The 206,642-nt window shown below is 43.2% G+C and overlaps 2 protein-coding genes across 10 annotated transcripts; one reads left to right on the top strand and one right to left on the bottom strand.

Annotated features, from left to right (window-relative positions):
* The first annotated feature begins 19,832 nt into the window (after positions 1–19,832).
* PPIC (peptidylprolyl isomerase C) lies at positions 19,833–32,920 on the top strand. The gene is made up of 5 exons (XM_023254682.2): positions 19,833–20,029; positions 26,141–26,254; positions 26,720–26,813; positions 29,344–29,528; positions 32,266–32,920. Exons 1-5 carry the CDS (start codon positions 19,913–19,915, stop codon positions 32,392–32,394), a joined length of 639 nt encoding a protein of 212 aa, XP_023110450.1. The 5' UTR covers positions 19,833–19,912; the 3' UTR covers positions 32,395–32,920.
* On the bottom strand, positions 26,165–206,105 carry SNX24 (sorting nexin 24). 9 transcript variants are annotated; one of them, XM_045058194.1, is made up of 11 exons: positions 205,203–206,067; positions 204,633–204,654; positions 115,688–115,771; positions 103,100–103,204; positions 52,880–52,974; positions 51,510–51,542; positions 50,911–50,975; positions 46,555–46,618; positions 27,630–27,745; positions 27,485–27,533; positions 26,165–26,336 (listed from the first exon to the last, which is right to left on the bottom strand). In XM_045058194.1, the coding sequence occupies exons 1-11, from the start codon at positions 205,721–205,723 to the stop codon at positions 26,309–26,311; spliced, it is 1,182 nt and encodes a 393-aa protein (XP_044914129.1). In that variant the 5' UTR covers positions 205,724–206,067; the 3' UTR covers positions 26,165–26,308. The 9 variants fall into 9 exon arrangements, 6 of the variants coding, with proteins under 6 accessions (XP_044914129.1, XP_044914133.1, XP_023110462.1 ...); XM_045058198.1 differs by lacking the exon at positions 26,165–26,336 and having other exon boundaries at positions 26,423–27,533; positions 205,203–206,065; XM_023254694.2 differs by lacking the exons at positions 26,165–26,336; positions 27,485–27,533; positions 27,630–27,745; positions 204,633–204,654 and having other exon boundaries at positions 45,010–46,618; positions 205,203–205,380.
* Positions 206,106–206,642: the final 537 nt, after the last annotated feature.

The raw sequence follows: 206,642 nt of genomic DNA, 5'->3' as shown, positions 1-206,642 counted from the left end.
ACATTTGCTTCGTTTTACTGTTTACATATGGTAGCCCCCCTCTCCGCCCTCCCGCTTAGTGCTGCCTGGCATCTTCCAGTCTGGACATCCTCTGGACTTCTACAGGAAATTAACCTCCAGGGCCCCACGGGGCTGGCGAGGGACCAATGCCCAGAGTGGAGGGCAGTGAGGGGTATATTCCATCCATGCTACAACAGCTCTCATCAGGCCTCCTGATTTTGCTCTGCATTCCAACCCTCCCCCTCAGATTCCAGAAGCCTCCTCTGCTGCCAGTTCCTAGCCTGTGAGGACTGCACAGACAAGTCAGCTTGGGTCTTCACTGCCCCACTCCAGGTTTAGAATGTGGTTCCCTGCATTTGCTAAGACGCCTCCCATCCATCCATTTTTCAGTTTACAAAACGGTGTTCTTATCTCCTGTTATATCCATCCTGGCCTGGTAAGTTTATCTTTTACCTTAAACCTCTTTACCGTGGTCTTCATAGGGCTTCAAGAAGGAGCAAAATTAGACAAGTATGTTCAATCTGCCAAGTCATCCAGAAAACTCTGTTGTGTTTTTTTTCTACTCTATTATAAATGTTTGTGCCAACTGTGTAAAGTGTGTAATTCAAGATTATATGATAATCTTGAATAACTATGATACTTCTATAAATATGTTTCTTTTATAACCACCTTATCAGCTAGAGTAACCATGAGGTAATGATCAGAAATTTTGAATTTTTTTTAGGAAATTTTTTTTAATGCTTATTTTTGAGACAGAAAGCAGGAGCAGGAGAGGGGGCAGAGAGAGAGGGAGACTGAGGATCTGAAGCAGGCTCTGCGCTGATAGCAGCCAAAGCAAAGTGGGGTTTGAACTCATGAACCATGAGATCGTGACCTGAGCCGAAGTGGGATGCTTAAGTGACTGAGGCACCCAGACGCCCCCAGAGCTTCTGAATTTTCAAAGGAAGAGATGGTTGAAAATAAGAAAGGAAGAGAAAGCATTTTAATGTATTTTGCATGCTGTTATAAGTTCCAACTTCCATCAGGGAAAATAGAAATGACTAGGGAAAAAAAAGGTAAATGTAGACTAAATCCCCCTTAAATGGTAGAGAGGAAGCTCCAGAAACAAATCTAATGTTGACATGCACAGGAATAAAAGTTGGGAACAATGGATCAATGATACCTTATTGAGTATTTAATAGAAACAAACCCTAATCTGTCCCCTTTTTCTGTATTTTACATAAAACAACCAAAGTTTTTATTATAATACTGAAATGCACATTAATTTGTACATGTCTGTAGGATAGCTGAAATCTACAGTCATGTAGTTAGCATGTTTGTCTCTTCACGTGGACAACTCAAGGAAGATGGTCTCAAAGCAACGAATTTTTCAGCACTTGTTCATTAAAAAAGTTAAAGTGTTGGGTACCTGGGTGGCTCAGTCGGTTAAGCGTCTGACTTTGGCTGTGGTCATGATCTTGCATTTCATGAGTTTGAGCCCCACGTTGGGCTCAGTGCTGACAGCTCGGAGCCTAGAGCCTGCTTCAGATTCTGTGTCTGTCTCTCTCTACCTTTCTGTCCCTCTCTCTCAAAAATAAATACACATTTAAAAAACATTTTTAATATAAAAATTAAGAAAATAATAAAAAGTCAGTGTCAGACACCTGGGCTACAGGGCACTGCAAATGGAATTTCTTCTGTTTTTAAAAAATATTTATTTTTGAGGGAGAGACAGAGCGTGAGCTAGAAAGGGGCAGAGAGAGGGAGACACAGAATCTGAAGCTGGTTCCAGGCTCCAAGCTTCCAGCACAGAGCCCAACGTGGTGGTTGAACTTGTGAACGGCGAGATCGTGACCTGAGCTGAAGCCGGACACTTAACCAACTGAAGCGCCCCACAAATGGCATTTCTGAAGTAGGTAGTAGAATTTGAACAAGAGGAAAGAGTTTGAAAAATCTTCAGTCAAATAGATTGTCCTTACTACTCGAAACTTAAAAAAAATATATACCACAATGTATTCATCGCATTGTTATGGGTAAAGAGGATAAAGGGGACATCCTAGGGAATGACCTTCTCCCCTCAGGGAGAAGCAGCCAATGCCAGGCATGATATATTGAGTTCTCTCTGATGGTCAGCTGCCTGGGCTTGTCCCAAGGTGGATGCCACAGAGATTGAGTTGGGGCTCAAAGCACCACCTAGACAAGCAAGCTGTGTTTTTGCAACAGGACTCTCCCTGCCCCATAAAGCTTCCTTCCCTTTGAACCTCCCCCTGCCTGTCAATCAAAGTACTGGTCCTTCACAGTTCTTCTGCATGGGGTTCACCTCATCAGAAGCGAGAACTTAGCTTTGGTTTGCTTTTGTTTCTTCCCATTGACTATCTAGCAAAGACAAGCCAAAGTAACCTGAAATGAAAACCCTTTTTTTTATGATATTTTGGCTGATTGAGCCAAATTGCTTCTGATTTATTTTATATTTTAAACCAAAATACATTTGTGATCTGATGTTAACTTTTTCAGTATGGAATTTCCTTCATTCATCCAAAGAATATTCTCTAAAAAATGTCTATGATATCTGGGGAGGAGATAATCATTTCCTCATTTCCTCATGCCATGGGGGAAAAAATCACTAATTACATTTTTATTTAAAAAAAAATTTTTTTTAACATTTATTTATTTTTGAGACAGAGAGAGACAGCATGAACGGGGAAGGGTCAGAGAGAGGGAGACACAGAATCTGAAACAGGCTCCAGGCTCTGAGCCGTCAGCACAGAGCCCGACGCGGGGCTCGAACTCACGGAACGTGAGATCATGACCTGAGCCGAAGTCGGACGCTTAACCGACTGAGCCACCCAGGCGACCCACTAATTACATTTTTAAAACTTATATATATATATGTTAACATATATAATGTATATATATTTAATTAATTAATTATACATTTATTTATTTATTTATTTTGAGAGAGATACAAAGCACATGAGTGGGGGAGAGGCAGAGAGAAGGAGAGAGAGGGAATCCCAAGCAGGCTCTGCACTGTCAGCACAGAGCCCGAGGTGGGGTCCCATCACACAAACCGTGAGATCATGACCTGAGCTGAAACCAAGCGTCAAACCCTTAACCGACTGAGCCACCCAGGCACCCCGGCCACCGCTCACGTTGGTCATCTCTGCCTCCTAATCCTAAAAATCATGTCTTCTTGGTGACAGCAAGGTCACATGTGGACACGGGCCACAAGGACGACTTGGGGAATGTAGTTTTGGCATTCCAGCCCTCACAGCACAAGAAGGAAGAGAGGGAAGTTAGGAAGGTACTGAGTGAGGCATTTCTGCCGCGCTCTGAACAGAATGGGGATTCCCGACATTACTCATCTGGGATGGAGCCCTCCCACCCTTGGGCCTGGGGCGTAGCAGCCTAAATAGGAGGATGTTCCCGGGATTCTCTTAAGGAAACAAGCTCCTAGATCCTAAGTACAGATCCACGGTGGTGACAGGGTGTGGCTGTTACCAGTTGCCACAGGATGGATCAGCCCCCAAAACTTGGCGTCTGTAAGCAACACCACCTTCCTGTGTCTCACGCTTCTCTGGGCCGGTGGTCCCGGCTGGCTCCCTCACAGGCCTGGCGGCCGGTGCTGCTGGTGGGGCCCGATCCTGCCCCGCGTGGCCTCTCAGCGCCCCCGGTGGAAAGGGCAGAACTGCAAGGCCACTGGAGCCTGCGCCTCGGGGACCACCTCAGTTCCACCACATTCTACTGGACACAGCAAACAAGGCCAGCCCAGATTCAGGGGGGCGGGGGGGGGGCGCGACCCATCTCTAGATGAGGGGAGCAGTAGAGTGACATCACATACTGGGCTGGGGCCTGGGACTGGTTGTCATTAAACGGCCTGCCACACAAGTGGTCAATGAGAACTGATACAAGGCAGCATTCAGGGAGGATACAGAAATTCCACTCTCTTCTTACCAAGGCAAACACAACCATTATTATGATTAATAATTTCCCATGGGGTGTGATAGAGTTAAGAACAGAAATATTTTTGTGAAACTGCAGTGGAAGGCAGGAATTTTTTTTTTAATTTTTTTTTTAATGTTTATTCATTTTTGAGACAGAGAGAGACAGAGCATGAATGGGGGGAAGGTCAGAGAGAGAGGGAGACACCGAATCCGAAACAGGCTCCAGGCTCCGGGCCGTCAGCACAGAGCCCGACACGGGGCTCGAACTCACGGACCGCGAGATCATGACCTGAGCCGAAGTCGGACGCCCAACCGACTGAGCCACCCAGGCGCCCCGGAAGGCAGTAATTTTAGTGACCTCTGACGACGGAATTAATAACCTCCTTGGTTTATTTGGAACTGTAGCTTAGAAGTCACCTGCTCATAACAAGAATACCACCGAGGGGCGCATGGGTGGCAGAATCAGCTGAGTGTCCTTGACTCTTGATTTTGGCTCAGGTCACGATCCCACGGTCGTGGGATCAAGCCTCGCGTTGGGCTCTGCGCTGGGAGTGGAGCCTGCTTAAGATTCTCTCTCCCTCTGCCCCTCCTCCACTCATTCTCCTCTCTCTCTCTCTCTCTCTCTCTCTCTCTCTCAAATAAAAAACAAAAAAAAACAAGTTAGAAAAAAAATGTCACCAGAAAGAGCCCCGTCCAGCCACAAGAGTCTAGAACTCCAGCATCTACATCAAGCCTTGAAGGACTTTACTGGGTCCTGTTACCGAAAATTTCAGTTTTCAAGTTTCTCTGGCATATTCCCTCAGTGAGTGGAAACCTTGGAGGCTTTTCAAAATCATTCAAAACAGTTTACCATGCGGCCTTGGTAGAAAGAGAGGTAAAAAGCCTCCTTCTCCCCTATTTAAGAACTTCCATCTGGTCTGACGCTTGCAGACAGGCCGACTGTGGCCCCAACGGCTGGGAAGTCCTTGGGGGCACAGCACAGCCACCAGGCAATGCACGAGGGGCCCTGCGGTGACAGTCCCACCCAGCACGGACTTCCTCCCTTGCCCAGACCTTACATTCGTATCTGTCAGAGGACAGGCGCCAGATGAACGCCTTTCCTGTCGTGGTATCAGAAGACTCGAGAAGCTGGGCAGATGGGACTGGGCATTTCTGCCAGCCCCCAGCCGCCTTCCTCCCCAGGCCTGGCCAGCACAGAGGAGGCACATGAGGCGTGCCAGGGGCTGGTGTGGCCCTGAGAGCAGGTGGGGATGTGGAGGTCTCACCTGAGATGCGAGCGGGTCTCTGAAGTCTTCCCGCTGAGGCTGGGATTTTCTCCTTCCCCCTGCTACCTTCTCCAATTGCGTTTTTCAGTTGCTACATCTGGAAATGACTATGCGGTGTTTATAAGATTTGCAAATCTTAGGGCGCCTGGGGGGCTCAGTTGGTTAAGCATCTGACTCTTGGTTTTGGCTCAGGTCATAAGCTCACGGTTCCGTGGGTTCGAGCCCTGCGTGGATTCTCTATGTCCCTCTCTCTGTCTGTCCACCCGCCCCCCCACTCTCTCTCTCAAAAATAAACAAACAACAACAACAACAAAAAAATCTTGTCTTTTGAACAATTTTTTTTTGTTTTGTATTGCAGGAGTGACAATACTTACGCTTTTTCATTTCTGTAAGCCATCTTACAGATATCTTCCAAAAACATTTTATACTTATGTATACCATAAAAGACATCCAAGAACATTACATTAGCTGAATTCATTGAAAAAATAAAATTCAAAGTAGGATGAACAGAGTAACCAAAAGTCTGAAAGAGAAATGCCGATATATTAACAGTATTTATTTGGGGGCTTGGGATTTTGGAAATTTTTTTCCTTTCATTTTCCTGAAGCATAATAACCATTTTTATTATAAGACGTTTGTTTACATACAATTAAAATGAATTTGCTCCAAGTTATTTGTTATATTAGGCTTACACTTAGAGCCACATGTTTAAGGAGCAATTAAGAATTTTGTTTTCACTCCTAAAATAATCCATTAGCTTGTTTGTTTAGATTGATGTGAAAACAGTGGCCTGCAGTTTATCTTATATTTGACTCTAATTTTATGGCCATGGATTAGCCCTATGACAGTGAGTACAGGCTAGATTTACAATTTCAGTGTCTCTTCTCTCCAAAGAAAGCATATTAAATGGCCACTGGGGTTCCCTGGGCCACATCAACCTGAAAGCTCCACGCCCTTTAGACCCTACCTTCAAGTAGGAAACAAACAAACAAACAGGGCAGAGGAGAAGAAACATTTTCTGAAACAATTTCAAATATGTACTGTCAGCTCTCTTTCTTGAGCAGGGCTCTTGACCAGAAATCCTCAGAGCTACTGGCTTATCAGCTGATAGAAGAAAGATATTCAAGGAGAAATCCACACAGATGTTGTTAGCCAGTGGCCAGCGCTGAGCGCACAAAATGATAAGAATGCCAATGTTTGAAAGAGCTGGAACTTTTTGAAACAGAGTAGTACATGGATTTTGTCAATCTGATGTTTTAACGAGGAGACAGATGCCACCATGTTCCTTTGCCAACTTATTTTTTTTGGGGGGGGGTGTGTTTGTATCTGAGGACACCACTTATATCTCATACTGCAGCCACAGAAAAAATTGCTCTCTGGACCACTGCTCTACCAGGGATCGGGTGTTTTCGCGCAACAGTAATGCTGGAAGCCTTTCAATGTCACTTAAAAATCCTAATAATTTGAGCTCTCCCAAATTTCCAGTTTTTAAAGAAAAATCATTCAGGCAATTTCTATCACCAAGAACACAACTGCCAAAGATGTATTTATAGTGGGATTTCTCTCTTTTTCTACAATCGTGGGGTTTCCTTAAACACACTAAGTCGTTACCAATAGACAAGAGTCAATTTGTATTTCACCTTTTAAATGACGCCTCATATATGGTATGATTCAGTTCCACAAACATGTTTTGAAGCAGATAACTATGTTCATAGTAACTTCATAAATGTCCCCTTGGATTTATTGTTTCAACTGTATCTGGTGAGGGCATTTCATATGCTTATAAATCTCTTCAGTTTCTTTTTCTGTTTTAGTGCTTCATGTTAATGGACTCCATAACTGTTACATAAAACGCATCTATCAACAAAGGGTTGGGAACAAACATTTATCCCAAGACTGTTTAAAAGTTGGCAGTCCTGGCGAATAGTAAATAACAGTGAATAGGAGAGAACATAAATATACACATCAATTAAAGAACAGATTGTCTCCATAGAATTTTTTAAAACGTTGTCTGAATGGGCAAGGTAGACACATGTAGCACTCAGATCAATGCAGCACAATGTGTGAATCCTCTGAGTTCCGTAGCCCTTGGTTTTAGTACCCTCGCATAAATGGATTTTCCCTAATTTTGGAATATAATCAATATTTAACCAATCTCTGACTTCGCTCTAAGTTGTAAGAACTATATTCACTGGCTCACCACTTCTCTTCACTCCCCAGTTACCATACTGAAATCCAACTGGACTTCCATGTTCCCTGAACTAACCATTTTTTAAAACATGTATTCATTTTTTGGGGGGGGGGGAGGGGCAGAGAGCAAGGGGGACAAAAGATCTGAAGCAGGCTCTGTGCTGACAGCAGTGAGCCCGACACGGGGTTCAAACTCACGAACCACGAGATCGTGACCTGAGCCAAAGTCAGACGCTCAACCAATTGAGCTACCCAGGTGGCCCTCTAGAGTAGCCCTTTTTGACTGCGCACTTGAGAGATTTGTGAGAACTCCATCACACCTGAAATTCACAGAAGCAGGGCTCTTGGGCCTCCGGGTTGAGTTCGGTGCCTCAGTTTCATGTAACAGCATGCACCTCACCGGGGTCATGGTGTATGCAAGGTGCCTTGTACACAGTGGGAACTCAGTGTTTAGATTTCCCTTCTGCGATCCTTCTCACGGGGGCTGAATGTCGTCCCACCTCATGCCCTCTGGCCCGCTGACTGGCATGCAGCCAGGCACTTTACGTAGTTTAAGCCCTTCTCAGGTACACAACCTACCTTTGAAGCTCCTTGAGGGCAGGAACCCTTGCAACTGTACGTCTTCGCCAGGGCCACTGCTTCTTCTCTGGCTGGGGAAGGAGCTCAGGGAGGGGGAGAAGGGAGACATCACCTGTCATTAATAGTGTTGCTCAGCAGAAGGGGGCAGAGGTGGGGGGGGGATGGGGAAAACGGGTAACGGGGATTAAGGAGCTCACTAGCTGTGATGAGCACCAGCCGACACGTGGGACAGAGTGAGAATCACTATGTTATACACCTGAAACCAATATTACACAATACGTTAACTAACTGGAATTTAAATAAAAACTCCAAAAAAAAAAAAAAAAGAGTGTTGGTCAGTTTTCTTCGGGTTGGCAAATAAAGAAGGAAGTTACTTTCTAATTCCTTGGAGACTGTGTCACTGAAAGTCTGGCAGGATGGTCCGTAAAGGGGGGAACATTAGGGCAAATGACAGGCTCTGGAAAAATATGCCATGCGCATTAGGACAAGAACAAGAGGAAAGTACCAGTAATTTGATCCCAAACCAGAGCTCTAGCAGGTAGACCCTAATGCCTCCTGATGATCTAAGGGGACTGCTCCCTTTCTCATCTTAACACGTGGAAGAAACGTCCAGGCAAAAAGTTCACCGTTCAGATAGCTAGTTGTTGACAAAAGCCTTAGGCATTTACTTGCTAACCATGAATTTAAGTTACCACAGGTATTTGTGCCAGTTTCACTGTAGTTTGAGGGGAAAGTACTACCTGACTCACCTAAGATGTTATTTATATAAATAAGGATAAAAGCTAACACAGGGCACAAAAAATAAAGGGTTTTGAAAGATAGTGAAAGGTAGCTTTGAGAGCCACCTTTATTTAAAAAAAATAGCAGAAATCGAAATTTTTTTTTTAAATAAAGTTTATTTATTTATTTTGAGAGACAGAGAGAGAGAGAGAACACAGTAGGGGCAGAGACAGAGGGAGAGAGAGAATCCCAAGCAGGCTATGCAATGTCAGTATAAGGCCCAATGCAGGGCTCGAACTCACGGAAGGTGAGATCATGACCTGAGTCAAAATCAAGAGTCAGATGCTTAACCAACTGAGCCACGTAAGTGCACCCAAAATTTGTTTCTTATATACTAGGAAAAAGGCTATATATGATAAAACTCTACTTTCTGGTACTCATAAACCATTAATAAATGAAACACAAGCAGTCCTTTTTTGTAGTGAATGAAAACTAGACCAAAATGGCAAGCTATAATATTTCACACCAGTTTATTTTGATATTATAAACATAACTGCTAACAGATTAGCTAGTTCCTTTTATCATTCACACATGCAATACATTTGCATAGGTTTAATATTATTCTCGCATTTAACTTTTTAATTGTACAATTTACAGTACGACCGCTTCAAATGTTTTTTGAAACATGTGAAAAAGCCTCTAAAGGACTGTACACAAAACAGAGTAAGTGCATTATGTAGTGAGATTGATTAAAAGTGATTTTCGAAGAGTTAATGACAGAGTTTTCCAAAACTGGTAAAAGACATCATTCACAAGAGTTAAGAGGCCTTTTGAATTCCAAGCGGGATAAATAAAGAGAAACCTATACCTAAGCAAGTTCTAGTAAAACTGTTTAAAAGATCAAATACAGAGAGAAAGTGACTAATATCACTGAGATTAAAAGAAGACAGATGTGTGGCTCCTAGCTGGCTCAGTTGGTAGAACATGTGCCTCTTGATCTCAGGATTGTGAATTGGAGCCCCAAGTTGGGTGGAGAGATTATTTAAAAACAAAATCTTTAAAAAAAAAAAAAAGAAAAAAGACAGATTAACTCCAAAGGAGGGACAATTAGAATAACAGCAGATTTCTCATTAGAAATAATGGAACCTATAAGTCAGAAGAAATGACGTATTTATGCTGCTGAAAAAAATAAAACCGTCATTCAAGAATGACATTTTCAGGGGCACCTGGGTGGCTCAGTCAGTTAAGCGTCCGACTTCGGCCCAGGTCATGATCTCACGGTCCGTGAGTTCGAGCCCCGTGTTGGGCTCTGTGCTGACAGCTTGGAGCCTGGAGCCTGCTTCGGATTCTGTGTCTCCCTCTCTCTCTGCCCCTCCTCTGTTCGTGCTCCGTCTCAAAAATAAATAAACATTAAAGAATGACATTTTCAGGGGCACCTGGGTGGCTCAGTCGGTTGAGTGTCCGACTTTGGCTCAGGACATGATCTCACAGTTCATGAGTTCGAGACCCACATGGGGCTGGCTGCTGTCAGCGTAGAGCCCACTTCAGATCCTCAGTCTCCCTGTCTCTGACTCTCCCTCACTTGCACTCTCTCAAAAATAAATAAAACATATAAAAAAAGAATGACATTTTCAGATAAAAAGTAATTTCTCACCAGCAGACTAGCGCTCAACGAAATACCAAGTGGAGTTCTTTGGGCAGAAGGAAAATGATCACGGGTGTCAAGTCAGAAATACAGGAAGTGATGAAGAAAAATGATTGTATAAATATGTGGGTACATCTGAATGCGTATGAATTTACTAGGCAATAGCGATTACGTGTTGTGGGGATAAAAAGTGCATGATGATAATCGCATACAATTCCAGAGGAAAAGTGTCCTGAGGTTTCGTATGAACCAAAAAGAGTAAGAATAACAGGTAATATTAGGCTTTCAAAAATCAAGAATGCATGTTGTAATCTTTGGTAATACCACTGAAAGAGTATTGAAAGGAGTATGTAACTACCACACTAGCAGAGAAAGAACACAGAATATTAACATCTATCCCATCAAATCAGGATAAGGAGAGAGAGGAGGGAGGGAGGAACATAAAAGAGGGTACAAGAGAAAGGAAGCATTAGGATATTAGGATTAAATCTAAACACGTATTTATTTTATTTATTTTTAAGTTGACTTATTTATTTTGAGAGAGAGAGAGAGAGAGAGACAGAGCAGGGGAGGGGCAGAGAGAGGGAGAGAGAGAATCCCAAGCAGGCTCCGCACCATCATTGCAGAGCCCAATGAGTGGCTTGAACTCACGAACTAGGAGATCATGACCTGAGCCAAATTTGTACACTTAGCCAACTGAGCCACCCAGGTGCCCCTAAGTAAATACTTTAAATGTAAACAAGTTACATATTCTATTTAAGATAAAGATAACCAAACTTTATTTTTAAAAATTATGCTATTTACAAGAGATATATTAAAACATAAGGACACAAGGATTGACAGTCAAGTACAATCACAGAAGAAGACAAACCGTGTGTTCAGTAACCACAGAAAGATGGTAAGTTATAGTAGTATCTGACTTTAAGGCAAAAAGTATCACTACACATCACGAATGACACTTCATAATGACAAAAAATTAAATTCATCTAAAGACGGTATTAGATTTGTTTGCACTCAATAAAGTTGCCTTAAAACACATTTAAAAAATACATAAATAACTTAGAGACCTACAAGGAGACATAGATAACCTACAGTCACGATGAGATATTTTAACACACTTGTCTCAGTAACCAATAACAGGCATACAAGTCAGTAAGGATAAAGATATAAAATCCAGGATTGACAAACTTGATCCCATGGACAGAGAACACAAAATCTTAACAAGGGCAGAATAATACACTGAATACACAGAAAACAGTTTAAAAAAATTGATCAGATCCTATGTCATTAACCAAGTGTCTACGTATTATAAAAGAATACAACTAAGAAACAGGATTGGAGAAAGGAGAGCCCTCTTGCACCGCTGGTGGGAATGCAAACTGGTGCAGCCACTCTGGAGAACAGTATGGGGCGCCGTTCCTCCAAAAGTTAAAAATGCAACTAACCTATGATCCAGCAGCTGCACTACTAGCTGTTTACTCAAAAGGATACAAAACTATAGATTCGAAGGGGGTACATTCACCCCGATGTTTACAGCAGCATTATCAACAGTAGCCAAACGAGGAAAGAGCCCAAGTGTCCATCAACTGATGAATGAATAAAAAAGACGTGGTATATACATTCAATGGAGTATTACACAGTCATCAAAAAGAATGAAATCCTGCCATTTGCAATGATGTAGACGGAGCTAGAGCATATTATGCTAAGCAAAATGAGTGGGGCAGAGAAAGACAAATACCATGTGATTTCACTCAGGCGGAATTTAGGAAACAAAACAGATGAACCTATGGGAAGGGGGGAAAAAGAGAGAGACAGAAAAGCAAACCATAAGAGACTCTTAATGATAAAACAGGGTTGATGGTGGAAGTGGGTGGGGGATGGGCTAGATGGGTGATGGGTTTTAAGGAGGTCACTTGTTACGATGACCACTGGGTGTTACTAAGTGATGAATCACAAAGTTCTACTCCTGAAACCAATATTACACTATATATTAACTACCTAGAATTTATTTTTATTTTTAAATTTTTTTTTAACATTTATTTATTTTTGAGACAGAGAGAGACAGAGCATGAACGGGGGAGGGTCAGAGAGAGGGAGACACAGAATCTGAAACAGGCTCCAGGCTCTGAGCTGTCAGCACAGAGCCCGACGCAGGGCTTGAACTCACGGACCGTGAGATCATGACCTGAGCTGAAGTCAGACGCTTAACCAACTGAGCCACCCAAGCGCCCCCTAACTACCTAGAATTTAAATAAAACTTTGGAAGAAAAAAAAAGAATACAATCAAGCTAGAAATCACTAACAAAAAGATTTTTTTTAACTCATATTGAGGAAATAAACTACTAATCTTTTTTTTTTTTTTTTTTAAAGAAGGCTCTACTCCCAGTGTGGAGCCCAGTGTGGGACTTGAACTCACAACCCTGAGATCAAAACCTGAGCTGAGATCAAGATTCAGATGCTTAAACGACTGAGCCACCCAGGTGTCCCAACTAATAGACTTTTAAATAACACCTGGGCTTTTAAAAGTGTAAATTAGAAAAATTTTTAAATGGGAAGAATAATGAAAATACTACATATCAAAACTTGTGGGAAGCATCTAAAGCTGTGCTTATTAAGGGGGATTTTATCATTGTAGTTGCACACTGAGCAATACAGAAGAAGAAAGGATAAAAATTGATGAACTAAGTGAAATAAGTCAGAGAAAGACACATACTATATGAACTCTCTTACATGTGAAAGCTCAAAATACATACATATAAAAAATAAGTTCACGGGCACCTGGGTGGCTCAGTCAGTTAAGCATCTGACTCTTGATTTCACTCCGGTCGTGATCTCATGAGATGGAGCCCCCAGCTGGACTCTGTGCTGAGCCCGGAACGTGCTTGGATCCTCTGTCAGTTCTTCTGTCTGCTTGAACGTGCACGAGCACATGCACACACCCTCTCGCTCTCAAAATAAACAAACAGGCATCAAAAGAAAAAAACAAAAAAAACCCCAGCATCTAAGTTCATAGATACAGAGAACAGACTGGTTGGTGGCTGTGGTCAGAGGAGAAATGGGTAAACTTTTATTTTTCTCTTACTTAAAATAAATTAAAAAATAAAAATAACTTCTTTGTGTCTTTTCAGGATTCTTTCTTCTCAGGGATGTTGTGATCTTCCTGGATTAAAAAAAAAAAAAAAAGAATTTGGCAGCACCTGAGGTGGCTCAGTTGGCTAAGCGTCACACTTTTGATGACCCCTCTGGTCAAGATCTCATGGTTTGTGAGTTCTAGCCCCGAGATGGGCTCTGTGCTGACAGAGCTCTCTCTCTTTCTCTCTGCCCTTCCCCTACGCATGCTCTCTCTCTCTCTTTCAAAATAACTAAATAAACTTAAAAAAAAAAAAAAAAGAATTCGGCTTATACAATATTATAAGCTAAAATACTACCACCGCATGCCTATTAGAATGGCTAAAATCCAAAACACTGACAACACCCAGCACTGCTGAGGACGTGGCACAATAGGAACTGTCATTTATTGCAAGGGAGAAGGCAAATAGGTACAGCCACTTTGGAAGACAGTCTGTCAATTTCGTGTAAAACTAAACATACTCTTGCCATATGATCCAGTAATTACTCTCCTATGTAGTTACCCAAAGGAGTTGAAAACTTATGTCCACACAAAGACCTGCACACAGATGTTTACAGCAGCTCTATTCATAATTATCAAAACCAGAAAGCAACAAAGAGATTTCTTTTGCTTGAGTGAATGGACTAAGAGTGGCACAGCATATAAGGGGCTATTACTCAAAGATAAAAAGAAATGAATGAGCTATATCAAGCCATGAAAAGACACAGAGGAAATACAAATTCATATTACTCAGTGAAAGAAAGAAAGAAAGAAAGAAAGAAAGAAAGAAAGGAAGGAAGGAAGAAAGAGTGGATCTAAAGGAGATACAAAAACTAAGAGTAAATTAAACTCAGAGAAGGTAGAGGAAAGGAAATAATAAAGTTAAGAACACAAGCTAATGAAATAAAAACAAATGTAATTACCAGCTCTCTTGGTGAAGCTGTTCAAAGAAAAAGAAATAAACAGTGAGAGGAATGAAAAAGAAGACATTAAGGCCTACAGATCTATAAAATTATAAAAAGATGTGTTGGGGGGCGCCTGGGTGGCTCAGTCGGTTGAGCGTCTGACTTCGGCTCAGGTCATGACATCATGGTTCATGAGTTCGAGCCCCACATGAGGCTCTGTGCTGACAGCTCGGAGCCTGGAGCCTGCTTTGGATTCTGTGTCTCCCTCTCTCTCTGCCCCTCCCATGCTTAAGCTGTCTCTCTCTCTCTCTCTCTCTCTCTCAAAAATAAATAAACATTAAAAAATTAAAAAATAAAATACAATTTGAAAAACTTTACACAAAAGTAAAAAATAGAGTAGAAAAAATTTAAAGAAAAATATTTTTAATAAAAACTGAAAATAGAAATGAATTTTTCCCTTTCTGTATTTAAGAAAAAGAAAAGAAATGAAAAAGAGAAAAAAGAAAAAAATTAAAAATAAATAAAAATAAAAAGATGTATTAGACAACTTTATGGGAGAGAATATTAAAATATAAAAAAAAATAGAGAAATTCCTCAAAATACCCTACATGTAAAAACTGGTGGAAGAATAGAAACGTTAAATAATTCATCAACTACTTGAAAAAATTAAGCCTATAATTTAAAACTTTTCAATAAAGAAAACTCCAGGCCCTGATGGATTCTAAGAAACATTCAAGGAAGAAAAGGAGCCACACACACCCGTTGAGAACACAGGAAGGATAGCTACCATTTGCCAACTCCTACTAAAAGGTCCAGAATAACCCTGATATAAAAACTGACAGGAAATTCCAAGAAAGGAAAATTTCAGGCTGGTCTGACCGATGAATACAGATGCCGACATTGTGAATGTAAGATTAGCAAACTTATCCATTAACATAAAGATGAAGTGTTAAAGATCAGCTTGGTCTGAACTAGAAAGCCAGAACCACTTTACCCACTACTTTTCCCCCAAACTTCAAGAGAAATGCCTTTTTTCAGTTTTTGTAAAAATTTTTTTTTAAATAAGCACACCATATCTAGCAATATGTAAAAAGGCCAATATGTGTTGGGTGTATTCCAGAATGCAATACTGGGTTAAGATTTAAAAATCAATGCAATTCACCACATTAACAGACTGAGGGAAAAACACCTTTCAATTCATTTCAATAGATGATGTCAATCAAATTCATCATAAAGACTTTTCACAAATGAGGACTAGAAAGGAATTTTCATAAGCTAAAAATTAATACCCATTCCCAAAAGAACCTTCAGCAAGTATGAGACTTTATGGTGACATACTGGAAGCTTTCCCTCTGTAACTGGGACTAAAACATGTTGACTTTGTTGCCTAGGGCTGCTATAACTAACTACCACAAACTGACAGCTCAAAACAGAAATTTATTGTCTCACAATTCCAGAGGCTACAAGTCTGAAATCAAGGCATTGGCCTGGCCGTGTTCTCTCTGAAGGCCTTGGGGGAGGATCCTTCCTTGCCTCTTCCTAGCTTTTGGTGGTTGCCAAAATCCTTGGAATCCTTCGGCTTATAAATGCATCATTCCAATTTCTGCCTCGGTCTTCACATGGTGTTCTTCTCTGGGTATGTCTTTGCGTCTCACCTTTTTAAAAGAACACTAGTCACACTGGAGTAGGGCACCTATCCTATTCCAATATGACTTCATCTTAACTCTACATTAACAAAGACCCTATTTCCAACTACACTCGCATTTACAGATTCTGGGGCTTAGGGCTGCAACTTATCTTTCAGGAGAACACTGTTTAACCCACAAAACAAAGACTCCCCCTACTGTTACTTCCTTTTGTACTGATGGTCCTGGCCAATGCAATAAGACAAGAAAAAGAAAGGAAAGATGTAAAGATTAGAAAGGAATAAGTAAAACACATTATCTATGGACGATATAGTTGTCTCTGTAGAAAATCCTGAATAATTCACAGATAAATTATTACAATTAGTAAGTTTAACAAAGTTGATTTATTCAAAATTTATATGCAAAATTAATTTTGCTACAACAGCAACAAACAGGAAAACAAATGTTAAAAGGGTATAATTTATAATAGCGCACACACACCCACAAACCCAAACACATTTTAGTCAATCTAACAAAAAACATAGAAGACCTTTGGGTAGAGAACTATAAAATCTTACTGAGAGGGGCGACTGCATGGCTCAGATGATTAAGCATCCGACTTCGGCTCAGGTCATGATCTTGCTGTTCGTGAGTTTGAGCCCTGCGTCGGGCTCTGTGGTGACAGCTCAGAGCCTGGATCCTGCTTCGGATTCTGTGTCTCCCTCTCTCTCTGCCCTTCCCTTATTCATGCTCTGTCTCTCTGTGTCTCTCAAAACTCAATAAATGTTAAGAAAAGTTAAAAAAATCTTATTGAGATAAATTAAAGAAGACCTAAATAAATGGAGGAATATGCCATGTTCATGAACTGGAATATTACAAATATGGCAAGTCTTTCCAAAAGGATCTATAGATACAAGGCAACCCTAATCAAAATCTCAGTTTATGGAAATGACAAAGTGATTCTCAAGATCATACATACATGGAAAGGTTCAAGAACAGCCAAGAATCTGTCATACAAGGTGACAGCATTTGCATTACTAAACATGAAGACTTATTATAAAGCTATTTTCATTAAGACAATGTGATAGTGGCACGAAGATAGACAAAGATGTCAGGTGGACAGAAGAGAGGGCCTACAAGCAGATCCATGCATGGAGAGACACTTGTTCCATGACAAAAGTAGCATTACAGAGCAGTTAGTAAAGGAGACTTTCCAAAAAATTGTGCTGGGATAAGTGGATATTCCTAGGGTGAGAAAATGGAATTTTTTTTTTTAATTAAAAAAAAATTTTTTTTTAACGTTTATTTATTTTTGAGACAGAGAGACAGAGCATGAACGGGGGAGGGTCAGAGAGAGGGAGACACAGAATCTGAAACAGGCTCCAGGCTCTGAGCTGTCAGCACAGAGCCCGACGCGGGGCTCGAAGTCACGGACCGCGAGATCATGACCTGAGCCGAAGTCGGCCGCCCAACCGACTGAGCCACCCAGGCGCTCCGAGAAAATGGAATTTCATCCCTACCTTGTGCTATGCACCAAAATAGCTATGTGCAAAAACATAGATGCATTTCACCAGCATAAATTTGAGCAAAAGAATACATGCTATGAGATTCCAACTAAACAAAGTTAAAAAACTAAACAAAACCATAAGGTAAGAAGTTGGGATTGTGGTTCCCATTTGGGGGAAAGAAAGTGTTAGTAACTGGGAACAGGTACAAGGGGAGTTTTCAAGAAACTGTTGACTATTCCATCTCTTTGGGGGGCAGACAGTTCTAGTGGTGTTTTTGTTGTGATAATTCATTGATTTTCATTCTGTGCACTTTTCTTTATTTGTATTAACCTTCTGAATACAGTGATTTTTTTTTTAAGCAGGCTCCATGCCAAGCATGGAGCCCAACACCAAGCTTGAACTCACTACTCTGAGATCAAGACCCTGAGATCAAGAGTCAGAAGCTTAACTGACTGAGCCACCCAAATGCCGCACAATAAAGTGACTTTTAAAACGTAGGTAGACAGATTCATCCACTGGACAAATATTTACTGAGAAATCATTATATGCCAGACATTGTATTAGGTCTGTGTCATCAACAGGAGTAAAAGCAGGTATGCTCCCTGCTCTGGTAATGCTTACCTTCTGATAACAGAGTCAGACAAAAACGATTACAGTAATGAGTGAGATAAATAAATACAAGCATTCCCTGTGATAAGTGCTCTGATACGCTTAGATTGCTACAATTTATATACAAGAAGGGTGACTTTATTGGGGGCGAGAGGTTATGAGGCAAGCCACTAGATCTTTCACTGGACTGAACTATTAAAGTAATTCAGAAGTGTTCTACCTGCCCCTCTAAAGTAGAAGTCACTCCTTTTATACATAAGAAATGGTTCCAGTTTAATTTTTTTTTAATTTTTTTTAACGTTTATTTATTTTTGAGACAGAGAGAGACAGAGCATGAACGGGGGAGGGTCAGAGAGAGAGGGAGACACAGAATCTGAAACAGGCTCCAGGCTCTGAGCTGTCAGCACAGAGCCCGACGCGGGGCTCGAACCCACGGACCGTGAGATCATGACCTGAGCTGAAGTCGGACGCTTAACCGACCGAGCCACCCAGGCGCCCTTCCAGTTTAATTTTAGATCTACACTTACACAGAGGAATCCTATCTGCTTACTCAAGGAAAATATTGGTTTGAAAGTCATGGCACCAGCCACTCGGAAAACCAAGACAGGGGCACCTGGCTGGCTCAGTTGGTTAAGCAGCATCTTGTGGTTCCTGAGTTGGAACCCCACGTGGGGCTCCTGCTGACAGCTCTGAGCCTGGAACCTGCTTTGGATTCTGTGTCTCCTTCTCTCTCTGCCCCTCCCTAGCCTATGCTCTCGTGCCCTGTCTCTCAAAAATAAACCTTAAAAAAAAGAGAGAGAAAAACCAAGAGAATACTATTCTTAATTTCCAGTTAATTTTGGAGCTATTACTCTACAACTTTAAAAGTCCTTTGAAGCCCTAATTCAGAAAGCACTGAGCTTTAAAATAACATTTTCCTGATTATAAAGTACTTACATGCTCGGTATAGAACGCCTGGGAAATCAGAAAATTACAAAGAAAGCAAAAATCCCTAATTCTGTCACCAGAGCTACCGTAAATATTGTGGTACGTTTCTCACCGTTAAAAAAAAAAAAAAAAGCCTTTATATATTTATTTTCACAGATGAGATCAAAATTTCCATGTGATTCTGCAACCGGAGTTTTCCATTAAAGGGTATAACGAGCTTTTCCCATATCATGAAATAATCTTCCTAAACCTACTTTCAAGTTTGTAAAACTTGTATCTCCAACTTGCATCATCTCAGTGAAGGGTCGTTCATCAGGTGCCATCGAGTCACCACATCCAGGGCTCCCAAAGCTCTGAGAGACGTCCAAACCTTTAAGCTAAAGTCTCGGATGGAGCACGGCAGGCGCGGCGGGGGCTCTTCCTCGGATGTCGCGTCACCCACGCGGACCCTTCCGCAGAGACCCGGCCGCGCGCAAGTGGCCAGGCGGCCCCGCAGCGCGGGGAGTCCTGAACTTTGCGGCAAGGTCAACGCGCTCCTGCGCCGTAGGTTGCCGGAGACGCCCCGCGCGCGCTCTGCAGCTCTCGGGCGTCGAGGGGCCGCGCCTCCCCCCGGGCCCCGCGGGCTCGCTTGGACCCCCGGCGCCCCGCGCACCCGCCGCAGGAGCGGCCGTCAGCCCCGGCTGCGCCCTCCGCGGCGCGCCGCCCCCAGTCCCCAGCGGGTCGCCGGGCTGAACTGCGGAGGGGCGCGCCCCAGGTTCTGGCCCTGCCCCGACCGCCCCATCCCATCCCCCCCGCCTCCACCCCCCCCAACCCGGGAGCGCGCAGGCGCAGCCGCCCAGGAGTCCGGCCAACGGTCCCGGAGACTGCAGTGGCGCCCGAGCCGCTGCCGCCGCTGCCACCGCTCGCCATGGGCCCGGGTCCCCGGCTGCTGCTACCTCTCGCGCTCTGCGTGGGGCTCGGCGCGCTCGTGCCTTCTGCGGGGGCCTCGCGCGTCGGCAGGCGAGGCCCCTCGGTGACGGCCAAGGTGATCGAGCGGCGGGCTGCAACTTGCCTTCGTGCGCGCCAGGGGGATGGGGGAACTTCGGGGACTGGGTCCTCAGCGTCCGAGGCGGCGAGGAGGGGGCTTCCCGGGCGCAGGCGAAGCGAGGCGGCCGCGGGGCTGGGAGGGGGAGGGAGGGGGCTGCCGGCGCGCGGGGGCGGCGCTGTCCCGGGAGACTTGGGGGCTCTGGGCCGAGCTGTTTGAACTAACTGAGTCCCCCGGGCGGGTGGTCGGGTCCGACGTGACCTGCCTGGGGGCTAGAGGAAGCTTCCGGAACTATTGGGCCCTTTCTCCAGGAAGGAGCCGGCGCGAGTACTTCCTTCGGCGTGGCGGGGACTCGGGAACAGAAGGAGGAAAAGAATGCTGATTGGGGCGGGCGGAAGAGGCGCGCTCTGAGCCGCGGGGGCGCAGTGGGCGGCCGCCGCCGCTGTCACCCGGGCCTGGGGCGGGGGGGGGGGGTCCCGGGGCCAGCTTCTGCGCGGGAGTGTGCGGGTCGGCTTTACGTGCACTGCTCTAGAGACCGACTGGCCTCCTGTATTTAGGAACCGTGGTCCTCCCGCTGGGGTGGGGAGGGAGAGGTGTGCTTTTAGACTTAGACTTTTTTCGACTTTGGACCCTGAGCTTGGGATGGGACTAGCTCTGCCAGCCTTTTAAAATCTCTATCGGGAATGGAGGGGCGGGGGGAGGGCAGTGATTATCTACCATGAACTGTTTCTCTCCACTTTAAGCTCTTTTTTTTTTCAGCATATTTACCCAGGCTAGAAGATAATGGGAGGGTGCAGAGAGCGAGGGAGGAAGGGAGGGAATGGTTGGGTGCCCTTGATCACCACTTCTGGAAAAACCCACTGGCAGCAGTGTCTTGGAATCTGGAAGGAGGGGCAGCTGCCAGTTGTTTTAACGATAAAGCTGGTGTTTGCCAGTGGAAATGATACTGTGGAGCTAGTGGCAGAGTGCCTAAATCCTCCACCACAGACCCCACGCGAGGTGGTGGGGTGGGGAGAGGGAGATCACCCAACATCTGATGTAGCCCAAGAGTGAACAGAAAGGCCATACCGCGCTGCGGGTGCGTGTATGAAAGAGAGAAACTGAGCCCGGTTGTTTTGAGCACCAATTTCACTTCCAGCCTCTCCATGTTTTGGGCTGATCTGATTTTTTTTTTTTTTTTTTTTGAAGTAACACTGACAAGATTTGCCCACGGTTTAGAAGGGAGTGGGGGATACGAAGTAAACTGCCAGCTGACATAGAACTTTGTCAGTTAGGTATGAATTTCAGATAAACCGTGAACAATTTCTTAGTGTGAGCATATCACCGGCAGCACTGGGGAACAGACTTGGCCAGGGAAGCTTTAAAACCTAACGGTGCGGTCACCCACCGCAGAGCAAGTGAATCAGGACGTCTGGAGATGTGTAGCCTGGGTTGGGAACTTCTAGAAGGGAGGCCAAGAGGGGAGGAAGCTGGTGGCTGCAGGAGGGGAAGATTTGGAGCCTCTTGGCCCCTAGGCTAGGGTGCTGTCACTGAGGAAGTTTGCATGCATTCTACTCTCAGAATTATTTTTTTTTTTTATGTTTATTTTTGAGAGAGAGAGCACAAGCGAGTGAGGAGCAGAAAGAGACAGAGACACAGAATCCAAAGCAAGCTCCAGGCTACAAACTGTCAGCACAGAGCTGGGATGCGGGGCTGGAACTCACGAGCTGTGAGATCACGACCTGAGCTGAAGTCGGACGCTCAACCAACTGAGCCACCCAGGCGCCCCCACTCTCAGAATTTTTAATATATGTCCTTTTCTTTCCTACCAAATTTGTCATTAAATTCTAAAAGCTAATTGTGCAGGTGAGTCTTCTGCAGATTTGACCCTGTCGAATGGCTTTTTCAGTGGGCTTTTTAAAACAAAAACCTACTGGAAAATAGAGACCTTAAAAACTGAGTCAGGAGAAGTAGATTAACTGGCACTAGTGTTTTCCCCATCAGTCTTTTTCCTTTCCGTCTGATTTCGTTTAAAAGTAGGAATCTGTTATAAGAGAGGTGGGAGGCGCCGTCACCCACAAGGCCTAAAGTGGCACTCACCGGCCACCGCCTCAGCCACCTGCTCAGCCCAGCCCGAGAGCCTCAGGTCCAGGCTCTGGCTCACCGGTGTCAAAATCCGCTGGATTGGCATGTGCAGCCCTGACTGTTTCAGCAGATGCCCTGGGGTGTGTGCAAGGTCAGGCACCTAGAGTGGGGAGAATAATGCTGCCATCTTCCTAACTGCCCAACGGCACAGCATGCTGGCACTTTCTACAGCATGGAGGGGCCAAGTGGCTACGGCCTGGTGACCCTGGGCAGGTGATTTCCTGTGTGAGGCTCTGTTTCCTCCTCCGTAAGTGGAGACAGAGATACTATCTACCCTCCGGGCTTTTGTATATTAGATGTGATAAAGCAGGTAAAGTGCTTAACGGTGATTAAAAAGGCCAGTTGTTACTGTTATTCATGTTACCCTATTAATCTTCCTGTGAACTTGCAGCCCTGAAAGGAATGGTCATCTCCCGAAAGGATCCTCCCTGCATCCCCCCTGGTTGCTCTGGAAAGGGAAGCAGGATTAACCCAACAGGGGTTTGGATCGGGCTCTGAGTGCCTCTTCCCTCTAACCTCTTTGCCCACCTCCAGTGGCCCATCATTTTCAAATGACTTTCAAAAGTAGCCCTCAGGGGATAAAAGAAATGACTGAGGTGCTTACTCTTGAAGGGCAGTGTGGAATTCAGATGCCACCTCAGCCAGGAAGCCCACCCTGATCTGCACAGATAATCATCACCTCCAACCATAACATTCCATCTGTACTTGTCTTGTTATAAACCTGATTTCCCGTTATGTTACACCTACTTATATATACATTTTTTCTTTTCTGTGGGACTGTAGCCTCACCGCTTGTCCGCTTCTCAAGGGCACGCAGCAGTCGGAGATGATCTTAGGGTGATAGGGTCTGCCTTGGGTCCCCTGCACCCTCTGTCTACATGTGTGCCCTGGTCCTCCTGTAATATCACCTGGCATTGAACTAGTCACATTTTGAGGACCCGCTCGAGCTGACGCTGTGCTAAGCACTGGGGACCTAAAAACACCATTTCTGCCCTTTAGGGGTCCCCTGAGAGAGCCAGGATTAACCGCAGTCCAGTTAGGTGTCACCTGGGACTGCAGAGCTGGCTTTCCTGCTCCCGGCTGGGGAATCTTGGTCAATCACTGAGCCTCCCTCATCCTTACTTTTCTCGTGTGTTAATCGGTGATGACAGCACGTGCCCCTCGCCCAAGGATGTGGGAGGATCAATTATACGAGACATGTAGGCACAGTGCCGAGACACCACTGACTAGGTCCTGTTTGTTTCCTTCCCTCCTCCCTCTCCTCCTCTCCCCTCCCTCCCCCTCCTTCTCTTCTTATTCTTCCCTCTCCTCCCCCTCCTTCCTCTCCTCCCCCTCCTTCCTCTCCTCCCCCTCCTTCCTCCTCCCCCTCCCTCTCCTCCCCTTCCCTCCCCCTCCTCTTCTTGTTCTTCCCTCTCCTCCCCCTCTACTCCTCCCCCTCCTCCCTCTCCTCCCCCTCCCTTTCCTCTCCCCTCCCTCCTTCTCTTCTTGTTCTTCCCTCTCCTCCCCCTCTACTCCTCCCCCTCCCTCTCCCCCCTCTCCTCCCCCCCTCCTCTCCCCTCCCTCCCCCTCCTTCTCTTCTTGTTCTTCCCTCTCCTCCCTCTCTACTCCTCCCTCTCCCCCCCTCTACTCCCCCCTCCTCCCTTTCCCCCTTCCCCCTCCCCCTCCTCTTCCCCCCCCCCTCCTCCCTGGTCTAAGAGCTCCCAGATTCTCCTCCCCCCAGCTTGAGTAAAATCCCCCGTCTTCCCTGGATCCTGTTACTTCCCTTTCTACTGCCTAACAAAACCCAGATCTCATAGCCGCAGCCTTCCTTCTGGAACTGGTGAGATTCTCTCCCTGTTGCTTCTGTGCACAGAGACCACATTTCAGGAGCTCTGCCAGGTGGGGCTCATGATCGTTCTAGTCCCCCCACTCCAGGCCTGCTCCCCATCACGCCTTTTCCAGGATGCCTGCCCTCAGCCCTCAGCCCCCCTCTGGGCCCCCTCTGGCCCCTCATGCGCTTGAAGCCCGAGTGAGATTTGACTTCATCATTTCCACTGGAGTCAGGAAAACTCTGCTGCGTTTTCGTGCTGTCAGTCATGAAGTTAAATGCTCAGTTTGGGGGGAAAAAGCTGTTAGTATGTGTGCTGGGCCGCACGTAAGAAAGTCAGATTTTTTTATTGACGCGTTTTGCTGGGTGACAAGCCCTCTTCTTCATCGTCTGCTGCCCTCCCACATTTTCTTCTTCGTGCTGTCTCAACACTCAAAGGCGATATTTTCTTTTCTTTATTTTACAAGTCTGGCAGGCTTTTCTAGCGTCTTGTATGGTGTCCCTAGAAGACTGTGTCCCTGAGTCTTTTCCGGATGCTGGTTCGTTACTGCCCGTCATTGAATTCTCTCGTTGGCTTGTAAATCACTTTGGAGAAACGGCTTCTCTGCGACGTGGGCTCTGCACGACCGGGCTTGTGGCACATTCATGCAGCTTCCTGTCCCCCAGCCGCATTGACTTGTTCTCCTCAAGTGCGTCGCCGCATCTCAAGGGCCCGGTCTCTTATACATTCTATAAAGTTGTGCCGTATAAATAATAATACGGTTTTGGCTGCTGTGGCCATGTAAAAACTCTCAAATGCCACACGGAACACTAAATATCACATCACCCCGTGACAGACGTGCTGATGTATTGGCAGAAGCTCTTGTCTTGGACTAACGCTTCACAGTCTTTACTTTATGATTTTTCTAAACTGTAAGACATCTTTTTCCTCTGACAACCCTTCTTACATTTTTTTAAAGCCATCTCTTGAATGTCTTTTTTTACCCATTCAAACTGTAAATTGGTTCATATAATCTAAACTTGCTAATAGAATGCCCTTCGACTCCGTAGCCTTTTCAAGCATTCCAGCCCGGAATCCTCGTAACACCGTGATCTGTGAGGCAAAAACGTGGGTGGTTTCATTTCGGATGGAACAGGGGTTTTTTTTGTTTTGTTTTGTTTTTTAATATTTTTTAATGTTTACTCGTTTTAGAGAGAGAGAGAGAGAGAAAGGCAGAGTGTGAGTGGGGGAGGGGCAGAGAGAGGGAGGCCCAGAATCCGAAGCAGGCTCCAGGCTCCAGGCACTGAGCTGTCAGCACAGAGCCCGATGCAGAGCTCGAACTCATGAACTGTGAGATCATGACCTGAGCCAAAGTCAGACGCCTAACCAACTGAGCCACCCAGGCACCCCTCGGATGGAACAGGTTTTTACAACATAGTTTAAGAGAACTTTCTAAGGTTTATCCACACAAGTGACTCACTCACTGTGGGTCCGTGTTTCCTTTTATCTGCTCTAAAATGTGGTGACAGAAAGAGAGAACGCAGTCACCCCCCCCCCCAATTTTGGGAGCATGACCCCTGAGTTCAGTGGTGGAGTCCCCAGGGTGAACGGTTTTGTCCGGGGTAGGGGTGGGGGGAGCTCTGGATGAGGCTGGGGAGCCGGAGCCTCACAGGGCTCGCAGGGGAGTGGCAGGCCTTTAGGAGAACTTGCTGTGCGTTCTGATGTCTTACAGTTCCCTTGACAGCAGATGTCTATGAGAACTCACTGGGAATTGGGCCCTGTTTGAAGTCACACAAAAATAAATCTGGATGGTTAGACGATTTCTCTCTCCACCAGTTTTTCTCTCCTGCCAAGATTTGGAGCATCACCCTTCTGGAAGAGCACAGAGCTGGGAAATGGGAGGTGGCAGCTGTGCGGTCTGGGGTGTGCGGGGGCCGGTGGGGGGGGGCATGGAGTTTTCTTGGAGACCTCACTGGCTGACCAACTTCAGACCCAGGACCTAGCACAGGGCCCGGCCTGCGGGGGCTCACTGAGTGCTTGCGGAATGAATGTTTACAGGTGCCTTGCACCCACACGAGGGTTTTAGGGCTCCCTTATAAGCTGCTGTGGGGGCAGGGAGGCCTTTCGCGTAGTGATGCCTTCTCAGATTTTAACCTTCTCTTACCTTGTACCTGTGCTCTGCCGGTTCAACCACACGCAGGTCTTCTTTGACGTGAGGATCGGAGACAAAGATGTTGGCAGAATTGTGATTGGCCTCTTTGGAAAGGTTGTGCCCAAGACTGTGGAAAATTTTGTCGCTCTGGCCACAGGCGAGGTAGGTCTCGGCTGTGGGTCCCTTAACTGTGCACAGAATGGGATCTTCCTTCTTTTAAGCCCGGCATAAATACAGATGTTTTCTGGGAAAATAAGTGTGGAATTAGCAGGTCCAATGAACCCGGGACGTCTTAACAGTATTTTACTTTATTTTCGTACAAAATCTTACTCTTTGGGCACCCTGTGTCCTTGGGGTTCTAGAAATTGAGGGGAACTGCATCATATGAGAACGCAGATTGCTCTGTTTTCACTTATTCACGTGAATCCTTGACTTCCACAGTTGGTTTCTTTATTTTGGGTCTGCTAATGAGAACATTTCTATTAGTACCTTGTTGCAGGGACCTCATCAGGTTCTGCCGATAGCTCGTGTCATTTTCTCATTGTGTCCTTTCCAGATAAACGCTGGGGTTTATCTTTTGGTGTGGGTTATACATACTCATATATTCAATTGACATAATCTCTTTAGAAAGGCTACGGATATAAAGGAAGCACATTTCATCGCGTCATCAAAGATTTCATGATTCAAGGAGGAGACATCACCAGTGGGGACGGCACCGGCGGTAACACTGTCTTTTGCATTTTTCCTTTTCTGTCTACCAAACTGACACCTCAGATCAAGTCAGTGTATCCACCCCATGAAGTGAATTCCCAGGTTCAGGAAACCAATTCATCAAGACCACCAGACTAATTCTTCAGAAGCACAGGGTTTGGGCCGGGGGGCGGGGGGCAGGAGGGAGGACCTCATCTACCAAAATCTAGTCCTAGGTGTGAATGAGTGAGGCTTCCTAGTTTTATTTATTTTTTTTTATCTTTTTTAAAATTTATTTTGAGAGAGAGAGAACACATGGGGAAGAGGGAGAGAGAATCCCAAGCAGGCTCCACACCACCAGCACCGAGCCTGACTCAGAGCTTGAACTCACAAACCGCGAGATCGTGACCTGGGGGCTTCCTGATTTTAAACAGTATTGCTTTGGTGTTCCTTATCTTTTCGTGGCGGAGATATATTCATCCAGTAGACCACTGTGCAGTTTTTAAAATGCTAGACTCCCAGTTTGCAACAGTAGGGAAGGCTATCTGACACAGGAAGGAAAGGTTGAGTATAACACCGTGTGCAGGCTGGGGTGGCAGCCGGCCTCAGACGGGGATGCGGGAGAGGAGAACTTGCAGGGGAGGCCACCACTCTGGGAGGGCGAGGCTGGAATTTAGGAGGCAGGATTACAGGTGGCTTTACCCCTTTCTTTCAAAATTCTTTCGTTTTGTTGTCAGCTTTTCCAGCAACACTAATAATAAAAAGTAACAGAGGAGTTGTCAAAATTATAACATATGCTTTTGTAAACAAAGGCAGAGCCCTGCGAAGCACAAATAATTAAACTTACGCAACGCCGGATATCCCCGAGGCTGTGGTTCCTCACTGCGGATGGCAGGTGCCCAGCTCCCTGGAACGTCTTCCCTCGGGATCGCCGGGAGTTTGTGACCTGGACACACACCATACCTACAACCACATTAGGATTTCAGTTTCATTCAGGTTTAAGATTTCCAGTTCAGCAAATAACTTGCTTTGATGGGTATTAGATTGCTAACTTTTTAAAGAAACACTCGGGCCGTGTGCAAGCACTACTGCTAAGTGTATGCTTACCGCCATGGCTTATCTGTAACAAAATGGCGACCATTCAGCCCTCGGATTGGCCGGGTCCTTCGGGAGAGTTACTTTCACTCCCTGCCAAAATGCCACAGGGGTATGGAGATGTAGAGTGGAGCAGAGAAGTGGTTCGGGTGACTCGGGTCAGTGGGGCCAGCCAGGGTGGATGCCTGGGGAAGCAAGCCCCCGCTGCTGCAGAGCTGGGCCTCTCTGGAAAAGCCTGCAGGTCCGGTGGCAGTGTCCTTTGAGACCCCCATCATCTCAGGGTCCCGCCCTGGGGCCAGGCAGGAACAGTGACTGAGCTTTCCTGTGGCCGCTTTCCCGCTTTTTTCTCCCTCTCTTTTCCTTCCCCGCCGTGTGTGTGCACGCACGTGTGCAAATGTGCACGCACGTCTTGAGTTAAAATTCTCTGAGTTTTGGAGGGAGGACCTTTCAGGTCCCTTCACTTCAGTCTCGATCTCTCTGTGAGCAGAGCTTTCTCCAGGCCACCTCGTCTGTCCCTGACCCGTCAGCTGTGAATCGCTTGCCTTGGACACCCACTCCTGGTCTGTCTAACTGAGCCAGTATGTTAAGGTTGGCAAGCGAGGGATAAGGAGCCCGGCAGAAGGGGAGGCGGAGGAGGCGGGCGTGGCAGGCGTTCCAGGTGGGAGAGGACAGAGCAGACACTTCTCATGGTCTCTCCCGCTGTCGTGTGGGGAAACCGTGTTCCGCTCCACTTGGGGCTTTGCCAGAACTCCAGTCCACACGCCCCCGTCTGGTTCTTCTGTTCAGGGGTTGGATCACTGGGTGCTCCGGTTGCCACCACCCTCTGTCTCCTGATGAGACCGGAGGTCATCGTGCCTGATGACCTCCTGGCGGGCTGCCCTTGCTCGGAGCGCTGACGCAGGAGGGAGCAGCAGCTTTAGTGACAGAAAGTCCTCTGACTTTCCAGTTCTGCTGTGCAGTTTTCAAACTTTGGAACCCCTGTTGCCTCACTCACAATGGGATTGAGAATACCTGTTCTGTAGGGCTGTGAGAATTAGCTGAGGGTGGCAAGTGCTAATTGCATCACGGTTGGGTGCTGAGGTAGGAGTGACACAGGACAAGTGACTTGAAGCTCCGGACAGAGATTGAGCCAGGAGGATGGCTCACGTGCCTTTCCATGTGGCTCTACGATGTCATCCTGCCCTTCACTTCCTTAGTTCAGAGTGAATTGTTGGCTTAGCCAACGTTGGGTCTTGCTTGGAGGCCAGAAGGTACTGCCACATCTTTTGTGTTTATCTGAGTGTCTAGAGCCAAATTGTATCACCTCCTTTGTTTTCCTTTGTTTTACCATCTTTTCCCCCTTCCCCACCTCCAGAGGTTAACCAATTCTATTAAAACCTTATGTCTCCCTTTGAAGAATTTACTTTCATATAACATCTGGTGATTCTCCAGATTCTCTTTTTTTTTTTCCACTTTGTCTCACCCAGGTATAAGCATTTATGGTGAGACATTTCCAGATGAGAACTTCAAACTGAAGCATTATGGCATCGGGTGGGTCAGCATGGCCAACGCTGGGCCTGATACCAATGGCTCTCAGTTCTTCATCACCTTGACCAAGCCCACCTGGTTGGACGGCAAACATGTGGTATTTGGAAAAGTCCTTGATGGAATGGTAACTTGATATGTTATTATTTCTCATTCGAAGCCTTCTATTTATAATGAAGGACTTTCAGTGATTTATTTTCATCTTAAAATGTGTTTGTTAGAGGTTCATCATTATATGATGACTGGCTTCTTCAGAGGTGAATAAACCGGTATTTTTAAAATTTTTTTAATGTTTATTTTTGAGAGAGAGAGAGAGACAGAGCACGAGTAGGGGGAGGGGCAGAGAGGGAGACACAGAATCCAAAGCAGGCTCCAGGCTCTGAGCTGTCAGTACGCGGACCCCAATGCGGGGCTCGAACCCATGAACCGCGAGAACATGACCTGAGCCAAAGTCACACGCTTAACCGACTGAGCCACCCAGGCACCCCATATTGTGGTGTTCTGACTGGTAGGAGCACCGGGGCAAAAGCTGGAGACTTGATGTGGAAACACTGAGTACTTAATTTATCTTACTACTTGATATAAATGAAAACTTTTTTAATGTAACCAAATAAGACTCGGGTCCCAAATGTGTACACAGTAGAATAATATTCTGCCTTAAAAAGGAAGGAAACCCTGTAACGTGCTACGACGTGGATGAACCTTGAGTATGTTAAGTAAAATAAGCCAGTCACAAAAAGACCGGATGATTCTACTTTGGTATCTAAAGCAGTCAAATGCACGGAAACATGAAGGAGAATGGTGGTTGCCAGGGGCTGGCGAGGAGGAAGAAATGGGAGTTGGTGTTCAGTAGGTGCAGAGTTTCAGTTTTGCAAGATGAGAAAGTTCTGCCCATGAGCTGTGCACTGTGAATATACGTAAGACTGCTGCATTGTCCATGTAGGAATAGGCAAGATGGTACATTTTATGTTATGTGTTTCTTACCACAATTAAATATAAACTGTTAAAAAAAGGACACTGAGCCCCAGGTGCTTCGGGACACAAACAGGTCACTTTCGAAGTCACAGTACAGCAACCAAAAGTGCTAGAGAGAACTCAGATTTCTGCTGGTCTGTCTGAAAGAATAGCAGAGGGGTCCGACTCCTAATCCACGGGAACACGTCTTAAAATCCTTACTCTCTTCAGTTCCCAACACTTCTCCTTAGCAGCTAGCTGCCCACAGAAGTTCTCCCAACTCCTAAACTAGCACCTGTAAGTTCCGCTCACCCCAACCCTGGACCATTCTTGACTCCCCTGCCCTCTTCCATATTTGATTTTGTTTCATTCTCAGGTCCGAGTTCTGCCTCTTCCCTCCAAACGTTAGCTCCGTTATGGCGATTCTTCCCCACCTTCTCCCCGCTATCCTGATTCTGCCCATCGAAAAGCCAGGAACCGAGCTGACCCCCCTCAGAACCTAACCCACAGGGCAAGCAAGTATTCAGCCTGCACTGCTGAAGATAGGGTTCTCACGGGCGAGTGAGATGAAATATGGCCAACACGGATGACTTTGCAGCTCACTTTACATCCTGTCACAATAAAGAACAGGCCTGTGTTCTCGTGAGACGTCACTGTCCTCACAGGACTGTATTCTTACCCAGTCACAAGTGCACCACTCCGCCAGCCTCTAAGGGAATGCTGTTCTTGGCGTGAGCCTAACGGGGGTGTGCGTGTGTTCAGTCAGTCTGGGTTTTTGACCAGTGGGCCGAACCAGGTTTTGAACAGTTTAATAGTAAACTGGTTCAGACGTTCCCGCAATGAGTGTTGTGGAATACATCACGCTAACCCGTGAGAGAATGAAGAGTGCACGTGTTGTGTTTTCTTCTTCTGGTCACGGTTTTTCTAGATCTTCTGACCTCTCGATCTTCTGATGGCTGTAACTGACTGCACTGAATTCCTTCCACCCACTGGGGTGCATCCTAGGAGACCTGCCTGGCCTCAGAGGAACAGTCCTTAACATTCTGAGTCATAGACTTCTTTGAGAGATTAATGACAACTATGTTCTCTCCAGAAAAAAAAAAAAAAATCACCAGACGTTTCTCTCCAGAAGGAAACAATCGTGTGTGTGTGTGTGTGTGTGTGTTTGTGTGTGTGTGTGTGTGTGTTTCATACTGTTGCCCTCTTTGTCTCAACCTTGTGTGGGAAGCAGGTCAGAAGCCAGTATTCCTAGTCCTGGACAAATCCTCCCTCCTTCAGTGTGAAGCGTCAGGTGTGTGCAGCCTTCCTGGGTAGAGATAGGGCTTTCACGCCACTGTGGGGCTGGGTTCTCTAACTCATCCTGGAGGTTAATGGCTGGGGTCAGCTTGAAAATGGACAAACCCAGACCCCGCTCCGCTTCTAAAGGCTGCCTTCTGACCTGGTTTCTTAATGCCTAGACCGTTTACAGGGCAGAGCAGAAACTGATCCATGCTCCACATTAACTCTTACATCGGGTGTGAAGCAGGAAGAAATGTATTTCATGAGAGCCATGTGTGTACAAAAATATCTAATTATGTTTAGAATATAAAATGCTAATTAAAAGAGGGAAATTCACAAATACGTTCTTTCACTAGCAAGGGAGTGGATACATTTTATTCTATTGTATGTAAATTTCCTGAATACGGTAAGTTTACCATGGTTGGCGTGTGTGGTTCTTGAAATCATACCAAGGGGGGGGGGGCGGGTAGAAAACCAATAAAAAGCAAAAACAAAAAAACAAAAAAAACCCAAAAACAACAAAAAAAACCCCTGGTTTCCCACTTGGGCTTTCAGACTGGGCAGCGATTTCACCTTCTGACCGCCACGGTTGCCAGTCAGAAGCGAGCCATGGGTCTGCTTGTCTTTCCTAGACAGTGGTCCACTCCATAGAACTGCAGCCAACTGATGGGCACGACCGTCCGCTCACCGACTGCACCATCGTCAGCAGTGGCAAGGTAGACGTGAAGACACCCTTCGTGGTCGAGGTCCCTGACTGGTGATACAACGGGCAGAAAACAAAGAACACACTCTGGCAGGGATAGTGTGTGTGTGTGTGTGTGTGTGTCTTTTGATTCTCCAAAGTTATTGTTTGCCTTTCTGTCTTGTTTTGGTTTGTTTTTACTTCTGTTTTCTACCCCTGATCACAGGGAAGTTCAGAACATCAGCCACTCAGTGTTTACTTTGCATGAACTGCAGTAAATCACTTGCCTTGGGACTTTGCACTTAGAAGACATATCCTCTTTCTCCAATGGTGCTATTTTTAAACTAGAAGACTTTGGATGATCTCTTTTCTTTCTATGAGCACAATCATTATTCTGCTGAATTAAATGTGATCTTCAGGTTGAGGGATGCTGAAGATTTGTCTGAAGAAGATGGGGACATGAAGTTTGTTATTTTATATTCAAACAAATTCTCTGCAGGTAAAGAGAGATGTGACTAGTGCAATCAGATATATGTCATCGGGACTTTTACCTGGTGGAAGGTGCTTCTGTGTTCTCTATATTAAATGCTTTTTATACAGGTCAATTCTTTTTGCAAGAGTTTTTTTTTTTTTTAGTTTAAAGTTCTTTAAAAAAATCCATGTACAAAAATATACGTACTCTGATGTTAACAGTGAACAGACTAGAGGGGGTTCTGCCCATCAAAATACCAACACGATTGGCTAATTTGGGGTGGGAATGCACACAAATGACGCCTGACCACATCCCAAACACTTGAGTGGATTAACTCACTAATTTTTAGTCACTGGAACAGTTTGAGAAAGTTCCCTTGAGTCCCACTGCAACAAAAGGGCACCTTTTTTTCCTAGTTACACAGTGGGCACGAAGATTCGGGCTGTGCTCAAACCGGATGAGAAAGTGGAACCCTCCTGGGGCCTTGCTGGAACATACCTGGCTGGAACAGAGTGCCTGGCCTCAAATGGGGGCAGGCTCTGCTCAAAAACGGCCCCGGTGCTTCTCCTCTAGGACCCACGCAGTCAGGACCCCCCCCCAGGATTCCAGCTCTTCAATAAAAAAAGAAAAAGAACAGTAAATAAATTTTGAGAACTACCTTTGAAAAAAATTCCATCTCTTGGGCTGTATTCTAAGCAAATTGTTTCATCTCAACTGGATGGGAGATGAAATGATCATTCTCACTGCCGACGGGGGTGTTAGCTCACCTTCTTGGTGAGCAACCTGCTCATTTTTTTTTTTTCTAAGACAAATTCACTGAAGGCCTTCGACATGCCCGGTACCAGTTTGGAGCTCCAGAGCAGCAAGAAAAGGACCCCACGGAACTTACTTCTAGAGCTGGAGACAGAATAAATAAGGCGACAGGGTGCTGATGGGGTGAGGAAGAGACACCCATGTGTGTGAAGCAGGTGAAAGAGGAGCCCTGTTTGCGTGGTCAAGGAAGGGTCTCCTGAGGGGACGCTGGAGCTGAGGCCTGAGGCTGACAGGGTAAGTGGGGGTCAGGCGGAGAGGCCAGCAGAGGCCGGGGGTTCCCCAGGTGAGAAGGTGTGGGTTCCGGGGCTGCAGAGGAGTCAGGCTGAGACTGGATTGTGTGGGCCTGGGTGCCACAGCCGGCTTCTTCCATTATACACCGTACAATGGGGAGCTATCCGTGTTAAGTTGGGGAAGGGTGTGATGCGGTCTGCATTGAAGAAAGATTATTTTGTCTGCTATGAGGAGAGTCTTTTTTTTTTTTTTTTTTAATAGGGGAGCTAGTTTACACATCAAGAAACTCAAATGGCACCTGGGTGGCTCAGTGGGTTAAGTGTCGGTCTTTGGCTCAGGTCATGATCTCACGGTTCATGGATTGGAGCATTGGAACCTGGGGCCTGCTTTGGATTCTGTGTCTCCCTCTCTCTCTCTCTGCCCCTCCCCTGCTTGTGCTCTCTCTCAAAATACACATTTTTACAAATCAGAAGAAAAAAAAAGAAACTCAAAGCATTCACATCCGTATTTTAAGTCCTATTCCTGGCACTTTGCTTTTGAAAGAGATGTGAAATGGTCATGGGCCCCGGTGTTTGGTTGGTCCAGGACCCAGTTCTCCCTGCCATCTGGGCATGGCTGCCCATTTTCTTTGGGGAATCACACCACTGCTGCAAGTATTTCGTATCAGTAGGGGAGGCTGACCCTACAGACGGGTACATCCATGGCCTGCCAAACTCATTTATTAGCTCACTTGACAGATATTTTATTGAGGGCTGGGTAGAGCTGCTCACAGTGACAGCCTAGTGGTTCCCATGAAGACAAATAATTCAAACATCTGCCACATGAATATATAGCAGGACATCAGGTAGGTGTAAGTCTCTGGAGAGAAATAGCACAGAGAGAGGACAGTGAAGAGGTGAGGTGGTCCGGGAAGTCCTGAGTGTAGGCTGAAGGGAGTGAGGGGGCAGCAAGCCCGGGGGACACAGAGGGAAGAGTGTGTGAGGCAGTGGGCCTGGCTGACGGTCAGGCTGGTGGCTTCAAGAAACATCAGAGTCCGGGTGTGCAGAGTGAGGGTGGCAGGGGGTGAGGTGGAAGAGGGAGCGGGGATGTCCTGAAGGCTAACCAGAACATTCCTTCACCCTGGGCCCTGTGCCTGGCTCAGGGAAAGGTGTTTGACCCAAGTCAAGGTAATGAGTCTCAATCGTGGGACTCCCAGTGGAAATATTGGGAAAGAGTGGCAGTCTTTCCTCTCAGAGACTGTAAGGAGCAAGGCTGAGAATGAAACTGACACAGAGGGAAGCGGATCCAGGAAACGGAAAGAAGTGTTCCGGAAGACACCTTCGAGCCCCTGAGTCCCGCCATGCCTGAAGCCCATCTCCACCCCTAGCTTTTTAGCGCTGCGAGCTAATACATTTGCTTTTTTGCTTAAGCCAGGGCAAATTGATTGCTTGGAAGCTAACACCTTTGTCTAACACAGCAATATCGAATAGTTTTAAGTACAAAGGTGTGAATTGCAGGGGTGCATGGCTGGCTCGTTGGGTAGAGCATGTGACTCGACCTCAAGGTTTTGAGTTTGAGCCCCAAACTCATAGAGTTTATGAAAAAAAAAAAAAAAGGATGTGAACTGCAGGCTTATTTATGATCCCAAAATCCTGGAAGCCACTTGACTGTCCCAGAATGGTTATAAAATATATGTCCCGTAACAGAAGAACATGTGTTCATTAAGACGATGATACAAAACTTAGAGTAACATGAGAAAATGGTTGTTTTTGAGAAAAAAGTAGAAATTTTGGATGCAGCTTGATCTCAAGTATGTAAATGCATTCTCATAAAGCAAATGCAACAACATATAAATTGACATGAAGAAAATAAAATGGTGGGATTTTTAAACTCTTTTATGTTTATGGTTTGGTTTTTTTTTTTTTTTTTTTACCTTTTTGGTCTCCCAATTTTTCTCTAAGATACATTTCTAATAATTAGAAATAATCTATTTTTTCATTTTTTAAAAATTATTTTATTTTAGACAGAGAGTACAAGCTGGGGAGAGGGGCAGAGGGAGAGGGAGAAGGAGGTAGAGAATCCCAAGCAGGCTCTGCACTCAGCGTGGAGCCCGACGTGGGGCTCGATCCCACAACCCTGGGACCATGACCTGAGCTGAAATCTGGAGCCGGCCTATCCAACTGAGCCACCCAGGTACCCCCAAAAAAGGCTATTTAAAAAAGTTTTTTAAGGTAACATGTCAGGAAATTGGCAACAAATACCTGTTAGATATATGAAGTGCCTTAAAGTTTCATGTCAGAGGGCACATGAGCCACTGATGTCTCCATGCACAGGAGCACAGAGTTCGCCCTGTAGTGCTTTTATTAGCATGAGCATAATCATAGACATCTCTCTAGTGACAAAGCAAAAAGGAGTTCATTTTCAAAGTGCTGAAATTCTGAGACCACTTATCGCCCACGTAGTAAATTGTCAGGCAAGGTGCTATATGCCAGGCGGCTGATAAGCTCACAACACACACCCTGTTCAAAGCTGTTTCTTTCTTGTAGGCTCAGAGTTGTGCCTTATACCAAAACCATCGGCAGACTCACAACTCTAAACTACTGCTTTACAAAAAGCCTCTACTTTCTGCAAAAGCTTTTGAAACTAACAGTTCACTCTTTTGGCGAATGTGCGGTGAAAAGGAAACATAGTAGCCAAGGGCGTATACAGACTCAGAGGAAAATTATACTGGCCATCACCACCACCGTGCCCAAATTATTAAAATTTTGATCCCGAATCACTTTAACAAACAGTTGAAAACATTGCGGTATCCTTAGCCATACGTTGTTTTATTCTAAGTGCTATTTTGCAATTTCGAGGATCATCAAATAAGATAAATTCTAGTAAAATTTATTCTTGGGACAGACTGATTAGAATGACACTTTCAAAACTTTTAACTACTCCATTTCGGATGAGTTTTTAGGTTTTGAACAGAACTCACCAGCCTCATATTTTAGTTCAGCCGTTTTGAGTTACCTAAAGACAAAAACATGGCAAGGATTTTATAGCAGGAAAAGGATTTGTTTTTGTTTTTAACATTCCTATAATTCAGAGGGCTGAAGAAATCTTTGATCTGGAAGGCTTGGAAATCCAAAGCCCCCTCAAGGCATTTTTTTTTTTAAATTAAGAAAGAGGAAAAACAGTATTTGTAATGGAAAATTTTTGTGCTGTTAAGTACCTAACGGCTTTCACTTAAGTCTGTAATTCATCTTGTGGACTTCAGATTTTGGCCAAGCCTAAGTTTTAGGTGTGATATAACATCACCTGCTTGGAGATTCGCTAGTGGTGCTGACATTCTCGAGTGATGGAAAGAAAACCGGCACTAAAGCAGAATTACAGTGGCTAGTCACAGGAATCCTGTCTGGAAGAGGGGGGAAGAAAAGTCCATCTCACAAATATTAAAGTCACAACAATGTGCAACCCCAAATCCATACGTGGAATTTTCACCCTATGACTACTTCTATGAGAACGCTCGAGGCTCTCAGTTTTGGAGGATCTGGAGAGAACTCAACATGCCAATATGCCCTCACCGCCCACTTCTGAACTTTTATTAAGAGTCATCTGTTGCCACATCCACTCATTTTTGAGAGGGTGGGAAGGATTTTTCTTCCCAGTGTGTTATTTAAAGTGCTATTCAATTGGCTGTTCAAACTCTGGTCCCTTTCTGTCCTAGGTGGCAAATAGTACGTCCTGTAATTTGGATAGATATCTCCATTTGAAATTGTTCTTTTTTTTTTTTTTTTTATGTTTATTTTTGACAGAGAGAGCAGGCAAGGAGGGTAGGGGCAGAGAGAGAGGGAGACACAGAATCCGAAGCAGGCTCCAGGCTCCAGGGTGTCAGCACAGAGCCCCACGTGACGCTCGAACTCATGAGCCATGAGATCATGACCTGAGCTGAAGTTCGCCACTTAACCGACTGAGCCACCCAGGCGTCCCTAGATACCTCCATTTGGAAACCTGAATCTTTTCTTCCAACCTGGATACAAAAAGAGGTCTGCTTCCTGTGCCTCTTCCGGGCAGCAGGACCCACACTATGACGGGACGTCAGGAGGAGAGGAAGAAGAAGTGGTCAGCCTGGAGCAGAGAAAATTCAAGACTTTATTTGTTCCTGTCACAGCAGACCTCAGAACTCCTGAACTGCTTCCCAGCCTTGTACAAGCTGTTCACTCTGCCTAGCCAGCCTCCCGCACGCGTTTCTGCTCCCTGTGGCTTTAGGACTCAGTACAGGGCTCCCTGAGGGAGCCCTGAGGGAGCCCCCTGGAAACTTCCTCCCCGGGGGGGGGGGGGGGGGGACTCTAACTGCTTGCTTACTTACTGACCGGCTTGCTGTCTCCCATCTCCTCTTGGACTGGAGGCTCCTCTAAGGCAAGGATTAGATCTTCATTGTAATCCCCCCTCCCTGGTATCTTACACATAACTGATGCCCAGCAAGTACATTCAGAACCGGTAACCAAAAACAATAGGTCTGCATTTATACCATGAGGTACTTAAAATCTCGCAGGACTGTAAAGGTTGTTAAACGCGGGCATGCATCTTCCCACTGTTTCTGCTTTCCTCAAAGACTGTAATCTTCTAACAACTTAACGCTTTTCCTCTTTACCTTCTGAGTGGAGGTGTGAAGGGCTTGGTAGAAGTAGATGGTGCAAAATGAGGTGGGCGTCAGACATTAAAGAGGAAGAAACCCAGGGGGTGGTGAGGTTAAGGGGCGGTGTCTGCAGCAGATGCTAGCCGGCTTCAGTGTCAAACCGTGGTCATGAGTGCGGCTGGCTGTGGGCAGCTGATGGAGAGCCAGGCCCTAGGGGAGTACTTTGGATTTGACCTGAGAGGTGATGAGAAATCACTCTCTCCAGCCTTCAGTACTGTGGAAGTCGTGGCGTCCGCTCTGGAGACCACGGTCGAATCTTCGTTTGTTGGGGGCTTCACGTGGCCTGCCTGGAGGAGGGGGTCAATGACAGAAGTGTGTACATTCACCCCACACACCACCTGGAGACTCAGGTAGGCAGCAGTATGGAGCTCTCTGTGCTTTGCTTTGTTCCCGGCTGCAGAGCATGTTCCCGACCCTCGTGCAAGAAGCGAAAGAGGCCTCGGCACAAACCGATCACCACAGTGGGAAAGTTCTAGGCGAGCTTCCTTCAGCTGGGGGGGGGGGGGCTGGGGGGTAGGGGGGACAGTGCTGCATCTAGTTTTGCTTTCATGCTGCTGCAGATGAAACTCATAAAGGAGAAGTCACAGTATATCCACTGGAGAAGAGACCAAGAAGGAAAGGATTTATCCCCAAACCTGGAGCTCCCTGGGTGACAAGGGTCCTGTTTGCATTCAGGCTGCTACAACAAAGTACCATCGAGTGGGTGGCTTACAAACAGCAGAAATCTATTTCTCACCATTTTGGAGGCTGGTGGCAAACTTGGGGACTGGTGACGAACCTCTTCCTGGTTTAGGACTCACGTGTTTTTGCGACAGCCTTGCATGGTGGAAGCAACAAGGGAGTTCTCTGCCCTCCTGCCCTAATCACCTCCTAAAAGCCCCGCCTCCAGAGACCATCACACAGGGGAGTGGGGTTCAATGTATGAATGTGAGGGGGACACAACCATTCAGCCTATAGCAGGTCCCGACCTCCCACCCCCAGCCCTCATCAATGAACGGCACCACCATCGGCCCAACTGTGCCGGCCAAAAACCCATCCTTGACTTCTTTCTCCCTTCCTTTTACCCTCCACATTCAAGTCCACCAGCAAGTTCACCAGTAGCTGTGCAATAGATCTCACATATCCGTGTCTCATCCTCGTCCCTGCTACCACCCTAAAACAGGAGGTCATCTCTCACCCAGATTATTCAAGGGGCCTCCTAACAGTCTCTCTGCTTTGGATCGTGCACGTGGCCAGTCTATTCTCCACGAGCAGCCAGAGTGATCTTGTTAAGTTGGCTCAAGAGGGACAAACCACGTGCATGACCCTAAACTGACGATTGCCTGCTGCTGTTTGCCAGCTGTCTGGAGGGTTTTTTAAAAATCATGTTTTAAAATGTCTCATGCCTAATTAATAAATGAATATGAAAGATAAAAATAAAATTTGTCAATAAACCTGAATGAAATAAAATAGATCGCATCCCTCCTATGTACAACCCATCAATGGCTTTCCATTGCACGCAAGCTAGGAGTCAAACTCTTGAAGGCCACCTCCCGAGGGGAGCCCTGTGGGATCTGGCTCCAGCCCCTCACTATGCTCCACATTCTCTGGCTTTCCATGGGGAGCTTGGCTACAGCTCTCTCCTGATTCAGGGCTTTAGAACCTGCTGATGTCTCTGTAACACATTCTCCCTACTCGCATTCTTTGCCCAGCTAATTCCTCCAGCATTCTTCAGGTCTCAGGTTCAATGTCACTCACTCAGGGAAGGGTCCTGCCCTGCCCCAATCTAAATTAGGTATCTTCTCTGTGCATAAGTAAACCTTCTTCATAGTCCTTCAGAGCCCTTGACACACTTCATAATGACAAATTTTGGGGGCTTTTAGGCATCCAATATCACATTATTCTGTAAGTTCCATGAAGTCAAAGATTCTAGTTTACTCGGTTTCAAATTTAGAAAGATATCAAGGATTTAGAAAGACATTTTGCTGCCTTCTGTGCTGAGGAAAAATTACCATGATAACCAGATATAACAGTTCTTGTGAAGGAAGACAATTTCTAAGTGTGATGGTTCTTATCTTTTACTAGATTTAAAATACCTTGTTAGTTTTGTTGAGATGCTGACGGGTTGGACTGTTGTCCTAAAGGTATCACCAGCCTTCTAATGTACCATCCTGACTTGATTTAACTTTGTGTCCAGTTCCCCTAGAAGTATTGAGGGTTTTTTTAAAATCAAAAAAAAAAAATTGAAACATATAAAAAAATACACAACATGAAAATACTTTGAAATGTCCTAGGGTTACAGTTCTCATACTTTCTGTGCACAAGAATCATCTAAAGAGCTTATCAGATCTCCAGGCCCCAGATTCAGAGCATCTAAGACTGTAAGTCTGGAGCAGGACCTGAGAAATTATATTTCTAACAAGTTCTTGGATGATGCTGGTCCTGGGTCCAAACTTCGAAAGCCACGCCCTATGGTGTCGCACAACATAGGTTTGTAATCACTGAATTAGCTTAATCATTTGTTAACAGGAGAGTTTAAGAAATCATCCAAGTGTATAGTTACCCAACCTATTACCACTCTATATGTGAAGTTCATGAGGAAACTGTAGAAGACAGTTGTTTTCAGAACAATCGGGATGTAATGAGACATTATGGGAACTTGGGAAGATGTTAGCAAATCCTAACTCAAGGTCATTGACTCCACATGCATCTACGAAGCTTCTGCTGTGGAGCACGTAGCCAGCATTGAGCTGGGGCTGGGAAGACAGGGCGCTGGCTACCTCCTCCTTCCACAGTGGCTCCTGAGATCTACTCCTGGCCCCATAATGGAGTGTAAACAAGTCAGAAAATGGCCCTGCTCTCACAGAGTTCATGTTCTTTGGTTAAATGCTAAGAAGGAACACTTTGCTATGATACACAGTAAGCCAGAGAAAGACAAGTATCATAGGATTTCACTCGTATGTGGAATCTAAAACACAAATGAACAAACACACAAGCAGACTCAGATACAACCTGGTGGTTGCCAGAGGGGAGGGGTGTGGGGAGATGAGCAAAAGAGGGTGAAGGGCATTACGAGGTGTGAGCTTCCAGTTATAAAATAAGTCACCGCGATGAATAGTACAGCACAAGGAATATAATCAGCAATAATGTAATAACATCGTATGGTGGCAGGTGGGGACTACACTTACTGCGCTGAGCAGTGTGAGGTACAGAATTGTTGACTCATTAATGTACACCTGAAACTAATATATGTCAACAATACTTCGACAATAAAAATTCTAAAAACTCATGGTGCAGAGTGGCGGGACCAACGAGGGGCTCTTTGTGGAAGGAATATTTAAGCTGAGACCTAACAGGTGAGTATGAGCATCTTCTCAAGGGAGACAGAAAGGGTGTTTCAAGCAGAGACCGGTAGGAGTTGGGTCTTTAAGGGGTAATTAGGGTTTGGTGCCCTTGTAAGAGGCTCCAGAGAGATTCCTTGCCCCTTTTCCACCATGTGAGGACACGGCAGAGAACACTCATCAGACACTGAATGTGCCAGTGCCCTATCTTGGACTTTCCAGCTTCCAAAACTTTGAGAAATAAATTTGGTTGTTCATAAGACACCATGTCTGTGGCATTTCTGTTACACAGCCAGAACCACTAAGACAAGTACCTCCCTATGGCCACCTGCCACCCCAGGGCTAAACTGATGTTCTCCTGAGACTGGGTCCTGCATGAAGTATACAAGTCAGTAACCATTAAAGAAAGGTAGTTCGAGGCGCCTGGGTGGCTCAGTCGGTGAAGTAGCGACTCTTGATTTTGGCTCAGGTCACGGTCTCACGGTTTGTGAGTTCAAGCCCCGCACTGTGCTCTGTGCTGACAGCTCAGAGCCTGGAGACTGTTCGGGATTCTGTGTCTCCCTTTCTCTCTGCCACTCTTGTGCTCAGGCTCTCTCTGTCTCTCAAAAATAAACATTAAAAAATTAAAAATATATATACCATTTTAGAATCTGAGGTTGTCAGGGATAGGAGACTAATACCAAGTATGTGTGCCAAAATCTGTTCCGCACCCTGGCAAATATCATTAACTGGTTGTTACATCCTTACTCAAAAATCCTTTAAAAACAACTTAAAAATTTTTTCGGTAAAATAGGCATAACACTTACCATTTTAACCATTTTTAAACGTACAGTTCAGTGGTATTAAACACATTCACACTGTTGTGCAGCGCTCACCACCATCCGTCTCCAGAACTTTCTCCTCTTCCCCAACTGAAATCCAGTGAACGTTAATGCCCCATTTCTCCCTCCCCCCAGCCACTGACCACCACCATTCTACCTTCTGTTTCCACGAGCTGGACTATTCTAGGTACCTCAGATAAGGAGAACCACACAGTAGTCATCCCTGGTGACCGATTTCACTTAGCATATCTTCAAGGTTCATCCGTGTTGTAGCACATGTCAGAATTTCCTTCCTTTTTCAAGACTGAATAATATTCCGTTGCATGTATCTACCACAGTTTGTTTCTCCATTCATCCATTCATGGACGCTTGGGTTGCTTCCGCCTCTTGGCAAGAACGTGGGTGTTTAAACAATCTGCTCAAGTCCCTGCTTTCACTTCTTTCGGGTCTATACCCGGAAGTGGAATGGTTAGATCACATGGTCACTTTGTATACTTTTCTGAAAAAATGCCATGCCATTCTCCACCGAGGCTGTGCCCTTTTACATTCTTGCCAGCAACGTACAAGGGTTTCAAGGTCTCCGCATCCTTGCCCACAGTTGTTATTTGCTTTTTTTTTTATAGTAGTCACTCTAAAGGGTGTGCCAGAATCCTTATTAAGTGGCCATTATCATTTGATCACAGGTGACAGATGATATGAGAGCCATGTGTTATTTCTAAACTGTGATCATGAGATTTTGACACTTCTTTAAAATCAAAAAATATTTTTATTGGGGAGGCTAGAATTTTAAAGTAAAAAATTTGTTTAAAATGGTTGGCAATTCACATAGGTTGTTTTCTACTGACATTTTTATTTTTGTAAACTGAGCGGATTACATTTCTATACTTTTCAAAGCGAACTGAGGATTTACCAGGTAGGGACGGCTGGTGTGTTCAGGGTGGCAGAGATAGAGAGCTGTTTGAAAAAGTGGGGTGGGTCAAAGAGGACAGCAGGGGTGCTGGTCGGGAAATGGCCAGATGATGGAGGTGAGGCCCGAGAGGCTGCGCAGGAAGCACTGGGAGACCATCTGAGACCCAGCCCAGACAGACCACCAGATGCATGAACTAAGAGCACAGCAGATGACAGCTGTCCTGGGCTCCTGCTTTAAGGGACAGCGTGGTTACCCTTCCTTTTATTTTTTCTTCCCCTTACTCTTTTACTGCTCTATTGTCTATGAATACATGTCTTGGAAAATCCTTGTTTTGTAAAAAAGGGAGAAATGGAATATGTATACTAAACATGATTTTACATGTATGTGGCTGAAATCTCTGCAACTACACATATAAACTAAGCACAGTGGTTGTTTGGGGGGCGGGGACGGGATGTAGGAGACGGGGTGGGAGATTTTTCTTTTTTTTATATATCCTTTTTTATGTTGTTATTAAATTTTCAACCATGGAAATATATTCCAGCCTCTTTCCAATGTCCATTCCTGCAGTGCAGGGACCAGGCAGTTCCAAGCCCTCCCAGACTCCCTTGAGGCTGGGGATTGATCATAAGGTTCTGCCAATTGGATACGCTTTCATGAGATGGAAAATGGAGGTGGGTGAACACGATCTTCCGGCTGTAGCTGTGGGCAAGCAAAGTCAAGGGTGTTGAGAGGGGATGTTAGTGCAGGTGGCAAAGGTGGACACTCTGTTCCAGGGCCCAGTCCCCAGATTCCTGCTATGAGGCAGTTATAGTGGTAACAATGACCTCCTGATCTTGCTTGCTGATACCCGGATCACAGCTACAGCGTAGTTTTTTTTTGTTTTGTTTTGACCTCAATAGCTCCAGGAGCAGCCTCCTGGCTCCCCGAATTCCTGCTTAAGGCAAAGGTTGTAGCTCCCCTGGCAGGTGGGTATTAGATGTTGCTGGAGGATTCTGGAAGTCATTCCTGGATTATCCACTAGAAGTTCACTCTCCTCATCCTTCCAAAAGAGTCTATGAGCATCCAATTTCTCACTATTCCATCCTGCTTAAAATACCTACCGTGGTTTCTATTTCCTATAACAGAATTGAAATGAAACACAAAATTACACATTAAAAATTAAATAAAAAATGAAAGTCATCACTAAATAAAAATCCTCAAAAAACGTTTCCTGAGGTGTGTGCCACCAACAGGGCTTGGTTTATATATTAAAAAAAAATTCTTACTATCTTGGTAAATCATCAACTATTTAATGGGTACCTACTGGCTTAATAGATGTGGTAATTTAACACTTCAATTAGAGATAAATGTGAGTATGTATGTGAGAAGTTGTGTGTGTGTGTGTGTGTGTGTGTGTGTGTGTGTATAAAGAGATAAGACACAACTGGTGTTTCCAATAAAATCCTAGGAGAAGACAAATTGAAATATTTCTTCATCTCTGTTTTTATTTAACTCAAAATAGCTAACAATGAAACATTTAAAAAATATCTCCCAACACTTGAGCATTCAGTTATTTTCGGTTCTTGACACTTGATTATTTAGTCCTTGCGTGTTTCCAGCATGAAGTCACATAGCTATCATAAATGTATCTCTAAAAGTCTGCAGCAGGCTTGAAACATATATATATATATGCATATATATATATATATATATATATATATATATATATATAACACACACATATATATATCCTAACCAAAAACCATGATTCAGTTATTGGTCTTGAATCCAAATTTGTGGGTTTTCTCCCACAAAGCAGCTTAGTAAAATTAATAACCATAAATAGGCTAGCTATGAGTTTTCAATGAAATGCCTGAATAGAGCACATACATTGTTTGCATATATGTTTTTATGCTCGTACTCCTCAAAATATGAACTTGTGTGAGATGTAGAGTGGCGTTAGATGATACACACATTTAACTTACATAAACTCCATAGAGGAGGTAACAAGGAAACGATAAGGAAAATAACAATTAATCCGGTGGCAATTCTACTCATTTAATGAACGAGTAGACCTCGATGAGTGCCGAAGAACCGTGAGGAAATCAAAATGAGGCTTGTCACTCTGGTGTCTCCTCAGGCAAGTCAGTTCACATCTGTCTCTCGGAAAGCAAGCATCTTGCAGGGCTAAGTACGATTCTAGTGTGGAAAGGTATGCGGTTTTATACAAAAGTGTCCCAAACAAACACCAACTCCCATTGGTCTTCAACGGAAGAAACGGTCATTTCTTCCAACATTGGCAGAAAACCTGGATGTGTTGGATGTACGGAGTTTATTGATGGCGCCTTTCTGAAGGGCAGTCGAGGATGATCTCGATGTTCCATCTTATTTTAGGTACTGACCCCAGAAGCTAATTCCTAGGTAAGATGCAACCCTACTGCAATGTAAATAGAAATGACGTGGTTTTTTAAAAATGCCCTAACATCGACAGCGAAATATAATTTCCAGTTTAGTTCCATCCTCACATTTAGCACAGCATGTTTCTGTGATATTCTCCCGGTGCGGGCACTTCAGAATACACCTATCGCTGACTGAGAAAATCTCATGATGAAAAGATTAGTGTGTCACGACATCTGAACAACAACGACAAAAAGTTACCAAAGTAGATGAGTCTCTGTATGTTTCAGGATAAGATGTTCAGTTAGCAAGTGGTGCAACGAAAGCAGAGAGTACCTTCGCTTTGTTATGCTCGGTGCTCACAGGGACATTCTACAACCTTCTCACCAGGTTCGAAATTGGCAGCTACCTTCTCCTTCTCAAATGCTCGGCCTTAACCTCAGCACCGCCCGGGGTTCAGTTTCTATTTTTAAAAGCACCATTCTAATGGAAATGTCCCTGCCCCGAATTAAGCTGGGACTGTGAATTTTACCACTAGCTAGAGCCGTTATGTCATAGAGTTTAGGTTAATTTGGTAGGTATCGATTTCCGTGAGACCTGCTTCAGCTCCTAACAGCCATGTAGGATTTCTACCTGGGCTGCAGATGAGGGTAAAATATCCCGTGGAGAACTCCTTCAATAACCACATTTGGAAAATCTGAAAAACAAAAGGAACACAGCTTTTCTTAAGCACATCAGCGAAATATGAAATACAATTGCGTTTGGTAGAATTTAACGAGGTGAGGCCCACGGTAACTTAGGGATCCGCACCACCTTGTTTAGGATGCGTTATCTGTCACGGTGCCTTGGCCTAAAGCCACTTTAGTGCAGGGCCAGGCGCTGCAGGAATGCACGGCCAGATTTGTAGCTTATTGATTTAAGGGATGTTCTAATGGTTAATGCTGCTAGGCCCCAGCTCTTTATCTGAATGTTTTCTCACAAGGAAGATGGATTACACTGGCAATTCAATTTCTAACAAAATCTCAATATACTTGAAGGAATTCCAAGATTTCTACAGGGAATACTCGGCTGCAGTTTTTCCATTGTGGTTTACAGGAGCGTTTAGTCCAAGTTGTCTCGAGGATGATCGTGCTGTTACGTGAGCTTCCAAGGAGCAGTAACATTGGGGGGCCGTCTTCGAAGCTTAAAAGGGCACATTTCCGACAAAAACCATCTTGTCAAACTTGAAAAACCAGCCACGTTTTTAGAGGAGATACAAAGGAAACCCAGAGGTGTATGGATGTGATCGGAGCAGGGAGAATACGAATAGTAAGCTGCACAGGGGGACCTATCCATCACACGGCTCAGAGGTTCAATTTCTAAACTTCAAGCTGCACATGATTATACCCAGAATCTATGCTAAGCCACCCACTTTAAATAATACAGTTATTATGTGAGGAAATTAGCTGGTCCAATACTTTAAGACAAAAACTTTACGACAAACACTGTTCACGTAGTAATCCAACCTCTAGAGAGTTCCTACCCTGTAAAAGCACTCGCAAGGCAGGGCAGAAATGTTCTCGGAGGAGTGGACTAGGCAGAGGAGCTAGCCATGTGGCACGTCTGTGGCAGGAGGGACCCAGGAAGGATCAAAGACTGAAATGGGGGCCAGGGTGGAAAAGGGAATGAGGGATGCCTGGGTGGCTCAGTCGGTTAAGCAGGTTAAGCGTCTGACTCCTGATTTCCGCTCAGGTCATGATCTCATGGTTTGTGGGTTCGAGCCTCACATTGTGCTGCTCACTGCTGTCAACACAGAGCCTGCTTCGGATCCTCTGTCCCCCTCCCTCCCTCACGCCGTCTCTCTCTTTCCCTCTCTCTCTCAAAAATAAATAATCCTTAAAAAAGAAACAAAAAAGAAGAAAAGGGAATGAGGGAGAGGCCTGGGGGCAGGAAGGCCAACTCAAGCACAGGAACAGTGGCTTCATCTGAAAAGCAACGGGAAGCTCCTGAAGGAATTTAAGCAGAGGGAGAAGGAAATGAATTGTGTTTTGCAAAGATGACCCTGGCTGCCATTGAGAGTAGACAGGAACACAGTCAAAGAGGTGACGAGTTCCACATGACGAGCGAGGGACTTCATAATAGTACCTACCTGATAGGCTGTTGTAGAAACTGGTGGGAGAAACAAAGCACTTGAACCCGACCTGGGCACACGGTGAAGTACCAGCTACCATCAGTACCAAGCGCTAATTACCGGGGATCTAAGTAAATAGCAGTCCCTGCCCATGCCACAGAACTTCTACGCTAGTCAGGGAGGCAAGCAAATGAATACACAGACAAAATAGGTTTTAAGAATATCTCCAAGGGGTGCCTGGGTGGCTCAGTCGGTTAAGCATTCGGCTCTTGATCTTGGCTCAGGTCATGATCTCATGGTTTGTGAGATCTAGCCCTGCGTCTGGCTCTGTGCTGACAGAGTACAGCCTGCTGGGGATTCTCGCTCTCTCTTTCTGTTCCTCCCCTGCTTGTGCTCTCTTTCTCTCAAAATAAATAAACTAACTTAAAAAAAAATGTCTCCAGTACATGAGCATTCATTCAATCACCTTTGGGCGATGACACTTGATGTCTTATTGTTTGCTCTTATCCAACATGAAGTTAACATAATTTTCCATAAAACATATCTTTCATAATCTGCAACAGAACTTAAGCCTATATATGTTGATCTCAATCAGAAACCATGATTTTGCTAAGTGCATTTTAGTTCTAAAAGTTTTTCTCCCTCACAGAGGTATACTGAAACCAAGAGCCATAAATGAAATATTGATCAATTTTCTTAAAAAATTTTTTAAAAATTCTTTATTTTTGAAAGAGACAGAGAAACAGAATACAAGTGGGGAAGAAACAAAGAGAGGAAGACCCACAATCTGAAGCAGGCTCCAGGCTCTGAGCTGTCAGCACAGAGCCTGATGCGGGGCTCGAACTCATGGACCGTGAGATCATGACCTGAGCCAAAGTCAGATGCTTAACAGACTGAGCCACGTAGGCGCCCCATAATGATCAATTTTTAATTAGATGCCCAAACAGCATATATGAACATGCATTGTTAGCATATAGGCATTTATCCTTTACCGCCCCAAATATAAAAGTCTATTTGAAGGTTAGTGATTTACATCATCAGCATATTTCGTATGGATTTAAGTAAATAAGCTTGGCAAAAAGGACAATACCATGAATTACTCAGAGAAATTCTGCACCACCTGGACAGGTCCAGCAGTGGCTTAAAGGCAAAGGGGGAAAATGAAACAGGGCACGGGGCTTGAGGGCAACAGGATGGGAAGGTGAGGAAAGACCTCTGTGAGCAGGTGCCGTGTGAACGAGGGTGCAGCAGCCAGCTGTCCTCACAGGTGCCAGGGTGCACACCTTGTCTGGGTGAAGGGCATTCCCAGCAGAGGGAACAGCACAGGTCAAGGTGCTGTATTTACTGTCCAGCGAGTGGTGAGCATTTGCTAGATGCTGGAGATTAGCAGGTAAACACGAAAGAGAAAAAGAAGGGAATAAAGTATGCGATCACTACTATAAAGGAAGCAAACGGGCAGGACGCTAATCGAAGTGAATGGAACAGTGGGGTTGTTTTTATTCAAAAAATTTCAGTATTTATTTTTGAGAGAGAGAGAGAGAGAGACAGAGCATGAGCATGAGCATGAGCATGAGCATGAGCAGGAAAAGGCAGAGAGAGAGGGAGACACAGATCTGAAGCAGGCTCCAGGCTCCGAGCTGTCAGCACAGAACCCGATGCGGGGCTCGAACCCACAAACCGTGAGATCACGACCTGAACCAAAGTCGGACGCTTAACTGACTGAGTCACCCAGGGGCCCCTAATGTGTATTTTTTAAACACAGAAGCAAACGCTAGAGAAAAGTGATTAAGTATTCCTCACTGAAAAGGATTTTATAGGAAAAATACTATGAGACTATACTCTTATATAGCAAAGGAAGCTCCCTCTGATCAGGGTGTTAAGAATGGACCCTCGCCAGAGCCGGGCTGTGTCCTGCCAGCCTTCTTTGAACTGACAGCTAAATCAGGGATCTCAGTGCATGGACTGCGGCTACAGAACGGTCCTTTCTCTCTTGCTGGTGATAAGGTTTTATTGTCAGAATGTAGGAATGGTTTCAACAGATAATTTATCTACTGCTGTTTAGCTGCCATGCTATTTAGTTACTCTCAGAAACAAAGGCTGAAAATTCACTCTGTGCACAGAGCACACAAGAAGAAATCAGGCACCAGGGGTCTGCCCATCAACTATGGAGACTGGGCAAGTCAGGGACCTCCTTGAGCCCCGATTCTCTCATTAACCAGTGATGATACCTGCCCTGCCTAGTTCATAAGGCTGTTAAAAAAAAATGCAATGAGATAATGTCTGAGAATGTACTCACCAAGAGCTGGGCAAGGGAACATTTTGAGAGGGACTCTGAATAATTTAAATTTCTTGGCACAAAGAAAGGACCCAACTAAAATATTGATTATATTTATGCTTAAATTAATTCATTATATTTAAGTATATATCTTCTAAAAATATACATCCCATCACCTAAGATGCCATAAATGAAACGGAAGTAGAGATACACATGTGATATATGCAGACAGCTTTTGGGAAAAAGCATTTAAATAAAAAAGAACCAGAGCCTTGGAATCAAACCTCAGCATCTGGATAAAAACATGCAGAGACCCAAATAACATCATCAAAAAAAAAAAAAATGGAAAGACGATAAATACCTTTCCTCCTTATTACTCTAATTCAAAATCGCCTGGTAAAGTAGAAAGAAAAATTACATTTCTTGCCGAAAGCCCTGCCCCAATTAAAATTCTGAATGTCTCTTACACCAAGAGCACTGTTTTATTGGCAGATTATTAAGCCCTGGACCAATGTCACTCTGTTAGACCTGTATTAAAAACGTGGTTTATGTGGTGCAGGGTCAGATCAGTAAAGAGCTGTTAGCAGATGACAGGTTTGATTACCGCTGGCTGCAGGCAAGACGTATGGATCCCTGAGGAACAGTAGCACCGGCTGGTGGGACAGTTTGCTGGAAAGGTCAAGAACAGGCATGTCAGCATCAGGGGACGACGGTAAACAGAAAACACTACAAACTAGCTTTGAGGGGATCAAACTGCTGTGTGGGGACATCTCAAGGTTTATGTATCTAACCGCGTGGGTGAAGGATAGCAAGCCGAGTTACAGGGAATAAACAAGCCGGGCGCTCACCTTCTAAACATTTCTTTGTGGAATCTGAAGCAGATCTACAATCTATACGATAAATCACTGCTGAAAAGCGTCGCCGTCGTCTTTTTTAATCTCGTAGCACAATTATTGATAAAAGAGTATTCTTATTACTTGCACAAAACAAAGCAGGGCTCCTATGGCTTCCCTCCTGGATATAACTGTTTACTTCTCTAACTTTCTATCAAAGATTTATAATCTGAAAATCAATTTGCTAACAAACGTTTTCAAGAAGATCATGACTTGATACCCTTACACCAGGGTTAACTAAACATTTCACAAAACCACAGTCCTATTCCTGGTTTTATGTAAGTCTTGACTGGCCAGTATTAGTTCTTACCTTGATTCTTCAGATTCTGTCTCATCAAACGATCTAAAAATTTTTTTAAAAGAGGAGAGAAAAAAGACCATATAAGTTGGGTGACTATTTACGCCAACCAAGGCAAAAAAAACCAGCCAGCAATCCTAGAGCTCCGAAATGGGAAACATTTTGAAAAGAAAGGGGTTTTCCCAGAGTCACAGCATGACTGACGCCTCCTTCTAAGGAATCTTATGAGCACGATATTCTCGAACGTCAATCTTCCTGACGATCACTTAAAAACCTGATGGTTTTACTTTCAGACTTGTATAAGGGAGAAAGGATTTCACTCTGTCATTCCCCACATTTCTTCTTAAAAACATCCCTCTATAAACCCCCACCTCATAGCAAGTACACGCAAGTCAGAACAGGGCACACTGACAACGCCTGCTATTTGGTGAGCAGCGTGTGTGTAATTCTCGCTCTGGGGTGAGTGGAAGGTGGCCCTGAGCAAACACTGCCAGCGAGGGGTCTAGTGTCTGCAGCGTCTCGTCCCGCGGACGGCTGGGGTGTAACACGACTTTGGGTGTGGTCAGCTGGAATCTTGTAGTTCGAATGAATACAACCCTTTCCTCCGCTTGGGCTCCCAGAGACTTTGTGATGATGTGTTTCTTCGTAAATGGATTTAATTGGTCAGGGGTGTTGCTAACTGCTTTCGGCAACAAGCTTCACGCACGACAGGGGCCCGGAGCTGGGTGAGGAGCTTGTCTCAGAGTTAATTCTGCAGAAGAACACCTTCCCAAGTGCTGAGGGTATCCAATGTTTGGTTCCTTGGAAGACAAAGACGGGGGTCTGCAGCCCCTGAGGAAAAGGTTCTGCGAGAGAGGCAGCAGGGCAGCAGAGAGAGTTCACACAGGAAGGCCTGGGCTCTACCAACTACAAGGTGAGAGATTGTGGGAAAGATGCTTAATTCTGTGCCTCTACAATAAGGCAGTTGGGTAAAATCATCTTAAGGTCCTTCTCAGCTTTATGATTATGTGACTGTATGTGTACGGGGATATAGACCTAGCTGAAGTATCCACAAATAAATATAGGAGTCTCTCAACAGGCTATCTAAGTTCATAACTCCCGTCTTGTAACATCACTCCATGAAGCAGCAGAACTTAAAAAGTCAATTCCTTAAGTCTAAAGCTGAGTTACTAAGCCTTGGTCATTTGGCCACAATATAGTGATGAGGGCTGACGAGGAATTCCTTTGACTACAGGCAGGGGGCGCGTGAGCGCTGTCCCGGCAGAGAGAAGGGGTGTGGCCAGGCTGGCCCTTTCCAGTACCAATGGGGTTCTTGGTTAGGCCAACAAGTGACTGCAGAATAGTTTCAAATACATGTCCAATGGGTGAACAACAATCCTTACCCACAACTTTCTGCCTTTGGTAGAGAGGGCAAGTGTCGCACATTTAGGAAATCAAGGAACAGCTTGGGGAGCTCTTCATTTTCTAAAATGACAGCCTGCAAAAGTAGAAAACAGAACGGAGAGAGTGAAATTTGCTAGGCGATCTATCCAACGAACTACTTCCAAACATCATGAGCACCCATCTACGTTCTTAGCAGTATCATTCTTCACACTCTGTATGGGGAGTGGTCCCCATCTTACCCACTAAGAATTCAGGAGCCACGCATGCTGTTCAGTGCCAGCAAATAGTCCATTTCATCTATTCTCTCACCCAGTCGGCATTTACGGAACATCTACTGCATGTCAGGTGCTGACAAGGGCGCAAGTCAGTGGGCGACCAGGCAGATGTAGTTCTTGCCTTCATGGAGGTTCCAATCAGAGTATTTTAAAAACCTGGGTATGTCAATAATACTGCTAAGATATGTACATCAAATTTTCCTTACTGAGTGATAAGGTGGTCTGGGCTGTGTGTGTGTCTATAAGAGATTGCTATTGTTTAGGAAATATTACATATGGCTTTGCTAACTGGAAGATTGAGACAAGATCCCTCAGCTCTCACCTCTTTGGGCATTAGGATTAAGTGACATTAATTGCTCTGTGGACAGCTCCACTTAAAGGGTCAGTAACAACTTTACCACTAAGTGTAAATCAGCATATATACTAAAAAAAAAAAAAATCTATACTGTTCTTCCATTTAGGGAACGCTGCTAAAGACGTGGCGTAATGGCAGAACCATGTCAGTTCTCGGCTATCCGAATTATGCAAGTGCAAGGAGAAATCTAATGGAGAACTAGAGAGTGCATTTTCATGGGTACCTATTTTTTACAAAGAGAACCATGGTGTGTGAACCGATTGCACATCTGCCCCTCCCGCACCTTTGTTTTGTTTTTGTTTTCAAAGACCATGGAGAAAGCATCAAAGACTGTACAATAATCTCTGAAAGTAACAGAATTCTCTTCAAGGGTCCTTTTCATATTGTATCACGGCTCTCCTCCCCACACCCCAATAAGCATGTGTGGTTTACAGGACAGTGAGAAGTGATGGTCAAGTATCACTCACACGGCTGATCAGGTACAGCTGTGCAGCGTGATGCATAAGGCTCCAATGACAAAAAGGCCAAATGATGTATATATAAAATACCTAGCTCAACATAATCTGTTGCTTTTAGTCATAATTTACGCACCGAGTGGTTGTATTTCTAGTACAGTTTGCAGACAGTTGCCCAGTTCAGGACATAGAAATGGAATGAACAACATAGGCTGACCTCTGCACTATGCTAGTGGCTCAACCTTCCTGCTTTTCAGTTGCTGGAGAAGACTCATCTGGAAATCCAGCTCTGCCTTGGTCTCTTCCTATTCCTTACATAGCCGGCGATACCCACTGAGGCTTAAGGACAGTAAGTAAAGAGGCAGGAAAACAAAGCAATACACAAAATAGAAAAAAAAAAAATCCCTTTTCCAGGGGCATGCTTTCATTACTATTTCCACTGACCTTCACCTAAATTTTTATCTACTCGAGGAATTTTGGGAGTGCCTCTAAGGTCATTATTTCAGTGCCTGGAACTCAAAGGCTGTAAAAATCATCATATATATGAAGCTCCCAGGAATGTCTGCCGTCAAGTTGCAGTGATCATTTCCTCGTTTCTAGATATCTGTTTAACAGGATGATACAATACCTATCTGAATAATAAAGCTTAATGTTGTAACAAATACAGAGCTGGTAACCCAGGCAATAGTTTTAATTATGTGTACAAGTGGTAGCTTTCAGATTAAAAAAAAAAATGGGGGGGGGGGTAACACTCTTATCTCCACCCCCACCTTTTAAAATAAATTAAATCAATAACAAGTGTGGGACACTTTTAATGACCTGAACTACTTAATTTCCAGGATCTTTAGACATGCCATCCATCACCGCAGTATGGAGGAAGACATCTCTTGAGTGTTCAGGGGGTTAGTTTGGTTTTATTAATGCAAGATTTAGGGAATTTTAACAAGGTGAATTGTTTATTTGCCTTGACAGATTGGCTTACAATGCACTGGCTACATCTACAGCATGATCATTAATGACAAAAGACAGGCAAAAAGCTGTTTACACTGCAACACCAGGACAGGAATTAATCCTGCTCAGCCTCCCCAAACAGAGTAACTACAAAGAGATGATCACATTTTTTTTTTTTTTAGGTAAGATATACTTGCAAAAAAAGGATCATCGAAAACTCCAGAAATTTGTGAGCATTTTTGTTAACTGTTCGCTGAAAATTCTCAAATAATATTTTTCATAAAAGTCACCAATGTGGATTTCAGGATTTACAGTTGTAAAGAAAGTAGCATTGGGGGAAGAGGGTGGGTCCGTTAAGCATTCAGTTACATGGTGGCAATACCTCCTAAACTCTGCTGAGGCTTGTAAGAAAATGATTAATACTTCAATCCAAACAGAGGTAGAGTGTAAAATGGTAGTTTACCTAATGTAATATAATAAGTACAAGTGAAATGACTGTCATTAATTAGCGCGAAGATGCACAAGAGAAATTACATGAGTTTCAACTAGATTGTTCAGTTCATAAACACACGATCTCACTCTCTGAGAACCCCAGCAGTGATGTGGGGCCTCATGACTGTTCATTTACAACTTCTTCTATGAGAAGATTGCACTGAAGAAGATCACTCCTTAAAACTGCACCCTGGAGCGATCCACCTTCTTGGGACCTCCGTCAGGTCTAAATACCCAATTTTATTCAATAGGTAAATAAATACATATAAACCTATAATAAATAAAAAATATTCTATATAAATATAGATAAATATAAAATAAATATATAGAAGTTACATTTTAGATATCAAATTAAACTTCCCCATTGCTATAGCTTGCTTAGTATGATTTTTTATTAATTTTCAATGTTTAGTCATTTCCATTTCTTAGAGAGGCAGGATGGTGTGGTAGGACGTATGGAGCTTTAGGACAAGAACTGGGTTCCAACACCCCTTATTTTTCTGCCTTATCAGTTTTATAAAATCCTGTGGCTACCTCACAGGATTAGTGTGAGGATAAGATGATGTGATGTCCCCAAGAGTCTCTGGCACACCATGAGTCTTCGACAAAGGTTCATTGTTTCCTCAGAATGTCTTGTTATATCAATTCCCAACAACCTCTTTTATTGGTTTTAGAAGTTTGGATCACTGTCCATCTAGTGAGCCGGGACTTCTTAACCCTCCATGATTCATGGATCCCTTTCAAAATTGGATCAAACCTGAGAATCTCGTTTGCTGAAAAATATGCATACATATATAACTGTGCTGACAGTGGCAGGGGGGTCACAGGCCCCTGACAGTCCAGCCGAGGACACCCGCTTTCAGTTCCCGTATGACAGTAACGCTGCTGGGCACACTCTTCATTTGGCTGGGAGCCTGCAGCACTCACTGTTGGGCCTGTGCTGTAGGCCAGCTCCCCAAAGGACACGCTGGCCCTCTTGTTCTAGTTTTCTGCCTCTTTGTCAATTGCAACCCCCACTGGGCTGTGTGCTGCCTTGCTATTAGAATTCATTAGTGCTTTCGGCTCTGGGCTGTGGTTGAAAATATTTATCTGGCAGTGGGGCTAACTTTCGGAAGGATTCTTTCTGGTGGTTCAAAATCTACTAGTGCATTGAATTTAGAAAGGAGTTCAGGGGCGCCTGGGTGGCTCAGTCGGTTAAGCGTCTGACTTCAGCTCAGGTCACGATCTCACGGTTCGTGGGTTCGAGCCCCGCGTCGGGCTCTGCGCTGACACCTCAGAGCCTGGAGCCTGCTTCGGATTCTGTGTCTCCCTCTCTCTCTGCTTCTCCCCCTGCTCATGCTCTGTCTGTCTCTGTCTCTCAAAAGTAAATAAAGGTTAAAAATTAAAAAAAAAATTAGAAAGGAGTTCATACTCATGGCTTCTGTGTCTTTCATACGAAATTCGAGAATTTAGCAATCTGTAGTGTTGAGGGTTCACAAGGTTAGCAAAACGTGGAGGAAAATATTGTTTAAATGCCATCACTGCTGGGTCAGAGTACAACCAAGGAGACATGAGTCCCCTACATGTGTTACGAGAGGAGCATTTTGAACTGCTGTTCAGTGATGGCCCCAGACCCAGTGCTATTTAATCGATTAACTGATCACTGTGATGGTAGAGGTCTGACACTGGATCCGAGTTTGGACAGATGGCTGGACAACTCATTTATGCAGCAGGACAACACAATTCAAAAATGAATATGGCAAGTTAGAGAAGAACTTGGAAATAAATCCCATTAAATTCCATTTTACAGGTGTAAGTAATGAGTCAAATACCCCAAGGGGCAGAATTCACACCACAGATGTAAGACAAAGAGTAGGTGCTTGTATACAAGTGCTGTTGTCTTGAGTGGTAGGTCAGCAAAAAAGAGTTGCTTCCAGAACTTTTATAAAACGAGCTAAGCAATCAATCCTCTTGCTCCCCTTAATGCAATATTATCTAGCACCCCCAAAATGAGAAATGAGAATAAATTTAGAAAGGCCTAGAGGTGAGCAATGAACATGAAGAAAAGACTCAAAATCATTTCCAAAAGAGGTCACCCAGTAGCAAGTACCAAGCACAGAATGATGTGTCGCTGGGCCAAGGAGTGTGGTCCTTCGATTAACTGTTTTTGTTTTTTTAAAGGAAGGTGGAGATGTTCAAAGCTGCTGGAATGAGAAGAAAGCACTGTGCAAACCAGCTGAGAAGCTACCTGTCTACATCTAATTGAAACCTGTGCAATAAAACAAGCAAAAGTGGCCCATGTGGGGGAAGAGCCTGCTATGTTAAGAGCTTCCAAACAGCCTGGGCTCTGAATGTCTTTTAGTGGCGCTTTGATACACATGCAGATTGTAGAAGCTGTAGGATTAACAGAAGAACGCATTGAAGAAATGTGCACGTAATTCATCACGTAGGAGCCATGCAGACTAAAACCCAGGTTATTATTAAGAGGTACATGGGAAACGGGGTAAAATCAAGAAATGGAACAAGTTTGTGCTATACTATGTATGTAATGGAGGGCTGTTGCTGTATCCAACTCGGATACGCATAAAAACTGGGAAATTGAGTGCAACTTGTAAGAAGCAAAAAATAATAATTATTATTCTTTACACAGTGTTACTCGCTTTCAGGATAATAAATAAATGACTTTGCATACAACAGGTTTCCTGCAGAAACCTCACTCTAAAAGAATGGGTGCCCAAAACAAAAAACAAAACCGAAAAAACCCCCAAACCAAAAACCTCATAGTCTACAAAAACATTTACAAAAAAATTGCCTGAATAGGGCAAAAAAAAACACAACAGCATGGCTACCAGCATCCCCCGCAAGCTCAATGTTTACTCCAGGAGAAATGTCTTTTTTATTGAAAAGGTGCAATTATCATCATGTAACACAAATCACAAAATCCCGATTTTTCTACCTTATCAGCTTTATAAAATCATGTTCCCAGAGGATACCATTGATTAGTTGCACATGTTCTTTCTGTGACATCCCAAATACTTAATTGTCAGTTATCTTTTCTTCTTCGGTAAGTAAAATGCAGTCACAAAATTACAGAGGGACCTGTTCTGCCTTAACCTTTGCTAGATGCCATCATGCAGTGGAAAACACTGGTAAAATATCACAGGATAACGCCATCCGACAAGGGAGACATATAAACACTGTAATGATTTCCCACGAGTTTCCATTTTAGAAAATTGTCACTAAGGCGAGCATAAACGGTGACACATCTCCACCGAGGACACGGCGAAATCGAACGCTGGCATTCTAGTTAGGTCCAAACCTACCCAGCAGCCAATTATAACAGGAACGGAACATCTTGTTGAAAACTTGGACAAGACCACTTTGCTAACCTTCCGAGATCGCTGCACAAAGCTGCACTGTTTTCACTGATTTGATCCTTTTATGCTCTCCTCAAAACGTTAAAAAAAAAAAAAATTTCTTCCCTATCGTCGGTCAAGGTTTGTTACAAACTGCAGGGAACCTCTCTTGTCACAACAGCCAGGATGCTGAACTAAGTCGGGAGGTTTTCAGGAGTCTTTAAAGCCCTGTTCCTCCTCCATCTGGTTTGGCTTGAAATGTCCGTTTGTTGGGGTGACAAAGTTCATGACAGGTTTTCCTCTCCTTGCCAGGAAAGATGCTTCATACCAGACCTGCCTCAGAGGTGCAGCTAAGAACAGAGAGGGAGAAAAATCAATGCCTCCTCACTGCAGTAAGCGGGCTGCAGTGTCACTGTCCTCTGGGACCGAAGCTACCAGTGCACAGAGGCTCTGCAGTCCTCAGGCTTCTGCTCACCTGCACCCCAGCAACTGCTCAGAATTTCAAAACTGAGTCATAGTAAGCTTATCAAAGGAATAAATACTTACTATTGTTTAATGTTTATGTATTTTTTTGAGAGACAGAGAGCAGAGGAGGGGCAGAGAGAGAGGAGGACAGGGGATCCCAAGCAGGTTCTGAGCTGACAGCAGAGAGCCTAGGCCAATGTGGGGCTCGAGCCCACGAACCACTTCGACCTGAGCCGAAGCTGGATGCTCAACCGACTGAGCCACCCAGGCGCCCCTCAAAGGAACACTTTTAAAAAGTCAGATGACCACCTAAAAAAAAAAAATCAGATGTGTGTCTGAAGAGCCCAGTGTTGCCACGTATCCTTCATTTTGTGTGTGACACCATTCCCAACATGCACCTAACTCTGTGTCTGGAAAAAACTGCACTGTTCACAGAATTCAAAGAGACAAGTGCTGTGGTTTCACAGGGCTTTACAGACTATCTTGGAAGAAATCTGAGGACCTTGAAAGCTGAATGCCACAAGAACCTATTTAAAATGGTAAAGAAAAAAAAATATGTGAAAAGAAATAATGTAATTTGGCTTACGAAAGATCTTAGAGAAGAAATACCATTTTATAGCTAAAAAGACCAAACTCACCGTGGAACAACAGAAACTGAAACACCAAGCATCTTCAGAGCTATTTTAATATAAATATTTATGTGCTGTGTACTTCTGGAATATTCATCAAACACCTACTGGGTACAACCACTGACACAATGGTTGGCCAAACAAACAGGGCGTACAGTCTAGTGTGGAAGATGAATGGTGTTCAAACAATCCCAGTAATAAGTGTAGGATTACAAATGGAAACAAGTACTTTGAAGGAAGTGGCTAGCTGTTTTAAGTGTTAGCAACAAAGCATCCTTGTTAACCTATGGAGCAAAGGAACGCTTCCCTGGGAAGGTGATCCAGAAACTGGGAGAATGAGCTGATAGGGCAAAGGAGCGGGATATTTCAGACACAGAGCATAGCATGCTCAAAGGGGGAAGCGTGGTCATATTAGAAAAACAGACGCCAGTGTGGCTGTGTCTGAGAAAACAATGAAGCTGAGCTGGAGAGGCTGGGGGGGGGGGAAGGGGGGGCTTCTGGGTCATGTCAAGGATTGTACTCTTTTTCTGTGGATTTTGGGGCCAGTGAGCAGTGTTACCTGTGTGAGTGGTAGGTGGGGTATCCGGGTACACATGATATGATCTGAATGGTATGGTGACTATAAATGGTGACAGCAATAGTGCCCCTCAGATCCAGCATTAAATCCTTTCTCTGGCTGTCTCTAAATTCCTTATTTTATTTTATTTTATTTTATTTTACTTTACTTTATTTTATTTTGAGTGAGAGAGCATGCACGCATGAGCAGGGGAGGGGCAGAGAGAGGGGGAGAGAGAATCTCAAGAGGCTCCACACCCAGCTGGGAGCCCAACTCGGGGCTTGATCCCACGACCCTGAGATCATGACTTGCACCAAAATCAAGAGTCAGATGCTTATCCAATGGAGCAACCCAGGTGCCCCTCTAAACCACTTCTTAATCAAGCCACTGAGTTCATGGTAACAACTATATTTTCATTTCTACCGGTTCTTTTCTAAATCTACCTGGCCTATTTTTCTTTGATGCTTGATCTTTTCCTATGCCTTCAATTATTTTAACACATCTTCATTTTTGGTTTTCATTAAATTTCCTTTACTTAAAATTCTTGGGGTTTAATCCTGTTGTTTTGTGTCTGTTGACTCTCACTCATAGCTATTTATTTTCTTCTGTGTTTTGTAGTTCTGATTCATAAGCTCATCATCAGCAGGGGGATGATGTGGGACAGTTCAGGTCAAGTTCAGGTATGACCTTTCTGTGTGATTTTGTTTCTGTTCCTAGGAAGCATAACCCTGACAGGGATCCCTAGGATACAATCAGCTTTCAGCCAATGATTACGTTAACTTTTCAGATTGGAACTTATGAGACCCTGTGGAAACTGAAAAATATAAACCTTAAACTCTCATAAAACCTGGTTGGGAAGCATCAGGAAAACTGTCCATGTTCATTATGTTTTTCCTAGGTCAGTGGTCTCTAAAGTAGGCTAGAGGCATGTGGGAAATGCAGCAAGATCACCACAATTCAGGAAAACAGATATTAGAATTTCTTTTTATTTTGGGGCCTGGGTGCCTCAGTCAGTTAAGCATCTGATTCTTTTTTTTTTTTCAACGTTTATTTATTTTTGGGGGGACAGAGAGACACAGAGCATGAACGGGGGAGGGGCAGAGAGAGAGGGAGACACAGAATCGGAAACAGGCTCCAGGCTCTGAGCCATCAGCCCAGAGCCTGACGCGGGGCTCGAACTCACGGACCGCGAGATCGTGACCTGGCTGAAGTCGGACGCTTAACCGATTGCGCCACCTAGGCGCCCCTAAGCATCTGATTCTTGATTTCGGCTCAGGTCATGATCTTATGGTTCATGAGTTCGATCCCCGGGTTGGACTTTGCACTGGTGGTACAGAGCATGCTTGGGATTCTCTGTCTCTCCCTCTCTCTGCCCCTCCCCTGCTTGCATTCTCTCTCTCTCAAAATAAATAATAAGACTTTTTAAAATTTTAAATTAAAAAAACAAATCTATTCTTTCTAATAAAAAAATGTTTATTTATTTATTTTGAGAGAGAGAGAGAGAGAAAGTATGATCAGGGGAGGGGCAGAGAGAGGGAGACAGAGAATCTAGAGCAGGCTCCACACCAACAGTACAGAGCCTGACGCGGGGCTCGAACCCACGAACTGTGGGCCAAAACCAAGAGTCGGACGCTTAACCAATTAAGCCACCCAGGCACCCCTATCCTTCCTAATTGTTAATGTATGGATTTATACAGGAGCACAGTTATATAAGTTATTACTAAATGTGCATATATTCGAATGTTTTGCTCAAACATTTTTCATGATAAGGATCTTGGGCCAGTAGACTCTGCTGTTGACAACAGAGCACAATAGAGCTGGTAAGATCTGGTGAGACTCAATCTATCCAGACAACACTTGTGAAACAGTCTACTTAGTTTAGTTTATCCTTTTACTAAGAGAGTAGCTCCATTACCGGAAACGCCCTTCCTGCCTCTTTTCAAATGGCCAACCCCTACCTCCAAGTCTCCGCTCAAGCATTATTTCCCTTAAGAAACTTTCCCCAAACCTTCAGTATGGGCTAAATTCTTTGTGAAAGAAACAAAAACAAACAAACCAGAATCATTTCATGTGCTGTGAGGATTAAGAGTGGACTGAGTCATATTAACTTTCCAGAATTTTGACCTACCAAATATGGACATTTTCACAGTGGTTTAAAACTACAATAATATTTACTTAATGCCTCCTTTGTGCCAAGCCCCTCATCTTAGTTAATTTTCACAATACGATGAGACACCATCATCATGCAAATTCTACACAGGAAAGATTTGGGGCTTGGAAAGGCTAAATCACCTGTGCGAGGTTTCTCAGAGGGTAGGGGGCAGTCAGGATCAGAAGCCAGGTCCCTCCAGCTTGAAAACTACTGGACCAAGTGATGTCTCCATTCGGTCATTCACTCATTCCATAAGTATTTACTGACATGTATTGTACTGTGCTACAAGTTTAGCTCTTTTCTTAGTGAAATTAATTGGAATCCTGATTTTTCCCAAAATATATTTCCCGCTGTATTTATAAATTTAATTGACCCCGTTGACAAATGTAAAGGAGACACTGAAACTGACTCTCTTAAAATACATTCCTGATTTTCCTTGGATTTTAAATTTATCTTAACATCTTGACTAATTCTTACATCTTACTGTTCTTCTTACAGAAGAAGAAAGGCAATAAATTCCATTAATCTCTGCCCTATACTAAAAAAACAAAAACAAAAACAAAAACAAAACCACAAACACCTGAAAAAACAAAAGCATAATCCAAAAAAAATCTGGCCTCATAACACTTCAAAACCTATTTGACAATCTCTGACCAACTCAATTCATTTTTGACTGGGAATACTTTAAAGCCACATTTTATACACTTTTGATCTGTTCCAATGACCTAATTATATGTTGAATAACAATGTGACTCAATTACAGATTATAGATAACACCAGCATTTGTGAGGCATTTCCCTGATGATCCAATAAAAACAAATCAAAACAAACAACCAAATGAAACAAATTCTAAAAGCAATCATAAACTGACTGCTTACCTGTAAGGCAAAAAGTAAGACCATGGGATGAACATTTGAATAAAACTTATTACAAAGCACACCAAACCTGATTTGGTAATTCAAATAATGGGGGTTGGGGGGGTAAGACACTAATTTAAATACAAATTATAGGATATGCTTATGGAAAGGCTGTCTTAATACTTTAAAGAAGAAATAGTAATCAGAACTGGGCTTGTGTGGGGTTGCCCGGAGACAGCCTCAGGAGACTGGTTTTTAATGAAAGATTTACAATTAGAATAGCCTCGGCATGTGGATGAACTGATGTTTTTAAAGTATTTAAAGTGCTTGAAAACAATGTGCTCTCTCAAGTCCCTTAAACCTTCCTCCAACTACCTAATTTATGCCTCTGATTCACTTAAGCAGTCTCCTTCTTCATGAACTGTACACTTGGAGCCAGCTCCGGCACTGGTGGGGTTCATGTGGTGGGGTCAGATCACTTAGGACTTCCTAGGCCTCCACGTCCTTATGACACAGCAGTTAAGACATAGGACACCAGGCAAGTATCTTTTCTTTTTTTTTTTAATGAAGACCCCTAATGCCATTTTATATTTGTCAAATTATGAGTACCGCATTGAGTCTCCTGTGTAAATGCTATAGTTGTTATTTTGCAGGAATTTAAGACCCTTGGATGAGCAGAACTCATGGTGTTTGGTACTCAGTGGGAAGACTTAGTGGAAGAGGCCAGATGGTGAGTGGAGACTGTGTCAAGATGCGGGAACAGGTCCTCAGAGAAATGACACAAAGGATGGGAAGTGGCCCTTGCAGAGACAATTCAGAGGTTTAAAGTTAAAAACACACCTAGGAGGGAGTAACAAAGAAAAGGGGAAAGAAGCCCTTGACCTCTTGGCTGCAACCAAAAATGTAGTCAATAAAATCGCTTACATAAAACACACTGGTGGGTTAAGAGCAGTCCAGTGGGACCACACCAAGGAGGATGCAACACAATAGCAAGAAGAGAAGAAAGTAGGCCTATATGTACATGGCTGTTAATCATTCACAGGAAGTCTAAGTGGGACCCCATTCTTTGCATCCATGGAAAGAGCCTATCTATTCTAGCCCTTCTCCCAAATCTAACGCTGAGATAAATACTCCCATACTTGGAACTAAATTATAGATGTTTATTCAGGGATCATACTTTCCTGGAGGTTTTTAGGTTATACCAGCCTTTTTCAGATAAACTCCCAGGTATCCCGGGAAGGAGGAACAGAATGAACGCACGGGAAGCTACCCTACACCTAAGCAGAAACATGAAATTTCTGCCTTGCCTTCTGCCACTGGAGGCTGCGGTTCTGACCGTCAGGTGCTACCCAAGACCCATGCTTCCCTTCATCCTTATAAATGGAACATCAATTTTGTTGGCGGGTGTGACCATTAGCCAAGGTTAAAAAAGCAAACAACAGCAAAACCATCACAACATCTGTTCCCCCAACATTTTCCAAATGCCTTTGCCATGGGACACAGAAACGGCCACTAAAATGTCAGTGGAAGTCACTGGATGGCAAAGATCCAAAACGTTCCTGAAAAGGAACAGTCAGGTTCTGCTGGCCCTCCTTCATCTTCCGCTCATCTCTCTACCTGCTTCCTCCCTCTTCTTGCCTGGAACATGAAGTGTGATCTCTAAGTTCAGCTGCCACCTTATGATCAGGAGGGAAAGGCCACAAGAAACAGAGAGATCCAACCCCCGATAATCCTGAGCCACTGAACCCAAACCCACAATTATCTACCATTGGTAGCACGTGAGAAAATACTATGCCTGAGAAAGATAAACCCCAATTTTAGTTCAGTCCTTTTATTTGGGCTGATATCTGTGGTCAAACACACATGCTACTGATGGAAACCTCTTGCTTCCACAGATCATAAAGTCCTATTCTTGGCCCACAGAACAGAGTACTGGGGAGAATACTTTAAAAGAGAAAATGAAAGGAAAAAACCCAACTCTGCAATTCCACCTTTATTACTTCAAAGTGAGTAGAATAAAAAGGAAAGAAGGAAAGAGGGGAAGAGAAACAACCAACAGACCGTGATATTCTATTTTTAACTTACTAAAGATGTCCATACCATAAGGAACAGACTATGAAAAATGAAAAAGCAATTAGGCTCACATATATATTGCACAATCTATAAAAAGAAAGAAAAGGACCATTGTATGAAAAAACATGTCCATCACACACAGCAGGTACCGAGAACATGTATTATGGAACAGGAAAGAAATCAAGCATATAGCTAATGAGATGAAACTAAACAAAGAAAAATGTAAGCTGATTATCCAGAAAAAATAGTCTACCAAATTGGGTCTATTAAACAAATCATAGACAGTATCCCTGTGGAAATAGAGAGGGTTTCATTAAACTTATTTTACAAAGGATCGTCCAAATCACTGTAGAATGAGCCATAGGGAATAATTTAGCATTGGCTGGTGGAAGAAAACACAATTCTCCTTACCCGGGTCCTTTTAATCACAAATTTTATGATCTTTTAACAGCTTTCTATTAAGAGCAATTAAAGGAAGATAGTAAAGGTTTACACTAATACTCTAGCAAGTTAAAATGATTACATACATCTTCAAGCAGTTTATAGCTTCAAGATCGTAGCTAAGTTTGAGGGAGAAACACAAATTTATTTTTTAAAAAAGAAGAAGAGGAAGAAGAACCTGAAAGACATTCAGAGATAACACTTTTGGATTCCTTTCTGCTCCCTGTCCATGGCCTGTCCCTAGTACAGAGGCTGTTGTGGAGCCAGACATCAGTGGGGTAGGTAGAGGTACCTACAAAAGTATGGCCGAACACAACACAGGACCCACTGCATGACAACCTAGACACCTTCTCAGTCCTATCCACTACCCACATTAGTCAACCAGACCAATCATCTCAGGCTCTGGTCGACTCAACTGCCCTCACCTCCAGCCAGCCCCATAGGTGCCCTGGAAAAGGAGCCGGGGAGGTATCTGGGAGCAGTGGACAGGCACACTCCTATTTTTCTGTCAACAAATCTTTTTTGTGTGTTTCCACAAGATTCAGTAGAGGTGATCACCTGGGGCAGCCAATGATCAAGTGCAAATGACACCTGTTATTTCATACTTAGTACCAAGAAGTGATAGGGAGGTAGTTTCAGTTTACAAGAACTGTATGCACTTCCCAGCATTTATCTACCTCAATTATTTAAAATTAATGTTAGGCAAGTTTCTTAGTTTCTCTGTGCTTTAAGAGGGTCAAGTAATAGTATTCCTCTCAGATGCTGTAGTCATGATGAAATAAGACCCATGGCCATGAAGACACCACTGTGGTACCTGATAGACCATAAGGACCTAAAACATATCATTATTTCTTCTTCTTCTCCTTCCCCTTCTCCTTCTTCGTAGCAGCAGCAGCAGCAGCAGCAGCAGCAGCAGCAGCAGCAGCAGTATAAGATGAACAAAAAACCCAATCTGCCTGTGATATAATGATTTGGTCATTCAGATGGTCAAATAATGTATTTCTTAGATATATGTGGTCACCATCCATACCATAGTTCCTGAAAATGCTTCCGAGCCATAAAGTTGAAATTGGTGTCTTGTTATTAACGAAGGTGAATTTTGGACCCGCCCAAGGTCAGGGGCTAGTTGCCAGTCAGATCAACCACATGATCAGAGGATTGGAACTTTCAGTACCAGTCCCCACCTTCCCCTAACCTCTGGAGAGGGAACAGAAGCTGGAGGTTGAATCAGCCAATGGCCAATGACTTAGTCAACCATGACTATGCAATGGAGTCCCCATAGAAACCTAAGAGAATGGCTTTTGTAGTCCTTTTGGGAGAGCTTCCACACTTGGGGAATCGGAACACTTCCATGCACCCCCAAGCTGGGACCTAAGCTCACGAGGACAGAAGTTCCTTTGTTTGAGATCTCACTCTACATATCTCACCATCGGATTGTTCATAAGTAGCCTTTATCCTGTAATAAGCTAGTAAACTTAAGTGGTTCCCTGAGTTCTGGGAGCCCTTCTGGCGAGTTACTTGAACCCAAGGAGGAGGTCAGGGGAACCTCTACTCCATAGCCAAGCAGTCAGAAGTACAGGTAAGAGCCTGAAGCTTACCACTGGTGTGTGAAGCCGGGGGTGGGAACAGTGTTGCAGGACAGAATCCATAACCTGTGGGATTTGATGGTATCCCTGGGTAGGTACTGTCACAATGGAGTTGAACTGGAGGACACCCTGTTAGCGTCTGAGAATTTCTCGGTGTCGTGCGTGGGGAGAACCCCCTCGCCCATGATGGACCTGGATCTGGGAACTCTAAAAGATTATTACGGAAGCTAAATAATGGAAAGAGCTGATTTAAAGAAAGGAAACATTTTCTTATATGGTTTTACTTGTGTTATTATTTTAAAAAGCTTGTGCTTTGTATGCGGTCCAACTATGTTGTAACTTCCTGGCCTCTTAATGCAGGCACTAATGCACGCACACAGGCCAAGTATTTGTTCTAAGGAATTTTTATGCAGAACTCATTTAGTCAGATCTTCAAAGCATTATCTCTACGGGCCAGTAAGCTCAGACATGATCTTGCTTTGCTATTACACAGATCCCTTCCTTGCAATGGCATTGCCCTTCCACTATGTGTGAGACCTCCAATGCACCGATCTGGGACTTTCTCATTTCCATCAGGCCCCTCTGGCTTTTCTGCCCTCCTTGTCCAGCTTAAGTTTCCATGATCTACCATCAGAATCAAACACTTCCAACCCCGTGAGTCCCCTTCCCTCTGTTGGACTCAGGACACCACAGTTCTGGTCGAACCCTAGCATCTCTTACCCATGCCTCAACCCAGATGTTAAAATACTACAAGAAAACCACGCAATACGAAAAAGTTGTTTTCACTTTAAATTCAAGCTCTTTACTCACAAAATATGGTCTTGCTCCCTTACTCTAGAACAGTCGTTCCCAAACTTCAGCCAGCATCAGAATCATGCCAGAAAGCTTGCTAAAACACAGACTTCTGGGTCCCACGTCCAGAGTTTCTGATCCAGTAGGTCTGGGGGGTGAGCACTGAGAATTTCCATTTCAACAAAGATTTCACGTTCCCAGGTGATGCTGCTGTTGCTGGCCAGGAGCCAGACATTGAGAACCACTGCTCCAGAGGAACCACTTTTCCCCATTTCATACTTTCTCTTCTCTGAATCCCCCTGACTCCCTACGTCTCAGCTGATAACCACTCTTCACAAAGGCTTTGACGAGAATGCAGAAGCCACCAGATTTGAGGTCCCTTATCTTCACCCTACCGACTCTATCCACACGTCTCCTCCATCAACCTCTCTTTCTTCCTCTGCGTGAGTGGAAGAAAGGCCCCTTCTTCTGTCAGAGGCCAATTCTTCTAGTTCACGCTCTGGTTCTTCTCAGCCTGCTTCTTGACTTTCCCAAGTATTTCTTTCTTTAGTTACAGCCCGGGTCTCCTCAGCCTATTCCTGATCCAATTCCTTCCTTCTTTCCATCCATCCACCCTTCTATCATGTCTGCTGAATTGTTCCTATCAGCATATAAACTTATTCTAGCATCTCATTTTGAAACAACGGAACAAAACAAATGACAAAATGAGGAAAAAGAAATATCCCCCTAGAAGATACAGCTTATTTCTCGGCTTCCTTTCATGGCAAAAGTTCTCAAGAATGTTCTGCAGATGTTGTGTCCCCTTCTTATCTCCAGTCCATCCATTACACCACTCTCTATAAAATGGCTTTGGTTTCTGCCATTCTCAGCTTGTCAAGATCACAGACCTCTTCCCTGTTGCTAAAGCCAATGGCCACTTTTGTCCAGACCTCACTCAGCTTCTGGGCAGCCGGTACTCAACCAGACAACCACTTGACCCACTTTTCTCTGCAACTCTTCTGGTGTTTTTCCTCATTCTTTTCTACCTGGCCTCAAAATATAGGGATTTTTCAAAGCTTAGCCAGCAGTCTCTTCTCTCCTCCCGGAACACTCTCCCTAACTCAGCAGTACCAACTGCCGTGGATTTTAAGACCTTGATGCTGACGAGGTGCGAATTCACTTCTTCAGGCTGGCTCTCTCTTCTGAAACTAAATACCTATTTAACATCTCCACTGGGAATTTCTTAGAGACATCCTCAATTCAAAAGGTGCAAAGTATAACTTGATATTTCCTTTAAAAAACAAAACCAAAACACAGGGGCACCTGAGTAGCTCAGTTAGTTAAGCGTCGGACTTCAGCCTAGGTCAAGATCTCGCCATTCCCGAGTTCGAGCCCAGCATCGGGCTCTGTGCTGACAGCTCAGAGCCTGGAGCCTGTTTCGGATTCTGTGTCTCCCTCTCTCTCTCTGCCCCTCCCCAACTTGTGCTCTGTCTCTATCTCTCAAAAATAAAATAAACATTAATGACAAAAAACAAAAAACAAAAATAAAAACAAAAACATGAACAACCCCATCCCCCACTACCACCCATCACCTTCCTCCATTTCTCATCTCAGCAAAGGATAGCACCACCACCCACCTTTCCCTCACCTTCCACATATAGCCTTTTATTAGCCCCCATCTGGCGATCCTCTCCCACTCGCTCAAAAAGGTGCAGCCACAGGGGTCACCAGAGCCACAAACATGCCTTTGCTACTTCTGTCCCCAGCCCTTCCCTCTAGCTGCCTTGCACACATCTCCCTGGAGGTGTGCTCCTGGATCAGTGAAACCCAAGCACTCCCTCTTACTCCCTGGGAACTTGTTTTCTGGCTCCCTTATTTGCTTCCTTTAGAGCACACAGCACTTGCAATTATTTCATGCAAATGTCCACCTGGCTTTTACCATTTACCTTTACCTTTTTACCTCTGCATGCAACACAGGGTTTTGAATGCATGAGGTTCATTCCACAGGCACAATCGGGGCCAGCCATGGAAATGGTACTGAGAAGGCCAAGTCTGGCTTACTGTAAACAGAAAACTTTACCACTGGAGTCTGCCATGATTGTTACACTTGCTGGAGGTAACCAGGGCCTCTGCGGCAACTATATGACCAAAAGCAGCGGGACTCCAGTTGCTACACGATGGTGTAGCAAGGATTTACTGATAGGTAGGAAATGAAGCAAGGTCTTAGCTGAGAAAAAAACAGTAATATGTATTATTTGCACAATATTTTATGGCTTGCAAAGTTGCCTCACATACACGAGGTCACTTAATCGTCACTACCACCTTTGTGGTAGACAGATCAAAAGTATTCTGTGGATGAGCGATCATCCAAGCCCAGCAACACCAAGCCCAGATCCAAGTTGGAGAGTCTGCCCCTGGGGGAGGATGAGCTGAGGATCTAGGTCTTGCACTAATTCCTGGCTGTACTCTCTCCCTAAAGGGTTCTAGCAGTTCTGTTCTTTCTCTCACACCCAACTGATCCTTCAAGGGTCAGCAGCACCCCCCTTCACCCTATGGCTGGAGGTGGGCTCAGATCCCCTCCCTCAAGCTCTGGAGCACAGCCACGGTGTGGCTGAATATATAATCAAGATTCAACCAAGGAGGATGACAGAGGGAAATAAACAAAGAACATCATGAGACTAGATGAGGTGCCTTACAAACTGCCAACAAAATAAGCAAGTGCTCATCTATGAAAAATAGCCAAACAGAACAGCGATGCCACTATTTCGTGTCTGATTCACCCTGCTACTCGCATGAGACCCTTTTTGACCCCTTTATTACAGCTCATTAAAAGCTAAACATCAATAGGAATAAAAAGGAAACTGGCAAACAGCCTTGTTCAACTTACGTTTGAATGGAAAAAGGTAGGATGAAAAGGAATATGCTTAATTTGTCTTTAACTTTTTACTTGATCAGAGTAAGTGCTGAAAACTATAGTTCCAACTCCAAATGTTTTCATATCTTTTCCTTCCTTCCTTCCTTCCTTCCTTCCTTCCTTCCTTCCTTCCTTCCTTCCTTCTTTCCTTCCTTCCTTTCTTTCCTTTCTTCCTTTCTTCCTTTCTTCCTTTCTTCCTTTCAATGGAGCCCACCACGTCGTCATTTTTGGAGAAGGAAAACAGCTACTTGCTAGAGCAATCTTGTCTTGAGCACAGTTTTGCAACCAGAAAATCACAGAGCCAGACAGCAAATAGGAATCTTCTAAAACATGCCCCCAAATAACGAATAACGCGGTGAGAAGCAGCTTCCCGACTGTGATAACTTTTCTTGTTTTGTCTCACTGATATTTTCTTACGAGGGTTTTTGGGTCAGAGTAAACTCCTGAGGACTGAGCTGACATTCCCTCTGAAACTAATTACATTAAACAGCAGGTGCCCACTTCAAGTCTGAGCAGGAGAATGCAAGACGTTCAGGGAATGCAGTGCACTTGGGGTTAATGCTCTCATTTCTTAGGAGCCTCTTTAAGCTTAGAAATCCCCAACTCCACTAACTGTGTCATTTGCATAGAGAGAAAAGAAGGATCAATCAGATGCATTGAAATAACAACAACAACAACAAAAAAAGATACAATGCACATGTGGGCAGCGTACAGCAGCTGCTCTTAAAATACACTCTGGAATGTTGAAATGCTTAGCAACGAATTGGCTAATTATATTTTCAGGGGGGAAAGCTAGCTTTCAAGGGAAGACTTTGAACAGATGGCTGTGATGAGCATACGAACAGCAGGGGGCAGGAGCTACAGCAAAGAAGGGTGGACTTACCCTTGTGTTTAAACTCTCCACAAGTAAACCCAGTGTTCAAAGAATGGGCATTTCTTCACGAGTTAATGCAAACAGGGATGACTCTGGAAAAAACAGTGGCCTCAATAATTTTTTAGTGGCCTTCTGTCACTGATATGATGAATGACTAGCACAATTAATGGGACTACTTGGCCAACCCAAAAGGACACCTTTTCAAATACACCAGCTTCATTATAAATAAAAACAGGAGCAATACACACATAGTTTTGAAAGAATGGCTCGTTACTCTGCTGGCTCTATATGAAGGATCTTGATGAAATTTGAGCAGCCAGTCATGCTAACACTACAAGCTAATTCCTGGTCTTGGCTTCAAAGTCTGCCCTGGTCAGTGACTTAAATGGATTTGACTGAGGTCAACAGAATCTAAGGAAAATAATCTATATTTTACGTAGGTGGTATATGGTAAAGCCAAACACTGCAACAATGCTTAAAAAATCACGGGTTCTAGTTGCCCTAAGGGAGTCAAAGAAAAAGAGAAGACAAACTAGAAGATGCCTTTCATTATGCCAAAGTCAATAGGATATGCAAAATTTAAATACTATTCCATTTAAGGGGCGCCTGGGTGACTCAGTCGGTTGAGCGTCCAACTTCAGCTCAGGTCATGACCTCGCGGTCCTTGAGTTCGAGTTCGAGTTCCGCGTCAGGTTCTGTGCTGGCAGCCCAGAGCCTGGAGCCTGCTTCAGATTCTGTGTCTCCCTCTATCTCTGCCCCTCCCCTGCTCATGCTCTGTCTCTCTCTGTCTCAAAAATAAAAATAAACATTAAAAAAAAATACTCCATTTAAGAGGGAAAAAAAGGGATGGAAGTGAAAGAATGATCAAAATACAACCTAAATTGCTGCACTTGCAAAAAAAAGTATCAGGAAAGTTCACTTGAGCTCTTTATTAACCACAGATATGAATTTCCTTTACTTTTGTCTTTGGGACTCTTTTAAGCATTGAGAAGAAAATATTACTTATTGAAAATATAACTTCCCTTTAGTCTGATTTCATCAATTTCTTTCCTTAAAAAAATTTTAATTTTATTTATTTATTTTTAGAGAGAGAGGCGGGGAGAGGCGGAGAGAGAGGGAGACAGAGAATCCCAAGCAGGCTTCTCACTGTCAGCACAGAGCCCGACATGGGGCTGGAACCCATGAACCGTGAGATCATGACCTGAGCCAAAATCAAGAGTTGGAGGCTTCACCAACTGAGGCGCCCAGGTGCCCTGTGTTATCAGTTAATATTTTAGATGACTGAGACGTCTCTTTTTTTCAGAAGCATAAATAATTAAGTTGTGCTATAATTCTAAAGTTTTGTAATAGATACACCAGTTGACCATGACACAGAGCACTGCATCTTACAGGGTAAATGGGAGAGGATCAAATGGGTGCTAAAAGAACAAGCTTCACCAGGTGGAGTAGGACACAAGACCTCCTTCAGTTCAATCCCTCCACACCTAGGAAGCTAGGGGAGTCCCTCAGACACAGCAGGGGCTCAACAAATATAAGTTCCCCTTCCCTTTCCTGCTGGATCCACTAGTAGGGGAGGCGTCAGGGACAAAATGAGCATGGAAGAAAGAGGTCTCTACTGTCTACCAGCCATTCTCTCCTGGAAAATACACGTGTGTGCCAAAGGAAATGACTAAGGCACAAATAAAAGGAAAGCTCCATTATTTCCTTCCTGTCTTTCCTTTCCCCCACTTCTTACCTCCTCTTTCTCCTAACTGCCTGGGAGTTCGAGTTCCAAAAGCCACATTTGAAGATGCGGCTACAACCTTGCAAAGGTGGTCTCCACTGCAAGGACCTGAACTTGAAGGAGACCGCTGAGCAGAGAGTCAAAGACTAATGAATAAGAAAAGGGAGACACCAGGGTGCCTGGGTGGCTCAGTCAGTTAAGGGTTAAGCATCTGACTCTCCATCTCAGCTCAGGTCTTGATCTCAGAGTTGTGAGTTCAAGCTCCACTGGGCTGGGTGTGAAGCCTACTTGAAGAAGGAAAAAAAAAAAAAAAAGGAGGGACCACCAACTGATAACATGCATTTGGTATTTCAAGTTTATAATAAAGTTGCCCAAGCTGTGCAGGGGGAAAAAGGAGATTCTGTGGGCACAAAGGAAATTTTGCGGGTGAGAAAAATGTTCTAAGAAATGGATTGTGAGGGGCGCCTGGGTGGCTCAGTCAACCGGTTAGGCATCCGACTTCGGCTCAGGTCATGATCTCGTCGTTCGTGAGTTCGAGCCCCATGTCGGGCTCTGTGCTGATAGCTCAGAGCTGGGAGCCCGCTTTGGATTCTGTGTCTCCCTCTCTCTCTGCCCCTCCCCCACTCATGCTCTCTCTTTCTCTCCCAAAAATAAACATTAAAAAATTAAAATACACACAAAAAACAAAAAACAAATGGATTGCGAAAATGGTCACACAGCTCTCTTAAGTTTACAAAGAACTGTCCACGTATAACATGCGTATTCCATGGAAGGGAGTTGACACCTCAGTAAAGTTATAACAAAAAGTGCCTGTTTTCTGTCTTTCCACTCTTCGGCAGGTGGCATTCAAGAGTGTGACTGTCAGTTGATAGAGCTAAATAAATACTGTATGCTAACCAAGTTTTTCTTGGGTCAGCCAAAAGACTGTTCAATAGGGCTGGTACTCCGTACTGCCACAAGAATGGGGAGGAATTTTTTTTTCTAACAAAAGACTAATTAAACATACCAACTTTTTGTATACATAATTGTATGTCAGGTGGAAGTAGTACTTGCCTACTAAAAATATACTAAATTGGCTCCTATCACCTGTCTTACCTGAATTAGAACAAGTCCAAAAAGAGAAACTCGAAGGAGAGTTCAATAACCTACTGTATAAACTATCTAAGAGAGTCTATCAATCCTAACCTTCATAATTTTGCTTTCATTTCTTTCCAACCAACACAGGGGCACGCAAAGAGAGTGTCGGTCGCTTGGTCCTGAACCATTCTCATCTGTCCCTTACAATCTCGTTGCACCTTCCGCCTCCTGATCACCTGCTGGCCGCATGGACCCAGTGCTTGTTTGTTTGAGACAAAGCAAGAGCACTGCCAGTATCAGAGGTCCTGCTTTGAGTCTCCTTTCTCAGAAGCGTCCCACTCGCCCACTTGTAGCAAACAGGGAAGAGACGGGCTTCCTTGTCTGCAACTTTCCTTTTCATTTCACAAACCTGATGCCAACTAGTCTTGTCTATCTACCTTGGAAACAAGAGCTTATTGTTCATAGAAAAAGCACTGGGGCGCCTGAGGGGCTCAGTCAGTTGAGCGTCCAACTTCCGCTCAGGTCACCATCATGCAGTTCAGCCCCGCATTGGGCTCTCTGCTGTCAGCCCGGAGAAGCCTGCTTGGGACTCTCTCTCTCCCCCCCATCCTCTCTCTCTGCCCCTCCCCAGCTCAAGCTCTCTCTCTCTCAAAAATAAGCAAACATTAAAATAAAAAGAAAGAAAGAAAGAAAGAAAGAAAGAAAGAAAGAAAGAAAGAAAGAAAGAGAAAAAGAAAAAGAAAAGAAAGAAAAGAAAAGAAAAGAAAAGAAAAGAAAAGAAAAGAAAAGAAAAGAAAAGAAAAGAAAAGAAAAGAAAAGAAAAAGCACCAAGTAGGTATTCTCTGGGTCACCCTGGTCAGGGGGAGGGATTCAGAGTAAATAAAATGTGGTGATGGCCAATCAGAACACACAACGCCCTCAACACACAGGCACTTCACACAAGTCCCTTTCCACCTCAAACTCCTCTGGTCTCCAAGTTGGCTTTTCTCATAGGAGGAGAAGAAGAGATGAGAAAGAAACGTGAGGAATAAATGTTCTTTGCTACAGAAGCGAATGAATAAATTTCACCTCCCCAAACCTTTATGGCCAAGGTAGGGGGGAGGCTGGGGGACATGGAGCTCACATGACTCAGGACTCCCCTGGGACCCAACCAGGTGAACTTACCCCCCTCCCCACAAACAAAACAAACTTGCCCCTCTCCCCACAAATAAACAGCCTGCAGTAAAATGTTTCCATTACAGGGCCGCCTGGGTGGCTCATAGGTTAAGCACCCGACTCTTGATTTTGGCTCAGGTCACGATCTCACAGTTTGTGGTATTGAGCCCCACTTTGGGCTTCATGCTGTGTTTCTCTCTCTCTCTCTCTCTCCCCCTCTGTCTGTCCCTCCCCTGCTCACTCTCTCTTTCTCTCAAAATAAATACATAAAACTTAAAAAAATGTTTCCATTTTAAAGAATAACAGTTATGGGAATGTTTTTAGGACTGTCATTTGTACTAACAGTTTATTTACGAGAAAAAAAAAAACAAACCCAGTGGAGTAAATCTGCAAAATTTTGCTATCATTGGGCGAGCAGCTTCATGATACATTTTTGTTAGGAGTATTTTACTTATATTTAAAATTATAAATTACAAACAAAAATTAAGTTATTCAGCTAAACTTCACTTATATGTGCATCTCTGAGTAACAAATACATGCTTTATGATGTAAATAGATTTGCTATTTGTTCATATTGCTTTTGACAAGTGGTTTTCAGTATTTAATAAGTTTGGAAGGGGGGGTGAAAGTCACCACGGGTAGGTTAGTCTATCCTTAGTTTTTGAGATGTAAAGTCATTGTTGGATACAGCTTCAAGGAAAATATTTATAAATTCGACATCTGTAACTACCTATTACGGAAAGACATTTCAAAACCAAATGTGATTGCTGACAGAGGCTATGGGCGGACTGTTGTATAAATAGAGATAAAGCACAACTGGTTAAGCAGTGGACCGTCCGGCACAGCTTACGCGGACATTTATGTCTAAGGCCAGAAGGCTCGGCAGTGGACAATACGTGATCTATCTGAAGATTACCTCATTCTACCCCAGAGGCAGGGGGAAGGATTTTATTTAGTTTTCTTTAGATACAACATGCTTAAAATGAGTATTCTCTGATTATTACTCAGTTGGCGATTCACTGGAGACATCTGCCTAAGTGATGACCGCAAATGTTCTTTCTCTAAAAACACCAGCACACATCTGATTACATTAATTCAAGTTTCCATTTAAGTGGATATTCATGGTTTTCAAATACGATTTTTTTTTCTCTCCTTAGGATTAGAGGGAGGGCTAGTCGGTCCTTCTTGGCTTCCACCCTGGCCCCCAAACCTGCGCCCCTTTTCACCATGCAGCGGGCATGCAGGGTTGCACGCTGCTCCTTAACTATGGAAGCAAATCGATAGCAGCTGAATGCCATCTGCTTCGGGCCGCAGAACAGAACCAAAGTGTAAGCCATGCATCTTCCCTTATTGAAAGGTTATTTTATGCAAGTAAACAATTCATCGTCTTCTTGCACGCTTGATGCTCATTTACCACTGTGATCAATAAAATATGCAAAACAACAAAAAAATTGAATCCTAAGAGTAGTTCTGATGCCAGCGTGATGGTTAATCAATACCCGGCCTCTGCTCACGAGGGCAAGCGGTGGGGGTACTGCTATTGTAACCTGCGAGACCCACAGCGGTAGACGTGGCCCTTCCCGAAAAGACAGTTTCCAGAAAGGAGATACATTACGTTTACCCTAAAGATTAAACAGGAGAACACATTCTCGTTGAATTAGATCAAAACACTAACATCAACAGGCTTGAATGTTACTGATTCAAAGACAGCACTTCTCAAAGCTCAAGAAAAAAGTAATTTGGCTTTATACGCCTTTTAGAATCTCAAAGACAAATATCGGATGAGATCGCTGACGTGGACCTTTGGACAGCAAGCCCTCCCGCTCTTCCTTACGGTCTGTCTTATTAAGTCTTGCTTCTCAATGTATTCATGTTTCCGGGGAACTCAGTTTTTCTTCTAAAAACAAACTGCTGTGGGAATTTCATGTGCACGGTGTTTCTTTTAGTCATACCACAAGCTGCCTTATTATATTAAACCTCTTGACAATTGATTCAGGCAGAACACTTTTCTCCCAACAAAGAAAACTATATCATCTCACAGATGCTACCGTATAAAATCCCTCAATTCAAGACTGTTTTCTAGCAAAATACAAAGCACTAAAAAAAAAAAAAAAGAAAGAAAGAAAAGACAAAAAAAACAAAACACATAAAAACCAAAAAACTGGAATTTTTTCATTTTAACCAGGTCTCTCGAGCTGAATTATGAATTTCAGCATAGCACGGGAATAAGAAAAAAATTAAGATAAATTAGACAGCTTTTCAGAAAGTCTAAAAAAGGAGTTTAAGAGAAAGAAAAACAGTGTCAAGTGAAATAAGGATTGCCCTGAGAAGGTAGCTTTGCTTTTTGCGTGCTTTCAGATTTTCTGTATATTTTACCACAAGAATGACAAGTTTCCTACCAAATACTCTTTAGTTTTCCAGAATACTATTGCAACAGTTTAAAGACCTAACCTTTTTCTTACTTACCCAGATCTACTGAATCTATCACACTTACACGTACCTCTCTGATCACTGGATAGAATGTGTACTGTCCAATAAACCTATCGTGTCCTCTGTTTTACATATATACCTAAGAGCACTGTTAAAAATCTAAGTGATATAGGAGGAAGATGAGTAATGCTATTTAATCTGTAGGAGGAAGGAAAATAAACAAATATGAGAAGTGTTAATGGGGATCTTTAGCATCAAGGAAAAAAAAAACAAAGAAATATCCCACCGGATTTCTATCAGTATGCGTTTGTAGTCATTTCATGTCAAAGAGTTATCTTACAAATACTTTTCTTTACAAAGTAGTTAGAGTAGGCTAAAATCTCCCCGAAGTTCTCCATTATGACACAAGCTACATTAGAGAACACTGATTGTGGGAAGTAGTTTTCCTTGTCATATTCCTAGTTTCACACACTAAAACTCTCTATTTCTAGCTGCTATTTCAAAATCATCATTCTAGAACTGTATCTAATTCATCTTTGCGTTTTAAAAACACCACATAGTGCAATTTAAATATTTATTTAAGTCAAATAACAGTGATGCAATTAATAACAAGAGCTCGACTAGGGAAGTGGAGTAGCTTTGAGTCAATGACCCAACCAGCGGCAAGGGTATAATTTAAAGGCAGAAATTTCCAGTGCACGCACCGTTAGCCACAGTGAACCTGTTACAGCTCTAAAGGGAATTGTTTGCCTCTTATTAGATTTTCTACAGCACAGCCATAAGTGATAAATGTACTGCTGTACTCACTGTCAAGTTAATCAATGCTGCCAAAGTTTTGTTGACCTAACAGTAATCCATAAAGTAAGCAGCATTTTCTCCATGCCTATGACATCTCAGTCCACAGAAGGGCTACGAATCCAAAAGTAGCCACACATGATAAAGACTTGGGGTGGGGGGAAGCTGGAGTCAGAGAGGGTTGATAAGACACACCGGGTGATTTTCCAAATTAGCAGTTATTATGGGTCCCCTGCCTTGATTAAAAAAGCATTTAAGATCACGACTACAAAAACAATTTTTTTTTCAATTTTGATGTCCAAAGTCCTAATAAATGACTACCTCTCCCAATGAAAGGCGATTTCTTTCACAACGCTCCCCGCCCTGACCTCAGAGCAAAATGAATAAACAAATAATGAAAACACCCAGAGCTTCCAGAATCTCAAATCAAAACAGCCATTTCTAGCGCATGGTCTATGCTTGTCTACAGTTCAATGCACTGATCAAATCCAGTCCAGGGCACCGGTAATAAGAATGGTAATATGGACAAGAAAAAAAGCCCCAAATTTTGCTTCACTGTAAATCAGGGCATGTGAAAGACATGTCCATTAGAAATGAGGAAAGAAACAACGGGAGAGGCAAAGCCGCCCTGCAAACAAACCAGTGCCATGCTTTCACAAGCAATTATAGACATATGAAATATGAATTGCAATTGATTTTTCTTCCTGGGGTCACTCTGCTCCATGTTTTACGGACTCTAGGCATTTATTTGGGCAGCAAACTGACAAGTTTTGTAGAATGACCTGAGCAGGGTAATCTTTGCTCAGTCACGAGCACTTCATTGTGGCTTCTCATCCTTGACACTTGTCCCTCCCCAAAAACTTACTGGCAAGGGATTCCTTGATAAAGACATGGAACAATGCAATTACCGCCGTAAAGGGCTGGCAGAACCTGACCAGGGGATGCTTAGCAACCTTTTCTGTGCCAATGAAAAATAAATAGCATCAATCTGGAAGAGTGACTGTCATCCTTGTATTTCCACAGCAAATTTTCTTATTCAGCTGGCGGTGATACAGGAGGATACTAAGCTCGTGTGATTTGTCTTGCCAGTAAGAAGAATAGCAAGACAAGGTTGTGGTTATAAGGATAAATAAATACCACGGATTTCTTCTACTTAAATAAGGCTTTTAAAAACTTCAACCACGAAAAGATAGGATCTTCCCCATTTGTCTGTTTTCTATGACTCCGATTACAAGATTTCCCTGTGTTTTGGTCTTCACAGAGCTCTGAATTGTGAATGTTACTAATCATAAGACAAAGCATTAAAAGGGTCTCTGGAAAACCTCCCTTATTTCTTCTGGCATCAGTCCATAATGCTTAGACATCTTTCCCTGTCCCTACACATAGACAGTTAAAGCATTCTTTGGAACTGCTGTGGAGTATTTTGGAGCGCTTTCCCCCGCAGTAGAAAGGAGTAGTGTATTCCACTACATTTTCCACTAATGTGCACCTTATTGGGCAATTTTTAGTATAATTACATTGCAATGAAATAAATGCCTTACATACAGCATAGCCCAACTATGCAAGAATAATTGTAGGATAAATTCCTAGAGAGGGAAATGCCAAATTGCTTCTCCAGAAGGTTGACACAACGGGCAGTCACCTTAAAGGTACAGTACAAATGTTTTGTTTGAATCTTTGCAATTCCATAAGTAAATATCTCATTTAAATTTACTACCCTCCGATTAATAATGAAGTAGCTTTTTCTCTTGTTTCCTGAGCATTTATAATTTTTTAAATAAGTGAATTCTGTCCATTTTCCTACTGGGTTATCTATCTCTTAGTGATTTGTAACAGCTCTTTGCATAACACAGCAATCAGACTTCTGTCCTATGTATTATGCATATTTTTCAGTCTTTTTGTCTCAGGATTCGAATTCGTGGTGACTTTTTTGCTGTATACAATTTAAAATTTCTATGCAGCCCCATTTTAAATGTTGTACATACCAAATAATACAGAAATACCACTACCAACTCAGAGAATACAATGCAGTGAAAAACTGCATGATGAATGTGGGCACTACTGTCATTTCAATCTCAGATTATGTCCCCAACTACCAGAAAGGAACAAAAAATAACAAAAGAAAGGGTCAGAATGATACCAGATATCGTTAAAACCAAACTATTCATCTTGCAGGCTTGGACAGCCATCAGGGTGGGCTGAACTGAAGTTGGAAGATGTTTAGGGGAGCCCAGGTGGGTGGCAGGCAGGACTGAAAACTTGGTGTGGAGAAGTTAGCCCTAGGAGCTGTAACAGAAGGTAAGATGTGCTGGTGTACGTACAGCTAAGGTGCATTCAGGCTCCACAGTATCACATCTGGGTGTGGAGAATCAAGAAAGGTCTCACGAAGGAGGGGCAACTGCAAATAAGCCTTTCAGGATGCTCTGGGGAACAGAGATGCGAGAAAGGGACATACAGGGTATGGGATACCCGGACATACAGGGTACAGAGTAGGGTAAACACAAGGGTCAGACAAGGGGGCAGGTAGTCAGCTAGTGTGATCGGCACAGAAGAGATAGCAAGAGTAAGGCTGGAATTCTGGACACCTGGCCTAGGAATATGACAGTTTGGTACCTGACAAAGAGCCATGAGACAATTTTTTGGCAGGTCAGAGACGACGGTGAGTAGGAATATCTACCTCAGGGTGAACTAGAGTACCCCAAGCAAATGAGGAAAACTGCCATGAGGATCTAGGAACACTGAATAATGATAATGGCACGGTGATGACAACCAAGGAAAGTACTTCTCTGACTGATTATGAATAGCTTGCAGGGCACAGTCATGGGACTATTTTTAGTGAAAGGAATGATTTTATAAAGGAACCTATGAATGGCCCAAAATGGCCCAGATTTTTCCAAAATAGTACCCGAGAGGCTCTGTGGAGAAAGTGTCCACCCGAGAGGTGCCAACGCGATGAAGAATAATGTTGGAAATAAGCCCAAGGCGCATCCTGGGTACAGCGGTGCCGAATTCCGTTGTGTATCTGGAAGGTGAAGACGGTCTCAGTAGGGCACGAGGCATCATCGTGAACGGTTTGAAACAATAACAGAGACAGACCATCAGAGTTCCAACAACATATCCTCTGTTCAGATGTCGCTGCTCTACCTTCCTGCCCAGGTGGATGAGGGAGAAAAAGCGAAAAATCAATTTACGTATCTGCTACATGAAAGGCATGCCGAGGCAAGAGACAATGACTCAAATGTCATCTCAAATCACTAGGAGGGTCAGGGAGCACAGAAAACAGGGTAAAAGCCACAATCCTCACTGAGGAGGCAAACAGCATCTGCGGAAAAAGTAAAGTTAAAATAAAATAATACCCATTCTGTAAAGGAGAAGAAAAAGTAGAGAAGGCAAAGCCAGGGAATGGTTTAGTATTAGACATTCTGGGGCACCTGTGAGGCTCAGTCAGGTAAGCATCTGACTTCGGCTCAGGTCACGATCTCATGGTTTGTCAACTCGAGTCCCGCATTGGGTGAGCTCAAACCCCACTTAAGGTGAGCCTGCTTCTCTCTCTCTCTTTCACCCTTTCCCTCATGGGATTCTCTCTCTCTCTCTCTCTGCCCTTGCTCAGTTGCCTGCTCGCTCACTTGGCCTCTCTCTCTCTCTCTCTCAAAAAAAAAAAAAAAAGTACTAGACATTCTTTAGACTCTAAGTGTATTGCCACAACTAGAATTTACTCTGGCTTCAGGGATATGGAGGTAAGACTCTTCGTCGAGGCTGAAAATAACCCGCCATTTTTAGTCCAAAAGCAAGATGGGAGTTTGCCAAGTTCTGAACTGGAAAAGGCCCTTCAAAAAATTTTTTGGGAAACTGAGCACTTTGTTTAATAAATTACAAATAAGCCCTACAGGAAAAAAAAATATTTTTCACAAGTTCTAAACACACTGTAACTACATTATTTTACTTACTTAAAACACCTTGGCACGAATGGAACAGGGGGTTCTGCCGAAGAGGGAGTAGTGTATCCCAAAGACTTTTCATCATAGGCCTCTCAAAGGAAAAGGAGTTCAGCCCCCATCCTAAAATATACATATTTACTTAATTATACACCATTAAGGTATCACTGTCTTAATTATGTGCTATGTAAGACATACACAAAAGGAAATTTTAAGAAATATAAAGATGAAATAAGACATTTATTTATTTATTTATCTATCTATCTATTTATTTATTTATTTATTTATTTATTTATTTATTTATTTTAACATTTATTTATTATTGAGAGACAGAGAGAGACAGAGCATGAGCATGGGAGAGACAGAGAGAGGAGGATACACAGAATCCAAAGCAGGCTCCAGGCTCTGAGCTGTCAGCACAGAGCCTGATGCGGGGCTCAAACTCACGAACTGCGAGATCATGACCTGAGCCAAATTTGGATGCTCAACCGACTGAGCCGCCCAGGTGTCCCAAGATGAAACAAGATTTAAAACAAATTTTATTTTATTGTGCTTATCAATGATACAAAGAATGTTTATTTTTATTAAAAATTACAAATAATGATACTTTTAACATGAGAATGTAACTGAGTATGCTGCCTTAAGGTGATCTCTTTTTTGTTACGTTTATTTATTTTGAGAGAAAGAGAGATAGGGCAGGGGAGGGGCAGAGAGAGAGGGAGAGAGAGAATCCCAAGCAGGCTCCATGCTGTCAGCCCAGAGCCAGATGTGGAGCTCGAACTCACCAAGTGTAAGATCATGACCAGAGCCGAAATCAAGTGTCAGTGGCTTAACTGTCTAAGCTGCCCAGGAGCCCCTCTTAAGGTGGTCTTAAGTGACTATTCTGCACTAGGTTCGAGAATGACTGAGAATTTCGTTCATTTCAGAAATATTTGGTGCTAAGAACTGCCTTTGTTGGAAACACTATCTCACAAAGACCGGTAGGTCCAACAGCTGCACTTGCTAAGTCGGAGTACCAATTTTTCCAATTCCAACCTCCAGGAAGACAAAGACATTTTAATGAGGTTTGGCCAAGAAATTCCCTGCTTTCCTGACGTCACACGGTTGTTCTTGGAGAGCAAGTGGAAAAATGTTGCATTTAGAAAAATCTGGATCCAAGACCCAACTGAAACTCTTCTTGTGAAAGGTTTTTGAACAGGCTAGAAAATTCTGTTTCCAAGTTTTAAGGGAGGTAGAGAGAATTTTAGGTTACAAACATTCATCCTGGCAGCCAAATCCCATAATGATAGAAACTTTGTCAGACATCCATTTTCAAAACGTTCTCTCCCAGGCTTGTGTTCTTTCAAAAGCCAGTTACTTTCCCACTTGGGGTTCCCGGAGCCTTCGGAGGCTGGGGGGGGAGGGTGGGTTACACTGAGGCTGCGGCCAGCTGGCAGGAGTTGGGGGACAGCGCCTGCACCAATGCTGCCTCCTTCCTGCTGTTCACCGGGCAAGCAATCTTTAGTTTTGTCTTCAGTCTGCCCTTCCTTTGCTAGGCTCGCTTTTAAGCAACTTGCGCCTTCCGTGAGCTTCAGTTGGTAATACAGCCTCATGAGGCACCTGACAGGCAATAAGCTATAACGAACACGCAATCAAGGGCACCAGGGCGAGGCCCCTGGTTGTGGACCCCAGGCTGCCTGACATCTGGACTTGTGAAAGGGTCGGAATCAGTCTGAGCAGCAATATTCATAAAGCTGGCTTCACTTGTTTGTCAGATAAAAAAGAAATATAATTGCAAGTTTCCTGACTGCTTTCTACATTCCAACGGGGGGACTATGCACAGTTGGCCTTGTATACGCCGGTAAGCGGGCTGCAAGTGCTGCCCCCAGGGATGAGATGCCTACGCGGGCTCTCCTCAAATCGTCTCCCCTGACCAGCAGGTTCTTCAAAAGGTTTAAGCTGATTTACCTGATTTACTTCCTACTATTTTGTCTACTGAGGAAAACAGAGGGGCTTTTCAGAGAGCCTCAGGGCACGTCGTCCTAGACGAAATGGTCCATATTTAAACAGACTCACTTCAACCTCAGATACCACATGACGCCGTTGAGCTGGGACTGGGAAGGACTAAACGTAAAGCGCCATGCAGACTCTGCGGCCCAGCACAGGTCCTCCAAGGGTGTTTATTTTATGAATCAATGAGCGAGTGAATGGATAAAGCATTTCCATTGGAACTTCCTAGTGACAACATCTTGCAGCATCTTGGACATTTCTGCCCAGGATGGCCCCCAATAGTATTTTAAATTAGTCATGGTTTGAGCTGACTTGATGAGATGGTTCCTGAAGGAATATCCTCTAATTTAATTTCCAAGGCTAAATAATTAAGATTAGGCATTAATCCTTGTGGCTCTTCGGAGTCCTGAGGATATTCTGGGACTGGGGGAAAACAGATCTAAGGAAGAAGGGAGAGCTGCTCTTCAACGTAGGCCTATTCTATTTTAGGAACTAGATGGTACTTCATATACATTAGCTCACGTGGTCCTCTTTACCAACTCTAGGAGTTATGCCTTTTAAACTCCCTTTACAGAAAAGGTGACTAGGGCACAGACAGGTTAAGTTACAACCCCAGGTGAGACAGCAGTGAGTGGAGGTTCAGGACTCTGAACCCATGTCCGTGCCCCCCCCCCCAAAGTGCCAGGCCACACTCTTCCATTCCAGCCCTCTGCTGTTCCCCATCTGCCTCATTCTAGACCGGCTTTTAAATTCAAGGGTCAACTATAGCCAGAGGCCCAAATCTGGCCTGCTGCATCCCCTTGTAAATAAAGTTTTATTAGAACACAGGCCCTCTCCCTTGCTACGTACCGTCTTTTAACATCTTACGGCAGCCTTCACATGACAGTGGCAGAGTCCTGTGGTTGTGACAGAGACTGTATGGCCTGCAGAGCCTAAAATATTTACCAGCTGGTCTTTTACAGAAAAATCATGCTGATTCCTGACTAGTATAGACACTCTGGTGTTTACAACCTTATTCCTTCCTGTCAGAGGGACATTATACTTTTCTCTTTTAATTCATTCGCTGAAGTCATGGGTCAATTTTGATTTAGAACACGTCAAAAGTCTTTCTCACACAACCTGAGATTCGAGAAAGCAAAGAGTTTTCAATACTAAAAACCGTAAGCAATATGGTAACCTTTCATCAATTTCCTTTTTTGATTGGCCAGAAGGTGTGACACTGTTCCCGTGCCAAAAATTGCCCCAAATCATTACTAATATTCGTTCACATGGCCTGTTTTCAGGAATCTGGAACTAATTGGTCTCAATTCATCTCCTCTACTCTTTGATCGCTTATTTATCAGACTGGGAAAGATAGATTTAATAGCACTTGCTTGAAACAGGTTCCTTAATTGGAAACATCACAGCATTTAGCTCACTTTGTACTCCAGCAATTAAGAACAATTTGGAAAAGTGTTGTTGATTTTTTTTTTTTTACACTATTGTCTCCCTGATTAGTTTTCCAAAGATCCAGACAAAACAAATGACAATTGCAGCTAGCACTATTGGTCCCAATGAAAGCCCAACAGCCAGATTACTTACTATGAGAAATGTGAGGCATCCTCATCCATTTCGTCAGTGTCTTACATTTATTTCCCCGTGCCCTTGTCTCTTGTGGAGGTAAGTGGCAATACCTCTTAGAAAAGGCACCACTTCGCACGTACCTTTACACAATTATCTTTTCTCCAAATAAGCCAAATCAACAGAAGAAATTATTTTTCTTGATTAAGGACCCACATTTCTCTTGGGAGGGCCCAAAACAAACAATTAATCTTTCCTTATTTGTTCTCAGAAGTCCCTGCCTCCTTAAACACAGGCTATCCCGGTACCTGTGGCAGCCAGTCGGCAGCAATTAGGCCTGAGCAGAAAATGAATGGACTCTGGGCTGAGGGCCTAATCTGCTGAGAGTCTGTGTGAGAGGGCAAGGTTAGACCAGGAAAATTCCCTTGTTGTCGGAACAGTGTTCAAAATTACTACCTGACTTCAGCATAATTAACCAGGCTTGGGAATTTATATGAACTAAGTAATTGGAAAGAATTAGCAAGAGATATGGACATTAATCTTTACCAGTTACACAGTGGTTAATGAAATTAAGGGTCTTGTGCTCATTCTCGCCTTGCTTAGTTTGCACACTTTCCCCTTTACCTGTGGAACCGGGAGAATATGCCATATGAAGACCTACAAAAAACAAAAAAACACCGAAAACAAACAAAGACAAACCCCAAAAAACCCCAAAACACTCTAGGTTGAAAATTAAAAAGAATCCCAAAACTTAAGAGCAGGTTCTGAAATAAATGATAATGCATCCATAGCATAGAATATAATGGAGCATTTATTAAAATAGTTTTTTAAAAAAAAAACTTCATCTATTAGAGATACATCCTGAAATATTTATAGATAAAAGATATCTGTGAGTTTTTTCAAAATAATATGGGAAGGTGGGATATGTCTGGGAATATGGACAAAACTGTCTCTGAGTTGATAATTACTGAAGATGTAATTATCCCAGGGACCCTGAGATATGTTTTCAAATTAAGAAAAGAGTTTATAGGGGCGCCTGGGTAGCGCTGTCGGTTAAGCGTCCAACTTCAGCCAGGTCACGATCTCGCGGTCTGTGAGTTCGAGCCCCGCGTCGGGCTCTGGGCTGATGGCTCAGAGCCTGGAGCCTGTTTCCGATTCTGTGTCTCCCTCTCTCTCTGCCCCTCGCCCGTTCATGCTCTGTCTCTCTCTGTCCCAAAAATAAATAAACGTTGAAAAAAAAAATTTTTTTTAATAAAAAAAAAAAAGAAAAGAGTTTATAAAACATTAGAGACGACATATCAAATATATTAAAATATACGATTAAAAACATGCACAGAAAAAAGACAAATGAAGCACACCATAATTCAGAGATGTTTAAATCAGGGTTTCTCAGTCTTGCCACTAGTAACATTTTGGAGCAAGTGACTATCTGTTGGGGGCTGTCCTGTGCACTGTAAGATATTGAGCAGGATCCGTGACCACACCCTCCATTAAATGCTGGTAGCACCCCATCCTCAAACTGTGACAACCAAAAATGTCTGTATGTGTCATCTAATGTCCCCTGCGAGGAAAAACTGCCCCTGGTTCAGGAATAGTGGTCTAAGTGGAAGAATTACAGAAAATTATTTTTATCCTTTATGTTTTTCAAAGTTGCTGAATATGAACACCTGTATAAATAAGAACAGTAACAAAAATACTGATATACTAAAAATACATTAATCTGCAAGGAGAGAATTCTTTATCATTTTCTTATTTTAATGTTTATTTAGTTTTAAGAGAGAGAAAGAGAGAGAGAGAGAGAGAGACAGAGCGGGAGCAGGGGAGGGGCAGAGAGAGAGGGAGACACAGAATCTGAAGCAGGTTCTAGACTCTGAGCTGTCAGCACAGAGCCCGACGTGGGGCTCAAACCCTCAAGGTGTGAGAACGTGACCTGAGCATAAGTTGCATGCTTAACTGACTGAGCCACCCAGGTGCCCCTGCAAGGAGAGAATGCTTGATGTCTGTGAAGAAATAAGACTGCTTATATCAGAAAATAAAAGACCACGGAACAGATTCTTTGATTAAACTGAAGTCATCAACCTAAAACTAAACCTGATGAAAAAAGCCAGTTCTTTCAAAACTCATGAGTCTATCACATACAAATCTGATAAAATACAAATCAAAAGTATCTCAGGAATAATGTCAGGCTTGGGACACCTGTGTGGCTCAGTCGGTTAAGTGTCCAAGTCTTGGTTTCGGCTCAGGTCATGATCTCACGGTTTGTGAGATCGAGCCCTGTGTCGGGCTCTACTCTATGCTGAGCATGGAGCCTGCTTGGGATTCTCTCTCTCCCTCTCTCTGCCCCTCTCCCCACTCACATACGCATGAGCGTGCACGTGCTCTCTCTCAAAATAAACGTTAAAAAAAAATGTCAGGCTTCATAACATCTCTGAATGGAAAGTGGTAGCACCGAAGACAGAGTCAAGCCCACTATAGCCATCTTTTTAAAAGAACGAAGTCACAGAAACGTAATGCTGGCTCAGGGTGTTAAGTTTTCATCAGACAAAGGCATCCACATTGTAAGGTGAGTTTGCATGCGAAGAAAAAGAAGTATGTGGCTACCTTTGCGTCCATATAGATGAAATGACACGAGGGGGACTACTTGTTTCTAGAAGGGGCTTGGAGCTGGCGTTCCGCAATGAGCCCAAGTCTGTGTGTTAACACCCCGCATCTCACCCACCCCCTTTCTAGAAACAGCACGCAGCCCTGAGCTGGCCAACAAGCAGAGACAGCTGTCCAGGACGATTTAGCCCAGACATTCATCTTATCAACCCAAGGCTCCCGTTTAGGGCACTAAAGCTAACTTTATGACTACTAAGAGGGTTTTGGTTTTTAAATCAGTACATACTGCCAAATCAGGTGGTCAATATTTGGTAATTCATAGTCTTAAAAGTCCCCAAGTTTTAAGCTGTGAGCCTCATTAAAGGCACTTTGGAGCATACGGCTTGTTGGCCTTCCCTTCCCTTCTTCCACACAGGTTCCTCCCCATCCCGTGTGAGGTTCCTAGAGCTTTTCACATTGCCTTTACTGCCCTTACCTCCACTGACCTATATTACCTCTGAAGGCTCAATATCCATAGCTCTGCAGCTCAGGCTTCCTTTGCCAGGCTCACCCACCCAAAGTAAGCAAGAATGCACTATGTGGATTTTCTAAATACCGGCAGGGGCTCCTGGGTGGCCCAATCGCTTAAGCGTCTGACTTTAGCACGGGGTTTGCGAGATCGAGCCCCACTTCGGGCTCTCTGCTGTCAGCACAGAGCCCGCTTCAGATCCTCTGTCCTTCTCTCTCTCTGCCCCTCCCCACTCATGCTCACACTCTCCCTCTGTCTCTCTCAAAACTAAATAAGCATTTAAAAAAATACTGGTTTCATGTATTTCCTCGAAAGAAAAAGGTTTTGTTTTCTTTAAAGGAGTAATACATATGGCTAGTACCGGAAATTTAAAAAAATTGTTCTTTACTAAAAATTATTTTATTTTATTTTAAAAGTTTTAAAAATGTTTTTATTTATTTTTGAGAGAGAGAGAGCAAGCAGGGGAGGAGGAGAGAGACAGGGAGACCGAGGGTCCAAAGTAGGCTCCGTTCTGAGAGCAGAGAGCCCCATGTGGGGCTCAAACTCACAAACCACAAGATCATGACCTGAGCCGACGTCGGACGCTTAAGTGACAGAGCCACCCAGGCGCCCCAAGTACTAAAAATTATTTTAAATGAAGTTCATTTCGAGATGAATGGGAAGCAAGCAAATCACTGAGAAAATGAAAAACACATTTGATATTAAGTAGCACAATTCTCTATAATTAAAATTAAAAATATTTATACAAGGAGAAATATCATATACTGTGCTAAGTACTTATAGTTTTCGTAGTGTTTTCAGCTCAGCACAAAAAAGTCTTCAAGAACTATCACAAAACCTAAGAATCTAGAGGGCAGTGCCTACAAAAATGCAACTTAGGAAACACAGTTTTTCTTCTTCACGTTTCGACAATTATTTCGCCAAGTATGACAACTAACCTGCCTTCTAAATTCTGGATAAGCGGTTAGGGTTTTCCTATATGAACAACCAACCAACCAGTGAAACAAGGTTCCAGGATTTCTAACCAGGCACAAGAGAAACGTATGCGCAACGGAATCTGAAAACACTTGCTAGCAATGATGGATTTAAGTTATTAACAGATCAAAAAGAGATGGATGGTGGTTTGCTTTTCTTAATCTACATCATCATCTAGATCTATTTAAAGATACGTGGCACACTAACAAACTTGGTTAAGGTTTCGATGAAATCACTAAAAATAATCTGCCCCGTTACATGGAGTCTGTATCGATCAATAAAATCACTTGTACAAGGAAAGTACTGTTAAGTACTGACAATCCCGGCCATTAATATTATTTAACACCCTGTTCACCATCTTTAACGAGAACAAAGAACAGTTTGTCTCGTGTGATAAGCAGGACCTTTATACTTACTGTGACTTCTCCGGGCTTTTATGGTGATTTGGTGAAGTCCAAATTGTACATCCCTCTTTTCCCGGTACGCCCCCCACCCCCAATACACAAGATCTTGGTCTTTACTTCAGGTGCATTTTAAAGGAAGTCCTTTGTAAGAAGCGAAACCACCATCATATGACTTCTTAATTTGTGAGAGAAACTCAAAATTCTAAGGACCTGAGCTGTAAGGCATAGATAGGGTGGCCATCGGAACAACACGGGGCTTCCCGGGTATGCACTCCAAGTTCACTCAGCTTCATCAATGACATTACCCTGCCAGGGGTGGATGAAGAGAGAAAATTTCAATAATAATTGAAATTCTGGCTAAATACCTCAGCCAGAACTGGATGGCCAGGAAGGGACACATGCATATATCTTAAAAATACCAAAATGGAAGGTAGAGAAAAAGGATGAAAATATTACACGGAAGAAAATTTTCACCTTTGGAAATGTCTATGATTATATGAGAATAAAGAGGTGGAAACTCCTTTACGAAGTAAAACTAACTTAATGATAATTCTAAGATCTTAGATAGAAACCTGTTCCAAACTGAACCTTTCTGGTTCTGACCACTCACAATCCTGGAAGCTTATGACACATAGTGCTTTGCAATTTTGCTGGGATAAAGCAAGAGGGAGCCCCTCTCTGGTAAGTGAACCTTGAAAACATTGAAGACTTGAATCTCAGCTCAGTTTCATTTACTTTGTCCTCGTCAGCTCACTTGTGCCTACCTTACGATGCTCATGGAGTGGTGAAAACAAAAAAATACATTTTGGGGGGTCTGCACAGTACATGGAGAAAAGGTGCCCCCAAAAGAATATTAATTCCTGGTGCACTTCAAAGAAGTGAACCCAAAATGAAAAAAACAGATCTAAAAAATGGCTGCTGACCACAAAATTGACGTTTTATGTAATGTACGAGTAAAATATCTGGTTTATAAGTGGTTTATGGTCTTTAAAAGATAAATCTAGAAGGAAAGGTACAGCATAAGGAACACACTCAGTAACATCTATACGGTGACAGATGGTAACCGAGCTTACAGCAGTGAGCACCGCGTAGGGGATAGAATGGTCCACTCACAATGCTGTATGCCTGAAACCAATATAACATTGTATGTCAAGTATACTTCAATTAAAAAAAAAGAAAAGGGAAGTGTGGAAGAAAATGTGATTCACAAAATGGTTTAAGGGTGTACTTCAACTAGTATAGAAGTTGCTTATTAAGCAAAACAGGACAGTTCTGAGACAATGCCGTGGTGGTATCAGACACTTAATGACCATGCGATTCTGGGGGTACCTGGGCTCTTATTCCAGCATTTTCATGTAGCAACAGGCGATAGGCATCCCAACGGCTGTTCACCCAACAATTACCAAAATAAAACGCCACTCCAGCGTGTCAGCCGTAGTTTCTTACTGCAAAATGGGGAACGGGATCAAGTTGCCACAGAATCTTTAGAAGGGTAAAGAAGCTCATGAAAAAAGAAAGATAAAGACAGGTTAAAAATAAAGAAAGGCTGGCGCGTCTGGGTGGCTCAGTCAGTTAAGCGTCTGACTCTTGATTTGGGCTCAGGTCATGATCTCAGGGTTCGTGGGTTTGAGCCTAGCATCCGACTCTGCTGACAGCACAGAACCTGCTTGGGTCTCTGTCTCCTTCTCTCTCTGCCCCTCCCCGACTTGCTCTCCATCTCTCTCTCAAAATAAATAAGAATTAAAAAAAAAAAAAAAAAGATACGGGAGCCTGGTGGCTCAGTTGGTTAAGCGCCGGACTTTGGCTCAGCTCATGATCTCACGGTTCATGGGTTTGAGCCATACGTTGGGCTCTATGCTGATAGCTCAGAGCTTGGAGCCTGCTTCAGATTCTGTGTCTCCTTCTCTCCTGCCTTTCCCTCACTTGTGTTGTGTCTATCTCTCTCAACAATAAAAAACAGACATAAAAAAAAGATAAAGAAAGGCTGGAAAGTATGCAGAGTGGAATCAGGAAGCCAGCCTACTTTGGAAGAAAGTGTCCTCTTAAGTACACTGGGGTGGGGAGATTTGTGGCTGAATAAGAGTCAAAGGCAGAAAAAAAAAATTATTCTATGTACCCCATGGCATTAAGCCTACATACTAGCTATGTAATTTAAAAACAACAACAACAACAACAACAAAAACCAAAAAACCATGTTTAGGTCACGATGCAACCTCTTTGGGAACTAACTTGTGGGAATGTTTAAGGTCTATTTTACAGCACATGTATATGACAGGTGGCATTTTATAAAGGCTTCTGCTCCGGTATGGAACATGACAAGTCACTTGCTGTGGCACGTGGACCCTCCCAGAGATTCCTGAAAACCACATTCCCTCCCCTGAATGAACAGGATATCAAATCCATTTTGATTTGGGAAGCAAACACTGTCAAACAGAATCTTATAATCAGTAAAATAATTAAACTTATTTTCCAAACTTTTCTGTGTTTGAAGAACGGATTGTAGCAAATTATGTATGTAACTGCAGAGAGAAGTCCATATGGTAAATCTTGGTAGCAGTATCTGGCTAACCATGAGGAGTGATTTAGCACTTGAACATTTCACTAAGCCATATTTTCTTGGAAATGAATACTGAGGATCCTAAAAATGCTATATATGTAAATACACTCACAATATATACATTTAAATATATTTCACATATCTTGTATTTATAAATATAAATATATATTATTTTAAAATACAAATACATATTACATATAATTACACACACATACACACACACATATATAAATATATATAAGAAATTTTTAAAAAATGCATCACTGAGGTAATAAAAAAGTAAGGAATCACGAGCATCCTTACATCAAATGTAAATTGAAATCCTGATAGATAAGCAAGCACCAGACCTGGTCCTTTCCCACAGGCAAGTTGAACCCTAGAACTTTGAGCATCTACTATGAAAGCTGCACGGACAGAAGAAATGAAGATAAAGCCTAAGCTTTGCTCAAGACAGATGGGCATCAGGGATCTAAGAGGCGAACTCCAAAAGAAGCTGCTGAAGGATACATACCCAGAGGAAGGGAAAGAGAGAAATAAACCCACTCACAGGTTTGGAACCTAATCTAATGCCTTTTGTGTGGTCCAAAAAAACTTTCAAGCTAAGAAGTCCCACCCAGTTGGTAGTGCTCCTAGGTGATTAGCAAAAGCAAACAAAAATTCTATCTCGTGTAAAAAGTAAATTGAATCCTGGACATGAAAAAAAATCCCCAGGGATGAAGGTACAAGGAAATGCATTACCCAAGCTAAAAATTGAAACAAACAAAAACCACACATAAATACACTAAGAGGAAACAAAGTACCATGTGCAAAAACTAGCAGAAACAAATGAGACCTATGAAGACATCACTTTTATCAGACTGAGAATTAAAAAAATTAAAAAAAAGGGGGGGGGACGGAAGAGGCAACAATCAAAGATATGATACCTGGGCATTTTCCAGAGACACTGAAAAGTACCTATATTCAGATTGAGAGAGCGTGTGTGCACCCACACAAACGCACACACAATACACAAAAATATAAATGAAAAAAAAATCTATGCCTAGATACAGAATAACTACAGTAACAAAGTTCTACGGTAAAACAGAGCACCAAAGATGAAAAGAAGAATCAGAAGAATGACAGGTTACATTTAAAAGGCAGAATATTAAGGGCGCCTGGGTGGCTTAGTCCGTTGAGCGCCTGACTCTCGATCTCTGCTCAGGTCATGATCTCAGGGTTCATGAGTTTAAGCCCCGCATCGGGCTCTGCAATGATGGCATGAAGCCAGCTTGGGATTCTTTATCCCCTTCTCTCTGCCCCTCACTGGCTTGTGCTCTCTCTCTCTCTCTCAAGATAAAGAAATAAACTTTTTTTTTAAAAAAGACAGACAGAAAATTAAGTGTTTCTATTGATAAAAATTGGTATTTTATGACGTTTATTCTTTCTTACATGTCTTCCAAAAAAAAGAAAATTCGTGTATCTTTAAAAAAAGAGAACCAAATTCCTTCACTCTTAGGATTACCATATGAAGCAATTGGATTCTTTCCTAATACACATTACTGAATTTTAGTAATCTTATTTTTCCTATACCTTGCAATACTTTGCTACTTTGTGATTCTAAGTATCATTTCATCATTACTCATCAGTTATTCTCAACTGTGCTAAGAAAATATGAAAATAATAAGAACATCTATAGAACAATGGAATCATTTGGAAAGACAATGAAATAAATAATAATCATTACAATACGTTTTAGCTTTCTTACTGTGTTGCCCAAAGTACTCATTATCTTTCAAGGTTTGGAGACATCATCTTTGAAGTTACTTAAAAAGTTTTCATTGAACACAGTTAAATATTTAGCAATTTTCATTTTCTACCCAAAAGAATAAAGAAAAAAAAAATCAAGGGAGTAAAGTGTTTCCTGATTATTAGATGACTCAGATAATGACAACAGAGAGAGACAGGAATACTCTAGACCACCACGATCCAACAGAAGTAAAATGGAAGCCACAGATATACTGCATAATAATTAAAAATGTAAAATTTGGGGCACAGGGGGGCTCAGTTGGTTAAGCTTCTGACTCTTGGTTTCGGCTCAGGTCACGATGCTGCATTTCATAAATTCAAGCCCCAACATCTGGCTCTGCGTTGATGGTGTGGAGCCTGCTTGGGATTCTCTCTCCCTGTCTCTTTGCCCTTCCCCCTCTCTCCCTCTCTCCAAATAAATAAATAAACTTAAAAAAAAAGTAAATTTCACATTTAAATTATTTGGTAGCCACATGAAAAAAGTAAAAAGGAACAATATATTTTGTTCGATCCTATACAAAATATTACTTCAAGTGTAATCATTATAAAAGCTACTGAGATATTTTACATTCTTTCTTGTACAAAGGTTTTGAAATCTGTGTATATTTTACAGAACATCTTGATTCAGACTAGCCGCATTTCAAATGTTTATTAGCCACATCTGACTACTGGCTTCCATAATATATACCAAAATTGGGTGCACAGGTAAAGTCATAGATCATGAAACTTCAGATGCTACCACAGATGAATTTTCTCACACTTAGAGATCAATGACAAAAAAGGAAATACAGTATTCTCTTGGAGATATTCATTCGATAGGAAGAACTTTACTATACATTACTTCACATCCAGAACATGGACCATTTCATTTCGCTAAACGAATGTGGAACACTATTCTTTCACTTTTTATGATGTTTGTGTACCAAGATTTATTTAACACATGCTTTATTTTACTTGACAAAAGCATATACAAAGGTGTCTGGAAGGAAACAGTAGAGCAGAAGTTTAAAAAAAGTTTATTAATTTAGTCATTCTAGTTGTGTCTCTAAATCTAAAAAGGAAAATATTTTGCAATTAGGCAGCAATGATATAAGCCACTGTCTCTTCAACACATCTATTAACCATCAAGGTTTCCAAAGATTTGGACTGTGAAAATGCATGTCTAAGAAAAAGAACCATTAACAATGGTAAGCTAGAACCTACTAGAGATATACTTAAAATCTGGAAGCTTTTACAAGGCTTACAAGATGATTTATGTTTCAGGTTCATGCAGAGTAGTTCAAGATCAAGGAGGTATACTGTTCAAAAGATGCTGCCCATTTAAAAACTAGGAAAATAAGGACTAAAACTTTCGAGTTTGTGATGCTGAAATTCCGATCAAAATTCTAGTGAAGTTGCATTTCACTTTTCTCATTTGAATTTCTGTAAATTATTCATTAAAAAAACTACAAAAACAGTAGTGATTACTACAAAAAATGGTGATAACCATTTTTCCTGGGAAACCAAGAGTTAAAATATTTGAAAAAGATAAAAACAGACCTCCAAAGAAACATCCAGGCAGATTAGGGGGGAAAAAATCAGACAAAATTTCTAAAACAAAAAAGTATAATACTAAAACCTAAAAACTCAAAGGACAGACTTCCAGTTCTGTTAAGATGGAACAGCTATACTTTTTCCCTTTCTCCTGCTGAATGCAACTAAAACATTTTATTGGACATTGTACCTAAGGTTGAGGGGAGAAATGAAACCTGCCAGCACCTAAGGAATGCCACAGAGGTACATTTTATCTTTCCTGGGATTTCGTTTTGCCTCACATATCTTGACATACAGCAGAAAAAGCTGGCAGCCAGGAAATACCAAGAGTTGCAGACAAATAAAGCCCCAATAAAAGCCCATTTCCTTTAGTAAGAAGGCTGTGAAAACGATAGCCTAGTAAGAGAGAAAACTTTTAGACACTGATCACTCTACTCAACCCAACGACCACAGAAAGAATAGTCGTTCCACTTCCACTCAAGCCAGGGAAAGCCTAGAAGGAAGCCTAGACTTCCAACCTCATGAGACTTCAATGGGGCACTCAATGCCAGGGGGGTGTCAGAGAAGGCCAAGCAGAGAACCAGGATTCTCACTGCCCCAAGACAATAACGTGCCCCACCCAAAGCGTCAGTGGCAACCAAGGGAGAGCTGGGACTCCTTTCCTCTTAGCAGTAATGAATACCCTTTCCAGCCCAGGTGTCAACCAAGGCCAAATGGGAAATCTGGTCTTCTACCTGCACCTGGCAGAAATGAGATAAAGTCCCCCCACCTGTCCCCCAGGCTGAGGGGTATCAGAGAAGGCCAGCCAAGACGGGAGGTTTAAATAAGATGCAGAGTCTCGTCACAAAATACAAAAATGTCTAGGAATCAACCAAAATCATTCCTCGTATCAGACCCAGGAAGCTCTCACACGGAATAAAAAAGACAATCGATAGACGCTAACACTGAGAAGACAAAGATGTTAGAGAATGACTTGTAAGGCAGCCAAGATAAAAATATTTCAATGAGTAATTATGAACACGTTTGAAACAAAAGAAACAATACAAAAACTCAACAAAGACATATAGGGGGTCAGCACAGAAATAAAAGCTATATAAAGATCAGTGGGAATTTTAAACCTGAAAAATACAATAATCAAAATAAAAAGCTCAGTGGACAGGTTCAACAGCAGAATGGTAAGAACAGAGGAAAAAGTCAGCAAATGGAAAGACAGAACAACAGAAATGATCTTATCTGACCCACGCAGAGAAAAAAGTCTAAAAAAAAAAAACCCAGAAGAAGACCCAAGTCTCTGTGGGACTACAGCACAAAACACCCCATGTATCCCTACGATCATAGTCCTAGAAGGAGAGGAGAAAGCAGGGAGGAGAGAAACAAAACTCCAAACAGGAAAAACCCAAAGCAATACACACCAAGGCACACAATGAAGCTTCTGAAAACTAACGACAAAGCTAAAATCTTGAAAAAAGACATCTTAAAACCTCATCTCACATACAAGTGGAAAACACTAATATGACAGTGGATTTTATCATTAACTATAGAAGCCAGAGGGAAGTGGTACAGTATTTTCCAAGCAGAAAAAAACAAAACAGGGACCGTCAACCCAGGATCCTAGATCTAGAGTGGTCTAGAGTGATGAGATGTGAAACATCCTAAAATCCCTGTTGTGCTCAGGAGACTAAAGAGAACGGGTAACTATGACAAGAATAGATGCAAACTAACGGAGGAAGAAAAATGGAAAGAGAAAAAGGGGGCTTGGGGGCAGGGGAAATCTGCCACCCATCCAAACGTGGGCAACAAAAGCAAAAGCTCACAAAAAAAGGGACCAAGAGAGAAAGGATGGATGTTTGAACTAAGCTCAATCATAGGAGCAATCAATCCTTGAAACGTAAGTGGAAAATTTGAACACACCTTTTTCTTGCAGATCAAAAAGCCACGTTTGACTGAAGAGCACACTTAACCAGCTTCATTTGATTATATATAGCTCAGTGCATTCAAGAATTAGAGAATACGCGTTTTCAAGCACACGATGTCAATTTTAATAAATGTTTCATGCACTAGAGGAAGAGTTAAAAATATAATACTCTGGTCCACCAGACTACTGGCCCAAGGGAACATTGTACTATATTGTACATGTTCAAAAAACAAATGAGGGGCAGGCTAGTCAGGTAATCGGGTCCTCTGACTATAGCATTCTGCAAGCGCTTTTTGACAAACCCCACACCAGCTGTGGACTGTTTTCTCTAAATGAACTTTTCTTTAAGCCATTTCTTTCTGGCTGAGATTATCCTTAGTCTTGATTTCTATGGGTCACTTGGATCTCTAGCTCCCAACACTCACTGCAGAGTTAACTGTTGTTCCCTCCTTATGAGTAAGATGAAAACGTAAACTGCTGTTGTTCTTAAGTAAATGACATGAGATGTGTGTCCCTTTCTCAGAAACATAAATCTCACATTACTGCAACAAGTGACGCATGAGAAATACGCACGAAAAGTCTTTGTCTAAGCCCGGCCAGCTTGCGATTTCATGCTGCTACTGAAGAACGGAGAGGGACCCGCCCATTCGACCAGTCTCAGATAAGAAAATGAGGCCAGGGCGGAACCTCAACCTTGCCCACTGTTTGTTTTTCTTTTCTGGAAGAGTATGGATCTTTATTTCTGACATACTGAAATTTTGCCAGCTGTGTCCGAGCCCTGGAGGGCTTCTATGGGTCTCTGGGTTCTGCCCTCGGGGCACCTGGTCTATGTAAAGGCTCACAGCCTCCAGCTGGGGAAAATGTTCAACTCTTTTTCCTTTGATGATTTCCTCCCCTACTTTTGTATTTTCCCCTCTCCCTTCTTTCTGGGACTCTGCGACGTTAGACCTGGTTAGGCCCTCTATGTGTCTTGTCTTTCGTTGCAGAGTAGGTGTACCTGTACTTTATGGAACAATTTCACAACCAGAGAGAAGCTATGGAACTTTTCCAGTTGGAAGACACAATGAATCCTAAGAATTCTTTTTTTCTTTTTTACTTTTTTTAATGTTTATTCATTTTTGAGAGAGAGAGAGGGAAAGACAGAGCATGAACAGTGAGGGGCAGAGAGAGAGGGAGACACAGAATCTGAAGCAGGTTCCAGGCTCTTGACATGGGGCTCGAACTCACAAACCACAAGATCATGACCTGAGAGGAAGTTGGATGCTTAACCGACTGAGCCACCCAGCTGCCCCTGTAGGATTCTAAATAATCAAGTTATAGATTTTAAAAACTCCCCATCTATCAATCTATCAAGGGAGATGGGGGTAGGTAGTTAAATAAATTGCGAAAGTTTATGATTATAAGGACATTTCTTTTACAATTATTAATATAGCTTTAAGTAAAACTATGTCAAGGCTGAAAAATTAGAAACTCTACAATGCAGCTTGAAAAGAGCCTCCTGAGAGTTAAGAAAGTAACATTTCAGGCCATCTCATTAACTAATAAATTCCAGGAAGTGAGGCAGGTTTTGTAACCATACTACACCTCAGTTTCTCCATCTCTAAAATAAAAGAGCAGTGTGGGCCACCTTAGGGAATGGTGTTGCACTCACCCATGGTGCAGAATGTACTAGTTGATCTCTGGACAAGTGTTTTCTGTGGCCCTCTCAAAGGCTAATCTGCCTGTTCTACGGGTGGGAAAGTGAGGCCAGACAGACAATCATGAACGTAAATGAAGGGCAGGAGGCAGGTTGGACTAGGTAACGTCTAAGGTCACAGTGAGCTTTAGATGCTCTGACTTGGGCTATAATACTCTCTCAGGTTTATGGGCCAGAAAAGGGCCAGTTCATGAAAAGACTGGCCTACTCCTTTTTTTTTTTTTATAAGTTTATTTATTTATTCTGAAAAAAAGAGAGACAGAGCGAACAAGTGAGCACAAGGCGGGGAGGGGCAGACAGAGAGGGAGAGAGAGGATCCCAAGCAGGCTCTGCACAGTCAACACAAAGCCTGACATAGGGCTCAAACTCATGAACCGTAAGATCATGGAGGCTGTCTGACTCCTCAAGAGGCTTACATACCACAAGTTATCCCAAAATGATGCATAACCCAGGGTTTTCATTTCACTTGGGACAGCAGATAAAGCATTCCCACTCATCTTTCCAACTTCCACCTAGCTCCCACCGCCCACAAAGAGAATCAGGAAGAAAAGGGAGAAGAGAAGGCTCCCTGCAACTCCTTGGAGACTGAAGGGACAAGAAAACGAATATTAAACTCATAACAGGAACCAAGCCCTTTTGGTCCCTCAACCACATCTTTCAAGCCCCATTTCTGAGAATAGAAAATTCCAAGCCCAATTTGAGAGTCACTGTAAACTCCTCTCGGTGCCAGATGATTTTATCTGCATATTTATATTCAAAGTACAAACAACTTAAAATGTTTACACTAAGTAGTAATGGAAGTCATGTGTCAAAGACAATGGGAGGAAAAAAGAGGAAAGCGTTCTTCACAACGAAAGCTTGAAGATATACAATATCCGTGGAAAATCTGGCTTATGAGTAAGAATGCACTGTTTACCTATTCCATTTAATTACAGAGAACAGGACTTTCTACCCTTTGCATACACGATGTCTAAAGTCTCGTGTTTTGGTTTTTTGCTTTGGTTTTGCTCTGCAATGCTGCCAGAAGCTTGGGAACGCTCACAGCTCCATGTACAGAGTCCCAGGGAACACAGCCACACATGTTCCTGTCCTTTGTGGTCCCCCTTTCCTTTAATCTCTCACTTTCAGGGAGAGGCAGTGAAAACCGCCATGCCCGAAGAAAGAGAACAGAAACAGTCAAGACAGCCCTCCTCAGATGATCGCAAGGTCTCCAGCATGTCAACTCTCCTTGGAGAACACCATCAAGACCAAGAAAACTATGCAAGGCCACCAAGAGGCTCTTGGCATCTCTCTAGTGGGAGAGAGGCATCTGAAGCGTGCAGTGACAGCGTATCCTCCCCTTGTAACCAAGAGTGATTCAGGCACAACCACCCAGAAAAACTCTGTCGTGGAAACTGGGTCCTGGCTTCCCAGAGCCTCCAGCTACCTGCCTGCACAGAACCCACCCTAAGATTAAAGCTTACAGGGGTTACAAGGTATTATTCATAAAAAGGAGAGTAACAGCCGCTGTTTCTGTGATGTAACATGTCTCAGACGGATAGCTCATCACGGCGAATCCATAACCCTCAGGTGAGATCCAGCTCTGCTCTTCCTTATCTTCCCAGCTATGCTCACCTGGGTCATTCCCATGCATCTGCCTGTCAATTGTTCAGTGTCCTGGCTGAACACCCGACCTGTGCCATCCCTGCACCTGCCCTGTGTGGTTCTCTTCGGATTAATGACTACATGAAATATTCATCTGAGGCCTTTAGCCTTTTATATTTAAAAACAGACAGAAGTTGACACTGCTCTATCTTTTCTTTTGCTTTTCCTGTCACTTAGGACAAGCGTTGTTCTTTCTTCCCTCAATAGTTCCACTTGCTCCTCTCAACTGCAGAAAAGGGCCTCCTATCACATTCTTTCACAAGCACACATTCTAATTTTCAAAGAAGCCGACACTTCATCAGAGGCAATTAATTTTTATGCACTTGTTCTCAACTTGATTCCATAGATGGACTGGCCAGGCCCAACAAAAATTCAGTTTCTCTATGTCTTCAAAACCCAAAACTAAAGGCTAGGAATGCCATGAGAAAGCAATAAATCTTGGAAAGAAAACAAAAAGCAAAAAGTAATTCACAGAGCTTAATTAAAACATGGACAGATTTGCTTTACATCAGTTTTTACCTTTATACTAAATTTTCACCTCCTCGATCCAGAGAACCAATTACAAATACAACTTCATTAAAGCTAAAAGGACCAACTGACAACATATTTTTAATTTTAAACTTTCTTTATTTTAATCTAGAATGTTTGACTGTTGATATATTTTGCATCTCACCCAGAAGTTCTGACAAAAAAAATATCGAGACATAAATTTATTTAAACTGCATTTTATTGACTGAGGATCTAAACACATCTTACCTGTAAATATGTTTCCAAACCTTGTCGTCGTTGCTCCAAGACTTTTGGGACCCAGTTCCTAACATGTTTAGAAGGGATTTCTGGAGTTTTTATACATTTCTTAAGCTATAAAGATAGAAACAAAAAAACAGAAAAATGTCTCAATTATAAAGAGATTATTTGAGGGGGAAAGGCAGTAAAAGAAAATGAGCCACAACTATCTCCAATAAAAAAGATACAAGAAAGTATAATTACAGTGAAATTTCGGTAACAAATTCTTTACTTGGCTTTCCTAAGTGTTTAGGTTTTGGGATAAGCATTTTATGGTTTTGGTAGATTTTGCTATGCTTGTATATCACTGAGTATTTCAGACTGGATTACTTTTTTCCAAAAAATTAAAAGCTCAGTAAATGCATTATAATGGAGGTAAAGACATTTATAATCCTTTTAAATATATTTTTTAACGTTTATTCATTTTTGAGAAACAGAGAGCACAAGCAGGGGAATGGCAGAGAGAGGGGGAGACACAGAATCTGAAGCAGGCTTCAGGGTCTCAGCTGTCAGCACAGAACCCGACGCGCGGCTTGAACTTACAACGCGAGATGGTGACCTGTGCTGAAGTCGGACACCCAACCGTCTGAGCCACCCAGGCACCCCTATAATTTTCAAAATCAATTAATATAATGAAATTTTGCTCAGAAGAAGTAAAGTCTTTCTACATATTATTTCACATAAAAAAGCAAAATAAAACGCAATGTTTCTAACTATCTCGCTGGAAATGACACGTAAACTAGACCAAACTACTTGGAGAGTTTCTCAAAAGGTCTACAATAGAATGAACTTAAGTTTTTTAAAACAGAGAGACTGATCCTTCCAATGCTCCTAAGATTTAGGTCCAAATTCTGTTCATGAAAAATCACGGTTCTCAGCTAAGCCTTTCTGGGCAGCAGTTTTAAGGGACAACATATATAAAAGAAAAATTCTACTGGAACCTGAGTTAGCGCTGCCTGTGGGAGACTCATCCTATGACATCAACATCCTAACCTGTGAAGGTCACCTTACATGGCCAGGTACTTTGCACAAGGGTCTTAAAATGGAACAATTCTCCTCGACTATCCAGGTGGGCGCAGTGTAATAATAAGATGCCCGATGAGAAGGAAGCAGGAGGCTCCGATTCAGAGAGAGCCTGGAGGATGCCACGTGGCTGGCTTCATTGACAGAGGGAGGATCGAGAGCCCAGGGGACCTTGAGAAGCTAGAAGGAAAGGGAATGGACGCGCCCCTCCAGCCTGGGGATGCCTTGATTTTAGCCCAGGGAAACTCGTTGTGGACTTCTGACCACAAGAAGAATGAGAAAATAAATTTCTGTTGTCTTAAGCCCTCAGTTGGTGCTAACATGGTAGAGCAGCAATATGAAACCAACACATGGACTCAAATGGAATGAAGTTTAATGTTCTAATTAAAAATTTGGAAACCCTGCTGAGACTGTGTAGCGGGAAGCCAGACCTGGTGTTGGAAATAAGAATATACAGATTAAAGGGGCACCTGGGTGGCTCACTTGGTTAGGTGTCTGACTCTTGATTTTGACTCAGTCATGATCTCACACTCTGTGAGAGCGAGCCTTGCATCGGGCTCTGAGCTGACAGCGCGGAGGCTGCTTGGGATTCTCCGGCTCCCTCTCTCTCTCTGCTCCTTTCCAATTCTCATACACACTCTCGCCCTTGCTCTTTTGTTTTCTCTTGCTCGCTAAGATATAAATGAGTAAATAAACAATAAAAAAAGAAAAAAAAATGTGCAGATTATGACCTCCTGAGTAAGGGGCATACGTCCTGAACACCTGAGCTCCCACTTTAGGGAAATGGACCCTATGGGCTTGCTGTGAATGAAGGCAAGGTTTCACTACACCCGCGGAGAGGAAAGAGAGTCAGAAGACTTGTCAGAGACCCCAGAAGCGGGGGAGGGGTGGCAGGTCAGGAACAAGCAGGAGACAAGACAGCAGGGTGACAAGCACCTATCACTGATCACTTTCAGCTGGTCAGGACTGAGGTCACCAAATTTCCGAGGGCTTGACTCCAAAAGGTTATTTTAAAAGGTGCCAGGAAAGCCAAGTGGGAATGTATGGAGGGAATCCTGAACTCAGGTCCTTACCTAAATGTCCAGACTCTGGGTGTGAGCAGGGTTATCATACTGTAAAATGCCTAGACAGCAGCCTAGGAAATCACAATTGTCTTTCAAAGTTGCAAAAACTCAGATAAACAAGTTTTTCTCCTCACACATTGCTCCTTTTAAAAAAAATTTTTTTAATGTTTATTCGTTTTTGAGAGAGAGAGAGAGAGAGAGAGAGAGAGAGAGAGAGAGAGAGAGAGAAAGTGGGGGAGGGGCAGAGAGAGAGGAAGACACAGCATCCAAAGCAGGCTCCAGGTTCCGAGCTGTCAGCACAGAGCCTGTCATGGGGCTCGAACCCATCATCGAACTGTGAGATCATGACCTGAGCCAAAACTGACTCACCCAGGCGCCCCCATATCATTTTATTTTTTTAATTTATTTATTATTTTTTTTAATTTTTTTTTCAATGTTTATTTATTTTTGGGACAGAGAGAGACAGAGCATGAACGGGGGAGGGGCAGAGAGAGAGGGAGACACAGAATCGGAAACAGGCTCCAGGCTCCGAGCCATCAGCCCAGAGCCGAACGCGGGGCTCGAACTCACGGACCGCGAGATCGTGACCTGGCTGAAGTCGGACGCTTAACCGACTGCGCCACCCAGGCACCCCTCCCCATATCATTTTAAATGGGAAGCTTAGTGAATGTCTTGAGCAAGGGCATGACTTAATATAAATTCACTTTAAGGAGGTCATGAGAGATTCCATAATCAAGCAGCACTATAATGGGGCTCTTTTTCCTGACAGAAACGCGAAGCACTCCTGGAGCGACAGCCGCTGTACTGTAACCGGAAGAGTGAAAGGTGCATGCTAAAATAAAGATGGTAAAGCAGAAAGACCAGAAGGAACTTGGAATATGGATACTGCAGAATTGCAACATCAACTTGGAGCGTCTGCTTTTAGTTTTGTTGCAACGTGAGAATCTTCTCGCACCTGTTTAAGAAACCTAATCAAGTTCCTAGTATATCCAATGAAAAATACTCCTGGCACAAAGGAACCCATTGTTTAGTTTTGGTGATTCTAAGTCTCAGATGCCCCCGAGGCACTCACAGAGAGATAAAATGTAGGCAGGGGGAAAGGAGTCTAGATCTAGGCGTCAGAATACGTTAAGTGGTACTGAGAACCATGAAACTAGATGACGTGACAGTAGGGTGTTTCCCTGTTGGCACAGATGGGAAAAAACTGCTGTGATGGCAGAATCTGAAGACAGCTCCCAAGATCCCTGCCCCTTAGTGCATGTGTGCCTACATAATCCCCTCCCATGGGGTCATATGGGATCAGTGAATGTGGGCAGGACAGCCGTTCCTTTGATGAGGTTACCTTTTATGAGACCCGGTCCTAGCACACAGACTCATGGCTTTGCCATGTTCCAACCACATGGCATAGATGCTGAGAGCTACCCTTGGCCAAAAAATCAGCAAAAAAAAAAAGGGGGGGGCCTCAGCCCCATGACAGCAATAAACCTACTTTCACCTAAACAAGCTTGGAAGAGGACCCTGAGCCCCAGATGGAACCATAGCCTTGGCCACACCTGGATGCCCACCTGGTGAGACCCTAAGCAGAGAACCCAGTACACCTGTGCCTGGACTCGTGCTCCAGAGAAACTCCCAAATGATACAGTTGTCTTGTTTTAAGCTGCTGAGTGAGTGGCAGTTCCTTACACTGCAATGGGACATGGCTACAATGGCAGAGATCTCTGATTCTGAGAGGCAGGGCAGAGAAGCAGGCAGGCACTGAGCAGGGGGTGAAACTGCACCTTCAGACAAGAAAGGGCTCCAAGAAGCGGGCACAGTCCGACTGCCCAGCCAGGCTGGGGAAGTCAAACAGTGGGTAAGGAGGGAGTAGGAAGGGATAGAGCAGAGCCTCCATTTTCAAGGAATTCTACCAAGAAAGGAGAGTAATGTGGGCAACATGGGAGGGAAGCAGGGAGGCAAAGGTATTATGTTAAATGGGAAACACTAGCACATGTTCATTTATTTTTTTTATTTTTATTTTTTAAAAAAAATTTTTTTCAACGTTTATTTATTTTTGGGACAGAGACAGACAGAGCATGAACGGGGGAGGGGCAGAGAGAGAGGGAGACACAGAATCGGAAGCAGCCTCCAGGCTCTGAGCCATCAGCCCAGAGCCTGACGCGGGGCTCGAACTCACGGACTGCGAGATCGTGACCTGAGCTGAAGTCAGACGCTTAACTGACTGAGCCACCCAGGTGCCCCAATAATATTCTTTAAAAAAAAAAAAATTTTTTTTAACGTTTATTTATTTTTGAGACAGAGAGAGACAGAGCATGAACGGGGGAGGGACAGAGAGAGAGGGAGACACAGAATCAGAAACAGGCTCCAGGCTCCGAGCCATGAGCCCAGAGCCTGACGCGGGGCTCGAACTCACGGACCGCGAGATCGTGACCTGGCTGAAGTCGGACGCTTAACCGACTGCGCCACCCAGGCGCCCCTCATGTTCATTTATTTATGAGACTGATCCAATACTGAGGAACAAGGGAGAGAGAGAGAAACCATTTATGATTGTATGGGAATAAATATATATCTCATCTCTACACCATTTGAGGTATTTCTCAAACAGAGACAAAGCCAAAAATGCTCAAGTATTCTGTGGTAATAAATTTATTCGGTTACAATTTAAACCTCATCAGGAAACTTCCTTTAAAACTGTTGAATCGTGGGGCGCCTGGGTGGCTCAGTCGGTGAAGCATCCGACTTCAACTCAGGTCATGATCTCGCAGCTTGTGAGTTCGAGCCCCACGTCAGGCTTGGAACCTGCTTCGGATTCTGTGTCTCCCTCTCTCTCTGCCCTTTCCCTGCTCACTCTCTCTCAAGAATAAATAAACATTAAAAAAAAAAAACTGTTGAATCGTGACATTTCTTACATTGTAAAATAGAAAATCAACTCCATTATCTGTCTCTCTTTTTTTTTTTTTTTAAATCTTGAAGATAGAGTACTGAAAACACTTTTCCTTTTTATTTATGTCAGGAGTATGGAGGAGGCCGATCATCATAGCTGCGGGGATCTGTGACAGCGTTTGTAGGTGAGTAATGAATTGCTTTAGATGAGGAGAGACAAACCCAAGACAATATGTTTCCAGCAGGGCTCAGCTGCTCACAAGATAAATACTCCTCTGCCACTCCATGGGATGATTAACTGTTCTGGCCATGCTGCGTCCGGCCACACGGCCTTTCAGATCCACGCGGATAGCCACCAGATTCCGTGATACTGAAGGCACAATCCCCTCTGCCTGGAGTCATCTTTTTATTTTTTATTTTTAATTTTTAAAAGGTTTTTGTAAGTAATCTCTATGCCCAACGTGGGGCTCGAGCTCACGACCCCAAGATCAAGAGTCGCACGCTCCAGCGAGTGAGCCAGCCAGGCACCCCTCCCTTTCCTCTTTATACCATTCAAAGAGTTTACTCAGACTTTCCTCCACACAGATGTCCCACGTATTCACTGGTGATAGTGCCAATCTTCCAGAGAAAGGAACATAGATACTTTCCCAAGCACCTAAACAAAGAGCTGGATATGTGACAAAAAGGTTAAGGAAAGAAGTGAGGAGCCTTTGGGGTAAAATTCAACCTTTCCCTCCACCTCGGTACCCGTCCGTCCTCAGGGTTCCCTCTAGAAGCACTACATGAGGCGCTTTACTCCTGGTGTGACCCCATATGGCAGCTTCGGGTTCTTTTGAAATGTGTACTTCATTAATTTAAATATAAGAATGTACTATTTTATTCAAGCCAAAAGTAGGCAATAACAAGAATGAGGACAGTTAATTTCGTAACAAACCAGCACCGTATTTCCCTGAAACCTCTGGGCCGGAACGGAAAGTGAACAGCTGAGAAGGCATGTAAAATATGCTCCCCAGTTGGCCATGCAGGGCAGGACTTTCTCCGCACGCCGGTGACCGTGGGCCTGGGGAGGCAGAGCTGTTCTCAAGGACCACCATGTAAAGTGGCAACTTGCTTGTCTACAGGAGATGCGGGCAGGTGCCACTGGGGCACAGGGGAAACTCATACAAGCCTAAGGCTCTTCCCATCACCGCCGGGCCTCAACAGTAGGGAGGAATCCCCATAACTTTTTTTTTTTAAAGATACGAGGCTAAGAGTGAACACAGAGGAACAAAGTGGGGGCCCGCTTGGGTTGCAGTGTGGTGTGCGTGCTGGTCCCATGTGGGACTACACAGCTACAAAGGAATTACTCGTGTAACCTGGGATGGAAATTACAGGGAACTCAACTCCCACAATCGAAATGAGTTTTTTAGCCAAAACATTCCTCCAGTTAATTCATAAATATGCAGAATGTCCTCCAAACATCCCATTTGCCGACTACTTATTTAATGCCTAATACATGCCCAACACTAATAGGCAGGGAGGAAGATATGAAAGATAAGATACAGTCCCGACGTGTATAAAACCCCCCAAAAAGTGTCTTCTAGTTAGACAAGACTTAGAGACAAGTAAATTTTAATGATCTCTTACATGCTTTAAATTTAAGCAGAAACGTCTACTCTAAAGGAAGACGAGGAGGTGCCTGGCTGGCTCAGTCAGTACAGTATGTGACTCTCGATCTTGGGGTCATGAGTTTGAGCCCCACGTTGGGCATGGAGATTACTTTTTAAAAAAATAAAATAAAATAAAGGAACAGCAATTCCAAGAACAAAGACCTGAGGGAATAAAAGAAACTCCCAGGAAAGAAGGAGAATGTGCAGTATTTCAGTTTGGTTTGAACAGATCAGAACACAGAGGGAAGGCCATTCAGCACGGCAAAGACAGACAGCGATCTTCTTACACGAGGGTGAGTGGGGAGGCTAATTGGCTGCCACCGCTGTTTTCTCATGAGAAAGTGAGAAATAAGGTCAACTAGAAAAGGAGTTTGTGGTTGACAGACTAACGGTTCCCTCCTGCAAAAGATGTCCATGTCCTGACCCTTAGAACTTGAGACTGTGTCCCCTTACCTGGCCAAAGAATGGGCTTAAGTCAAGCATCTTGAGCTGGAGACATTATCCTGGGGTATGCAGGTACAGCCAATGGAATCTCAAAGGAGAGGCGGAAGTGTCATCATCAGAGAGGGTAGAGGCACAGACAGCAGAGGTGATGATAGAAACAGAACCTGCAGTGACCGACCATACTGCTGGCTTTGGAGATGGAGAGGCCACAAGCCACAGACTCTGAGCAGCTTCTGTAAGTGAGAAAAGGCGGGAAACGATTCTCTCCCAGAGCCTCCCAGGGGGAACGCGGCCCGCCGATGCATAATAAATGCGTGTTGCTTTAAGCCACTACGTTTGTGATGACTAATCCTACCAGTAATTGGAAACTAATAGAGAGTTTAAGATAAGTGGTCGTGAGGGTCAATGTCCATGATACGGTTGACAACACCGACCCATTTCAATGTATTTGCGCCACAGAATGATGAAAATGGTGCTTTACGGAAACTGATCTGTAGCAGAGAAAGAATCAGAAGACAAGGATCAGAAATTGCTAAAGCAATACTTAGACAATTAGTAAGACTCTGGCTTGGGAGGGAAAAAGAGAAGAGGAAAATTAAATGGTGCACATTATAGAAATTTGGAAGAATGAATCAACGGGACTTGGTGATGCTCTGAACACAGGAGGTAAGAGAAACACAGATAAGACCCCTGAGGTTTCAAACCTTGTGGCTTCAGTGCACCTGATAGGCAGAGGGTGGGTGAGGAGGGTTGTCTAAGAGATGCCTCTAAAAATATAACCACACAATAGGAACTGTCAAACTTCAAGAGGCACTGAGATCACCTGGGATCCTGATTTAAAGGGCAGAAAACTGGGGTGCCTGGGTGGTTCAGTCAGTTGCGCATCTGACTCTTGATTTTGGCTAGAGCCATGATCTCACGGTTCGTGAGCCCCACACGGGGCTCTGCACTGACAGCGGGGAGTCTGCTTGGGATTCTTTCTCTGCCTCTCTCTCTCTGCCCCTCCCTGACTCATGCTCTATCTGTCAAAATAAACAAACATTTTTAACAAACAAATAAATAAAAATAAAGGACGCATTACAGGGCTCCATCACGGAGATTCTAACTCAGCATGTCCCGGTAGTACACAGAATCTTCACGTCATTCAATACTGTTCTGTTACAGATGGTCCAAGGTGCACGCTATGAAAAATACCAATCTAGAAAAGCTAAGAGAAAATGGAAGCAGATACTCATCACCACTCTGGAAGAAATGACTACTATTCAGAATCTGAGAGAGTGAAAATTGACGTAACAGATAACATACACATTTAAAGCTTTTGTAAATTAAAATAAATATCAGAGCCAAAAGGTCCTGTGTGAAAAGTACTTTCAGCAAATGGCTAAAATTTTATTAGCAGGCCACACAAACTAACGGGTAAAAATAAATCAGACTCTAGTAGATAGACCAGTCCAAAAAAAGGGAATACAACTTCTTTTTTTATTTTTATGTTTCTTTTGTTTTTGAGAGAGAGACAGACAGAGCACAAGCAGGAGAGGGGCAGAGAGAGGGAGACACAGAATCTGAAGCAGGTTCCAGGCTCTGAGCTGTCAGCACAGAGCCGGATGCGGGGCTCGAACCTAAGAATGGTGAGATCATGATCTGAGCTGAAGTCGGATGTTTAACCCCATTGAGCCACCCAGGCACCCAGGGAATACAACTTCTAAACAAACTTAAGACACACCAATGAAAACAGCAACAAGGCAACATACATTGTTTGCTAAAGTAAATAAATATAATTTTGGGGGGTAATATTCAAACACAATGAGATTTTGTGGTGCTTTCCAATGTGCTGGCTGCATTTTAAATCTGCTATAACCATTGTGAAAAGAAATTTGGTAGGATATATGCAAATCCTTTGACAGAGAAAGCTTCTTTTTGCAATCTAGCATAAGGAAACCACCCTGAATGTGGAAAATATTATATCTAATGAAAGCCATCAATAATTGGAAGTTTACCATATGATGCACACACAATGTCATTTAGTTTGTAAAATAATCCTATGACGTTAGTACTGTAATTATTCCCATTCTCCCAATGGGGAACGTGAGACACAGAAAGATCTTGTAACTTGCTCCATGAACTTGACAGCCAGGAAGAGGTAAAGGCAGACTCAGGAAAATTCTGCTTCCAGAGCCTACACACTTAACCTCGACACCGTAATTACCACCATGGAGGAACATGGTGAGCCCAGCAGCATTTGCTTTACTAAAAAATTCAAGAAGAGAGGGGCACGTGGCTGGCTCAGTCGGTGGAGTAATCGACTTGATCTTAGGGTTGTGATTTCGAGCCACACGTCGGGTAGGGAGAATGCTTAAAAATAAAATCTTAAAAAAACAAAAACAAAAATAAAAACTTCAAGAAAAGAAGGAAAACAGCCATTATGGTAGCAGAGTAGAAATATGTGTGGGTAACAATGGGTTATTTACCCTGTCCCCAAACCTCCTGCAAGGTTTAGCTTTATGGTGTGAAAAAAATGAAAAAACAAAAAACACCTTTTGAATGTTCCCCCAAAATAGAAAGAAATCCTGAGAAAAGTGTAAACGAATGGGATAATGTTTTCGTACAGGGGCGCCTGGGTAGCTCAGGTGGTTAAGTGTCTGACTCTTGATTTCAGCCCATGCTTCAGGTCACGATCTCCATGGTTCAAAACTTCGAGCCCTGCACTGGGCTATGTGCTGACAGTAACGGAGCCTGCTTCAGATTCTGGGTCTCCCTCTCTCTCTCTGCCCCTTCCCTGCTCTCTCTCTCAAAATAAATAAACATCAAAAAATTTAAAAAAATAAAATTATAAAAAAAACAATTATTAAAGTTTGGGAGCAGTGATAATCATTAAGAACTTTCTTAAGACAACCAGATGAACTGTGAAATGGGTAACAGTCTCACCTTCTGCCTCAAAATTAGCCTGACAATAAGCCAGGAAGCATTTTTGTCTGAGGCACACAGAAGAGCTATGCCCCTGTTATTCTAAACAGGCAAAGCACCTGTTAATAGCTCATTTATCGTTTTAGAATTAACTTGGGGACACTGGCCAAACACTTTTAACAAGTGAGAAGGAAAAGTAAAATTTCGGAAAAACCAGGAAACTAGCAGCACAGCAAATTGCACACAGCGCAGAAATAGTTGAGGATTGCAAGAAAACTACATAATAGACTTGACTGAATTTAAAAGGAAAATATTTTCGATAAAAAGGTAACACCCAAGGTGCGCTGGGCTGGCTCAGTCAAGTGGGGCGTGTGACTCACGATCTCAGGGCTGTGAGTTCGAGCTCCGTGCAGGGTGCACAGATCGCTTAAAAATAAAATCTTAAAAAGAAACAGCACTCGGAACACATCACAGAATTCAAATACGGAAACTGGGGTATCAAAATGTAATAAAAAGGTCAAGTTGTACCACAGGCAGCAGCGATCAGTAGAGCTTGTGGATTCTGAGTAAATTTTTGGCTGATTTCAATCCTTAACACAGTTGTAGACTCAAGATGACAGATTTCTGTTTTTTGCACACACTACTACCATGATTTGTACTTAACTAGCTTCTATGGTAACCTTTTAGCCAAATCTAATACGATCGCAATGGGGCAAGTAAATCCGTAACTAAAACTCTGCCTCACAAAGCCATTTTTATCTCTATGTACCAGCCAGGATGTTTTAAACACACAAAATTGAGACGTTTGAGAATTTTTACTCTCTCAACTCTGGTAGGCCTGATTATATGATTGTAAGAATAGCTAACCTTCTTAACCGAAATGCAGAAATTGAGACAAGAATCCCAGAAAACCCAGGAATTTTTTTCTGACTGAGTATCTAAGAACTGCCTATAATCGCTGGGGAGAAAATAAAATCCTGTTCGAGAAGAGCACAGGGGGAACGACCCTGCACTGGTTAGAAGCACGGCAGGCTCTCGCTCGGGGCGGGCCTAATTGGCAGTCACCCAGCTGTGCCTGGTGTGGAGCTGCTCCTGGAATATCTGCTGGGGACAGCTGGGTTGTGTCGAGGTCATGGTGAGCTAGGAGGTTAGGAAGGCAGCCTGCATGTGACAGGCGCCCTAGTCCGTACCCTGGGCATCAGAGGCTGAGCAGGGGGCTGAGATCTGGTTTTAATCTTAGCGTCAGAATTTATTGCAGGAGGTGCCCAGCAGAAATCTCCCTGGGATCTGCTTCCATGAAAAACAAGCAAACAAAAACAGAAGCCCTCGCGAAGGCACGGAGACCCAGACTCCAGGTTCATTCCTCTCTCAGACTCCTAGGTTGGAGCTTTCCTAAAAGCTAACAGCAACGTCTGGTTTAAATCTGTACCCACCTGCGTTCTTTCTTTTGGAAGTGAATCTGGATTTAACAAAATTTTAATTGAGGAATGACTTTTATGTTATCCCCTGCCATTCTAAGAGAAAAGTGTACAGAGGGAAACAGTTTCACTGATTTTTCAATAATATCCTGGTAAAGTTTATACTGAATACTCCATTCTCTTGACTTAAAAAAAAAGAAAAGTGGGGAAATTCACTTTAAAAAAAATAACCAAAGAACTTTTAATATAGAGTAAGCACACTGTCACATGATTTATGTACTGATAATTTCCAGAACATTTAAGAGGTCTTTAATAAAATTAAAAGAATAGACTCTCTTTCTTAACATATTCAGTTAGTATCTTCCCATCTAACTTCTTAGCTAATAAAGTAACAAAAGTGAAGAAAATGAATTATGGCATACATTTACGTGTGTGTGCATATTCATGCATGTGTTTATATACTCATATATACATATATATACATGTATATACATACACACACACACACACACACACACACACACACATATTAAGGTAATGTCAGCACCCCAAAAATAATTTCTAGCCTGCAAAACATTAAATTTTGTCAGAAAATAAAAAGTATTCACTCTTCTATTCTTTACCATTTCTCCCCAAACTCAGCCATTCCTTTTGAATTCTTGTTTCTTTTATCTCAGACTTTTAATGAAAGGAATCCAAGAACTCGAACGCCAATCTTACAAAGTGGCCTTTACAATTCAAAAGGATCGTGCATGTTCTCCTTTTACGTTTTCCCCAAATGCTCCTGGACACATGTGACATGCATATTACTTTTCCAGATACCTGTAAGTTGATTTTAATAAATTTCTCCCTGTAAAGTCATCATTTGCTTCTTTCTTTCCTTTTTGTAAAGCACATTAAGTGTATTTCATGGATGAAATAAGGCGTCAGTCTTATTCTTTGTGAACCCATAACACCCAAAGAGCTTACACCCTCACATCTATTTATGTAAAAGACCTTAACAGAAAACCCACCTACTCAAAAAGCACACCTTTAAGGGACTGAATAATTTATTTTAAAAGAAAACCTCAGTCATGATAAAAGAAACTGTATTGTCCAGGAACTGTTAATGCTCACAGAAAACACAGTCTTAACCTTACAGCATCTAACATACAAGGAAAAGGGAAAAAAAGTTACCTTTTTGTGCAAGGCATGAAATTCGCTGTACCTTTTTTCAACAAAATGTTTTCTTCCATTCATTAGTACTTCTATCTTAAACACCTAAAGAAAAGAAATTTAAAAAAAGATTAATTCCACCAGTTCAAACCCCTCAGGTGTCTGATGTGGTAAGTTTGTGACCATGATATATTTCATCCCTTTAATTACAGTAGCTGAGCCCCCAAAACCCAGAAGGCTCAGGAGACCCTGGTCCAACAGCACTGATTAATGAGCATTCCAGCCAAATGCTTTAGTTAGTACCAAGTGAGGTCTCCCTGTAACGTGTCTAAAAACAACAGAAACTTAAATGCATTCGGATGCTCCTTAAACTTTTTAAATCAGAGCACATTCCTCCCTTAAAATTATTTCACCAATGAGTATGATGGTATTGAAACAAATTGTCTGACAACAGTGAGAGTCTGGCAGACACAGCAGGCTGGAGCATTCCATTACGGGTGGGTATTTCGACGCCCGGCCATGCTGTGTCACCTAGAAGACAATCAGGCAAACGGCAGTGCATTTTAGGTTAATTTCTTCCTAAGCTGCATATTCATCTCTAGCCTCAGCTGGGCTTATTCCGCTGTTTGCAAAACAGGGAAAACGTAGTAAAGGCTCATTTTCCCTGCATGATGCCAGTGACAGCTTGCGTTCCTACCTCCAGAAGGTTGAAAGGCCAGAAGAAAAGGCTCTCTGGGTGCGCTAATTAGTAGGCACTAACATGACATTTTCTTGATTCTTAGGTCATTGGGGTCAAGACTGGGAACAAGGGATGAGAGATATTGTGAAATCCTCATGAAAACACAATGTTAAGGTGGGGTGGGGGAAGGATGCTTGGCAAGAATGGAAGAGAAGGTGATATGTTATTTTCAAGAGTTTGTCTTGAACTCCCGTTCTGCTGAGCGAGATGTGGTCAACACCAAGATGAAGGAACACGGTTCAATTACTTAGTAAGCCTAATTTCCTCTTTCAGTCACCCTTCTGGAAAAAGCTAAACTTGAGGTCACAAGACACGAAAGAGTGTTAAAAGCATGCTTACTTTAACCCTAAAGAAAACTACTTAACGGTAGCACATGAAATATGAGGTCACAATGCTGTGATTATGAACTCAGATCCCCTCTGGCTCTGTATTTCTACCTTATATGTATTACTTATTTGAAAAGACAAAATTAAATCACCAAACATAAAATATTTGTATATTTGTACTTCTTCGAATCAGAAACAAAGTCGTCTGTTCTTTGACTCCGTTTAAGAAACGTGCTTTTATCAAGCAAATGGTAAATATTTATGAATTTAATCAATATTTTATACTAACATTTGGTTTTTCAGGAAACCTCCCCAAATATACTTTTCTTTGGTCAATTAGTGAAAATAGAAACTATTTTCTTCTCAAAACATATCCATATGCTTCAAAGTCTCATATATATATATTTTTTTTTTAGAAAAAAAAATTGGTCACTAATTCAATAAAGAAAATTCTTTTCCTTCAAAGATGCTGCCAAGAATCCGATGAGGAATACACCCTGAGAAACACAAACAAAAGAAGCACAGCTCCCATGTCCGGGCTTGGTTAATAGGATGCAGAATCCCTTTCTAGTGTCGGGTCCCAGAGTTAAAGCAGGACAGTGTGGAGGCAATAAAAGTAGTTTCCATCTGCTGAACTGCATGAGACAATTGAAGTTATATTCTGAGTCCAGTTCCATGAGGCTTCATCGCAAAACCTACCATGGTAGATAAAGAACGGAGGGGTTGGTGGAGGGAGGTGGGTGGGGGGTGGGCACTAAGGAGGGCACTTGTGATGAGCACTGGGTGTTGTATGGAAGTGATGAATCACTGTATTTTACTCCTGAAACCAGTATTGCACTGTATGTTAACTAAACAGCACGTAAACAAAAATTTGAACACCCAAACCAAAAAATACCACTTGAATTGGCATGTTTGCTGCTGGATACACAGAAGGAGAGTGTTGAAGACTCAGAAAGGCTCAACCTACTGGGTCAGCCCTCAGGGTCACCCCTCTTGAAGGCCAGGGATAAGACACATCACACAGTGGCTGCCTCATGGAATGTCATCCCTTCTATCGACCAGATGGCTCCATTACCAAGTTCCACAGTTACTTTTCAGTCAGTCAGTTCAGGGGGGCGTGAGGGTGTGGGTGGGTGGCAGGGCGGGTGGACATACACACACACACACACACACACACAGACACACAGACACCGTGTGTGGTACATTTTCACGCCAATATTTTTACCATGTTGCCATTTAAAAAACGTACAATATACCTAATATCGTTAGGGGTTTTTCTTTTAAATTCTGGGAAAATATCTTGGAAAGGAAGTTGGTTAATCAGAATTTCCAGGATGATGTGAAGAAATGGCATCAATGTCATAAATCTTATTTTTCTGCGGGTGCCTGGGTAGCTAAGTCAGTTGAGCATCCGACGTGGGCTCAGGTCATGGTGTTGTGGTTTGTGAGTTGGAGTCCTGGGTCGGGCACTGTGCTGACAGCTGGGAACCTGGAGCCTGCGTGGGATTCTGTGTCTCCCTCTCTCTCTGCCCTTCCCCCACTTGCAGGTGTGTGTGTGTGTGTGTGTGTGTGTGTGTGTGTGTCTGTCTGTGTGTGCATGCATAACTATCTCTGAAAAATTAACATTAAAAAAAATGTATTTAATCTTATTTTCTTGAAATCCATGGCAGCATCCCCCCACCCCACTCCTTTTTTTTAAGAGTTTCTGATACATGTTGTCCCTGCTGCCTGGAAAATCTTTTTCCCTGCTTTGTTTTCCTGGCAAACTCCTCAAGGCTGTTACCTGCCTCTAGGGTTGGGACAGCACAGGCAGAGGCTGGGAAAGCAAAAGCGCAGGATTTGTTTGATTCACTCATGTGTTTAGCAGATATTTACTGAGGGGCTTGAGGGGCTACAATGTACCCAGGGGTTGCTCTAGGCTCTGAGGATTCAGCAGTGAACAAAAGGGACAGGAGCTCAGGCTTCATGGCACATACAGCCCATCTGGGGAGGAAGGCTGACTATAAACACATGAATGAATATGGTGAAGTCAGGAAATAAGCACGTGAAGAACAAGGCATCAGGGTAATGAGACACAACTGAACAGGGTGCTGTTTCAGACAGCATGCTCTGAGAAAGGTGAGAGCTACAGCATCTGGAGAGAAATACCAGGAAAAAGGTGAATGTGGCTGCCTCTGGAATTTCAGACTAGGAGTAGGTGGACAAGGACTTTTTTTTTTTTAATTTCTGCTTAAAAATTAAAAAAAAAATTGTTTTTAATGTTTACTTTTGAGAGAGCCGAAGCGAGTGAGGGGGAGAGAGAGAGAGAGAGAGAGAGAGAGAGAGAGAGAGAGAGAGACCCAGAATCCAAAGCAGGCTCCAGGCTCTCAGCTGTCAGCACAGAGCCCAACACAGGGCTCGAAGTCACAAACCATGAGATCACGACCTGAGCCAAAGTCAGACGCTTAACTGACTGAGCCACCCGGGCGCCTCTCCCGCAATTTTTTAAAGTTAAAGTCTAGGGCAGGGTGATTTCCACTTCTGTTCAAGATGGCGTAACAGGGAGTAGATTGACCCTCCCATGTAGAACAACTCAAAACTGGGCAAAATATGTGGAAAGGATGGCTCTCAAGACATTAGACATGAGGAAATGAAGAAAAGTGAGACACAAAAGAAACAAAAAGGAGCCCTATGGATACCCCAAACAGAGCCCTGAGGTCCCCTGAGTTAGGGTGCAGTTGGTGGGTGTGAGGGGAAGCAAGTTCTGAGGACAGGATGCTGGACAAGAGTGAGGTGCACAGAGAGGACTCCGGTGACCTGCCAGTGGTCTCTCCCTCCAACATTCAGCTGAATCCTCCCCAACACAAGGGATTGGACACGTTTACCAAAGGATGGGAAGACACAGTGCTCAGAGCTGACAGACAACTGGGCATACAGCCTGTCCCCAAGCGTCAGGGTAGAAAACCTCATAATTCATGAGGCACTAGTTAGAGTTCTCAAAAAGGTCTTGCCTCAGCAGGGGACAAAATTAACTGTAGACTAAAGGCTCTTTTAGTGCAGCATTAAAAAACAAACAAATAAAACAAACAAACAAAAATCCCAAAAAACAACATTAAAGGCAATGCCTAGAGAGTACGAACTGTTTCCAAGTAACTTAACCACATGCCAAGACAAAGCTCAAGAATATTTTTAGGAATATAAAAATACTAGTACCCAACAAGATAAAATTTACAGTGCCTGGCATCCAATCAAAAAGAAGCAGGAAGATACAATCATAATAAGAAAAACCAATCAAGAGAAATTGATGTAGAAATGACAAAGATGATAAAATTAGTAGACAAACGGATTAAAATCATTATTATAAGGTAATTTCTTACACTTAAGTATCCAAAGGAAAGGTTGACCATATCCATGGAAGATAATAAAAACACACACAGCAAGTCTGGGTCCCACTGATGAAATCAACAATGTCTGTGATTATCACAAAAATACAATGGATGGGATTTACAGCAGATTAGATATAGCAAAAGAAAAGGTAAGTGATCTTAAAGATCCACCAACAGCAACTATGCCAAATGAAAACGAGAAGGGGAAAAAAACTAAAAAACAAACAAAGCTTCAGGAAACCATGAAACATCCTGAAACAGCAGAATGTATGTATACTTGGAGTCCCCACAGAAGAGGAGAGAGAGGAGACAGGGCTGATGGAAAAGACAAATGAATTTAAAGAAATCACGACCAAAAATGTTCCAAATTGGATGGAAACTATAGCCCCAAAGACCCAACAAGATCAATGGATCCAACTACAAGAAACATGTGAAAAATAAAAACTCTAAGGCAAATCATAACCAAATTCTTTAAACCCAGTAAGAAACAGAAAATCTGAAAAGCAGCCAGAGGAAAAAAAAGGGACATTAAGTAGAAAAGAAAGGTCAGTCTGATACCAAATTTCTCAAGTATTTCTATAAATAACCAAATAAGAGTGATTCAATGCATATATACTCATGTTTTTAAACATCATAGAAATATGTGCTACGTGAAGACACCTGGCAGGGACAGGAATGGTGGTGTCCTGAGGTCTTTACCCTCAACTATTTGGAGGCTGTGCCCCTGTCAATGGAATCAGACCAATGATCTATATAAAAAGCATACAACTCTGCAGAGTACAAGGTGCTTTTTTTATATTACCTCCTCCTACCAGGTTCTGTGCTCACACTACCCCCTCGATCTCTTTATACTGTGGTTCCAAATGTTAGCTTGTATGGTTTTTTCTAAAAAACACACACACACAAAAAAAATGTACTGATGGGGGAAAAGTTTCAAAAAGTTCAGACTGTAAACTTAAAAGCAGAAGTTTCTTACAGAAGAGACTTGTATAAGTCCTTGCCAATCCAAGAGGGATCTCAAATGTCCGCATACATATAAGCTCTGTAGGTACCCATGTATATAGAAGTTGTTTTATTCTCTTACACACTGGAGCCCCATCACACAGTTGTACTACTTCTACTATTTTTATTTTTTACCTTATTTATTTAATACATGTTGAACATCTTATCAGCACATTTTGAAATACCTAATTCTCTAATGGCTACATAGTACTCCTACGTATAACTGTTACCATACTTTAATTAGGACTCTGAGGTAGATACTAAGTTACGTAAGTACTAAGGTACTAAGTTACAGTACAAGTTACTGTACTATTCTGTCCCATATTTATTGTGTTTATATATGTATATGTTTATATATGTGTGTCTATATGCATGTTTATGCAGTTGACCCTTGAACAGTGCAGGGGCTAGGGGAACCAGCCCTCTCCACCCCCCATGCAGTGAAAAACCTTATATAACTTCTGATTCCCCCAAGCTTAACTACGAATGGCCTACTGTTGACTAGAAGCCTTCCTGATAACACAGTTGATTAACACATATTCTGTATGTTATGTGTACATTATACACTGTATTCTTATAATAAAGTAAGCTAGAGAAAAGAATATGTTAAGAAAATCATAAAAAAGAACAAATATGTTTAAAGTACTATACTATATTTATTAAAAAAAAATCCAGATATAAGTGGACCCATAGTTCAGACCCATGTTGCTCAAGGGCCAGCAGTATACATTTAGGTATATATGTGTGTGTGTGTGTATATATATATATATATATATATATATATATATATAAAATAATGTATATATTATATATGTACCTATACACGTACATATATTATATATTATACATATTATATATAACATAATATATACAATGTATGCATTATATGTGTATCTATATTATAAATGTGTTATATAACATTATACAATCCATATTATATGTATATGTGTATATTATATATGTACACATGTATGTACATATGGAATATACGTATATTTTATAACATATGTACATATATTTTATATGTATTAATATATTCCTTATTTCGGTAAACAGACTTACACACAGAGATGAACACAAGATAAATTACCAAAAATTTTGCCAAATTTGCCCCCACTTATATTTACTAAGTTACAAACCTGCTAAAAAGATATGGAATATATGGAATACATATAATACATATATATATATTATATGTACATATATAGAGAATATGGAATACGTAGATACAACTTTAAAGACACTATTTCCATTCCTAAGTATGGTATGATTACATGTTACAGGCAATTTTCTTCCTTTGTGATAGTATCTCTGAAATTAAACTGAAGTCAAGGATAAAATATTTCAAAATTTGGGTGTACACCCGATTTTCCAGGAACTTATTTTAAGAAATAAAATAAACTTTGGCACAAAAAGAGACACATAGACCAATGGAATAGAATAGAAACCCCAGAACCAGACCCACAAACGTATGGCCAACTAATCTTTGACAAAGCAGGAAAGAACATCCAATGGAAAAAGACAGTGTCTTTAACAAATGGTGCTGGGAGAACTGGACAGCAACATGCAGAAGGATGAAACTAGACCACTTTCTCACACCATTCACAAAAATAAACTCAAAATGGATAAAGGACCTGAATGTGAGACAGGAAACCATCAAAACCCTAGAGGAGAAAGCAGGAAAAGACCTCTCTGACCTCAGTCGTAGCAATTTCTTACCTGACACATCCCCAAAGGCAAGGGAATTAAAAGCAAAAATGAACTACTGGGACCTTATGAAGATAAAAAGCTTCTGCACAGCAAAGGAAACAACCAACAAAACTAAAAGGCAACCAACAGAATGAGAAAAGATACTTGCAAATGACATATCGGACAAAGGGCTAGTATCCAAAATCTATAAAGAGCTCACCAAACTCCACACCCAAAAAACAAATAACCCAGTGAAGAAATGGGTGGAAAACATGAATAGACATTTCTCTAAAGAAGACATCTGAATGGCCAACAGGCACATGAAAAGATGCTCAACGTCACTCCTCATCAAGGAAATACAAATTAAAACCACACTCAGGTATCACCTCACGCCAGTCAGAGTGGCCAAAATGAACAAATCAGGAGACTATAGATGCTGGACATGATGTGGAGAAACGGGAACCCTCTTGCACTCTTGGTGGGAATGCAAATTGGTGCAGCCGCTTTGGAAAACAGTGTGGAGGTTCCTCAGAAAATTAAAAATAGACCTACCCTATGACCCAGCAATGGCACTGCTAGGAATTTACCCAAGGGATACAGGAGTACTGACACATAGGGGCACTTGTACCCCAATGTTTATAGCAGCACTCTCAACAATAGCCAAATTGTGGAAAGAGCCTAAATGTCCATCAACTGATGAACTGATAAAGAAATTGTGGTTTATATACACAATGGAGTACTACAGGGCAATGAGAAAGAACAAAATATGGCCCTTTGTAGCAATGTGGATGGAACTGGAGAGTGTGATGCTAAGTGAAGTAAGTCATACAGAGAAAGACAGATACCATATCGTTTCACTCTAATGTGGATCCTGAGAAATGTAACAGAAACCCATGGGGGAGGGGAAGGAAAAAAAAAAAAAAAGAGGTTAGAGTGGGAGAGAGCCAAAGCATAAGAGACATTAAAAACTGAGAACAAACTGAGGGTTGATGGGGGGTTGGAGGGAGGGGAGGGTGGGGGATGGGTATTGAGGAGGGCACCTTTTGGGATGAGCACTGGGTGTTGTATGGAAACCAATTTGACATAAATTTCATATATTGAAAAAAATAAAAAAAATTAAAAAAAATTAAAAAAAAAGAAATAAAATAAACTTAAGCTAAAGAAAGACTTAACCCATATTCCACATTGAACAGTCTCTTGCCTTCAGAAATTTGTACTCTACAAAGTTATTCACTTCCAATGAAAGCGAAAATAAAGCTTTTCCTTTAACATGCTAAAAGTATCTAATAAATAACTTAAAACCTTCCAAATACAGATGGGGACTGCATACACAAATAAAGCTTACAGCCCAGTGTTCCAAGTTGTCTGGGTTACAAAATTGTTATGCTGAGGGGCTCCTGGGTGGCTCAGTCAGTTAAGCATCAAACTTGGGCTCAGGTCATGATCTTACAGTTTGTGAGTTCAAGCCCCACGTCGGGCTCTGTGCTGACAGCTCAGAGCGTGGAGCGTGCTTCGGATTCTGTGTCTCCTTCTCTCTCTGCCCTCCCCCACTTGTGCTCTGTCTCTCAAAAATATATAAATGTAAAAAAAAATAATAAAAATTGTTATGCTGAGAACATGAGATACACACAAACGGCAAGTACCTGTTTCAATTATGACTTTTCTTATATATGTTTTAATACTTGCTCAGTTAGAAAAACATGCCCAAATATTAACTCAGGGTTGAAGTCAACTCTGGGTATGAAATATTTTTTTAATGTTTCATTATTTATTTTTAGAGAGAGATTATATGTGTGAACAGGGCAGGAACAGAGATAGAGGGAGAGAGAGAATCCCAAACAAGCTCCACACTGTCAGTGCAGAGCCCGATGAGGGGCTTGATCTCATGAACCATGAGATTATGACCTGAACCAAAATCGATAGTCTGACACTTAACCAACTGTGCCACCCAGATGCTCTGAAATATTCTCTTTCTTGACTTGAATGAGCAAGAAAGAAAAATAAATTTAAGCTTTCTTTTTTTAATGTTTATTTTTGAGAGAGACAGAGACAGAGTATGAGTTGGGGAGGAGCAGAAAGAGAGGGAGCCACAGAATCCAAAGCAGGCTCCAGGCTCTGAGCTGTCAGCACAGAGCCCGATGCAGGGTGAACTCACGCACAGCCAAGTCACGACCTAAGATGAAGTCGGACACAACCGGCACCCCAAGAAGGATAAAATTTAAAAGGTTGTTATTAACTTTAAAAAATGACATCTCTAAAAAAGCCATTAATTGTGTGCCTGTTGGGGGCCTGGCTTATAGCAGGTATGAATTCACCCGACAGTTTTTTATGAGTGAAAGATGGTACTAAACCCTCTAATTATAAATGACTATGATATTCAATGACTAAGTACACAATTCAATAATGCTTGTGTAAAAATTTAATTTGTTCTTATTCTGAAACTTCAATCATATTTCCTCTAAGATGCCACAGTAATGAAGTGATAGACATTATTAATTTAATTGTACTATATTTGGCTGCAGAAAACTGCTAATAACTGTCCTCATGCCTTTGAAAATATGTAAATTTCATACATTTTAAAGTATTTTGAGATAAAGATGCAGTTTCAAATAAACTACTGCTTAAGGAATAAGAAGAATTCTCTAAATAATTGCCACTATCAAACAGTGCTGTAAGAGTTGGGCATAAGTAAATGTGTGTGTGTAGTTTTTAAATACAATGCTTCATGGGGCGCCTGGGTGGCGCAGTCGGTTAAGCGTCCAACTATAGCCAGGTCACGATCTCGCGGTCCGTGAGTTCAAGCCCCGCGTCAGGCTCTGGGCCGATGGCTCAGAGCCTGGAGCCTGTTTCCGATTCTGTGTCTCCCTCTCTCTCTGCCCCTCCCCCGTTCATGCTCTGTCTCTCTCTGTCCCAAAAATAAATAAACGTTAAAAAAAAAAAAAAAAAAAAGAAACTTAAATACAATGCTTCTTGAGGCCCCTGGGTGGCTCGGTAGGTTGAGCAACCAACTTCGGCTTGGGTCATGATCTCACGGTCTGTGCGTTCAAGCCCCTCATCGGGCTCTGTGCTGACAGCTCAGAGCCTGGAGCCTGCTTCAGATTCTGTTGTCTCCCTCTCTCTCTGCCCCTCCCCCACTCATGCTCTGTCTCTGTCTCAGAAATAAATAAGCAGACATTAAAAAAAATTTTTTAAACATGATGCTTCTTTGCAAAGAAAACTCATGATACCAAAAAGCCCCCCCCATAAGAAAAATCTCCAAAGAAAGAAGAAAAAATAAAAACACAAGCAAAATTACAGCAAAAGCAAATATCAAATCAAAGGAAGCCTAAGTTTCCTAAGTTGGGAAGATCAAAAGAAATGACCATATCCCAGAGAAAAATAAGGCAGTTACCTACTCTGGATTATTATTATTTTTTAACGTTTTATTTTTTTTGAGAGAGAGACAGAAAGAGAGAGACAGAGCATGAGCTGGGAAAGGTCAGAGAGAGAGGGAGACACAGAATCCAAAGCAGGCTCCAGGCTGTGAGCTGTCAGCACAGAGCCCACACAGAGCTTGAACCCAGAGACCCAAGATCTTGACCTGAGCCAAAGTCAGACGCATTATTATTCACATGAAAAGGCACAAAAAGGCCATCTTAGCTGTGAGCAAACTCAGAAAACAAACGGCCCACCCATACTTTTTGAAAAAATTAATGAAGATGTAGAATTGTCAGGGCGCCTGGGTGGCTCAGTCAGTTAAGCGTCTGACTTCGGCTCAGGTCATGATCTCATGGTTTGTGGGTTCGAGCCCCACGTCGTGATCTGTGCTGACAGCTCGGAGCCTGGAGCCTGCTTTGGATTCTGTGTCTCCCTCTTTCTCTGCCCCTCCCTACTCGTGCTCTGTCTCTATCTCTCTCTCTCTCAAAAATAAAAAAAAATTAGGAAAAAAAATCTGTAGAATTGTCAAGGGATAGATGAATCAAAACTAAGAACTCAAAAATATATGAAAGTAATTTATTTTTATATATTTAATATATATAATTATTTTTATGCATTTATAGTTAATATAGTTTTAAATATATGTAACATATTTAAAATTTTTAAAATATAATTTATATTTGATGTATAAAATAGATAATATATAATAAAATAACAAATACACATCAAAGTATATATCAAAAAATATGTCAAAAGTAATATAAAAGGCCAGCCATTGTTTTTGTCATCATCAGAGCCTATGATCCATGGACATAGTAAATGAATGTAGAGATAGGCAACATTATAAAGTGGCCACTATCCACAGGAGGCTGAGGACTTCTCCAGCAGGAAGCATCATGGTGGCTTCATGGCCACATGGAGACTGCTTTCTCACAAGTTACTTTGTTGCTTGTTTCTACAAAAAAAGCATTTGGGGTTGAAGTACTTGGTACACAGAGAAACAAAAAAGCCTCCAGAAATCCACAGAAAACCCACTGCAAATGTTTAGCGGCATATACCTTCAAAGTTTGATGGCGAATGATCGTTACCACAGAATTCCACATCCAGGCAAATTCTCCACCAAGAAGAAAGTAAAGTGCTCTTTTCAGACACACAGGAGCACTTTATGGATTATGTAGACTCTGATGGGATTTTCTTTGACGTTATTTCTTAAAAACGGAATTTTTTTCAGGCTGCCTGGGTGGCTTAGTCAGTTAAGTGTCCGACTGTTGGTTTGAGTTCAGGTCATGATCTCATGGCTCATGAGTTCAAGCCCTACATCGGGCAGTGCACTGACAGTGTGGGGCCTGCTTAGAATTCTCTCTCTCTGCCTCTCTTGCTCGCTCTCTCTCTCTCAAAATAAATGAATAAACCTGGGGCACCTGGGTGGCTCAGTCGGTTGAGCATCCGACTCTGGTTCAGGTCCTGATTTCACAGTCTGTGAGTTCAAGCCCCGTGTCGTCGGGCTTTATGCTGAGAGTTCAGAGCCTGGAGCCTGCTTCGGATTCAGTGTCTCCCTCTCTCTCTACCCGTCCCCCACTTGCACTCTGTGTGTGTGTGTCTCTCTCACTCAAAAGTAACATTAAAAATTTTTTTAATAAAAATAAATAAACTTAAAAAAATGGAGTTTTTTTCAAGAAAAGCCAAAAAACTTGTGGCCCTAACCTAGAATAAAATGGTGGAGGGGCACCTGGGTGGCTCAGTCAATTAAGTGTCCAACTTCGGCTCAGGTCATGATCTCACAGTTCATGAGTTCAAGTCCTACATTGGGCTTTCTGCGGTCAGCACAGAGCCCACTTCAGATCCTCTGTCCTCTTCTCTCTCTGCCCCTCCCTCTCTCTCTCTCTCTCTCTCTCTCTCTCTCTCTCTTTCTCTTTCTCAAAAATAAATAAACATTGAAAACATTTTTTTAATGGTGGAAAAATCCTAAAAGGGCAGCTCTGTGTTCCCCAAAATATTCAAATTGCAATAAGGAAGCCAGAGGGCTCCAAGAAACATGCTTTCAAGAAGAAAACAGGTATGATGAATATCAATCATAGTTAAGAAGGTTTCAGGATGGTATAAAGTATTTGCCTTTCTCTGCCAAGAAAAAAAAAAAAGGCTGCCTAAAAATTCCAAGAAAACCAACCAGATAAAATGGTATATAATGTAAAGTTCCAAACATAAAGCAAAATAAATATAAAGCAAAATAAACGTAATACGCATGAGATGAAAAAAAGAGTGGCTATTTGAAATAATGTTTAGAACACTCTCCAGTGAGCAGTACAGATTTCATAATTTATAAGAACATTTCATCCTCCACAGTTCCAAACACTTGATTACAAAGTGAAAATATGAACAAATATATGTACACACACATATATAATTATAATACAGGAACATCAACTCTTGTGCTCAGTTTTTAGAATCAATCTATACAACACAATTCTTTTTACAGAACGGACTATAAATACTTTTTGTCAGTATAAAAAGTAATGGCATAACCAGCAGAAAATAAGAGGTGAATGGGGAAGGAAACCAAATAGGGTCGAAATTATTTTCATCTTATATCACTGGTAATCAAAGGATACTGCTAAAAATTGGTGGGTGAAGAAAATGGCTCAAGTTACGTTTATTATGTTTAATAAATATAAGTCATGATACTGATTTTTTAATAATGAGATTAAAATCATACACATAGTAGAAACTGAGTATGGAGGGGAGGTACGACAGGGGTGGGTGAACTCAGTTCCTATTTCAAAGTGGAGGGACACTAGAGATTTTCTAAGATTCAGACATCAAGAAATAGAGCTTTGAATATATTATTCAGAGTCTGGGTGCTTAAAACAAATCAGCAACCTTTCAACTAACTTATGGTTCTGGAAGGTATTAGACACATTTCGTTTTTCCTTTTACACGTTCATATAGTATTGGAAGTTTTTCTGTGTATAAACATTACTTTCAGATATCCTAAGAATGACAAAGTCTCTGCTAAATGTTTTAGTTTTAAATCTCTCTGGTTGTAAAGGGAAGGTTTTTCTTCAGTTTGCCAGTGTTTATAGAATTACAGGTTTTCAAAGAATTTATTTTTAAGCAATCTCTACACCCAACGTGGGGCTTGAACTCACAACCCTGAGATCAAGAGCTGCACGTTCCACAGACTGAGCCAGCCAGGCACCCCTAGAATTACAGGTTTTCAGTGTCAACCCTAGTACTGACTAATTTTAGCTGCAGCTCCCTGATTATTTGATTATGAGGTCTTCATTTTTCTTTTCCTCTTAAGCTGTATCTATATGCCATAAATCCAATCAGTCAATTCAGGGTGAGGGGAAAAATGCACTCAAATACATCACGTCATTACATGTTGATTGGCTAACATAGTTTTTCATTAGTTTCAACGGCATATAATTTTGACTTAGACTCTGTGAAAAGGAAATAGTGCTGGTCCTTTGCTTACCTGAATTGTTGTGGCAATGCATCAAATATGGTGGTAAACAATGAAGCATCCTGAAAGACAGATGCTTTATGAGCTTTATTTGTTCTCTTTTGTAACCTGCTTTGCAGGAATGCAAGCAGATACCTTTTATCTGCACTACTTTCTAACTTGTGCCAATCTCTAAACACCCTGGAGCCATAGTATCTCCGTTAATAAAACAGGAATGACAAAATGATGTCGAATTATATTCGTTTGTTGGCTAATAAACGTCTTGGTGCTCTGTAAGATGCTCTGAAATGGAACAGGCAATTGCTAATTATGAAGTGGGCAACAAAGTGTCCAGCAGGAAGCACACGATGGTTTCTAGGAGCATGTAGGCCAGCCTTCCTCACAGGCTGCTTGGGGAAGAGATCTGTGCCTCAAAGAGCTTGTCATAGAGCAGAACAAAAAGAATCTATCATTCTTCTCCCAAATTACTCATCTGTAAACTGCCTCGCCTCATCACAAGCTCATGGCTTCTGCAAAAAGCAACTCTTCGATCTGCCTCCAACCCATCAACCCATCCTGTTCTCCACAGCTTTCCCAAGCCAATGACAGCCAATGCCTTCCTAAATCCTCCCTCACCCAGGCACCAACTACACAGAGCAGGCTCACCTACCCTAGGGCTTATGCTTCCAAGGGAGGCCCTCCAGGCCAAGGAGTCCCATCCTAGCTTCCATCCAGCCTCCATTCCAGTGCCTTCCAGAATTTTAGGCATCGCTGTCTTCCATACCTTCCCCTTAAACAGACTATCTACATGGTACAATATTATTACTCTTTTTAAATGTTTATTCACTTTTGAGAGAGACAGACAGACAGAGTGTGAGTAGGGAAAGAGCAGAGAGAGAGGGAGACACAGAATCCAAAGCAGGCCCCAGGCTCTGAGCTGTCAGCACAGAGCCCGACGCAGGGCTTGAACTCACGGACTGCGAGATCATGACCTGTGCTGAAGTCGGACACTTAAACGACTGAGCCACCCAGGCACCCCAGCATAATCATATTACTTAAAGTGCAGTCACACTCTCTAAGTTTCGCCACCTGTATTCCTATTGACGTCATATAATATGTATTATATGCCCCAAACAAACTGGACTTTTTCTAAGGAGAAAATCATCACCAAAAAGAACCTACCACAATGTCGTAAGAAAGCATTTGCAATATATACTAGTTAGAAAAGCAGGAGAAAATATTTTATCCATACAAAGCTGCTGACTCTCAAATCTGCAGAACAAATGACAAAGGAAATCAAAATGATGCCAGAGTGGTTGAATTACAAATTATCATGATTTTCCCTGCAATCTGCATTTTTCTTGATAGCATGCATATATTATTTTTACAATGAGAAGACAAATTTAATCTACTTTCTGCCTTCTTAAGTCCTACTGGGGTAAATGTAATAAATGATTATTATTCAATTTTTTAACACGAACATCAAGCTCTTACAAAATTCATTTAATGAATTTCCCCAGATATTTACTGTGCATCTCTACATGCCAAGCCCTTCACTATGCTCTATATTAAGAACAAAGGCAGGGGCGCCTGGGTGGCGCAGTCGGTTGAGCGTCCGACTTCAGCCAGGTCACGATCTCGCGGTCCGTGAGTTCGAGCCCCGCGTCAGGCTCTGGGCTGATGGCTCCGAGCCTGGAGCCTGCTTCCGATTCTGTGTCTCCCTCTCTCTCTGCCCCTCGTCCGTTCATGCTCTGTCTCTCTCTGTCCCAAAAATAAATAAAAAACGTTGAAAAAAAATAAATACTATTAAAAAAAAAAAAAAAGAACAAAGGCGGCAGCAGCTAACCTTTTTTAAATTGTCGCTATTTATTTATTTTTAAATAGGCTCCACTCCCCATGCGGGCTTGAACTCATGACCCTGAGATTAAGAGTTGCAGGCTCTACAGACTGAGCCAGCCAGGCGACCCTACCATTTTTTGAGTGCTTCCTATGTATTCTGCAGTGTTCCAGGCACTTTCATTTATTAACTGGTTTAATCCACACAAAACCCTATGAGGTAAGTAGGTACCAGTATTATTCCCACTCCATATATGAGGAAACCAAGCCACAAAGAGGCCCAGAGCTTAAAGACACAGAACTAGGAATGGATTTATAAACTCAGACAGTCTGAGTTCCAAAGCCCACAATCCATTAACTACAGAAACAGTGGTGAGCCAAACCCATCATTCTAGCCTTTGTGGTGCCTACATAGAAGAAAGAGTCAAATTAAGTAGTCAAAACAATATATAATTATGAGGTATGATACAAACTATAAAAGAAAAGTATAAAAACCTATGTGAGCTATACTCAATATAAAAATGCTTATTTTTATTTTATTTTTAATTTAATGTTAAATTTTTAAAAATGTTTATTCATTTTTGAGAGAGAGAGAGAGAGAGAGAGAGAGAGAGAGAGCAAGAAAGAGCAGGGGAGGGGAAGAGAGAGAAGAAGACACAGAATCTGACGCAGGCTCAGGCTCTGAGCTGAGAGCAGAGAGCTCAGTGTGGGACTCGAACTCATGAGCCGTGAATCATGACCTGAGCCGAAGTTGGACAGTTAACCAATTGTGCTACCCAGACATCTCTAAAATGCTTATTTAAAAAAAAAAAAAACAACTATGTACATAAGGGAAGACAAGATTTGCTCTCTGGAATCAGGGAAGGTTTCTTTCAAGAGCTGATGTTTCCGAAAAGACCTACGGTAAAGGTAGGCAAAGAGGAAGGGCAAGCACGAGGCAGACCATGTGCAAAGGTCCCAAGGCAGCAGGTGAGAGGAGGCAGAAGCTGAGTGTAGGGCACTCATCCTGGAAGCCTAGCACCTCTTTAAGAGGCTGGAAAGCAGACAAACAGTAAACTCAAAGGCTCAACAAGAACAATTACCTAGTGCATAGGGCTTAGTTCTACTCTCTGGAAAAGAAACTGTGAACAAGAGGAAGATCAAAAGCTTATTTACATTTGAATGGAAGGGAGACAAAGACAATCACATAAGTAAATGCATATTAGCTGATAAGTGCTACAGAGGCCAAAGAAATCAGGATAATGAGGACAGAGAGGGCCTGGATGGGGGTGGGTATGGCTGTGATATAGGGTGGTCAGGAATGGTCTGACCAAGAAAGTCATATGAGAGCAGAGACCTTGTATTAGTTTCCTACTCGTACTGCACAAACACAAAGTGCCATTTCTTCTGTCACAGCTCTGTGGGCGAGGAGGGCAGTGTGGCTGGCGGCCTTCTCTGCCTCACGTTCATGGGGCTAAAATCAAGGTACTGGTGGGGCGGTGTTCCCTTCGATGGCTCACTGGGAGAAAAGGTTTCCGTCTCTTGTGGGTCTAAGACTGTGGTCCCCGTTTCCAGGCAGCTGTAGCACTGGGGGCCCCGTTTCCTTGCACTTGTAGAATGGTGGTCCCCTTTTCCTCACTGGCTGTCAGCCTAGTACATGGCTCCCACCTTCTAGAGGCTGCCTGTGATCTTTGGTTTATGGCCCGCTTTCTCCATCTTCAAAACCAGCCAAGCAGTCCTTCTCATGTGACACTTCTCTTACCTGCTTTCCTGCATTCTCTTCCACTTTTAAGGACTCAGGTGATTATACTGGGCTCACTGAGAAAATACAAAATAGCCTCGATGACTCAAGGTCCTTAACCTTAATCACAAGTATGAAGTCCTTTCGACACATAAGGTGACATATTCGTGGGTCTGGGGATTAGGGTATAGACATTCTTGGACCATTAGTCCCTTTACCATAGGCCTGAAGGAAGTGACAATACTGGGGATGGGCAGAGGGGTCCATGGAGATATTTGACATGTTATGTGCCTGCAGTGATCAGGAGGGAGAAGAGTTGGTAAAAGAGGTCTGAATGGTGGCACCAAGACGTGAACGGAAGCAGAAAGAAAAGCACAGACTGACAACGAAAAGCGGAGTCTGTTTAAAAAAAGAGGAACCAGGGTGCCTGAGTGGCTCAGTTGAGCAACAGACTCTTGATTTCAGTCCAGGTCATTACATCGCGCAGTTCATGAGTTTGAGCCCCACATCAGGCTCTGCACTAACTGTGGAGCCTGCTTGGGAGGCTCTCTTGCTCTCGTGTTCTCTCTCTCTCTCTCTCTCTCTCTCTCTCTCTCGCTCCTCCCTCTTCCCCTTCTCTGCCCCTCCCCCCTCAAAATTAAATAAACATTTTTTTCTAATTTTCTCAAAGGAAGAAGAAAGAGGAACCAAATATAATGGGGAGGTTTGGGGCCTGAACAACATGAAGGATGGTGGAGGCATCCTGAGCTGGGAAGACCATACGTCCACCAGTCTGGGTCCAGCAAACAGGAGCTCTACAAGCGCAAGGAAACGGGGACCCCAGTGCTACAGCTGCCAGGAAACAGGCACCCCATGTTAAGTTTGAGATGCATGGGAGAACACCATGTGACCATGTTGAGCAGCAGTGAACTGACAGCCTGGGTCTTAGTCAGACATCTAAATCTGGGAGTCATCAAGAGTGTGTGAATGTCATTTAAAACCAGAAGACTGGATTGGACCATGTAGGAAGAGATGTTCACACTGGGGTGTATGGTTTTACCAATGAGGCAGTCGGAAGCCTTTGCTGTATTTTAAAAGCCTTCCCCTTCCAAATTAAACTTCTCTCAAACACCAGATGACTTGGTGTTCAGGTTTTGCAGTACTGACCACCTTTTGGATAAAATACAGATTGTCATTGTTTCTTCTAAGATGTTGAATTCAGGACTCAGGAAAGAGAGGCATTTCTCCACTTAGTGAATGGAATTGACCTCCAGAATTCATAGTTGAAGTACTCTAAAACTCAGCATGGATTTTCTCATAGAATAAGTACAAAGTATTCCAACTCATAAAAAAAAAAACTATTTATCCCATAATATGCATAAATTACAAGTGTGAAATTATTTCACCCATCAGATTTGCAGTACAACACAGAGGGTCAGAGTTCTAGCTCTTCAATCAAACCACCTGGGTTTGAATCCTGTGTTTCCTGCTGCTCTCCTCTGAGCTGTCCTAACACTCCATGATTTGGGCCAACGGTACCTTTCAAACAGATCTATTGCTGGGATTAAATGTGATTATCAATGTGAATAATTTGCCCCCCTGTCTGGTATTTAGCAAGAACCCAAACAACAGTCTTACCTACTAATCTCATTATCAACATTGAGTCACGGCTACAACTGTTTTTATCAGCATAAAGGAGGGTAGACGTCTTGGTGGACTAAGAGGGGAAAAGATGACCCTGCATGAGAGTAACTTACTGACCATATCCGTTCATCTCTACGAGTGAGAAGTACTTTGCTCTCCATCACCAGAACTTCTTCACCCTGCAGTGCATACACATGGTGGGTCTCTGCAGCCACCTCTGTCAATACCCAATGGGAATCATGTGCTCCTGAAGAGACTTGACTGGCATCTAAGTCCCAGAGGAATCCTGACTTCGCTCAATCTGCGTTAAAGATTCCAGAGCTGCGATCTGTATCTACCTGTATGGGTTTGGAAGCCCTGTCTCACTGCTGATTCATGATACTGTTGAGGTCAAACAAAATTTCCAGGTCTTCCCCAAGAGCTCTTGAACAAGTGGTTTTCAGAATGGAGGTCAGGCTTTAGAAATGACCTGTTCAGGGCAGCCTGGGTGGTGGCTCCATTGGTTAAGCCTTCAACTTTGGCTCAGGTCATGATCTCATGGTTCGTTGAGTTCAAGCCCCACATCGGGCTCTGTGCTGATGGCTCAGAGCCTAGAGCTTGCTTTGGATTCTGTCTCCCTCTCTCTTTGCCCTTTCCTTGCTCACACTCTGTCTTTCTCTCTCAAAAATAAACATTAAAAAAAGTTTTTTTTTTAAAGAAACGACCTGTTCAATAAAACAGTGTCCACTTGAACCCAGTGTATGAGGATATTGAGACTTTTGTGAAAAGTGTCACAAGTCATCCAAGTCATGAGCCAGTGTCTTTGCCAACCTTTGGGTCCTGTGCAAATCTAAAGTGTCTTTCTCCTTCCAGGCCTGAGATCTCACCTGCCAACCTCCCAACTGGTCTCTCTGCTCTACTCTTGCCCTGAAACAATGTGTGTTTCAGAGCAGCCAAAGTGGCCCTTGGCAACCCTCTATCAGATCATACCGCTGCCCTGCTTAAATCTTTCCAGTGGATTTCCATCACTCCCAGAACAGAATTCAAGTCCTTAACCCGCACTACCGGGCCCTACACCCTCCAGCTCCAGAACCCATCCCTCCCCTCCTCCATTTCTCTAGCACACCCGTCTTCCTCACCCTGGTCCAGCTATGCCAGTGTCCTTGTTGACTACCAAATGGATGGAGCACATTCCCAACTCTAGGGTTTGACATGCTTCTTCTACTTGAAAGCGTTTCCCTCATTTTGTTCAAATGCTGTACATGGTCACCGTCTCTGAGAGGTGTTATCTAACTACTCCATCTAAATCAGAGACTCTCGCCACCATTCTCTGTCCCCAGACACACACACACACACACACACACACACACACACACACACACAATGCTAGTTGTTTTACTGTTTCCCCACTAAATTACAAATTCTCTAAGGGCAGGCAGGTCATCTATTTTGTTCACTGTTATTGGTCTGCTGCCTTAAATGGCATCTGGCAATAGAACAGGTTGAATCCACAAAATAAACGAGGAAGGAAAGAGGGACAGAAAGAGTGAGCAAGTAATTAATGGCGGGACAACATGCTGCAGAGAACATGACTACACCATAGGCCAGCACAGCAGTCTTACAGCAAAAGGGTAAGATGAGTTATTTTTGTTAGGAAAACAATCAGTAAGTTAGACATGACAGAGGTAGATTGTGCAAGATAAGATGGCTTCTTATAGAAAATGTGTTGCTCTTGGTCAAAAGAACACTGTTCATGAGAACCCGGAAGCTATGAAAATAGTTTTAGTAAAAACAAACTAGGAGTCAGGGCACCTGGTTGCTCAGTCAGTTGAATGTCTGACCCTTGATTTTGGCTCAGGTCACGATCTCAAGGTTCATGAGCCTGAGCCCCACAGTGGGCTCTGCACCAGGAGTACACAGCCGGCTTGGGATTCTCTCTCCCCCTCTTTCTCTGCCCCTCCCCCACTCACACTTTCTCTCTCAAAATAAATAAATAAACTTAAAAAAAAGAAACTAGTAGTCCTTTTTTCTAGTTTGTATTTTACTTTTTAAAGAAACTACGAGTCTTCTAAATAATCAGTACTATTCTGTAGAAGCTATACACAATATGGTAGATAGAGCACCAGTCTGGAGTCAGATACAAATGACATCCAGATCTGCCATTTGCTAGTGGTGTTTCGTTGTAGACATTGCTCACCCACTCGAAGCCTTAGTTTCCTCATATGTAAAATAGGGAAGATAATACCTACTGCTTGGGGCTGGTGATGGAGTAAATAAATAAGACAAGGTATATGAAACACTTAGCACCCAGCCTGGCATACAGTTGGTACTCCATACGTTCTAGTATCTTCCTGAATGTCACTGTGTTTCTTACAAGCCTAAATGAAATCTGAGGCTATAAACTGTCTTGATTTCTCTAACACACTGAAGCACCATAATGCCCTACACTCATTTCTTAAAAAACATATTCTCACTACAAAAATCTACACAATTCAGAAGATCAAAAACTTTAAAGCATTCTCTATGTAGATATACATACACCTATATACATATACATACATGTGTAGACAGATAGATTTTTTCTTAACCAAAAAAGGTGTAAAGAGTAAGTTTGAGGGGCGCCTGGGTGGCTCAGTCGGTTAGGCAGCCGACTTCGGCTCAGGTCATGATCTCGCGGTCCGTGAGTTCGAGCCCCGCGTCGGGCTCTGTGCTGACAGCTGAGAGCCTGGAGCCCGTTTCGGATTCTGTGTCTCCCTCTCTCTGACCCTCCCCCATTCATGCTCTGTCTCTCTCTGTCTCAAAAATGGATAAACATTAAAAAAAAATTTTTTTAAAAAAGAGTAAGTTTGAATGGCTGAGAATTACTGGTCTCATTCCTAATGACCTGGGCTCCATATTTCTATAGGCACCAAGAAGGTGAGATCCAAGATTGTCCTGTGTTCTCTAAATGTTGAACTTGGAGTCTTTACTGGACCCCAGAAAGTAAAGGCTGTTTGACTATAGGCAATCTGCAATATACATGTCAGCTTCAAAGCTCTACTGCTCAGCTTTGAAACATGGGCAGAGAGCAGGCGGGGAGGTACAAGCTCTATACCCATGAAAGGCTGCAGACCATTTTGTCAACTCTACAATTGAGAATCCTAAAGAGGTATTCTATTATTCCTGTTGAGGAGAAAGAAGCTTCTGTTCAACAGAAAGGGGTTAGAGGGGATCTGTCCATACAGAATGGACCTGTAAGACCTACAAGACGTAAGCTCTTTAAGATTGTGGAATTCTCAGCCTTCTTTCTAAACTCAGAATTTCAATTCTTCCCAAGAAAAAAATGTTTATCACGTTTTTTACTGTCCCAATAGAAGCCTGGTTTAAAACTATCACACTGTAGGAGCGTCTGAGTGGCTCAGTCGGTTAAGTGTGAGACTTTGGCTCAGGTCATGATCTCACAGTTCGTGAGTTCGAGCGCCGCATCAGGCTCTGTGCTGGTAGCTCAGAGCCTAGGGCCTGTTTGGAATTTTGTCTCCATCTCTCTCTGCCCCTCCCCTGCTTGTGCTCTGTCTCTCTCTCTCTCTCTCTCTCATATATAAGCATTTAAAAAAATTTAAACTGTCACACTGTAGGGGTGCCTGGGTGGCTCAATCACTTAAGTATCTGACTCTTGACTGGCTCAGGTCATCTTGGGATTCTGTCTCCTTCTCTTTTTGCCCCTCCTCCCCTCACAACCTCCCTCCCTCTACCTCTCTCTCTCTCTCTCAAAAATAAATAAATATTTTAAAAATAAATAGGGGCACCTACGTGGCTCAGTTGATTAAGCATCCAACTCTTGGTTTCGGCTCAGGTCATGGTCTCGCAGCTTCGTGGGTTTGAGCCCTGCATTGGGCTCTGGGCTGGCAGCATGCAGCCTGCTTGGGATCCTCTCCCTCCCTTTCTCTCCGCCCCTCCCCCAATGGTGCTGTGTCCGTCTCTCTCAAAAAATAAACTTAAATAAATAGATAAATAAAACTGTCCCACTGTAAAGACAATGATGATGAGGACATCAATCACTTTGTCCAAGTATTTATTAAGGACTTAGCATGTTAAGCCCTGTTCAAGGGGTCTGAACTCAAGGTATCAGTGAAGTGAAGTGACAAGGAGTTCTGCCCTCATGAAACATACATTCTAGCAGGGGAGATGGGTAACCACAGATTTATAAAACAATAACTAAATTATACAGTGTGTTTTAGAAAGTGATTATCTGGTATGGGTGAGGCCAGCAGAATCAGGTAAAAGGCATTGGGAGTGCTGCAGGAAAGTTGCAATTTTATTTCTAGGTTTACTTCTTTTGAGACAGAGAGTGAGAGCATGTGTTCAAGTGCTCGAGTGGGGGAGGAGCAGAGGGAGAATGAGAGAGAGAGAGAGAGAGAGAGAGAGAGAGAAAATCCCAAGCAGACTCCACTGCCACCACAGAGCCCGACGTGGAGCTCAAACTCACAAACCATAAGATCATGACCTGAGCCAAAATCAAGAGTTGGACACTTAACCAAATGAGCTGCCAGGCTCCCCAGGAAGTTGCCGGTGTTAAACAGAATGGTCAGAGTGGGTCCCACTGGGAAGACAGAATTCCAGACTTGGAAACTGTATCACAGCACTTAACTTAGTAATAGCTTCTATTTCTTGTTTACCTTTTCCTTTAAGTTTCTTGTTTATCTTAAATTTCAGTTAACCTACTTTTTAAAACGCACGGATACACGAGTGTTTAAAAACGAAGTCTATCTGATGTCTAATGAAAAACGCACAACTGTATTGCTGTATTTAACCAATTGCCATCCTTCCTAAGCCTATAGGATACATGCTAGTGGCAGACACGCAGATATGGGGGCAAAGTTTGGAGCCTAACGAGGCCGGCCTCAGCATGTATCACTGTCATTCTTCTGTAGAATCAGCATTTCTAAGCCCATATATAAGGAGGTGCTAAGGAGGAGGCGGGGGCGGGGGGAGGCTATTCCAAGAGCTTCTCATATTGATTTCTTTACCCTAAACAAAGAGATTCTCCTGGTTACATGATATATCATAATCACTTAATTTGTTTCACTCCTTTAAAGCAGGAACAATGAGTTGAGGAAAAGGTGTTGAGTTGCAAAAATGTAATCATTTTGCAGGTGTTTTGTTATCGGTATGGATCATTTTCCCTTAGTAATAGGACATATGTGGTCTCTATAGAGAAACTGAAAATGCAGAACCCAAATCCCCCCTGTTCCCTAGAGCCTGGACTAACCTAACGAAGCCTACATCTCAAGACTCTCACACTGTTCCCAAGGGTAACAAGGATAAAGCTTTTCCACAAGCCTCTCTAAGGCTTCATGTATTAGGCATTCATAATTAAACCACCCCCATTGCCTGGACATGAACAGATTTTTCCTCTCTCCATAGTGTTTTTGTACGCACGGAGCCAGTGCAACCATGAACCTCATGCCATGCATTCCCCACAGGGCACAACATACAGATTTAAAGGCAACTTTCTAACAAAGTCTCTTCCTGGATCGGGGAAAAAAAAAAAAAGTGCACAAGTAGGGAAACTCCAACCGAAACTAGTACATGAGTTTCATTTGGGAAAGCAAATATTCACTCCCTATATGTCCATTACTCCTTGCCATGGCTCTCCCAAAGTTACCCCTTTACAAAGGTGGGGGGGGGCTAATCTCATAAACCGTGAGATCATGACCCGAGCCGAAACCCAGACTCAGAGGCTCAACCAACTGAGCCACCCAGGTGCCCCTAAAATTTTTAAACATAAGCAGAGGCTACAGAAAGAGTACACTGTTTTGCATTTAAGTAAATACATGATCAGGGCACCTGGCTGGTTCAGTCAGAGAGCATGTGACTCTTGAACTGGGGGTCGTAAGTTTGAGCCCCACACTGGGTGTACAGATTATTTAAGTAAATAAATACTTTAAAAATTAAGTAAATAATACCATAACAGTGTATATTTGTAGGTACTAAGTACAAAGAAAGATGGGACGGAAAAAAATACCAAAATGTTCTAAAGGAACAGATAAGGTTTTTCTCTTCTTCACTTTTCAGGGTTTCTTCCTCCAATTTTTCCTCATCGAAGATGTGTATCTCATAGCATTTTCTAAAATTTTGAGTGAAAACGTTCAAAATGAAAAAAAAAAAAGTTGTAACTCAGGCATCTTGGGTTCCAAGTCCCTCTTTGACATCTAGCAGCCATATAGACAGGAAAATCATTTCTCATCTCTATTGTCTGTTCATCAGCCGGGACAGCTCATGTTTGACTTGTGCATGACAACTGCGTACTTCTCGATCGCAAGTGGTTTTCTCGAAGTCTGCTCTCAGGTACAGACTGTGCGGTATGCACATTTCTGGGCTATGCTTCACACAATGACGAGGGAAAACAAACGTTAACTCATTCGCAACTGACCAGGCACGCTTACCTCACTGTTCAAAATCACTGTCTTCCGGATCAGATTCTGTTCAGGGGATTGCCTTCTGCTACCTCTCTTTTACCAAACAGCAAATTCAGTTCTCGAAACAGGCGACCCTGCTCCTCTCCTATTCCTCCTCTACCTCGTGTGCGGTTTCTGGCTGTGAAATCAGAGGGCCCTATATAAGCTCCAGGTCGGTCTGTGGTTTTCGAAAGATTAGACCACATGCCTTCTCATCCCACCAGCTTCCTTTGTCAAAATGCTCACCCCTCTCTCTTCCTTGGCCTGAGAGCAGGTGCTATCGTCTGAATGTGACTATTCACCTGAGTTCTCTAGTCTCTGGACATTTCCTCTTACCTTACAGGGACACATCCCAGTGCCACAGGTAGTGAGCAAGCAGAGGCTCTCAGAAAGGATGTGGCCGACCGTTTGCTGTTAAAGGGACTCACCCAGGAAGTCCATGATAATGTGACCCATCACATCAAGCCCTTTTAAAGGCATTGTTCTAAAGCTGTAATAACCTTGTGCCTCCATAGTGTGAGCCCGGCTCACTGACTTGATGCCTGTACACTATGTAACGGGTCTGGTGCCAGGAGGGGAGACAGAGCATGAGAGCCTCCTTGGCCTTGGTCCTGGAGAGTGTGCAAAAACATACTGTCCACCTGACAGGGGGAGAGGAGGTAGTATTTCTGTTCTGCACTTTTACTTAACGTCATTGGAGGTCACTTTTTATTATTTTCCCAGGACCTAAACAACTCTGAGTTGATACACTGTTGGCGTTTCTTTCATATGCTTTCTCAAAACGCAATCAAACTAAAATGACTAATTTTTCCGGCCACACAGTCAAAACCTGACACCAAATGCCACAGAAGTAAGCCACGTGAAGCCCGTCCACCATCTTCCTGGTCGGGTTTCTTTCTGACTGCAAGACAGGACCCCCAAGTGAGTACAGTTTTTAATTTGAAGGTATTCTCACTTCATTAACGCAATTGTTCATTTTTTACTTCTTTGTTAGTACCAAGGAGAAATTCCAGGCTTTAAAAGATTCAAATGACTTGTTCCTAAATCAGGCCTGGACTCTCTCCTTGCAACATGCCGATTTACATGAGATCTCTTGGAGTTTCTCTGCTTCCATAAAATGCGGATGCCAGTGGCCATCAGGCCTGGGTTTGCCTCTCTGCACAAACAGTCCAAAACAGTTTTCCTGATCTGTTTCAACTTGAAGTGTTGTCAATATATGGATTGTCTTGCTTTCTAATTCAGTGAAAAATCTAGTTTTCCATTAGTCTCTGCCTTTCTAATTTTCGATACAGCTTTACTAAATGTAATTATTAAAGGCAGATTCAAGAAAGCAATTACTGAGCTACTGGTTTGTATCTCTGAAGTCTTAATAAGTGGCAAAAAGTTGGAACTGCACCCAGAGTATAAAATAAATTTTTCTACAGATTAGACACACACACACACTTGAATTTGTATGGGGAGAGACCTATTTAAAATATTACATAAAGTGTGCTTTCATAAAACACAAGTTTTAATCTTCATTTAAACTTTGTTCAAAGGCAATGCTGTACGTTCTAAAGAGGAGGAAACGACATTTCAGAAATGTCTTTCTGCTCTGTGTCCAGGACTCTGTGACTCTGGTAAACCACCTAACTCCCCGGATTTCCTCTTTCCCTCCATCTGTAACTATGTGAGAATGTTAAACTAGATGGCCAACAAGTACCCTTTCGGCTCTAAAGGCTACAAAATATTTATTAAATTCCTAATGTCTGCTAAGCTCAGTAATACACACAGGACAGAACTTCCAAGGCTTAAAATTTAGTCAAGAAGAAAGACAGAATTAATATCAAGCAGCACACAAAAGTGCTAGCCCAATGAGATAAACCAAATTAGATTTCCAAAATGTCCTAGGAAATAGCTGTAAACGGGGTCTGCAACTTCTCTGGTAGGCATCCAAGGACACAGTTTGGCTTTCCATCTCTTGGCAAATGGCGGTACATGCATTACGTGGTCACTTAACACTGGTCTTGGGCAAACAATAGATTCTGTGAATGGAACCACTATACGCAAGCCAAAACGCCTATGAAACACTCACGGTCATGGATCAATCAGTTAATCATCCTCACTCATCTCAGTAGGGTGATATTATTTACTAACCAATGAGAGGCATAAGGTACAGGTGAATGTTATCATTTTACAGCTAAAAAGACTAAGGATCAGAAAAATAAATGCCTTTTCAAAAGCGTCATAACCACGCAACAGTTATGGTCATGAGGAGCCTTTTTTGCAAAATCAATTATCAAATAGTGCCATAGGTGCCCTTGTCCCTATGCTGTCTACACGCTCCAGAAAAATCATCATTGCTCTTAATGATTTGGTCTGTCAGCACCATTCAAAATTGTGCTAAATGATTTACCTTGAACTCCATAAAACTAGAGTAACCATTCTAACTAACTCTTAGATTAATTTAGATGATATGCAAAGAACTCACCTTCATGATTTCTAGAATCTGTGCTAATGGATTTTGGATAGGGTCCTTACCCCGAGGCCTAGAAAGGGATGATGAGCATTATTACTACCACCATTAGCTGCAAATGTAAAACCACCCTAGCGTGGTTTCTTCAAATCCTCCTTCACAAAGGTCGGACAAGCAAGTATGAAGCCAAGGGGAAAAAATTAAAAACAGACACAAGCAAGCAAGCAAACAGCACGCTTCTTCCTTTAATTCCATAATGAAGTTGAAGACCTGCATACCAGGGCCATATTGAATCACTCTTCTACAGGATTACCAGGCTCGGTCTGGAGGCCACATTTTTCATCATGTCATTGTCACATGAGATCGTCTTTTCCATGGAGAAGCCAGAGCAAGACCAGAGGTCTATCCCTATGGCATGTGTAGAGCAAGGAGAGATGTTTACCCCAGGGGAGCAGTCTTTAAGTATTTGTAGAGCAAATGAAAAGGGACTGTGGTGAAGTTTTGTCGATCTCAATAACAAAATTAAGGCCAGCCAGTAAATTTTCTGTACAGTCTAGAGCGGAGAAAAAGAATCATGACTTAGAGTTTGCCATGCAAGCATAACGAGCCCACATCCCAAATCACCCACCAGAGAAGGCTGAACTGACAGTTTCCAGGCAGTCCAGGCAGCTTATGTAAGGAGGGTTACAATTCAACCTAGTTTCGGGTCAGAGATTGTACTATGGGAAAACAGACGACACGCCACTGTTAAATAAACAGGCTCTTTCTTTAAAGTGAGTCAATAAGGGCAAAGAAATAGCTACCACAGAATTTGAGATGGATAAAGCCAAAGGCCCCAGATCTACCATTCGAAACAAAAGCATTTTACAAGGAAACACCAAGATTGGGACTCAGAGTGAAAGCTTCTAAAATATAAAAGCACCAAGAATTACAAACACAAAACCTGAAATAGTCACTTGACAGAATTAAGAAAAGTAGGTAAACATTCAACTTCTGACCTTAAAACACCAAAACCACAAAGCAGGGCTCCGGTGATGAAACGCTACAAGGGGGCACAAGGAACGTACCAGAAGGAACCAACCCCACAGAGGAGCTAGAAACAGAACACAGATATCGAGGTACCCCTGGAAACAATGTCAGCAGCACATCTTCCTCAGGCAATCAGAATGAACAAGTCACGTGCATGGACAGAGACTACTAGTAAAGAAACAAAAACCAGGCCGTGGCAGGGCTGTGAGTTTTATCTCAATTTTGGTAGTAAGTAGTCATGCCATCTTAGATAAATTATTTACTCTCACTTATGACTCCAGTTGATTTGTTTATTCAGTAAAAATGTATTTTTTTAATTATTTTTTTAATTATTTTTTAATTATTTTTTATGTTTTTTTAATTATTTTTTAATTATTTTTTATGTTATTTTTAATTATTTTTCATGTTTTATTTATTTTTGAGAGACGGAGAGACAGCATGAGCAGGGCAGGGGCAGAAAGGGAGACAGAATCCGAAGCAGGTTCCAGGCTCTGAGCTGTCAGCACAGAGCCCAACATGGGGCTTGAACTCAAGAGCTATGAGATCATGACCTGAGCCAAAGTTGGAAGCTTAACCGACTGAGCCACCCAGGTGCCCTGTATGGTCACGTCTATGTGGCCACATACACTGGATGGTGAGGTTACAGTGAACTAACAACACAATGCACGGTATGACAAGTGCTCTGAGGGACAGACCACCAAGAGAGTGTCAAACAAGACAGCCAGTTAGGGCTCAGTCTCTAAGGAAGTGATAAAGACTTGAGAGCAAGGTGGGGGTGGTTTGAGGCTGAGAGGAAGGCTAGTTTAACAAAAGTAGCAGATGCACTTGAGGAAATGGGAGGACTGCAGCTCTTGGGGAGGAAGGATGGAGAGTAGGTAGGCAGGGGCCAGGTCATGCTGGGCCTGAGGACCCTTGGGCCTTTCCCAAGGGAGCAGGGAGAAGCCACTCAATGACTGTAAGCAGGAGCTGCCTTGATGAGATGTGCACAACAATCCTTCTGACTGAGAAATAATGGATTCTGCCAAGTTCTGAGAGGATGGGGCAAACCAAGCAGGAATGTGCTGAAGTCTTCCCCAAAGTTCTGTCCCACATCAAAAATTTTACGTTTGTTAACGTTTTCATGTAAGCATTTTATAATTACACCACGTCAGTTTAAAAATGGACTCAGTCGGAGCACCTGGGTGGCTCAGTTGGTTAAGTGTCTGACTCTTGGTATCGGCTCAAGTCATGATCTCATGATCCGTGGGATCGAGCCCTGTGTGGGGCACCATGTTGACAGCAGAGAGCCTACTTGAGATTTTCTCTCTCCCTCTCTCTGCCCCTCCCCCATGCGTGCGTTTTCTCTCTCTCTCTCTCAAAATAAATGAACTTTAAAAAATAATAATAAAAATGGACTCAGTCATACAACAAGTTTAAAATGGGACTCTAAAAGTTTGCAAACAAAGTGGATACTTGACATTTTAAAAATGAAGTCACTAAGACCTTTTATCCCTTCCTCACACATGTAAGACCAAGAGAAGGTTGCTGGTTACCAGGAGAGAGCAAACCACCATAGGTCTGTGGGCCCCAGTCTAAAGAGGGAAAGCGAGGGGTGGAGCCCCCTCCAGGGTAATGAAGGCAGTGCAACTGAGCAGTATGCAGGTGTTTGCAGAGGAAACAAATCAAGAAAAGGTAGTGGTGGGGGAGTGGGGAGAAGAGAGTGGAAGACAGAAGGTCCTATAAAGGCTAGTCTCAGAAGAAAGGCAAAGGCAGAAGGCACCCACAGGGCTCTATCAGTGCTGGACCAAGGGTGAAGTCAGCAGCCCACTTAGAGTGGCAAAGAGAACACCAAAACCACCAGTGAGAGATAATACCACCGAGAGGGGAGAATTGTGAACGTGAGACTGAATTGAGTTGTCCTATAAAGGACACTGTGGGGGAGAACAGCGAAGTCCTCAGGTTAACCCTCCATGCTGAGAGTATGTGATAACAGGGATCTCCATAAAGATGGGCCATAATCTACAATCCCCATGTTAGGGTTAATGAGTATAAAACAATGCATTCTATCAGTGACAGGGATTACATGTTACAACGGCCCACTTTGGGTTCCAGTCAAAACTGCGTAACGATGAGGCTGACACAGGACTCTGATGCGTAAAAAGGAAGGGCCTGGCTCTTCCCAGAGCATCACTGGGAGAAGGTGTCGTGGGTGTGCAGATTTAGCAAATGTATCTGTAGCCTATTCATGCAGTGTGGGAAGTACCTGGAGTACCGAGAAGGTTCTTCAAGTGAGTGCTAGGAAAGGGATGGGGAGAGAACAGAACGGATTGTATACAAAGCAGTTCCCCCATGTATCTGTTAGCAGCCTTTCCTCCTACTTACACCAAAAACCGATTGAAGAGGGAGAGGGTCAGGATCCCACACTGTCTCCATCATCACCAAAGCCACCCGCTACCTACAGCCCTTCCTCCTTCCTCTCCCTCTCCCACTTACTCCTCAAAGCCCGTCTGCCTGCAGGCTGAGCCTCTGAGGAGCCGTGGGGACGGCCCTAATTTTGAACCTCTCCCCACATCTTATAATGTGATCCTGAAATTAAAAGGAAAGGAATTTCAAAAGTGAAAATGAAAATAAATAAGACTAGAAATGGGGTGGACACAAAGGGAGCAGCCAGAAGACAGTCTCAAGGCGCTCAGATATAAGGCAGAATACCTCAAATCCTGAACATCACAATGGCAGGATTAATGTTCTACGGCAACTTTGTTCTACTGGATTTTTTCATTTAGGTTTCCCATTGTCAAGGTGAACCTTTTCTCTGGTGATTTTCTCAAGTTCCTAATCTTCTGCCTTTATAGCTGTGACTCCTATGGTAGGAAAGTGATGGTTCACTATTTATAGACTCAATTGTTATCTTTCAGCCCTGAACCTACAAGCTCTCAATCCACTCTGGCCTCAAGGCTGCATTCCTCCTTAGGCAAAGCCATGCCCTAGAAAGAATTATTCCATTATGTAGTTCCCAAAAGATAACCACACCAATGTCATCTTGTCATTACTACAGGGTCCGCCTCTGAAAATAAGTCATCCCTCTAGCAAGTACGGTTGACCTTGGAACCGCACAGGTTTGGTCTACATGTGGATTTTTTTTTGAATACAGTACAATAAGTGAATCTTCTCTTCCTTAGGATTTTAAAATCTTCTTTTCTCTAGCTTACTTTATTGTAATTTTGTGGTATATAATATATATATAACAAACAAAATATGTGTTAATCAACTGTTTATGGTATTGGTAAGGCTTCCAGTCAACAGTAGGCTATTAGTAGTTAAGTTCTGGGGAGTGAAAAGGTATACATGGGTTTTCAGCTGTGTGGGGGATGTCAGCACCCCTCACGCTTGTGTTGTTCAAGCGTCAATATTTATTAAATATTTTTGTGGGTCAGGTTCTGAGCTGGAATATAGCGGGCAGCAAATGAGACATGGTGTTTCCCCCATGGAGCTCCGAGAAGAGAAAGAGGTTAACCAATTTTAAGCACAAGATCATGACTGAAATACCAGCAGGAAAGAAGTCATCCTATAGGGAAAGCTGGCTGAGTGGGGACACTGAGGGACACACTGCACTCTACTCATGATGCGGGCACAGGCTAAGGCAACTGTCCTTACAGGATGCACACGCCCACATGGTTTACAGTCCTCTCCACTCTGATAACTCACTCGCCTCGCTTATGTTTGGAGACCAAAGACCTGGGTTCAAATCCCAGCTTTACCACGTATTGGCCATGTGTCCTACAGTTATTTAAACTCACTGGGCATCAGCCTTTTTTCATCTCTTAAGTAGAGATAATAATACTTTCCCTGTAAGGATTTGAAATAATAAATATAAATTACATAGTATGGTGTCTAACATACAGTAAGGGCCTTATTTTTGTGACCTAACTGTCCTTGAATTTTAGCCCGTGGTTCTAAAGTCATTTAAACTAGTACTTAATGACCCCTCAATTCTAATATATTTGAATGTCTTTGTCTAGCTTTGATAGTGAAGAATCTAACCAGAGGGTTCTTGGAGTGTCCTTTGTTAATATGGTAATGACGGTATTCCTTTTAGAGTATTTAAGACAATTTTCAACATGAAATAAATATATTTTAATAATTCAGTATTTTGAATAGGTGATACATGCGTTTGATTTTATTTTATTTTTTATTTAAAAAAAAATTTTTTTTTTCAACGTTTATTTTTATTTTTGGGACAGAGAGAGACAGAGCATGAACAGGGGAGGGGCAGAGAGAGAGGGAGACACAGAATCGGAAACAGGCTCCAGGCTCTGAGCCATCAGCCCAGAGCCTGACGCGGGGCTCCAACTCCCAGACCGCGAGATCGTGACCTGGCTGAAGTCGGACACTTAACTGACTGCACCACCCAGGCGCCCCGTGCGTTTGATTTTAAAAGTGTAAGGGGGGCCTGCGTGGCTCAGTCAGTTAAGCGTCCAACTTCAGTTCAGGTCACGACCTTGCGGTTCATGGGTTTGAGCCCCGCATTGGGCTCTGTGCTGACAGCTTGGAGCCTGGACCCTGCTTCAGATTCTGTGTCTCCCTTTCTCTCTGCCCTTCCCCCGCTTGTTCTCTCTCTCTCTCTCAAAAATAAATTAAAACATTAAAAACAATTTTTTTAAGTTTAAGAAAAAAGATATGAATAAACAGTGAAGACTCCCTTGAAACCCAAATCGCTCTGGGAGCAAGTCACACAAGTTGCTTTGGGCGCCCAGGCTAACAGGCCTTTCAGCCTGGCGACGTACAAGTTCAAACCGCATCAGTCTTACGTGCCTCCCTTCTACACAAAAGGCGCACATTACACACCCAACCATCGCTTGCTTTTTAACTTAGCAATGGTCCTTGGCAGTCTCCCCACGCGAGAGGACACAAACTGTCCTTTTCCTCCATTTACTGCTACGTAACATCCTATCTCAGGGATGCTGTTATAATAAATGCTTTGCTCCGTGTCTTTCTGGGCTGACCCAAACTTTCCTAATTATAGTTTTGGCAGTAGGTGATGGAGAAAATGGATAGAAATGTCAGTATTTTCGTTTGACTTCATTGTTCTTAGTCAAAAACTAACAGCAACTAATTGTTTTTGTGATACTTCACGTAAACAATCTACATGAGCACTACCCTACCGTCTACAGTAATAATTTCTCCTTCAATTACTCTAGAACATCTGTTCTGTATTTTACACGTAGCGGGATCATTTTCCTTGATGTTTATATGGGAAAAGTGCCGGCTGCTAGTGTCCAATCGGTTACCCCGAGATGTCAGCTGTCAACCATGTCTCCTGCAGCAATTTCCCTCTCCTCCCCTCCCTTCCCACTCTGGGTGAGCTGTCAAGTTTCTAGTTTCTGACGTGCATTTACATCACTCAATGACATCTGACAGCAGTGAAAGGCCACAGAAAACTGCTTATTGATCAGAGCAAAACTAGTTGACGGAACAGATGAGGTTGTATCACAGAAATGCAGCCACATTCAGGTGATGACATTTTGCCCCCCGTACACGAGAGCTTAATGGAATACAACTTCATTATATCCTGCCACTAGTACTTACGGCCCCAAACCCATCTCCTGACTGTTTTGTCTATGTGGTGATGAGGACAATCTATTTGTGCTGGTATCAATGGATTACTAACCTGATTTGTTCATGAACACTTGCAAACTACTTGTGAATCTGTCCTGACAAATACACCAAGAGACACTGAAATCTCAATCTTACTAAAATCTAATTGGGCTGTCCTTTAAAAAAGAAAAATGGAATGACCACGTAGTGAGCTGTAACTGCTCAGTTTAAAACTTTTATGCCACTGGGTAAAGAAGTTTAAATGGGCATTTCTTTGATTCTTGTTACACTAGGGGAAAAAAAAAAGGAAGGAAATAGGGAAAAAAAAGGAAGGGGGGGGTAACTTGAGAAACATTCAAAATTTACTTATTAATGGAAGAATCTGGGTATTTCTAGGAAGTAAAATACCAGATCAAGGCCCTCTGCATACAAACTCCTCCTTTTACTTTTAAATTTTTTATTTAATTTTGAAAGAGAGAGAGACAGAGAGAGACAGAGAGACCGAGCATGAACGAGGGAGGGGCAGAGACAGAGGGAAACACGGAATCGGAAGCAGGCTCCAGGCTCTGAGCTGTCAGCACGGAGCCGGACGTGGGGCTCAAACCCATGAACCGCGAGATCATGACCTGAGGTGATGTCGGATGCTTAACCGACTAAGCCACCAAGGTGTCCCTGTTCCTTTTACATGTAAAGATAACAGTTTTAACCACCTGCTATTTCCATTGCCAATAAAGACACATGATTGTAAAGTTGAAATCAGTACGTGTCTGGAATAGGGATCAGCAAGCCACACACCTAATACTTCACCACAAACATAAGAAAAGGAAAACATAGTGCAAGGGACAAAATTACCAGCCTCCCATCCAAGAAGGAAAAAAGAGCTAACACTTTACCCTGAGGGTTGTCTGGCCTTGATTTTTCCTTTTTAATTTCTCCTTTGAGGTGGGAGAGGTCTCCCAAATTACAAATTCCCAGACAGCCACTGCCCCCGCCCCTCCAACACACACACACACACACACACACACACACACACACACACACACACACACACAACCTGGCCACATTTGCATCTTCTCTGGACTTAATTCTTTTTTTTTTTTTTAACCAAGTAGACTTTTTACTTCAGTAAAAAATAAAGATAACTTTAAAGTGAGTATGAAAAGAAATACTCATTTTTAAGATATGTTTCTTGCTGAAGGTTCTGAGGCCACAGACTGCTCTCTTCCTTAGAGAGACTGGTGAAACGTGAAGCCAAGTGAAAGCTTCCGGAGAACTTTTTAGAGGGCTGGGGAAAATCGGATAGGATCAAAAGTTACATGAGAAGCAAAAACTTTCTCGCTTGTGAATGAATATTAGTTAAGGTGGAGGCATTACTGAAATTATCTCCTGCAGCACCAATGGCCTGTATCCAAATGCTGGGAATGCAGCCAAAGGACAATGAATGGACAGGTGGTCACGGCCTGCTGCTGGTTCGAATACCTGTCCCTCCCACTTACTGTCTGACCACCTCCACCAAGCTGTTTAACCTCTATGCAGCATCTCACTTTCCTCTCATTTATAAAAGATTTATAAAAACAAATGCTCTCATCTACTGAGAGCAGATGAACTTGAAGAACTGCTCTTAGAAGTAACTGAGATCATATGTTACAGTGCTCCACATATTACCTGACACTAAGAAAGTAGTTAATAAATGTTAAGTCATGGGGCACCTGGGTGGCTCAGTCGGTTAAGCATCCAACTTCAGCTCAGTTCATGATCTCACGGTTTGTGGTTCGAGCCCCACGTTGGGCTCTGTGCTGACAGCTCAGAGCCTGGGGCCTGCTTCAGATTCTGTGTCTCCTTCTTTTTCTGCCCCTCCCCGCCTCTCAAAAACAAATAAACACTCCAAAAAAATAAAAAAATAAATGTTAAGTCATTACTGTTTATTTTTTCCAATCTTCTTATAGATATAGTTAAAAAATTTTAAGGGGAGGGGTGCCTGGGTGGCTCAGTCTGTTAAGCATCTGACTTTTAATTTTGGCTCAGGGCGTGATCTCACAGTTCATGGGATGGAGCCCCAAGTCGGACTCCATGCTGAGTATAGAGCCTGCTGAAGATTCATTCTCTCTCCTTCCTTCTCTCTCTGCCCCTCCCCTCCTCATGCACATACTCAAAATTAGTACTCAAAAGCAAATTTTTTTAAGAGTACAGGACAGAAGAAACTAAAGGTATAGGGCACACAAAGAAAATAAAGAAATGGAGAGGAAAGGAAAGAATATCCATACACTAACAAGGAAAAAATGGAATCTGAGCCAAAGGAGGGTGTTCAGACCCACTGCCGTGGCCTCCTTGCTTGGCAAAGCTTCCTGTTTCCACCTTACCATGTTTTGTTTCTTTCAGGCAATGACCACTGCTCTCCTCCGGGCTTCAGTAACACTCCGGTGAAGCTGTTACAAGCTTTGCGTGGCGGCCTCCCCCTGCAACCTGAGACTTTTTGGAGACAGAAGCCACATCTCCTGTGGAGTCCCCAGAGCCCAGCACGGTGCTCTGTCGACACACACAGAGCAGAGCAGTCTTGCTGACCGCACATCTTCCAGTCCGCCTGCCCAAACGCCACTGCTGGCCAGGCCTCAGCGGGGAAGTTACACAGGTCTGAATAAGGGACTTTCTGGTGTAGCTGACTTTTTACTTACAGCCCCGGCTTCCATAATGAAAAACAGTACACAGTAAAGCAGAAAAGTCTTACGCGTGTTCATTTCAAACACGTTTGATTTTTCAAGAAATAGTCTAAGGATTGCCATGTCACACATCACACTATAAAAATGCTTCAGCTTCCCCAGACCAACACGTATGCCTTAGGACACTTGTCAACTCAGTGCTTCCGAACCATAGGCTATGTGTTGTTTTCCAAATACTTTCGCGTCACACACTGTGTCCTCTGCCTAAAAGGAAGCAAAAAATGGACTCAAATCAAACCCACTCTGCTGTACTCACAGTGAAGAAGATACAAAAAACCGGTGAATATAATCGTGTTAGGGACGTGATGACAGACTACAGACATAGCAAGCAGGGTGGGAAGCCAAGTGTGGGGTGATAAGCGGAGAGAGGGACCACGTACCCCAATGACCCTCAGACGTAAGTCCCAGCACAATGATCAGCGTTGCCACGTTTTACTTCCCAAAGTACATCGGTTTAGATGATAAGTTTTGTGGTCACCCTAAGACTGGAGAAAAACTGACCCCATGCAGGCTCTCTGGTCTTAGAGTTCTTTGTGGACACATATTGCATTTGTGGTTCACTGGCCTCTACGTCTTCGTTTTTATACACATACCCTGCACCTGACTCTTAGCCATTATTCCAATTCAGTCTCCTATTTTTTTTTTAAGTTTATTTATTTTGAGAGATACAAAGTGCAAGTAGGGGAGGGGCAGAGAGAAAGGGAAAGAGACAGAATCCCAAGCAGGCTCTGCACTGTCAGCGTGGAGCCTGACTTGGGGCTCAAAGTTACAAAACAATGAGATCCTGACCTGAGCCAATACAAAGAGTCAGAAGCTCAACTAACTGAGCCACCCAGGTGCCCCTCCAATTCTGTCTCCTAATTGAGGCCCTGCCACATAGTAGGTACTTAAATGTGGTTGAACTATTAATCCTGAGACATCCACGATTCATTGGAACAGAATATAACTGGTAGGTCTGAGTTTGACAAGGAAAACCGCATGGTCTGGGCAAATGCATTTAAACTTGAATTCTTAAGCAATGTCCCAGAACCTGAAAACCATAATTACAAACATAATCTCAGAGACAAGAGTAACATGAGTTGGAAAGTAAGAATGTTAAACTCCTGCTCAGAAAATCTGGTCATATACTCCAAACAGGTGTTTCCAGGGCCACACTGTGATGCTTTACTATGAAGACTTTTGGAAGTAGTTGACCAGCGCCACCTGTATTTACCAAATCTCCTGAAGGAGTGGCTGATTCAGGCAAGCCCTAACCAACACAGTGAACATCTAGACTCACAGGCTTCTCAAGGGCACCAACGGAATGAACCCACACATCAGGAACTAACGCTCTGGGACACCCACCTACCCGTCTCCCACCAGCCTCTACTTTTCACTCCTTGCTGATAAGCTCAAGATGACGTCAGGATCCTTTCTTACAAAAAAGCAAAAACCACAAACAGAAACCTGAAATGAGACATGCCTACTGTAGTCCTGTGTTATATCTATACGGCCAGAACGAGGCCGTAAGTACACCATGCGTCTTAACATTAACTTCCACCAATGACTTTAAGGATTTGGAAGAACCTTTCTGAAGTGAAATACGTATATTCTTCCACACTTACTTAAAATGCCTCCTGGGAGATAACGCCTTCACCATGCCCCAAAGAGCCACCTGTGAGACACTCAGGAGGGGTAGATGCCCCATGGCCCCTTCGAGCCTGTCTGCAGCAACAGACCATGGTCTACATGCACACAAGGCCTGAGGGAGAGGCATTTTTTCCCATGAGACTCCATGCAGTTTGAGTCAAAGGCAAAAGAAAAACCAATCTCAGATTCATTATCGATGAAAAAGCATTTAGCATTCTTAATCGTGCTCCCTTGGTCACAGAGTTCATTTTATTTTTATTTATGTATTTATTTATTTGTTTATTTATTGTTTTAATATAATTTATTGTCAAATTGACTTACATACAACACCCAGTGTTCATCCCAACAAGTGCCCTCCTGAATGCCCATCACCTATTTCCCCCTCTCCCCCACCCCTCCAGCAACCCTCAGTTTGTTCTCTGTATTTAAGACTCTCTTACGGTTTGCCTCCTTCCCTCTCTGTAACTATTTTTTCCCCCTTCCTTTCCCCCATGGTCTTCTGTTAAGTTTCTCAAGATTCACATATGACTGACAACATGTGATATCTGTCTTTCTCTGACTTCAAAATATTAAAAACAGATCTACCCTATGACCCAGCAATAGCACTGCTAGGAATTTACCCAAGGGATACAGGAGTGCTGATGCACAGGAGCACATGTACCCCAATTGTTATAGCAGCACTTCCAACAATAGCCAAATTATAGAAAGAACCTAAATGTCCATGAACTGATGAATGGATAAAGAAGATGTGGTTTATACATACAATGGAGTACTACTTGGCAACGAGAAAGAATGAAATCTGGCCATTTGTAGCAACGTGGATGGAATTGGAGGGTATTATGCTAAGAGAAATATTTATTTTTTAAAGCAAGCTTTATGCCCAACATGGGGCTTCATTGAACCACAACCCTGAGATCAAGACCCGAGCTGAGACCAAAGATCGGACCTGCAACGACTGAGCCACCCAGACATCATCCCCCCAGAGTTCATTTTAAACAGCATGTTGAATAGAATTAACACGTTCTGGATTATCTGATGACTTTGTACATTACTAATACTTTAAGGGTCTATAAAACAGACAAAAGTATAACTTTGAGATCATTTTTTTCAAAGTATGTAATTTGAGATTTGTAAAAAGGCATGTAAACATTTCATAACCTTGGGGCACCTGGGTGGCTCAGGTGGTCAAGTGTCCAACTCTTGATTTTGGCTCAGGTCATGATCTCACAGTTCAAAATAAAATTCATGACCTTAAGTAAGAAATGGACATATTTTTAAAATACTGGGGCATTCCCTTTGATGACTGTGTAATTTCAACAACCTGTCATTCTCAAGTTTTTATTTTTATGTTTCCTTATTTACTTTGAGAGAGAGACAGAGACAGAGTGCTCGAGCAGGGGAGGGGCAGAGAGGGAGAGGGAGACAGAATCCCAAGTAGGCTCTGTACTGTCAGTGCAGAGCATAATGTGGAGCTCAAATCCATGAACCGTGAGATCATGACCTGAGCTGACGTCAAGAGCCAGACGCTTAACTCGAGTGAGCCACCCTGGTGCCCCTTCTTGCCCTTGTTTTTAAAACTATGTTACACTCAAGGCACCTGGCTGGCTCTGGTGGAGCACTTGACTTTTAATCTCAGAGATGTGAGTTCAATTAATTAAAAAATAAAAATAAAACTATGTTAGACTTAACCCATATAACTCAATGATTTAGAAGGGGTGCAAAAACAAAACAAAACAAAACAAAAAAAACCTAAACATAAAATCCCCTGTCCCTACTATGCCAACTAACCCTAGGACCAACTAGATACAAAATTCATAAATTTATGTTTTTAATTTTAATATACATTATATTTATACATCTTTTAATGTAGTTTCTGGAAGGTATTGTGTACCCTGGAAAAGAAGAAAACCAGAACATATCTGAAGAATAAATGGGGTATTTTAATTAACATTTTCTTTTTTTTTTAATTTTTTAAATGTTTATTTACTTCTGAGAGAGAGAGACAGAGTGGGAGCACGGGCAGTACTGTTCCTGAAGTATTTTAATTAGAAACAATAATCCACCAAATGGAATGATATCACAAATGCAGAAAGCAGGAGGTTATTAAAAGTATAAAAATTTAGGGGCTCCTGGGTGGCTCAGTTGGTTAAGCATCCAACTTTGGCCTCGGTCATGATCTCACCGTTCTGGAGCTCAAAACCTGGAGCCTGTTTCTGATTCTGTGTCTCCCTCTCTCTCACACACTGTCTCTGTCTCTCTCAAAAAGAAACATTAAAAAAAATTTTTTTAAGCATAAAAATGTATACATTTTTAAAAAGCATTTATTCACTTCTGAGAGACAGAGCACAAGTGGGGTAGGGGCAGAGAGAGAGGGAGACACAGAATCCAAAGCAGACTCCAGGATCGAAGCTGTCAGCACAGAGCCCGATGTGGGGCTCAAACCCACGAGCCATGAGATCATGACCTGAGCTGAAGTCTGTGGCTCTTAAATGAGTGAAGCACCCAGGTGCCCCCAAAAGTATAAAAATTTAGAAATACAGTCTTCTCAAATGGATTTGCAGAATAATTATGTTTTAAATTACAGGAGCATGGGGCAGATATACTATGATATACCAAAATTTAAGGATCATTAAGAAATAAAAGTCAGGCGCCTGGGTGGCTCAATCAATGAAACGTCTGACTTCAGCTCAGGCCATGATCTCATGGTTCATGGATTCCGGCCCTGCATCAGGCTCTGTGCTGACAGCTCAGAGCCTGGAGCCTACCTGGGATTCTGTGTCTCCCTCTCTCTCTGCCCCTTCCCCTGCTCACGCTCTGTCTCTCTCGGTCTCTCAAAAATAAATAGCAAAAAAACTGTTTTCAGAAAAGAAAAGAAAAAAGAAAAGAAAAGAAAAGGAAAGGAAAGGAAAGGAAAGGAAAGGAAAGGAAAGGAAAAGAAAAGAAAAGAAAAGAAAAGAAAAGAAAAGAAAAGAAAAGAAAAGAAAAGAAAAGAAAGGAAAAGGAAAAGGAAAAGGAAAAGGAAAAGGAAAAGGAAAAGGAAAAGGAAAAGGAAAAGGAAAAGGAAAAGGAAAAGGAAAAGGAAAAGGAAAAGGAAAAGGAAAAGAAAAGAAAAGAAAAGAAAAGAAAAGAAAAGAAAAGAAAAGAAAGAAAAGAAAAAGAAAGAAAAGAAAAGAAAAGAAAAGAAAAGAAAAGAAAAGAAAAAGAAAAGAAAGAAAGAAAGAAAGAAAGAAAGAAAGAAAGAAAGAAAGAAAGAAAGAAAAAGAAAACTCAACATTAAACACATGGCCCAAACTTCCCAGGTTTTGAAATTCCATTCAGTGGGGCCCTTGTTTTATCCCACAAAGAAGGACCGTGTAGGTGCCCAAGGCAATGGAGATCACTGAATCCATAAAGCATAAGTTGCAAGGTCACAGTTGATACACCAATGGAGGACAGACTTGTTCAGTGATCATTACAAGAGGGCAAGAGTTGGTGTAAGAGACATAGGCAGGGTACAAGAAAATCACAGAGGAGGGGCGCCTGGGTGGCTTAGTCGGTTAAGCGTCCGACTCTTGGTTTCGGTTCAGGTCATGATCTCACAGTTCATGAGTTCAAGCCCTGCTTCGGGCTCTGTGCTGCCAGCATGGAGCCTGCTTAGGATTCTCACTTTCCCTCTCTCCATGCTCTTCACCTGCTTGCTCATGCTCACTCTCTCTCAAAATAAATTAATTAATTAATTAAAAGAAAAAAATGCACAGAGGAGAGTGCAACCAAGTCCATCTGGGGCAGGAAGGCAGCAGATTCAGAGGACCAAGTCCTGAGCTGGGTAGTGGGTTCTCCATGTAGAGGACTGACATGGGCCCAGAGGGGTTGAGGATACTCCAGGACTAAGTGCAAAAATGGAGATCCAGAACTGACATGATACATGCGTGCAAGAGAAACAAACTGGTATGCGGTGAATCTCAGCAGACTCTTGAGGGGCAGAGGGAGGGAGGGAGGAGACTGGAGGAGACAAGGTTAGGGAGGCAGACTGGGGCAAGACTGGGAAGGGGCTTTTGTCGACCATACCTACAAGTCTGACTTTGCACTGGAGACGGCCAAGAGGCAGCAGAAATATTCAGAAAGGCACATTCAAACTACACGTCAGCAGAGGGCAAAGCAAAGGGAGCCTCCTATGGAAGAGTGAGGTGGCACAGCCTCCAATAGTCCACAGGGAAGGTGGAGGAGGCTGGGGTAGGGACCAGGGCCATGGACATTTCTGGTAAACAGCTCAACGTCCAGATGAGGGAGAGACGATGGTTGCCCATATATTTTATGTTGGGAACCTGAGCAGATGGTAATGTCTGGACTCGAAGATACAGAAGGCAAAATAATTTTTTTTACCTGTTTATTTATTTTTGAGAGAGTGCAAGTGGGGAAGGGGCAGAGAGAGAGGGGACAGAGGATGTGTGTTGACACAGTCAGCCCGATATGAGGCTTGAACTCACGAACCGTGAGATCATGACCTGAGGAGAAGTCGACCGCTCAACCGACTGAGCCACCCAGGTGCCCCAAGAATATTTTTTGATTCTAGAAGAGGCAGAGAGAGAATGGAGATAATGAAGTCCGTTGTGCACATCTTGAACTGGGAGACTTGCAGGATTTCCAGATGCAGGTGGTGAGTCAGAAGCAGGACAGGATGGAGCGATTCCATACGAGCCACTCTAGAAGAGGGTCCTGGGATCTAGAGGAAGGATCCCTGCAATCAGGCACCAGCTGGGCACTGTCTTTACCTCCAGAGGCCAAGGTCAGACAGAACAGGAACGAGTGTTCAAGACACTCCAAGCAGAAGATAGAGGGTCAGGATCTTGGAAAATAAATTTGTCAAGTCCAAGGAGCAATGACAAGAGACAAAGTCAAGAGTCACAGGCCAGGCAAATCTTGAATTGGAGCAGTACAATGGGACAGAGACAGCAGAGGAATGACAAGGCCCAGAACTTGGGCAGTAATGGGGCTAGAATGCCCAAAATATCTACTGCATGCCAGCCTCTCTGGACCAGGCTGATCGTCCCTAAATTCCAAGACCACTTATTATCTCTTTGTATTTGTTCCTAACCATACACTGGTTTTCATTGTTGTAACTGCAATCTCTTCAAACAGACTATAAATTCCTAAAAGAAAGAAACTGCTTTTTATGTACCTTTGACATCCTCCTTAGCATCACCCACAGTACAAGGCATAAAGGGGAAACGTAACGGAAACTTGCTAAATGAAAAGAAAACAAACTATATTTCAAGAAACCCCAAAGTAAGATAGTATGGAATAGTCCCTCCTAGTAAAAACTAGCAATATTTCCTTTTAAAAATATCTAGATCAGGGGCACCTGGGTAGCTCAGCTAGTTGGGTGTCCAGACTTTGGTTCAGGTCTTGATCTTGTGCTTCGTGAGTTCGAGCCCCATGTCGGGCTCTGTGCTGACAGCTCAGAGCCTGGAGCCTGCTTTGGACTCTGTGTCTCCCTCTCTCTCTGCCCCTCCCCCTACTCATGCTTTGTCTTCTCTCTCTCTCAAAAATCAATAAACGTTGAAAAATTCTTTTAAAATATGTAGATCATTTCCCCAATACAGGAGCAATACTCTTATTAGTAAAGGAATAAAATCATGCCTCTCAGGGGGCGCCTGGGTGGCGCAGTCGGTTAAGCGTCCGACTTCAGCCAGGTCACAATCTCGCGGTCCGTGAGTTCGAGCCCCGCATCAGGCTCTGGGCTGATGGCTCAGAGCCTGGAGCCTGTTTCCGATTCTGTGTCTCCCTCTCTCTCTGCCCCTCCCCCGTTCATGCTCTGTCTCTCTCTGTCCCAAAAATAAATAAAAAACGTTGAAAAAAAATTAAAAAAAAAATCATGCCTCTCAGGACTTTGACAGATAAGATTTTACCTTTCTCCAATTATACTTTCTAATACCACACAATACCCATTTTTCCATAAGGCCATACAGAACTGAAATTTGAACATACTTTCTAATGCAAACACCTATGTCTTCCCTGCTCTTAATTTTTTTAAAGGTCTTCTATTTCACATTTTAAAAATTACTTCTACTAAGCCCATTGGTTTTTCTACCTGTAAGTTAATCATCAATGTTAAGACACCCCCACCGCTACCATGAGAATTATCCTCATAAGATCATATGCTGTCCTTAAAAACTAAGATCTCATTGAATTCCTTCATCACTGTAGGAAGCATGCAGCTGAGTCAATGCTCAAGTAACTGTTTGGGGAAGTTTCTACTATTCAACAGAAGCATTACTGACAGACTATATGCTACCAATTTTTCTTCTTGTGCAAATGGTACACTTCCATTGGCTTTTGATAACTATAAAAATAAGTCCACTCAAGCTACTGTTGCTACAGCTAGCGCCTCTGCTTAGAAGCTCAGTTGCCAGAATCCTACCAGTGGCAAGGGATTGACTACACTAGCTCCAAAGTCACGTGACTCAAGCCAGGTGGAAACAAAGGGCAGAGAAGACTGTGCTCTTCCAGGTGGGGCAGCGATCTCAGAGGGAGGGCTGGCAGTAGGTGGTGAAAACTATTCCAGTGGGAATGGCGAAGACCAAAGCTTTCAAATCGAGAGAAAGACCATCAAAAAAAGCGGCTTTCAGCAATGGCCAGCACCACCAACACATATACACTGTAAGGCTCTAGCCAACAAGGAATACATAATACCCGCCAAAGGATGGGAAACATGAGGTTCTCTGACTCCCAATTCTTGGACCCTGAGCTGGGAACTGCCCCACCAACCACATCTAGTCCATCTGCTTAGCAATAAGAAGCCCTGGAGGCCAACCGTTCCCACTCCTGGCTGCATGGGGGTTACTTGCAGAATGGTTTGAAAGTATCAGTGCATAGGTCTCCAACCAGGCCAATTAGATCAGTCTCTGGGTGGAAAACAGTATCTTTATACTGGTAGATACCTCTACCCATTATCAGGATTTAACAGATGCTTAGGGGCACCCGGGTGGTTCAGTTGGTTCACAGTCCGACTCTCGGTTTCGGCTCAGGTCATCATCTCATGGTTCGTGGGATTGAGCCTTGCGCTGGGCTCTGGAATGACAGCACAGAGCCTCCTTGGGATTCTCTCTCTCTCCCTCTCTTTCTGCCCCTCTCCCGCTCGAGCACATGTGCACTCTCACTCTATCTCTCAAAATAAAGAAACTTTAAAAAAAAGATTTAACAGATATTTATATTTTTCTGTGTTTACTTTGATTTTGCTGTCTTTTAAGAAACAACGTATCACTGATTGAGCTAAAGCCCATATTTAACCTTCACAACACTTGTTTCCCCATAAATAGAGAACAGGGACGTGGGGGTAGACTGGCCAGAGCCCCAATCCCCTGGTCCCCTGCACACAGCTCCCTGCCTGACATCACACTGCCTACAGGGACTCAGATTTTAATTATTAATTTAGAAGGTTACAAATGGAAAGGAATTTTGAGTAAGCCCCACCGTGTTTTAATTGTGTACATGTCACGTCTAGGAGTCCATTTGCCGCTTGCCATCAGGCAGAACACCCCTCCATTTGTATTACGTGCATGAGGGAAAGTAAGATTGAAGATAACTGAACACTAACATTACAGGAGCACAGTGAGACCCTGAAGTTTCACTCAGGTACACTCAGTCACCATGAACCTTCTCTAAGTCACTCTGCGTGAAAGTAACATCGACATTCTTGGTAACAAAACAATCAACTCAAGTATTTCAGACAACAGATCGTAACACGCACACGTGCACACGCAAACATGCACACGCACGCACGCACGCACACACACATGCACACAGCTTTCCAGAAATTTGTACAGTCTCCATGTGTATGACTAAACTGAAGAATGTAGTCTATCACGGGGCTTATCTTCACATGAAAGACCTGTACATGAATAACGCACATCTTTCATTATTCCCCCAAAGCAACAGAAGACAAAAAGTCAAATACTCGCCCTTTTTTTAAAGGGACAAGCAGAAGAGTGAGGAGAGTGAGAGAGCCTCAGATATCTAAACAATTAAGCTCTACCAAAACGATAGGAACCATGATCAGGGAACAGTTTTTTCCATTAAGGAAAAATTTAGAAATCAGAAGAGAAGCCTAATAAATCTGTAGAGTACTGAAAAATACTTGATCAGAAAATCTTCGGTGGCGAACATGGATGCACCTGCACATACAAAGATTTATTCACTATCTCTACTTATGGCATACTCTTGTATTGTTGTGACTAAATATAAGTTATACGTGAAGAAATCCTGCCTGCCCCTCCCCTGCCAGATAAGTTTCTAGCAATAAAGCTCTATGAGTGACCTACACACGTGCAAAAGAATTCACTCTTTCAATTACTATGTGGGGCTATTTACCGTCTTCTGAGCCTTAGGCATTCACCCAATATATATGTATTTAAGAGCTCATGTAAGGTAATAAGGTAGCAGGATGGGGTAAAAAAAGAACAATGTCACGTTTTCCTAAACATGTTAGGAGCTTAGTGTTGGGAGCTCTCTTTTTGAAAGACTGGTAATGATACTTAATTTTGGAAAGGCGCTTAATGACATCTTGGATTTCCATTTAATGTACACAGTGACACCTACTGGCATACTGATGAGGCAAATAAAGACAGGATCTGAAAATTCACACACAGGCAAAGGCCCCTGAGTTACAGATGTTCATGCGTTTCCTGTTTAATGACACTTGAGTTAAGTACAATATTCTGAAACGCCATATCCATCTAATGGTGGGGAAAAGCTACAGGAAAGCCCACATTTCTGGTGTCCAATTTCATGTTTCTGAGCACCATGAGAACGACATACACAGGGCTTGGGAGGCTTTACTTAAGCATTCAGCTCACATTTTCCAAAAGCCATAAGCATTTATTTTTTGGTGGTTGGAGTTAAACCTCAGACCTCACTAAAGTCAATATGTTTGGTTGAGAGCAGTCACATAACATGGTAATTTTTAAAAATCATATAAACCAAGAAAATCCTAGCTGGGAGGCATTAGCTGCTGTATAAACAAGGTGTGGCTTCTTATAAATAAGCTGTGGTCTATCACAGAAACAAGGCCAGACTTATAAGACTTTTTTTCTTGACTGTACATGCAATTGTTGGTCACAGGGAAAGAAAGAAGCTCAAGATGAAGCAGGTGGAAAAAATATGGGCAAGCGAGTAGAGCGCTCACGGGGAATGTCTTAAACTACAAGTAGTCTAACTTTAAAATAGAAATAGAGGGTTTGGAACAGGATGGGGGCCACCAAGGTATGAGCTGACCCAGTGGAACCAAATAGAATGCCGTGAATTTGCGTGATCAGTTCTGTCTGTGAAATTAACTTGTTGACAGAATGTAACACTCTTAATAGGATATGCATCCTGCACGCCAAATCTTAGTGACTAGGACGGCTTCACAGTACTGCTAAGGTTTCCAAGGCTGAGTCGACAGAAATGAGTGCTGGGATCAATTAGCAATGTCTGCCATGGGTACGGAGGAGGAAATAACATGCGTGTCAAAGATCTAGTAACCTCATTATCGTAAGATTAAAAACAAAGAACCGTTCTTCGTAAGCTCACTCATTACTATCCTGCTGCATTTTTTGCTTGTGTATTTGGTCTTTCCTTTTGTTTCTCAGTGAAATTTACTTTGAAAACAGCCCTGCTTTGGCTGAAGTAGGGAAAAGGGGAGATTTTCTTGGGCTGGCTGGATAGGCATGGGGAGAGTGGCAGGGATGAAGCAGGGCACACTAACCTGGAAAGGGAGTGGCTGGTGGTGCTCATGGGACATAATTTGCCTAAGTCTCCTTCAACTTATGACAGGTGATCCCCTGAGGGCATACAATGCAACACAGGCCAGGGGTGGCTTTGTGCCAAGTCACCAGGACCCAAAGGTGCCACACTCTTCCCCAAGAGGTTGGTGATGAGATGGTGAGAACTACCTCAGCGTGCTGCCGCTAACTCTCACTGGCAATGAGCTCTCCACCAGCGCATCGCTTGGACTTTATTATTTTTATTAATGTTTATTTTTGAGAGAGAGAGAGAGGCAGAGAGAGTGGGAGACACAGAATCCAACGCAGGCTCCAGGCTCTGAGCTGTCAGCACAGAGCCCGACATGGGGCTCAAATTCACGAACTGTGAGATCATGACCTGAGCTGAAGTGGGGCACTTACGCCACTGAGCCACCCAGGTGCCCCGGTTACACACTTCAATGGTCAATTCTTGCGAAGTGGAACAAAATCTTAAATAGGAAAGAATCATACAGTTCTCTAAGGCAGAGTCATCTTATCCATATTTACTTACCTTTGGAGAGATAAGTGGATTCCAAATATATTAGGAAAGGGAAGTGCACACTAGATTTAAAGACCTTTAGATAAGACGTGTACCTCCTTAGCTAACCTGCTTATTTCACTGCCAGCTAACCCCCCAGGGCTGGATCTGTATTTTCAAGAATCCACAAGACCTTGGTTTCCAGAGGCACTGGCGTTACAAGTGGAACAGAAGGGAAGGTGAGTAGGGCATCGCACACACAACTGAGGGCTGACACAGGGCAGAGGTATTCGAGAAGCAGAAAGGGAAGGATTTCCTCCTCACAAAAGGATGTCAATTAATAGATGTGGGGAAAAAATGATCAAATTAGAAAATCACCATTTTTCCACTATCAATGTAGTACCTTATTTAGGCAAAGGACCATTACTCTGGTTGGTTAACCAGTGAATCGAAGTAGTGAAGTGTTTTACTTTAGTGGGGAGAGTAAGTGTGCAACTTTCTTTCAGTGGGTTCATCCAAAAAAATTAATGTGTGTGTGTGTGGTGTGTGTGTGTAAAGAGAGACAAAGACAGAGGCACAGAGAAAATATAAAGGAGAAGTGACAAAATGTTACAACGGGTAAATCTGAGGACATATGCACACACCTGTACTATGTTTTCAGTATTCCTGCAGGTTAAAATTTCTTCAAAAGTAATAATGGGGGGAACAACAAAAAGAAATTAAGTCTGCTGCTGTAACAACCTCACTGTTTGTGGATCCTGTGTTACAGTGACTCAGGACTCTGACCTGACAACACACTCAGGTCCCCACATTGACCATTCGTATTTCACTGGCAGAAGGACAGTTTTGGTCCCTAGACCGTCTCCAGCTTACACACATGCTTTCTTCTTATATGTTTGTTCAGAGGTCAGTATCTAATGCTCATAACACACTTCTTCACAGAAGCCATTTTCCTGGCTGGTCCAAAAAGGCGACTCGAATAACATAACTGAACAAAACAATGAGAGTTTGGGGGAAAAAAAATCAGTTCATCCATAAATAACGCAGACCACATTTAATTCTTAATAAAACTTAAAGATGCAGTAATACCTTCCCTAAAATAATGAGAGGTTTTTTTTGGAGATTCATTATTGCTGGAATACCAATAAGAATGGGAGGAGACAAGGGAAAATTTCAGGTAACAATTCAAAACTAATCCAAATAACCCAGAAGTTATACTTTGAACGGTATATTTTTTAATATGGATGAATTATCAGTGTAAAAACTGCAAACAAAATAGGGACGTCTGGGTGGCTCAGTCGATTAAGCGTCTGACTCGGGCTCAGGTCACGATCTCGCGGTTCACACGTTCGAATCCCACATCTGACTCTCTGCAGTCAGCATGGAGCCCGCTTTCAGTCCTCTGTTCCCCACACTATGCCCTTACCCTGCCTGTGCTCTCTCAAAAATAAATAAAAAACTAAAAACAAAACAAAATAAATAAAACCTTAAGAGAATGTTTAAAAATAACGGCAGACAAAACAAAGTTAAAATTACCACATTTTCCTCTCACCTAAAATAGTATCTTCCCTAGAGGTAACCATGACTGTCAACTTGGCGTGTGCACCGACAGAAATAAAACTGATTCGGCATTCTTTCCCACAAATAGTCTTAAATGGCACCTAGTATTTAGTAGCTTGCTTTTTTTATTTAACATTTTGCTTTGGAGAGTTTTTAAAGTTTCCTACCCATCAGTATTTTTATGTTAATATTAGGATATTAGATTATAATTAGCATGTTAATATTAGAATAAAATAAAATAAGCATTTTAAAGTCAACACCCCAACAATTTCAACCAGAAGAAAAATATCCTTAGGTAAAAAGTATCGGGTAAAGTTCCAACAAAGTCAAAACATATGATACACAAATTCTTTATTGAAAAAAAAAATGATTTGCAGGGGCACCAGGCTGGCTCAGTCAGTAGACCATGCAATTCTTGATCTTGGGGTTGTTACTTCAAGCCCCACACTGAGCATAGACATTACATAAAAATAAAATCCTTAAAAAAAAAATTATGTCTGATTCCATTTTTGTCTGGAAGGGCATATAACAGACAATTAACCCTGAGAAGTAAGATAAAGGGAAGAAAAAAGACTTTTAGATTTTATTTCACAAAATTCTGTAATTTTTAAGTTTATAATTTTTGCAGAAAGTTACTGAAGGGATAAAAGTTTCAACTAATAATTGATGTCTGTGAATAGGTACAAAATGGATTAGGATTAAACTCACTGCTCATCTAAGGCTCACTTCCTTAAAAATAAGCAATTACAGTCAAAGAAAGGATAACAATGGGGACTCAAGGGTCAAGACAAGGCTGCAAACGCACGCTTTTACAATGCTCTCTGAAGTGAAATCTCTGTCTTATGGAGAAGGAGTGACGGAGTCTGAAAATGTCCACTTTGCCAACATCACAGTCAAAACTTATTCAGGCAAGAATTGCCCAAGGATGTTGACTCAGGGAGGAAACATTTGATCAGGAACAGAGTATTTATATAATCTCAAACTGTCTCTCCAAATGTGACTTTACTAATTACAAAAGGAAAAACTAGTAAATATTCAACAATGAAAACCACCAACACCTAACCAAGCGGTCAAAATTAGCATCACCAAGAGGCCCCTGGATGGCTCAGTCAGTTAAGCGTCAGACTTTGGCTCAGGTCATGATGTCATGGTTTGTGGGTTCGAGCCCCACATCAGGTTCTGTGCTGACGGCTCAGAGCCTGGAACCCGCTTCAGATTCTGTGTCTCCCTCTCTCTCTGCCCCTACTCTGCTCATGTTCTCTCTCTCTCTCTCTCAAAAATGAATAAACATTACATTTTTTTTAAGATAAAAAAGCATCAAACAAAAGCACGTCGGAATTAAAATAAAATAACATACAAAAGCACATCAAATGAAACTTACATAGGTAGGCATGAAAAAGGACCAAATATGAAAACCTAGGTATGATAAACACCATCAGTGAAGTTAAGAACTCAGTGTGTCGGTTTAGCAAGAGATTAGGCAACAATGAAAAGATCACTGTTGGTGTGGAAGAGAAATCCAAACAGGACATGAAAGCATGAAAGAGTAACAGAAGGGTGTGAAGGACAGACTGAGAAGCCCCTGTATACATCTAAAAGTCATTCTGAGGGCAAAAAATCACCCAGAAGTCAATAAAGACATGAGTCTCAGAATGAAATGTAAATTGTCAAGTGTACAAAGAATAAGGATATATAAATTCTCGGGGCAGCTGGATGGCTCAGTCGTCAGTTGAGCATCTTTTTTTTTTTTAAACGTTTATTTATTTGAGAGAGAGACAGAGAGACAGAGCATGAGTGGGGGAGGGGCAGAGAGAGGGAGACACAGAACCCGAAGCAGGCTCCCGGCTCCAAGCTGTCAGCACAGACCTGAGCTGAAGTTGGACATGTAACCGACTGAGCCTCCCAGGCGCCCCATGAGCATCCGACTTTTGATGGTGGCTCAGGTCATAATCTCGCCGTTCATGGGTCTGAGCCCTGCGTCAGGCTCTGGGCTGACAGTGCAGAGCCTGCATGGGAATTCTCCCTCTCTCCCTGCCCTTCCCCCACTCTCTCTCAAAAGAAATAAACTTAGAAATAAATAAATAACCTCCTAGACATACTGTATTGAAAATGCTGAACAGCAAAGATGAGGAGAAAAATTTCAAAAGCCATTAGAGAGAAAATCTGATTATTTACAGCTAAATGACACTTAGGCTGACTACAGACTTTATCAGCAACAAAACATGCATAAGATAACTAAGAAATATATTCAAAGTCCTGATAAAATAATACTGTCACCTTAGGCTTCTGAATGGAGCTAAACCATCAACCAAGAGAGTATAAGCAAAATTAAGACCTTTTTTTCCTTTTTTATTCTATTAATGTTTATCATCAGAGATCCTTGTTTAAAATTAAAGGAACTATATTTCACAGCAAATAAAATGTGAATTCAGAGGGAAAAACTGGGATGTAAGAAAAAAGTACAAATACTGACAAAATGCTTGTTAAAATAATTCCATTTAAAAATGTGAACAAGAATTCTAGATTTTCACCTCCCCTCCCACCAACTAATATAAAGAGAAATGGAATCGGGGGTATAATTTTTAAGGTGTGCTAAGGTTCTTGCTTTACTCAGGAGAAAGATAAAAAATAATGATGAATTTTAAAGGTTATTGGAAATATATACAACAAAGGATAAATGTTAAATTTTTAATGCTAAATATTCTAAAATTTATAGCTTGCAAAATGTCTGGGGAGGTACATGGAAAGGAGAGATATAAAAAACAATCCATCCAATAGAACACAGGAAAGGAGAAAGAGGCAGGAATGAGGCTGAACCTAACGATCAGAAAACACAAATTGGAATGGAAAGGCACATGGGTGGCTCAGTCGGTTAAATAGGGACTCTTGATTTCAGCTCAGGTTATGACCTCACGGTTTGTGGGTTCCAGCCTCAAATCGGGCAGAGCCTGCTTGGCATTCTCTCTCACCCTCTCTCTGCCCCTCCCCACCTCACACTCTTACTCACTCTCACTCTCTCAAAATAAACTTCAAAAAAATAAATAAAATTAAAATAAAATAAAATAAATAAAATAAAATAAAATAAAATGAAATGAAATGGGGGAAATGTGTTAGTAATCAAAGTGAAGGAACCACTGTACTAAACCATTGATTTTCTTCTATAAAGGCCTATGTAAATTACTATAATGCTTTCCCAATGTCACTCATCAACTAAATATCTGTAGTCTACTTGAAGTCAAGTCTAAGCTGTCAACCATGACGTTCTAGCATTTCCTTACACTCATCCTCACCTGCAACCATGCTCCTGAAACTTTTGAGACCTACCCCTTGCTCAGAACCTCACCCTCCCATCCTCTCGCACACACTATATCTAGTTCTATTTCAGCACCTTTACTTTTATTTTTCCAAAACGCAGAATCCCCCAAACCTCTGTCCTTAAAACCCATTGATTTCTTAACTGCCCACTCATCCATTTAGGTCAGGACACAGGGTTAAGGAAGACCTGCTTGGTACAAGGTGAAGTTGGTAGGCTGAGTACAGGCTCAGGCTTCTCCTCTGCCCTGAATTCCCCAAAATTACATTATATATATTTGTTTTGTTTTTTGTGCTTTTTCCCCCCAGAACAAGAAATACCATGGTTTTATTAAATTTGTATTTTACAGAATTTATGTCGTTAAATGTCACGTATTAAATAAGCTAATTCTTTTTATTTATATTTATTTAAAAAAAATTTTAACGTTTTATTTTGTTTTTTGAGAGACAGAGGGAGACAGAGCACAAGATGGGGAGGGACAGAGAGAGAGGAGGCACAGAATCCGAAGCAGGCTCCAGGCCCCGAGCTGTCAGCACAGAGCCTGAAGTGGGGCTCGAAGTCACGGACTGTGAGATCATGACCTGAGTTGAAGTCAGACGCTCAACCAACTGAGCCACCCAGGTGCCCTAAGCTCATTATTTTTAAAACATTCATTTTTTAAGTATTTTTCTCTAAGACTGAGTAAAATTCTCAATCTTACAATGTGTAAAATATCCCCCAGCACACACACACACACACACACACACACACACACACACAGACAACACCCTTACGATCTCTACAAGAAATAAACCATTACCGATTATTTGTGCCCACAGGGTGGGACAGAGGACTAACTTAAATCAAATAATCTTTGCAAATTTCCTTTCAAGTTCATGGGACTGAATTATTTAACTGCCCACAACACCTGGTGTGGTGTTTTGGCATGAATAGATTGAATAGATGTTCATATTTTGTTTTATTTTTAAAAAATTTGTTAATGTCTTGGGCACCTGGGTGGCGCAGTCGGTTAAGCGTCCGACTTCAACCAGGTCACGATCTCACGGTCCGTGAGTTCGAGCCCCGCGTCAGGCTCTGGTCTGATGGCTCAGAGCCTGGAGCCTGTTTCCGATTCTATGTCTCCCTCTCTCTCTGCCCCTCCCCCGTTCATGCTCTGTCTCTCTCTGTCCCAAAAATAAATAAACGTTGAAAAAAAAAATTTGTTAATGTCTTATTTACTTTCAACATAGAGACAGACAGAGCATGAGTGGGGATGGGGCAGAGAGAGAGGGTGACACAGAATCCGAAGCAGGCTCCAGGCTCTGAGCTGTCAGCACAGAGCCCAACACCGGGCTCAAACTCACGAACTGCGAGATCATGACCTGAGCCGAAGTCGGACGCTCAGCCGACTGAGCCACCCGGGCGCCTCTAATAGATGTTCATATTTTAAAATAACAAATCCATGTCCACATTCGAAAATGAGAACGGGTACTCTCAACTGGCCTAGAACTGTCACAGATAGGAAGGCATCATAGAGAAATGAAGGAGAAAAGCATGATTCTCGGAGCATGCACAAAACAGGATGATATAAAATGAGCAAGAGGTTGCAAGGGACTCCAAGTCCACAAGTGGAAGGACCGTGGAACAGGAGGGGCCTGGGGGCCCTGGGCACCTTGGGCCAGCCTGTGAGCGACAGGGGTCTAGTCCAGCCGGAACATAGACACTAAGCTTGAGAAGAGGAGGCAGAGCACAAGTAGGGAGGCAGAGACACCCAATACGGTGGTCTGGTTACTGACGTACTGTCATCCATCCCCACAAATCCAGCCTCTTTTCCTTTTACTCTCACAAAGCGAGACCCTCCCTCTATTCAAGGCCAACCCTTCACTTGGGCTTTCTAAAAATTGAAATCTTGGGGCACCTGGGAGGCTCAGTCTGTAAGCGTCAGGATCTTGATTTCGGCTCAGGTCACGATCTCACAGTTTGTGAGTTCAAGCCCCCACGTCAGGCTCTGTGCTGACATGCGGAGCCAGCTTGGGATTCTGTCTCCTCTCTCCCTGCTCCTCTTGTACTCTCTCTCTCAAAATAAATACATAAGCTTCAAAAAAAAATACAAACTGAACCCTTTGACCTGTTCACTTCTAAACAGTTTAAACGACTGCCATTTCAAATATGTCCTTTTCCACAAAAAAAGCAAAAATGTTTCTGACACGGCCAGTGGAGGTGTGGGAATATGTGAGCCTACAGGGTACAACTGTCAGAAGGAGAAGTGCTGGTACAAAAGTATTCGGTTTTCTGCAGAAGATGGGTGTAAATCTGTAGCTACCCATTCAGAGGGGCTCCAAACCTTCCAGGTGAACACGGACGCCACAGCAGGGAGATGCTCTTTGCTCCAGGTAACCACCCGGGTGTCCCACTCCTTGACGCCTGCTCTCCCATCTCACACCCCTTCTCCACCCTTCAGTCAGAATCTTCCCCTTAATCCTGACCTGACATGCTTGGCAGTCTCTACTGCTTATGCTCTTTAATTTTTTTAATGCTTATTATTTTTGAGACAAAGAGAGAGACAGAGAGCAAGCAGGGAAGGGGCAGAGAGGGAAGGAGACACAGAATCAGAAACAGGCTCCAGGCTCTGAGCTGTCAGCATGGAGCCCGATGCGGGGCTTGAACTCACGGACTCTGAGATCATGACCTGAGCTGTAGTCGGCCGACCAACCGACTGAGCCACCCAGGAGCCCCTAATTTTATTTTTTAAGTAGGCTCCCTGCCCAAGGTGGGGCTCGAACTCACAATCCTGAGATCAAGAGTCGCATGCTCTACCAAATGAGCCAGCCAGGCACCCCTCTATGGCTTATTCCCTATTATTTAGGTTTAAGGTGAGTTAACTGCTGTTGAGGCTGTAATTACTGAATAGAGACTTGACTGAGAGAAATGAATTGTCTGACATATGTTTTGTCAGATAAAGAAACAACTGAGGCTGATTCAATACAGCAATAATAAGTAGACAAACGGTCCATAATTCATTCGACACCAACTTATTCCTACAGAAGCCCAAGGAAAAGTTAGAAAATGTGTTTCCTACCTAACACTTCCAAATCTTAATTTCATAAGTTAAAATGGACGTTTATACATTCAACTGAATAAATCAAGTAGTGTTCATTAGCACTCTGACACTAAGTCTGCTTTTTCCACAGAACCGATGACGCTGCCACAGAAAATATTTATCAATCCATCCAAGCAAAGTTCCGACCTAAGAATCAATGATGTGACCATCTTGAGTAATACATTTCTGACAGTTCTGAAAGCTTCCTGGATGCATTAACACTTTAATGCAATGGCCAGACATTAATAGAAGTTCACAGAGTTATGGCAGGAGCTAACCATCATGGAAGCAACCAATTAATCAAGTCAGCTTGAAATGTGAAAAGAAAAAAAAAAAAGGAATACTCAGGAAAACATGCCGTTTATTCATTTTAAGACACATCAGGAGACTTAACCAGATACTAACCCATGAGCAAATACAGAAAGGTAGCACTACGTTAATAACAGGGCTTAACAGAAAAGGAAACACAAATTAACTCAGTGAACAGCTTCCTCTTCGACAGGAAGGTGGTTTGGACCTGGGATCTGGACTGATTCTCAACTCTTCTTGGGGTCACGGATATGAAAATCTGGGGACCTCTGTGGAAACATACATACATGCAAGTTTTCCCATGTTATTTCAGGATGAGAACGTGAGTTGACTAAGAGTTCTCTCCTACCTACTGAAACACGCTAAGCACGCTGACAATGACCGACCTAACTGCAGTACCCGAGATGCTCCTGCCATTCAGCCTGTACACTCCCTGCTCTGTGATCCACTTCCCCTGGCCCTTGATCTGTAATACCCACTCCTACTCGCCATGCCTCTGTCTCTCAGCCCAGCATTCCCCAGTTCCTGGCCCACCCGTTTCTCCATAGATATCCTCCCACCCCCAATTCCTTAACTACTTCAGATATGGAAATAAATTCTATGTTTCAGTGGCTCAACTAACTAAATTTGTATGCTGTTGTTCCTCATTTTAAAAGCCTGTGAGCTGAAAATTTTACATTTACAGAGACGAAGAGATTTATCACAAGAGAAAAAAAAACAGGAAAAAAGAGGAAAATAGAGTTTTTCAAGAAAAAAAAAAAGTTGTGTTATATGTAGCTGTTAATTTTTGTGTCTGTATTCCTCCTCCCCGCCCCGCCCCCTGCCTGCCACAGGTCCATACTAGGAAAAAATGCCTGTGACAATCAGGAGGTATTGGGAACAGAGAGAGCCCTGAGCACCCAGAGTGGGACTGGTACACAGCACACAGGGGCAAGGGCAAGAGTTTCTTCCACACGAGGCCAGGACCAGGAGGCCAGGAGGCCAGGAGGCCAGGAGGCCAGGAGAGGGCTCTGGAAACAGAACCTGCAGATGCTGAGATGGTACTGAGCCCCAACTCCAGGAGTCAGCAGGTGCATTTTACACACCTCTTCAGGCAGCAGGCATTGTCCATGGCTCTACTATATATTCTAGATCATGATAGGATAATGCCATGGGACAAAGGTCAACAAGATAAGTGACTGGGGTGCCTAGATGGGTCAGTCGGTTGAGCGTCAGACTCTTGATTTTGGCTCAGGTCATTATCTCGTGGTTCGTGAGTCTGATCCCTGTGTCGGGCTCTGTGCTGACAGCGTAGGGCCTGCTTGGGATCCTCTCTCCCCCTCTCTCTGCCCCTTCCCTGCTCATGAGCTCTCTCTCTCCGAAAATAAATAAAACAAGATAAGTGATTACGTATGGAGGGCCACTAAATGCAGCCACACTCAGCTACAGTTCATCTACAACGTTGATAATCCCTGTAGGGTGGAAATTACTTGCAAGTGAATTATTTCCCACTTAGATCAAACGTCACGCTCTCAAGGTAAAGCCCCTGGAGGCACCACTATACCTCTTTCCTTTATGGCACACTTTCCCCATGCCAAGCACTGATTGAGGTACAGGAAGAGACCTTTCTGTCTCTGCATATTCATTGTTGAACTGAATCATCAAAAGACCCGTATGATGCAGTTATGCAATCCCTGCTCAGATGGGAATGGGCAACTGACAGAACTGACCCAGAGCCAAACATACAGTCACAAAGATGGACTTTAAACACACCTCTCTCAGACTCCAAAGCCTGTGCTCTAAGCCTGAGTTTCTTCTCAGCTTCTCAAACTGTATCTAATGCTCATGCACACCCCTTGGCGATCTTGTGAGAACGTCGATTCCGGTAGGTGTGGGCTGGGACCTGAGACTCTGTGTTCTCACAAGCTCCCAACCCTGGTGGTGATCGTTGGGCCATGTTTTGAGGAGGAAGGGGCTCAATAAAGTATTGTGTGTGACAGATTCCATACTTACAACTGTGATTTCTAAACGTCGAGATGGATGCCAATACATTCCCAAGGAGGTAACCGCTTTAATGACAAAAACACGCAGTATGCGTTATAGCTATTAAACTATGCAGGGAGGTTTCTTTCTTTCTTTCTTTTTTTTTAATTCAGAAAACACAACCTTATAACCTAAAACCAACTTTTAATGAGGTAAAATGAATATCCAGTTTCTCTGCACACGCTCCTGTTGTCTTTAGCCAGCAGAGTCTCTCCCACGTCCTATGCCCAAACCAGATGCATCCTGTGTTTCTACGAGGAAACCATCAGAACCTATTAAAATTACTGAGCACTGATAGCAGCCGGGACATGACAAATCACAGGCCAAGAGTCAGATACCACAGACTTTCAGGGCTTTGGGGGCAGGCCCATTTGCAACCAAATGATATTGTGTGAGGCTGGCATGCTGAGTACATGACAAACTGATGCAATTTCAGTGCTGTCTGTGGGCCGGGAGAGATTTCTCTGATGCTGGCTGTGGTTAGTTTGCCCAATTGTGCAGAGTTCCCAGATTTGAATCACTTGGGGCTTGAAAGGGCTTCACTTGACAAGCTACAAATAATTACACTCTACTCCTTACACTGTACTCTATTATTTTGCCCCCCTTATCTCCAGGAGTTGAGCTTTTGTGAACAAGCAAGGTCGGCTTCTATTTTGACCACGACACCACACAACATTGTTCTTTTCTGATATGATAAATAAAACGAGGCCCTGCAGACTAAACATTTTTATCAGGCCCATTTTCCACTTTTATAGGCGAAAGTCAACTTTGGGCCCAGTGGGAAGGGTTGAGCTGGACACAAGCCGGCAGGTGGGTGGCCGGGCCCTCCCTCAGGGATGCGCTCCAGGGCTGCGGTGACTGTCAACGCTCGTGTGAACAATGGGACACCGCTCGTTTGAACAATGGGACACCGACTGACAGATAAAGGGCACGTGAGCGGTAACTGTTACAGGTTTCCACAGCAAATCCCTTGCTCCCATCCCCCTCGTCGCCGACTCTGTTCACCAGCCTCTTCGTTCAGATATTCTTAATGAAAAAGTTTTTCCAACTTGGGATACAATCGGAACCAAGCTGCCTTGTGTCCACAGCGCACTTCTGAGAAACCCCAGGGTCTCAGATTCTAGAGTGCTGTTCCACAGGTGAAAGACACTCACCGAAGGCATATCCTAAGAACACTGTGTTGATCACTGCTCCAGATATTTTAATTGACTAGATGTAAAACTTTGTATTTTCATATTTTTCCAAAGTAAAGTCCAAGATTAAAGGACGCAGGTTTGTGTTTAAAATACAGGCTCAAATAACATTTCATAAAGTTCTAGTCCTGAGAAAAGTTTCTTTTTTTGATCTGTAACAATGATGAACGTGGACTCAGACAAAGTCATCTAAATACCTTCTTTTAAAATTTATTTGTGAAGTAGGGACGCCTGGGTGGCTCAGTCGGTTAAGTGTCTGACCTTGGCCTCAGGTCATGATCTCATGGCTTGCGGGTTCGAACCCTGCGTCCTGCGTCGGGCTCTGTGCTGACAGCTCAGAGCCTGGAGCCTGTTCGGATTCTGTGTCTCCATCTCTCTCTCTCTCTGCCCTTACCCTGCTAGTGTTCTGTCTCTCAAAAATGAATAAAAATGGTAAAAAAATTTTTTTTAATTTGTTAAGCAATAAGTGGGTCAGCCATCCACATGTAATTCTTACAACAACTCTGATGGTAAATACAGAATTTCCTAGAATAAAATTTGTGATTGCTATCCCCGTTTTATTTACGTATTTTTAAATATATATATTTTTAATGTTTATTCACTTTTTGAGAGGCAGAGACAGAGTGTGAGCAGGGCAGGAGCAGAGAGTGAGGGAGACACAGAATCCAAACCAGGCTCCAGGCCCCGAGCTGTCAGCACAGAGCCCAACATGGGGCTCCAACTCACAAACCATGAGATCATGACCTGAGCCGAAGTCATACACTTAACCCACTAAGCCACCCAGGCGCTCCTGTTATCCCCATTTTAGAGATCAGGAAACTGAGGCACAGAAAGGTACCTGATGCACTCAATGACTCACAGCTGGTAAACGATGGTGCTGGGAACTGAGCCCAAAGAGGGACTGGAGCCCCCTCAATACTGCTTCCTATTTCCACAGCCCCACCTACATGTGCACAAGTCAAGCACAGGCTCATCTGAGTAGAAACCAAGAGCCTGGAGGGTACCCAGGTTGACCACACATACAAAACACAGTGAGATTAAATTCTCACCAGTAGCAGGGCACCCTGCTGGCTCAGTTGATAGAGCACGCAACTCCTAATCTCAAGGTTTTGAGTTCGAGCCCCACACTGGATAGAGAGATTACTTCAAAACAAAATCTTAAAAATAGAAAGATTCTCACCAGTAGCTGAAGAAGCTAAAACTTGAGATTTCAGCTCCCCAGAGTGGAGCGCTTTACCCCTGCCTCACTAGAGGTTTTGCTGTGAACTGGACCCCTCCTTGTCCCTAAATCTGTCTTGTCCAATATGGTGGCATGCGCCATGTGTTGCCATTGGGCATCTGAAATGTGCCTGGTCCCGAGAGAGAGGTGTCCTGTAAGTGTAAAACACATGCCACATCTAAGGAATTACTACAAAAAAAATAATGTAAAATGTCTCATCAGTAACTTTTATATTGCTGACATGTTGAAATAATACTTTGATTTACTTGGTGAAATGAAATATATTAGTACGGTTCATTTCACCTCTTTCTTTTTACCTTTTTTAAAATATGGCTACCAGAAAATGTAAAATCCTTGTGTGGCTCACATTCTATTTCTCCTAGACAGCGCTGCTCTAAACCTATCCCTGAAGCCCCAACTTTATATAGGCTGAATCCTCAACACACATCTGTAACCTGACAGGAAGAGTAACTCTAAGAACTGCCATTTGCCCCCTCTTCTCCCCAAGCCTCATTCCCACTCATTCCCTCTCCTTTCTCACACCCTTGCCTCTTCTTGATCTTGAAACACTCACTGTCTGTGTTCCCAGTGAGAGAAAGCCTTTACCTGACCCTGAGTTCCCTTCCTGCTGCTCCCCCAAGGTCCTGCCTCACCTCCGTGGTTGTTCTCCCCCTCGTTCCAATGCTCTGCCGACCGCTCTCCCGACCGCTCAGTGGCCTCGCCTACCCTGGGCTTCCGTGCACTGGGCATCAACCAGGCACTTGGAAGAGGCACCGGTCTCCCCGCCCATTCTCCCAACCCTGGTCCAAAGGAGGATGTTCTCTCATTATCTAGAAATTCTTGCTCGAGGCAGATGTGGCTGAAGGTGAGGCTGTTCATAGACCCTCCCTGAGTGGCCATCCTTCTGCTGTGTGCTCTCTCTCCCCTCTGCCCTTCCTGTCTAGGAAGAGCCGGACTCAGGGTGAGCCTCAAACATCACCTGATGGAGGGGACATCCATGTGGCTGCCATGCCTCACGCATGGCCAGGGTGGGGTCCCATGGGGAATCCCCACTCAAGGTTTACAGCCTTCAAAGTTTACAGCCTTGAAGACAAGGGAGTAAGAAGAAAGGTGTTGGCTGCCAGGAGGAAGTAAATGAAACTAGCAAACACAGCTGATCAAGTACAGCTGGGGCAGCAGAAGAGGCTTTAGGATGACAGGAGAGGCAGGAATATGTGAGACTCAGAGGCATGAGCACCAGGGACGTCCAGGCGCTGAGGGAGGCGGGGAGCAGTTCAGGGGTGTCAGGTACCAGGTGCCACGTGGAGAGGCAAGGAGAATGAGCCAGAGGCCACTCAATTATTTTTTTATTCATCCTTTTCTGTTAGCTGCCAATTGCAGACAGTTTCTGAAGCCCACTGACATTCTCTTCAGATTCCCTCACGTCCATCCTGTGCCACTGTCCCGGTCCACACTGCCATCCTGATCATCTACCCGTCCCTCCAGCCTAGACGAGGCCACAGCGACAGCCCAATACGAGGCTCCAGCCAACCCCCTATGGAAACATCCCGTACACCGAGCCAAGCTTCACCGGCATGACCTCCTCACTTCCACGTCGCTCGGCAGCTCGGAAACATGCTAGGCCGCCCTGTTGACTTCTGCACAAAGTTACAAGATTTCAGAGCTTCGGATCCCACCCTTACCTGATGCCAGTGATGGGTGTTCTCTCCTCCGCACCCCTCCCTCCAAGGCAATGCAGATGTTCCACCCACTTGAACGTGCCCTGCTCTCCCCACTCCTCATCAAAAGTGGAAAGGCCTCTGACACCTTCCACGCTGGTGGCTGCCTGCCCTCCAGGAGCACAGAGAACAAAGCAATCGCCACGGGGCCCCTCTGTAAGCAGCTCTGCCCCAAGTATCCAGAAGACTTCCTTTCTCTCCCTACAACCGCCTCCAGCACACGGGGTACTGCTCCCTTCCCATCCCCTGTCATACAGTGTTCACTTACGTGGTCCCACCTGTACTAGAGAGGGGCTCCTTCATACAAGCCCTATCCTTTCCACTTGCTTACCTAAATCATACGAAGCCTTCAAAATGCACCTGAAGCATGATTCCCTGAAGGCACTTTACTCTTCTGATCTCCTTCTCAGAATCTCCATCCAGTGCAATTTACCATTTTGTATTTGTTACCAAAAAGCATTCATTACTGCCTCGTAAGCACCGTCATTTCGTGCAGGCACTAGACTGCAAAATCTTTGAGGGCTGGAATCAGGCCTTACAGCTGTCAATATATATATCTGAATACAAAGCACGTATTCAGATACTTGATTTACTAAGTTACATTGTTAAGTATACTTAAAAAAAATTTTTTAACATTTATTTATTTTTGAGAGACAGTGTGAGGCAGAGCATGAATGGAGGAAGGGCAAAGAAAGAGGGGGGACACAGAATCCAAAGCAGGCTCCAGGCTCTGAGCTGTCAGCACAGAGCCTGATGCAGGGCTCGAACCCATGGACTGTGAAATCATGACCTGAGCCAAAGTCAGATGCTTAACTGACCGTGCCACCCAGGCACCCCAATTATATTTTTGGGGGGGGGAGAGAAAGAGAGAGAGAGAACAAGAGCAGGAGCAGAGGAGAGGGGCAGAGGAAGAGGGAGAGAGAGAATCTTAAGGAGTCTGCATGCTCAGCCCAAAGCCCAATGCAGGGCTCAATAACGCAACCTTGAGATCATGACCTGAGCCAAATCAAGAATTGGATGCTTGGGGCGCCTGGGTAGATGAGTCGGTTAAGCGTCCGACTTCGGCTCAGGGCATGATCTCACGGTCCGTGAGTTCAAGCCCCGCGTCGGGCTCTGTGCTGACAGCTCAGAGCCTGGAGCCTGTTTCGGAATCTGTGTCTCCCTCTCTCTCTGACCCTCCCCTGTTCATGCTCTGTCTCTGTCTCAAAAATAAATAGACATTTAAAAAAAAAAAAAAAAAAAAAGAATTGGATGCTTAACTGACTGAGCCACCCAGGCACCCCTAATTGTGCTTCTTTATAACAGATAAAGGCTTTGCTTCCACTGTATACTGAGACTAAAAGCACAGAGGGTCCATGAGAGGGATCATTCATAATCCCTATCCATCTCTCATGGAACTGTTCCTTAAAATTCACTCTCACAATGTCACAAATATATACATATAAATATAAATATAGATGCAGTTTTATTTTTAAATTAATTTATTTAAAATCAAGTTAGTTAACATACCATGTATATGTCACAAATATATTAATTAAGGAGTTGACTGTTCAAACTGTGTTATGGTGCTTTCAAAGACTAATATTTCTTCATTTTTATAACCTAATGCTATTATAAATGGCCAAAAAAAATGAATATATCTGTAACATAAAGCAAATGTTGCCTTAAAAAAAAAAACTCTCCAAGTCTAAAAAACTGTAAAACAAATAATATATTTTCAAAATGACAGTACTGTAGCCAACTTAAGAACCCAGGGCCTATCCACATCCATTTATTTTTTTTTTAATTTTTTTTTTTATTTTTTTTTCAACGTTTTATTTATTTTTGGGACAGAGAGAGACAGAGCATGAACGGGAGAGGGGCATAGAGAAAGGGAGACACAGAATCGGAAGCAGGCTCCAGGCTCTGAGCCATCAGCCCAGAGCCTGACGCGGGGCTCGAACCCACGGACCGCGAGATCGTGACCTGGCTGAAGTCGGACGCTTAACCGACTGCGCCACCCAGGCGCCCCATATCCACATCCATTTAAGAACAGCACCTGAAGGAAACCAGTGGGCACGTTTATAAAGGCTTCAGTACAAAACAGTACACCAGAGATTCAGGAGCAAAGGGCATAGTTCCACAGTGTTCCATCATACAGAGAGGTGGTCTTGCACAGACCAAGGGCAGCCAAAGGAAGCAAAAAGTGGGCAAATCAAAGAAGAGAAGTGTTGAAGTCCATTTCAACATACAATCATTTTTGGCCACTGTTACTTAATAAGCCAGTTCTTGGCACTTCTGGTTCTACAACCATTTTTTATGTGAAAATGTTTCCTATAGTTTAACTCTACACATGACTGAACACTTCAGGTTGCGGGGTACTTCTTCAAATTACCAAAACTCACTGTACCACAGATCATCCTTAGTAGAGTTTCTGTTTTCAGTTCCTCTCTAGTGCTTAATGATATTACTGGAAAACTCTCTTTGGTTGCTTAAGTTAACCCCCAATGAACTGGGAGCGTGTTTCAAATCTGCCCCCTAAACCTGCTCCTTATGTGCCCAAGAACACCCCCCCCCAGTCAGGCATTTGGGCCCCAGCAAGGGCAGAGCTCTCAGGACCCAGATGGTTCGGGTAGGATCCTGGGCTTTGGGGCTTCTGGCTCTTTGGCCAAGAATAACCGTGCACGGCACCAGAACCACAGCAGCTTCACTGCAATTTCCAGAGCACAAAGTCTACCACAAGCAATCCACCTGGCAGGTTAAACAGCTCCCCACTACGCAGTGTGAACCCAAGAGACTGCGGGCCTCAGGGCCGGTGGCAACGGGCAAGAGAGCAGAGATGCCCAGGCCAGAGACAGAGGTGACACCACCAGAAGTAAAACGAGAACATACCATTCTCTGCCAGCTTGACGGATGCCCAATGACAAGAGCAGCTGCCTTTCAGTCCATGCCTTGCACTGTGCTAGGTGCCTGTTACTGATTATCTGCATGACTTTTCTCTCTTCGTGGCTCTCAATGCTAGTTCTCATCTTACAAACGAGGCGGCGCACTCCTAGAGTGTAAGCCTCAAGCAAAGGATGGCAGAATACTAAGAGAAGACTTCTTGACAAGTGCATCTTTGGATGGGCAATCCATAAGACTTATATACTTTTTCTCCATAAAAACGAGGTCTTAATATGTGAGCTCTAGTGTTCTCAGTAATCTCTTCCCACAGCATCAATTTCTCATTTGTTAAAACTCTATCATTAATTGGTTTTGATGTTTATTTATTTTTGAGAGAGAGAGAGAGAGAGAGCGAGAGAGCAAGCATGAGCAGGGGAGAGGCCAAGAGAGAGGGAGACACAGAATCCGAAGCAGGCTCCAGGCTCCGAGCTGTCAGCACAGAGCCCGACACAGGGCTTGAACCCACAAACTGTGAGATCATGACCTGAGCTGAAGTTGGACTAAGCCACCACCCAGGCACTCCTATCATTAATTGGTTTTGACAGGGTCTGTCTACTGCTCAAAAGACACAGTTCTGGATAGTTCATGGATAAAATCAACAGGGGTTAAACTCTAACTCAACTTCATGAGCCCCCACATACTCAAATGTCTCTCAAATTTTTACTTGATAGGCATTCTTCTTGTTGTTTTAGTTTTCCTTTGGTGGTAAAGCAGAGGAACAGGAGATGAATTTATGGTTGCAATGGTACTCATGTCAGAAATCCCACACAACCCTCACTCAGGCAACTCTCTCTAGAAATCCAACATAAAGATGTAAGCTTTTAGAAACATATGCCAACGCTAACTACTACAGAACTAACTGCTTTACACCCATTATTTCATTTGCTTAAACAATCCCTATTAGTTATGAAGCAGGAACTATCATTCCCACTTAGGGAGCCACGGCTCAGAGCATTTAGGCAACCAGTGGTCATCAAACACATGGTTAGGAAGTGGTTCCATGTCACCAACAGCAAAGTGCACTCTTGAATGCACTGCTACTTCCCCTCTCATAGAACATCTTCCCAAAGAGGTCAAGTTTGCAAAATAACCATAACCTCAGCTTCTGCCTGACTCACAAGAGCTGGCTGTGATGCTGTGCAGTTCAATATCAGATCAAATAAAACATGCTGACCACGCTCCTCTCCACTTGACCAATCTCGTCTACTTACTGTCCCATCCCTCCTTCCCCAGCATCTGAGACAACCTGTCGAGAGTCCCCTCTCCCAGACATCCTCTTGACTTTCACAAAGGTTTCCTGACTAAACGTTAGTGCCTGGCCTTCTGGGAAAAGGCTAAGCTGAGACTGTGAAGGCAGAGACAGGCCTATCACAGGAGTGATACTTACTGAGCCAACTATAGTATGGGGCAAACACCTTGCCAGGCATATCACATGCACTCTTTCTTTTTTTTTTTTTTTTTTTTTTTTGAGAGAGAATGAGAGAGAGAAAGAGAGACAGAGCACAGCTGGGGAAGGGCACAGAAAGAGGGAGACACAGAATCTGAAGCAGGCTCCAGGCTCTGAGCTGTCCGCACAGAGCCCGACGTGGGGCTGAAACTCATGAACCATGAGATCATGACCTGAGCCAAAGATGGACGCTTAACCGACTGAGCCACCCAGGCACCCCTCACATGCACTATTTCATTTAATGGTGGCAAGGACACTGCAGGTTGGGTACTTGGCAGTGGCTGTATGGGTTAGGTACTAATGTTAACCCATTTTAAAGACAAGGAAACTCAAGTTCCCAATGTGTTCAAATTTAAGCTTATTAACACAACCATACGTATACGTTCAGCAATCCGCGGGGCAACACACGATTAGTTTACTACAGCTCCAGTGTACCTTGTGTTCACAAACAGGGAGAATCCCTTTGCGAGAGAGAGTTTTGGAATGTCGTGAGGGTCTTGGAGAGAAAATAAGGAAATGATGGCATCCCCAGGGCCCAGTACAGTGCCTGGTATACTGCAGGCCTTCCAGCACCATGGGCTGAATAAATGAATACAAGTAAATACTGGGGCTGATAAAATTGTGTCCCACACTCCACTTCTCTGCCTCTTTGCCAACCCTCATCTGCTGCTACCTCTTACAGCTCCCACCTGGCATTTCTTCCTGGCTCTCCCGGGCAGTCCCCTCTTCAGACCACGTAGAGTACCCAGGTTGCAAATGTGCTGCTGTGGAGCAGATCACATAAACTCTGAACTAAACTTCCAATTCAACAGACCGCCAGCCTCCCCTGACACCCATTTAGAATCCTCTGGGCCACAGAAAAATGAGGCCACAGAAGGGCTCCGGGTGCCTCAGTGGGTTGAGCATCTGACTCTTGATTTAGGCTCAGGTCATGATCCCAGGGGCATGGCATCAAGCCATGTGGTCAGACTCTATGCAAACCATGGAGCCTGCTTAAGATTCTCTCTCTCTCTCTCTCTCTCTCTCTCTCTCTCTCTCTCTCTCTCTGGGGTGCCTGGGGGGCTCAGTCAGTTAAGCATCAACTTTGGCTTCGGTCATGATCTCACAGTCCATGACTTCAAGCCCCACATTGGGGTCTGTGCTGACAGCTCGAAGCCTGGAGCCTGCTTTGGATTCTGTCTCTCCCTCTCTCTCTCTCTGCTCCTCCCCTGCTCATGCTCTGTCTTTCTCTAAAAATAAATAAACGTCAAAAAAATTTTTTTTAAATATTCTCTCTCTCTCCCCCTCTGCCACTCTCCCCCACTCTTGCATGCTTTCTCACTAAAATAAAATACAATTTTAAAAAAAGATGAGTTCCACGGTACTTTTTTAGACCCAAGAGTCAGTAAAGGAGCAAACCCTGACTGTAGAAAACAGCTTCAAAACAAAACTCTAGGTTAAAACATGATTTGTTAAAATTGAACCTAGCAAAGCTGAACAATGATGAGTCAGAAGTCAAAAGTTCTACTTCTGGGGGCACCTGAGCAGCTCAATCAGTTAAGTGTCCAACTCTTGATTTTGGCTCAGGTCATGGTCTCACAATTTGTGACTTTGAGCCCCGTGTTGGCCTACAACTTGTGACTTTGAGCCCCATGTGCTGACAGTGTGGAGCTGGCTTAGGATTCTCTCTTCTTCTCCCCCTCTCTCTACCCCTCCCTTGCACTCGCTCTCTCTCTCTCTCTCTCTCTCTCTCCCTCTCTCTCAGTTCAGAGCAAAACACCAAGAATGGGTCTGGATAGAGGATGGCCTCACTCCCACTGCCAAGCCAGTGCCATATACTTAAACACTTATAAATGGAGGCAGGATTGTCTGGCCTCTTCTAAAAAGACTTTATATTTGCAGAATGTAGAAAACCAATTCAAAGTTTTACCTGAGAACACTGTTAAGCATCTAAAGCAAAGAACAGTGGCTGACACATCACCTAGGGGTTCTGTGATTGACAAATAGTTGTCAATAACTCGATGTTTAAACATACCATCGGCACTCTTCACGTGTTCTTACAGATGAAATGACTCTAGGACACTGTCGATGTCATTCTCTAATACGAAAGCACTGCAAGGTTCTTTTGATATTACTTTTTTAAAAGAATTTGTTTAAAGCAGTGCATTAAATATAGAGTTATTCAAAAGTAAGGAAAAAGGAAAAACTTTCATAGTAGATGACAGGAAGGTAAAATATATCGTGACATTTTACCCATACTGTCAAAGATTTAATTAGGAGGACCAGAAATGGGGCACCTGGTAGGCTCAGTCCACTACCCATGTGACTCTTGATCTTGGGGTTGTAAGCTCAAGCCCCACATTGGATGTAGAGATTACTTAAGATAACAAACAAAAAAAAAGTACTCGAAATAACAAGAGCCGCCCACATGGCGAGTTCCTACTCTGTGCCCAGAACTTACAAGGATGCTTTCAGAGAAAAAGGAGGTAAGCATTTTAGGGAAATGAGGCCCAGGAAGGTTTATGACTTGTACAGCACAAGCACACTCACTAGTATCACACCTAGAATGTGGAACCAAGTCTGTCTGGCTCCAAAGTTTAGAAATGACTCTCCTTAAGAAGTTCCTCAAACCTGCTGAGGTCAGAAAAGCTTAAGTTCATTTGGTTTATGGCTCCAAAGAATCAAGAGTGGTTCAGGCCTTCAGTCCTAGATGCACTCCTGCTGAGTCACAATGTGAACCGGTCCTTCAAAGCTTTAAACAAAGCTAACGTTTCTCCTCCTCCGTGCTAACTCTGCACTCTATAGGGCGTCTTTTTCAGAACAGGGTAAGTCACTTACTCCTTAATTTGCAGGCTTGGCTACAAATTAAAATCAACTGGAGAGCTTTGAAACCATACCAAAGCTGGAGCCCCAGTTACATGAGAATCTCTGGGCAGAGAGTCTGAAAAGTCAGTGTGTGTTTAATCTCTCCCAAGAACCATAGACTTACCCTATTAAGATGTATGGGGACAAGTAACGTGCCTTAATGATCTCCACAAGAATCTTGGGGACATTTCTATGGCAGTGCTCTATTTCTACTGCGCATTAGAATCACCCAGGGAGCTTTATAAAAACTCTCATGCTCAACCCATATTCCAGAAGCACCAGACTCCCTGAGGGTGGGACCCAGGCACTGGCAGTTGGTAAAGATCTCCAGGTGATTGCAGGGTGCAGCGTGGGCTGGGCGCCACGGCCTTAGCAGCTCATTATTTGCACCAGAAGCCAAGCCCTGATTTGGACAGAGATCCAAAGTGCTACCTTACCAGCGGCACCATCACATCGACTATGAGCCTATTTTCTCCTCCTCCCTGCCTCCTCCCTTAGCATCGGCTGCCACCCAGAAGTCTTTCCATTCATCAATCACTTCTTACGGGCATGCCCACTTAAGAGAAATGCTACATGACTGTCTCTCTGTCCTTCAGAAGCCTTCCCACTACTGAATGATTCATCTCCTGGGCACATGCAACATTTGTCATTCTCTTGCCACTTTCAATTTTAGTATCCCCACTTCCTTTTCTCTCTTACTACTATTTTCAATACTGTCCCTTCTTTTGCCCTTCTGGGCAATCTGGGGTTAATGCTGCTCTGGGTACACTGAAGCCTAGTTACAAAGCTACCAGCTAAGGACCCACACTGTGGCTGAAACTGAACTGATATCCCAGCACCAATGCCATTCACTGCAGGCAGGCTGAGCAGACGTCCTTTTTGGCTTTGGAGGGGAGCGGAAAAGTTCCTGTGGATGCAATGTTTTAATGTAGAGGAGGTTTGTCCTGCAGCTTCTGGAGATGCCACGCAGCTTCTGGAGAAGCAAAGCTCAGAAGGTTCTCCTGAATTCCCAAAGCACACTCTTGATTGCCTACAAAGATCTTCATGGTTTAAAACAAAACAAAACAAAACAACCTTTGTGCATTTCAGTTCTAAACTTCCGAAGTATGTGAACCTTCTGGCATGGGTCATAAATGAAATAAATTCTACACTGATAGCAAAATGCTTTTCATCCAACAATATTTCTATGCAAAAGCAGCAGCGTTCATTGTGAAGACAGCGTCTCAAAGGGCAAACGAGCTGTTGATTAAAGCTTCCCTAGAACGTACACTACTTTGGACTACTAATGGCTGGCGGACAAAATCCACTCACATCTGCACCCTGCAAACCATCCTCCTTCCACGTACACATGACAACATCAACGAAAAAGTTCAGAGCACTAAGAACACGCATTTGCCTGGTAATGTGCTTCCTGCACTACGGAAGACTGTTCATTCCTTTGCAAAATTTATTTTCAACACTATTTCAGGTTATTTCTGCAAAATTACCCATGTAAAACCCACCATGAATTCAGAGTCTGCGATGCAAAAAAAAAGCGCATCTGATTTCTTTACAAATTGTAAGGTAAAAATGTAGCAATAATTTACTCCAGTAATTTTTATGGGAAAGATCAGGATTATTGACTTTTAAAATAAGGTTTCTCTCGACTAAGTTAATTTCACTCCTGTTCCTAATAATTGGTATTTGAGAAGGAATTTTAGGATAATATTTAAAAGTTAATTAAAAACAGTGTAAGCATTCGTGTCAGTCAAGCATGACCTCTGCTCTACAATGCATTTAAATGCATGCCACCTTGACCTGTAACACAGCAGTGTAAAAAATTTTGGTCAATATAAATCAAATGTACACTAATTTATTCAGCAGGTTCCCTGGTATCTGAATCAACATTAGAAATCTAACCAGTATTTGTTATTCTGTTATTGACAAAAGGAAGCATATTTAAATGATAACTAGTACTCATGGGTGTCATTTGGAAGTTAAATTGTTCCCCAAGGACAGCCTGCGTAAACATCTACATTTAAAGGTCATTTGCCACCAAATTATGAACAACTGTTGCATTTATTAGCACAGGCTCGATAATTTGGAAGCTGCCGCCATCAATTTTTACTGACAATGAGATCTAATTGTCCACTAATAATAAACAAGGAAAGCAGGCCTTTCCTACAAACTTTTATTCCCTGCACTACGATCACGTCTGGGAAACGGAGGTGCAAACTTTCCACGGGTATGCATCTGAAGGAAAGAACCTTCCAAGAGCAAGAAAGCACTAAACATAGTTTACCATAAATATCAGATCCTAAGATATTAAAGTGTGTTTTCTCATGTCACGCACATCTGAACTAAAACAAAAGAAAGAAAAACACTACCATGTTTATTGATGAAGTGCGTCTTTCAATTTTAGAAGGAAGTGTGATGGTGAATTCTACCGTGGGGTGCCCAGATATTTGGTCAAACATTGTTGTCTGTGTTTCTGTGAAGTGGTTTTGGGTGAGATTAATATTTCAACCTACAGACTGAGCAAAGCAGATTAACCCCTATGATGGTTGGCCTAGGGGTGCCTGGGTGGCTCAGTCTGTTAAGCGTCCGACTTCGGCTCACGTCAGGATCTCACAGTCTGTGAATTCGAGCCCCACGTTGGGCTCTGTGCTGACAGCTCAGAGCCTGAAGCCCGATTTGGATTCTCAATCTCCCTCTCCCTCTCTCTCAAAAATAAATAAACATTAAAAAAAAAATTATAATGTGGTGGGCCTCCTTCGATTCTGGAGGCAACTTACTCTGAGTGTGTTATTCCAACCCCTTTACCAAATGACCCCAAGAGCTAATGCTTTCGACTAGGGTCCAGAACAAGAGAAGGATCTGCAAGAGGTCCAGAGTGCTGTGCAAAGTGCTTTGCCACATGGGTCAATATGATCCACCAGATCCCATAGTGCATGAAGTGGCAGAAGCTGATAGGGATGTTGTTTTGAGCCTCTGGCAGGCCCCCACAAGTGAATGACAGCACAGGTCCTTAGGAAGTTAGAGCAAAACCCTGGCCATCCTCCATGAATAGCTACTTTCCTTTTGAGACAGAGTTCTTGGCTTGCTATTGCACCTTAGGAGGGACTGGAGGCTTGACAAGAGACTACCAAGTTACCAGGCGACCTGAACTGCCCTTCATGAAGTGGGTGTTATCTGACCCACCAAGCTATAAAGCTGGGCACAGCAACACTCGGTTACCAAATTAAAACGGCATATGCATGATCAAGCCCAAGCCGGTCCTGAAGGCACAAGTTATGTGAAGAAGTGCCCCTGGTCCCCACTCCTGCCATACTAGCTTCCCTCTCCAGCCTGCACCTGTGGCCTCATGAGGAGTTCCCCAGAATTAGTTGACAGAGGAAGGACCTGGTCGATGGAGGAGTCTGTACCATATGCAAGCACCTCTTGTGAATGTACACCTGGGCCATCTAGTCCCTCTCTGGGACAGCTAGGAAGGACAAGAGCCAAGGGAAACCCTCCCTGGGGGCAGATTTCAAGCAATGCACCTAGCAGTTCACTTGGCTGAAAAGGAGAAGCGGTCAGATGTGCGATTAGATACTGATGCACGGGCTGTGGTCAATAGTTTGGCTGGATGGTCAGGGAAGTGCAAAGAACATGCCTAGAAAACTGGCTCTGAGGAAAGGGGAAGGTGAGGTTACCTAGACAGACCTCTCTGAATAGGCAAAAGAAGAAGGAGGAGGAGGCAACAAAGGAGGAGGAGGAGGAGGAGGAGGAAGAGAAAGGGAAGGGGAAGGGAGGGGGAGGAGGAACATGTGAAACTTTTTTGTGTCTCATGTGAACGCTCATCGCTAGTGACTGCAGCAAAGGAGGATTTTAGCAATCAAGTAGATAGGATCACTTGTTCTGCAGATGCCAGTCAGGCTCTCTCCCCAGTCACTTCTGTCATTGCCCAATGGGCTCACAAAATGGCCATGGGGACAGGAATGTAGGTTATGCACGGGTTCAGCAACATGGACTTCCACTTTGTGAGTCCAGTCTGGGTATGACCACCACTGAGGGCCCAATCTGCCAACAGTAGAGGCCAGTTCTGCACCTCCAATCTGGCACCACAGGAGGAGGCTGATTACATGGGTTACACTTCCACTGTGGAAGGGACAGTGTCTGGTTCTCGCTGAAATAGACATTTATTCTGGATAAGGATTTGCCTTCCCTGTGTGCAATGCTTTTGCTACAACTGCCATTCTTGGACTTACGGAATTCCTTATCCATGACCGTGGTATTCCACACAGCACTGCTCTGATCAAGTGGCTCATTTCACAGTAAACAAAATGATGCAGTGGGTCCATAAACATGGAATTCACTGGTATGATCATGTTCTCCACCGTCTTCAAGCAGGTGGCTGGAAAGAATGGTGGCATGGCCTTTTACACGCTCAGTTACAATGCCAGCTGGGTGGCAACACCTTGCAGGGTTGGGACAAAGTTCTCTAAGTGGCCGCATATGGCCTGAATCGGTGTCCAGTACCTGATGCTGTGTCCCCATAACCAGAATTCGCAGTTCTAGGAATCAAGGCATAGAAATGGGAGTGACATCACTCATTATTACCCCTAGGTGCCCAAAATTTTTGCTTCCAGTCTCTGTGACTTTATGCTTTGTTGGCCTGGAGGTCTTAGTTCCACAAGGATGAATGCTTCCACAAGGAGACACAGCAATTCTACTGAACTGGAAGGTAAGCCTGCCACGTGGCCACTTTGAGCTCCTTGTGTCTCCGAATCAACAAGCAAGGGAGGGGATGACTGTGCTGGCTGGGGTGACTGATCCTGACTAGCAAGGGGAAAGGGGGCCACAGTGGAGACAAGGAAGATCAAATGTAGGATAGGAGGAGATCCTTAAGGGTGTCTCTTAGTAGTAAGATGCCCTGTGATTAAGGTCCATGGAAAGCTACAACGGCTCAATTCAAAAAGGACTACTAATGGTCAGACCCCTCAGGAATAAAGACCTGAGCCACCCTACGTAGTAAAGAACCACAACCAGCTGAGGTGTTCGCTGAAGACAAAGGGAATACAGAGTGAGCAGCCAAAGAAAGTAGTTATAAATACCAGCCATGACCATGTGACAGGTCACAGAAATGAGGACTGGAATTGTCAAAATATTCCCTCCTTATTTTGTCTTCAGTATGTTTATGTGCTCACCTATTAACATATGTAAAGCAGGTATCTTTTTCTTCCCTCTCATCACTTTATCATGGAACATAAGAGGTAATGACTTCATATCGCAGAATTTGAGGAGTGCTAACTTAACATCATAGTATTTAACTTAGGGGATATCAAGGAGAAGAGTACACATGACTCAGGATTCATCACCTCTTCGGGGTAAGGGGTTCACGTGTTTTCAGTTGCACACTAGAGAGTTGTATCTTGCTGGGCAGAACTACGACCTTGTCAGTGTTTTTATTTGTAGCTTAGGTATGGTGTGAGGAGATGTGCAGGCGTGTCCACGTGACAAAGGGTAGGTTTGTGATGGTTACTGTTATGTGTCAAGCTGACTGGGGCACAGGGCACCCAGATATTTGGTCACACATTTCAAATTGAGCACGTCCAAAATAGGATTTCTGATCTTTCCTCCAAAATCTGCTCAACCCCAATTCTTCATTTCAGTAGTCCTCCTATTGGGTCTTTTTTTCTCACACTCCAAATCCAATCCATCAGTGAATCCCACCGGCTCCATGAGCAGAAATCTACCCACAATGCAACCTTCTTCCACTATGTCTACTTATAGAACTGTTCTCAGCCATCATCATCTTTTACCCAGGAAAGTACAATAGCTTCTTTAATTGAGCTTTGTGGCTACACCCAATACTCCTAGAGTCTGTACTCACCAAAATGAGAATGATCTTTTTTTTTTTTAATGTTTATTTATTTTTGACAGAGAGACAGAGCTTGAGGAGGGGAGGGGCAGAGAGCGGGGGTGGGGTGGGTGGGTGGGTGGGAAACACAGAATCCAAAGCTCCAGGCTCTGAGCTGTCAGCATAAATCCCGAGGCAGAGCTCAAACTCACAAACCGTGAGATCATAACCTGAGCCAAGTCAGACGCTCAACTGACTAAGCCACCTAGGTGCCACGATACTGATCCTTTTAAAACAACTCCTGTCACCACCACATAAGGGCAGGGATTTCCATGCGTTTTCTTCACCGGGTCCTCAGCATCTCAAAGAGGGCCCGGCACATGGCTGGTGGCCAATACTTACTAAACCTCATTACTCCTGCTTTCCATCTCTGAAAGTAGAAGTCTTATCAGTGCCTACCAGGCCTACCAGCTCGGTCCTCACCACCCGCCAGTCTACCTCACATTATCCCTCTACCATATTACCTGTGGCCTCATCTCGGACCACCCTCTATTCTCTGATTCAGTCCAACTGCCCTGGACTCATTTCTATTCCTAAAACACAGGGGGGCACATTCCTATCTCATGCCCTTGGTGCACGTGCTGTTCCCTCTGCCCAGAACACTCTTCCCCTAGATTACCTCATGACTCACCCGTCATCAACCTCAGGGCTCAGTTCTACTGTTACTCTCCCAGGGAGGGCTTCTCAGTACTCTTTACTCCCTTCCCACGTATATTTGAATCAGTGGCACTTATCACTATCTGAGATATTATGTATAATGTACTTGTCAGGTCTATGTCTGACCCTCTCCACCCATCCAACTAGAATGTAAGCTCCTTGAGGGGACACTTCACTGCTCTGTTCACTGCTCTATCTCCAACAGGCAGACTAGTGCCTGCCACACGGCTGGCTGTCAATAAACATTTGTTAAACAAACGATTAGTTGCCATATTTTCTTGACATTATAAACAATGTTATAAGAAATAGCTTCATGTGTCTACCTTTGTGCATTTGTGGGTAGAGACCAAAGAATGGGAAAGGTTAAGGCTAAGAGTATACATTTTCTTTAATAAATATTGCCAAATTGGCTTCCAAAATACATCTTCCCAGTTAGTCTCACCAACAGGGTGTTAGAGAACCTGTCCCCCCTCAGCCCCATTCCCACCAGTACTGGTTTTTATCATTTTCATTTTACCTATTCATTTTTTTTTTTTTCAGTATGTTCTATGCCCAACATGGGACCTGAACTCACAACCCTGAGATCAAGAGACGCATGCTCTATCCACTGAGCCAGCCAGGAGTCCCTTGCCTATTCACTTTTTAAAAGTCTGTTTTACTTTGCTTTTCTTTAATTACTGGTGAGAGTGACTATCTTTGCATATGTTTCGGTCATTCTGTACCTCTGATGTCTTTATTCTCCTACAAACCAACCAAGCAACCAACCAACATGCTCATTATTTACAGCTGCTTCCAGGATAAAATTCTGAGTATCCACAGTCCCACTAACCACTCAACCCAAACTCCAAACTCGTGTTCTACCCCCACTACCTACCCCTCCTTACTGACTCCCATTACTTCCTACCCTTCACCACGTCCTGCCTGGAACCAGAACCGGAAATGATCTTCCCTTGCCCAAACTGGCAAACTTCCACTCATCCTTCCTGAGCAAGCATTCAGGTCAGTTACCCCTGAGCCCACAACACTAGTACAATGCCTGGGAGACCTAAGCACATAATACATAATCACGTGAATGACTGTTTTCTCTACCTGCCTTGTGTAATCCTGACAGTAAGAACAATATCCATCCACTAGCAAGGTAGACAGAAGGGTGAGGGTGAAGAGGGGAGAGAAGCTTCTAGTTTCTCAAACAACTTCTAAATGCCTAAATGCAAAGAACTAAGGAAAGGCGGCTGGTAGGACTCAACTTACACACTGATTCTTCCCTCGAGTGAGAATTATAGGGTGAAAACCTAAGTCATTTGCCTTTTTAATAAAAATCAACAAGGGGACGATAGTTTATTTCAAATACCCACCTACCCAATACCTACTTCAAAAAGAAAGAAAGAAAGAAAGAAAGAAAGAAAGAAAGAAAGAAAGAAAGAAAGAAAGAAAGAAAGAAAGAGAAAAGCAACCACAAAGAACACTAGCATGTTTCAAACATGCCCAAACTAGTCATCAGCCATTGAGCCAGCAAATTACAAAGAGTGTATACTGAAATACCACTGCTTACCTATCAGATTGGCAAACACCCAAGGGCCTGACAACACATTCAGCTGGCAAGCTTGTGAGGAAACACATAATTTCATAAACTGCTATAGGAATGCAAAATAACACAATCCCTAAGGAAGGGGATTTGACAATATCTAGCAAAATTAAATAGGCATGTACCTTTTGATCCAGTAACCCACTGCTAGGAATCTATCCTAAAGATGCCCTGACAAAAATACAAAAACACATATGCACAAGGCTAATGACTGCGGCCAAAAATGGAAAACAACTGAGCTACTGAAAAGGAGGTGGCATCTTTAACTATGCCCGTGGGGGGTGAACTACAGGTATATTGTTAGGTTAAAAGAAAAAAAAAAAAAAAGCAGGTGGAAAAAAAAATGTTTTAATACACTACTGTTTAATTTTAGACCACAGTTTCATCTAAGGGTACAAAAATTACCTGTATTTGTTTATATTTTTTTAATGGAAAGATAAAAAACTTTTTTTTTTTAATGGTCATCAAAGGGAGAGGAAGAGAGCAGAATAAAGGGAACATGAAAAGAAGCCAGTTTCAGCAGATAAACCTAAGGCAGGACATACTTTACACAGGTATAAAACAAAATCAGTTTCTAAAAAAAAAAAGCCCTAAGGTGGAGGCTGGGTGACACAGTCTGTTAAGCACCCGACTCTTGAGCTCACACTGTATGTGTCTGAGCCCAGCATCCGGCTCTGTGCTGATGTGTATAATGCGAGACAAAGTAAACTGCTAATCATGATATTCCAATTCCATCAGGCTCAGCATTTAAAGCACTGAGATTTTCGATGCGAGACAAAAGACACCACTGAAGATAAAAGATCAAGATAAAATTTCCTGTTGGCCTCAACTTAAAAAAATTCCTCTGCTGTGACCATCGAAGAGATCTCGAAACCTTCACAAATACCCTGTGCCCAGCTCATGGTCTCTAAATAGCATTTCTCAATACAAGCAACCAGAGGTCTTTAGGGAAAACCCTAATTCCAGACCTGGAGCAGGAAAGGTAAAAGATGTACCTTGAATACCTTGTTAGGAAGCAAGGAAGTGATCAAAGACCACTAAGATTGTGTCAGTGACAGAGCACCCAATTGGAAAATGCCAAACTTGAGGGGGGACTGGGTGGCTTAGTCGGTTAAGCGTCTGACCTTGGCTCACTCGGGTCATGATCTCGCAGTTCGTGGGTTTGAGCCCTGCATGGGGCTTGCTTCTGTCAGCACAAAGCCTGCTTTAGATTTTCTGGCCTGCTCTCCCTGTTCCACCCCCTCTCCAGCTCGTGCTCTCTCTCTCTCTCTCAAAAATAAATAAAACGTTACAAAGAAACCAAACTTGAAAGATGGCCAAAGAGGGGCAAAAAGTATATCAGAATCATAAATGCAAGGGACTACATTGTATCGAATATGCTAATATCCACAAATTCATAACAATACTAATTTTTTAAAGAGAGCCTCTCTGAAAACCTTTAATTTGTGATCTTTGAGGCAGCCAACTTACGGTTTTGAAAAATAAATAATAAAAGAAAGAAGCAGGCATTTATCCTGCTTTTCCTGGAAAAACTACACCTCAGGGTAACCAAGTTACGAGGCAAAGTTTCTTTGTACACATGTATTCAAGTCAATAAATGAAGGAAGAACGATAAAATTAAACTATCAATACTTAGCAACCACTAAGGAATTAGGAGATCTAGGCAATGCTCTTCAAGGGCTGCTAGCATCACAAATCAAAGCTGAAAATGACCCAGCCTCTGCCTTTTCATGACATGAGCAAATGAAAAAGGTATCAGAGGGACGTAATCAGCAAAATTCAGTGGGGAAAACTTTATGGGACAAATGTCACAGTTTCTACAACAAAATAATTGTAAAAGAAAAAAGAGAAAGAGAACGAGATGCTAAAAGAATTTAGAGATTAAGGGGCACCTGAGGGGCTCAGTCAGTTGAGTTTCCGACTCTTGGTTTCTGCTCAGGTCATGGTCTTAAGGCTTCGTGGGGTTCAAGCCCTGGTTGGGGCCTCCGTACTGACAGTAAGGAGACTGCTTGGGATTCTCTTTCTCTGCCCCTCCCCAACTTGCTCTGGGTATCCCTCAAAACAAACAAATTAAAAAAAAAAAAACAAAAAAAACCCAGAACTGTTTAAAAGAGCCTACAGATTAAAAAAGATTAAGGACACATACTAAGCAATCACATGATATGGACCTAGTTTCAATCAAATTCAAACAAACTACATTTAAAAAAAGAACATGCTTGGGAAAATTAAGAAAATGTAAAAATGAATTGATACTTATGATAATAGATGAATTACTGCTTTTTTTCTTACTGTTCATTTTTAAAGTGTCTGATAATTATATTAGGATTATATTTTTAAAGGAGAATCTTCGTTTTTTAGACACACATGCTGGAAATACTCAGAGACAGGTCTGAGATTTGATTCACAATGAAAGAGGGGAGAATGTGAGGGGAAACGAAGCTGGCTGGAAGCTGATTATTTTAAAAGCTTAGTAAAGGCATCATTTTCTTCACTGCTCTATATGTTGGAATTTTTCATAACAAAAAAGGAAGGGGGGGCAAGACAACAGGAAATTAAAACAGAAAAAGCACATTCAAAGCAAAATAACAGAAAATTGCATTGAAAATCTGAGTAAGAACCTGGAAAACCAGCATAAGAATGCAAGGTGTGAGCCTGATGGCCCCAGTGTTTTGCAGGGGTGCTGGGAGTGGGGTAGAAAAGAGGAGGTGAGAAGCATGTATCTATCTCTAGGCCCTCTAAAATATATCCTAACCACTTATGTAGCATCTTGGGGAAAAAAAAAACAAACATAGGCAGTAAATAAGGCTAGGAAACAAAATCTGAATTGATCACACAGTTTGAAAGTTGTACTAAGAATATGAAATGAATCCATGGTGTTACTTCTGAAGTACTTCAGAGTATTTGCAAAGATTTTATTTTATATAGCAGATAACTATTTCTCCTCGACTTTTGTTTACATTATTCATTGACATTAAAGAGCTTAAAAAAAAAAAGTTAACTTCAAGGCAGTCCCTACTATTAAGAACAAATTATAAACATAGCTTGATACATTATTCCTTGCACTTTGCAAGAATTATGTCATTTGAGCCTCAAACCACTCTACAAGGTAGGTAGTAGTAGTCTCTTTTACAGATGAGGAAAATAAAGCACAGGGGATGAAGTGACTTGTCTAAAGTCAGACTTCAAGCTAAACGTTAGAGGCAAAATTTGAATGCAGACAGCATGAGTCTCTAGCCTGAGCCTTTCACCGTTAGGCTGTGTCAGCCTCTGTCACAAACTTGTGGAACAGAACAAGTAGGCTTTTTGCCAAATGGTAAAAATTACACATAAAGCAACTAAAATAGCTAAAATTTGATTTGATCCATACAGGTTCATTTCTAATGACACACGCGCCTCATTTTTGAGACAGTGTGCTGTAATTTGGACTACTAACTTACTTTCACATCACGTCAGACAAAACTAAATGCAACATGATATCCTGGATTGGACATTAATGGAAAAACTGGTGAAATGCAAATAAAGTCTGGAGCTTAGTTAATAGTAATATACCAATGCTAGTTTCCTTGTTTTGACATTACCATGGTGATATAGGATGCTAACGAGGGAAACTGTGTGAGGGGTATACAGGTACTTGCATTTTCTAACTTTGCAACTTTGCTCTAAGTCTAAAATTATTTTACAATTAAAAGTTTATTTTAAAAAACACATATGGGGCGCCTGGATGACTCAGTTGGATGAGCGTCCGACTTCAGCTCAGGTCATGATGCATCTCACAGCTTGTGGGTTCAAGCCTCGCATCTGGCTCTGTGCTGACAGCTCAGAGCCTGGAGCCTGCTTCAGATTCTGTGTCTCCCTCTCTCTCTGCCCCTCCCCCCATCTCAAAAATAAATAAATGTGTTTTTTTTATTTTAATAAAAAATAAATAAATAACATATAAATTACGGGGCACCTGAGTAGCTCAGTCAGTTGACAGACTCTTGATTTCGCTCAGGTCATGATTTCAGGGTGGTGGGATCGAGCCCTGAGTTGGGCAGAGCATGGAGCCCATTTGAGGTTCTCTCTCTCTCTCTCTCTCTCTCTCTGCTTGCACACTCTCTAAAATATTAGTATACTAAAATAAAATTAAAAATATATATAAATTGAAAAATGAAAACTATTCAAAAAAAAAAAAAGATTAAAATGTATTTCTAGCCCAAGGAAAATAAACTGTCCGCAAATTTCTAAGCACCATACTTGCAGAATTCAATCCTCTTGTGCCCTATTTTGATTCTTAAGGTAGTATTGTGTTGGCTAACGTTCAAGAATATTTTCACAATTGTATATCCTGTCTTTAACTGTAAGGAACATACCCTACCCATGCCTGGTTTAATTATGCAGCACATATTTAATGTTTGCTGATGCTGTGAATTTATGGGCATGAGGCACTGTGGCGGCTATGTCCTTGTTACACAGAAGCATCCTTCATCATAGATGCTTATAATGAGTGACTTTGAGATACTGTGGTGGACGTCGTGGTCTCACTGTCCTCTGACCTTCTCCCACTGCCGTGCCTACTGGGTTAGGTGGCAGGAAGGGGACTGACCTCATTCCCAGCTCCAGAAAGGCCTATTATTTTAACTCCATCTAGTTAATGTAGTCTTGCCACGGTGATTGGTCCAGGTGGCTGTGGTCTCAGCCAATCAGCTCACGGAGCTCCCCCGGCAACAGGATTGGTTGAAAACCAACTGGGACTAATAGGATATGAAAGGAGAGGTATTTGTTCCAAGATTCTTGGGGGAAAGTGCCCATATCCTGAAGAAACGCCCTGGCTTCCTCTGGAAGTCAAACACACACAATTTTTTTTTTTTTTTTTTTTTTTTTTTTTTTTTAATCTGCAACTTGTTCCTTTCGGTCACCAGGTGAAAGCAGAGGGGAGGGCCACTCCTGAATAGCCAGATGCCCTCATTCAACTTCTCATTTTCACAAACACAAAATGGCAATAAAAATATTTCCTGCAGATCACTGTTAATTCCAAGGCAATACCTGCTTTGGGGTTACGCTAAAAAACAACAAAAAGAATTGAGAACTGGAATGATATTAAGGTGTCGATAATTGTGTGACAATACTGACATTTTGGTTATAGGTTTTGTTTTTTTTTTTAAGTCTTTACTTGTTGGATATCCTAAGTGAAATGGTTACAGGTGAAATTATAGCTTAGATTTATTTTAAAATATTCCAGAATTTTAAAAAAATGAAAAATAAGGGGCGACAAATGAAGCAATAATTTAAAATATTGAAAGTGAGTAATGAGTAAATGATTCCTCATGTTGTTCTATTTTTTTGTATTTTAATCCATAAAGTATTCTAAAATTTTTTTAATTTTTTTAACGTTTATTTTTGAGAGAGTGTGCACGCGCAAGCGGGGGAGGGGCAGAGAGAGGGAGAACCAGAAACAGAAGCAGGCTCCAGGATGCCAGCTGTCAGCCCAGAGCCCTACATGGGGCTTGAACCCACAAGCTGTGAGATCGTGACCTGAGCCGAAGTTGGCCATTTAACCGACTGAGCCACCCAGGTGTCCATCTAAAAAATTTTTAATGTTTATTCATCTTTGAGATGAATTTGAGAGACAGAGAGCGAAAGAGAGAGAGCACAAGTGGCAGAGGAGCAGAGAGGGAGGGAGACATAGAATCTGAAGCAGGCTCCAGGCTCTGAGCTGTCAGCACAGAGCCTGATGTGGGGCTTGAACCTACAAACCGCGAGATCATGAGCTGAGCTGAAGTCGGACGCTTAACTGAGTACCCGGATGCCCCTATTCCATAAAGTATTAAAACAATAATGTTCTGTACACATATCTCACATTATGATCATGTATGTATGAAGCTGCTTTATGTAGTAAAAAAAAAAAAAAAAAAAAAAAAAAAAAAAAGCATGATACACCAGGTACATCAGTGAGAGTCCAGAATCCAAGAAAAAGATTTGTATAACCATAACACAGACACATATAACACAGTCACATATAGTTAAAGCAAACTCGAAAAACCATCTAATTCAATGCCTTTTTTCACAGCTATAAAAAATGAAATCTAATACATTCAACTTTTGTGTTGCTACCTAGGTAGCAATTCTGGTGTTGCTACTTTTAGCGACAACATATCTGAAACCTGAAAACAGTAGCCTACGCTGTCCCCCACCCCGCCCCCGGGGACCTGCTTACCACCACATCCAACGAACTGTCCAACATCCTTACAAGGCCACTCAGCCACCGCCAGCACCCTCCTTGTGGTAAAGCACCTACGGTTCTCTCTCTTCCCACCCCTTTGTTTCCTTCCCCCTCCTGCCTCAGGATGCAGTGCTGAGACATCCTTGCTCGGGCAGACTCTAGGAGTTTACTTTCAGTCCACCATCTTTCTTCACTCCACATGCTCTTCCTGGGAAGAGCATCAACTCTGATACTTTTTCATCTTTTGTGCTGAACGACCACCTAGAGCTATATTTCTAGCCCAGACTTCTATCCTGAGCTTCAAAACTAAGCAGCCTCATCAATCACAAAAACCTCAATACGTCCGCCCCCAAATGAAGTTTCCTCCTTGCTTCTGCTCTGATTTGGTCAACGGCGACGGCATCCACGGGAGTCACCACTGTTGCCTCACGTCCAGTCGCCAGGCCCTGGAGATTGACGTTTTCCCCTTTCCCTTCCCAGATGCCTTTAGTTCAGGCTCTCACCCTCTCTCCCTTCTGGTCCTTCTGCTAGCATTCCTTAAATGATTAATGCTCCAGGGTCCTCTTTCTAAATGCAAAGCTCATCATCCTGTATTTACTTCCTTCCTAAAAATCCTCCAACGACTTCCCAAAGTCCGGAGCTGAAGTCCACAGTTCTTTACAGCTCTCAAGGCTACCGAGCTGGTCTCTCCCCACCTCTCTCGAGGGTCAGGAGCCACCCTGCAGAATCCCTGCGGCTACTAGAAACTCCAGTCTGCACCCAGACCCCCACCCACCCAGTGAGCTGCTTCACGCCTCATAATCACTGTTCTTCTGGTGTTCCTCTCCTATTAGAAGACTCAATCACTCATTATTTACTCAGCGCACATGTACTGAATTCTGACTATGTGATAGGCCCTGTACTGGAATACAGCTGTGGAGACGGACACTGAGTCTTAAAAAGTGTAGAGCCTTCAGAGGAACAGACAGCCAACAAATAAGCTATGGGGACACAAGGTGGGTAGAGAATAACCCACCAATGAAGTACTACTTGAGTGCATGTGAATTTTGTTAGAATATCCTCTCGGGCTTCTTTATAAACTTAAATGATTTACAAGCGCCCCTCCTCCCAGCTTGTTTGTTTGCTTGTTTGTTTAAATCTGGGAGCTTAAAATGCCTTGCCCTTAAGATGAGATTTTTGCCCTGCAATTCCTCCTTCTAGACTTCACAATGTCAGCAGAAACCTCACCTGATTTCTAAAGTCAGCATTCCTAAGCAGCCGCCCCCGCCCTCCGCCGGCCCCATCCCCGCACACCACCCTAAGGCAGAGCACAAGTGCCCTCTCCCTCTGCCCCGCAAACACCAGGGCACCCTAGCCCTTTCCTACCTTGTCCCTCCAGCCTGAGAGTCCCTAAGGAACAACACCCCTGCACCTTTCAATTCCCCTCTCAACATCATGCAAGCCCACCGTCAATGTTTAAGTGCTCAAAGGGCAAAATTTCACTCTTTAAAGGTAAATTACCTTGTACATGGAGCATAAGTTTGTATAATTTTTTTTAAGTAACAATGGAGCAATATCTATAAAAACTTTAAACAGCCCAGAAGTACCACTTCTAGTTAAGGTTCTAGATAGATTCTAGTAGTAGGCATAAAAAAAGCATGTATGGGGATTTCTCAGGCCAACATTTGACACAGGTGCTAAAAATTAGAAGCAAATGTCCAAGCACCTGGGTGGTTCAGGTGGTTAAGTGTCCACTCTTGTTATCAGCTCAGGTCACGACCTCATGGTTCATGAGTTCGAGCCCCTGTATGGCATCAGGCTCCATGCTGACAGTGTGAAGCCTGCTTGGGATTCTCTCTCTGTCTCTGTCTCTCTCTCTGCCCCTCCCCACTTGCTCTTTCTCAAAATAAAGATTTAAAAAAATGTTTTAAAAATTAGAAGCAAATGCCAGTCGCCATGAACAAGAGATCTGGGTAAACAAATGATGGAATATTCCTTAAGAGGAAGATCTTTTGCTAGTAGCTAGGAGGAGACAGACCTATCCACATCGGCACAGAAAGATATCCATGTTGTAGGATGAATCTTACAACGTATTCTAAGGGGAAAAAAGCATCACGTTTTCAGGGCAAACAGAAAAGTCTCTAAGACAGCAGCCCCACGTTTTAAGTCTTTAGGGCAAGGGATTAGAAGCAAGGAGATAAAACCACACTTCGCTACAATGAACCTCGTATCACTGAATTTGTTTGAGCATATTATTTCTTAAATTTAAAACAGACATAATCACTAGAGTAAAAAGATGTGCTTTACTCCAAAGTATCCATTATTTCACAAGTTTCTTGTTGAGAAATTGCAATCGTATTTTTAAATTCTGAGAGTTTGTTAAAGGCTAAATATTATCCGCTGCTAAATTCCCAGGACCTAGAATACAGACAGGGAGCAGGCATTCAGTTAATATTTGCTAAATGAGTAACTGCTGAGCAGTTACAAAATAGCTGCTCAGAGGGAACAAAGTATCCAATAGCTGCTTCCTAGACTCATAGAGGAAAGAAAAAAAAAAAAATCACTTGCAGTGGTATCTTAACAATATGGTTACCAGTCTAAATGAGATGGATTTTTGTAAAAAGTTAACTTTTAAAAAGCACGCCAACTGTCATCACATAGGCAACCTTCACACTGCCAAGTTGACCAAGAAACGGGCTCCTTCCAAATCGATTTAATTCACAACCTGGCACATGCCAGGTAATAATACAAGTCAGGAAAAGGTATTTGAAAACAGTGTGGGAAAACAGATGCAGTAAGAGAAGAGAATCGCTAATGGCCAAAAAGCCTTAATGTTGATTTGAAAGTGCTTCTTTGGGGAAGTAACTAACTTTAGTTTGGATTACTGAGACCGCCTTCATCTAAAAATGACCAAACAACCAGGCTATGATCTTCAGATCCTAAAGAATGTCCCCAAGATGGTAAGCCCTCCATGACTGTTGATGCTGATAGGGGAAGTGACCTATCTGGAAGAATTAAAGACAACTCAGGTTTCAAGGCTTTAAGGAAAAGGGTTTGCATACATTCAAGCTTAAATTCAATCTCCCACACCACCCACCCCCCCGCCCTTTTTAAGTGAAATAGACAATATTTAACCAAATGTCAATTCATTGTAAAGACTTATTTATATAAATAATGGCCAAACAGATCTCAGCTCTGCCCCACCCTCCCCAGTAGTAGTTTCCTCCCCAAAGGAAGGCACTCTGAGTGCTTCTTTTGGGACACCTGAACCCAGAGGTCCATTTAATCCTAAAAGCCCACATACTCCCTGATTTTTTTTTTTTTAATCACTGCTCTTAATTCTCAAAATTCCCTTGAGAGGTAGATTTAATCCTCCCTATGAAAACACACAAGGTTCCAAATAGGCTGTCACCAAAACCCAGGAATGTTTAGAGGAGAGAAAGGTTCAAACCCTTGCCTGCCGAATTAAAGTCTCTGGTGTTCAGCAAGTGAGTGAGTTAGAGCTGAATAATGTGATCACTCCTTTCAGGCTGCCCTCTGCAACCTTCTCTGCCTACCTGCTCTTTAACAACTGGAAATAAAATTCTTTCAAGGTCCAACCAGCATGAGGAATTTCTCCCTTTAGCAATGATGGTCTAGATAAAGGTGCCTACGTTCACTGGGAAATCAACCACCCACACTTTACTTACTGAACTCGTTGCCCAAAGGTCCCAGGCCCTCCCTCGCCCTCCCGACACACTCTTCCAAGCCTGAGATGAGGGGCCCTGTTTCTCAGTTCTCAGGGATCAGTCTCAGGTACGGAACAGGTGCTCAGAAAGTACCTGATGATGGCATCTCAAGGCACTGCAGAACGAGGAGAGGAAAAAAAAAAAAAAAAAAAAAAAACTTTGGAAGCCATCTAAAAGCAACACACGTGCTCACTCGGGCTTTAATAAATCGCTACAAATGATTTTTTTTTTAATTAGCATGTTTTCCATCTGAATGGACCCACGGAACTTGGAAACGGACATCAATACGCCGCGAAGCCACTCCTGTCTGGGCGGAGAGGGGGCAGCCGTGCCAGACACGAACGCAGCCCACCCCGGGCTGCAGAGGGCGAGCGGCGGGGAGAATGGCGAGCGCGGCGCACGAGGGCTGGACTCCCCGCGCTCCTGCCCCGAGGCCCGGAGCGGGGCCGGGAGGGGGAAGGGAGCGAATCGGGGCCGCCGCGCCGCGGAGGGGGCCCCGTCTCCCTGACAACCGCGCCGGGGCGCAGCCCAGCCTCAGGCCCGGGGGAAGGGAGGGCAGCCCGGGGACCCCCCGCGCAGGGCGGGCGGCGGCCGGGGGCACCACCGCGCTCAGCAGCCGCGGGCCCCGCTCGGGGGCCCTGTCCGGCCGCGGCCCGCGCCTACCGTGTATCCCCGCTCCAGGTCGCTCTCCTCGTAGCGAAAGGACGGGATGTAGACCTCCATGGCCGCGCCAGCCGGCCGGCGGAGGGCGAGCGGGGGGCGGGCTCGCGGCCGCAGCTCCGCCCCCGGCCGAGCGCCCCGCCTCCCTGCCCTGCGCCCCCGGGACCCACAGGCTGCGCGGCCCGGCCGGGAGCCGCCGCCGCCGCCACCGCCGCCTCCGGCGCACTACTGGCGCGCCGCGCTCCTGGGGGCACGGGGCGGGGAGCTGGGGGCCCTCCGCGGCGAAGGGCGCGGGGCTCCGGGCTCCCGGGTCCGGGCCCGCAGGGCGGCGGAGCGGAGCTGGGCCCGGAGGAGGCGGGGCCTGCAAACCTGTGAGTCTGCAGAAAAGGGGTGTGCGCGCCTCCGCGCCGGGACCGGGCCGCACCCGGGCGCTCCCTGTCCTTTGGGCGCCCGCCCGCGCTGTGTCTGCAGTTCCCGAGACGCCACCCGAGCGGATGGCGGGACCGCGGGCGACAGAAAAGCATGGAGCTCCTGGGTTCGGTTTCGGATGCTTGGGTTTTCGTTTTTAACTCTCGGCTGGCAGGAACAGCAGCGAACCCTCCCAACTTTTTACCCAGACTTTTCTATTTACCTTAGAGTCCAAGGTCAGCGTCTCGTTCTGAGTTCGCCCGCGAAGCTGGGGATGGTATTGTAATATTGAACCTGAAAGTCAGCGGGCCACAGACACCCACGTTCTGGCTTCTAGGTCCAATTCTAAAATACTGCCTTTGAGTATCTGTGGCGTTTTAACCAGAAGACAGACACACACACGAGGAAGAAAAGAGAAGAAGAAAGAAAAGAGAGGGCCCGAATGTGCTCTTCAGGCCAGGACCAGATAAGCTGAAAGTGCCTAACAGATGAAATGTTAGCAGATTACCTTTGCAAACTCTGCCTTAAAGCATGGAGGGGCGCCTGGGTGGCTCAGTCGGTTAGGCGTCTGCCTTTGGCTCAGGTCATGCTCTCTCAATTTGTGGGTTCCAGCCCCACGTCCGGCTCCGTGCTCACAGCTCAGAGCCTGGAGCCTGCTTCGGATTCTGTGTCCCCCTCTCTCCCTGCCTTTGCCCCGCTCATGCTGTCTTAAAAATAAATAAACGGTAAAAAATAAATAAATAAATAAATAAATAAATAAATAAAGCATGGAGCAGAATACAAACTTGGAGGTGACTTGTGGGTCACATTTCGAAGTGACCAGCCAGTGAGCGTTGGGGCTGCAGGCAATCAGCTTCTCAACCTCACAACCCAGAGATCAAAAAGTCCCACACTCTATTGTCAACCCACAGATCAAAGAGTCCCACACTCTATTGTCAACCCACAGATCAAAGAGTCCCACACTCTATATCCTCAGAGCCAGCCAAGTGCCCCTAAACACCTGCTTCCAACTCTGTTTGCTCTGGAGGCCAGGGG

Source organism: Felis catus, chromosome A1, assembly GCF_018350175.1.
Source record: "Felis catus isolate Fca126 chromosome A1, F.catus_Fca126_mat1.0, whole genome shotgun sequence".
NCBI classification, from domain to species: domain Eukaryota; kingdom Metazoa; phylum Chordata; class Mammalia; order Carnivora; family Felidae; genus Felis; species Felis catus.
The sequence above is the reverse complement of the archived record's forward strand: the minus strand, read 5'-3'. Positions and strand labels throughout refer to the sequence as shown.

Coding starts and splice junctions, on each gene's coding strand:
- PPIC (XM_023254682.2), top strand. CDS start 19,913: ATGGGCCCGGGTCCCCGGCTGCTGCTACCTCTCGCGCTCTGCGTGGGG. Junction 20,030..26,140: donor GCCCCTCGGTGACGGCCAAG/GTGATCGAGCGG, acceptor AACCACACGCAG/GTCTTCTTTGACGTGAGGAT. Junction 26,814..29,343: donor CAGTGGGGACGGCACCGGCG/GTAACACTGTCT, acceptor TGTCTCACCCAG/GTATAAGCATTTATGGTGAG.
- SNX24 (XM_045058194.1), bottom strand. CDS start 205,723: ATGCTTTTCTGTCGCCCGCGGTCCCGCCATCCGCTCGGGTGGCGTCTC. Junction 103,205..115,687: donor TTCATGCCTTGCACAAAAAG/GTAACTTTTTTT, acceptor CTATCTTTATAG/CTTAAGAAATGTATAAAAAC. Junction 27,746..46,554: donor TACCCTCATCTGCAGCCCAG/GTAGAAATCCTA, acceptor ATGTGGTTGTAG/GTATGGTGTGTGTCCAGGTC.